This window comes from Schistocerca serialis, chromosome 3 (genome assembly GCF_023864345.2).
Source record: "Schistocerca serialis cubense isolate TAMUIC-IGC-003099 chromosome 3, iqSchSeri2.2, whole genome shotgun sequence".
NCBI classification, from domain to species: Eukaryota; Metazoa; Arthropoda; class Insecta; order Orthoptera; family Acrididae; genus Schistocerca; species Schistocerca serialis.
The window spans coordinates 357,444,223-357,732,580 of NC_064640.1; the positions used below are offsets into that span (position 1 = coordinate 357,444,223).

The 288,358-nt window shown below is 39.6% G+C and overlaps 4 protein-coding genes across 4 annotated transcripts in view; 2 read left to right on the top strand and 2 right to left on the bottom strand.

Annotated features, from left to right (window-relative positions):
• Positions 1-42,453: 42,453 nt before the first annotated feature.
• LOC126470852 (katanin p60 ATPase-containing subunit A-like 1) lies at positions 42,454-141,488 on the bottom strand. The gene is made up of 7 exons (XM_050098867.1): positions 141,220-141,488; positions 99,527-99,830; positions 87,148-87,369; positions 84,654-84,796; positions 74,169-74,278; positions 45,609-45,735; positions 42,454-42,694 (listed from the first exon to the last, which is right to left on the bottom strand). Exons 1-7 carry the CDS (start codon positions 141,486-141,488, stop codon positions 42,496-42,498), a joined length of 1,374 nt encoding a protein of 457 aa, XP_049954824.1. The 3' UTR covers positions 42,454-42,495.
• Positions 141,489-141,713: 225 nt separating this feature from the next.
• Positions 141,714-209,291, top strand: LOC126470853 (trithorax group protein osa-like). The gene is made up of 13 exons (XM_050098869.1): positions 141,714-141,785; positions 152,787-152,975; positions 158,535-158,751; positions 168,802-168,905; positions 168,996-169,116; positions 170,199-170,373; positions 188,181-188,373; positions 192,640-192,811; positions 192,917-193,129; positions 200,149-200,339; positions 200,581-200,715; positions 206,536-207,919; positions 208,181-209,291. The coding sequence occupies exons 1-13, from the start codon at positions 141,714-141,716 to the stop codon at positions 209,254-209,256; spliced, it is 4,242 nt and encodes a 1,413-aa protein (XP_049954826.1). The 3' UTR covers positions 209,257-209,291.
• Positions 209,292-268,046: 58,755 nt separating this feature from the next.
• On the bottom strand, positions 268,047-268,514 carry LOC126470854 (uncharacterized). The gene has a single exon (XM_050098870.1). The coding sequence runs from the start codon at positions 268,512-268,514 to the stop codon at positions 268,047-268,049; it is 468 nt and encodes a 155-aa protein (XP_049954827.1).
• Positions 268,515-288,184: 19,670 nt separating this feature from the next.
• The window catches only part of LOC126470855 (RNA-binding protein 25-like), a 3,890-nt gene continuing 3,716 nt past the window's right edge, over positions 288,185-288,358 (top strand). Inside the window, exon 1 of the mRNA XM_050098871.1 lies at positions 288,185-288,263. Within this exon, the coding sequence (XP_049954828.1) occupies positions 288,185-288,263 (79 nt within the window). The remainder of the gene's footprint in view (positions 288,264-288,358) is intronic.

Genomic DNA, 288,358 nt, shown 5'->3' on the forward strand with positions numbered 1-288,358 from the left:
TTTCAAGACACTGCCCATTCCGTTCAACAGCTCTTCCAAGTCCTTTGCTGTCTCTGACAGAACTACAATGTCATCGGTGAATCTCAACGTTTTTATTTCTTCACCATGGATTTTAATACCTACTCCGAATTTTGCTTTTGTTTCCTTTACTGCTTGCTCAATATACAGATTGAATAACATCGGCGACAGGCTACAACCCTGTCTCACTCCCTTCCCAACCGCTGCTTCCCTTTCATGCTCTTATAACTGCCATCTTAGGTAACAAAATATTGGCTCCATACGATTTGTTGAATCCATGGATAAAGTTTTTTTTATGTACCAAAAGAAGAGATTGAAAAAGAAAAAAAAAAAAAAAAATCTGCCCGATCAAGAAACAAGTTTGCCATGGGACATACAATATCTGGAGCAAGAGAAAATCATCAATTTAACCAAATTAATTGCAATCAGTCTGGAGCAAGCAGAGTTTCAGGTGACACCACAGCAGTTGAGTTCAAGCCGTTGAAGCCGATGAAGAAATTCCAGCAATCTCAATTTCAAGTTTACAACCAACAATATATTGCATGTATGTGTGACATGTTTTGGTGGATTGGAAGCTTGTGTGAAGTTTCACATGAACAACAAGATGTCCTCATCAGCTTTATGCACTCACGTGGTTCTGCTCGTTCCCTCCACTGGCCAGCTGCTAAAGACATCTGCTGGTTTCCTGAGCTACATATTTTCATGACTTTAGAAGCACCATCATCATCATCATCATGAAGACAATACAGTTATTCACAATCTGTCCTTGACAAAACTGTAGAACTGTTTAACCATAAATAGAACTGACTCTTTAGTATTTTTTATTATTTTAGTATTTTATATTAGTATTTTTTGTGAATCTGCTGTGTTGTGTATTATATTTGTTTTTATGGTATGTGTTAAATTAATTTTTGAAACTGATTTATAATCTGGAATAAAAAATTAATTATGGTGCTTAATGAGCAAAATATTTCACATTTCTATCTTCTCAAAGTGCTAAAATAATAAATTTTGAAACGTATTCTTACTCACCAATATGCAAGATCCAGGAATTAAGCAATATAACTTTGAAAGCCTAAAGCATGCTCTTTCCACCAAAGACAAGAAAAAGGGATTGAACAAGACAGAGTTGAGTTAATGCCCCCCAAAAATTACCCTAAAATTTGCACATAGAAAGTTTTGGCCAACTTTGCAGATGCATATCTTTTCATTTAGGCACCAAATGTTAGTTAAAACTAATACATTCATAGACATCACAGGTAAGAATAACTCTCTGAAGTTTTGGTATGATTGGTTCATATGACAAGCAGCAGTGGTTGGTCAATCCTTGGCCCGCAGAAAAGTGTGGCATATCTTTTAGCCACTTTAGAAGCTTGTATCCCTATTTAGGTATGGCTAAATCGCTAAATTTTGCCATCGTGTGATTCACATTAAAAGGTGTCTATGTATATTAAAGCAAATGACCAAATGTTTTCTATAACTTCTAAAAAAAAGCCTAGCAAACTTGGCACATTTGCACCTTTGTATGTGGTGTGAAGATGAGTAACCTCTCTTTAAAAGCCCATAAAAATTCAACCACTGAAGATACTGGACTGAAATTTGGTATGCAACCATCCAAGACCATATGCAATATTCGCACGAAATTTCATTAGATTTGGAGATGGTCGAGTGGGAATCCCTGGTTCCCTTGATGTGGAATGTTTATTTCTTTTAAGTTCTTCACAGGAGGACATCTCTCAGTTTACACTCATCTGTATTTGTTCCTTCCAAAACTCATAATATTTATGAATGCAGTGTCTCTTTAGCCTCTGCAGGATTTTTTTTCCGTCTGTAGGAATACACCTGCAGTAAACTGCTCATCATTTTCAACTGAGTTGATCGATTTCGATAAACTTTTCACAGAAAAAGAACCCAGTTGTAAGTTGATGAAAAAAAGTCATGCACTACTAGGCAATGACATGAAGCTCCTTTATCAGGGTATATACGTGGACAAGGGGAAAAATCCGGATTTTTCCCGGATTTCGCGGTTAAAAATTAAGCTTTTTTCCAGGTGAAAATACACTTTTCCATGTTAAGTGACAGTATACTTTCCCATGGAACTTATTAGTCCTTTAAATGGTTAACGTTTTGTACGTCATCGGCGTAGAACTTCCCGCCGCCACTTTTGTAAACGAAATCCATCAGAAAAGATATCTTGGATGATGTGCACAACGTGTACGCTACATATTTTCGTAATTACGAAAGTGTAAAGTGGAATTTTTCAGCAGCTCGTGGTCTTGCGGTAGCGTTCTCGCTTGCCGCGCACGGGGTCCCGGGTTCGATTCCCGGCTGGGTCAGGGATTTTCCTTACCTCGAGTTCACTGGGTATTGTTCATCATTCATCCCCAGTACGGTCGGAGGAAGGCAATGGCAAACCACCTCCACTACGACCTCTGGGCGTCCCGCATCGTTCCCTACGCTCCTCGGAATATGGAACCTCCTCCTCCTCATCATCATCATGAAATCCGAATTCCACCAAAGAAAGCACTGAAATCGAGATTGCGAAGTCCTATTGTAAGCCAGTCATAGCTCATGTCGCGTGATCTCGCCAGCCGATATTTACAGCATAGGACACTTGATGTAGTCAGCCAATACAAACATCACTGTTACGTGGCGCGAACACACAAATAGGAAAAGTTGATGGTCTAGATTAATATACATAGTGTAGCTACAAGAAAAGCGAAGCTTTTGCATATTATATTGATCTCGAAGATTAGTAATCTACAAGAGAATCTAAGATTTCACATGTAATATTGGTCTTTCTTTTGCGTGTGTTATACTATGTAAACAAGTCAAACGCTCTATGATGTAAAAAATTCATCGCACATTCTCACACGTAACGTAATTTATCTTTCGTAAAAGGAAATTTACTTTGAAAGTAACGCTTTTGAAACCACCAACTGCAGTATTTTCCCGAGACCTGTTAGAAATACAGTAGGTTCTTTTATGCAGTTGCCATGGTGTGCCAGAAAACAGGCGTTACTACGCTTGCGCAGCTACGATAGCGTAGGAAGCCCGTATGTTCGTACGTATAATGCATTAAGATATCTTACATTACATCATAAAAGAAACAGGGCATCAAAAGTTCGTAAACCATATTAAAATGTATAATTCGGCTTGAAGTACACATTTGTATGTCCATATTCACAAAGAAGTAGGACCCAACCTCATATTACCCTTTCTAGTGTGGTTTTCGGGATGTCTATTTTCTCAGAGTACCAGTACTGTACTATCTCATGTTTGGTTCTTTATTATGGCAAAATGCCATACTTGCCAGAAGACGAAAACGTGCACTTGAAATTCAGCACACTGGACTATACTGTGGAATGAAAAGTTTTGTTTCAAAGGAATTGACTGCATCAGCGGAAAACTTTAATAAAAGCCAAATTTCTCTAGCAAACCGACAAAAATAACTTCAGTGTTCTGCAAAGCAAGTATTGCTTGACTGTCAAAGATGAGGAAATGAAATAAAATCCGAAAATTGAAACTAGTAATATATTTCAGCCTTCTGTAACTATGTGAATGTATTTTAATTCACTTGATAGCTCCCGGCCACAGAAATCAGTTTTGTTTTCATTTGACAGGCACAGCAAAACGGGCCACGTGGAGACTAACCACCTCCCCACTACAACTCGGACTGCTCCGCGCGAATCCGGCAGCTTGGGAGCACCAGAAAAAGATTATCGGTTAGCATCTGTCTTCAAGTAGCCGGAGAACCGGGAAAGACAGCTCTTGTGAGACAGAACTGCGCATGCGCCCCCTGGCAACCTCTCAAACGAACCTATGTAACTAGTTGTGACGTTACGCTCATCGGAAGCAGTTTGTTGTTACGAAGTATTGCAGTCTTCGTTTTAAGGCCTTCGACACATTTTGCTGTTTGCAGATGCTTGTGTGTGCACCGTGTTTTGTAGTTGTAAAAGGCACATTTCCTTTGGTATTTTTCTCTCGTGTATGTTTTATTGCTGCAGTATTATTTTGCAGTAGCGGGATATAGTAATATTCTCTGTTAGAGTATCAATTATTACCAGTCAAAATTACAAAAATTTACCTGAATATAAAACCAAGAAAAATCACCGGTATTCCGAATAATTTCCGGATGACAAAAATTCTCGGGTTTTCCCGGATTTCCCGGTTGTCCCGGGGCATATACATTCTGTTTATGTTGTGAGAAAATAGTTATTTATTCATCTCATCATATAATTTATTAATATTCTAATTAGAGTACATGACACATGCCAAAATTCAGTCAAATAATCCACTTAATTAAACTACAGCTAATGAGAACCGGCAGTATTGTGAAATTAATATATCTTTTTCTGAGAACAAAAAAATGGTTCAAATGGCTCTGAGCACTATGGGACTTAACTTCTGAGGTCATCAGTCCCCTAGAACTACTTTAACCTATCTAACCTAAGGACATCACATACATCCATGCCCGAGGCAGGATGCGAACCTGCGACCGTAGCGGTCGCGCGGTTCCAGACTGTAGCACCTAGAACCGCTTGGCCACCCCGGCCGGCTGATCTGAGAACAAACAGTTATATACACGTAAATGGGTAACTAGTATCGCCTATGATCGAAATCCGACCATTCGTATCGATGCCATAAAACTGTAAGTGCACATAACATGGTGAATTACCGTATGTAGAAGTGACTGATCTATGATAAAAAAAAAAGGTCATACATCTTAAAGTCACACGCTCCACATAAAAGTGTCTGAAATTTTAGTTTCAGAACTGACGATAGCAAATTCTGCATTGTAGCTATGAATATTACTGAAATAATTCTTTGATTCCTCTTTAATTGTTCGAACATTTGAAGTGAGTCCTTGATACAGCGCATTCAAAAATAAATTTTGTGTTGACAGTGGCAAATTAACTTTCCTCTTACGACAACACAAAGCCGGCCGGAGTGGCCGAGCGGTTAAAGGCGCTACAGTCTGGAACCGCACGACCGCTACGGTCGCAGGTTCGAATCCTGCCTCGGGCATGGATGTGTGTGATGTCCTCAGGCTAGTTAGGTTTAAGTAGTTCTAAGTTCTAGGGGACTTATGACCACAGCAGTTGAGTCCCATAGTGCTCAGAGCCATTTGAACCATTTTTGACAACACAAAATGAATCAGGCAAAATAACCTCACACGCAAAATGGCAGAATGTTTTGCTCTGTCTGCACTATAAATTTAGCAAACAGCAATGCGCCATTTTCCGCTGTTATAAGTATGGTTCGAATTATGTTATTCTGATAGATTATAATATTTCAATAGCATCTACTGTCAATATTCTTACCAAATACCTGTTACTTTTATGTAATTAAAGCTCAAAAAGTCATTAAGTATCAAGATCTGGTCGCGTGATCGAAAACGTTCTGTTATTGACTGATGCTCTGATGAAGTCACAGGCAATAAAAAGATCCTTGTGTTATCGGAGCGTTAAATGAAGTTACGAAGTTTTTACGTATTTTTACTGAAAACAGTTTAGCTATGTAGTGACAGAAAACGCAATTACAACTTTTAAGTAACAACAGAAAGGAATTTTGTGGATGCTGATAATGGGAGCCTTGCGAAAGTTGATGCGTTTATGCTCCACCCATTTAGAACTGCGATATCTGCTACGATGTACATTGTTTTCCCTGCGCCCTGCAACGTCATTAAACTCGCTCAAAACTAAGGAATTGTATAACTTTGGCACATGGATACATATATTATAAATAGATTGTCGACTATCAGTCATGAACTACGACCCAAGCGCAAATTATTCCTGGTAAAACTGATTTCCTGCCCAGAAGGCACTCAGCAGAGATTCTGTACCTGTCAGCCGTTCTGTCGCGCAAGTGACAGCGCATTCGACTGCAGTATAAAGGCGGGTCTACACTGAGCGCGCCGTGCCGCGCCGCGCTGCGCAAAACTGCTGTGCGCGTCCAGTGTGGACGGCGAACCGCGCCGCGCAGTTTTCCGGCTGTTGTCGGTACATCAAAGGGAGTGGCGCGTTTGCGCGCGCTCAGTTTAGACGGGGTTTCGGCTGGCGGGCGCGGTAGTTTATTGCGTGCGTCAATTTGCGGTGACAGGTCGTGTGTTCTCACGTAGGTGTCCTCGTTATGGAGTGGGACCGGAAGCAAAGTGAGAACCTCATAGAGCTGTATAGACAAAGGCGGGAACTGTGGGACCCAAAAGACAATAATTACCACATGAAAACCAAAAAAAGTGATGCTTGGCAGTGGGTTGCGAGTGGCGTCGGCTGTGGAATCGATGAAGCAAAAAAAAAAAGAATGACATCATTGTTGTCTTCCTACAGAAGGGAGAAAATGAAAATGAAAAAGTCGAGGGGCACTGGAAAAGGTAATTATTCATAAACGATGTTTGTAACAACACAGTTTCCCATTTACATTTATTATAACATCGCACTATTGTTTCAGGGCTGACAGACACAATAGTAACTGGTTTGCTTTCCCATTATCTGAATTCCTGAAGGAACGAGACACTCCCACTGGTACCATAAACACAGAATATGTACGTACATGTTATGTAACAATTATCTATAATATACAGTCAGGTTCTATTAGCACTTTAACACAATAGATAATTAGGCCATAAAGTGTGGTCTTCACAACGGTGTAGTGATAACAAACACGTATATGCTTTCATGCTGCCTCATCTTGCCAAGGTATACGTCCATTTTTGATAAAATAGTCGGCTATCTCTTTGCGAATAGCTCGGGCATTTGACGAACTTTTTCTTGGCACTGCCTTTAAATTGCATAATGACATTGGTTGTGCTTCCCGTCTCCATGTTCCTTCCACTAAAGTACCATCTGTCCACTGTGCCGTCTGGAGCATACAAACTGGAAGATTTCTTGCTCTGTCTCAAATAATTATGCAAGTAAATAGTTGTCAGTGCAATAACACTGGCTTTTTCTGGGTCCAGAAGCATTGGTTTCCTCATGACCCTAAAAACGGATGTCAGGATTCCAAAACAATTTTCGATAACCCGACGGGCTCTTGAAAGTCGCTAGTTGAATGTTCTCTCTTTTGTACCTTTCGCATAGACGCCTGTGTATGGTTTCATCACATTCTCATGCAAAGCAAATGCTTCGTAGGCCAATATAACATATGGTGTCATCTGTTCACGTGCACTAGCGGTTCTAGGCGCTTCAGTCTGGAACCGCGTGACCGATACGGTCGCAGGTTCGAATCCTGCCTCGCGCATGGATGTGTGTGATGTCCTCAGGTTAGTTAGGTTTAAGTAGATCTAAGTTGTCCCATAGTGCTCAGAGCCATTTGAACCATTTGTTCACGTGCAGGAAGTGGTTCAGGTCGAGGTATATTAAGGAAGTTGTCTTGCAATTTCTTCCACAATTTAGTGCTTTTGAATATTCCGCCATCAGATATACGACCTTGTGAACCTACATGTGCACACAAGAAATTGAACTTTGCATCCACCGGAGCAAATAACACAATGCTAAAAAAGTTCTTGTAGTTATAGTACTCGCTGCTGCTATTTATTGGTGCCTGTAACATTACGTGTTTACCATCTCTAGCAGCCAGGCAATGGGGGAAATTCCATGCTTTATCAAATTCCTCCGAACATCATTTCCATTCTTCTGTAGTACTCGGCAACTGAAAAGAAAGGGTTTCAAAGAAGTTACAACATATCTTGTCTTAAAAACTGAAGAATTGAAACATGTCTTTGTTAAATAATCGTGTCAAGTGTGGTTGAAATGAGCGTCTACAATGGGCAGTTCTAGAATGAAAGCTTGCCGATAACAAGAATTTCTCTTGTGCGGGGGTCACAGTGATATAATATTTTCTGAAGGAAATCATGGCGCGATTGACTGTTGACAAATTTTTAGTATCACGTCACAACTGCAGTTTCGGCGTTAAGCCATAGTCCTGCATTTTACATAGAATTTTCATTCCATATATGAAATTCGTACTGCAATATTTTATGCTCAGAACAAGTGCATGCCGGTTACAATGATATAACTTAACATATTTCGAAATTCAACTTAACGATGGCTTACGGCCGAAACTGCAGTCGTGACATTCTCGTAAGAGTTTGTTAACAATCAGTGCCATCATGTGTGCCTTCAGAAAACATCCGATATCAATCCATCGACCACTGTTCACAAATTTAACCGTACTTGTCACTATAGTGGAATTTCCGAGTTCGCCAAGAAATATTGAATTAAAAGAATAGAAATTACTTCGTACTGTACCATAATGAAATAGAATTCTGGCTGTGGCATTTACTGTCAAACCTAATACATTATAGCCTAATGTTTCATTTCAGAGTTCTGGTGATGAAGAAAGCCAACAGGATTCTAGGTAAATGTCACCGAAGAAGTATTACATCTAAATGACACCACTCCGGAGAGTCCTGGAGAGTCACCTCGTATTAACAAAGAAGAAGGAATGGCGTACAGGGGAAAGGATTTCCAGTCCCCCCCCCCCCCCAAAAAAAAGAAACCGGCCAGTAAACGTAAGAAGAAAGAAGATCCAATGCTCATGAAGGCCTATGGCATCTTGGAAAGTGTGGGAAATGTACGTCCCGACGAGTGTTCCACATTCGGAGAACATATTGCAATGAAGCTCCGCAAATTTGACACCCACAGGCGATCAGGGCTAATGCACAGAATAAACAATTTGATTTTCGATGCCGAGACTGATTTGTATGCACATCATCTGACATCAGATAGTTCGTCTCCTTCTGCCGTCCATTCTCCCCAAAGCAGTCCTGTTCCCCACCCACCCCTCTCCCGAATGCAGTCCTATTCTGCAACTTCTCCTTCGAGTCACTCCCAGTCACCTGTGCTCATCAAACGGTTGTCCCTACTCAACCAAGCAGCAGCAATGAACAACATGACTCTATCTCGCTCCGTCTACCAGATTCAGCTCTGCTCCAAGAACCTCCATCATATACTTTTCTGTAGTGCTTCATAAATACATTTGATTAAGCACATTTTGTTAACAATAACGTGTTTCAGACATTTTTATTTGTATGCGGATATTTACGTACATAAGGCTGTAACGAATAACAAAACTACAGTCAATAAATAATTGTTTGTAAGGAACTTTCTTTGATGTAAGTCTTTCAGCCCTCAACCTCTTTTACCTTGTACACATTTGACTTCGGACAGGTATCAACTTTATGCAAATAACGTAACTACAAATCCTTTGAAAAGGATGGTTTCATTTAACGACAATGAACAATAATAACTTCTTATCTTCACAAAGGGTTTCAGTGCATTATTGAGAGCGGTGCAAACTTCGATGACATTCGTTGATATACTTTGTTTAGATATTTGGAACAGATACATCAGACTTGTAAAGGAATCTCCAGTTACCAGAAAGCGCAAAGTTATTGCCAGTCTCTCTTTGGTAGATATAGCACATCTACAATTTGTGTCTTTCTTCATTACGTCTGGTTCGATCACTTTCAACAGATATTCGAAGTCTTCGAAAGACATTCGATAAAAGTTTTCGAACTGTATACTGTCGTCTGCAAGTAGTTCACTGAAAAGACCATGTCCACCGTATAATGCACTACTCTTTAACACTGGGGTTACCCAATGACAACGATTCTTCCTCTTCTTCCTTAACTGATGGTACAGCACAATAAATGCGGCACTCACAATCTTGGCTCGCTCCATCTTCAGACGTGCGCGCGCTCCAACTGGAACCACAGTGCGCGCCTCGGAACGGCGCGGACGGCGCATTCTACTGTGCTACAGCAGTGCGCGGGCTGCAGCGGCGCGGCGCAGCACGGCGCGCTCAGTGTGGACCCGCCTTAAGAAGTTCGAATCCTTGCCAGCATGGTTGCTCAGCGTGTTAGATCAGAGGACTAGCTGCCTCTGTAATAAAAAACTGAATGAAAGGATCAGCGATGAAAGTGAATGGATGTCATGGGACGTCTGACACAGACAAATACAACGAACAAAATGAGGTAAAAAAAAAGAATCCTGGGAGGATCATATATTTTTAAAAGCTTTACACGAAATACGAAAATAGCATTATCAAGAACTGATTGTTGCAGTTGTTTCGAATGTGGGCTCTGTTATACACAGCTTCACATTAATCTTGGTCTGAGAAACCAGCAACAGAGAAAAAATGCATTTACTTTGTGAACAAACAATTTACTGTTTTTGGAAAGCATTGTTAGTAGTGATGGTATAACCATACATCTACAGTACAACGAAATGTAGGACGATGAGGTTATACGGAGAGATATAAAAGCGTGTACAACACTCAGGTGTGACAAACGTAAGGGCTGTGATGTTTGTGAGCGTAAACTAACATTAGCGTCTGAAGCAGACTTACCGTAATTCATCTTCATGTAAGATGATGAAATTGCAAAACTTTAAACAATAAGGATGCAAACTAGACAGTACGAAGATAAAAAACATAGTTTCAATACAGTAAAAAATGTGTGGTCACATTAACTAGAAATATCTTTTTTTAACGTGACGCATGTGAACAGTGATTGCAAATATAAGCGCATGTGAACAGCAAGGACTAGAGTATTATCCTGTTTCTGATCGGCATGGTTAAGTTTTGTAATTGAGATTTGGTTTTCGTATGAGAGGACTGTCGAGTCGTTAAACAAGTTAAAATGGTCTTTCACATTTCGCACCAGTGATCTATGGACATTGCCTTATAAAATTCGACGGTTTACCCCTCTAAGAAATGAGCTACTGAATAATTGAGGTGTAGTTAGGTAAAACGTCAGTTTTCAGTTGGAATTTAATTTCGTTGCATAACGACATCCTTCGTTGTAACAGTGGGAGAACATACCTCGGAGATGAGTTAATGTAAACTTCAAAATGCAACAATTTTTAATTAAGTTAGTAAACTTGAACGTCGACGTGTTGGAAATTTGCTGGTATAGGGCAACCACATATTACGCATCTTCTCATACCCCGGAACATTAAAAAACAATTTCCCACGAGTTTTTTTAGATGTATTTGTACAGTATGGTACAACACACATTTTGTAACCCATTTTCCAAAATAAGACATCACTGTTAATTGGCATTATGACAGTAGGAGCAGCGAGCTAACCAGTGGAATCACAGGGATAACATGACTCAAATGGAGCGTTGTAGCGAGCGTTCAAATTATTTGATTTTAATTTCTGTTTTTATAAAAGAATACTGAAATTGAAGAGGAAAAAAAGTATGATAGGAGCATAAATGATATAACTAACCATTGAGACAATTTCCAGAAAAAATCTGCAGTTATAACTCACAAAATTATTTGGAACTAAGATCAGTGTACATTTAAATGTATCTTTCAAAACAACAACAGAATTAGGAAAACACGTTTGTGCCATCAGCTGAACAATTTAATGTTTATTCTCAACTGGTTTTAATTGTTACAATCATCTTCAAGGATAAAAACACTGTACACCAATGGAGCAACCATACATCTGCGTCATATATGTATATAATGAGCCATACAAATGTAGAACATGTCTATTTTTCATAATAGTCTGTCTTAACACAACCCATATGAACACACTGTGCCATGGCAAAATCACAGCAGTACAGTGACAGAAACGGATGGCTGATCCATTGATGTAGATATGCTTCTCATTGATGATGGTTGTAACAACCGAAACCAGTAGAGAATAAACATGAAATGTACAACAGATGGCATAAATATGCTTTTTCCAAATTATTTAACGTCTGTAGACAGTCACCTACGAAATTTTGTGTTAACAATAGACTTATCGTTATCAGTATCCACATTATTCCTGTTTCTTTGTCTATGCGAAGACTGTCTCTCTCCAGCTCTTTGTCTTTCAGTCCGACTCTTTAATGTTCTTCTTCGAGACATAGTTATTCAAAACGAAGAAATTAAAAATTAGGAACTTACTTCGGATTTTGTGGTAACAGCAGCAAATGAACACCAAGTTAATTCCGTTCACTCACTGAAAGAGTTAAGAGAAAAAACGACTCCAGTACACAACGTTTTGTACTGTTCGCGTTGCCCGCAGAGCCTTCGTTTCTACATTTTATTTTCCATTGCTGATAGCATCAACCCCCCCCCCCCCACCTAGATGTTGTGGCAGATTAATTATGGCATGCACAGAGGCATTAAAACTATCATTCTTTCTGTGCTCCATGTGTGAATGGATGGGGAGAAAGGCTAATAACTATTACAATAGAATGTACTGTTTGCCGTGCCTTTTACAGTGGTTTGCAGAGTATAAATATAGACATAGATGTTGACGGCACCACATTTGTCATGTGATGCAAATTGTATGATTATCTCTGGATGAAACCGTAATTCCCGATTAAAAGTAATCAATCATCATTCTGTTGTTACAGAGTTGACATTCACATTTTCTCTAAATTAACATCTTCTTCTTTGCTACTAAGTTATTAAGGTGCTTGTGAATCTCTATGGCCTCTTTGTACATGTATACATGATAATACATTATCTTTGCTAAAATACTTGTATCACTGAATTTTATTTTGTGATTTTCATGTCAAAAAATATGTTCTGCTATGGCTGATTTGTCAATATGTTTCACATAGCAGTTCCTTTTGTGTTCAACTAAATGGTTGTTAACACTTCTATTTGTGGTTCCATTGCATACTTACCTATATTTATATGGAATTTTATACAACCCAGGTGTCTTAGTGTATGCCCTACATCTTCTGCTGATCTTAAGCATTCCTTTATCTTCTTGTTGGGCCTAAAGGTGCATTTCAAATCCGTTCTTGTCCAAAATTTTTCCAGTCTATCCAAAAGTTTGTTAAGATATAGAAGGAAAACTTTCCCATTAGATGGCCATTGTTCATCATTGTATATGGCTTTCTCTCCTCTTGGTTGGAATGCGTGGTACACCTCCTTTCTGGACAAACCATTCTTCTTGAAAACTGACTGTAAGTGATTCAGTTCATCTTGTAAATAAACTATTTTACAAATTTCATTAACTCTGTCCATCAAGGTTTTAATGACACCTTTATTGTCTTGGAAGATGATTGGAATTCTTATGGAGGTATCAATCATTGTATGTAGCTTTCCTGTATGCCTTATGGCCCAAAGTACCATCCACCCATTTGATCACACATACATCCAGGAAATTAAGTTGCCCATTCCTTTTTTTTCATTGTAAATTAAATTTTTTGGGTTGAACTTACTGAGATACACCGAGTGGACAGCTTACTCCTCTTCACTGTATGACCACACTAGAAATGTATTATCCATATAATGATGCCACTGAGCTGGTCTTTTACTGGCTGTCTGCAGTGTTCTTTGCTAGAAAATCTGTATAAACAAATAGACAATAGCTAAATTAAGATAGCTGCCCAGCATTAAACCATCAATATTCTCATAAAATTCATTTTCTGCAGTGGAAATAGGTTGTAGTGAGACAGTGTCTAAATAAAGCTACTGTACCAGTCAGAAAAATGTCTACATCTGAAATATCTTCATTCAAAAGAACCATCAAAAATAAAAACACAGTATCAAAGCTGGTAAGATGATCACCTGGGCCCATGTTCATGTCATCTAGTTTTTCCATAACATGTACTGAGTTTTTAATACAACTGTAAGTTCTGCGAGAGCACAATTGCACAAGTGGCACTAGATATAACAGCACATCATGCATGGATGCCCCATTGCACTCACAATAAGTCTCAAAAGAGCTTCCAGTGTGTGCACTTTTTGTAGGCCGTATGGTCTGGGCAGAGAAGCTTCTGTCCTGCAGAGTCATTTCTTATGGCCTAAAAGAAAGAAGACACTTTTACCAGTTGACTGGTAATTCTTAAAACATTTGTTCTAGGGATTTACAAAGCCTTTTATAAGTAGTTGACTCCAAAAGGTCATTAATCTTCTTATGATAATCTTCACTATTCATTACAGCTGTGGCATTCCCTTTGTCAAAGACAAGGACAGTCATTAAAACCTTAATGGACAGAGTTAATGAAATTTGTCTACATTGATATCCCCCATTGCCTTCTTTTTTGCTTGTAAATATTATTACCATAGATGGCTCAGATTCAATAATATTCTAGTGGTTTACTCCATAATTTCATGTCATTTCACTGTCTCATCTTGGCCTTTCCAGTCACAAACAAGATTGTCCTGCAGTACATCTTGGTGGTAACTCATCAAGTCAAGCTAAAGTTTTCTGAGTACAAAAAATGTATAATTAGAATCATTGTCTAATGTGAAATCAAGATCATCCTACAGATGCCTGTCTAGGAAACAAAGTATACCAACTACTGCCTCCCAATATACTCATTCCTTAATGAAATTTGTAATTAAAAATTATATACCTCTTTTTCAAATGATGTACTTAGTTTATGGAATTAATATTACAAATATGAATAACCTTCACAAAGATATGCAGTCAACCACTTTGGTCAAGAAAGGTATGCATTATTCAGGAATGCACTTTTTCAATAACTTGCCAGCAGCCATATAAAGTTCATCTACAAATGAAGTTCATTTTAAGAGGAGCCTAAAGCATTTATTGATGGCTAAGTCCTTCAGCTCCACTGATGAATTTCTTAGCAGAACGGATTGATGTGTATATGTTACAAAATAATATCAAATAATGTGAGTATTATGTACAATCAGACTTCTCTACAATTTCGGTGCAATAATGCAATCACTGTAAATAAGTATTGTAAAATGACTTATCTATCTATTGGTGCATTGCTAAAACAGCCTAAGAATTATCTTATTCGCCTCAGTGTATTAGACATTTACATGTATAGTAACAAGTTTGTTATTACAGGGTGACAATATTATTGAACTATATTAAAAAAAATGTAAATTAGTTACAAACTACAGCATGTCCATACTTTGTTCAACATGTAAACATCACTATATATATTCAGATTTAGTTTATGACTTATTCGATATGCCTGACATCATTGATGATAATGTGGCGCAAATGAATAGCAAAATTCTGCATGACCTGCTGAAGCGTCGGAACATCGATGCTGTTGATGACCTCCTGAATGGCTGTTTCAGCTCAACATTGGTTTTGGGGTTATTCCTGTACACCTTGTCTTTAATATAGCCCACAAAAGAAGTCACACATATTCCGATCTGGAGAATATAGCAGCCAATCGAGGCCCATGCCAGTGGCCTCTGCGTACCTCAGAGCCAGAATGCAGTCCCCAAAGTACTCCTCCAGGACATCAAACACTTTCCTGCTTTGGTGGGGTCAAGCTCTGTCTTGCATGAACCACATCAGGGTCACTTTGGATAATGGAAATCACATCATCTTCCAAAACCTCCACATACTGTTTGGTAGTCACTGTGCCATCAAAGAATATCACAACAATTATTCTGTGACTGGACATTGCACACCACACAGTCACCCATTGTGGGTGAAGAGACATCTTGATCATAAATCTTGTATTCTGAACCATGCAGGTTAGTACTTGTGCAGGAATAATGATATCCTCCTCAGTAGTTTATTGTCTTGGAGAAGTGCTAGAAATTCATAGCAGAGCCTTCATTCTTGATGCGTAGGAAGCCTGGATGCTACAGGTAAGCTGTAGATACAAATCTGCTGGAAATCTTAGATGTCATACATACAAGCCTCACTGCCACCCTATGTGAGCTGCAAAATTGCCGCCTCCCCCCTCCACCTCCATTTTTTAAAAAAGTTTGTGAAATGTTAAAAAACGTCCATTATTTGGTATGTGTGGTAACTTGACTTAAATAGTTAGTCACATGATTTAACAACTCCAGCTCTTAACATTTATTTTAATAAACAATGTGACTTTATTGTTACCATAAATGAACAGTTTTTACAGTTATGTCTCAATAATCTACTCTGTGGAAAACAAAATATATTACAACACAGTTTAAAATTTTCATGTTAATTTGCTTTGAAGAATAAGGTATAAATAATAATTTATTTCACATTGAACAAAATAAAGCATAATATTCGAAAGAACTATACCTCCGAATACTAAGAAAAGGAAAAAAAAAACAGACAAATCAGACTTTCCTGGCTTTTGCTTATGCAAACTCTTTCACTTGATCCACATAATTTAAGTCCTCTGCAAGCTTGTGCTCAGTAAATATTGTTGGAGGTTCACTTAAATGAGATTGGCTCATTGTTGAACTGAGATATGTTTTCATCAATTTCAGTTTTGAGAAACTTCTCTTTATTTATTTATTTATTTCATTCGTGTTCTGTAGACCCAGTAGTGATAAATCGCTTGGGTGTAGAACATGTCATTTAGATAAATTTGAGACATTTCTTTATAATAATAGGTTGTACAATGAATAATATATTACATAGAAAAAATATTTACAAGAATTGTTTTTTTGTAAAAAGTTACAAATTACATTGAACAGACTTACAATAGATCAAAATCAATTCACATATTCTCTTAGATAAATTCGTCCAGTGAGTAAATGGTTTTACTTAGCAGATATTGTTTAGGCTGATCTTTAAAAGTATGTGGATCAGTAACTGACATTTTTATTGCCTGAGGGAGAGCGTTAAATATTTTTATACAAGAGTAGTGTACTCCTTTTTGTACCATGCTTAGATTCTTTTGTTCAAGATGAAGATCATTTTTTACCCTAGTGTCATAGTTATTATACATGCTCTTCATTTCAAAAAGGGAATGGTTTTTACACAAGAAACACATGAGAGAGAAAATGTATTGAGATACTGTTGTGAGTATTCTCAGCTCTTGGAAGTGTTTCCTGCAGGAATGTCTGTACTTGACACCACACAGAATCCTAATGACTCTTTTCTGGGTTATGAGGATTTTGTTTGCCTTTGGCTGGTTTCCCGAGAATACAATTCCATAGGCCATCAGGGCATGAAAATAACCAAAATAGGCAGCTTTCAAAGTATTTAAGTCACTGAAGGATGCAATCGCATGAATAGCGTAAACTGCTGAGCTTCGTTTTTTATATAGGTAAGGAAAGTGTAAGGACCAGTTTAGATTGCTATTAACAAGAAGACCCACAAACTTTGTTGATTCCACTCTTGCTAAATTCCCATCATTTTATTTAACTTTAATCTCACCTTCGATATTTTGGCTTGTATGGAACTGAATCAAAAGAGTTTTCTCAAAATTTAGTGTTAGTCCATTAGAGGTAAACCAGTTAAAGGTCTCCTGAAAAATTGCATTTACAGTGATCTCAAGATTAGTATTTGTTGAATTGTCTACCAGAATCGTCGTGTCATCAGCAAAGAAAGTAAATTTCACCATAGCCCTTGTACACATTGGAAGGTCATTTATGAAAATAAGGAAAAGTAGAGGACCCAGAATAGCGCCCTATGGGACTTGACAGTTTATTGTACCCCAAGAAGACGACACTGGTTCCCCATGAGTGTTGTTTACCATGACTTTGTGTTTCTGGTCCTTTAAATAGGAGGCAAGCCACATCCCTGCTACTGCAGTTAACCCATAAAATTCTGCCTTTCTCAGAAAAATCTTATGGTTCACGCAATCAAACGCCTTAGAAAGGTCACGAAAAATTCCAGTTGGAGACATTTTATTATTGATTGATTCAAGAATTGCGTTGGTGAAAGTATATATTGCATCTTCTGTTGAGATGTTTTCTGGAAACCGAATTGACTTTTATTGAGAATATTGTATTTACTAAGATGTTCAATGAATCCTTCTGTGTACAAGTTTCTCGAGAATCTTGGAGAAACAAGTTAAGCGTGAAATAGAACGATAATTGGTTACTTCGTTTCTGTCACCCTTCTTGTACAATGGTTTCAACAACTGTCATCAGAAGTGTTTGGAGAATTCTTTGGGAAATGTTAATACCGGGACAAAAATTATGTCTTTCTATAAACTTCAAAGTATCTGTTGGACTTATTCTGGGTTTTACAAACGCTGAAAGGACTTTAAGTTCTTGCCTCAACTCCAGCACGTCAATGATGCTTGACTCATTAACTGTACCTCTAAATGTAGTTGCGTGTGTAGAACTAAACGTTTCAGTAATAGTAACGTTAGATCTTCTAGCTCTAATTCTGTGGTATGTTCTTTGGAATCTGTCAAGAAAGACACAAACTTTTCTTCTGTTTTGCAGTTCTCAAAATATGCTTTCATACTTTCAAGTATTTCTACAGCCTCAGAAATATTTATGTCAGTACTCTGCAGGAGGGTCTTACTGACTACACTGATGTGAAGCAGTACTTCATATCAGATTACTGGAGAAGTTAGAAAGGTGTAATTTTTTATTTGATTCACAAGTCCCATAGCTTTGTGAGCAGTCATACCATTGAATTCTTCTGATATGTGAACAAACGTGACATAAACTCCTCCAGCCTGAAACTTCAGGGGAGTTGTGTGCATCAATATAGCTTTCCCACCTAGTATTGCTCAGCAGTTTTAGTGTCAAGTTAGAAAGATACTTCTTCAAGGTAGTCCAACACTGAATGGAGGAGGAGAAGAAATCGTAGAAGCTATTCACTGTCAAAAACATGGAAACAGCATATTGAGAAGACATAGCAGAATCCTTTACCACAAGAATGAATGACTGACTGCTACATGGTGCATAAAATGCTCTTTTGTTCAAATATAAAATTCTTTTCTGGAGACCTGAATCTTTCCATTCATGGTCACCCCACTGTCACACCATTGACCTCTCATATTCTAAAATGAATTTTTTTTTTATCTTCCAAGGACTTGAGTATGAACCTGCATCAGAGTGGAGCTTGAAGAATTGGATATTGAAAGGAATCTCAGGAAATGCCCCAGAACTCAGGTGTCGTATACCCCTCCAAGTCATGTCTCCTGGATTAAGCATACCACAGTTGTCATAAGCTCAACATTTAAAATACCTGGTGTGCAATCCAGAGTGATACTGTAATACTTTGCAGACATCATCATTACTAAAATAATGACCCTTGTCTTACCTTTCTTTGTTCTATACAGGTTCTCTATCATCACAGCTCCAAACTTCTTCAAATAATTCAATGACTTTAAAGAACTTTCCATTGTCATGCTGAAAAAGTTTATCAGTACTTCTTCTCAAGGGCAGACATTGCTGGTCCAGGAAACTTATTATAATTATTAAATGCTGAAGAACATTTTTCCAATGTTTGCTTTCAATATTCAGTAGCCTTTTATGATGGGTGTCAACAGTTCATGAATTTTTCAGTCCTTTAGAAAACGCAATCACCTTTTTGTGTGAATTCAAATCCTCAGTAGACTGCCCATGAGTTTTGAGTTAAGAAGTAAGATGCCACCAGCTGCTTATACTGGTCCTTGCAAGTTTTACTGTAGATGACAAAAAAAGTTTGCAACAAAAGCGGAAGATAGCTGTTGGAGTTTACCAAGCAATTTCTGTCTGCTTTTCATAGATTTGTTAAAGAATAGCTGTAATGTACAGGGCTGAAGCGACAGTTGTCCACGTTTTTAGGACGTTCTTCAGCTTCTTTAACATGCTCTGGAGGAGCTTGTATGACCAAGATCATTCAAATGCAATCATTAATAATTTCCAGCCATCTTCTGGAATTGGAGTCCACTGTGTCTTCAAGTTTAGGCTTGCCTTCAATCCCACCTGTGGTGATGCCTGCTTAAGCTGATTTTCCCCTGGTATTTTAAAAGTCGAGTCATCTAATTTCATTTCTGCATGATGTGTCATTCTCGGAGCTTCTCTCATAAACCAGGTCTTCAGTCGAGTGGAGGCCTGTAGAACATCCTGTGGATGGCCCACTCTCAACATTGCTGCTGTCTTCACTGGTCACAAGGATGTTCTTGCCAGCTTTGTGGTGCTGTCCTGAAGAACTACGTCTTATTAAATTCAGTAGTTTTCCAGTCTCTTTGGTCTATGGCTCAGCATACATCTTTCCATCCTCGATGCTCCTGGATTGTTCTCCCTTTGGGCTGAAATATCTTTGTAGTGCATCCTTTTACTTCTCATTGTCTCTTCTGTTGCACGTGTCTTGACCCAGCTTGTAAAGAATGAGTACATAAAACTAACTGTTGATGTCAGTGCTACTGTAAGATTTATCTTCATTTGGCTTTCATCATCTCCACTTGCCCCTTTTTTAAACTAAAAAATTATAGAAAAGTGGGAAGGATGGCCCCTGGTGGAAACTAAGGAATGATTCCGGCATTGGTCTCATGGAGCTGAGGAATCCTTTTCTTTTCCTATCATTTATTGAGATTATTTTCCATTTCATCATACCCATAGACTTTTCTTTCTAACTTACTAATTAGGCCCTCGGAATTTTATGTAGATTGGGTTTCTGGCAGTTCTTAGAAATCATTTTTTCTGAATTAAAATTTCTTGAACTCACACATTAACAAAACTAATCAGAATATTATAGAACTTCATACCATGAGTTATTGATGATGTAACAAGTCAAAATTTATCCAAGGAGTGAGCTGAAGTACAGTGAACATAATAAATAACTTGTTGGCACAACAATTTAAATTTAAAATTCTATTCAAACAATTAGGCTGTTCAGTTTGAGTTCAACATATTTTTTGTTGGGGAAAAAATGCTTACACACAGGGCTCTCTGTGTTCACTAGTAATTTCTATAAATATAAAAAATTGCGTTTCTCAATCAAATACTTTAGGAGGAATAACCACTTAAAGTTGTCATCCCAACAACCTGTACTCTTGATTGACTACGTGATATAAAATTTGATTTCTGATAACCAAAATATACAATATTATTATGTTAAAATCAACTTAAATCCCTCTCTCCAGTTGCCTTTTTGTCCACCCTGTGAAACATGGTCTTTTCCTCCTCATTCCTATGATATTTTTCTGAACTTCTCATGCAACAGCAAAGCAAGCATTTCAGACAAGTGCAGCCTGCTGAGAGGATCTGACTTCATGGTTCAATAAGGCTCAATTTCATAAATTTTTATCACTTTCTTTGGAATTTGCTGTTTCATATGTAGGACGTAGTGGAGACTATGTGATTCATAATAGCATCTTCAGAGATAAGGAAAAGATTTCTCGCAATGCGAAGCAAACTGCATGATGTTCTTTACCTTTTTGCTTTATAATTCTGAAATTAAGAACATCATAGAAGGTAAACAGAAAAGTATTAACGCAGGGCACCACAGTCACTAATTAGAAAGAACTACCACTGGACATATGTCACCCTTACCATGAATTATGAGGTAAGTCTTTCATGTCTGATTATTCAATAAAGGGTAACAAACTAGTCTTCATCATCATATAATTTCACTTTTCTTCCCTTTATTTTCAGTCTTGCTATTGGGGTAACACATGCTTATTTGCAGCCCTGCCATTTTTTCAAGTAATAGATCATAAGAAAACAAAATTTTCCTTTCTGCAACATTGAAGGAAAAATGTCTTAACTTATGAGCAACATGCATGCACAATATTAATTGTACTGTACATAACATCAGTTTAAATTACATAATCCAAATTTATAACAAGTTTTTTTCTGTGGTTAGGGAAAGTAATGAATGTACATCAGATCAGTCTTGACTCTCTCTATTGTTGTGACTCGCCAATCTTTCAAAGTGCGTCCTCTACATGCGGCGCTGTCTGCCAGCCATGCAGCACCCGCCCCACCTAAGCGGCCAGCCAGCCAGCAGCCGCTAGACTCGGACTCAGTTGTGATTTGACTGTGAAAGTGTACACCCGTCTTACTCTGTTTACTTGATCTGTGACTTTCATGTATTGCATCTTCCTTGAAATATATTTCTTCAACTTGAAGTTATAACAATTGGCGACGAGGTATTGAATTTTCTTTTCCATCGTTGACCCACATGTTTCCATGGCTACTTTAGAGCAACTACTGCAAGATCTCATAGAACAGCAAACGCTTCTCACAAATGCGATTCGTGATTTCGTCACGGCATCAAATGCGGGGCGTCTCTTGTCGTTGTCTATACCTCCTTTTCCTCCTTACGACGAGACGGCGGAAGACTGGTCTGATTACGAAAACCGTCTTCGACAGCACTTCTTGGCATTTCATGTCGCGGACGAACAAACGTGTAAGTCTCTGTTCCTTTCATGGATTTCACCTCAAATGTATCGGTTGTTGTCGCAATTGGCTCCTTTGAAAGAGCCTGCGTCTTTGTCCTTTGCTGAAATGTGCTCACTTCTCTCCGTCTATTTTCAAAAGCAAAAGCATGTGGTAGCCTCTCGTGTTGCCTTTTATCATTGCAAAAACAACCAAATCAATCCCATCGCGCTTGGGCTGCTGAACTTCACGGCCTCAGTAGAAAGTGTCAATTTGTTACTGAAGTTTACAAAGAATCCTACGCCGATTCCTTGGTACGGGATGCTATTATGCCATCGGCGCCAGACAAAGAAGCTAGGCAACGTGCCCTTCAGTTGGCAAATCCGACTCTAGATGAAGTCCTATCCACCACTCAGTCTTTTGAAATTTCTCGCGCCGCTGGAGCGCAAATAGAGGCATGGGGCGACGTTGGGGAAATACTCTGTGCGATGTTGACGAAGCGTCCAGCGTGTCCCCCACCGGCCGGCGTGGCCGCAGAACGCTCCCAAGCGCAGCCTCGGCCTAACCGTAAACAAACCTCTAAAAAGGGAACCTCCCCATCGCCATCGCACCCCCCCCCCCCCCCCAGATTTAGTTATAAGTTGGCACAGTGGATAGGCCTTGAAAAACTGAACACAGATCAATCGAGAAAACAGGAAGAAGTTGTGTGGAACTATGAAAAAATAAGCAAAATATACAAACTGCGTAGTCCGTGCACAACATCAAGGACAAATGTTAGCTCAGGAGCGACGTGGTCCCGTGGTTAGCGTGAGAGTGAAAGCTTACATTCTTTATTTTCGCAAAGTTATGATCTGTCCATTCGTTCATTGACGTTTCTGTTCACTGTAATAAGTTTAGTGTCTGTTTTGCGACCGCACCGTAAAACCGTGCGATTAGTAGACGAAAGGACGTGCCTCTCCAATGGGAACCGAAAACATTTGATCGCAAGGTCATAGGTCAACCGATTCCTCCACAGGAAAACACGTCTGATATATTCTATACGACACAGGTGCCGGCATGTGCGTCACATGACAGAAATATGTTGTCGACCCACCTAACTTGTACACTTGGCGAATGGGTTTTAGCTTGCACGATTTAGGTTCTCTTGTGGATGTGATAATCACTCCCAAAAAAGTGATGAAAACATAAGAGTGTCACATAAACTGCTACAAATGAATGCAACAGTTTCACAGTCGCACGGTTTTCCCTGTGCTCTGTCAAAACATATGTTTTAACGGTTTTTAACGTTTCAAATTATTCCTTGTGTAGAGCGTCAAATCCTGAATATGTCCAAGCAAATCTGAACATGTCCTGGAATTTTGGAGAGCGAAGTTGATTATGTGTGAGTGCCTGAACTTTGATAATTGTCTGAAAATAAAAAATCAAACTTTTCACTTGAGGAAAGACTTGAAGCAAGATCTTCTTTCTCCGCAGCTGCACACACTAACCACGGGACCACGTCGCTCCTGAGCTGACATTTGTCCTTGATGCTGCCTATGTTGCGCACGGACTACTCAGTTTGTATATTTTGCTTATTTTTTTTATAGTTCCACACAACTTCTTCCTGTTTTCTCGATTGATCTGTGTTGAGTTTTTCAAGGCCTATCCACTGTGCCAACTTATAACTAAATCTGAGGGGGGTGCGGTGGGGAGGTTCCCTTGTAAGAAACATAAATTGGGTTCAATAGCTGCTGCAACATCATTAAAAATGAGCACCCTTGTACCCAGTAGAGCATTACATATGTTAACACAATATTGTAATATTGAAATCTTATACTTTCGTTCTTAACTACTGCAATTTTTTTTCTTTGTTCGTAACTTTTACAAATTCATTCTGTCTCATGCAATGAAGAATTAAAATTGGCTGCGTAGAAGGAACATCTACCTACCACACTGTGCGTCACAGACACAGGTATAGTTCCATGGACTGCACATTGAAAATGATTAAGAAACTGTATGATACCAAGTTTAGTTGTGCAAGGGCAAAAACAGAATGTATAGTTCACAATGTATTGGATCCATCGTGCAAAGAGCTTCTTACTGAAGACCTTAATGAAATGAATTTTATAAGCATTTCTATTGATACCAGCAATCATAAATCAACTAAATTACTTCCTCTCATTGTCAGATATTTCAAACCTGTAAGTGGGGTACATGTGAAGTTATCAGATTTCTGTTCTGTTGAAAATGAAACATCAGCCGTCTTATCAGCATGTACAACATGTTCTACAGGCCAATAACCGGAAGTCAAAATTTGTGTGTCTCTCAGCTGATAAAATGAATAGTATGTTTGGTGGAGTTAAGAGAAGGGCTAAACAAAATGTTTCCAGCAAATCAAAAGTCAGTCCTAAAAAGCCTCCTATAGGGATTGATTGCATGGCATATATAATTCACAACACCACAGTAACAGCAGTAGCCCACTGGTGTGGAAAACAATGTGTGTAAAATTTATAAGCATTTCCACATATACAGTGTTCTGGTGGAACGAATACAGAATTCTGTGATGTTGTGAATATTGAATATTAGCAAGTACTGAGTTACAGCAGAGCAAGGTGGTTAGCATTATTGCCTGCACTTTTAAGGATTGTGAAACTGTATCCTGCTTTAAAATCATTTTTCCTGTCAGAACCAGGGTGTTCTGCTACTTTGTATTCATTTTTCAGTAATAAGGAATCAGAATTATGGTTATGCTTTGTGCACAGTCAGCCAAATATCTTTTGAACAAGCATTCTAGAAACTTAAAGGCAGAATATTTGTGTTGCGTAAGCATTGCATTGTTATAAGCTACTAAAAACAAAGGTAAAAAATCTACATCTACATTTATATTCCGCAAGCCCAACGGTGTGTGTGCGGAGGGCACTTTACGTGCCACTGTCATTACCTCCCTTTCCTGTTCCAGTCGCGTATGGTTCGGGGGAAGAACGACTGCCAGAAAGCCTCCGTGCGCGTTCGAATCGCTCTAATTTTACATTCGTGATCTCCTCGGGAAGTATAAGTAGGGGGAAGCAATATATTCGATACCTTATCCAGAAACACACCGTCTCGAAACCTAGAGAGCAAGCTACACCGCGATGCAGAGCGCCTCTTTTATTTGTTAAACATCTGCGTAACGCTATCACGCTTACCAAATATGCCTGTGATGAAACGCGCCGCTCTTCTTTGGACCTTCTCTATCTGCTCTGTCAACCTGACCTGGTACGGATCCCACACTGATGAGCAATACTAAAGTATAGGTTAAACGAGTGTTTTGTAAGCCACCTCCTTTGTTGATGGACTACATTTTCTAAGGACTCTCCCAATAAATCTCAACCTGGCACTTGCCTTACCAACAATTAATTTTATATATTCATTCCACTTCAAATCGTTCCATACGCATACTCCCAGATATTTTACAGAAGTAACTGCTACCAGTGTTTGTTCTGCTATCATATAATCATACAATAAAGGATCCTTCTTTCTATGTATTCACAATATGTTACATTTGTCTATGTTAAGGGTCAGTTGCCAGTCCCTGCACCAAGTGCCTATCCGGTGCAGATCTTCCTGCAGTTCGCTGCAATGTTCTAATGCTGCAGTTTCTCTGTATACTACAGCATCATCCGTGAAAAGCCGCATGGAACTTCCGACACTATCTACTAGGTCATTTACATATATTGTGAAAAGCAATGGTCCCATAACACTCTCCTGTGGCACGCCAGAGGTTACTTTAACAGCTGTAGACGTCTCTCCAATGAGAACAAGATGCTGCGATCTGTTTGCTAAAAACTCTTCAAACCAACCACACAGATGGTCTGATATTCTGTAGGTCCTTACTTTGTCAGGCGACAGTGCGGAACTGTATCGAATGCCTTCCAGAAGTCAAGGAAAATGGCATCTACCTGGGAGCCTGTATCTAATATTTTCTGGGTCTCATGAACAAATAAAGCGAGTTGGGTCTCACACGATTGCTGTTTCTGGAATCCATGTTGATTCCTACAGAGTAGATTCTGGGTTTCCAGAAATGACATGATACGCGAGCTAAAAACATGTTCTAAAATTCTACAACAGATAAATGTCAGAGATATAGGCCTATAGTTTTGCGCATCTACTCGATGACCCTTCTTGAAAACTGGAACTACCTGTGCTCTTTTCCAATCATTTGGAACCTTCTTTTCCTCTAGAGACTTGCGGTACATGGCTGTTAGAAGGGGATATAATAATTTTTTGTCCAAGTTAAATCCATCTTACTGAAATTGTATGTGTGTGACCGAGCAGCTCAAGATAGATTTTATTCATCTGCAAATATCTTCTACTGTGTAGCATATGACTATCTAGTTTCATGGAGTCAGAAATTTCCGTATAACACTGACTTATGTTGGTCTACTTTGAAATCAGAACTAAAATGGTCAGATGAAGAGGCCAGTATTTCCACAGTACAAGACATGGGTAATACAATCCTTGATTGTTCACTCTTGTTTGATGAATTTTGTATGGCTAAAACAATTACAGTAGAAAAATTATGTGAATGGAATGCTAACACTGTAGCAGTACAGGATAGGTGGGTGGGAATTTTCGATCTATTTAAGGAGAAAAACATTCCAATAACAATCCTCCCTAAGGTTAAAGAATTTATCATTTGCCTTCCGGGCTCAAATGCACTCATATAACGTATTTTTTCAAAAATGATTAAGTGCTGGTCATGTAAAAAGACCAATGTTTTGGAATCTATGATCGTGAATTCTTTAATGCTACAATGTAATTTCACTTTCCCATGCACAGAAATGTATACCAGAGAGTTGACTCTCAGAAACATTTGTGAAAATATTCACTGCAGTGCAAAATATGTAAATAAGCAAACATGAATGACTGCATGAGATTTGCACTATACAGAAAAGATTTATAAAAATGTTAAATGGTTTTAAACGTGATAGTGTTCTTTCTTTTAACTACTTATTACTTGTTTTATATAAATAACAATGGCTCTTTGTTATCTCTGAAATGCAATTTCCTTACATGAATATCGATGGTAAAAGTCATTATTATCATATTCCAGTCACAAAAAGCAATTGTTGATCCATTTCAGTTCCAGTTAAATAGGATCAATAAGTTGTTTTAGTGGATGCCTAGGTCATCTTTGTGTCAGAGAGTGACACTGGAGTATTTTTGTAGGTGTCCCGTATATTTGAAAAAAATATATGGTAGGCTGAGCCAAAGTCGTCCACACATCTGTATGGACTATTATAGCACTTTTTCTTACACAAGAACCTTTACAAATGTGTTGCGTGTGGTGTTAAAAACTTTGATGCTGCTTCTGCTATGCCTCAAACCTTAGAAAGATAACTGTGTATAGTCTACAAGCCTACATACAACACATTGTGGGGAATATCTTAAATAACTGCTAACTGGCCCCTTTTGCTATACTACTTGCATATAGAGCAGTGGGAGAATCGATATATACCACTGACAAGTACCTTTAAGTGTTCAAATGGGGTGAACACATGTGACTTGTACTCTGCAATATGGATCGTTAAGGAGATACTACTTATGGTCGACATATCTGAACTGATGTTCTATTATGTCAAGTATTAGCTGGAGTTCTTGACATGTAGAGAGAGAGAGAGAGAGAGAGAGAGAGAGAGAGAGAGAGAGAGAGAGAGAGAGACAGGAGACAGGAGACAGAGAGACAAAGACAGGAGACAGAGAGACAAAGACAAGAGACAGGGAGACAGACAAGAGACAGGGAGACAAAGACAAGAGACAGGGAGACAAAGACAAGAGACAGGGAGACAAAGGCAAGAGACAGGGAGACAAAGACAAGAGACAGGGAGACAAAGGCAAGAGACAGGGAGACAAAGACAAGAGACAGGGAGACAAAGACAAGAGACAGGGAGAAAGGAGCGAGGGAGACAGGAGAGAGGGAGACAGGAGACTGGGAGACAGGAGACAGACAGAGGAGGGGGAGGTGTTTGGACCCTTTCGCTACTCCATGTGCTTATGGAGTAATGGGAGAACAAATACATGCCTCTGTTAAGTACCTTCATGCCTTCAATTGTTGTGAGTCTACGTGATTTATACTCTTCAATATGGGTCGCTATGGGGAGACTCAGTCTGTGGTGGACATACCTTAAAGTACTCTTTGATTATGTTTATTTATTTATCTATGTATTTAGCTTTGGTCCTGTGACATCTTGTACAGATATTGGACAGGTCAATAAATGATTCACGAAGTTAAAAATTACACACACACACACACACACACACACACACACACACACACACACAGGGTGGTCCATTGATCATGACTGGTTCAAATATCTCACGAAATAAGCGTCAAACGAAAAAAACTACAAATAACGAAACTTGTCTAGCTTGAAGGAGGAAACCAGATGGTGCTATGGTTGGCCTGCTAGATGGCACTGCCATAGGTCAATTGGATATCAACTGCGGTTTTTTTAAATAGGAACCCCTGTTTTTTATTACATATTCGTGTAGTACATAAAAAAATATGGATATTTTAGTTGGACCATTTTTTTCGCTTTGTGATAGATGGTGCTGTAATAGTCACAAACATACGCCTCACAATTTTAGACGAACAGTTGGTAACAGGTAGGTTTTTTAAATTAAAATACAGAACGCAGGTACGTTTGAACATTTTATTTCGGTTGTTCCGATGTGATACATGTACCTTTGTGAACTTATCATTTCTGAGAACACATGCTGTTACATTGGGATTACCTGTAAATACCACATTAGTGCAATAAATGCTAAAAATGATGTCCTTCAACCTCAATGCATTTGGTAATACATGTAACAACATTCCTCTCAACAGTGAGTAGTTCACCTTCTGTAATGTTCGCACGTGCATTGACAATGTGCTGATGCATGTTGTCAGGCATTGTCAGTGGATCACAATGGCAAATATCCTTCAACTTTCCCCACAGAGAGAAATCCGGGGACGTCATATCCGGTGAACGTGAGAGCGATGGTATGGTGCTTCGACGACCAATCCACCTGTCATGAAATATGCTATTCAATACCGCTTCAACCGCATGCGAGTTATGTGCCTCACATCCATCATGTTGGAAGTACATCGCCATTCTGTCATGCAGCGAAACATCTTGTAGTAACATTGGTAGAACATCATGTAGGAAATCAGCATTTAGATTTCCATCGATAAAATGGGGAGCAATTATCCTTCCTCCCATAATGCCGTACCATACATTAACCCACCAAGGTCATTGATGTTCCACTTGTCGCAGCCAACGTGGATTTTCTGTTGCCCAATAGTGCATATTATGCCGGTTTACGTTACCGCTGTTCGTGAATGATGCTTTGTCGCTAAACAGAACGCGTGCAAAAAATCTGTCATCGTCCCGTAATTTCTCTTTTGCCCTGTGGCAGAACTGTACACTTCCAAGTCGTCGCCATCGCCATGCAATTCCTGGTGCATAGAAATACGGTACAGGTGCAATCGATGTTGATGTAGCATTCTCAACACCGACGTTTTTGAGATTCCCGATTCTCGCGCAATTTGTTTGCTACTGATGTGCAGATTAGCTGCAACAGCAGCCTTCTTGGGCATCATCATTTGTTGCAGGTCATGGTTGACGTTTCACATGTGGTTGAACACTTCCTGCTTCCTTAAATAACGTAACTATCTGGCGAACGGTCCGGACACTTGGATGATGTTATCCAGGATACCGAGCAGCATACATATCACATACCCATTCGGCATTTTGATCACAATAGCCATACATCAACATGATATGGACCTTTTCCACAATTGGTAAATGGTCCATTTTAACATGGGTAATGTATCATGAAGCAAATACCGGTACTGTCTGCACTGGCGGAATGTTACGTGATACCATGTACTGATGCGTTTGTGACTATTACAGCGCCATCTGTCACAAAGCGAAAAGAGTGGTCCAACTAAAACATTCATATTTCTTTATGTACTTCATGAATATGTAATTAAAAATGCACTCACTCTGTCTTCTGCCCACGAGTGGCCTACCGGGACCATCCGACCGCCATGTGATCTTCATTGGAAGATGCGGATAGGTGGGGCATGGGGTTAGCACACCGCTCTCCCAGTCGTTAAGACGGTATTCTTGACCGAAGCCACTACTATTCTGCCGAGTAGCTCCTCAATTACAAGTCTAAGTACACCCCGAAAAATGGCAACAGCGCATGGAAGCTGGATGGTCACCCATCCAAGTGCCGGCCACGCACAACAGCGCTTAACTTCGGTGATCTCAAAGGAACCGGTGTATCCACTGCGGCAAGGCCGTTGCCACAATAAAACATGGGGGTTCCTATTTAAGAAAAACGCAGTTGATATTCATTTGACCTATGGCAGCCCCATCTAGTGGGCCAACCATCTGGTTTCCCCCTTCAAGCTAGACGAGTTTAATTTGTTGTAGTTTTTTCGCTTGATGCTTATTTCATGAGATATTTGGCCCAGTCACTATCAATGGACCACCCTGTACATATATATATAGATCAATACAATGCTGTGGACTACAAATATCTACATTCAAACAACATTAAATGTACAGCTAGTACACTTTAATAAACAAATAATTGTCATAAAATGTTTATTAATTTAACATTATAAAATTCTGTTTCATTCTGAGTGGTATTCATTTACAGAGTAGAAACTGTGGTCCATCAGAAATGACTTCAGCTTTTTTTTTGAACAAGCTGTCTTGCTTTACCAACTTGATGTTGTTAGGGAGGTGGTTTAGACGATTGTGTGCTTCTATGAAGGACACTTTTCTGGTAGGCTGTTGTTCTAGCATAGGAGACACGAATGTTATTGCCATTTCTTCTTGTGTAATTGTGCACAGAGCTCTTCAGCTGATAGGCATTGGAGGTTCTTAAATATTCTGTTACAAAGACTATTGTTTCAAATATATATAGGCATGCAAGGTTCAATATCTTTAGAGTAGGAAAAAGAGAGTGACATGATCCTTGGCTCTTCATGTTGCAGATGATTCTGATAGCTCGTTTCTGGGTTTTGAAAACAAATAGACTATAGGGTGCATATTATTCCATATCTGATTGCTGACTGGAAATGTGCATGATGTGCCTGTATTACTATTTCTCTATTACAGCTTGTGCTTAGTATCCGTAGCATTCAACAGATTGATGATAGCTTGATTGTAAGAGCTTTAATGTGTGTATTCCACTTGAGATCACTCTGCAGATATATTCCAAGGAACTTAACATCACCATTAATTCTACAATCTTGTTGTTTATTTTCAATGCGTGTTCATTTTGTTGTTTATAGTGGGACATATGAAAGTTCATGGCCACCATTTTCCCAGTGTTAATTATAAGTTTATTTTTCTCAAACCAATGTGTTAGCTCCAGCAATGATGCACCTGTAGTTAATTGAAGCTCTTTTCGGTCTGACCCTGTAATCGAAATAATGGTATCATCTGCAAATAAAGTTTTCTGTTTGGCATGGACAGTGTCATTCAGGTCATCAACATACAAGAGAAATAGGATAGGACCTAATGTTGATCTTTGTGGCATACCATATTTAATGGTAGTTTTTTCTGAAGTGTATGTTGTTGTTCTTGAAACGTTTTCAGTTATTGCGTCCTGTCTGAGAACAACTTTTAATTGCCAGCTAGTAAGATATGATCCAATCCATTGATTTGGAATACCTCTAATTCCCTTTCTTTCCAACTTACATAGCAGGATACCATGATCTAAAATGTCAAATGCTTTGGATAGGTCCAAGAATATTCCAGTAGCCATTTCCTTTTCATCTACAGGTTTTAGAATGGTGTGCAAATATTCATAGACTATTGTGGTTGCGGATCTAGATTGCCTGAAGCCATGTTGATGATTTGACAGCAATGAGTTTTTGTTAACAAACTCTAGCAACCTATTATAAAAGAGCTTCTCAAAGAACTTTGAGAAGCCTCTAAGCTGTGCTACAGGTCTGTAATTGTTAACATTGTCTGTGGCTCCATTTTTGTGCAAGGGTGCTAATTTTGCAATCTTTAGAAAATTTGGAAAGGTACCTTTGGAAAAGGAGTGGTTAACAACATGCTTCAGAGGTTCTACAATTTATCATTTTGTTTGGTTTATAATACAATCCGGAATCTCATCAAAACAACATAAAGTTTCCTTAATGAGCTCATTGCCAGTATGAGCTCACTCTGTGTGACCTGCTTGGGTAACAAAGACCCCATCAGTGGTTTATAGTTCTCAATGTAGTTCATATTAGTATTCTGAAAGTTGCTTTGGATAAGATCATTTGCAGTTTTGCCAAAGTACTCATTGAAGATATTAGCTACAGAGGTAGCATCTGATACTTGTTTGTTTTCCAGCTTTAAGTTAATATTTTTTGGCACTGGTTTTATGTGTGTTTCAAATCTGATGATGTTCCATGCGGCCCGTGTTTTGTTGTTTGATTTGCAGATATATTCATCATTCCCCCTTTTCTTTGCCTCTTTAATAACTTTGTGGTAGATCTTACTGTATTCTTTGATATAATTTTGCATTTCTAATGATAAAGTGTTTTGTTTTTTATACAAATGTAGAAATCTTTTCCTTGCACTGGAGATTTTTATGCCCTTAGTAATCCAACTTTTGTTTCTGGTTGGTTTTAATTTATGTTGCTTTAGTGGGAAGACTGTGTCAAAATAGTACTTATATGATCCATGAAAGTTATGAAACATTCTATTTATATCTGTTTCATTAAACACTTCAGCCCATGTTCCTCACCTTATTATGTTGCAAAAGTTTGTTATAATGCCATCAGTGAAATCCCTGCACTCAGTTATTTTAATGGGAGATATTTTCTCTGAACATAATTCCAGTGATAACAACACAGAATCATGATCACTGTATCCCATCTTAACTGCTTCACTACTGTAGTGAGAAAAGGCTTCTTGAATAAAAATTTGGTCTGGTGCAGTTTTACTACGCCTAGTGATTCGTGTTGGTGTATTTACTGTGGGGATTAACTTGAAACTCTTTGTCATGTACAGTAATTCATCTTTGTAGTTTGAGGGTTTCAAAAAGTCTATGTTGAAGTCCCCACAAATGATTTTCTTTTCTTTAGTTCTACAATATTTAACATCATATCAAATTTATACAGGATTTCTTTTATGTCAGCATCAGGGGATCTGTATATAGTTATAATAACTTGTTGAATGTCAGTAAGTTCAATAACCACCATTTCAAAGACTTTTTCTTTATTCAGTTCAGAATATGTTCGGATTGCTTTATACCTCAAATGCTGCTTTGCAAAGATAGTTCTCCCTCCATGTTTATAATAAGACCTGCAAAATGAACTGACTAGAGAAAAACCATGGATCTTTAGAGTTTCTATTTGTGGTTCTTCTAGCCAATGTTATGTTATGCAGATAACATCAACATTTAGGTCAGAACATAGTATTATTTCTAGTTCTTGCAATTTGTTAGTCAGAGACTGAACATTATGATACATTATATGAAATGGCAGAATGTCAGATTTAATTTGCTTACTGCAGCTACTGCTTTTAGTCATTTCTGATGAACCATTCACCTCCAATAAAGCCCTGACCCTGTTTATCTTGTGTTGTTCTTCTTTGCTCTGTTTTCTACTAAAAATCATTCAGGTGGGAAGGTGGTACCATCAAATGGGGATACTTTGACCAAAATTTTCAATATAAGTGTGATATCAGAACACACAAACAGTTCCTGAAACTGAATATTGTATATTGGGGGCTAGCCACCTAGCTACTGATTAATTTACCTAATAATTTTTTCATGTCACTGGTCAAAGTTACCCCATGGTTGGGGGTTTGCTGGGGAGCTTCTGAAAAGCTTGGAAGGTAGGAGACGAGACACTGGCAGAAGTAAAGCTGTGAGGACGGGCCGTGAGTCATGCTTGGGTAGCTCAGTTGGTACAGCAGTTGCCCACGAAAGGCAAAGGTCCCAAGTTTGAGTCTTGGTCCGGCACACCGTTTTAATCTGCCAGGAAGTTTCAACTCAACAGATCTGAGCTGGATTATGATGTTATAGTGCCTGTTCCAGTATTCCAGGTCAGCCAGCATGACAATGGACCATTTTTAATTTCCTTCAAATTTATATTTTGGACCACAGACCTCCTTCCATAGGAAACCCACCAAGCTGTTGTAAATAGCCCAAAAGGTCTGAGCTGGATTGTGATGTAATACAGCCAGTGCCAGTATTCCTGTTCTTGGATTATGATGTTGTAGAGCTCGTCCCAGTATGGGCTGGCCGCCATCTTGCATTTTTGAATTAGGATAATGTCCTACTTCAACAGGAAAGATGCTAGCACAGTTGGGCTATGTTTTGAATTGCCCATCAAAATTTGAATTTCCTGCCAAAATTTGCACTTTTGACCACTTTATGGAGGGGCAATTGACCTTTGTCAGGCAAGGGAGGGGTGGGGTTGGGAACATCTGATGACCCATCAAGTGCATCATCGATGACATCATCAGCAACATACTTTGTATAGTACCTCTACTTGTTAACCTACTCATTACTTCTATCAAGTCTTCCCATAGTGCAAGAAAAAATGGCGGGCCCCACACTTGCCTCTACTTGTTAACCTACTCATTACTTCTATCAAGTCTTCCCATAGTGCGAGAAAAAAATGGCGGGCCCCACACTTGCCACCACCTAAGCATGTTGATTAACTTTTTGGGCTATAATTTCTGTAAAGTATTTATGATTTGTAGAGTATTATTGTCTATTAGCACTCACAATGCACTCAAGTAACACCCTCTGTCTATCACCATCTGCCTATAAGTTTCTTAGCATTACATGTTGGCCCTATAGTTTCCAACATGTTATGATGCACTGATCTCCCAGGTGCATGACATGGTGCAGTCAAGTCCACACTTTTCCACTTGGTGCAGTCTCCTCACTCTAGCTTCTAGATGCTGAGATGGATGTGATTATTTCCATTTTCTTCCTTGACTGTGAGTAGGGGTTTGAGGCACCACAGGAACTGAATCTATAAGAACTGGATTATTTGTGTGTTGTTTTACAGGTTCTGAATATTCATCTTGCACCTCAGATGATTCCCCATGTTCTGTTTCATGAAGCTGATATTCTGTGTCATCTTTGACATCTTTATCATCCAACTCATCAGAATCATAAATATCTTCTCGTGCAGACTCTTCTTCTGGTAAACTGTTCAAGTAGTTCAGTAATTCTCTACACATGTGGAAACACCAATGAGCCACAATAATGAGGAGCCCTGAACTTCTGCAGAGCACAACAATATACTGACAGAGAGCAGCAAGAAACACACGTTTGCACTTCCACTACATCAAGTAAAATGGAAAGAAAGATAGGGATGATCAGAAGAATGAAATAAAATAAGTTAAGCAGATGTAAAAATCCATTTTTGCACATGTAGAGATGATAAATGTAAAAAATACTCTGCAGACAACATAACTGGGTGCCATTTTATGATAAAAATGTTTATAGTTATCCACTTTTTGTAATAGGTTCTTGTCTTTTACAGAAGCTATAAACCACCAAATTACATTAAATAAAGGCATACACTATTTATTGAATGTTAAACAATGCTCACCAGTCAGAATGACTGGTACAGACCTTCTAATGATAAACAGAAAGTGATATTCTAGCTCTCTCTCTCTCTCTCTCTCTACACACACACACACACACACACACACACACACACACACACTCCCCCCCCCCCCCCCCCACACACACATACACACACAGTGTAATGCTTTCAGGGTGTGGACATCATTATTAGCCAGATGTCCAATTCTGCCCTAGAATGAAGTGTGTGGGAAGTGTGGTTTGTGTTCCACCAGTATCACAGCAAGTGCAGATCAGGAGAACTCAATCAGTAATAATATTCTTTATGCTGCAAGACTTCTGTACAGAGGTTGATGACAGCATCCCAGTGGTCACCCAGGCAATGGTCACTATTTCAGTATAGCTCCATGCTACATGTCCAGCTCAAAGGAGTGTTTGTGTACTAAAGGCAATGATGCTTGCCTCAGCAGAAGACCACAGCTAGCGCCCCAGCTATACTATGTATGGTAGGCACCTATGGCAGCCAGCAGGCTTATGAGGCAATGACTGTGAACAGCAAGTCAGATGCACAGATGCCCAGCACTTGGCCCAGGGTTCTTGATGGTGGCTAGGGTAGCAGATGAAGACACCCTAAAGGACGTCTTCCCTTGGTAGTCCCAGTTCCAGACCCAAAACTATCAGTTCTAGCAGTGGTTCCTACAATGTGCTAGGTGAAGTTGAAGCTGATTTGCCCCACAGAGACAGCTGACCTAGAGGTGGTGTCAGCTGTTGTTGGACATCCCAGAGCCAATCATAGTATGAATAAAAGTGCTGGTAGGTGCTGAGTAATGAGTATGTATAGTAACTCTGCACAGCTACGGTGTGATAGGGCCCTGTCTCTAGTCATGTAGGTGACCATGAAAGTGTAGAATTGTGTCATGACATGTGGAATTTCAGCCCACCACTGTGGCAGACTGTGGTCTTGCAGCATGCTGTGCCAGCAGAATTCTAGCACCCAGTAACAAGATTTCATATTCAGCTCACCTGCTTGACTCTCAATGGGTTGTGAAGTCTGGACTGTGTTACACAAAACATCTTCCTCTTCAGGAATATTCAGTCCTCTGAATCCCTGGCTTGTTCTAAGCCTGTTAATCATTTAAAATAACCTAACACTGTAGCATCTCTGTCCTCTGACACCATTATTTACAATTTCTACATTGAGCGCCTTCTTTCTTTGTTCACTTGATCACATGGTTTATGGAGGCTGGTAGACCCACAATTGTTCAGCACTCTGGGGCTGACACACTTGATCAGTATGTAATAGACTGGAATTTTGGGTCGACAGTTGGTTCTCTAGCATTCATAGACAGAGGTTCGGACTGGGATTAAGATGGTGCCCCAGGATTAAATTACAATTACCATGACTCTGTGCTGGTACCTGCTGCAATATTACTGAATCTATTGGAACATCTGTTCCACACTTATGTCCCCCTTTCTGTGCAGCTATATGATCAATGAGTGATGTCAGTATGGAGTGATGTAGAGGATTATCAAGAAAACACAACAGTAAATTTGTTATGTTCAGAGTCATAGCTCTTGTTAAGGTTGCTGGGAGCTGAAAAGTCAGTCCCAAGATGTCACATTTTGTACCATTCAACAGTGGCCCACTGTTCCATAGCTCTAAGCACTCTGTTCCCCTTGAACATCCCTGCTCATAGCAAGTGCTGATAACTCTAATTAGGTCACACACAGATTGTGCCCAGTAGGGTCCTGTGTTTTGGAAATATGCTTGTTCTGTGAGGATGCCTGTGGGCATCTTCTTGCTCCTGTCCCCTTGAGAAACAGCTGTATCTTGCACATATCTGTGACAGTTTGAACCATTGTCACAAAATCACTGCACACCACCCCATTCCAGTAATACAATTTCTCTAATGCTGTACCATGTACCAACTGTGTGGGTTACTTCCTCTCCCAATGTTCCATCTAAATCTACAACCTGAAAACATTAGTAGCTATACCTCACTTACAGTATATTTATAGAGAAAAATAAGCAAACACCATCTCCCACCATTGCAAAACAATAGAAATCCCCAAATTACTATACTAACAAAACACTAGAATCAATTCAGACAACCCAAAAGATATTTCCTGCACAGCTGTTAAAATATCACAAGAATGAAATTCATCCACTAATTGCAACCACCAAATTAACATCTCAGTCAAAATACATACAAATTAAAACAAAACTCATTCATCATGTGCACATAATACATTCAGACACTCTCATTATCATGGTACATGAAGCAATAAAATATAAGCACTGCTGTTCTTGCCACAGATGAGTGAACTGTGCCTGACCAACCACTGTGTCATGTATCAACTAATGGCATCATGTGGATGTGGTATGGAGGAGCGGGAGTCAACACACCTAACCCCCAGCCATTGTTGAATAAATATGGTGTCATTATGATGTGGTCGAGTATCTCCTCAGTTACTGGCATCATGAACCTGCGTGTAACCTGTTCCAGTCCTCCCACCAATGAAAAATTTCTGGCAGCATGGGGAATCAAAACCAAGTCCTCTGTATGGTAATCAATCATGCTGACTTCTCAGCTATGGAGCTGGATGTGATACATGATATGAGCTATAAAATGCATCTTATAAAACTATAAGAAAATTTAGTACACTGTCATTTCCTCTATACATTTGCTTAACTGTCTGTCTTAATGTGAAAGTGACTTGTATGCAGATTGCACAGAAGTAATCCACTCCACTTGTGTTACATTCTCCTTCCTACATCTTCCCCTTTTTTGGAAATGACACCAGTAATGGCAGTAAAGAGTCGAGTACACCCTAAGGCAGATGGATATGCCCAATATGGATGTCTCGTGTACTTGGAGGAGGTTGTAGCTTCATGTTCACTAATGAAGTATGGACCTCGGTAATAAGTGAAGAATTTGGTACCTTTCCCTCTGGGGTGTAATAGCTTGTTAACATACCAGCTGTCCTACATGGTATTCAGGTAACTTAGCATTTCATTACCCCATCCACTGAAGATGTTCTGGGGCCTTTGTATTTGCTCTTTGCACTTCTGTAAGGTTGAGCCAGATAGTAGGGGATTCTATCTTTATTTTATTTCAAAAGGTTTATTTCATTCTCTTGTTATGGTCAAGCATTAGCCAGTAGATCCAGCTGCCTGTAATTTTCTCGTCCCATGGTCTGGCAGCAGCAAGTCACCACCGAGGTGGGCAATCTCAATCACGCACCTCCCTCATGTGCTGATGAGGTAATACCACTTAGGCAAAGCTGACCAAGTCATGCTTCGGAACTTTCCATGGTGCTGCTGTGGTTTTCTCGGCTCCTGGCCAATCAGGGTGGAGGAAATCGCATGGCTGTGCTGGAGGTACCCTGCTGCCCATCAGCTGAAAACGCTCTCTGCCACGCGCCCTGTGGCTGTGAACATCATCTTCTCTTCCCGGTGCTGCGGCACCGAGGACTTTGTTTCTGTAGCTGCCATGGCATTCAGACTTGTCCGAATGGCAGCCACCACTTTTCTTTAACTTCACCTAAGTTTGCTGCAAATTATGTTTTGCCCACCACTACATCTTGGCTCACCCTTGCCTTCCCAGGCCTGACTCATGTTGTCCATTTGAATTCGCATCTGTTGGTTTTTTGCCAATAAATGGCCTCATTTCAAGAAAAGGTGTCAGAACAATTTCTTTCAACAAATTCGCCCACCGCCTTAGCCCCTCCTAGCAGATCCGTTCCTGCACACTTCATTCCATACCTTCTGTAAAGCTCTTGTGGAATTCCATACCTATTCTCCATTCCTCCCTACTTTAGCCTTCACTACCTCAAATAGTGAAGGCATTTTCTGGCCATATACTACCTCACAGTGTGACAGACTTGTACTCTCAGAAACCTTAGAAGAGCCTAAGATCTCCATATCAATCATTGCAAATGATTTACTAGCCTCTGTTAATCTTTGCAGTGGAATATGCTGATGGCTTAATTCAACCCACTGTGCACATGATACATGTACAGTCTTACATCTTCTTCAAGTGTCCACTGCCAATATTGTTTTGCTATATGCTGCTCCATGGTTCTTCAACCCCCATGGCTGGCTAACAAATGATCATGTACCTGTCTCAACATTTCCTTCCACAGTGTGGCTGGAATCACAAGATGGGGGTCCTTGTTTTCTTTTCTTACATAACACTCCACCATGCTGAATGAACTGTAGCTGCATAACTTGCAGTCTTCATCGGATCTTGTGCTTTCTATCACTCTGCAGCTGTGTGACCCACTCACCATAATACACAAACCTTGAGACTGAGGCCGTCTGCGTTCCCTTGTGTTCTGTCTGGTCCATGGATTACCTCAAAATTGAACTCGCTAAGCTTCAGTATCCAGTGCATCAATCTGCTTGATGGATCCTTCAAACTTAATATCCGTGTCAACACCACATACCTGTTATTACTTTTAGTATACTACAATGTGAGTAACATCAAAAGTATGTTATGCCACATATGAGGCTTAAGCATTTCCTTTTTTGTTTTAGAGTAAATTCTTTACAATGTATTCAATCAATGTGAGGAATAGGCAACTACATGCTCTGCTCTGTCCACTTCCTAACTCAATAAACAGCTAAGCAAATTATTGCTTGCATCATATGACAATACAAATTCATAGTTTGAAAAAATCAACACTGTACAAGATCTTAACAATTCTTTTAATTTACTGACTGCATCCCTGCACTCTGATGTACAATGACACATCATTCCTTTTCTCAGTTGGTGAGTAAGTGGCCATGCTACCTCTGCAAATTTCACATTGAACTTTCTATAACAATTCAATAAAACCAAAAACTACTATAGCTCTTCCTCAGAACACAGTGCAGAAAATCTTGCATGGCCCTTACCAACTAGCATCAGTCCAGACCTCTTCGTGATTAATCACATGTTTCAATACTCAGTCTTAGATGTGCTGTGCGCAACTGTCAGACACCTTCATTAACAGTAGCACTTGTTCTTCCATATCCTGAGCAAGGTCAGCAACGTCATCCAAATGTACCGTACACTTCCTTGCTTTCAAACCTTGCTAAAATCCATGTGGCAAATGCTGAAATGTGGCTGCCACATTCTTTAATCCAAATGGCATATACCAGTATTGGTAGTTACCCATAGGAACAATAAATGCATTTTTGGCTGGTCTTCCAGTATTGCTTCTAGCTGGTGATAACCACTCTTTAAGTCCATGGTGGAGTCTATCCAAAATTATCCATAGTTTCTGCTACATTTGAGATCAGATAAGCACCTGTAATCATGCGACTACTGAGTTATCTGTAACTAAAACAAAACTGATATGATTTTGAGCTATCCATACACACTCTTTTTTGGGGATGATCACCACAGGTGCTCCACCGGATTGATACTTTCCTCAATAATGCCCGCAACTGCTGATTAATGAATTCTTCAGTAGTTGGGCTAGGCCAGTTTCAGGATAGTCTGCATTTTTGCTAGATTTCCCCCTCATCTACATCATCGTTAATGATGCCATGCAACTCTGACAGATTTTGTCCCCTCCCCCATCCTTCTGACATAGGTAAACTGCTATAAGTGCAAAATGGTGCGAAAATCAAAAGGTGGTGGGAAACTCAAAAGAGCCAAATTTTGCTACACAGTTTTCCCCCACCCCTTTGACATCACTGTGGAAGTAGGACAGTTCTTCTAAGTGCAAAATAATGGGAAAAAAGTATTGTGACTAGTCCATTTGGTTCTGACTGAGACAATACAAAATGGTTTCACAATAATTTATCGATGTCTTTCAGGAGATGACTTTGTGTTTTAGATTGCTTTTATGCCTGATGTGCTTTGTTGAGTTCTTGCATTCACTTCCAAAGTGCTTCTTTTTTCACTCAATTTTCTTTGATGATCTCCCCAAGGTACTTAAATTTGTGTACTTTGTTATCTTTGTATTTTATACAAATTTGTGGTGCATCACCAATTGTACTGGTCATTACTTAAGATTTCTACAACATATTTTTAAGCTAATATGTTCTATAATTTCTTGTACTTTATCAATTTTGGTCCTAGTAATGTGTATGTCATTTACATTTGTACTCCACTAGGCACCACGCAGTGTGTGACACCATCATTAGCCAACCTAATGTGTTTTCTTTGGATTTGGTTCATTTTGATTTATGTACAGATTTGGGTGTTAGCACAGTGCATTTGTATACAAACTGCATGGCTGGCTCAATAACTTAACATATATGCATGAAGTTCAACAAGACTGGAACAGGAAAGGGAGGTAATGACAGTGGCACGTAAAATGCCCTCCGCCACACACCTTTGGCTGGCTTGCAGATTATAAATGTAGATGTAGATGTAGATGTAGACATGTAAACTACATGTTTTTGGGGTACTCATCCATTTCACATAAATATTTCTGGTACTTATGATGCTAATATATCATTTATCCCATATCTCTTATATTGTATACCATAGGTTGGTTAGGAACAACAATTTAAAAAAGTTTAGAATATGCAACAATGAAAAATGATTAAGTTAAAAAATAATGTATGAAAAGGGATAAGGAAAAAATATATTATCCATTCTAAAGCTCCTTGGGCTCATTCTGATACCAGAAAACTGCCCATACAAAGTACATAGGACTAACGCTGACAGCCAAACGCTACAATAAGAATTCTTTCTTCTTAATGAGAATGAGGCAAAACAATTTTCATATCTTTGTTCGATTCTATAGAACACACCACAGTAAATCTTAACAAATAGTCCAGACACAATTAGTAAATATTTTGTTTCAAAAAATGAGCAAATCAGTAATAATGGTTAGTGAGTATGGGAAAGATTAGTTTAAGAATACCATACATGGATAATCTTTATTTCAGTCTGAACATGCTAGAAAATTATATCACATGTCATTTTACACTTCATAAAAAATAATCATCACTTCAAGGTCTCTAGCAAGATCCAAATTCTTCCATCCAAACTTCATATTTTGCAATGTCTCCTGCTGATACACTTTTTTTACATCTTGTTAATGCTTCATCAAAATCCTGCATAGTTACTGGTAGATCAACATCTTCTTTCTTGATTTTCTTAATTTCTTCTGGACTCCTGCCACATATTTTATGCCTCATTGCCATAAGGGCAGCATCCATGAGAAGAGCACACAAAACATGAATAATTACACAAAGCTCTAATTTACTGTTTCAGGATCAAGTGGGGTGGTTTTTTTAGTAACATTTCATGCATTTTATACTGAGCTCTGGAATCTATAACACATTAGAATCCATAACTCACTACCACAACATAGGTGACCTTCTGCCATTTGTGTTTGAATCCTCAGCATCAATTTGCATCTGAGTCAATACTCAAATGTCTGGTACAACTAAACTGAGCAAGCATTATTTTCTCTGATCTTGCCCGCTTCAAGTTTCTATACCATTCTGACAACAGCAATGATTGTCACTGCAAAGCACAACAGGTAATTAGTACTGGTTCATAAGCATCATGTGTCAGAAATATAAATTGCTACAGTCTGATGTGACACCAGTTACTGTTTGTTATCACTTATTGTGTTCACTAGAGGCTGTGAGATAGACAGTGATATATTGCAACTGTCCAACTGTACCATTTATTGCTATTTCATTGCATGATATACACTGCAATTTTTCACCATTTTAAATCCAATGTTTACTTAACACACAGCTTGTTGAAAAGCTATGATCTCTATCCATTGGCCTGCAATGTCATCTAAGTTGTAACCCATTGAGAATACTTATTATGTGATGAGGAAAAATTCCTTTCACTGTAGATAGAAACTGAAATTGCCAGAGAAATAGTGGAATGTGTTTTTATTTATTTATTCTGATACACATTCCATTTATCCATTATTGTGTGATCACACATGCTTGTGGAATGACTTGAAACTGTTAACTCATTTTGTATGTTTATGTCAATACAGAGTTTAAAATGTAAATTTCAGATATTACCTAAACACAGCCTTTGATTTATAAAATACAGTAACCATCTTTATAACTTACAGGACACAATGTGATTTATAAGATCTAATTAAAGAAGAAAGAGACAATAAAACAGCAAAACACAGGTAGATATGGAAAATGCTCTTACCTGTGTCTGTTAAAGAATTTGTCTAGAGAACAGAAACTTTTTCAAGATGAAACTGCTCCAGCTTACTTTCAAACATTCAGTTACTGCCTTGTAGGGATTTAATATGACTTGGAGGTGAGTTCAAGATTTTTGTGCTAGTGCATTTTACACATTTTTGCACTAGAGAAAATTCTTCAAGTTTTATTGTATGCCACATTTCCTCCTTGTGTTATGGCGATGGCAGTACTCATTCATTTATTTCATATTGAGAAGTATTGTGACGCATGAATGGCACGATCAAAAAGAGATTTTGAGAGGTAGTAATTAATATCTCTGTTTGCTTCAAAAGATTAGGACATGAAATTTTTAGAGGCAGTCCACACACCACTCTGACAATCTTTCTCTGGATGATAAAGACTTTTTTCAGTATCAGTGAACTGCCGCACAAGATGAGCGACTGGAAGTAACCAAAATAAGCAGATTTTGAGACGTTGATGTCTCAGAGTTGGGAGATTATCCTTTTCAAGATTTGAAGGATGTGATGTTCACAGTTAAACCTGTTATTCATTAGTATGCCTAATTATTTCAAACAATATGCCCACTGTATCTGATGGCTCTCAAGTGCAGTGTTAATTTCTTATGGGCTTTCCTGATTAGAATGGAGGTAAATATAATTGGTTTTGATGAGGTTTATTGTCAGGGAATTTACTGTGAACCAGTTCAGAACATCTGCAAGTAATAATATGGCATTAAACTCTACATCTGTGGATGTTTTATAGTGTATCACAATGCTTGTGGATAAGAAACAGCAGGTGACTGAGGACAGAGTCTTGTAGGGCTCCATAATTTACCATTCCCCATTTGGACTCCAGCCCTCTTACCTACATGTTAATCCCATCTGAGATTATTTTCTCTTGTCTGTCATGTAGGTAGGATTTTAGCCTGTGGCTCAATTGTCCTCTGATTCCATACTGGCATCCATAATTCATGCTTCATACTGCGCAGAATTTTTCCTCTTTGAAAGTTAAACAAGGCTGCTTGTTGTCTGTCGGACTTATTAACTCTAATTTGTTATATGATTTATGAGAAAATGATGGTTTCATGAAGTAGCTTAAATCATAACAGTGAGCAGTGATTTATTCATATAATGGTCTATTATGTTACAGAGATAAGTGTGACCTGTTGTTATTTATGAAATGAAATTACTGTGTCAACCATTAGCAGTTGGGTCACTGTTACATAAGCTGCCATGCAGCATGACTGACAGTAGTACAGAATATTCAAAGTCTTTCAGTTAATACTATTACTAATATGTTTAACTACTTTATTTAGTATTTTATTAGTGACAGTCTACATTTATAAGCAAGAATATACTGATCATTCATGTAATTTTCTGTGAGTCAACCACTGGCATAAAAACTTGATCATAACAGGGATATTACTAATTGCCTTGTGTAATGCTGAGGTAAACACAGATGGATGCCACTCATAACATGGTATTGTGATCACTGGCCTATTTATTTATGTCTCATGATGTGTGTGTTGTTCAGGTGATCTCCAAGATGCCAGTATGTTCTGGTGCATCATTTAACATAATGAAACAAGAAGCCTGATTTATTAGAGAAGATAACACATTTCTCTTACACTATTTTCTAAGGTGAATCCTGTAATGCTGAATGACATAATATGTATTGGTGTCAATGGATAAATTAGTGCACACACATGGGTGCAGAAAGACATGAGCAATCATGAATCATGAATTGTGTGCTCTCAAGCACTATTATCTCCTCCAGCACTGTTTCATTTTTCAAGCCATGTCACATCTGTGATATTCACTGGAAAATCATATTTGTCAAGTTGCTTTGGTTATCAGCTTCCCTCATTTAAATGGAAGAAAGATGGTCATAATGTTCTGCCTTATTAGTGTACTTTGATTTTCAACAAATTGTATTTTACTTACCTACATACATTACTTATGTCTGATCCTGTGTAGCCCTTAAGGCTGTCAGCAACTTTGTTAGTATCTAGAGGAGGATCAACATTTACTCCTTCTAGGCATAGTTTCACCAAGGCAGATCTTGTTTCATCTGAAACAACATGAAACATCCTGATATCAGTAATGACAATCTGTGTAAAAAAGGGTCCATTACACAAAGTCTGTGAAAGAGAAATTGGAAAGGAAGAAACTGCCACATACAAATAATATAGGATTTATTCTGTGTAATGAAGGCGAATTAATTCTCATCAGTAACACAGACTGTGTGGATACACCAAACTCTTTACGACATCCACTGTCTCTAAGTCAGTTTACGGAATGTGCTCAAATGATGCAGTGGGTTTAAGATACATAACATAGTCTTCACTTGTCCAGTAGAACAAACTCTGCATATACTCTGTGTAGAGTAATTTGTTTTCAAAATTATTTTATACGCATAACATCCTCAAGATCACTACACAAATCTTGGAAGAGAGCCAACAGGTGGATAATTTACTCCTTCCTGTGCATTGCTAGGTTTGTATAAATGTTAGGAAATGTCATTTTTCACTGTTGTATTATATTTATGAAAGATACTGCTGTTTCTGTTTCAACTGCTATTGATTAATGTCAACAAACTTCCTTTCACTGTCATTTCCTCTTGCATTTTTCACTATGAACGTACTATTTTTTGCTCCATTAAAATTTTTCTTTATTGTGGTAATGGAGGATGTCCGTGAAGAACTGTGAGACGTACTCCAACTGCCAGTATTGGTGTGGGGTACACGTGGTATTATTGTACTGAAATACGTGAGTTAGGGGCTTGTGGTTGGTGAAAATTACAAAGGGATGAGCTTCTACTGATAGGCGGCAGAATTTTACTGCCTTGAACAATGCAAGCAACTCACAATCCTTAGCACTCCATGTGTGTTGCCACTCTGAAAGCTTCCATGAGAAGAAACTGAGCATCTGCCAGCTGCTGCCAATGCGCTGTTGAAGCACTGCACCTATAGCTGTCTGGTTAGCATTCATGACCACAGCCAGTTGAGCATCGTGCACCAGGTGAGAGAGCAGTGTCACTTCTGCAAGGCTTCGTTTGGAGTTAATAGATCCTCTCTCCATTGCATACTACCAGTTAACAAGGGTCTCTCCCTTCAAGGTAGGAAAAAATGGTTCAAATGGCTCTGAGCACTATGGGACTTAACATCTGTGGTCATCAGTCCCCTAGAACTTGGAACTACTTAAACCTAACTAACCTAAGGACATCACATACATCCATGCCCGAGGTAGGATTCGAACCTGCGACCGTAGCGGTCACGCAGTTCCAGACTGAAGTGCCTAGAACCGTACTGCCACACTGGCCGGCTTCAAGGTAGGACCACGTAGCACCACAGTCAGAGGTTCCAGCAATGTGGTGGCATTAGGCAGATGGCACCGATAAAAATTTATCATGTCAAGATAGTGGCTTAAGCCTTTGTGTGTCTGTGGGTGCACCCTGTTCAACATCCCCTGCACCTTACCCAGTAGTGGCTCTGAGTAAATGCCCTTGAAACTCAATTTGTGTGACCCCAAACATAATTTTTGAGGGATTAATGACTATGCCGGCCTCGCTCAGCCACTGAAAGATGGTCGTTATGTGGCAGTGATGGCATTCAGATGACTTTGAATAGATGAGGATATCAGTGAGGTACATAAAATACCACAAATATGCCTCGTAAAATGCCATCCAGTAAATGCTGCTATGTCTGGGCAATATTCTGTAGACCGAATGACAAGTATAAGCTTTCAAAAAGAATGAAGGGCATTATAATTACTGTTTTCTGAATGTCTTCAGGTACCACAGGGATCTGCATGAACACCTTCGTGCAGTTAATTTTGCTAAGTATAACAGAGCCCACCAAGGCGTGGCTACAATTCTATAGGCGTGGTTTGAGGTATCGGTCTGGCACCGTTTGTGCATTTAAGGTAGGTAGTCTCCTCATGGGCATGGCACGGCCGACTTCCTTCCCCGTCCTTCCCTAATCCGATGAGACCGATGACCTCGCTGTCTGGTCTCCTTCCCCAAAACCAACCAACCAACCAATCTCCTCATGGGCACCAAAAATTATCTATCTTTGGCACAAATTGCAAGGCAGAGGACCATTGGCTACATGGTGGACGAACAATGCACTGTCACAACACGGCCTCGAACTCAGCCTTTACTACAGCAAGTCACTCGGGTGCAAGTTGATGTGGACAGCATGAGGTTGGTGGTCCACATGTAGTCATAATGTGGTGGACTGCTGAATGTTCGACATGCCTCAGTGCACAAGGCAGACAAGTGCGCTCTGGAAATTTGTCCAGTATATCTGCATATGGTCTGGGGAACTTCACTAGTTTAACACTGAACGAGGCAGCCAGCTGTTACTGTAACTCTATTTTCAAATATGTTGTCAAATCAGAAGGGCACTTGTAATGTCAGCTAATATGTTGTTGTGACCAAGGAAATTCGCACCCCGGATTGGTTTGTTGACATCAGCCACAACAAACTTACAAGGAAAGGTGCGACACAGTCCAGGATCCAAATTTCTGTGACAAGTGCTGTACATTTTTATTGTTGAGTTGTTTGCCACCATAAGAGATTGTCTAGGCCTTCCAGCAAGCTCTTAGCATAAATCAAGGGGAAAGAGACAGATTGGAACCCATGCAGATGAGGTACTTCACGCTGCTAGGCCATTCCATTTTGAGGAGATGCCTGGATATTGCACTGCAGCTGGGTGAACCTAGGCCCATTTGCAGCTGGCATTTGGGTGCAAGCAGAGAGGCCGACACTTTGTCGCTTTATAGCTAAAGCAGGAATGATACCAGCAGTGCCCACTCAGCTGATGCTCTAATGTTGTCGGCTTACCACCAGAATGGCTGGTAACACGCTGATGGTGGTGGGAGCCAGATCGGTGGTATCGAAATCTGTGCCACTATGGGGACTGCTGCTCTCTGTTTGTGAGTGTGCCAACTGGTCGACCTGTGTACTGCCACCTTTGCAGCCAGGTCTCGAACTAGGTAGGGCAGGTTGGCATCTGTACTGGTAACTACGGGAGACACATATCACAACAAAGCCAAATTTGCAGGCACGGCAACAGCATTGTAGGCTGCCACGGCGGTGGTATTGGGTGTTGTTGCCGGTGCGTCACACACCCTATCAGCCAAGTTCATGACAGTGTCCAGCTGCATTTCTGTTTGTGCAGCAATGGCTGCTTGCACTTGTGCTGGAAGGCTGCGCATCCAGACAGCACGCAATAGCAAGTCTAGGACCATGTCGGACTGTGCGAGGCTCTGAAAATGGCGCAGGAACTGCGATGGCCTCCTGTCATTGCACATTGAAATAAGCAGTTCTCATAATATGCAAAGATCAGCACATTCCTCAAACTGGGGAACTATCAAGAATGGGGTTCCACAAGGGTCAGTCTTGGGTCTGTTGTTGTTCTTAATATATATTAATAACTTGCCATTCTATATTCATGAAGAGGCAAAGTTAGTTCTCTTTGCTGATGATACAAGTATAGTAATCACACCTGACAAACAAGAATTAACTGATGAAATTGTCAATAATGTCTTTCAGAAAATTACTAAGTGGTTCCTTGTAAACGGACTCTCACTGAATTTTGATAAGACACAGTAGATACACTTCCGTACAGTAAATGGTATGACGCCATTAATAAATATAGACCTTAATCAGAAGCATATAGCTAAGGTAGAATATTGAAAATTTTTAGGTGTGTCCATTGATGTGAAATTAAATTGGAAGAAACACATTGATGATCTGCTGAAACTTTTGAGTTCAGCTACTTATACAATAAGGGTCATTACAAATTTTGGTGATAAACATCTTAGTAAATTAGCTTACTACGTCTATTTTCACTCATTGCTTGCATATGGCATCATATTTTGAGGTAATTCATCACTGAGGAATAAAATATTTATTGCACAAAAGCGTGTAGTCAGAATAATAGCTGGAGTCCACCCAAGATCATCCTGCAGACATTTATTTAAGGATCTAGAGATATTCACAGTAGCTTCTCAGTATATATACTCTCTTATGAAATTTGTTATTAACAACCAAACCCAATTGAAAAGTAATAGTAGTGTGCATAACTACAATACTAGGAGAAAGGATGATCTTCACTATTCAATATTAAATCTAATTTTGGCACAGAAAGGGGTGAATTATACTGCCACTAAAGTCTTTGGTCACTTACCAAATAGTATCAAAAGTCTGACAGATAACCAACAAGTATTTAAGAAGAAATTAAAAGAATTTCTGAATGACAACTCCTTCTACTCCATAGAGGAATTTTTAGATATAAATTAAGAAAAAAAGAAAAAAAAACCAAACAAAAAAATTATTAAAAAAATTAAAAAAAAAACAAAAATAAAAAAGTTATTATATTAACTTAATTATGTTGTTAAATTAACTTAATTATGTCATGTATTGGAAAATTTGACTCGTTCCACATCATTACAAAATATCGTATTCATGATCCATGGAACTAGTATTAATCTAATCTAATCTAATCTCTCCTGTTGTCGCAGCAACTGATTCACCTGTTGTTCCCGCAGTGATGCAATTCACCTTATTAACTCCTCTGTTAGTCACTTATATGAAGACTATGTCGGCGTGGTGGTGATATCCCACACTTTGGCTGCATAGTCTTGATCTAGCTGGCTCATGACATGTCCAAATTTGGCGAGGTCACAGGTGATGTTGCTCATGAAAACTGCCTCCACTTGGCTGAACCACATGATTGGGCCACGGGGCCAAATGGAGGGCAGCCTAACCAAAACACACATCCTGTGCTTTATGCCACTCCCGTAAACTTGTTCTCCAGTCTCTGGTTGCGCACTAGCAGCTCAAGTATTGTCTGTTGTACACTGTCTATTGTCTTTTGCAGTTCTTCCAAAGCTGTCACCTTGCTTTAGCGCCTAGTTCACGAAGTTTTGTTCGTGAACTCACTCTTCATACGCGAGGACGAAAGCGTTAGATCACTTGTGGTTCTGCATCACTCACACTGATGAAAGTTCATCACCGCGTATTTAGCGTAGCGATCGTGTTGGGGTCACCAGTGAAACGGGAACGTGTGGGTATCGCCGCTTACATGTCAGTTGTAGAGTGATCCGACTTTACTGACACCCACGCACTTTGTTCGACGGTGTGGTAACAGGAAATTGATAAGTACACTTTCCGAAAATTATTTTGTCAAATGAGTAAATGAACAAGTGACAAAAATGAAATTGATTCGCAATGTCCATTAACCGTCGATCGCGATAATTGTCTTTGCATAACAGTTCCGCTCGAACACCGACCCCAGACGGTGTACCCTCCTCGGTGACGAGCGTGTCGTCTGGTTGTGTGAGGGCAGGAGAACAGTGGAAGCATGTCCGGAACAAAACGAATCTTTTTCTCGTGATCGTGGGGGTGCTGTGTGTTTCGCAGACATGATGAAGCAAAGGGAGAATGAAAAACAAAGATCCTTATGAGTCTGTGGGGAGCTCGCGTTAAGCTCGACCCTCCTGATCCGCGGACTGAAATTACAGAATCTCGAAATTCGCGTCTGTACTATACGACAGCTCAGTTCGCACTGCCGTTGCTTCTTCTGCTGACTCGCATGTGTGCGTGCCACGTGGGACCGTCGTGACAGCTCTGGTCCTTTCACGCATTTTTGCGGCACCGCTTCCACAGACGCACCTGGAGCGATATTAGTTTGTTTTATTCACAGTGCATAGTTTAATTTTTGTTCCCACGTATTTCTTCGAAAAAGTGAATTGTACCTTTGTATTTTACTTTCTAGACTAGTGTTTACTATCTTAAGGTTTTTTGTATAAATCTTAGTGCATTATCTTTGTGGGAGCCAACATTCTAGTGCAGTTTTGCCCCGTCATAAGCACTACAGTTATGTGATTCAATTTGGATCTCGTGAACACTGGAGACAGTTCTCGCATAGTCAATGTCCGGTAGTCTCAGCAGAGCGATGTGTGTGTAGTGGGAGGGGGGGGGTGGGGGTTGAAATTCACATTAGGGGGACTTCCGGTAACATGACCTCGATTCTCTGCCATGACATTTGGAGCACTGCAAAATTATCAGTACATCATCTCGCTTTCTTATCGAGTGATTTAATGTCTTCCGTATTTGATTTCGTTTCGCAGTAAACAGAACTGGGTTTCATCGCATTGTGTTCCTGATATATGACTTCCCGTGTGTATTGCACTCTTTGAACTGCACTGTGAATAAGCTGATTGTATTCTGCTCGATTTTTGCTTGCATCTGTATTGATTGTTGGAGTAAATAATTCCATATTTGTTTTCGTTTCATATAAAACAGAAATTGGTTTTGCTGCATAGTGTTCTGTTGACATTTGTTCCTGCCTACGAATACGAATCTGAACTGCCCAGTTTAAGTGCATTTTAAGTATATTTCTCATATCCTACTTTATTTTAGTTCACATCCATTCTTCATCTTTCTCCCATTTCACCCAGTGACTTACTAATATTTTTCCCACAGTTGACCATACATTTACTATTTAAATTTACGAAAATCATCATATGTTGTCTTACAAACTTTCCTCAAAGCTATATATATTTTTGATTACAGTTCTTTATAAATCTATCCTCACTATTTATTGAATTGTTGAGGAATGAAGATAACACTGTTTTAGAAGTTTTTGTTGGTGTGATATACCCGAAAAATGCAGGCATGTTCAACGCCACTAGAGTTTCTCACATTCATATCGTGTATCACTTTTCTTCTTCCTTGCTTTACACACTGCACAACTTCTGGGGGGTGTTTTCTTGATGGGATTGGGGAGAATAAACCAAACAAAACCTGAAAGTGTTTGCTTAAAACTCGTAAAATATCGAAAGAAATCGTGTGTGGTACTCACCACCAAACAGACCGATTTCTCAACTTTCCAATGGTATATTACATTCATGCCATCTAGTAACAGCGAAGAAGAAACACTAAGGAGGCGCTATAGCTGCTCGGTCCGTCTCACAGCTAGCAATGTAATGACGGACTTGAAACCTGTGGCTGGCTGTGACACAGCTGTATAAGCTGTATAATCCAATGGGTTTATGGGGACCTCCATTTAGCAGCTTTTGACAGTAATGTTATTCAACTTTATTACATCTTTTCACGCAATGTGTATGTATTTCTGCATTGAACTGTGTTGCTTCTTGCCACTGACCAGGAAAGTACTTGGGCTCGAACAAACACAAATACACCAAAATAGTGTGAGAAATAATGTAAAGGTCTCTTATTGCACTATTGATACTCCCGCATCTGCAAAACTCTGCAGTCGTCCGTTAGAGGCACTGCGTATGCCATGCCGCATTGCACTCTGACCTGCCGGTACGCCAGTCGGGACCAGTAGGGACGGTGCAGCGTGCCTCTGAAGTTGCGTTTTGTGACATTATTTGTGTATTGAAGCGTCAGATGGGTCGGCGATTGATAATCAATCCTGCTAATGTATTGCGATTGGTTGAGAAGAAGTTACGAAGAACCCTTCTTCGCGAAGATGGTATTGGTGTAGAAGACGAATCATTCGCATGTTTTCTGGTGTCTATTATAGCGCAGAAATATGAGCATAAGTTAGAAACAGATACTGTTTTTACACTAACACATAATGATGATGATAGGGATGATAATGACGAACAACTCATTGCAAACGGTAGTGCTACGGCAAGTGCGGGAAGAGGCGATGGAAGCAGTGACAGTGAATACCAACCGTCTCCTAAGAAGAAGGTTAAAGTTGCAAGTATCATCACGGCGTTTGATGACAACACACTCGAGAACATGTACGATGATTATTACGTAAGAGGTTTCGACACATACGACAAGCTTCTGAAAAGATATCCTAAACTGAAGTCTAAAAGCAATATTAAAAACATACTGGATTACGTGGCAAAGAAAAGAGAAGGAAATACAGTTTTCAAAGGAAATCGTACACTGCTGTTCAAGACCATCAAGGAGCGTGTAATGGCGAAATTCGATGAAGCGCGAGAATGCGGTTCCACCGTTCATTATTGGCATTTACAACATTGGGCATTGGACGTAGCCAGAAATCTCGGGTGTACAAACTTTACAGCTTCACTAGGATTTATTACTAATTTGAAAAGAGGAGTATAGGATAACATCACGCCGTATCACTATGCTCCAAGCACAAAAAGATAAGGATGACGAAGAAGAGCTGATTGAAAGAGCTCAAACGTTTGTTGTTGACGTCAATGAGCATGTCACGAGAGAAAACATCGATATTAGTTCTGTATGGAACTGTGATCAGTCAGTTCAACTATGAACTTTCTTGTGACAGAACACTATCCACGAAAGGGGAGAGAAACACTGTCGCGGTGTTGCAATCAGTTAACTGTGCAACACATACACTGCTGGCCACCGTAAATGCAACACCAAGAAAGACAAGAGGTAGCACAACAAAATTTATTTTGTAGATAACATGTTGACCAAGTATCAAATGATTACGTTTACAGACGTCTGTGACATGTGGTTCCTGCCAGAATCAGTAGCCAGAGTAGCCGCCATTGTTGGAGATCACCGCTGCCACACGTCTCGGCATTGAGTCAAAGAGACGTTGGATGTGTTCCTGGGGTACAGCAGCCCAAGCAGCTTCCACGCGTTGCCAAAGATCATCTGGTGTGGCAGCTAGGGATGTAATCTGGGTCACTCGTTGAGCAACCATGGACCACATGTTTTCTATCGGCGAAAGATCCGGAGAGCGAGCCGGCCAGGGAAGCACTTCAATCTGGTTATTGACGAAGAACCTTTGGACAATGCGTGCCACGTGTGGTCGCGCATTATCCTGTTGAAATACGGCTGTGGCCGAGCCCTGAAGGTAAGGAAGGACAACTGGCTCCAGCACCTCGGATATGTAGCGCCGACTATTTAAAGTACCGGCAATGCGTACTAGAGGCGTGCGAGAGTAATATCCAATACCGCCCCATACCATAATACCCGGTGCAAGACCAGTGTGGCGGTGCATAATGCAGCTGTCCAGCATCCTCTCCACGGTGTCTCCACACTGGAATTCGACCATCGTGGTGCTGCAGACAGAAGCGTGCCTCGTCAGTAAAGACAACGTCATTCCATTCTGCCGTCCACATCCGTCTGTCATCACACCATTGGCGACGGAGACGTCTGTGGTTCTGCGTCAATGGTAGACGAAGCAATGGACGTCTTGGGGACAGACCACTCTGCTGTAAACGGCGTCGAATGGTACACGCAGACACTGGATGATGCGTTACAGACGCAATGTGCTGTACTATGGTTCGGGATGTCACTGAGCGATCCGTCACTGCCATGCGCACAGTTTGCCTATCAGCACGTGCAGTGGTGCACCGAGGTGAATGCGATCGACCACGTCGGTCCGTCGTACCCTCCTGCACCCAACGGTCACATATCTGCATTACAGTTGTTTGGTTTCGTCCAACATGACTAGCGATTTCTCTGTATGATAATCCACAATCTCGGTAAGCCACTATCCTTCATCTGTCGAACTCGGATACTTGATCAAACGATGTTCGCTGTTGTCTACGAGGCATAACTGATCGTCTTGTGAAACAACCACAAGGTAAACACACGTGCCGAACGTACACTCGTCGAAATCGCCAAGCCTTAAATGGCGCTATGAGGTGGCGCCACAGGCGCGCATGATGTGCGTCTGCGCTGAAATTCTAATCAGTTGCATATCTCATCACTGCAATTCCACGGTGTAAATTTCACTTGATTCGGATGCTTCCTTCAGGGTGTTGCATTTACGGTGGCCAGCAGTGTAGTTACACGAGCGATGTTGCTATATCAATGGACGATTCCACGAATCCAGTGGAAAGTTTGGACCCCGCGTGTCAAGGGAAATAGAAACGCGGTGCCCTCCAAATGTCGTCGTCGATGCAAGTGTGAATGGGAAGATGACGAAACAACATCTGAAGACGTTTTTTCTGTCAGTTTTGAATCCACATTTGTCGAGAAAGTCATTAGTACTTTGTGACTCCTGGTCTGGACATAAGGATGAACGAGTACTACTGGAAGCACCTGGTGGAAAACATGTAGATTTAAAAATCATTCCGCCTAAAACTACAAAATATGCACAACCTCTGGATGTGTATTTCTTCAGGCAATATAAAATATATGCCGAGAGAATAAAACACTTCATTAAACTACGCTCCAGTAATATGCAGCCGAAATTGCACGACAGGTTCTTTATCATGAATATGCATTCTGTCATTTACAATCAGTTATCTGCGGGAGTGTACAGACCAATGTTTCGTTACGCGTGGCAGAACGCTGGCTACGATATTGGTGAATCATCCAACAACTTCAAAAGTGTCATTGACGTGGCGTTCAACACTGATATAGAATATGCAAATACGCCATGCGATCAACTTGCATTTCTTCACTGTGCGTTTTGCAGTCATTCGTATTGCTCGGAGCATTTTAATGACATTCCGCATTTACATTTATAGTTAAGATTGCTGCATTGCGTATGGCGTCTACAATTACATCTACAGTGATATCTAGAGCATGACTGCAGAGTTTTGCAGAAAAACGACACCCACCAGCACATTCAGAGGAACATAATGGTCCTGTAACCAAACGTTCATACAGATCTGTTTGTTCGAGCCCAAGTACTTTACTGGTTAGTATGTTTTGTAATATTAGTGACAGAGTTCTTAGTTATTGTGCCATATATTATAACTAGAAAAATTATTCTACGTCGAAGTACATATTTGTACATCGGATTGTGTGCTATAGTTTGAAAACACTTTCACTGAACTGAATACTACTGCATCTAGCAAACTCTAGTTATAGAGGATTCACTAGTAGATCCAATTATGAAAGCTTGTGTGTGTGTGTGTGTGTGTGTGTGTGTTTGTGTGTGTGTGTGTGTGTATGTGTGTGTGTGTGTGTGTGTGTGTGTGTGTTTGTGTCTGTGTTATTTCCTATCAAATTTTCACTGGTGTGGAAGGATGATTGTAGTGCATTGTATTGTCAGTAGTCCCTGTTACAGGTGTCCGTTACTACGTCCACAAAGGATACTTAATGGCAAGAAGCAATACTATACAAAGCAGAAATACATACTTACTTCATGACCAGATGTAATAAAGCTGACTACCAATTATGTCAAAAGCTGGTAACATGGAGTATTCCATTAAATGTGAGAAGTATAAAAATGGATGCAATCTAAAGTAAAGCAGAATACTAGCAACAAACTTGTAATACCTTTAAACTGAGCAGTGCACACACAGATTAGTAAGCAGGAACAAATTTACATGAGTACATACTACACTATCCAATGAAACAGTTTCTATTTTAGTCCTACATGAAACAAAAATAAACATGAAATCAAATACTCCACATAATATTATGGATGCATGCAAAAATAAAGAAGAATATGAGCACATATTCACAATGCAATTCAAAGAGTGAAATATACACAAGAAGTATAATCAGGAACACAGTGTGATGAAATCATCCTCTCTGTATTGTCATGTCAGATGATTTTTTTTAGATTTTGCCATATGCTAAGGTACAATCATTAACACGTGTAATGTATCACGAAGCAAATACCGTCCGCACTGGCGGAATGTTACGTGATACCACGTTCTTATACGTTTGTGACTATTACAGCGCCATCTAACACACAGCGAAAAAAGTGGTCCAACTAAAATATTCATATTTATTTATGTACTACACGAATACGTAATAAAAATGGGGGTTCCTATTTAAAAAAAAAAAACGCCGTTGATATCCGTTTGACCTATGGCAGCGCCATCTAGCGGGCCAACCATAGCGCCATCTGGTTTCCGCCTTCAAGCTAGACAAGTTTCGTTCTTTGTAGTTTTTTCGTTTGACGCTTATTTCGTGAGATATTTGGCCCGATCACGATCAATGGACCACCCTGTATATTAAAGGTTCTTTTTTTACCTTAGTATTACTTAGCATCTGGAGCTTCTATTTTTCAGCGCTGAATTGAATGTCTGGCTTTTCTGGGAGCCTGCAATTGAATGTCCAAAGTTTCTACAAGTGCGACATGCCTCTTGGGAAATTTCTTGATATTAAGTTTCTCTGTACCTCTCCAGAGTTCTTATTACACCGTCTACCATCTCATAGCAAAAGTTAAGGTCTAATGTAACAGCCTAAAGTTGGCGTGAAAGCGAAACAGTAATCTCAAATACAGGGGTTGTTACCGTCAAAGGTAAGCCATCGTCGAATAGAAACCAGAAGACTTGCACTTTCCGATTGCGGAGAAGGTCCGTCAATTACTTAAAAAAAAAAAAAAAAAAAAGAAAAAAAAAAAAAAAAAAGAAAGCTGTACACTATAGTGAAAGAGCTCTTTGAATTGGAGTGCATCAGACTTTGAAGCCAGCGTGTATCATTAAGATTTTGAAACCATTTTTGCCTTCGGATGATTTCAAGGACAGTTCGCTTGATAAGTTCCAACCCTTTTGCTGACTCACTCACTTACAAAACTGGTAATACTACTTACATCTTTCATCATACTGCGAACACTAGGCAAGCTGCAGGCCTCCACGGTAGCTAGGTTTAGTTTATGTTATGCAGAATGCATAAAAGTCGCTAGAAGCAGGAGTTACTTTAATCGAAATTGTACACCACTTAACTTTCAAGACATGTTGGCATCTCCGTCATAACCTTCACATCTCAAATTGTGAACTTGAACGATTTGATCGCTTAATGCAGCACCAGTCAAGTCAATTGCAGACAGGAAGCTTATGAAATCTCCATGCACTGTGCTGTTAGTACATCGAAATACCTGATACATACACTAAATTGTCCTGCACCACTGGTATCCTATTTCGTCGCCAAGGGTAGCATAATATTTCGCTTCATCGACTTTGGTTCAAATGGCTCTGAGCACTATGGGACTCAACTGCTGAGGTCATTAGTCCCCTAGAACTTAGAACTGGTTAAACCTAAGTTACCTAAGGACACCACAAACATCCATGCCTGAGGCAGGATTCGAACCTGCGACCGTAGCGGTCTTGCGGTTCCAGACTGCAGCGCCTTTAACCGCACGGCCACTTCGGCCAGCTTCGTCGACTTTGTTGAGTACCTTTCTTATTATGACAGAATGGTAACAATCAATCATCTAATTATGAGCTTTTTTGCTCAGATATGTAGCATTTTGCAGCGCTGTCTCTAATTTTTTTTTGGAGAGATGAATCAACTGAGTCAACGCGAAATTTTAAAACGGCTTGAAATTTTCCTTGGCCGATTTCATCACTTCATCTCGGCGGCCTCTTAACGGTATATTTTGTCGATAACATAGTATAATAGTATTTACTATAGGGATCAGCCACACTCTCTTTGATTTAATCATTTTCAGTTTCTCTCCGTTTCGATTAAAATATTGGCAGCCTTTTCAGGGTTTTCATATGAACTTTCGAAATGTGTACCAGACAAAGAAACGACGCACCAAGTAGGAGTTATGTAAATTGCTCACAAATTGGTATTCATCAATGTATCGAAGGAAAATGCAAAACTGTAAACTTTGACTGCTGGTGGATGAATGTGTGACACTGCAGCACGGTTTTACTGCGCAGCTGGCAAGGAGAATAATCAGGGGACACGTCAATACTAGGACATAAAATCTTTGCGAGTTTCATTCTGTGGATTCAATTAGACAGCAACTGTACCTCGTAAATGGGCGCGCGAACAGTATACGTAGATATCAGCATTTGAGAAAGGACGTGTAGTTGTTCTGAAAGAAGCTGGTTGGAGTAATCGATGAATTGCTCGACGTTCGGATAGGAGCGATGCTACTATTCGATGATGTTGGCAGGAATGGATTAACCATGGCAGAACACGATGTCAAGAAGGAACAGACGACAGAACATGAGGACCGAGCAATCATCAGAACCACGGATTCATCATTATCATAGAAGCAACGTGCAACTGGTGCTTCATTGACCACAAGGACCATCAATAGGCGGCTCACAGAAAGGGGGCTGAGCTCACGGAGCTCCTTGCACCGACTACCATTAACCTCTGTACACCAACAAGCCTGTCTGCAGTGGTGTCAGCCACTTTCTGCCTGGAGTAGAATTGTCTTCAGTGATGAGTCGCGCTTCAAACTAAGCCTTGATGATCAGCAAAGACGTATCTGGAAACGCCGCGGACAGAGTGGGATATCAACCTGACTCTCACCCGCCATACAGCCCGACAGTTAGGGGTGATGGTCTTGTGTGCCATTTCATTTCATAGCAGGACCCCTTTGGCAGTCATCGCGGCACCCTTACAGCAAAGCTGTAGGCCGACGATATTCTAGGCCTCGTTATGTTATCCTTCACGGGAAGCCATGCTGGGCTTACATTTCACCAAGACAATTACCTTCCGCATATAGCGAGAGTTTCAGCTGCTTATTTTCGTGCTTGCTAAACCCTACCTTGACCAGCAAGGTCGCCGTATCTCTCCCCACTTGAGAATGTTTGGAGCATTACGGGCAGGGCCCTCCAAGCACCTCGGGATTTTGACGATCTATCGCGCCAGTTAGACAGAATTTGGCATGATATCGCTGAGGAGGACATATATCAACTCTTATCAATCAGTGCTAAGCTGTGTAACTGCTTGCTTAAAGGGCCAAAGGTGGACCAATGCGTTGTTGACTTGCTAAATCTGTGAAGCGCTTTCTCTTGAATAAATCGTCCAAATGTTCTGAAACTGTAATGGTTTGTTTGTCTGTAGATGCACAGAACATCTACCGATTTCTGTCATATTCAGGATTCTTTTTCATTTTATATTAGAGTGTATTTGCAAAGTGGACGAGTGGCTAAAGATCCTAGCGCTACAGAATGCTTTCCCCTACCACCTGGACCAGAAAATAGTACGCAAGACAAACATTATGCACCATTCTGTTTTTGGCTACAGACAGTATTTCTTTAGCCAATCCAATTGAAACTTTCTTTCTTGTCTACTCTGGATATTCATAATTCGAGGTGGTTCTGAAGACTGTGTCAGATGTTAATACTTTTCCTCATCGCTAAGTGCTTTTCCTGTTACATAAGAAATATCGAAACGATTTTCAGGTCAGGTAATGTATGTACTAGCCACTCCCTATAGCACTGGGTCGGGCTCTGTTAACAGCAGCCAACAAACTGATGCTTGTACACGAAGTAGAGAATCGTGCACGATGATTCACATGGTTCAAATGGCTCTGAGCATTATGGGACTTAACTTCTGAGGTCATCAGTGTCCTAGAACTTAGAACTACTTAAACCTAACTAACCTAAGGACATCACACACATCCATGCCCGAGGCAGGATTCGAACCTGTGACCGTAGCGGTCGCGCGGTTCCAGAATGAGGCGCCTAGAAACACTCGGCCACCAGCGGCCCGCACGCACGATGAAATCAACAACTTACCAACTAAACTAACTCTGCGGAGCTACTCTACAGGGTTATTTAAAAATAGTCAAAATTCCTTTTAATGGGTTAGAATAATACTCAGCAGCTTCGAAATCCCGAAAAAAATCAGCTGCACAAAAGTTACACATCTGATAACCTACTTGACCGAAGTGTATGAAATAGCTGGTGCTTTGCGCGATTTCGAAGTAGGTCCGATAGTAAAAGTTGTTCTTATGGATGAGTACTTTAACCTGTAAAAGATTATTTACCGATTTTAGGTAAATAATAGAATATAAAACTATGAAATTCAGAGCAGTTGCAGGCGTGCGAAGGAAGCTAGTTTAAAAAGAATTACAAACCGAAGAAACCCGATGATTTATGTTGTATTACATTATTTACATTAAGTTTCACTTCACGCTGTCCCTTGTAGGGCCAGCAGGGAGGAACGAGTGCTCAGACTCGTGTCCACAGGCAGCCACACCACACCTATCGAAAGATCAACGAAATCAACCGAACAAAAAGTCACAAACCCGACTAATCGCGTTTATATGAATTTCATTGAAAACATACAAAATAATCAGAAGGATGCACCTGATGAACGTTTGTGTTGACAATAAGAAGTAGCTGGCATTGTTTTCGGGTAATATTGGTCTATTTTCGCGCGATTCGGCCTCTTCTTTTGCTGTTAAAAAAAAAAAAGTAAGAAAACCACTCATTGTTTACTGCACACTACTCTCTCATATACCACGCGGGACCCCGTCGCGGGCGGCTCTGCGGCGGTAGCAGTTGGGCGTCGCTGTTGGTGCATCGCCAATGAGTAGCGTGCGAATTACAGACTCATTATGTAAACAGCTTCTTAAGTAATTTAAAAGTTGATAACATATTATACCTACTTAAAATCGATTACGTTAGGATAAGTAATGAAAATTGTACTAAGAAAGAAGGACAATACGAAGTATTGTATCTGGGTAGACCCTGATGCTTTATTTTGTGGGGGGGGGGGGGAGGGGGGAACCTTGAGCCACTTAACCCACCCCCTGCATCCGCAACCGTTGCTACACTTTAAAAAAGTTTATTTATTTTACCACGTATGCTGGTTATTACTCCAAATGCATTTCCATGTTTTATACTGTGTGGAATTCTCTTCTAGCAGCAAGCACACGATTCGGACCAGGCGAACTGCAGTGGCCTTCGTTTCCTGGAGCTCAACCTCGTGGACAGAGCCACATATCAGGTCGAGCGTGATCGTATGGTTACTATAGCAACTAAGATGTCACCTTCTTGAGGTTTTCTGTGGAGGCGGCATGCAGTGATGTAGATGGGAATTTTATTCCCGGCTGCTTCCAGCTCAAGGCTGTAATGCAGAGTTTGTTGTGTGTGTGGAGCACGCATAATGCATTTGGCGGTATATGTACTAAATCTGAACCCCGCTGATGATGCAGTATGTATTTTATTATTTTGTATGGCAATGAGAAAGATTCCCACAGGAAGGATATTATAAATGCTTAACGAGGCTAAGGATATTTTCCCGGCTACTTATGAAGCGTTCTCCTTCATTCTGTCCATCTCTTCTACTACGGCATCTACGGAAACACGCTTTCCTTGTCTGAAGCGTATAAAAACGTACACGAAGAATGCAGTTTCAGAAGAAAGACTTTCTTCTTTATCGAATATTTCAATTCAGAAGGAACTTCTACTGCAGTTAATATAAACACAGCATTCTATGAAGACATCACCGACAAGTTTGCACCCTTTAAGTTCAAAATGGTTCAAATGGCTCTGAGCACTATGCGACTTAACTTCTGAGGTCATCAGTCGCCTAGAACTTAGAACTAATTAAACCTAACTAACCTAAGGACATCACACACATCCATGCCTGAGGCAGGATTCGAACCTGCGACCGTAGCGGCAGCTCGGCTCCAGACTGTAGCGCCTAGAACCGCACGGTCACTCCGGCCTGCCACCCTTAAAGGATCCAAGAATTGATTTGGAGTACAACAAAGAAATAAATTCAATTATTTAGATAAGCTTGTATGAATCTAGGTATAGTTTTCTTTCCTGATAGCTCTTCACCTAACTTCCCAATCACGAGCCGCCACTGTTGTACAATAGGCCTAGGCTTTAGACTTGTACATGCCGAGCAAAGTTGTGAGGGATGGAAAAGTCCAGCCAAAGTTCGACAACCACGTTAGAAAGCTATTACGAAAGCAAAGAGAGTTTGACTGCAAATTTAAAACCAGCAAAAGCCTCACACACAAACAAAAACTAGACGAACCCAAAATCAGCACAGGAGGGCCATGAATGAAGAGTTCAATGAATCTGAAAGTAAAATTCTGTTGACCGATTTGACAGAAAATCCTAAGAAGTTTTGTTCAGATACACTGTGAGCGTAATGAGAATGAAACGGAGGATGACACAGAAAAGGCGGAAATGACTTTTTCTAAAATTGTTTCACAGAGGGAAAGAGCACTGTAGTTCCTTCTTTAAATCGTGGCACAAAATGACAGATGTCGAAATAAGTGACCATGCGATAGAAAGTCTACTGGAATTACTAAACAGAAGAAAGACCAATGGATCTAAAGGAATACCAGTTCGATTCTACATAGAGTATGCAAACGAACTTGCCCTCTTCTAGCAGTCTACCGTAGGTCTTTGGAGAAACAAAGCGTTCCTAATGATTGAAATAAAAAAAAAAAAAACACAAGTCACTCCCGTTTTCAAGAAAGGTCGTCGATCAAATACACAGAACTATAGGCCTATATCTCTGACGCCGGTCTGTTGTAGAATTTATGCTCGCATATTATGACATCACTGGAGACCGACAATCTCCTGTCTGTAGGAATGAAACAGCTATAATGTGAAACCCAGCTCGCTCTGTTCGTCCACGAGACCCAGAAAGTAGTAGATGGAGGCGCACAAGTGATGCCGTGTTCCTTGACTTCCTGAAGGCGTTTGACAGAATTCCGTAATGCCGCTTAGTGAACAAAATATGATCATACGGAATATCACAGCAATTGCGTGACTGTAGTGACAAGTTTCTAGGAAACAGAACACATCATGTCATTCTCACTGACGAGAAATCTACAGACATAAAAGTAACTTTGGACGCAACGCAAGGAAGTGTTTTAGGACCATTACTTCTCACAGTATATATAAACGACCTAGAAGATAACGTCGGGAGTTCTGTTAGGTTGATCGTGGATGATGTTGTTATAGACAGAGAAGTCATAAAGCTAGAAAACTGTAGCAAAATTGCAGGAGGAACTGCAGAGGATCGGCGCTAGGCCTCGTACATAAACAAATGTAACATATTGCGAATACATAGAAAGACCCATTATTGTATGATTACACAAATGCAGAACAATCACTGGAAAGCGATATGCGTAGGAAGCAATCTGAAGTAGAACTGCTGCATACAGCTACTCTTGGGTACGGCAGATGCCAGACAGACCCATTAGAGGAATTCTTAGGAAATGTAGTCCATCGATAAAGAAGATGACTTACAAAACACTCGTTTGACCAACACTTGAATTAATCTAAACATCTATATCTGTACTTTTCAAACCACTGCAAAGAACACGCATTGTCATTAGTCTAAGATGTGTGACAAACAGGACTAATAGAGGAAACAGAAAAGATTCAAAGAAAAGCAGATAATTTAGTTACACGTTCATTTAGTAAGCTTGAAAGTGTCAGAGATGCTCAGCCAACAGTCACAGGGACTGCGAGAGAGTAATTTTGGATCACAGTGTAGTTTACTGTTAAAATTCCAAAAGTGCATGTTCCCTGAAGAGTCAACCAATATAGTGCTTCCTCCTACGTTTAGCTCATGAAAAGACCATGAAGATAAAATCAGAAAGATTTGAGCCAACATGGAGGCTAACCAGCAAATGTTCTTCCTACGAACCATTTGTAACTGCAAGAGAAAAAGAAGGAAGTGTCACTGGTACACGAAGTACCCTCCACCAAACATGATGAGGGTGCTTGCAGAATATAGTGTAGATGTCGACAATAACCCCTCAGGTTACTTGGTGCCCTTATGACAGCTGGGTCATTTCATGGCACTCATATACTGTTCCAGTAGCAGGGGTTGATGTATGGTCTGCTGCTCAGACAGACAGCTCCACATGCTAACTCCTTACGGACTACGCGCATCTGTGTTGGCACTCCTGATGCATCGAGCTGGGTCACCTGTCAAACCACCACATGTCTAGCCACACCTGTCTTTCGTGTCTCACTATCCTATCCAAACTGTGAATAACGTAAAAGGCAAATGACTTCGATCATCTCCATCTGCTTCCCAGTCTCTCTTAGTTGGTGCTCATATTTCATGTGAATGTCGTAACAATGAGAAAATTGGGATTAAGGAAGCAGGCAGGTGTGTTCTGAGTCTTTCTTCTCTCACTAAATTTATAAATTTGGCGGGACAGGGTCTGAGTAATAACGGTAGAAAATTTTCTTTACCAGGGGATAAAACTCTCATAACACTGACTCATGTAAGATGTTGCCGTGTCAGAGCTTGTATAATACAATTCTTCTGTTTTGACTACAAATAATGTTTCAATCACTTCTTACGCATTTCGACCACTGGGCCGTCCTCAAAGGACAAAGCTATTTAAAAACAATGTTTGATCTCGGGAGCAACAGTTGAAACACTATGTAGTTTAAGTTTTGCACAGAATGGCATTACACCATACGAGAGGCAACATGTATTAAATTTAAGTCTGATAATGTTTCTTGTAATACCTCTATTGCACATGTTTTAGCGCTTAATTTTTTAATTGCCTGCCCAGAGAGAATCTTGGAAATATATTGCATAAAAACACCATGAGATACAGCAGCCATGTTGCTCTTCAACAACATATACTGAGGTGACAAAAGTCATGAGATACTACCTAATATTATACCAGACTTCCTTTGGCCTGGTGTAGTGCAGCAACTTGACATGGGATAGCCTCAACAAGTCATTGGAAGTCCCCTGCAGAAATACTGAGCCATGCTGCCACTACAGCTGTCCATATTTGCGAAAGTGTTGCCAATGCAGGATTTTGTGCACGAACTGATCTCTTGACTGTATCCTATAAAAATTCAATGGGATTCATGTCATCTGGGTGGTCAAATCATTCACCTGAATTGTCCAGAATGCTCTTCAAACCAATCGCAAAAAAATTTGGCCCAGTAACATGGTGCATTGTCACCCACAAAAATTCCATCATTGTTTGGGAATATAAAGTCCATGAATGGCTGCAAATGGTCTCGAACTAGCTACACTTAGGCATTATCAGTCAATGATTGGTTTAGTTGGACCAGAGAACCCAGTCTGTTCCATGCAAGCACAGACCACACCATTATGGAACCATCACCAACTGGCACAGCACTTGACAACTTGGATCCATGGCTTCATGGGGTCTGCACCACATTCAAACGCTACTGTCAGCTCTTGCCGGCTGATATCGGGAATCATCGGACCAGGCCATGGTCTTCCAGACTTCTAGGATCTAATTGGCTGCCATAGCCCACTAATGCCATATTTCACCATACTGTCCCAACGAATATGTTCTTTATACATCATACATTGATTACTGTTGTTATTTCACATAGTGTTGCTCATATGTTAGCACTGACAACCCTACGCAAACGTCACTGCCCTCAGTCATTAAGTGGATGCCATCGGCCACTGCATTGTCCATGGTGAGAGGGGTTGCCTGAAATTTGGTATTGTCAGCACACTGGTGACACTGTGGATCTCGGAACGTTGGATTATATAACGATTTACAAAATGGAATGTCCAACGCTTCTAGCTCCAACCACCATTCCACGTTAAAAGCCTGTTAATTTCTGTTGTGTGATCATAATCACATCAGAAACATTTTCACATCAATTAGCGTAGTACAAATGACAGCTTAGCCAGTGCACTGCCCTTCTACATCTACATCTACATTTATACTCCGCAAGCCACCCAACGGTGTGTGGCAGAGGGCACTTTACGTGCCACTGTCATTACCTCCCTTTCCTGTTCCAGTCGCGTATGGTTCGGGGGAAGAATGACTGTCTGAAAGCCTCCGTGCACGCTCTAATCTCTCTAATTTTACATTCGTGATCTCCTCGGGAGGTATAAGTAGGGGGAAGCAATATATTCGATACCTCATCCAGAAACGCACCCTCTCGAAACCTGGACAGCAAGCTACACCGCGATGCAGAGCGCCTCTCTTGCAGAGTCTGCCACTTGAGTTTATTAAACATCTCCGTAACCCTATCAAGGTTACCAAATAACCCTGTGACGAAATGCGCCACTCTTCTTTGGATCTTCTCTATCTCCTCCGTCAGACCGATCTGGTACGGATCCCACACTGATGAGCAATACTCAAGTATAGGTCGAACGAGTGTTTTGTAAGCCACCTCCTTTGTTGATGGACTACATTTTCTAAGCACTCTCCCAATGAATCTCAACCTGGTACCCGCCTTACCAACAATTAATTTTATATGATCATTCCACTTCAAATCGTTCCGCACGCATACTCCCAGATATTTTACAGAAGTAACTGTTACCAGTGTTTGTTCCGCTATCATATAATCATACAATAAAGGATCCTTCTTTCTATGTATTCGCAATACATTACATTTGTCTATGTTAAGGGTCAGTTGCCACTCCCTGCACCAAGTGCCTATCCGCTGCAGATCTTCCTGCATTTCGCTACAATTTTCTAATGCTGCAACTTCTCTGTATACTACAGCATCATCCGCGAAAAGCCGCATGGAACTTCCGACACTATCTACTAGGTCATTTATATATATTGTGAAAAGCAATGGTCCCATAACACTCCCCTGTGGCACGCCAGAGGTTACCTTAACGTCTGTAGACGTCTCTCCATTGATAACAACATGCTGTGTTCTGTTTGCTAAAAACTCTTCAATCCAGCCACACAGCTGGTCTGTTATTCCGTAGGCTCTTACTTTGTTTATCAGGCGACAGTGCGGAACTGTATCGAACGCCTTCCGGAAGTCAAGAAAAATAGCATCTACCTGGGAGCCTGTATCTAATATTTTCTGGGTCTCATGAACAAATAAAGCGAGTTGGATCTCACACGATCGCTGTTTCCGGAATCCATGTTGATTCCTACATAGTAGATTCTGGGTTTCCAAAAACGACATGATACTCGAGCAAAAAACATGTTCTAAAATTCTACAACAGATCGTACTTTGTGTATGCAATACTACTACCCTCTGGACATGTGTACTGCTATCCACTGACTTTTGTCACCTCAGTGTAATAGTCCTATCTTGACAACAATCATTTATGAATAACACATTGTTATGACATAAAATTTCATGAATGGTCACATGATATTGTTGTATGCACTGGACAACACTTAGTTTCAGCAGCGCACAAGCTGGTCAGCTTATGTTCTGGTGTTGTAATTATAGTGTATTTCTTAGTTTCACTGTGCACCAATTTGTCCACTATGACTATCATGTGGAAAACATATTGGGAGGTAGTAGTGAGTATCCAAACTTTCTGGGAAAGGTTACAAAGTGGGTTATAGGTGGCACACTGTATGTAATTTGGCCAAAAAAAATTTTTTAGACAGAAAAACAAACAATGGGACAGGATCCCATCTGTTGTCATTATGAACACAACTGCTAGGAATTATATATACTTCTAATAGAAACTGCTTTCTAAGGGACAAAGCGTTCATGTCTTTCTTACAACACATTATGAACTACCGGTATGTTTTATTTAGCACATCTGTTCACTTAGCATACCACCAGTTTCATTGTGCTGTATTGTATTGTATTTTTACTGGTCCAGATTTAACAAGCAGTAGGCCCTAAAGGTTGTACAGACAACTGAATAGGTCTATATAAGATACAGTAAAGTAATACACCAGACTTGAAGTAATTGTGGGGGAAGGGCTGCAAAACAAGTTGAGTAAAGCCAGACAGTATGTTGAAAAATTTGATGCAGTTGTGGACATTCCCACGGAGATGCAAAGCTGCAAACAAGAATGTGTACTATATATATTAGGCATAAGAAATTCTCTCATCCTGTGTTAAGAACAAACGTTTTTCGTGTTCCACTAATGAGCGAGTACAGGGTTCGAAGTGCAGGCAGCCCAAAAAAGTCGAAAAAAAATTCAGTGTCAGAGGAAACTGCTCAGAAAAATCTATTGACCAAAAAACTGCCAATGGAAACTCATTACCACCATGTACAGTACTATTAGAAGTAAAAATTGTATTAGTGCAACAAATGATGAAATTAAATGCAGTGCAGAAAACCAGACAGTGAATAAGAAAGAAGAAACATATGTACTATCAATGAGTCATGGTAGGGGACTAGCCACAGTCTTATCTGATATTAAGTCAGAATATAAAGTGAATAGAATTTGAAAGCCTGGAGCTCGATTACAAGAAGTGCTCAAAAACCGTGAAACTGCAGTAAAAAGTGATGTAAACTGTGTCATAATCAGAGAAGGAAATGATGTATATAAAAATAAAAGCAGCCTTATTGAAGGAGCACTGATAACACCATACATAATTCTTATAACACACTACCATCACCTGAAAATAATATTGCTCATATAAGTAGAGCATCCCCATAAAATGATCCCATAACTCATTATTGAATGAAAATGTGCAGAAAAAACTAGTTTCTTCATTTTTAAATTACGTATGGCAGTAGGAATTGAAACATAGCCGAACTAATGCACTAAAATAATTCCAGGCCACAGTCCTCCAATTAAAGTTGTGATCCAAAACAGTGAACACTTTCTATTTCTTGTACTTCATTGTTTCAGTAGACTATTTCTGTAGCTTGTAGAGTTATATGAGATGTACTGAACTGAATGTACACAACATAGCACAAATATCATTACATTGCATTGCATTTGTGTTAAAACAACTGATGACGTTTTCTAATCTTTCAACAGCTGCCTTTTCACTTAGGAAATTGATATTACCTCTTATTTCTACACTTATATCATCTACAGAAAATAATAAAATTTGTACTTTTTGAAACTGCAAATGAAGGATTGTTTATGTACTGGTAGATCAGAAACAACAGAGGACCCAAACTTGAACCTTACAGTACACCATGTCTGATTGGTTCTAATTCTGAATGCCTATTGTTAAGTGACTGACAGGCAACAGATACACATTGCTTTCTGTCATTCACATAAGATAAAAACCAGGAATACACATTGCTTTCTGTCATTCACATAAGATAAAAACCAGGAACCTGCTGTGTCTACTACTTCATAATATTTAAGCATTTCCTTGGGAATACTATGGTTCCCTTAGCTAAGTCACAAAATTTCCCAATGGTAGTAGCTTCTATTTTACTGATTCTAGTATATTGTATACCAAGGAAAAGACTGAACATTATTTTCAGTTAATCCTATGCTGAAATGAGTGCACATCTGCTGAACTCCTTGGCATACATTTCGAGACTAAATTTACTTCAAATAGTCACACGGACGGTATATCTATAATTCTGTCACTTGTTATTTATTTGTTGGGGAAACAATGCACATATGTTTTTAAACAACTATCACTAAGTTCCTATTATGATATCTTCCACTTTCATTTAAAATAAGGTATTGATTTTAGGGTGATTCTCCCTGAGGAAGAAAAAGAAGAAGAGAGAAAAATTAAGAGGGAGAGAAAGGGGGAGGGGGGGAGCATCTGTTTGAACAAGACCAACAGGTGCACATCTGGAATTTCCATGACTAAAATACCTTATAGGCCTTATTCCACACAGTTAAATATATTAACAGTTTATTTCTCTCCATATGCAGTTACCTCTTGCATATAGAAGTAAATTATAGAAGGAATAGCCTAAGGCAACCTGTACACCAAGATAATTCTTGTCAAACATTAAAAATAGAAATACATACAACTCAACTAAATAAAATAGAGTGTACTTACAAATGTCTAGGCATCCTTTGCATGCAGATGCTTGAAGATGGACAAATAAATAAACAAACAAAAGTGTTTACAACTTATATGATCTTCTAAATTTTTTTTTTTTTGAAAATACTGGCAATAATAAGACAGATTGGTAATTTGGAATAGTGTCTTGACCCCTTTTTTTGTGAAGTTGCAGAAAACAGAACGCTTGTCTCTCTAGGAAAAGATTAGTTGCATAAGTAAGCCAATATATTACTAATTGTAAGCTCAGCTGAACAACATTTCATTATTTTACTTTTGATTTCTTCATAACCACTTGACCATTTATTTGTAAGAGAATTAATAAAATTTGGAAACTTATTTTGGAAATGTAGAAGGATGCTGAATTTTATGTAACTTGTTTTGGAAAGTACTCTATGGAAATATTCAAACCTAATCTATCTGTTATTGGCCAAATAAATTTATGCAGAATTCCTCATTTTTTAAAGAAATTTCTCCATTTTCTGGATTCTTTTCTCCTGTCTCATTTTTTTGGTGGGTTCCAAACAGTTCTTATCTTGTTCTTTAAGGAGCTTATTTTTTATTGATAATACATACCATTTGGCACTCAGATGACTTTACTTGGATTTTTACAGCACAGTTTGAAATGGGCTTTAATCCTATCATCATCCATGTCCCTTGATGACTAGTAGAGTTTTCTCGTAGTTCTGCATGATATTCTGATTACATATGTAACCCAAGGTTCAGATGCATTTAATCTGCTTCCATATTTTAATTTCTTAGGAATGCAGTTTCTATTAGTAGCCTATTACAATGTTACAGAATACATTATGTTTTTCATTAACACCAGGAATGTTGTACATATCTTTCCAGTTTGTATCTGACAATTTCTTGTCCATTTATCACCCTTGTATTTTCCAATTATTTTTATTTATGTGGTGCACTCTGATATTAAACATCAGCAATTGACTATAATATTCTGAGAGGCCATTAACTATGGGAATTTCAATAGCACTTTGTAATCTCAATGCATCTATAAAAATGTGGTCAGTAGCAGTAGTGCTCATTCCCATAATTCTTGTTGCAAATTGCATAAAGGAGCTGGATCACATAAAATGGCAAGGAACTTAAGTAAAGCTCTGGAACAGGTGTTCTCTGAAAAATTATATTTCCACATAATATTACCTTATTTTGCTTGGAAGTCAAGAAGTTTAATAATGCATCAATATTTCATAAATAATTCAAAATTAACAGATGGAGTCCTGTATGCTATTATTATTATTAACTTTCCAAGAAAATCTACTTTTGCAGCATAAGTTTTAAAACACTGATCACTGTAAAGTATATGGGTATCAGTGTTTTTATAGTTTCATGCCTTCTTAATGTAACTGGCATCTCCTCCTTTCTCCATGCTTGACCTGCAGTTATTTCTGCCCATATTCAGCATTCCTGTATCAATGGTCAAAGGATGTTCGGAAAATCATATTACATCTACATGATCTGTGTCAACCTGTTCAAGAGCCTTCATGAGGAATCCTTTCTAATCACTCACAGTCCTGAAACCCTTAGTTAGTTCTGATTTACTGATGACATATTTATGATTTAGAGACCCAATGAAGACATCCCACTGTCATTCATTCAAAATCTTAACACCGGTCTACCACCTGTTTTATATTGTCCTCCTTGGCCCCTAGAGCCACCTTCACTTCACTGATGGCCACTTTCAGACTATTTAAATTAAACCCATCACTCACCAGGAGTACATCCACTCTGCAGCTGCTACCCGTCTTATATAAAAAACGTCTCACCTCCCTCCCCCATACAGACTGGCAACCAGTGGATACCAAATTTTCAGTGACAAGCAATTCTTTTCCTAGGGTACTGAGGATCGTACTGAAGCATCAGCAGAGTATATCAACCCTTCCAACCCTGACTTAAACAGAACTCCTCTACCCCTATTCAGTTGTCCACCAAAATTATGCAGTATCTTTGTGTGTCCTTATGGCCATCTTGTTTTCAATCCCTTGACCTCTGGGTGACATTCCTGTATAAGACCCAGATGCAAGACCTGTCCTATACATCTGCCAACCATTCCTAGACCAATTCTATCACTGGCATCACTCATCACAACTAGAGCCACACATGGAAGCAGTCACAGCATATAACTATGTTGAAAGTACTATGCAGCATTCTATGTAGATATGAGCACTAAACTATCCACTCACATGAACAGATATTGTCAAACCGTGACTGAAAGTTAGCATGCTATGCAAGTGGTTGTCCTCAGCATTTATTTTACAAGCCATGCTACTTGGATTCTTGCCAACAGCCTTAAGTTTTTCTGAATGTTGTGGGTGGGAAATCTCCCTTCTACATATCGTTCATTCCAGTTAAGATTTCAATATTTGCTAACTCTTGTGTCACACTTGTCCTCCTTCTCTTCTCCCTTCATGTCATCAACTAATGTCACCAATTGTTCCCATAACATGCTCTTACTTTTCCTGTTTCCTCTATCTACTACTCCATCCTTACTCATAACTTTGAACCTTTCGATATCTCCTATATGTATCTACGAGTTTGTATTGTTACCCCAGTACTCTCCCATTTTCCTCTCTGTTTTCATCCTGGCACACCTATCCCTAACTTGACCTTGCAAAACAGTTACATGTTCCATCCTAGCACTATCCTTCATAACCCCCCCCCCCCACCCCACCTACTGTACCATTCATCCATCTCCTCACTCTACATATATCTCTGTTCGCCCACCACTTATCCCATTTGACATCATTGCTGACCTCATTTAGATAAACAGCATTGCAATACAAGAGCCTGTGCTGAGTTGAGCATGTGCATTGGTAGTCCTAATAAAGGACATTCTCCAAAAATAAAGCATTTTTGTCTTTTATAAGCAATTACCTACTGTTCAGAATTGCTTCTATTTGGCAGGCAGTGTTCTATCCTACATACATACTATCTCTATTCCTGGATTTTCAGTTACTGATATTGCATGTACATGCACAGTTGTACATTATATGTAGATCTGAGTGTATATGTGTATTGATTTTAGGAATATAATAAGGAGAAAGTTAATATCTTTCCATCAAGTGATGCTAGAGTATGTGTAACAATTCTGTGTGTCATAGCTCAATGATTTGGGTTTAAGTACACCCCTGTGAATCAAATACACAGCTGTATGAATACCATTATTATGATGAATTATGAATGCAGATTTACCGTTTGGAAGAGGAATATATATCCTTTTCTCAAATCTTCGGCGAAATGCCTCATCAATGTTCCATGGATGGTTGGTTGCTGCTAGTACCATTATCACCTTGTTATCTGAACTGAAAAATTTTTGAGAGCACTTTTGTTATTTCTGTATGATGGAGGAATTACACACACACACACACACACACACACACCTAAGAAATGCTCATAGACTTGATGCACGTGCAGACACATGAAAAGACAAATGGACAGGTATGATATTTACTCCACTATGGCTATAATGCCCTTTAAGACCTGATTTAAAGATTGTTATGTATCCATATTTGATCTTCAGCTGTACCCTGATCAGAAGATTTATATTTGTTATCATTGGAAGAATTATATGCAAGGTAAAAGTGAAGTTTTTGTGTGCTTGGAGGCTTTATTTAATATATGTGCAATGTAACTTGGCATTTTACATGGGGGATGCAGGAAGCAGGGGAGTAGGTATAATCCTCTCCATTACTCCTAGCACAGTGTAAAAGGTTACAGTGCACATTTTGTAGTGACAATTCTTCTTGTTAGTTTGATCACATGGTCAAAGAGAATTACATGTAGCAAAATATGCTACATTTGCATCACTGTGTAAAAAAGCTTCTTGTGCTCCAATACTGATTTAGAGATGGCTGTAGATCACACTTGAAATCAATAATTGTATAAACACAATCAGTGATTATTGTCTGGTATAATAAAAGACAGAAAAATAACTTAATTTTTCAGTCATTGCCCTACAATTATCTTTTATTTCACAAAAGATGCGCACTGTTTACTTATTGGTTTTAACCTATATTTATTAATACATAATATATTTCCATAGAAACATTGAAATTAAAAAATGAAATCAGTTAATTAACTCAGTTCCTGCAAAATCATTTTTCTATTGTGACAACAGAAAAATTGTAACAGACTAGTACTTGAACCTGGATTTAAATTAGACTCATAAATAATAATACAGTAGTAATTTGATTAATGAATCTGTTTCGTAGTTTTCAATGTTTCCATGGATGTTAACGTCCTTGGGTTGGTGGTACAGGGTACAATGTCCATTACCCCTGTGATGCTGCTACCACGTATGCCTTGGAAGAATCTCTTGTTGTAATGTTCAGAAGAAATACAAGGGGAATAGCAATCATACTGAGGCTTTGGGTCACTCTTGGAGACATAACTGGATAGGCTTGCATAACCACAGTAACCAGATGTGTCTCAAAATTCTGATAAATATTGTCTATTCAACTCTTCTATGGTATAAATGGAATTGTCCAAAAAATATACGTGTACACACACACTCTGCCAACTACTGTGACATGCATGACAGAGGGTACTTCTCACAGTATCACACACTACAGTTTCTTCCCAGTTAATTTGCATATGCAGTGTGGGAAGAATGACTTTGTGTACATTCCAATTAAACTAATTTTGTATTTGCAGTTGGTATATGAGTGAATCTTTTAGGCATCTGCAATACATTCCTAGATTCCATATATATTAATAGTTCTTGAAACTTTGTGAATAGGCTTTCACAGGATACTTGGTCTCCATTTTAAAGCATCTGCCAATTCAAGTTTTTCAGCATTTTCGATGGTCTCCTTCGAGTCAAACAAACATGTGACCACTTGTATAAGTTCAGTATCCCCAATAAGTCCTGTTTAGTATGGTTTCCACACACTTCAACAATATTGTGCTGTGGAACACACAAGTGTTTTGGAAGCAGTCACCTTTGTAAACTGATAGCATTTTACCTAGGCCTATACATTTTCTGGCCAGTTACATTATCACAACACATTATTACACCCACATAATAGGATGAATGGACTGACTCCAACTGTGACTGCTGCTTATGCCATTGCTGTTTCTGTTGTGTGAATATTTCTTGTTATTTATTTTGTTTGCTTCAGTTGTAAAATTAATACCGTATTTTCAGTACAGGTACTTTGTTGTTAGTGATTTTATCCTTTTTGAAGTGCTAGAAACCTGTTGCTTATTGTAATAATTAAGGAAGAATCATTCGCAATTCTTTTCACAGTTTTAAATGTTTTTTTAGTCATAATATATTGTTCAGTTCTCGTAAAGGTTTTCTTTGCAGGGAATTGGTTTTTGCATAATTTAGCGCCAATTTTTTTGTCTCTGCATATTTCGCCATCATTTTATAGCTTCTGTCAACGGAGTTCGTCGATTTTACTTCTTAAATCTTTAACTTGATCAATGAGCATACTGATAAAAAATGTAAGTACCATCTTTGTTATTAAAATTTAGTCCTAGCTCATCTTCCATGCACAACCATATCTTCCATTTCGAATTCACATTTGCACAAGAGAAATGAAGCAGTTTTATATTTGATGCACACAATTCCTTTAAAGGAACGATTTCCACAGTAGCAAAGACCTGAAACTCTTCGACTTAACGTCGCATTTTGTTCGCTTCTGTACTCTCGAATTTCTCTGATTCTACATGCCTCTTTTCCATAATTTTTGATATTACAGTGCAAGCTAGACACGTCCTGTCACTAAATATGTTGATTTTTTTTTTTTTTTTTTTTGCATGTTCAACACGTATTTGCTCATAGTTTACTTTTGTTTGGCGAGCAATTCGACTGATTGTTGGTGCTTAACGCCAAGATGGGGAAACGTTCTGCAGCTCAGAATTTTCATTTATTACATGCAAAATCTTATGTCTTATAAAGCCCACATTTTTTTCTAAATTTGTAATGCATTCTTTCAATTTGACTGTCATAATCCCCATAAATAGGCTACCTGTTTTTATGGCAGAATTGAAACTTTTAGTCCGTAGCTCGTGGTCGTGCGGTTGCGTTCTTGCTTCCCGCACCCAGGTTCCTGGGTTTGATTCCTGGCGGATCAGGGATTTTCTCTGCCTCGTGATGACTGGGTGTTGTGTGGTGTCCTTTGGTTAGTTAGGTTTAAGTAGTACTAAGTTCTAGGGGACTGATGACCATAGATGTTGAGTCCCACAGGGCTCAGAGCCATGTTTTTTTTTTTTTTCCTTGCTTGGTAGAATAGAATAGAAACTTTATTGTCTCATAACATCTAATTGTAAGTGTACAGAATAATTACAGGTATTTTGTCATTTTAAGTACCACAAAATGGATTAAAATAATCATGTTGAAAATAAAGTAAAATTAAGAATAATTATTTACTTAAAGTACTTTTTTAGCATGAGAGAATAAAATGTAACATCAGGCACAGTTATTTGTAAGTTCTTTAAACCATACAGAGCTTTTGTATGTTTACAAACTTTGCCATTAATTTTACTGCAATAACCAGTAGTCTCCAACTATCTCTCCATAGAGAAATGCACTAAAGACATCCAGTTGATAGATGGAAAAGTTATTCTCATTAAAATTAACCAGAAAAAATTTCAATGAAACCAGTTTTGCTACTGCACTGTATACCTCTAAATAAGACAAGCTTTGTAAATTGTCTAAGACTATTTACAACACATCCACCAGGAAAGCTTGAAGAGTCACAAGACAAGCTTTGTTGGAAACCTTTGCTACAAGACAAGCTTTGTGAGAAACAACATTACCCTTTTCACCCCTTTTTTTGCCTAAAATCCCATTTTCTGTCAATAACATCACATTCATTTGGCTTACATACATAATACCATGTGATGTTTTCTTCTAGGGCTTGCAGCTCTCTTGGTTGAGCATTTTCCAATTTTTAGCTTCACTGCTAGACATTGCTTCAGCATAGGTGCTGGGGTCTTTGTCAATCACTGCTGTCAACAGCTCTGACACATAATCCTCCAATTGATTTGGGTGTTGAATTTTCCTCCTGGATCTAAGATTGTATGTGTTCTTGTCCTCTGCATCCTCTAAAAAAATTTATGTTTTCACTGTCTTCACTGATTTCTTGTTCTCCTCTAGGCTGACTTTTATTTTCTTCCACAACATCAGTCCTCATTTCTTCTTTCCATTCCTCTAAATCTGAAGCTTCATCTATGTTCTTTTTATCACAATGAATAGTATCTGACTATTTTACATGAACATCAGCTTTCTTCTTCCTTTTGGATACTGCTGGAGGCAAAAAATAATGTCTTGCTGCATCTCAGTTCTCTTTGTGGGAGGTATAAATATTCTGTAGCCCTTCACATCATTATCATAACCCACAAATAAATCTATCTTGTTTTTGGGGCCTAGTTTCAGTCACTTTTCCTTGGGTATGGGGACCGACATATGCGTTTCAAATATTTTCAAATCTGCTAAGGGCAATTCTCTAACATAAAAAGCTTCAAAAGGAGTTTTACTTTCTATAGGGCTTGGACCAGTTTGATTTAATAAATAAGCCACCATGTTAACTGCTTCAGCCCAGAAATGTTTGGGAATTCCTGAAATCATTGAATGAACAGCTTTAACCAAGGTGTGCAGTTCCCTTTCAGCTTTTCCATTTTTCTGTGGAGTGTACACAACACATCTTTGATGGGCTATGCCATTTTCACTCAAAAATGTACCTAAGTCAGTACTCATAAACTCCAGTCCATTATGACCTCTTAGAACTTTAATTTTCCGACCATTTTCTCTCTCAGTGTTTGCATTAAATACCTAATCAAACATTTTACTTTATTCTCCTGTTTCATAAAAAATACTTTGTGTTAACCACAGTTGTCATCCTTCAAATGCAAAAAATATCTTGCTCCTCCAAGAAGCCGGCCACAGTGGCCAAGCAGTTCTAGGTGCATCAGTCCGGAACCACGTGACTGCTACAGTCGCAGATTTGAATCCTGCCTCGGGCATGGATGTATGTGATGTCGTTAGGTTAGTTATATTTAAGTAGTTCTAAGTTCTAGGGGACTGATGACCTCAGATGTTAAGTTGCATAGTGCTCAGAGCCATTTGAACCAGCTCCTCCAAGCTAATGCATCTCCATGGGTCCACAGACATCTGCACGAATCAGTTCGAGTGAGGCATTAGCTCCAGAGGAACTGACAGGGAAAGCAAGTGATGTTGTTTACATACTAAACATTCTTTACAAATGTTTTCAATGAATCTCACTCCTTTATATGATAGAAACTCTTTCATGTGCGTAATGCTCTGATGTTACAATTATTTGTGCCAGACACTCAAGTTTTCAATATATATAGACAAATTGACATGTTATTACTGTCAACCACAGTGTGTGTTTCATCCACATGCATAAAAGGAACCATTGACAGTTGTGACTGTGTTCCGTTTAGTGAAAACAATGTATGATACATTTTGTTGACATGTTTGAATAATGCACAAACTTTGCCTTTACTCTTCAAGATTTCACATTGTTCCTTGTTTGAAAGTAAACACATATCTTTGTGTAACACAGTTCTTACAGAAAACAGATTGAATTTCAGTTCAGGAACAAAAGGCACTCCACTAAGTACTGTTTTGATAAATTTAACTCTGATCCATGCATACAGTTCCACAGTACCATGCTCAGTCACATCAAGAAGTTTACTGTCACCCACAGTAACTTTCATTGAGCTTTGCACACTGTCCAGTTTTGTAAACAGTTCTCAGCACATATGCTCGCTAGCACCTCATCCAATAATTTTCTACGTCAACTCCTTGATTCATACACATAAAGGCATTTACATTCTGAGCCTTTTTGCTTTCCTTTGATTTCAACAGCCTGCAATCTGACTTCAAATGACATCTTTTCTTACAATAATTGCAACTTCTTAGTTCTATATTTGCTTTACTTTTGCTGTCCTTTGCGTAGTAGCTCGTCTTACCACAAGCATAACAGGTAATTTTTTATTGCCTGCTTAGACTGACTAAAGCTACCTCCGGCTGATTGCACTGATTATTTCTCTCTTCCTCAATGAGCAATCTTGAAATTAAGTCATTAAACATTTCCTTCTCAATGACATTACCACTTTTGTTATGATCATTTTATCTGAAAGTGGTTCTCCCACTTGCTTCAATATTGTGTTGATTTTTTTGTATTTTCGACACAACGGTAACCACTGCGTCATCATCAAACTGGAGCAAGAAACACTTTTGCTGAAGTAGGTAAATACTGTGGACTCTTTTTCATACACAGTCTCAGTTTTGTCCACATGCCAGCTGATGACTGAGTGGTGCTACCTCCATCCAGGTCACAATAAACTCCTGTGTTTTTGTGTCCTTTTCCTGCCATGTTTTTACTTCTGCTTCTCTCTCCTGTGGTGACTGAGTAACAATGCTATTGGCAGTATCTAAAAGGTCTTTTCCTCTTAATATCACATCCATTTGGAATCTCTACACCACCTAATTGTCCCCTGCAGACAATATTAAATGAAACTGATGTGTAGATTGTTCCATTGTGCCACACCAACACTATGCCGGTGACATTAAAAGTTTTGCTGTTACGCATGACACCAGGAAACAACTCTCTGCCACTACACTGAAAACAGACTTATGCACCTAGAACCATAACCTGTGATCAGGAACAGTAAATGAACCATGAAAATAAGCCCATTTGTACGGAGTTTATTGCAATGTGTAACAGCTTACAACTAATGGCAGACAACAATACAAACACAGAATAAACAGAAAATGCGAAAGCATTTAAAAATGGTAGATAACACAAATCAAAGATAAACAGTGTTGCTTCTTTAAGATATCATTAACATTGTACCATTAACAATTCTTCTGTGGGTCTGACAAATCTGTGACCATTCATACTGTCCTTACACCAAGGACAGCACAAATGGTCACAGATTTATTAGACCCATGGAAGAGCATTATAGAACTACTGCATAGCTTGAGTGTTTTGTAAGCAACCTCCTTTGTAAACAGATTATGTATTCTTAGTGTACTACCAATGAGACAAAGTCTGCCACTTACTTTATCTACAACTATGCTTAGGCAATTTCTCCATGTAATATAACTACAAATTGTTACAACCTTGTATTTGTACAAGTTGACTGATTCGAGTTGTGACTGATTGTTATTGAAGTTGATGGATACGACTTTTTTCATTTTGGGAAATGCACAATTTTATATTTCTGAAAATTTAAAGCAAGATGTGAATCCTTACACCACTTTTAAATCTTATTAAGATTTATCTCAGTAACTGTGCAATTTTTTCAGGCAGTTCTTCATTACACATAAACGCATCTGTGAAAAGTTTGAGGTTAAAAGAAATGGCTCTGAGCACTATGGGACTTAACATCTAAGGTCATCAGTCCTCTAGAGTTAGAACTACTTAAACCTAGCCACCCACGGTGGCTGAGCGGTTCTAGGCGCTTCAGTCCGGATCCGTGTGACTGCTACAGTCGCAGGTTCGAATCTCCTGCCTTGGGCATGGATGTGTGTGACGTCCTTAGGTTAATTAGGTTTAAGTAGTTCTAAGTTCTAGGGGACTGATGACCTCAGATGTTAAGTCCCATAGTGCTCAGAGCCATTTGAACCATTTGAACTTAAACCTAACTAACCTAAGGACATCACACACATCCATGCCCAAGGTAGGATTCGAACCTGTAACTGAAGCAGCCGCGCGCTTCTAGACTGAAGTGCCTTGAACCGCTCGGCCACAATGGTTAGTGTTTGAGGTTATTATGAGTGTGGTCTGATAGGTCATTAATATGCAACGTGAACAGCAAGCATCCCAAGAAACCTACCTATGGGTTGCCTGAAGATACTTTTACATTTGTTGATGGCCCTCTAGCCAAGATAACATGCTTCATCCTCTCCACCATGAAATCCTCAGTAAGTCATAAATTTCAATTGATATCCCACAGAATCATACTTTTGATAAGAAGTTTAGGTGAGGTACTGAGTGAAATGCTTTTCAAAATTCAAGAAATAATGCATCTGCTTGACTGCTTTGCTCCATAACTTTCCAGATATCATGTGAGAAAAGTGTGAGTTGGGTTTGCATGAACAATGCTTTTTAATCCATGCTGGTTACCTTGCAAGAGGTGATTTTGTTTGAAGTCCTAGTTATGTCTGAACTCAGAATATGTTCTAAGTTTCTATAATGATGCATGTCAATGATATTGGACATTAGTTTTGTAGATAACTTTTGCTATCCTCCTTGTAGATGGGTGAGAGCTGTGCTTTCTGCCAACTACTGGACACAGTTTTTTTTTGTTTGAGAGATCTATGGTATATAATATTTTTACGAGGGGCACTAACTCAGCCACAAATTCTGTATAGAATCTAATAGGAATTCTATCAGGTCATGGAACTTCATTCAGTCTTAGCGGTTTAAATTTTTTCTTAATAGTAGTGACCCTAATATCAATATCACCAATCTTGGCAGTGGTGCAAGCATTAAATTGGGATAGTACTCCTGGAGTTCAGCATTTCTGCTTTTTAGGAGTGCTATTAACCCTGGTGCTTTGTTGCAAGTGCTTCAGCAATTGATACTGATAACTAGGACTTCTATACTTTTTTGGGTGGATAGGGGGAAGGTGGCAAGGGGAGTGCATTAATTTTGACCTTACACTGATGCTTTTACAGGTGTCATTACTCAGACAGCATGAAGAGTCAGGTAATATAAAAAAAATCTTTTGTGCACCCCACAAACCATCAACTGTCTTGGTAACAGCTTCTGATGTGTAGTGCACACCTGACACATCTAGACAGACCCTAGATTTCTCTACTCTATGGTGCAATTCTAAGAATCTGTAGCCTAACTTGTCGCAGAACCTCCAAAGTCAAAGTGATTCAAGCCGCCTTCTCAACTGAGAACCAGGGGAAATGCTGCAGAATGTATGTCTGTGAAAATGGCTATTCTTTTCAGCCTTTCCTTCCAGTCGTGGAAGGATTCAAGTATGATTTTGAAGCTTGCCTGACAAGCACTGTTTGTTCAAATATGCTCCACAATACACAATTGTCTGTTCCTTCAATGGGTGCTGGAACGGCCTCCTCAGAATGTTGAATGGGCATACGTGTGGAGTGCGTGTGGTGATCCTTCCCATCCTTTGCTGAAATTTTTCTAAGGGTACAAGTATTCCTGTATGTTATAAGTGTCAGTGCTTAATAGACCCCATACTCTTTTAAATTTTCTCCCCTTGACATGATACACAGCAGATTCCTAAATAAGTGAAGTGAGTCTTACTGGCTCAGTTTCAGTTTCAGTGAAAGACAGAACCTTGAATTCATTGGTTGGGGGTGGGGTGGGTGGCTGTAAAACCTTGAGTTCTCTCTGGTCCCTGTCTCCTCTGTACAGGGCCCTGAGACCTATCACACCATCCACAATGGCGAGTAGTGATAGATCCTGTACTTGCTGTAGAGGAAACAATGGGAGGATTGTATTCGAGGTATCATTGGTATCTTTGGTACATGTTTCTCTGTAGCCCTCCAAGTACACCTGTTTGGTGCAGCTCCAGTCATCTACCAGTTGTCAGATCTGTTTCCAGCTGTCTACAAACAGTAAGTAACTCATCGCAGGCCTGAGAACAACATTCGCAGTTGAGCGTATTGTGACTCATGGAATGTTTCACAAAAGAGTAAACTTATAACTTTAAATGAAGCTTGCTGATTTGTGTTTAATTTTTGGATTTGTTATGCTACAAGTATTACAAGTGCCCATTAAGAACTGAATCAATTAACACCCAAGGAAGACATTTCTATTATGACAAAAGAAAAACCTGGGATAAAATCTGCTGATTTCCTGAAAGAATTTGTTTTCTGGGGTTACACTCAATAGCAAACTCAGCTAACTAACTAAAAAATAGTGGACACGTGCAGTACACAGTCTGTTATTTTTCAGAGTGTTTTCAAACTTGTTCTTATTTTGAGTTTTAAACACCAGTGGAGTAGTTTGGCATTTTCTGTGACAGAATGAAGCACTTTTTGTTTCAAGGAAAAAATCTGGTCAGATATTCTTTAATTTATAGAGTAGCAGTTGTAGTGACCAAGAGTGCATAACAGCTGGGACACCCAAAAATCCAATACACTACCTGGGAAAATATAGGCTATATTTAATATCCCTTGTATTTACTAAAAATACATCAACACTCAACAGATTCTTGAGAGTATCAAGAAATCGGCACCCTGAATCATGTCATCTGAGAGTTTATCAGTTAAAAAAAGTCTCAGATGAGGACAGGAATCTATTTAGTGCCAAAACAGTATGCTGAGGAATGACACAATAATAAACAGTTACATTCTCTCTCTCTCTCTCTCTCTCTCTCTCTCTCTCTCTCTCTCTCTCTCTGTGTGTGTGTGTGTGTGTGTGTGTGTGTGTGTGCATGTTTCAGAACTGCTTATTGTATTTTATGTGCAAAATTTTCACACTGTCAGCTCATCTGGAATTCACAACAATGGCTTAGGGACTACATATGTTTCACAATCTCTGCATTATTAATCTTCCAATGTGCCTGTACCCTAACCTTTTTCTTTTCTCAGACTCTACTCAAACACTGATTGCAGTGTCAACCAACTTATATCTTCATTCACACAGGTAACACTTGTCCATATAACTTAATTAATGGATGTTTCTTTACCATTTGAAGTAGATATGGTGTTCATACCTGTTAGAATTAAGACCATCCATTTGAATCAACAGTTCTGCCTTAAATCTTCGGGAAGCTTCATGTTCTGAATCTGTACGACGTTGTGAACACAGTGAATCTGTTTCATTTATAAAAATAGTGCTTGGGGTATAAAAGTGAACCTGAAATATAATGCATATTATTAAGGAAATATCTTATTCATTGCAGCAAATTAAAATGTTCAAGTTGAAAAACTGGTATGAGTGAGACCCAGAAAACAAAATCACTTTGAAAAATTAATACAAGTATTCAATCACTATTCCAATCATATTGCCTTTTTTCTACATGTCATTATATTTTGAAATGTATATTGTGTATTTGTAATGTAGCAGTATGAGCTGTTAGCCTAGAATATACAGTATATTATAAGAAATGAGTTGATTGGCATATATTTTAGATAAACTTGTTCTACCAATATTGAAACATGTAGGCAACAAATTAGCTTTATGTGATCATATGAACTGAATTATTTGTTATAAAGTACAGGCCACAGCATATGCAGTGGATCTCCTGAAACACTGCTTTACAGAGACACTTTAATGGAGCATTATGATGTGGAGATGCTTGTGTCAAAGTTACTCTCAACTATTTTTAAATAATTAAAATTTTTGATATTTATATCCAGTCTGACAGGACAGTAGCACTGAGCATTTTCCTAACGATGGGTATCAGAGTCTAGGTGTACAATGAATATCCTCTTTAGTTTCTTAATATTCAATCTGGAGTTGCCAAACTTGATTATCTATATTTCTAGTTTCACACTATGCTCCACTTTTTTCTGAGTTGTTGGCTACCCTCTCCACCACTTTCGTCTTCTAGTTTTTAAATCTTATCCATTGGTTTCATTATTTATTTATTTCTTATCCTGTGACAATATGACTTTTTTGACTTGGGAACCTGGTTGGGTCTCCTGCATATCTCTTAAATTGCCCCTTTTCTTTCAGCCCTTTCTTCTATTTTAGTCAATAAAGGAACATCTGATTCCAAAGTCTACTATCTTTATCATCTGCTGTTCTTGTGTTTTTCTACTGGAACCTCATAAGTGTCAATTTTCCATTTCAGTTTAGAATTATTAATATTAGTTTATATCTATACCTGAGTATAGATCTTTGCTTGCCTTCCACATAAGTCACATAATTTTAACCTTTCAGGAATATTTCTCTGCAATAAATGTTATACTACAGAGTAATAATTTAGTTTTGCCAGCACTGTGATCTAGATTGTTCCAGCTTGAATGCAAATGGAGTAGAGAGTATTAAAATGTACTATTAGAATCTGCACAGTTTCAGTTTTTTAACTCAACTGTCCTGTTCTTGAGATTAATAGCAAATTATACCAAACCAACTCCAAAAAGACATACTGTGCTGCATGGTTTGTTTGTAGAAATATGCTCTATAATCTCCTCAGGCTCTGTAACACTAACAGTGCTGTCTTCCCTACTAGATGTGTTGAAGACAGGATTCTTCATTATAATATCAAATGTAAATATATGTAGTGTTAATGACAGTCTACTTTTATGACAGTGATAGAACTGATTTGTTCTTTATATAATTAGGACAACTGCAAATGAGTATTTACCCATATACAAAAGAGGGCACTACTTTTTAAAAAATCTGCTTACTTCTAAAAAATAAATTATTATCCATGAACTGGAAAAAAGGAAAGTTACTTTATTTAGACCATTATGGTCTATGGTATGCATATTCCTATTGCTCTCTGAAAAACCCTCAAGTTTTGTACAGATTCTGCATTATCTCACTAACATAAGCATAACTGATAAATACACAAACTGCAAGCTTTACTTTTCATACACGTCAGATGCTTACTTTCGAAATTTAGTGTACCAAAGCAACCCAGGCCACTTTTGTTCCTATATTTTTTTTTTCTTATGCTGCATACACTGCCATTGTCTTCAAATGTCTGAAATACAGCTTTTCAACTGGTTCTATAACTTCATTGTTAATTTGTACAATTTTTTTCCTGTGTACTGATTACAAATCATTTGCAGGCAAACAACACAATGTCATCAGCAAAATGAAGATTGTTCTGTTACATTCCATTAACAAATATTTTTCACCATATGTACCTGAAAACATCACCTAGGGCTGCTGTGAATAGCATCGGTGATACAAAACTCTGTACATGCTTCTTTTCTCAATTTTAAAATTCCCGTTATCCTGGTTAAATCTAATGATAGTTATTGCAGTGGTTTATGAATTCATCAGCATAATAACATAGGTTGAATCAATGTATTGTCTGTCAAGGACTGTCAGAAGAGAATTTACTGACATTAAATTTAAAGCTTTCTCAAAATCTCTGAATCGTAGGCAAAGTGCAACTACTTTCATGACTTATAAATGGTTGATTGTGCTATACTGACTTCTAAAACCAGATTGCTACTTTGACTGATTAAAAGTGATTTTTATGCAGTTAGTGAAAACTTAAGTGAATTTCCATTATTGTATAAGCGTACCATTTCAAATAATAGTCGCACAAGCTTTTCTGAGTCTCCACGGTATTTTGAGGTAAGTGTTGCTGAAGAAATATTGAAGAATGTTGAACCACACTCAGTTGCAACTGCCTTAGCCAACATAGTCTTTCCTGTTCCTGGAGGTCCCACCATAAGAATTCCTTTCCATGGTCTTCTTATTCCACAGAAGAAATCAGGCATCAGCATTGGGAGTACCATGGCTTCCTGAAACATAGAGTGCTTTTTCAGCCTATGTAAATGTCAATATGCCATTCACTGGTCAGTAATTGATGATTATATAGAACATTCATTAAGGAAGTTCTCCATTTATCAGAAAGAAATGAGTTTGTAAATTAATAATAAAGTAGATTTAATGGCAATGTATGTTCCGGAAATAGAAATAATTTCACTTGACTGATGCATGTTCTTTGAGGATCTTGGAAAGAATATTTGTAACATTCTCATAGTGGATTTTTTGGCTTCAAAATTAAATTAGTTACGCCAACTTTCTCACTGTATGTCCTACTCAGTTAAGTAACTAAAAATATGACTCAATTAAAATAAAGTAAGTAAAACAGATTTCTTAATAGCACAGGTTTACAGAGCCAGTTTTTCTACAACAGAATATTTGCATCTGTATGAGGTCAGATATATATGCTGATGGGAAACTGATTGCTACCACATTGGAGTAATAGCACTTTTGTTGTTTCACTGAATTGAGTGTTTCAGTATGGTACATGACTGAAATGTAGTCAGACCATGCACTGGCTGTACACAGAACAGCTGCACACAGAAAGGCAAGATGTTTGACTGACAAGTGACACAAGTCAGATGCGAGGGACAGCTTCATCCCTGAAGCTATACAGGTACTGGAGCTTTCATTGGCCACAATTTCCTGTATATACAGTGGCTATGTTGATCCAGGTAATACTGCAACTACAGTTATCAAAATTTAGCTGGTAGGGATTTCCATCACTGGGCTGAGAATTTAACCTTAGATAGACAAACCACAGCCCTCCAGATCACTTGCTATTTTTGTACACAATATTTGGGAAACAATACCATCAAGACCTATCACATCACCATAAGGTACAAAAACCGCCATCACACAATAAACAATTTGCAAACCACACCTCGCAGACCAGAGCAATTAGCATAAGGGCAAAAACACTGCAAATGGATGCTCAACAAAAGGAAAAGGTCACTAAGGCAGATGAGTTCCAGTACAGAATTGCATATTTCTAAATGTGTGTGTAATCCTATAACGATCAAGATGCAGTCTAATAAGTGGTAGTCTCTTCATGTGATTAAATTCATATGAGACTGAACGTGACCTCTGGTGCATGTACTCCTATCATTCATAGGCTAAGGATTCAGGTAGTGGCTGGCAGATCATGTGTTTATATTTGTGATTTATAGGGTCCTACTGGAGATATGTATTTTCAGCATGATAATAATACACCCATCAAAAAAAGTTTTGCATCACCTCGGTTCCAAGAGTTCCAGAACCTGTACAGAAAATTGGAATAGAGATCAACATAAACATAATTTCTGCCCTTTTTATTGCTCATGTTGTTGTTGTTGTTGTGGTCTTCAGTCCTGAGACTGGTTTGATGCAGCTCTCCATGCTACTCTATCCTGTGCAAGCTTTTTCATCTCCCAGTACCTACTGCAACCTACATCCTTCTGAATCTGCTTAGTGTATTCATCTCTTGGTCTCCCTCTACGATTTTTACCCTCCACGCTGCCCTCCAATACTAAATTGGTGATCCCTTGATGCCTCAGAACATGTCCTACCAACCGATCCCTTCTTCTGGTCAAGTTGTGCCACAAACTTCTCTTCTCCCCAATCCTATTCAATACTTCCTCATTAGTTATGTGATCTACCCATCTAATCTTCAGCATTCTTCTGTAGCACCACATTTTGAAAGCTTCTATTCTCTTCTTGTCCAAACTATTTATCATCCATGTTTCACTTCCATACATGGCTACACTCCATACGAATACTCTCAGAAATGACTTCCTGACACTTAAATCAATACTGGATGTTAACAAATTTCTCTTCTTCAGAAACGCTTTCCTTGCCATTGCCAGCCTACATTTTATATCCTCTCTACTTCGACCATCATCAGTTATTTTGCTCCCCAAATAGCAAAACTCCTTTACTACTTTAAGTGCCTCATTTCCTAATCTAATTCCCTCAGCATCACCCGACTTAATTAGACTACATTCCATTATCCTTGTTTTGCTTTTGTTGATGTTCATCTTATATCCTCCTTTCAAGACACTGTCCATTCCATTCAACTGCTCTTCCAAGTCCTTTGCTGTCTCTGACAGAATTACAATGTCATCGGCGAACCTCAAAGTTTTTATTTCTTCTCCATGAATTTTAATACCTACTCCGAATTTTTCTTTTGTTTCCTTTACTGCTTGCTCAATATACAGATTGAACAACATCGGGGAGAGGCTACAACCCTGTCTTACTCCCTTCCCAACCACTGCTTCCCTTTCATGTCCCTCGACTCTTATAACTGCCATCTGGTTTCTGTACAAATTGCAAATAGCCTTTCGCTCCCTGTATTTTACCCCTGCCACCTTTACAATTTGAAAGAGCGTATTCCAGTCAACATTGTCAAAAGCTTTCTCTAAGTCTACAAATGCTAGAAACGTAGGTTTGCCTTTCCTTAATCTTTCTTCTAAGATAAGTCGTAAGGTCAGTATTGCCTCACGTGTTCCAGTGTTTCTACGGAATCCAAACTGATCTTCCCCGAGGTTGGCTTCTACTAGTTTTTCCATTCGTCTGTAAAGAATTCGTGTTAGTATTTTGCAGCTGTGACTTATTAAGCTGATAGTTCGGTAATTTTCACATCTGTCAACACCTGCTTTCTTTGGGATTGGAATTATTATATTCTTCTTGAAGTCTGAGGGTATTTCGCCTGTTTCATACATCTTGCTCACCAGATCGTAGAGTTTTGTCAGGACTGGCTCTCCCACGGCCGTCAGTAGTTCCAATGGAATATTGTCTACTCCGGGGGCCTTGTTTCGACTCAGGTCTTTCAGTGCTCTGTCAAACTCTTCACGCAGTATCATATCTCCCATTTCATCTTCATCTACATCCTCTTCCATTTCCATAATATTGTCCTCAAGTACATCGCCCTTGTATAGACCCTCTATATACTCCTTCCACCTTTCTGCTTTCCCTTCTTTGCTTAGAACTGTGTTTCCATCTGAGCTCTTGATATTCATACAAGTCGTTCTCTTATCTCCAAAGGTCTCTTTAATTTTCCTGTAGGCAGTATCTATCTTACCCCTAGTGAGATAGGCCTCTACATCCTTACATTTGTCATCTAGCCATCCCTGCTTAGCCATTTTGCACTTCCTGTCGATCTCATTTTTGAGACGTTTGTATTCCTTTTTGCCTGTTTCACTTACTGCATTATTATATTTTCTTCTTTCATCAATTAAATTCAATATTTCTTCTGTTACCCAAGGATTTCTACTAGATCTCGTCTTTTTACCTACTTGATCCTCTACTGCCTTCACTACTTCATCCCTCAAAGCTACCCATTCTTCTTCTACTGTATTTATTTCCCCCATTCCTGTCAATTGCTCCCTTATGCTCTCCCTGAATCTCTGTACAACCTCTGGTTCTTTTAGTTTATCCAGGTCCCATCTCCTTAAATTCCCACCTTTTTGCAGTTTCTTCAGTTTTAATCTACAGGTCATAACCAATAGATTGTGGTGAGAGTCCACATCTGCCCCAGGAAATGTCTTACAATTTAAAACCTGGTTCCTAAATCTCTGTCTTACCATTATATAATCTATCTGATACCTTTTAGTATCTCCAGGGTTCTTCCATGTATACAACCTTCTTTCATGATTCTTAAACCAAGTGTTAGTTATGATTATGTTGTGCTCTGTGCAAAATTCGACCATGCGGCTTCCTCTTTCATTTCTGTCCCCAAATCCATATTCACCTACTATGTTTCCTTCTCTCCCTTTTCCTACACTCGAATTCCAGTGACCCATGACTATTAAATTTTCGTCTCCCTTCACAATCTGAATAATTTCTTTTATTTCATCATACATTTCTTCAATTTCTTCGTCATCTGCAGAGCTAGTTGGCATATAAACTTGTACTACTGTAGTAGGCGTGGGCTTCGTATCTATCTTGGCCACAATAATGCGTTCACTATGCTGTTTGTAGTAGCTTACCCGCATTCCTATTTTCCTATTCATTATTAAACCTACTCCTGCATTACCCCTATTTGATTTTGTGTTTATAACCCTGTAGTCACCTGACCAGAAGTCTTGTTCCCCCTGCCACCAAACTTCACTAATTCCCACTATATCTAACTTCAACCTATCCATTTCCATTTTTAAATTTTCTAACCTACCTGCCCGATTAAGTGATCTGACATTCCACGCTCCGATCCGTAGAACGCCAGTTTTCTTTCTCCTGATAACGACATCCTCTTGAGTAGTCCCCGCCCGGAGATCCGAATGGGGGACTATTTTACCTCCGGAATATTTTACTCAAGAGGACGCCATCATCATGTAATCATACAGTAAAGCTGCATGCCCTCGGGAAAAATTACGGCTGTAGTTTCCCCTTGCTTTCAGCCGTTCGCAGTACCAGCACAGCAAGGCCGTTTTGGTTATTGTTACAAGGCCAGATCAGTCAATCATCCAGACTGTTGCCCTTGCAACTACTGAAAAGGCTGCTGCCCCTCTTCAGGAACCACACGTTTGTCTGGCCGCTCAACAGATACCCCTCCGTTGTGGTTGCACCTACGGTACGGCTATCTGTATCGCTGAGGCATATAGAGGCTCATAAAGACCACATATTGCATGTTGTACCATCACACAGCGAGACCTTCAGAGGTGGTGGTCCACATTTCTGTACACATCGGTAGCTCTAATACCAAGTAGCATGTCCTGTTGCATTGATGCATGCCTGTATTTGTCATGGCATACTAGCCACAAGTTCATCAAGGCTCTGTTGGTCCAGATTGTCCCACTCCTCAATGGCGATTTGGTGTAGATCACTCAGAGTGGTTGATGGGTCTCGTTGTCCATAAACAGCCCTTTTCAATCTATCCCAGGCATGTTCAGTAGGGTTCATGTCTGGATAGCATGCTAGTCTCTCTAGTTGAGCAAAGTCATTATCATGAAGGAAGTCATTCACAAGATGTGCACGATTGGGGTGCGAATTGTTGTCCATGGAGACAAATGCCTCGCCAATATGCTGCCGATATGGTTACACTATCAGTTGGAGGATGGCATACACGTATCGTACAGCTATTACAGCACCTTCCATGACCTCCAATGGTGTATGTCAGCCCCACATAATGCCATGCTAAAACATCAGGGAATCTCTGCCTTGCTGTACTTGATGGACAGAGTGCATTCAACCTGACTGGGTTGCCTCCATACAGGTCTCCGACGATTGTCTGGTTGAAGGCATATGCGACACTCATTGGTGAAGAGAACATGATGCCAATCCTGAGCAGTCCATTCAGCATGTTTTTGGGCCCATCTGTACCACATTTCATGGTGTCATGGTTGCAAAGATGGACCTCGCCATGGACATTGGGAGTGAAGATGCGCATCATGCAGCCTATTGCGTGCAGTTTGAGCCGTAACACGACGTCCTGTAGCTGCATGAAAAGCATTATTGCACATGGTGGCGTTGCTGTCAGGGTTCCTCTGAGCCATAATCTATAGGTAGCAGTCATCCGCTGCAGTAGTAGCCCTTGGGTGGCCTGAGCGATGCATGTCATGAACAGTTCCTTTTCTCCCTGTAACTCCTCCATGTCCAAACAACATTGCTTTGGTTCACTCTGAGACTCCTGGACACTTTCCTTGTTGAGAACCCTTCCTGGCTAAAAGTAACAATGTGGACATGATCAAACTGTGGCATTGACCATCTAGGCTTGGTTGAACTTGTAATGGTCGCCTAGTCGTTGATATAGCTAATTGCTGTAATCGCACTATTTCACTCCCATTTACGGAGCTTGTTAGCACTTGATGTTAGGTTGGCACCATTAAAATGCGTTGTAGTAATCGCTGCTGCTTGCTGGATCGCTGCTGTGTCTCGATGCTGATGCTGGCTCTAAATCTGGTTGTCTAGGGTTAAAAACATGAGGTCCCATGTTTTTTATGTGCTTTTGATGATAAAGAACGAGCGAAACCAACAAATATGTAACCTTCAAATATTTATTATGGTGGCCATCTTAATTCCACTGTCTACCAAAGACCATGACACAACACAAAGTAGTACTTCCATTACATGATCTTTGCATTGTTTATCCACCTCAAACAATAACACACAAACACACTTTACCAGAGTGACATTCCGACTGCCTCCTCGACCCTTCTTGCTGCTTGTATTTATAACATTGTCAAAGAACTACTAAAAAGAGATATAGTTTATAAGTCACATGTACATCTGTTATCATAATTTGTGCAGATAAGTTATTAATTTGCATCGAGTGACATAATTTAACATGTTATGAAAATGACAGACAGATTTGTTTACTTGACAGAATAATTCTCTGTTACAAAAAGGCCATTTTTTTAGAAGTTTGTCAATTGACTTCTCTAATTTGCATAAATAAGTAAGTAACATGAATTATTAAGAATTACATTGGTTTTCGTCTAAAATAGGATTGATTACGTGAATACTGAGTGAAAACACTCCTAGCGAACAAATAGGTTTCACTGGGTGATTTTTATTTAAGGAGATCCAAAATACCTAAGTTGGCTACTATTTTTCGTACTTCATATTAATTATTTAAGATAAACTTAGTGTTTTTACATGATGACATTTGCTGTATCAGTGATCAAGTGATATTAACTTTCGTGTGGGTCAGTTATTCAGTATGATTTAATGGGTTGACTGTTTATGGAGACATGTTGTGCAATCATTGTTAACATACACAATAACTTTTCTATAATCATAAATACTCGTTAAACTGGTTGAATTTGGCGGGTATCACATACTTCGGTAAAGTAAACCCTTTAATATGTTCTATTACAAACTACAGACAACATGAGCCGTGTACCTCCTTCCTGGTGGAATGACTGGAACTGATCGGCAGTCGGACCCCCTCCATCTAATAGTCACTGCTCGTGCGTGGTCGTTTAAATCTTCAGGCAGGTTTAGTGACATCTCTGAACAGCCAAAGAGACTGTGTCTGTGATACAATATCCACAGTCAATGACTATCTTCAGGAGTTCTGGGAACTGGGTTGACACAAAACTTTTTATGATGTGTGTAAATACCCACATCATCACATCACTCTTGAATGTTGTCAGTGTGGTGCTCTATGGATATTAGAGTATGGTCTAATTTCAGTCCTATTGAGCAAGCCTGGGATTCTACACATCATTAGACTAGTTTCCACTAGATGTGAATCATCAATCAGTAAGAGTCCATGTGGCAACTAGTCTCTTGCAAACCCCATGCCATTACAAGTGTCCACCATCATCATGGTACTGTATGTTACTAAGGAAATGTGTATCATTCCATTACTCTTCAGTGTCTATTTCAATGATGTATACATCTTCATAAACAATAAATAATGCACAGTATGTGAATGTCTAAGTACCTCCACACTTGTTCTCCTATATCTTAGTTCTTCATCGTGATCATAGATGTTAACCTCGAAACTTTATTATTAGGATTTTTGCTGTATTGTGCTTATATGCAAAGTTAACCATCTGAAATGTTAGCCTGTCATCTGAAACACCAGGAACTTTATGCCATACTTTCTAAAATGAAAGCAGCTTCTTGTACCTTTACTTATTTTCTTCAAGTGCTACTAAACACACTTAAGAGCCAAAGAAACCAATTCACCTGTCTAATATCATGTAGGCCCCCCAAAAGCATGCAGAAGTGCCACAACACAATGTGGCATGGACTTGACTAATGTCTGAAGTAGTGCTGGAAGGAATTGACACCATGAATTCTGCAGGGCTGTCCATAAATCTGTAAGAGTACAAGGGGGTGGAGATCTCTTCTGAACAGCATGTTGCAAGGCATACCAGATATGCTCAATAATGTTCATGTCTGGGGAGTTTTGTGGCCAGCAGAAGTGTTTGAACTCAGATATGTTCCTGGAGCTACTCTGTATCAATTCTGGATGTGTTGGGTGTTGTTGGAATGCACAATGGACATGAATGGATGCAGGTGATCAGACAGGATGCCTACGTACATGTCACCTGTCAGAGTTGTATCTACACATATCAGGGGTCCCATATCACTCCAACTGTACATGCCCCATACCATTACAGAGCCACCACCAGCTTGAGCAGTCCCCTGCTGACACGCAAGGTCCACGGATTTTTGAGGTTGTCTCCATACCCATAGGCGTCCATCTGCTTGATATAATTTGAAATGAGACTCCTCTGACCAGGCAACATATTTCCAATCATCAACAGTCCAATGTCGGTACTGACTGTCCTAAAGCTTTGTGTTGTGATGTTTCATTGAATGGTTCACACCGACACTTGTTGATGGCCCAGCATTGAAATCTGCAGCAATGTGCAGAAGGATTGCACTTCTATCACACTGAACAATTCTCTTCAGTCATTGTTGGTCCTGTTCTTGAAGGATCTTTTTATGGCCGCAGCAATGTTGGAGATTTGATGTTCTACCGGATTCCTGATATTCACAGTACACTCGTGAAATGGTCATACAGTAAAATCCTCACTTTATCACTACCTTGGAGATGCTGTGTCCCATTGCTCATCTGCTGACTACAAAACCACATTCAAAGTCACTTAAATCTTGATAACCTGCCATTGTTGCAGCAGTAACCTATCTAACAACTGCGCCAGACACTTGTTGTCTTATATAAGTGTTTCCAACTAGAGCACTGTATTCTGCCTATTTGCATATCTCTGTACCTGAGCATGCACACTTTTACCATATTCTTTGGTGCTTCAGTGTATATTCTGTTAATTTAATAACTGAGGTTGCACACCAGGGTTGATATTTTGAACAGCAAAAGATTTTAAAATTTCTGATTTTTTTTACACATTTGTAAATGTATTACTGCATATTTTTCTTTTAACCACTATGCCAGACACAAACATTGTGTTTATAACTCGATGTCTACTGACACATGTTATGCAAGGATGTTGTTCGTTGGGCAGGTGAACTGACAATCTCCCATGATATTCTTACCATTATTTTACTTTATCTTACAAATCTTATATTATGCAATTGAAATCAGTTAAAAATGTTACAGCTACTGGTTAGAAATAGATGTCAATGGGAATACAATAAATGAAACTCTATGTAAAAGTCTAAGCATTCAGATGGATAATAAACTGAGTTGAACCAGCATAAAGGGTAAGTTCTCCAAAAAGCTCCTATCTGTCTGCTTGGCATTTGAAAATCCCTACCACTGTGTAATCTGCAGATTGTGTTTACATACTTTCATTCAGTACTGCACTATGGTGCAGTGACATAATTTCCTGGGACAGTGCAGGAAAGGTTAAAAAAGTATTTTTTCTAAGGGCACATGCAGTTAAAATATTTTGTAAAGTTTCTAACCAAGCATTTTGCAGAATCCTCTTCATAGACTCTGGGATTTTTATACTGGTGCACCAATAAATTTACTTCCTAACATTATTTGTGGTTAATAATAAGTGCAAATTTAGACTACGCATACCTGGCTAGGGTTCAAAATGTATGTGTCAGCCATGAATGTTAGCAGTAATATTGACACAGTTCATAGTAGTTATGTTACTTTCTGAAATGACCATAGGTCTCACAGAGGTCTAGGTAAGCTTTTACATAATATCCACCACAATCAATTTATGCTACATGGTGCATGTGTCATGAAGAAATTACCATGAAAGACAGTTTTCCCTAACATGTATGAATCTGGCAGTGTAAGACGATAGATAATGTTTAAATAAACAGCAATCCTGTTACAAATATGTTAATGTAGGATATGATGTCCTTTGATTTTTCTGATACACCGAGCTGCTCACTTGGTAGGTATAGGAACTTTACCTACATATTGCTGTAAACACTGATAAATGTTTAGTCACTGCCAAAGAGTTTCAGAGGACTGTCATCTGCAACAATAATTTCACACTAAATGTTTAATTTTTTTCTCTGTTGCTATTGCCATATTGTTGAAAAACACTAAAATTTAATTTATGCTGACTAGTCTAAGCTATATGACATATCATGTTTTTACATGTCACCTAGAAAGCAAGAGCAGCTTTCTATATTCATTATCGAATGAGTTATCAAGAATGAAGTATGGATCACATCAACATTATATTCAGTTGATAAAAAGTTAGTTTCAGTATAAATTTTGTAGTCTGATCAGCCTGAAGTAATTACATGCAGAACTGTGAGTAGTATAAAATGTCTATTTTCCCTAGCTTACTATTATTCCGTGAAGAAATGAGATCTATCTGTTTGTTGAGAACGGAGAAGGTCACTCTTCCAGGTGAAGCACCATACATTAGTATTTGTGATTATGGGGCAACTATTCACAAGTCTGAGCTGCAAGAGATGGCTGTCATGTATGTGTGAGGTGTGCTTGCTTGTGTGAATGAATGTGTGTGTGTTTTCTTATTAAAAAAGGCTTTGGCCAAAATCTAAATGTGTAATAATATTTTCATTGTGCCTGTCTCCAGCTCAACATGTCATCTTTATGGTGAGTAGCAATCTATCCTTTTCTTATACAGCTGATATTTCAACCTGGTGTTTCCATTGTTTTATACATGAGTGATTTCAGTTCAATAACCTATTCTTCATTATGAATTATGGGAATATTCTGCATCTAAGAAAAAATAAGGATTTTTTAAACCAGTATGCTTAGAATACTATCAGAAATTCCTATGCGTCTTATGTGTGATTAACATATATATATTCCCGAAGAAAAAAATTAATGTTTAAATTGATATGATTCCTAAAGTAGCAAGATTATGAAACTGTGAGACTCCAACGTGTTCAGAACCCATACCATCTGTAACTTCCAACTAAAGGACAGATCTTTTACACAGATGCAAAATGTTCTACATAAATGGATAATGTCCATATAGAACACCCAACATTCCTACATTATCCTTTGTCTGAACTTCAACAATATTATGTAATCTGCCTAGCTCCTTCTGCTTTCACACCACTGACTCTGTCACACTGTTCTTCTTTTTTCTTCCTATTACTATTCCAGTCCTCCCTAACATTGGTTCTATAGACTGATATTTTTCTGAATACCTCTAAATTTTATGTGTGTAACTCACTTTTTACATTAGTATTTATTTAATTTGATATTTATTTAAATATTATGTTTTTATTTTGTTCCAGTATCCAAAGCAATATATCAGCAACCTCAAAATTATGTTTATCTTCCTGATAACCTTTTTGTTTGAGGAAACGATGTCTTACCACTCAGCAAGTGGAAATCTCCATTTTTTTGTGTACCTTACTGTCACTCAGTACTATTTTTAAAGGCAAATTGTGGCTGTCTCTACATAATTGCACATCATCATGAGAAACATTCATTGTCTTGCTAGTTAGTGATGATTACATGAAGTAGTAGTGGAAGGCTAACTATGTTATGTACTTAATTATGGAGACAGGAAATGGCGTATCCCATTTCAATGAAATACTACTGATAAAATTCAGCATATACAGGAGATTAAAATTGAGTATGGCTCTGGCAAGGCTGCATTGGCAAAGCATATACATGAAATTTAGAGATGAATACTGTAACTCCCAATAGCATGTCTGGTCCAAGTTAAAGTCTTTCAGAAGATTTATAACATAGAATGTTAAATTTTGGATGTTCTTTCTGTGGAAAGTTGTTAAGGAAACTTTTGAACACTGGTGTGTTATGGAATTTGGTTTTACTTTGTTGTTTTTGTACCTGTAAGGAAAAATCCACATGAGCAAGATAAGAAGCAGTAGGACACACATAGGTCTCATCATGCTTCCTCTACATATAGAACACAGGAGGAAGAGAATGGTGGTCGTGTTATGCAGTACCTGACAGCCACTAACCAGTGGCATGAAGAGTGCAGATGTCAATCAATATCCAGGGCACCTGAGGTGAGGGTATTTGCTCTCATGTCTGATGCAATGATTTAGTATTAAACTGTTCTTTTTATTAAGCAGGAGATATAAAACATAATTTCTGATACCACACATCCAAAGTGTATTTTAAATACAAAAAGTTATTCAAGCAGTAGAGAAACATTTCTCATGTACACCTTCTTCTGGTTTTTTAATACTTTCATCATATTTTGCTGAAATTTTTGATTATTCTTGAGTTGTGTTAGTAATAACATGTAACTCAACAAAATATTACTGTCTAAAATAAGTGTGTAACTGAATATTGTTCATCACCTGAAGTATTGCTTTTGCTTCGCTCAGCCCAGCAACACGGTTCCACTGCACATTAGGATTTCTATGAATGATATCCTTTTCAAGTGTCTCTACAAGATGCTGTTCATACTGGGCAGCCTGGAACACTTTTGGTGGGGTTTCATGAGAATCACTATCTTGTGAAGGTATTGCAGATGGTAATGAAGGCGGTCCCTCATTGCTCCGTCTTACAGGTTCTTGTGTTTTCACGCTCACTGCTGCTCCAGGATGTGACCGCTTTGTCAGGCATGGAGTGCGGTCCATTGAATGAGACTTCCTGGATCGGCTACAATGAAAGAAGTCAAAAGTCTTAATGAAAAATTTACTTGGTGAAATTGTAATGACTTATTGTTAAATGTGTAATGAATTTAGATATTCACTAATATAATACTATGACAACTAGCTCGAAACTGAAGTTATGGTATGCATTTTTGTTTATAAGAATTAATTATGAAGCACATTTATGATTCAAACTTTCAGAAAATATTGATGGTACTTCTTTCCTATCTTTCCACATTTTCAGTCATTGCAAAATTTGTGGTATTCCAAATTCAGACACATCTTAACCACATTTTCATTAATGAATAGCTTTCTAAACCATCTTAGAAGAGGTGATATACTGTGTGAGGGTCAATTTAAACATAGGACAATGTAACAAACTCTTAGTCAATGAAGAACCATCAAACACAGTGAAAACATGAAAGCATGTGACAGTATGGCTTCATGAACTGCCAGTAATGGAGGAGATGCATTGCAGTTTAAGAATCACTAAGTAAGAAATGGTGCTGTCCCTTAACTAAAAGTGGCTCATGTCAAAAGTGTGGCTGTGGTGGTATGCTCCTTCAGAACTACTTTTAGTAAAAAAAAAAAAAAAATCCAAACTTAGCGACATTAAAACTATATTATAAACTGTACCATACAGATATGAGTTACTGAATATTAATGACAGGATATAACCCTCTATGGTTGTGCTTAACAAGTTTGTAAGCTTCCAATACATTGTAAAATAGTGCTGTGACAATTTGTTGAATCACTTGAGCAATTGCATCTTGGGAATGTGGAAACATTTGTTTCAGCTCTTCATACTTATTATGAATGATCTTACAAAGGGTAAGCTGTGAACTTTTAAGAAATTCTACAAAAAGTGGATAATTTTGAGAAATATCTGGATAAAAAATTACTATGATAGATATTATTCCAAAACATTGTGACTATTTTCTTTAAGAATTACAAATTTGTTAACTTAGGCATTCACAAGAAAAGTTGTTTTTATATAAAATCAGCCCTACAGAATTTTATGCAAAGAAGAGTAGTGTATTTGCTTGTGTGGCACACAGAGCAGATGGAGAGGGTGGCAACAGTTACTTGAGTGGCTCCTTTAATTATACTGCAGCTGTTTTGTGCTAACAAATAGGTGAGCTACAAGAAACATTTCTCAAAATGGTAAGGTTTTGGCTTTTATCTCCATATTTGCTCTGCAGCATTATTTAAAATTGTTTCTGCGATACTAATTTTCTGTATACCTTTTATGTAGCTCTCAGAGATGAGTTGTCCATCAAGACAATGTTAGACAATAAGGAACTGTTTTCTGGACTTCCACAAAAGATAATGGTTATACAGGTCACAAGTATCTCATTATTGTGTATTTCCATGTGTCAGAAAAATGTATATACACTGCCTGACAAAAATAGTGAAGCACCCAGTTGGGGAGGAGGGAACAAAACGAAACTTCATGGGTTGAGAGGGTATGTGATATTATTTCAGTGATTACAAGATTGGGGCAAATTTACAAAGAAGTTGACAGTAAAGTGGACCCACCTATCAGTATGACATTGCACTCTCTTTTGCCTGGCTTTATTTACTGATACAATTGTCAAGGGTGTCATAAAGCCATTGTACCCTCTCCAATGGCAAGTCATTCCTTGGTATCCTGGATACTGGCACTTTGACAGAGTTGATGTCTCAGCTGGTCCTCAGCATTTTCTATCAACAACAAATCTTGATGTTGCTAGAACAGGAATACCTCAACATCACACAGAGACTTCACAGAGGCACTTTCCATGCATGGATGAGAATTGTTCCGTTGAAAAGTAGCACCACAATACTGTAGTACGAGTGGTAGTATGCGAGAATGCAGGATGTCTGTTATGTACCATTTTGCCATCACAGTTCTGTAACCAGTACCAGCTACGATGTAAAGTCATACCCGATGGCTCTACACACCATGATGCCAAGACTAATACCACTATGCCTCTTCAAAACATTGGAAGAATGGGACATCTTCCCACGTCACTACCATGCTTGTCGACGATGATCATCTAGCCTAGTGCATAATCATGATTCATTGCAGAATACAATGTGACATCTTTCATCAGCAGTCTAGGTTCCATGTTCATGGCACGTCTCCGAACACTGCTGTTTGTGTTGTGGCGTTAATGGGAGCCTACATATGGGAAAGTAGTTCCCTAGTCTGGCTGCTGCTAATCTCTACTGAATGATGCAGGATGATACAGAACATTGCAGGGAATCCATTACTTGTTCTTGTATGGCAGGCACAGATGTGGAGGGGTTACAGTGTGCTTCATGCACTAATGAACTACAGTGGCTGTTCTACCTGTCACAGAGAATTGCGACTATAATCTTTTACACAAACACTGGTGTTTTATATGTTTGACAGCCGACCATGTCTTCTGGGTGCTTCACTGTTTTGTCAGACAGTATATATAACTACTAAGAAGCCAACATTTAATTCATCTGTAAAATCATTTCTGTAAAAAATAAATAACACTGCATAATATATTATAAAAAACTTGACCAATATGTCTTTTTATCAAATATCAAAATATCTTATATCATACCCTTGTATATTACAAATAGAGCACATACAATATTTTGATTTTATTGATCAATAATTCTGTCCACAAAGAGTTCAGCTCATGGGGAAAGATATCAGCTATCCTCATAAAAGAGCCCTATTGTCACTTTGGAATTCTGTAGATGACATAGAACTAGTAGCAGGCACTCATGTGACCATCCACCATTGACAAATCATTTCAGGCAAGTGATTTCAGTTGTACGAATCACTGCAGTAAGCTAGGTTGAGAAGGAGATGTGACAGAATGGAAAAGGAGATATTGTATTTGGATGTGCATATAACCACACTGTGACTGATGTTGCCCAGTTTGTTAGTGTATCAATGTGGAATGTCGAATGTGTTTACAGGGAATAGTGTACTATTCACAGCCAAGTAACAGCATTTTAACTATGGTCATGATAAGGTCTTAACTAACAGGGATGTCAATGATGATCAGTTTCAAACTTGCCAGGAAATGGCATCAGTGAATGCAGTTTCATCTCAATAAGTTGTGAAGGGAGTGCAATGGACATTTAGCGTAGGGTGGTACCTCACAAAAGGCCATTACTCACAAATGCACATAAATCTACTTAATGAGCCAAACAACACAGAGGAATGGAGGCACATAGTGTGGCCTGATGAGTCATAGTTTTTCCTCTTTTCAAATGATACAAGGTGCTGAGTGCATTGGTGGCTCAATGAGGCATTTAAACTATAATGCACTGAGGGTGTAAGTCAGGATGGAGGTGGTCCTGTGATCTTCAAGGGATGATTTTTTTGTACCATGGCTTGAGCCCATTCATTCAGGCTACGGATGTATATTTCAGCATTCTTGCCAAACAGTTATCTTCCCTTCTTCTATATATTCATGGTGATATGTCATGGACACTACCATCTTTCATGATGGCAGCAGCTATGTTCACAGGTCTGCAAGCATATGTTCCTGGTTTGATGAACATTCAGGGACCCTATCAAACCTCAGCTTATAACAGACCAGAAAAGTTCAAACAAAAACTACCATATCACACAAGTATACCACACTGATTGAAAGAAACCGGAAAATTAATAGGTACATCTTTCTACCAAATTCTGTGACAAGGATCATTTTTCCACACAAGTGACAATATGTCATTTGCCACCCCCCCCCCTCCCATTTTTCCACACAAGAAACATTTCATGCCCCCTTTCCCTTCTACTTCCCTTGCACGTACATTACCTGCCAAGCTGCAATTCCTTGGGCTCTTCATGAGACCTGTCAAAATAAACCTAAATCTACTGAACATGGAAATGGATTGGTTTTGCTACTAATTATGATACACTCTGTGTCGAATTTTACACAAGAGGCACCTCTAGTGTGCCTCAGCCTGGTGCTTCAAGTGGCCCTTGGACCGTAAACAGGGCCCTCCTGTGGCAACGTAGAGATTATGACTCAGAAACATCCAGACGTGACAGAAATCTATGTAATGGGGAGAGTAAATGATTTTGAATAAACTTACAAAGTTTGTGGAAGTAACCTGGTATGATAAGATATCAGTAGTATGAAAAAGGCAACACCAAGTACTAGTACTGAACTAAGTGTTATTAGTGTTCTATGCCCCACAGAAAATTGGATATAGGTAGATGAGTTAGTTTCAATTTCTACATGAGGCTACATACTGTCAGATTATTTGTGTAAAAGCAGTTATGAGACTACAAAAGAGTAGAAATGGAAAGCTATTATAAAATTCTTTATACACAGAGATATATGCAAATACAGTTGTTGCTTACATCCATAGCTATGCAAGAAATCAACACTTCTATGTGGGAAATTCAACACTGATTTATATTGGAACTAGCAGTAATGGAGTAAGGTGGAACTATTGACTTGTTCTTATACCATTCCTGATAGTAATATACACATAGGGGACAATTTCACAAAATAGTTAATTTTGTATTCAGGTTGTATTTTATCAGAATTAATTGTTCAAAATATTGTTGCAGAAGAAGCTGAGTAGTGCAGCCGCTGTAGTGTAGTGGTTATGATACTAGACTGTTGCATGGAGGGTCGTGAGTTCAAAACTCACCTAAACTGAAACATTGCTATTCTAGAAGTATCCACAAACGGCAAGAATCATTGTACCGGAATGTTCTGTAACAGTATATATACTGTATGTGTTCTGGCTGGAGGCAGTTCACTCCGCGCTCTTGTATGTGCAAGTGCTGAATAAACCTTCGATAAGTAAAGTTAGTGTTCGTCATTCATCTCCTAACACCTTCCTCTGCGTGACATTACTCTGGTGGAGGCGCTGGGTATTGGAACTTGTGATACCACACATTGTCGACGACACAGTGGCTCCCATCAGGCCATTTACGTGGCGAGAAACCCGAGTTTGAGGCATATTCTATAGATCCCAATCTATTAGAGACAGAAGAAGAAGATGACGTCACGATAACAGCAACTGTGTGCCATCACATGAGACATCCTTCCGGGTTCTCTGGTGACGATGGTCAAGATCCAAACAAGTGGCTGAAGGTATACGAGTTTATAGTAAAATTTAACAAATGGGATGACACCGTGTGTTTGGCTAACATATTTTTCTACTTGGAGGGCACTGCCAAGCAATGGTATGAGAACAACGAGGAGAAGTTCACAAGCTGGGAAGTATTCCAGGCGGAACTGCGCGAGTATTTTGGCGACACACAACGACAGAAGTGCAAGGCTGAAGATAAATTAAAGTGCAGGGCACAGCGTCCAGGAGAAACTACAGCATCCTACATTCAAGACGTCTTGGAGCTGTGTAAAATAGTGGATCCTCAAATGAAGGAGGAAGATAAGGTTGCACATCTCATGAAGGGTGTCGCTGAGGACATGTATCAAGCCCTACTCCTGAAGGAGGTTTCGACAGCAGACGACTTGATAAAATGGTGCTAGTATATCGAGACAATGCATCAAAAAAGAATTACACGCAAGAAGTTTGAACGGCTTCCAAGCGTCGTATCGATGTCTGTGATGGAGGAAGAAACTGATTTAACAAGTGTTCGTTGTCGGATAGTGAGAGAGGAAGTTCATAAGGCACTTGGATTGCACGTCGAGCAAAAAACCGAGACGGTTCAAGAGGTCATAAGGGAGGAAGTGGAACGGACATTGAACCCAATCTCTCGTCCTTCATTTCTCTTTAAAACAATAAAAAAGTCGAGACCCAGGCGAAGTTACGTTTCTACAATGCCGCATGAGGAACCTGTTTAGGTACCAAGGAAGACTGATGTCTGGAGGACCCAGGGTAACCGACCAGTATGTTTCCACTGCGGACGACCGGGACATGTGATGCGTTATTGTCGAGAAAGGATATTTGATGGAGCCCACACCAAAAGACAGCAGAACGATCTTAGCCGTCGCCAACTCCGGGACGACGAAGATGAACAAGAAGAGGTGGGCGCCAGACGACGTAGGTCACCATCGCCGCAAGCTAGCCGCTGGAGAGGACGCTCCCCAACACGCCGATCAAGGTCCACATCGCCGTTTAGAAGCTACAGCCGATCACCTAGCCGCCGCCACCTGGAAAACTAAAGAGTGCGACCTTCCTTGGAGGTGAGACTGTCGAAGAGAAAAATCCTCCGCCGTCGATCACTACGAAAATGATAGGAAACTACGTCGATGTCCTCATGGATGGCCAACCAGCCCAAGCTCTTGTGGACTCTGGAGCATCATAATCAGTCATTTCGGAGAAGTACCATCGCCAGTTGCAGAAAACCGTATTCGTCGACAGCAAAACATCTCTGCTGAAGGAGGCTAATGGGAAATATGTAAAACCTACAGGAAGATGTGTCATTCATGTGGGTATAAGTGGCCATACACAGCTGTTAGAATTCATCGTCTTCCAAGAGTGTAATCATGACGTCATTCTCAGATGGGACTTTTTGATAGCTTCTCAAGCAATTATAGATTGTGGTAGCTCAAAGATTATGGTAGATGAGATGAGGTACTCCGGACAGGAAGATGCGCATCCTAGTGTGTGGAGACTATGTGTGCTGGATGAAGTGATCATTCCTACAGTCAGCACTAGAAAGGTAGCTGTCATGTGTCATGCCATGCATCAACCAATGGATCTTGAGTGGAATGTAAGAGAAGCAAACCACTGGAGAATAACTTGGTCATCCCAGCCTCTGGCATCTCGTTTAAGAACGGATTCGGTGAATTGTGGATAGTTAAGTGTCGCCGAGAACCGCAGATCCTTCCAAGATGCATGTGCGTAGTAAATGCTGAGCTGTTAATTGCAGAACAGCTGAGCGTCATAGAAACTTCCCAGGCCGGGTCTGTGGGCGAAATTAGCGCTACTTTCGCGCTACCACTACGAGACAAAATCTTCTAGCTCGACTATCACCAGATCTCACTAAGGAACAACAGAAGAAGCTAACTACCATTCTTCATGAGTTCTCTGAATGCTTCAATCCACAGGTGAAGAGCAAATTAGGCAAATCGTCAGTGAAGCACTGGATTAGCACTGGAGACCATCAACCAATAAGCCAGAGAGCATAACGTGTGTCAGCAACGGAACGTCGAATAATTTGCGACGAAGTAGAGAAAATGATGAAGAATGACATCATTCAGCCTTCGCAGAGCCTATGGTCGTGACCAGTGGTTCCTGTCAGGAAGACAGATAGCAGTTGGCGCTTTTGTGTTCATTACAGGAAGCTTAATAAAATAACTACAAAGGACCTTTACCCTCTTCCATGAATTGATGATACACCAGATTGTCTGAAAGGGGCTAAGTTTTTCTCAACCATGGACATGTACTCGGGATACTAGCAAATCGAAGTAGATGAGGCTGATCGTGAGAAAACTGCATTCATCACCCCTGAGGGCCTGTATGAATTTAAGGTAATACCGTTTGGTCTGTGTAATGCACCAGCAACTTTGGAACGAATGATGGATAATCTTCTAAGGCACCTGACGTGGACGATGTGTCTTTGTCAATTAGGTGACATTATAGTGTTCTCAGAGACATTTGATGAATTCATAAAAAGACTGAGGGCCGTTCTTAAGTGCCTCCAACAAGCCAGACCGTACCAACAAGCCGAACTGAAACTTAATGCAAGAGAGTGTCCCTTGGAGCAAAAGAAATCTAAATGGTTGGACACCTTGTGTCAAACGAAGGTGTACGGCCAGACCCAGAAAAGGTGAGAGCTATGACGGAATTTCCTATCCCTAAAAGTATTAGAAATGTGAGAAGCTTCCTCAGATTGTGTTCTTATTACCGTCGTTTTATCAAAGACTTTTGTATCAAAGTAAGGCCACACCAAGACTTGTTAAAAGCCGATGCTAAATTTATCTGGGGTAGTGCTCAACAAGATTCTTTCGATTTGCTGCAAAAAGCTCTGACGACTGACCCTGTACTTGATCTGTATGATGAGAGAGTACCTACAAAACTACACACAGATGCCAGTGGGTATGGGATCCGTGCTGTTGTAGTGCAGATTTCGGATGGAAAAGAGAAGGTTATAGCCTATGCGTCTAGGACACTTAAAAAAGCCGAGAGAAACTACTCAACTACAGAAAGAGAATATCTTGCTGTGATTTGGGCCATGTGCAAATTTCGACAGTATCTCTACGGAAGGCCATTCACAATTGTTACAGACCATCATTCACTTTGTTGGTTGACAGATCTTAAGGATCCAACAGGACGACTCGCCAGGTGGGCACTACGACTTCAAGAATATGACATTACCATAATGTGCAAAAGTGGGATAAAACACCAATATGCCGACTGTCTCTCAAGAAGCCCTGTGCCAGACCATCAAGACTTTGATGAAGATAATGACTGTCTCGCTGCACTCTAGGATCTCTCTGCTGAGCAGAAGAAGGACGCCAAGATATCTCAAATTATGCTTCCTTAAATCGGTCAGAGGATGTGAAAGGACAATTTAAGGTAGTTAAAGGATTACTTTGCAAGAAAAACTTTGATCCGTTTTTGAAAGAGGTGGGTACCAGTGATTCCTAAACACATGCGCTTAGATGTTCTACGAAATTCCATGACACACTTGAGGCCGGACATTTAGGATTTATTAAGACATACGATAGGATCCGCAAGAGACTTTTCTGGCCGGGTTTATTTAGGAGTGTCCGTCACTATGTGTCGCACTGTAGCGAGTGCCAGAGGAGAAAGGCAGTTCCTCAGAAACCACCTGGCCGACTCACGCCAATTGCACCAGCCGAAACGCCTTTCCATCGTATTGGGCTTGACCTCCTCGGACGGACGCCAGGAGTGGCCGAGCGGTTCTAGGCGCTACAGTCTGGAGCCGCGCGACCGCTGCGGTCGCAGGTTCGAATCCTGCCTCGGGCATGGATGTGTGTGTTGTCCTTAGGTTAGTTAGGTTTAAGTAGTTCTAAGTTCTAGGGGACTGATGACCTCAGCAGTTAAGTCCCATAGTGCTCAGAGCCATTTGAACCTCCTCGGACGATTTCCAACGTCTGCTTGTGACAGTAGATGGATTGTTGTTTGCACTGATTGTCTGACGCACTATGCCATTACAAAAGCCGTGAAAACAGCCGAAGCATTCAAGGTAGCCAAATTCATCGTAGAAGACATTGTATTGAAACACCGTGCCCCAAGGTCGTTAATTACGTATCGAGGGAAAGTTTTTCAATCGAATCTTGTGACAGAGATAAACTGTCGGTGCATTACTCATCACATGACGACTGCCTACCATCCGCAAACTAACGGGCTTACTGAACGCCTTAATAAGACCTTGGCCAACATGCTATCAATGTTCGTCAATGTTGAGCAGAGCAACTGGGATTAGGTGCTACTTTTCGTGACGTTTACCTACAACACCGCCAAACAAGACACCACAGGATTTACGCCATTTTTCCTGGTGCATGGGCGTGAGGCGACTACGACGATCGACACTGTGTTTCCGTTACATCCTGATGACGTGGAAGACGTCTACATCGGCCAGATAATAAACAGAGCTGAGGAAGCTCGGCAGTTAGCTAGACTCCGTACGTTGCAGGCTCAAGAAAACGATCGCCGTATGTATGACACAAGCCACCGCCCTGTTGTCTACCAGTCTGGTGACCTCGTCTGGATCTTCACTCCTGTTCGGAAGGTTGGTCACTCTGAGAAACTCCTCAGATAAAATGCGATGTTTTGTGCACATAATGATGGCAAAATAAAATTTTACTCGTTTACTTGCGGGACAGCTGTATACTGACAGTTGGATAGGGAGAGACAGATATACGTTCAGCAAAATGGCGGCTAAAGATGTCGAGCGTCAAGATTTCGTAACACATATAGTCCAGTAGAACTGTCAGAAAAAAGCCTGTTCCTTGCAAAAGGTGGGGTAGAAGATTTTATTTTTTTAACTCGTTCAAATTGTTAGAAAGGTTACAAAACTAAGTTTTGCCAACAAAATTTCTCGTGGGAAAACTTTCTGCAGTTAAAAAACTTCGAAAATTTCATACTTTTTCAGTTTTTTCAAAATACCTCAGTTTCATTTGCTCCTATCGCTTTAACGTCTATTTTCTTTTTTAAAGAGCACAAAATTCTCTACAAATTTGGTTCTTACAATTTTTTTCTACTCCCAGTATCTAAGGCGCTACAGCGCGTCAAAAATTACCAATTTTTCAAATTTTGAGCAAAGTGGCAAATTACCTAATTTTTGAACACTGTTATTTCAGTTTCTATATGTGTAGTATAAACATATTACTCATCATGTTATTCATTGGAATTTACCATCTCACTCTGCTGCAGGGCCAGGACAAACAGCATCATATTCAGTAACTACGAACACATTCACGTCGGATTGCGTGAAGTTTATTTATGTTACAATATGTAATACGATTGCATGCAGGTGCCGTACATTTTCTACAGTTGATTGACGTTAATGATCAGTTATAAGAAAAAGTATGTAGGAATTGTTCTTTAGCGGGCAAAAGCGTATTTATTCTTTGGCGGGCGGAAGGCAATTATCTCTGGTGATTGTTCACAGCGCGCTGACAGCTATTAGCACACAACAATAAGGGTCTTACAGTTTAGAGTCGCTTCCATTCAGTATATGTTGTGGTGCTGAAAATGAGTATGTCTGTCATGAATTTGTGTTTCATTTGCGAAAAAACTGTGGTGAGTGGTGGACGCAATGTGAAAAAGAAGCCGGCCGGTGTGGCCGTGCGGTTCTAGGCGCTTCAGTCTGGAACCGCGCGACCGCTACGGTCGCAGGTTCGAATCATGCCTCGGGCATGGATGTGTGTGATGTCCTTAGGTTAGTTAGGTTTAAGTAGTTCTAAGTTCTAGGGGACTGATGTTAAGTCTCATAGAGCTCAGAGCCATTTGAACGATTTGTGAAAAAGAAAGGACTGAGCACACTTATCGATTGTAGTGCTAAACGCAGAGAGTCTGCCCACACCCGTTTTTGAAAACGCTCAGTGAAGTGATGTTGCGTGAAGCATGCTACAAGAAGTACATTAATGAGAGAATGATAGCAGCTAGCCTTCTACATCCTCAGGAACCAACAGGCGTGCTACGTCAGTCGCAGGAAAAAGGTCAGTTCAATTTCTAAGAGAAATGCTTCTTATTTGCAAAAGGCAATTCTGATGACTTTTTAACCAAGCAGTTAAGATTGCCATATGCCATACGAAATTTTGTTTACAAAGTAATGAAATTGGAAGTGCAATCGACAGTATTAGAACAGGCTAAACGACGTGGTGATGAATTTGGTCAACAAGTGATAGAGCGGATTGAAAATGTAAATGATTTGGTTGCTGCAGATGGGCGATACCACAGATTTTGCTACAGAAAGTTCTCTCACCGTGTTTCAGCTACTGGACGGAATCGAGGTAACCGACCTGCAACACAAGTAGATGAAGGCATGGAGGCTATATTTGCCTACCTGGAAACCAGTACGGAAGAATGTCAGTTTTCTATGGACGATCTGTTAGAGCAAATACCCACATCATCTCGTCCTGATATTCGAACTGTCAAGGCTCGCCTTTTCCAGAAATATGGTGACGATTTGGTGATGGCTGAAACAGCTTCAAAGCCAGGCACAAGAAGATGCTGACGTTATGATTGTAACATCTGGCATTTCAAGAACCAAAGATTTTGGAAGTGTTGTCATTGTAGGAGATGATGTTGATCTGCTTTTGCTCATGACCGGTTTGGGGCAAGGCATTGAAAACTTATTTTTCTTAAAGCCCGGAAGAGGAAATGCAGAAGACAAGTGGTTTTCCACTGCATCTTACAAATTTGACAGTGAATATATTCTGTTCACTCACGCCTTTAGCGGATGTGGTGCAACATCCGCTTTTTTTGGTCAAGGACAAATTAAGTGCTGCAATATTGTTGCGAAAAATGAACACCTAACCTCAGCACTTTGCACGTTCAATAAACCACATGCTACCAGTGAAGAAATAATAACAGCAGGAGAACAGGTTACTATCGCATTGTATAGTGGAGGTGTCAGCAGTTCCGACACACTAGACCATTTGCGGTACCAGCTATTCGCCAAGTCTGCCACAAAAAGCAAACTGAACCTTGCACGGTTGCCATCTACACAAGATGCTGCACAACATCATTCGTTGCGGACTTACCAACAAGTCCAAAGTTGGATGGGAAACTGGAAACCTCCTGAGAAATGGGGCTGGAATCACAGTGACCACGGTCCAATATTCGTTATAATGAGCCAAGATCCAGCACCTGAAGCACTTCTTCACATTGTTTCATGCTCATGCAAGCTGAACTGTGGCGAAGCGCGCTCCTGCAGAAAAGCGGGTTTGAAATGTTCTTCAATTTGCAAGAAGTGTATTGGGGTCCACTGCGAAAACGTGCCAAAATTTTTATATGAAGACAGTGAAGAAGATGTTGAGGATGTTGAGGAAACCGCTGACGAAATCAACGAACTTGCTGAGGCTGACTCGCTGTTTAAAGAAGAGGTCAATCTGGGATCAACTCTATGTACAGACCCTGAATCCGTAACTCAAAGTATTTCTGGTGACACTGAGGAACCTGGCCCATCAAAACGTTGGAAGTGATGCTCATACCTGTGTCAAGTGCGCTAAAGTGCGATATTACAAGTATTACAAACCCAGAATTGTCAACATTTTTTAGTAACTGACAATGTATTTTAATTGTAATAAAGCTACTTATTTTTAATGTCAACTGTGTGGCCTTTATACACAAGAATAATTACCTACCTAATTAGGTTGCCTATTGCACTAATAATAGTTCAGTTTCCTGAAACAATTTATTTTGTGTGTGTGTGTGTGTGTGTGTGTCTTTAATGATGCACATTTATATTTATAGTTTTACAAATACCAGGGCTGAGGTGGCCCATAGTGAACTTCAGGTAGTGACGTAAGAATCACAATAGTTGGTTGCCCAGCAATCCTCATGTTGCATACAGAGATATTGAATACCTGAAAGTGAGGTGGTAAATTCCAACATATAGCACGATGTATCGTGTATTTATACTACACAAACAGAAACTGAAAAAATAGTGTTCAAAAATAAGGTATGTTGGCACTATGCTCAAAATTTGAAAAATTGGCATTTTTTGACGCGCTGTAGCGCCTTAGATACTGGGAGTAGAAAAAAATGGTAAGAATCAAATTTGTAGAGAATTTTGTGCTCTTTAAAAAAGAAAATAGACGTTAAAGCGATAGGAGCAAATGAAACTGAGATATTTTGAAAAAACTGAAAAAAGTCTGAAATTTTCGAAGTTTTTTGACTGCAGAAAGCTTTCCCAAGAGTAATTTTGTTGGCAACACTTGGTTTTGTAACCTTTCCAACAATATGAAGGAGTTAAAAAAATAAAATCTTCTACCCCACCTTTTGCAAGGTATATCTGCAATTTGACTGGATTAATTGTGCTGCCTCTAGATTTTTCTTCTTTGAGCTCACTTGTCTCACCTTAGGAGTTCGGATGTTAAATCATCACGGTTTAGTACACCAAACAACAAATAGACTGCGCTGTTAGTTTGGTTGTACACCAAAGAACCAATAGATGGTGCTGTCAGTTTTTTTCTTTCTTTTTAACTGCGCGTAAAAATGCATGTAAGTTCTCGATGGCACACGACAAAATTAGGACTATAGTAGGTATCTTTTCAATTAAATATTGATTTCCCGTGGGCCCTGCACGGAGCCGAGTGTCCCGAAGTTTGGCAAGCAAGACTACTAGTGTGATGCCCAAGTTCGTTGCACGGCCCGTATATCTCGCTGGCTTTGATTTTCAGAAGTTCAGGTCAGTGACAGAGTTACGCGATACAGTCTCATCTTTACAAATACAAATCAACAGCGAATTTACTACGTATATATGGATTTACTGGTTTCCGTTTGTGAATTTAAAACTGAACGATATTGCTTTGCTTCTTTCGATAGGTTTGACTTACGTTCTTTGCTAGGAAAGACGAATTTATTAAATTTGCTATGTGATTTGGGTACTCATTACATTTTGCCGGCCGCGGTGGTCTGGCGGTTCTGGCGCTGCAGTCCGGAACCGCGGGACTACTACGGTCGCAGGTTCGAATCCTGCCTCGGGCATGGGTGTGTGTGATGTCCTTAGGTTAGTTAGGTTTAAGTAGTTCTAAGTTCTAGGGGACTTATGACCTAAGGTGTTGAGTCCCACAGTGCTCAGAGCCATTTGAACCATTACATTTTGATTTCGTTTTGTTTACGAAAACGGTCGAGTCTTTCTGAAAACGGTCTCAAGAATCCAGTGAAGATTACGAAATGGGACTTGCTGCAGGATCTAGATTTTTCTTCTTTGAGCTCACTGGTCTCACCTTAGGGCCCCTCCCATCGGAGGTTCGAGTCCTCCCTCGGGCATGTGTGTGTGTGTGTGTGTGTGTGTGTGTGTGTGTGTGTGTGTGTATTTGAACATCGAAACCTTATGCGACAAAAAATTCCGCACGTACGAAGTCTCGGGCACAGGTGTAAATGAATACCCAAGAAATGCTGGGTTTCTCAGCTAGCATTACATAAAGGTTGTCACAGTTTTCCACTGAAACTATAATCTCCACTTTTACACCATATACATATGAGGTAAAATATTTCATTCACCTTTCATTGCCAGTCTTCAAATTACACGTTATATGGATGTTTTCAACTGTGGTTCAGTTTCGATACATTAGATAATCTTTAGAAGTAGTATGGTCACGTTTGAATTCAGTCGTTTACTCCTGATCCCTTGAAAATGAAGAAACTCAGTCCTTATAAGCCTTCATCAATCTTAGACGAATTGCCACTGCCGATTTCTAAAATAGTAGGAAAGATTAACCCTATAACATTTACGGTGAACCAGTATTCCATTTCAACAACTGCAACAAAACATGTACGACTGCTATAAAAAGCTGCACAAAGAACAATTCTGCATATCAAGTTCATATTCAACTTACACGTATTAACATAAGAAATACAAAATGTCATTGATATGTAAGTCGTATTTGTGGTAGGCCGAGAAAATTTCACCTGTGACCACAGAGTAGAATGTCAGTTCACACAGCTGTACTTTAGCTCTGTTTAATGTAGTGTAGCCTAGATCTTAGAGCAGTGCAATAGAATTACAAGAAAATACCAGTCCAGGAAACATTTTGGCTGCAAATCTGGATCCCGTCTGCGAAGGGAGGCTACCCACTAGTCGGCTGGCATTCTATTGAACCCAGATGGCGCTTCACTTTTCTGTGTAGAGGTGTTTGAAGTATGACCTGTTTGAAGTCAAAGTACACCAACAAAGGACTTGTAATGAATTGTTACATAAACATATAATAGAGTTATGTTCTATGCAAATCAGAAAATTACAATACTTTCATTTAAACAGTGGTCCTGTTACTTTATTTATTAAATACTAGGGACGTTCAGTAAGTAAAGCAACTTATTTTTTTCTGAAAGCAGGTTGGTTTTATTCGGGATTCCAATACACCATATTATTTCTCCACTCTCTTGGCTATATAACCCTATTTTTTTAACATAATCTCCTTTCAATGCGGTAATCTTACGCCACCCTACTGGGAGGGCCTGTAAGCTCCCATGGTAGCACTCCACTGGTGTAAGTTAGGACCAACGTCTTGCTGTGTCATAACCTCCACATCACCCACGTATTGCTTCCTGTGGAGTGCATCCATCATTAGCCATAGATGGAAGCTCTTTATGGTCTTCTATTAGGTGACGCGAAACCCTGTGGGCACAAACCTCTGAGTACCCCAGATGGTGGACAACTGTGTCAGTACTACCAACAGAGACGTTCAGTTGAGTAGCGAAGTGTTTGTGATCCGTCGATAACCTCGAATGAGAATGTCTGCGTGTTCCAGTATTGTAGGAGTCACAGATGTGTGCGGTTAGCCGGTACGGATGAGATGAAACAGCTTTGCACGACCTCGTTGCGATGATGACAGATGCCTAGCTTAACAAGTCACCGTGCCTTAGTCACAGCCAGGTCTCCGTAGGCATACTGCAAGCACCTATGAGCATCTGCGATGCTCTGGTTTTCCGCCAAAAGAAACTCAGTGACAGCTTTCTGCTTAGAACGCGACTCACCAGGAAAGTACTTGGGCCCGAACAAACACAAATACACCAAAATCGTGTGAGAAATAATGTAAAGGTCTGTTGTTGCACTAGTGATACTCCCGCATCTGCAAAACTCTGCAGTCGTCCGTTAGAGGCCTCTGCGTATGCCATGCCGCATTGCACACTGACCTGCCGGTACGCCAGTAGGGACCAGTAGGGACGGTGCGGTGTACCTCTGAAGTTGCGTTTTGTGACATTATTTGTGTATTGAAGCGTCAGATGGCTCGGCGATTGGTAATCAATCCTGCTAATGTATTGCGATTGGTTGAGATGAAGTTACGAAGAACCCTTTTTCGTGAAGATGGTACTGGTGTAGAAGACGAATCAAATGGTTCAAATGGCTCTGAGCACTATGCGACTTAACTTCTGAGGTCATCAGTCCCCTAGAACTTAGAACTACTTAAACCCAACTAATCTAAGGGCATCACACACATCCATGCCCGAGGCAGGATTCGAACCTGCGACCGTAGCGGTCGCGCGGTTATAGACCGTAGCGCCTATAACCGCTCGGCTACCCCGGCCGGCAGAAGACGATCATTCGCATGTTTTCTGGTATCTGTTATAGTGCAGAAATACGAGCATAAGTTAAAAACAGATACTGTTGTAACACTAACACAAAATGATGATGATAGGAATGATAATGACGAACAACTCATTGCAAACGGTAGTGCTACGGCAAGTGCGGGAAGAGGCGATGGAAGCAGTGACAGTGAATACCAACTGTCTCCCAAGCAGAAGGTTAAAGTTGCAAGTATCATCACGGCGTTTGATGACAACACACTGGAGAACATATACGATGATTATTACGTAAGAGGTTTCGACACATACGACAAGCTTCTGAAAAGGTACCCTAAACTGAAGTCTAAAAGCAATATTAAAAACATACTGGATTACGTGGCAAAGAAAAGAGAAGGAAATACAGTTTTCAAAGGAAATCGTACACTGCTGTTCAAGACCATCAAGGAGCGTGTAATGGCGAAATTCGATGAAGCGCGAGAATGCGTTTCCGCCGTTCACTATTGGCATTTACAACATTGGGCATTGGACGTAGCCCGAAATCTCGGGTGTAGAAACTTTACAGTTTCACTAGGATTTATTACTAATTTGAAAAAGGAGTTTAGGATAACATCACGCCGTATCACTGTGCTCCAAGCACGAAAAGATAAGGATGACGAAGAAGAGCTGATTGAAAGAGCTCAAACGTTTGTTGCTGACGTCAATGAGCATATCACGAGAGAAAATATCGATATTAGTTCTGTATGGAACTGTGATCAGAGTCAGCTCAGCTATGAACTTTCTTGTGACAGAACACTATCCATGAAAGGGGAGAGAAACACTGTCGCGATGTTGCAATCAGTTAACTGTGCAACACATAGTTACACGATCGATATTGCTATATCAATGGACGGACGATTGGCAGACAAACTCTATATTTCCTTCCACGAATCCAGTGGAAAGTTTGGACCCCGCGTGTCAAGGGAAATAGAAACGCGGTGCCCTCCAAATGTCGTCGTCGGTGCAAGTGTGACTGGGAATATGACGAAACAACATCTGAAGACGTTTTTTCTGTCAGCTTTGAATCCACATTTGTCGAGAAAGTCATTAGTACTTTGTGACTCCTGGTCTGGACATAAGGATGAACGAGTACTACTGGAAGCACCTGGTGGAAAACATGTAGATTTAAAAATCATTCCGCCTAAAACTACAAAATGTGCACAACCTCTGGATGTGTATTTCTTCAGGCAATATAAAACATATGCCAAGACAATAACAGACTACATTAAACTACGTTCCAGTAATATGCAGCCGAAATTGCACAGCAGATTCTTTATCATGAATATGCATTCTGTCATTTACAATAACTTATCTGCGGGAGTATACAGACCAAAGCTTCGTTACACGTGGCAGAACGCTGGCTACGATATTGGTGAACCATCCAACAACTTCAAAAGTGTCACTGACGTGGCCTTCAACACTGATATTATAGAATGTGCAAATACGCCATGCGATCAACTTGCATTTCTTCACTGTGCGTTTTGCTGTCATTCGTATTGCTCGGAGCATTTTATTGACATTCCGCATTTACATTTATAGTTTAGATTGCTGCACTGCGTATGGCATCTACAATTACATCTACAGTGATATCTAGAGCATGACTGCAGAGTTTTGCAGAAAAACGACACCCACCAGCACATTCAGTGGTACATAATGGTCCTGTAACCAAACGTTCATACAGATCTGTTTGTTCGAGCCCAAGTACTTTCCTGGTCAGTTACCGATATAGTTTAGAAGGTTGCGTACAGGGGCACCATCTATCGGAACGTCATGAACTATATGGGCTGAAGCGGGAATATTCCACAATGTCCCACAACAAATTCCACATTTTTTCATCTGAAATTGGCCGAAAAAAGTGTCGTATTGCTTATCTAACACCCCTCTTATGTTACAACTTATTAAAATAAACAAAGAAAGAGAACAAGATTCCACTTAGAATGAGCTTTTCTGTCTCACTACCTCAGAGTAGCTAGAGCGAAATAAGGAAGACGAATGAAACAAATATTGCCATAATTAAAAATTTGTACTCACCCCCCGCCCATTGCCGCGCCTCTATCACTGTATCCCTCCTTCTCTCCACCTCCACAGCCTCCATCTCCTTCATCAGGGCAATTTCCAGCGCCTCCCCCTCCCGGATGATGAACTTCGCCGTAACATCTACCCTTCCTTCCAACTATAACCTGGCCTTGCCCCCCACACCTCCCCAGGGCCCCCTTTTTCCTCTTCCCTCCTTCTCCCAGAGCGGATTTTCCTCCTTCCGCCCCCCCCCCCCCCTGAGACCCTGCACCCCATACTTGCCTCTTTCCTTCCCACATCCCTCCCTACCTGGCCCTCTTCGGCGCACCCCCGTCGATCTCCCCCCCTCTCTTCCCCTCCCACCCTCCCGGTCTCCCTCATCTCCTTGCGCCTGGCAGATCCACCGTTTTGATCATCGTCAGAGTACCACGTCAGTGTTGTGTTTAGTGCTGTTTCTCCTGTGCGTCGAGAGGTGTGATTTTAATTGTGTGCTGGCATTGTACTTCGTGTCACTGTCAGTGTTTGTTTGTGCTACGCCATCCGGCGATACTTTTATGCTCTGGTCATACTATGCCTTGTGTTCTTTTAACTGTCCCAGTGTGTAGTTTTTTGTGTGCACTACTTTTTTACAGTTTTTATCTCCATTTTACAGTCGCCCCTTTTTTGTCTATTGTCTTCCATGATGTTTACCCTTTTTTAAATCTATGTTCATCATGTTTTCTCCTTTTTATATTTTTAAATGTCTTCTATTGTTTGTTCTATGTCTTTCGGCTGAAGAGCAGTGCATATGCTGCTGCCAGCCCACCCCGATGGGGAATTGAAATACAACAAAGGGGGAAAAAAATTTGTACTCATTTCTCTGTCACCTGTAGTACCTTTAATGCATCCTTATACTGAGCTGAAAATGTACATTTTCTGTCAAAATAAGTTCAGATTTGATTTCTCTCCGCTGTTGTATTTTCATACGTGCTTTGTAGGAAAAAATGACAGCCTTCCAGTTTTCCGAGAAATTGATTTGTATGTGACAGCCCTGCGGTAACTTATATGATAAGTAATTTTCTATATTTGAAGCTATCCACAGCAAAGTACTAGAATAGCAGGTCAGAAATTAGATGTAAGCATTTGCAGCATGTTAGTGCAAGAAAAAATGCACAATGGAGTGACAGCACTAGGTGACTTTCGTAACATTACCTAGAAACAGTATCAGCGTTTGTTTGTGTGGCCATCTTCCGCAGCAAACATATAAATACTTGTTTTGCAAACCAAACTGCCTTTTCCTGCTGCTCTGACGTGAAGTGAGCTACAGAAACAGCACGTTTGACATTGCTAACACTAGTGGAATCCAATTGGTAATTCGGTTCTAGGAGAGTAACTGCTCTCCCAAGTACTAGTACTATGAAAACCAAGGAAAAGACACTGTGAACACAGTTTTGTCGAGAAACAAAACTGCAGTTCGCCGCACGGGATTAGCCGAGTGGTCTGAGGCACTGCAGTCATGGACTGTGCGGCTGGTCCCGGCGGAGGTTCGAGTCCTCCCTCGGGCATGGGTGTGTGTGTTTATCCTTAGGATAATTTAGGTTACGTAATGTGTAAGCTTAGGGACTGATGCCCTTAACAGTAAAGTCCTATAAGACTTCACACACATCCAAACATTTTTGAGAACTGCAGTTCTAGGGACTAAGACACACTTCCTGAAAATAAAACAACAGTATCGAAAAGAAGGCACAGTGGAGCAGCCTCAGAGAGAACAAGAAGCAAGGCTTAGAGTTTAACGACCCATTGACGTTAAAGCCGTTAGAGACAGCGCAGTAAATCATTTAGAAAAGAATGAGGGTGAGAAATGTGACCTACTTGAGAATCCTGTCTCGGCATTTACCTAAAGGGAAACCAGCTAAAACTTAGACTAGGATGGCTGGAAAGGGGCTTGAGTTAAGGTTACTCACTGCACCACATTACCCATTCAACATGCATTGAAAGGCAAAGATCAGTAGCTTCCTGTGACTCGTGATGGTTTTCCATGACTAAGAAATGTATAGAGGTAGCGATGTAACTAAGAAATGCCACGAAGAGTGGTAGTGTAATGATTTCCGAGGAGTACTTTTGATCCTTGCAGTTCTACAGTCAGAGGGTGAAATTCATTGTGTTGCAGTAACTCACAAGCTTGACTATGTTTGAAGCGGTGATAAGATGGTTCAAATGGTTCAAATGGCTCTGAGCACTATGGGACTCAACTGCTGAGGTCATTAGTCCCCTAGAACTTAGAACTAGTTAAACCTAACTAACCTAAGGACATCACAAACATCCATGCCCGAGGCAGGATTCGAACCTGCGACCGTAGCGGTCTTGCGGTTCCAGACTGCAGTGCCTTTAACCACACGGCCACTTCGGCCGGCTCGGTGATAAGACACAGAGGTAAGTATGTACACTGATAAGCCAAAACATTAAGACCATTTGTTTACTTGCGTGTTGGTCCACCTGTAGATCGCAATACACCGCCGATTCTGCGTGTCATGGTTCGACAAGACTTGGTAGGTGTCTTGATGCATGTATCGACAGACGTCTATCCACAGGTGACGCAGTTCCTGCAAATAACGGGATGGTGGTTTTTGGGCGAGGAGCTGATGCTCGACTGCATCCCAGATATTTTCCATCAGGTTCAGAGCAAGCTAATTTGCCGGTCAAGTTGCGTTGCGACAAGGACAGTTACAGAGCTCGAAGGTATCGTCGCCGTCAGTGAAGACATCAAACAAGAAGGAATACAGGTTTTCCATAACAATGTTCACGCATACCATACCTGTCACCGTGTGTTCGACTACTATCACAGATCCCGTGGAAGCCCAGGTGAATGTCCCCCATAGGATAATACTGCCTGCGACCATGGCCCATTGCTTGCTTCGTGCATACTAGCTGCCACAAGATAGTATGAGTCATCCGACCGGTCGACACGTTTCCAACGATCCACGGTCTAATTTCGATGATAACTTGCCCACAGTAATCATAACTGACGATGTTGTTGGATCAACATGGGAAGACGTAGGAGTCGTCTGCTGCAGAACCCTATGTTCAGCAATGTGCGCTCAACAGTGTGTTCTGAAGAACTTGAGCCTGCATCATCACTGTACTCTGTACTCAGATCTGCCACATGTTGTTGTTGTTGTGGTCTTCAGTCCTGAGACTGGTTTGATGCAGCTCTCCATGCTACTCTATCCTGTGCAAGCTTCTTCATCTCCCAGTACCTACTGCAACCTACATCCTTCTGAATCTGCTTAGTGTATTCATCTCTTGGTCTCCCTCTACGATTTTTACCCTCCACGCTGCCCTCCAATGCTAAATTTGTGATCCCTTGATGCCTCAAAACATGTCCTACCAACCGATCCCTTCTTCTAGTCAAGTTGTGCCACAAACTTCTCTTCTCCCCAATCCTATTCAATACCTCCTCATTAGTTACGTGATCTACCCACCTTATCTTCAGCATTCTTCTGTAGCACCACATTTCGAAAGTTTCTATTCTCTTCTTGTCCATACTAGTTATCGTCCATGTTTCACTTCCATACATGGCTACACTCCATACAAACACTTTCAGAAACGACTTCCTGACACTTAAATCTATACTCGATGTTAACAAATTTCTCTTCTTCAGAAACGATTTCCTTGCCATTGCCAGTCTACATTTTATATCCTCTCTACTTCGACCATCATCAGTTATTTTACTCCCTAAATAGCAGAACTCCTTTACTACTTTAAGTGTCTCATTTCCTAATCTAATTCCCTCAGCATCACCCGATTTAATTTGACTAAATTCCATTACCATCGTTTTGCTTTTGTTGATGTTCGTCTTATATCCTCCTTTCAAGACACTGTCCATTCCGTTCAACTGCTCTTCCAAGTCCTTTGCTGTCTCTGACAGAATTACAATGTCATCGGCGAACCTCAAAGTTTTTACTTCTTCTCCATGAATGTTAATACCTACTCCGAATTATTCTTTTGTTTCCTTTACTGCTTGCTCAATATACAGATTGAATAACATCAGGGAGAGGCTACAACCCTGTCTCACTCCTTTCCCAACCACTGCTTCCCTTTCATGCCCCTCGACTCTTAAAACTGCCATCTGGTTTCTGTACAAATTGTAAATAGCCTTTCGCTCCCTGTATTTTACCCCTGCCACCTTTAGAATTTGAAAGAGAGTATTCCAGTCAACATTGTCAAAAGCTTTCTCTAAGTCTACAAATGCTAGAAACGTAGGTTTGCCTTTTCTTAATCTTTCTTCTAAGATAAGTCGTAAGGTTAGTATTGCCTCACGTGTTCCAACATATCGTCTGCCACATATCGTCGGATATCGTGACATACAGAGCGAGCACGCCTCCGGCCATCATGTTCTATGATGTGGCGTAGACTACCGACACCTCATCATCTACTCGTGGCTTCACCATTCTTCAACCACTTTTCATACGCATATGCTAATAACATACCATAGAACCTGGCGACTAGCTCCGTTGTTTCCAAGATGCTCGTTTCCAGGCGACTTTCCATAACAATTTGCCCTTTGTCAAAATCACTTACGTCACTGCATTTCTCCTTGCGGCTCATATCGTCGCTAGAATGGTTCCTCATTCGTATTCGCTATAATTATACAGCGTTATTCTAAAGTACATCCGGGTTTTCAGAAGACATACAGAAAGTAGACACATATGAGTGGAGAGAGCATTTTCCCAAGTTTTAAATTCACTTTACAGATGCTAAATATGGGCACAGTTTGTGGCAAGGCAAATGTCAATACGTGCGTGCAGTGCACTTAGGTTGCTGCTGCCGTTGCTACTTGGGAAGGTGCAACGGTAGCAGTCCTCTTTGGATATCTGTTCAGTGGGTTGCGTATCTGCAGGCGTAAACAAATTCGATGCAACAATCCGGAGTGAATGGTTTACGAGTATCTACACTGATGGAGAAAAACCGCAACACGAAGGAGTTGTGCTACTTAAAAGCAAGTTGGCAGGCCTGCAGCCAATCTGTCTGCGTGCTAGACACGCTGGACCTATACCTGGAGTTGTGGTCTCGGGTGCGATTTCGTATGACAACAGGAGCACTCTCACGGTTATATTACGCACCCAGACTGCAAAACTGTACGTCAATCTACGTTCATTATGTTTTGATGTTGCGATTTTTTCCATCATTTTATGTTCTGATTTGCCTACCCCCTGATACTGCACTCTGCACTCTGCAACTACTTCACGGCATGTTTTACTGATCGAAATTTGGAGGGATATTCTGATGCGTCATTTTATTGTGATGTCTTGTAGAGGTACGGAGCTGCTTGTGAATAACTCTATATACTTTCATTACTGCGTCACATGAATGCGTCATTCTACATCTGTATCTACACTTCGCAAAACACTGTGAAGCGCATTGCAGAGGGCACGTCCCATTGTACTAGCTATTACCGCTTTTTCCATTTCCATTCATGCGTGGAGCGTAAGAAGAACGATTGCTTAAATGCCTGTGTACATGATGTAAAAAGTCTAACACTGTCTTCGCAATATGTACGGGAGATATACGTAGGGGGTTGTAACATACTCCTCGATTCATCACTTTAAGTTGGTTCTAGAAACTTTCCAGACGGGTTTTCACAGGATAGTTTGCGTCCATCGCAAACGTGTGCCAGTTCAGTCTCCTTTGTGGATTGAATGCATTTCCCCAGAATCCTACCAGTGAACAGCGCAGTATTACGCCTGCTATACCTAGCCTGTGTGATCGGTTCATTTCATACCCCTATATACTGTTACATCCAGCTATTTGCATGAGATGACCAATTCAAACTGTGACTCTTTTATATTATAGTCATAGAAAACTAACTTTTTTCGTTTTTTGAAGTGCACAGTGTTTAATTTCGCACACTTTGAAATCTTATCAGTATTTGACTGAATGTTTGTGCGGATTCTTTCAGGTAGTACTTTATTATATAACTGTCATCTGCGAGGTTACTGTTAATATTGTCCGCAGTGTTATTAATAAACAATATAAATAACAAGGGTCCCAACCCACTTTCCCAGAGCACAGCCGAAGTTACTTCTACATCTGTTGATGACTCTGCTTCCAAGATAACTGCTCCGTGCTCCCTCCAAAACATCCTCAATCCAGTCACTAATTTTGCTTGATACGCAATACCCTCGAACTTTTGCTAATAAGCGTACATCTACGTCTACATCTACGTGATTACTCTGTTATAAAGTGCCTGGCAGAGGGTACAATGAAACACTTTCAAGCTGTCTCTCTACCGTTCCACTCTCGAACGGCTCGCGGGAAAAACGAGCACTTAAATTTTTCTGTGCAGGCCCTGATTTCTCTTATTTTATCGTGACGATCATTTCTCCATATGCAGGTGGGTGCCAACAGAATGTTTTCGTAATCGGAGAAGAAAACTGGTGATTCAAATTTCATGAGAAGATCCCGTCGCAACGAAAAACGCCTTTGTTTTAATGACTGCCTCTCCAATTCGCGTAACATGTCTGTGGCAATATCTCCCCTATTTCGCGATAGTACAAAACGAGCCGCCCTTCTTTGAACTTTTTCGATGACATCCGTCAGTCTCACCTGATGCGGATCCCACACCGCACAGCAATACACCAAAATAGGGCGCACAAGCGTGGTGTAAGCCGTCTCTTTAGTAGACCTGTTGCGCCTTCTAAGTGTTCTGTCAGTGAATCGCAGTCTTTGGTTTGCTCTACCCACAACATGATCTATGTGATCGTTCCAGTTAAGGCTATTTGCAATTGTAATCCCTAAGCATTTAGTTGAATTTACAGTCTTAAGATTTGTGTCTTATCGCGTAATCGAAATTTAGCGGATTTCTTTTAGTACTCACGTGAATAAATTCACACTTCTCTTTATTCAGGGTCAGTTGCAACTTTTCGCACCGTGCAGATATATCATCTATATTTTGCAATTCGTTTTGGTCATCTGATGGCTTTGCAATACGGTAAATGACAGCATCATCCGCAAACAATCAAAGAGGGCTACTCAGATTGTCTCCTATGTCGTTAATATAGATCAGGAACAATAGAGAGCCTATAACACTATCTTGGGAAACGCCCGATATACTTCTGTGTTACTCTATGGCTTTCCATCTATTACTACGAACTGTGACCTTTCTGACAAGAAATCACGAATCCAGTCGCACGACTGAGGTGATGTTCCATAGGCACGCAGTTTGGTTAGACGACGCTTGTGAGGAACGGCGTCGAAAGCCTTCTGGAAATCTAACTATGTGGAATCAATTTGACGTCCCCTGTCGATGTGGACTGTGGTGTGTCCAAAGCGATTCCGGCATCAATATGGGGAGTCTGGGGAGGACTGAGTATCTTAAAGTGGCGTCGATATTTTCATCAGGACGGTTTCGCCGCCACCTCAACGGCCATCGCGGTCGACCCGATGCAATGCGTGGTTATGGATGGTCACTCTGTCAGTGTCGGTCATGCGCGGCTCAGAAAGGCACGCTACATCATTTCCGTTGCGACGAAGCAAGTGCTCCAATTCGTACTTCTTGTCAGAAACGCTAGTGGATATCCAGTTTAGGGTATGGAATGCCCTCAGTCTAATCTGAGCCATCACTGAAGACAGTTATGACAGCGTCAGCCACAATGACGACCTAGGAAAACTTGTCAGTGAGGGCCCGTAGTTTCGTGATGGTTTGCGTCGTAACTCGTGGATACTAAATTCTTTAAACAAATCTTTGATTTATTTCAGGGTTCCTGCGAATTCTGAGGGTATTTGCAGCTGGTAATGGGCCCCGGAGTTGTGTCGTTTTGATAACGGTGGGGTGGGGAAGCAATTTCGGCGTTAAATCCGCTGCGGACTCGTTCTGGCCGCTGCTGCTGACTGGTGACAGTTCATTAAAGCGGGAAACTGTTCGGGGGTTGAGGTGTACATGGTTAGGCGTGTTGCAGTGGTGAGTGTGTCTTGCACGGAGCTGCAGTACCGGTATGTCGTCAACTTTCCAATATTTTAACGTAATTTGGCACTGGCTATAATGTGCTCGATGTGCTTCACCACATGGCACTCACGTTTGCTGAGTTATTCCTCAGTGTGACACATTTTCGAGACAGGTGATTCCCAGCGTACGTTACGCACGCTGGTTTCACGTGACACTGCTGTGCGTCATGATAAAATACCTCAGAGCGTTAGTACTGCGTGGGACCTTCAAATTCCTCGTAGTTCGTAACTGTCACCTTAAGGTGCAATAAGTTGGTAGGTCGACAAGTTCTTGTGTTTGTTCAATTAGGTCGCCAGGAACCGGAGCTGCCTAATCCTACCTTCATTTGGACGTTCAGTGGTGGACACTTGGTCATGACTTTCACGCTGTCTACGGTGAAGTTCTCGGGAAGCGCTGCCACTATGGCTCTGTTTTCAGATCTGTCAGGCCGGATGTCACGGACGACCACCTGAATCTTGTATTTCTGTCCAGTAGGATATATGTAGAATTAGAAACTTTGTTTCCCAAAACCTTGGAGAAGGAATATATTGTCTTTCAAGGTGTCTGCCGGAAACCTAAACGTTTTACGTTTGAACGCTGTCTTCAGCTGACCAGTGAGACCAGTGGGTAGCTCACTGAGTTCCTCGTAGTTGCTGGTCGTGCATCGACAGGTGGGGGTAGCCTCCCAATGGCCGTCTTTTATCATATCTCTTCGTTAATTCACTCCTCAGCAAGCAGTGATAACTAGTTGCTGGTCGGAACGTTGTCAGTCATCTGAGGAGTGTCCTATGCGCCCATGTTGTTGTCAGAGTCTTTTGAGTCAGACTCTTCTATTCCCTGGGTGCCAGCATATCGATTTCACTCCACCCTCTGTTACTGAATAATTTCGCGCGCTTTGTGCTTAATGTGCTCACTAGTCCTGTAACGAACGCGGTAAACAAAGTTTCGGTAGTGTTCAGCGAGTGATTCAGCATGGGCGCTAAGCAGTTACGAGACCAATAATTTATCACCAGTTACCCTTAGAGCTACTTCAAGGTAGGTTTCATGTGTTTAATACACGCATAGTTCATTCTTTCTCACATGTTATTCGAGAGAGGAATGATCGTATTCGGAGAAAACGGCATGGAGTGCATGGAACAAACACCGCATCTAAAAAAGAAAATAGCGACAGCTCAAGGAATAAAAGTTATTTTGTCATCCTGCCACTGGATTGTCTGCAAAGAAAGAGGGCGGTAATGACGTAGTTAAAAAAAAACATGCATCTATCATTGCTTTGTAGTCCATATTTAAAAAAAGAAAATCATGACTGACAGTAGAAAAAAGTTTTTTGTAAAAAAATATTACATTTCTTTCCAAACACTGGAGTCTGTGTCTATCATTAACCCCCGTCACTGTTCCATGTGTTGACCTGTGATCTTGCAATGTAAATCACTTAAATATGTTAGCCGGTCGGTGTGAAAAAATGGTTCAAATGGCTCTGAGCACTATGGGACTTAACATCTATGGTCATCAGTCCCCTAGAACTTAGAACTACTTAAACTTAACTAACCTAAGGACATCACACAACACCCAGCCATCACGAGGCAGAGAAAATCCCTGACCCCGCCGGGAATCGAACCCGGGAACCCGGGCGTGGGAAGCGAGAACGCTACCGCACGACCACGAGATGCGGGCGGTCGGTGTGACCGAGCAGTTCTAGGCGCTACAGTTTGGAACCGCACGACCGCTACGGAAACACAGTGGAGTTTGAGCCTGACGGAATAACTACATTTAATGGTAGTTCACTTGAAAACGTTGTAAACTTACAGTTGTACATCAAAAAATACGTGGAGTGCATTAACAATATTTACTTGCACATCTGTATGAGCAGACATTAATAAAGAGTGGAAGCCATCTTAAATTAATTCGAAATAAATTCACTGTTTGCAAATATCTTGGCATTGGCTGTGTTAGGTATAGACTTACTATCTGTTAGTGAGATATAAGAACTTGTGCCGGACAAGGACTCGAACCTGCTTATCGCGAAAAGTCGCCTTAACCACTATGGCCATCCACCCACGCCTCCCGAACGGACCCATACTTCCATATGTCCGCTATCTATATCCCTATGACATTGTCCAGTATATTCATCACTTAATGCCTACAGCTTTACTCAGTATTCCCGCACCGGTGAGGACGAGACTGTGAGGAATCGAGACCCTTGCGATCACAGTGGCATGTAATATTTACTTTCGTGTCTGGATGAATAGACGTTAATGACGACTTACAGCCGTCCGAAATTAATTAGAAAGCCTACCATCAGCTGTGCCTCATAGACCGACTCAAACTTTCACTGTATAGGTATGCAGACAGTGTGACATATGGAAGTTTATGTCGGTCCGGGAAGTGTGCATTGATAGCTGAAGCTGTTAAGGCGACCGCTCGTCATCATTGGGAAATTCGAGTACGAGTGCCGGTCCAGCATAAATTCTCTTACAGGAAAAACATTACATACGTATTACAATTCGGGATCTGATTACTGGTTGGAAAAAGAATGAGAAGATTCTGATGCAGATTAAATTGTAATTTAAAATTAGCTAGAAATTATCAAAATTACGCCAAAAAGATGAAGGAAGAAATGTATCTTGCATGTAAATATGTATGCAACAATTAATAAAGATTTTGTACAAGAATATTTGTTTTCATATTCAATACACTATCAAGAATGGGTTGGTTTCTTTGACACCGAGTTGAGATTCGGATTCCCCCACCAAAGTTGTGTACCTACAAAATATTTGCAAGAACACTCCTTCTTCTTCACCATTATCATTTTCTTCCAAATAACTGCTCAGGAAAACTTTAGTCAACACAATGCTAGCTGTCAAAGCTACCCCTTGCACACAATAAAAGTGCACATTACATCCACACGAACTTCCTGTCGCATTATACATTCCATCATGTCACTGAATGCTGACCAGTTATCTGACATATTCTGTCTATGGCAAAATACAAAGCTTCATATACCCTTCCCAGGTCACATTAAATTTTATTTAATCATATACAACGTTGGGCGACATGCATGCGATCGTTTAGTTGGCGTCACGGATTTTCTAAACAAACTCCAATGGTAGACATTACAAGAGTGGCGTTGTGTTTCACAGAAAGGTTTACTGTAGAAAATCCGACAGAGTATGTTCGGAGAAAGATGTATTATTTCCTGCCACATACATCTCGTAGGATGTTCACAAAGAGGAAATCAGAGGATTCAAATTCAAATTGCTCTGAGCACTATGGGACTTAACTTCTGAGGTCATCAGTCCCCTAGAACTTAGAACTACTTAAACCTAACTAACCTAAGGACATCACACACGTCCATGCCCGATGCAGGATTCGAACCTGCGACCGTAGTGTTGGCGCGGTTCCAGACTGTAGCGCCTAGAACCGCTCGGCCACTTCGGCCGGCGGAATCAGAGGAATTAGAGATAATACTAAGGCTTACCTACAATCATTCTTTTCATGCACCATTCACAAATGGAACGGGGATGGGGTTAAATGATAGAGGTAGCAGAAGTTCCGTTTCTGGAACGAAATGTAAGTAATGGATTTGTTTCTAGAATAACTGTATTCTAAAGTCAGTCACGATTTTATTTTTTAAACACCGCCCGTGTTTCGACCTGTCAGTGGTGATTGTGATGCATTCCATGCTGTCTTCTTCAAATATAACCATTCCACTCTTGAACAGTACACGAGAACAAATTAACAATGCATGATGGAATTGCTCTGCATCTCATGATTGCTTACTGTTATGGTCCTCTGTAATATATAATTGCTTAACATGTGTTGCACATTATGTGTGTTCAGTAATGATAAATTGTAATCGAATTACACATGACAGTGACCAAAGTTGGAGTCACTATGGTTGAACGCAGTGCTTGGCAACGATGTCTTCAGCAGAACCACTTTTTCAGCATCACTCGCTCATCGTTTCATTGTAATAATTATTAATTATTAGGAGAGCAGGTTACCAGGTTTGGCTGTAGGAGTTGGCTGTGTATTTAGCTTCTGTGATCCAGGGACCGAGGGACATGATTGGGGCGGATATAATGCACAACTGGTTCAGGGAGTGGGGTGGGGGGTGGAGGCGCTTCATGTGTTAATTCAGGCTACAACCAGCAGCAGCTACCCCCGCGATGTGTTTCCGCCAGTGCGCTCTTAGCTGCATAATATACATCTGCTGTAGGTCCTTCACACAATCAGTGATAGTTAAATACCACTGCTTGCATGTCCAAGGAGGGAGTGGTAACTGTTAAATCTAGAACCAGGGGACTATCAGTGTAATACTGCTACATATATGTTGAAGGGACTCGGAGAAACATTACGAATGTTTTAAATAAATAGATTATTCAATATGAAAAGTATGTTTCTCCGATTTTTTAAAAATTTCCTGCCTTTTTTACAGGACTGGCGTGTTTTGAACGTATCACTGCTACACACATATCTGGAGGGACCTAGAAACAATAAACAGTCCGTTTCATATTGAAGCTATCCCACTCGTATTTGTTTAATCTTCCGCTGTTTTTACATTCGGTGACGTCCATTTTGATGTCAAAATGTCAGACTTTTCTTGGGCAGCTGTGTTTGAATCCTACAGCCATATTGGGTAAGAAATTGTCGTGATAAGGACGATAAATTATAGGAGCAAGAAATGCAGTAGTTCTAATAAGGTAATAAATTATAGCAACAGCCATAGTAGTCTGTGCAATAAATTAAATCCTAAGTATACACCAACATATGCAGTCCAACTCATAGGATAACACACCATATTCGTAAGTTAGATCCTCAATAAACGCAGGATAACAGCACAAGCAACCTACAGGGAAAAGGGGAAGAAGGTGGAGGGGGGCAGGGGGAATAAGAGGGAGGCAGATAGTAATGATACGAGGGGCGTTTGAAAAGTCCTTGCAAAATCCGAGAGATGGCACCACCAGTGTATATCGAGGTCATGTTTAGCTAGTAGCATCTTTGGAAAGAACGCACACCAAGTTTCAGCCATATTGGTCTATTTCTGTGTGTTTGGCATTCGTGTGAATCAAGGAATTCGAGCGATTGTCAATAAATGGACGAAAAAGAATTTCGTGTGGTGATTAAACATTACAAAACGACACAGGAGACTAAGGAGAAGCTTGATAAACATTACGGTGTCTCTGCACCTTCAATTAGAACAGTTTATAAGTGGTTTCAAAATTTTCGGAGTGGCCATATGGGCACAAGTGACGTTGAACGCTCTGAACGCCTCATGGAGGTTACGACTCCAGAAATCATTGATAAAATCCATGATATAGTGATGGATGACAAAAGAGTTAAGGTGCCTGAGATTGCTAGTGCTGTGGGCATCTCGAATGAACGGGTACATAATATTTTTCATAAGCATTTGGACATGAGAAAGCTATCCGCAAGATGAGTTCTGCGACTGCTCACACTTGACCAAAAACGGAATCGTGTGAAGTGTTGCAAGGATGGTTTGCAGCTGTTCAGGAAGAATCCGCGGGACTTTAAGTATGGTTTCGACAGTGTGGATGAAACCTCGTACTCCAGAGACCAAACAACAATCTAAACATCGGGTTTACCAAGGGAGAATCTGCACCAAAAAAGGCGAAGACAATTCCTTCGGCCAGAAAGATTATGGCTACTGTCTTTTGGGATTCACAAGGGATAATCCTCATCGACTATCTGGAAAAGGGTAAAACTATTACAGGTGCATATTATTCGTCATAATTGGACCGTTTGAAAACCGAGCTGAAAGAAAAACGCAGGCGATTGGACCGCAAAAAAGTCCTTTTCCATCATGACAATGCATCAGCACACACCTCAGCAGTTGTGGTCGCAAAATTAATGGAAATAGGATTCTAACTCGTTTCACATCCCCCCTACTCTCCAGACTTGGCTCCATTGGACTACTATTTGTTCCCCAATTTGAAGAAATAGCTGGCGGGACAAAGATTTTATTCAAATGAGGAGGTGATTGCAGCAACTAATAGCTATTTTGCAGACTTGGACAATTTATATTATTCGGAAGGGATCAACAAATTAGAACAGCGTTGGACGAAGTGTATAAGTCTAAAAGGAGACTATGTCGAAAAATAGAAAAGGTTTACCCCAAACACGTAAGTAGTTTTTATTTTTGCATGGACTTTTCAAACGCCCCTTGTAGGTCATAATCATTGCCCAGGACCCTCTCAGTCAAGTTTGATTGTGATGTCATAGTGTTGGCCGTACTGCATCCGCCATATTGAGTCACAAATTATCCCAATTGGGTAATAAATATCAGCGATAAGGTAATAAACTGTAGTGATAAGGATAATTAATTGGATAATATATTACATTCTAAATAAACACCAACATTTGTCCTTCAACCCATAAGATCCACTCCAGGGTAATAAATTAGGTCCGAAATAAACAATGGATAACAGCCCAAGTGGCATAGAGGGGTGGTGGCGGGGATTTGGAGTAGGGAAGGAGTGAACTAAGGACAATAGTTCATAAATCTTTGCCTCAATTACGGTGGCTAAGAGGGTATGTGGCCAGAGTCACCAGCTTCAAAAGTGGAGGGGTTTGCTGCCAGTGAACCTGGTTGCCCTTTCGTTAGTACCTGCAAGGAGGTTTCCAGAGCAGAGCCAGTCCCTCAGAACTAACGACACAAGCGGGTAACGAGGTAGTGCCACGGGCTGTGGTATGCTGGTTTCCTACACTCAAACCCCAAACACCAGCGACTTTCTCGCCACAAACGACTACTCATTGTTGGTGCGCATTCTGTGCTTGCCTGTAAATCAGCAGCCAGCTAAGTAGGGAGCGGAACAGTGACGTCAGTGACCGACTGCCTGTGCCTAGTGTGGAGCTATGAAATCTTGAGCATGTTTCAGACTTTGCATGCGCAGAACAGATTATGTCGTCGTCTGCTATCATTAGAAGTTAAGGGAGGTAGACCAGGGTGACGCTCGATTTGGAACCGATGTACACGTTCCTTTTTTTTCCAACTAAAAACAAACAAATTACCAAACTGACTTTAGACATTTATTGTACACCCTTAAGATTGTTTTCTGTCTTTTTAAGTAAAAGATTTGCGCCCAGAAGACACTACACGACATCGACGAAAAATCTTCACAGAGTGCGAAGGCAGCTGGTGGGAGCTCTGAACGCCACAATTTTCGACCTAGAATAAAATTTCAAAAACTGCTTTGAAACTGATGATATTGTCTATCGTAATACGTACGGATATTTTAAATGGTTTTTAACAAAATGGCTTCACTCTGAAGTACAAGTCAATGTTTTGGGAAAAGAATCGTTATAAAAATGCTGGCGCCCGATAGCGTCCCAGTTGGGTTTAATCTGATTCAGATAAGCCGAATTTTATGACCAAGACATCAACGTGAGCTCACAATCATGCTCCTCAAACCATTGCAGCACGATTCTGGCCTTCTGACACGGACTATTATCCTGCTGGAAGATGCCATCGCTGTTGAGGAAGACATCTAGCATAAGGAGTTACAGGTGGTTCCCAATAATGTTCATGGAGTCCAGATGTGTCATGGTGCCTTCGATTACTTCCGCAGGTCCCATGGAAGCCCAGGCGAATCTCCCCCATGCCATAATACTACTCAGACTGGCCTGCGTCCGTGGTGCGCTGCATGTTTCGAGCAGCAGAGCGCCTGGATGACAGCGTATCTGGACACGACCATCGACTTGGTTTATCAATAAATGGGATTCATCCGACCAGGCGACACAGTTCCACTGACCCGCTGCCCAGTCACGGTGATCCCGTGCCCACTGTAATTATAACCGACGATGTTGTTGGGTTAACGTGGGAGCACGTAGGGGTCCTCTGCTGCGGAACGTCACTGTGCGCCGAATGGTGTGCTCCAAAACACTTGTGCCTGCACCAGCACTGTACTCTGTAGTTAGATATGCCACAGATCGCCACCTATCCTGCTTTAGAGAGCGGGCAAGCCTCCGTTCCCTATGTTCCGTGATGAGGTATGGACGTTTATTCATTTACGTTATTATTTACGCATTGTCTAGGCTTTTACTTTGTACACATATTGTAAAACGTATTGTCATCTGCTCCTGGTTTCATCATTCTTCAACCACTTTCCATAGACGGTCACGACAGTAGCAAGCGAAAAGCCGACTAGCTTCGCCGTTTACTAGATGCTCGCTTACAGCCACTGGGCCAAAACAATCTGGTTTTTGTCAAAGTCGCTTAAGTCAGCGGATTTCCGCATTTACGCTACTTATCGTCGCTAGAATGATTCCCCATTCGTTACTGCTCTGCTCATATACACTATGTGATCAAAAGTATCCGGACACCACCAAAAACATACGTTTTTCATATTAGGTGCATTGTGCTGCCACCTACTGGCAGGTACTCCATATCAGAGACCTCAGTAGCCATTAGACATCGCGAGAGCGGAGAATGGGGCGCTCCGCGGACCTCGCGGACTTCGAGCGTGGTCAGGTGATTGGATGTCAGTTGTGCCATACGTCTGTACGCGAGATTTCCACACTCCTAAACATCCCTAGGTCTACTTTTTCAGATGTGATAGTGAAGAGGAAACGTGAAGCGACACGTACAGCACAAAGCCGTGAAAATGATGGTCCCTCGCAAAGTCACTGTCACCTTGCAGGTGCCAAACTGCACAGCAGACAGCTCTGACAACGCACGAATTTTGGTGCTGCCGTGTAAACGAAAATGGTCACTCGTGACGGACGAGACAGAGTACAGGATAAAACGTCCGAGTTGTTGCAGTAGACTCACTTGCCACGAGTTCTCAACTGAGACAAGAAGTTGTTCGTGTAAAATGGGCTCAAGGTGAAACAAGAAGGTTGCCTCACAGGGGCAGTGGACGAAAGCAGGTCGGTAAGATCGGAGCCAGTTGGCACCCTTGGCCCTGCAAATTGCGCAAATGGAACTACACTCATCAGGAAACCGCCAGAGACCAAAATTACACAACTGACAATGTAGAAAAACGCAACAGGCAAATAAAACAACCACGAAAGCATGACAGTCGTGCTCCAAAAATGTTACACAGCGTGGCAAACAAGCCCTACGGCAGCAACAACGACATCAAGCTCGTGAGGCCTCACAACACACACGCTTTGTACCACAGATGATGGGTATCTGGCGGCGGAATGCGTGTCCGGCACTCCTTGTGAAGCCAAGCCAAGTCCGCTGAAGCGGGCAGTGGCGCTGCGGTGGTCGTGAGCAGTGCACTCTGCACTCGTGCCGACGAACGCTTATCCGGGCCGCCGGGCTCTAGATGAACCGGCGCGGCGTTTCAATCTATCGCGCGATAGAACACAGCAATGAGCATGTTTCAAACCGGTCGACACTAAAATGGGCTAGGGGGAGATTAGCAGTCGGATGTGCACAGTCGTGAGATTACGATGGAATCTCAAATACCACATTCATCTTCAGTCATGCAATGTAGTATAAGGGGCAGTTGTATGAAAATGAGGCAGATGGATAAAAGTAAGTAAAGTGTTCATTATTTCAGATGTAATCGCCATAACTGTTGACACTTTGCCGTCCGCCCGTCTCTTATAAATTTATTCGCTTGGTGCCGGCAGCGCTAATTCGGATTGGCTTGTCGCCGGCCGCTTGTCACCTTTGGGTTAGTGACAAGCTTCAAACACATTGATTTTTGCGAGCTTTAATTTTTCCGGAAATCCTCCATTTTGCTGTATCGTTCCACAAACTCGAATTTTCTTTTCAAGTAACTTCTCTGCAAGTTCTACACTGTTATAATAATTATCTATGCAGAGGTGATGCCACTTTCCATAAGAAGGTGTCAATAGTTCCATCATTGTTTTTGCTAAAGGTTGTCCAGCGCCGGAACATATCTCGAATGAGGAAATGTATCCCTTACTCGAATCACACAGCTCCGAAAGCCATATTTGGTAATTTTCGACGGATTGTAAACTTTAAAATTTAACTGTCCACGCCATGGTTTCATTCCTTCATCAACTGAGATGTTTTGACTTAGATTAAACGTTTCTTTAAACTTTATGGAAAAATAATCAGTTACGAATTGCACTTTGAAAAGCCGGTCGGCATTATTCGGTTTATTGTTGATGTCGGAAAAATGTAAAAATGATAATATTTGTCTGAATCGTTTTGCGAAATATCGGTGTGTCTATCAACGAAGTTCGGGCCCCATAACGTCGACAAATTTGGCATTTTTTAAAATCCAGTTCCCTTCTATTGAAATTTTGACTGTAATACTTATTGGTTTCGTTGCTAATATATTCAAACAGATCGTTCCCAATACATAATTCTACGATATCCACCACGCTCTGTGTATCTTTGGGAAACATGTGTGGACCCGGAGATCCTTCAAATTTGTTATTGGTCCTCAGTAAATTCTTCCGAATCAGATGGCAACCGTAGCGTTCGCCGAGTTCTTCTTGGACGTATTTCACTATCTATCCTCTGACGGTTTTGCATCAGTCCCCTATAACTTAGAACTACTTAAACATAACTAACCTATGAACATCACACACATCCAAGCCCGAGGATGGATTCGAACCTGCGACCGTAGCGGTCGCGTGGTTCCAGACTGAAGCGCCTAGAACCGCTCGGCCACTTCGGCCGGCGGTTCCAAAAATCTGGAAATCGCATGGGGAGGGATCGGGACTGTATGGGGTACGTGTAAGGGATTCCCAGCGAAACGACTGCAATGTAGCCAACACAACCTGTCAACAAAATGCCCGCCCTCACGTTTCGACTACGCTGCAGAAGTTTCACTCGGATGCCCTTACACATACTCCATGGAGTCCCATTCTCTCCCCATGCGATATCCATAATTTTGGTGCCCTGAAGTAAGATACTAGTGGCAGTCGATTTGCTTCGGACGAAGAGGTACAAGCCTGGGTAAAATCACGGTTCCGTAAGCAACCGCAAACTTTTTCCGTGAAGCCACTGACCGTCTTGTCTCACAGTGGGATAAATGTATTAACAATTATGGCGATTACTTTTGAAATAATGAAGACTTTTCTTCCTTTTTTCCCATCTGTCTAGTTTTCATTTGTCTGCGCCTTATACAAATGAAGGAATGTGGTCAAACCCAAAGTTCTGTCAAGAATCCAGGAAAACTGACAAATAGTAATATCTGAGTCGTTCAATGTATGTTGAAATCCGCCCGGAGACTTGTAAGATTCGTGGCAAACGCAGGCCACAGATTTGTCATTTGGAAGCGGAGCCAGCACTCCCACCACCCAGCCTGGTGTAAGTCCTTTCAGCCTGACTCAATTTCGGCGGCTCATGTGTCAATGTTGACACTTACTGATTCACGCAGCATGTCACGCGCCTTGGACCCAATTGCAGACCTCTCAATTCAAGAATAGTTACCGGAAATGAAGCTCCTACCTAACTTTCTAGTAACAATCAGCAACACTAACTATTAGAGATAGACGGTGACAGCACATAAAATAAGGCTCGTGAAACTAAAGAACTGCCGTGCATCAAAACTATCTAAACCGTAGCCTACGGAGTAGGCTGCGACTGGATTCGTGATTTCCTGTCAGAAAGGTCACATTCGTAGTAATAGACGGAAAGTCATCGAGTAAAACAGAAGTATATCCGGCGTTCCCCAAGGAAGTGTTATAGGCCCTCTATTGTTCCTGGTCTATATTAACGACATAGGGGACAATCTGAGTAGCCGTCTTAGACTGTTTCCAGATGATGCTGTCATTTACCGTCTTGTAAAGTCATCAGATGATCAAAAATACAAGCAAAATAATTTACATAAGATATCTGTATGGTGCGAAAAGTGGCAATTGACCCTGAATAAAGAAAAGTGTGAAGTTATTCACATGAGTGCTAAAAGAAATCCGCTAAATTTCGATTACCCGGTAAGTCACACAAATCTTAAGGCTGTAAATTCAGACAAATACTTAGGGATTACAATTATAAATAACCTAAATTGGAACGATCACATAGATAATATTGTGGGTAGAGCAAACCAAAGATTGCGATTCATAGGCAGAACACTTTGAAGGTGCAACAGGTGTACTAAAGAGACTGCTTACAACACGCTTGTCCACCCTATTCTGCAGTATTGCTGTGCTGCGTGGGATCCGCATCAGGTGGGACTGACGGATGAAATCGAAAAAGTTCAAAGAAGGGCAGCTCGTTTTGTATAACCGCGAAATAAGGGAGATAGTGTCACAGACATGATACGTGAATTGAAGTGGTAATCATGAAAACAAAGGCGTTTTTCGTTGCGACGGGATTTTCTCATGAAATGTGAATCACCAGTTTTCTCCTCCGATTGCGAAAACATTCTGTTGCCACCCACCTACATAGGGAGAAATGATCATCACGATAAAATAAGAAAAATCAGGGCTCACACAGAAAAATTTAAGTGCTCGTTTTTCCCACGTGCCGTTCGCGAGTGGAACGGTAGAGAGACAGCTTGAAGGTGGTTCATTGAACCCTCTGCCAGGTACTTTATTGTGAATAGCAGAGTAATCACGTAGATGTAGATGTAAATGACGTCACTGAAGGAGTATGGATTTTTCAGCTAGTACCAGTCCAACGATGGTTTTTAGTCAAGTTAGTTCTAGCTACTGGAGTATCTTGTTCGCTGAGAGAAATATCGTAGTTGAGACACTATGGTATGTCAATGCGTTCTGGTTTTTTTTTTCAGCTGATGATAACCCCTCGGATCCTGAATTATGAAGATTTTGAAGTAATACGGAACAGCTGTCTGCTTCTCACACTGTGTAAACCAAGTGGAAGTGGCTGATGCCCTCTTCACTGGACTGGTGGGTCGGAGGATCGAGTTAAAAGTCTCAGCTCAGATTTAGATTTTCCGTGGTTTCGTCCTAGCAAGTGGGATAGATGCTTCACTACGGCCGGAACAGCATCCCCCTCATGATACTGCCACAATTTTTGTGGTATCGATAGCTACGATGCGACGGCTTAGGTACAAGTTCTTAGGTTGGCACTACGAGAGCGGACGAACAACTCCGACCACAGCGCCCTCTAGCCGACGATGTGGAGCTCGACGAGCGCCGCTCCACGTTCAGCCCATTTGATTACGAGCAGACGACCTAGCAAGATTGTTTCTATTGCATAGTGGACGAGCCACTACAGATTTTGCCTTTGAAACTTCTAGTCGATGTTAGCTTTGATTGATGTACGGCATCGCATGAACGCCAAAGTTAAGTAACAATTTAAGTATTCATATTCTTCCTATAGTAAAGGTGCTTTAAATTTACACGCAGTACCGAAGTACTTCACCCTTTCCTGCTCCTACTCGCGTCCTTTACTCTCGGCCTTTTTTGCAGAAGCGGTTCACAGGAGCAGATCCACGCGCTGGAGCAGATACAAAATTTTTAATGAACTCGAAGACGGGGGATCACAAGCGCTCACCCTCTTCTCTTTTATTCCAGCATACTATCATTCATAGAGCGAAGGCTGTGACTGGAGATTTCATGAAAAATGTTCCAGGGAAAGCAAATGGCCAACTCATAGCTGTAGTATCAACATTCACTATTTGAGCAGAAGTATACGGTTACCCTTATATAATACGGAACTGACCACTAGATGTCACGTGAGGCGGATCCGCCAGTAGAAACGGAGGTGTGGAGTGTGTTGTCAGTAGAGGAGTAGTAACGGCAGAATGGGTCGGTCAGGAGAGCTTAGTGACTTCGAACATGGACTGTATAGTCACTGCATGTCACCTAAGTAATGAATCCATCACGGATATTTCGGCCGTTCTAAAGCTTCACAAGTCGACTGGTGATGCGATTGTGAAGTGTAAATGCAAAGGAACAACAACAGCTAAACCAAGACCATGCAGACTCAATGTATCGACCAACAGGGACCGTCGAGCACTGGGGTAGGCTGATTGTAAAAAGTCGTATGAAATCAGCGGTAAAAATTACTCATGAATCTCAGTCCATCTAGCATAATGACTGCATAAGGAGTCGAAAAGAATGGCGTACTCTTATGGAATAATTCCTGTTAAGTCACAAATTTCTGTAGTCAGCGCAAAGAGACACTTGTAGTGATGTAAAGTGCGACGCCACTGAAGAGTGAGTTGTTGGAAACGAGTGATTTTGAGTGATGAATCACGCTACACCCATCGAGAATCCGATAGAGAGGTTTTAGTTTGTTGAGTGCCTACAGAACGTTGCTTGCCATGATATATAGTGCCTACGGTGAAATACGGTTACAGATGGCCGTATGGGTGCATTTTTCGTGGCTAGGATGTGGTTTCCTTACTGCACTTAAGAAAGCGCTGTACTGCGTACAGCAGGGGAACACTTCGGAGACAATCCTGGTTTATACCAGCGGGACAATGTTCCCTGTCGTAAAGCAGCATCTGTGAGATAATGTTTTGTGGCCAATAATATGCCTAAAATGGAGTGGCCTGCTTAGAGTGCCGGCATGAACGCAAAGAAAAACCTTTAGCGTGAGTCAGAACGTCAACTTTACTCCAGACCCCAGCATCCAACATCACTACCATCTCTGGTTTCGACTCTCGAGGAAGAATGCCATTCCTCCACAGTCATTGAGACACGTCATTGAACGTGTCCCCAGCAGAACTGAAGTCGTTATAAAGGCGAAGGAAGCACGCACCGCTTATTAACGTCCACTAATAGGTGTCTGGATACTTTTGATCATATAGTGTATGTAAATATTGTACGGTACCCGTTGACAAACCGCCACAGCCACAAAGTGAGGGTAGGCGGTTTGCGAGCGACTGACCTGTGGCGGGTGACTTGTTCCTGTGCAGGCGGGCGCGTGGGCGGTGAGCGGGCTGCGGGTGCTGCTTGGCGGCTGTCCGGCGCTGTGGCTGCGGGGGCGGCGCGTGCGACTGCCAGCGCGTCGTCGTCATCTTGGTGAAGGCGAACGGCTCCAGCAGCGTCATCGCGTCCATCTTCCGCGTCACCTGGTGCAGCACAGAGTGCGACGACCTCGGGCTGCAACACAGCACGCAGTCGGCTAAATGCGTTCTGCCGATCTCTGCCTATCATGAGTTAGCATTGCCAGGGGGAACATTTGCTGTATGCTCGGACAACGAATGCACAATAAAAATCTCTACCAGTTCCATTATTTATATGACTGAACATCTCCTGGAACAGAAGTAATATCGTATGGGAAAGACGTGGAATCTATTGTTTCTTGACGAGACCACAAGTTGCGGTAATAAGTTACACGTATAAAAGACAGAGCTATTTATCTCGAGATAATATAGACAAATGGTGATGCCAATTCGCACGGGTACAAAATGGAACTGTTGCTTTGAAATAAAAATACCCCACTTGGCGACAGTAAGTGATACGTACGCAAGACAATGTCTGTTGTTTGTATGGGGTGATCCAAACGTCAGTTAAAATTAGAAAATTCAATACTTCGCGGGGAAATGTAGACAGAGAGGTAAAAATATACACACATGCTTGGAATTAGATGGGGTTTTCTTGAAACCAAAAAAGTTCAGCAAATCACCAGCGCATGGCGTTTCACATAATAAACACATCAAAAAAATTTTGCTTCACCTCGGTTCAGAGAGTTCCGGAACCTGTTCAGAAAATTGGTATACAGATAAACATAAACATCATTTCCGCCATTTTTATTGCTCATGAAACCCACACATTGCATATTGCACCACCATACAGCGAGGCCTTCAGAAGTGGTGGTCCAGATTACTGTACACGTCGGTACCCCTAATACCCAGTAGCACGTCCTCTTGCACTGATGCATGCCTGTATTCGTCGTGGCATACTATCCACAAGTTAATCAAGGCACTGTTCGTCCAGATTGTCCCACTCTTCAACGGCGATTCAGAGTAGATGCCTCAGAGTGCTTGTTGGGTCACGTCGTCCATAAACAGCCCTTTTCAATCTATCCCAGGTATGTTCGATAGGGTTCATGTCTGGAGAACATGCTGGTCACTCTAGTCGAGAGATGTTGTTATCCTGAAGGAAGTCATTCACAAGATGTGCACGACGGGGGCGCTAATCGTCGTCCATGAAGACGAATACCTCACCCATATACTACTGATATAGTTGTACTATAGGTCGGAGGATGGCATTGACGTATCGCACTTCCGTTACGGTGCCTTCCATGACCACCAGCGGCGTACGTCGGTCCCACATAATGCCATCCCAAAACAGAAGGGAACCTCCACCTTGCTACACTCGCTGGACAGTGTGTCTAAGGCGTTTGGCGTGACCGAGTTGCCTCCAAACACGTCTCCGATGATTGTCTGGTTGAAGGCACATGCGACACTCATCGTTGAAGAGAACGCGATGCCGATCCTGAGCGGCTCTTTCGGAATGTTGTTGGGCAAATCTATACCGTACTGCATGGTGTCGTGGTTGCACAGATGGATCTCGCCTTGGACGTCGGGAGTGAAGTTACGCATGATGTAGCCTATTGCGCTCAGTTTGAGTCGTAACACGACGTCCTGTGGCTGCATTATTCAACATTCTGACGTTGCTGTCAGGATTCCTCCGAGCCATAATCCGTAGGTACCGATCATCCACTGCAGTAGTAGCCCTTGGGGGGCCTGAGCGAGGCATGTCATCGATAGTTCCTGTCTCTTTGTATCTCCTCCATGTTCAAACAACATCACTTTGGTTCACTCCGAGACGCTTGGACAGTTCCCTTGCTGAGAGCCCTTCCTGGCACAAAGTAACAATGCAGAAGCGATCGAACCGCGGTATTGACCGTCTAGGTACGGTTGAACTACAGACAACACGTGCTGTGTACCTCCTTCCTGGAGTAATGAGTGGAACTGATCGGCTGTCGGACCCCCTCCGTCTAATAGGCGCTGCTCATGCATGGTTGTTTACATCTTCGGGTGGGTTTAGTGACAGTCAAAGGGACTGTGTGTGTGATACAATAACCACAGTCAACGTCTATCTTCAGGAGTTCCTGGAATCGGGGTGATGCAAACCTTTTTTTGACGTGTATACAAAAGTAATAATTAGCATAAAAATTGATTTTTGGGAAAGACGGTGTTTTTTGTAACACATGCTCAACATATCGGCTGTCATTCATCAACAATACCTGTAGTGGAGCGACAATGTTGTGAACAGCACTGAACAGTAGGTATGGTGAGAAACTGCCGTCGGATGTTTTCTTTTAGCATTCCTAATGAAATCGGATGATCGTGGTAGGCTTGCGACTGCAGATGACCCCACAATCAATAATGACACGGATTAAGGGCTGGGGACTTGGGAGGTCAAGGATGACGGACGTGACAACGCAGCATTCGATCCTCACCAAGCGATGTACACAAGACGTCTTTCACAAGCATAGCAATATGGAGAGGAGCGCCATACTGAATAAAGGTCGTACCTTCCAGCACGTGTTTATAAACCTTCTCTCATTACAGCTCATTTTATACACGATTCTCATGCGGCGTCACCGACATTTTACTGTCCAGCATTGTCTGTTAGCCAGTTTTTGCACTCGTTTTTGGTTTCAGTGAAACACCATGTCATTTCAGGCATGTATATCAATTTTTACCTCCCTATCTACATTATTCCCTGAATTAGCGGGTTTTAAAATGTTAACAAACTTTTAGGTCACCCTGTATATTAAACGGAGTTACACAAATGCACCGTATAGCACTGACCTAGTTTGTTAGACCTCACTACATTACGTGAAAAGCTGCAGGATTGATAACAAGCGTCAAGTGCATTTGGGATCATGGCAAGCGAGTGCGCGTTCTTTAAATATCTGTGGCTGCATCGTTGTTACAACTGTAATGATATCAGTACGCTACATGGGACTCCAGGTAGCAGTAACTGAACATTTCAGTAGTAACTAACTTCTAGTACTAATTTGTTCGGATACTATAACGACGATGGAGAGAGGATATGAGAGCAGGTGAAAAATTAATTATTTAATATTCTACCTATGTGTCGAAGCTGGAACTGCTATAATTCCGACTAAGAAGTAAGCATATATTTGAACTAACCGTGATTATCCTTAAATTAGAAGCCTATTCTCGCTCACTGTCTGTCATCACTCGCTCATACTTTTAAATATTTGCTGGCATTCAGGTTAGATTTGATGGGAGGCTAAAATTAACTACGCTACCACCAACAAAATTTGATAAATGGAGCACAAAATAACGTAAACGTAGATTCAATTCTGTTCAAAATAACTGCAACTTTCCTTCGCTCCGCTCTTTGAGATTCCGTGGCGTAGCGCGTAGTGTCAGGGGACTTGAAAGAGTTACACGCGTCGTCCCAGGCTAAGATCATTACGCAGCACGAGTGGCGCACTCTGAGAAGAGAGCACATGTTCATGGTCTGCTGCAGTGGCAGTGCTGCGGTGTGCATCACACTGTGGGAGCGGCAGTTGGAAACGAACTCCAGGGCGTAAGTGAGCGCCAGAATTTCACGTTGAAAACGTGTACAATTTAGATATACAATTCTTATAGGTGAAACATCTAAATGATTCACAGGGTCACCGTGAAATTCTGGCGGTATTTAAACTAAATGCGATGTCACGTCCAGCCATAGTGAAACAGAGCTGGTAATCTGACAACGGCGCACAGACATGAGTCATGCTGAACGGGAAGGAAGACCATCGATATGGGCCACAGACGGAAATTTTCAGTCAATCGAGAAAGTGATTCACAGCAGTTACAAATTTTCCGACGATGAGGACGTTCACACAGTGGTTCTCGAATGACTGCCTCAGCAATGGATGGATCGTCGAGGCGCTGAACGATTGGTTGAACATCCGTTCGTTGTTTTACAAAGAGCTGGTGACTATGTCGAAAACAAGTGTCACGTATGTCTGCCATTTTAAAGAGTAGTACAGCATTCAATAAAAGTTTCTTTGCCTGCCATAATAACGTATAACTTACATTCTGAAGTCCTCTCGTATCATCTGGACCGAGCAAGATGGCGCAGTGATTAGCACAATGGACTCGCATTCTAGAGGACGACAGTTCAAATCCCCGTCCGCTCACCCAGATTTAGGTTTTTACTGATATCCCTAAACTTCTCCGGCAAAATGCCTAGCTAGTTCCTTTGAAATGGCCACGGCCGATTTCCTTCATCATCCTTTCGTATTCCGAGCTTGTGCTCTGTCTCATACCGCCACCACTAGTTTTCGGTGCTACTAAGCGGAATTGCCGCAGCTGTTGTAAGGAGGCCGCGACCGCCACTCGGCACGGAGCGAACCAAAACACCATTGCATGAGATGCGGCAGTAACACCCTCTGGTTTCCACATTGCGTGTCAGAGGCCAGTACTCGCAGTACTGTCGGCGAAGCAGAATGGCAGGGCGACCACGGAAGTCGCAGGCCAGTTGCCCACATTCTGGCCGCAACACTGTCTTGGGGTACGTGTTTAGAAGCAATGCCCCGGCACTATTGGACACCAAACCTGTATAGATACCCATTATTTCCAGTAGAGATAATCGGAGTCTCGCAGCACCTACTACGGCTGTAGGTTGATATCAGGCAACAGGGTGACATGGTCGACGAGCCGACTACTGGCTCTAAGTCTACTCCCGTGAAGTTGGCACCTTCCACTGGTAGACCACCTCGGGTTCACTTCGGCAGTAGCTGGATTTCTGCCTCGGAGGTCAGCGTTCGTGACCGGAGTTGTACAGCCGACATCAGCCTGTACTTGCGCTGTACGCCTCCGCTAGGAATGCCGAACACTACCGATGTGAGCTGTCATCCGCTACAAGAACCATGGCGGACTACCCTGTCTACAGGCGCGCCCTGTGGTCAATGAAGGAAAATTACGAGAATAAAAACATAGACACAAAATTTTGTATAGTTGTATGAGGAAGTGTCATGAACGACATACTATAAATCCCCACCAGTTGGGTGTGAGCGTGGTGGTTGGGGGGGGGGGGGAGGGGGTTAAATGTAACTTTTTTTAGGTTTTGTTTGAATGACTCAAAAACCATAGCTTCTTGCAAGACTGTTTCCCAGTAAAAAATTAAAATAAAAAACGTACTATTCGTATTTCCTCTACGACCAATAGTTTCGGCGTTGCTGAGGGATGGAAAACCCGCAGTTTATTAAAAGTAGTGTTCTGATGGTATCAAATTAATGCCTGTTGTTAGATGAAGTAGATTAAGATGAAATGTTAAATGTCTGTACCACGTATAAGTATCTTAGAGCCTACTGAGGCATAAATTATACTCGAGTGTGTAACAGGGTGGAGAGGGTGAAGATAGAAGTGCGAGGGAAGATAGTTCGCCAGACTGTGGTCATGCCATTCCCTCCTGAAGACAGAACAGGTGATTTCCACTCGCTACATCACAAGAAGCAACTACTGGGTGTTTCACAAACTTATTTAGACCCTCTGCAGCCCGCCATACTAATCACTGGCAAAGCGTAAGCGTTTCTGCGTTAGTATTAGTGGCACAGTAACTCATAACTGTATCCCATGTAGTGCAACACACTTTTGTGGAAAATAAACACACCATCTTGTGGAGGGCAATTGTAGTATAACGTTGTGAAACACCCTATAGTTGCTTCTTGGGAGGTGGCGAGTTACACAGAGTGGTGGGAAGTCACCACTCGCTCTTCGTTTTGCAGACATATGAAGGAGAGAAGTGCATGACTACAATTCGGCAGCCTACTTCCCTTGCACTTCTGTCCTCTACCTATGCCTCCCCACTCTCTTACACCCATAGAACACAATTTATCCCTTATTGCATCGCTACTGCACTTAAACGTTGGACACAAATTTAATATTTTTGTTCTTACCCCACCTTATTTAACAGTAAACAGTAATTTTTTACCATGAAAACAGTATTTTTAATAATCTTCAGCTTTTCCATCCCCTGCAACGCCGAAAATGTTAGCTCTAAAGAAAAAACATATAATACCGTTTTTGTACGAAATTTAATGTAGTTTCAATTTGTACTGGGAATAATTTTCGCTAGAAGCTGCGGTTTATGAATTATTCGAGAAAAACTTAATAAAGTGACCTTTAAATGCCCCCCCACCCCCACCCTTACACGCCATTAATGTGGAGTTTTAGTACGTTGTCGTGAAACTCCTACCACCGTAAAACATTGCGTCTACTTCACCTTGTTTGGTCTTCATTGTCTGGGCTACTGCCCTGACCTGCAGAGACGGTGTACGAGCTGCCGCAGGTTACCAGAGTCAGTCCTGCTCTGCTGTTGACGTTAAGCCGGCTGCTGATCGGCCACAGTATCAGTAACCGCCGGCAACTGTCGTCACACGACAAGCGGGTGTAACTGTTACGGAGCAACGCTAGGAGTGTTGTAACTTTTCTAATAAAATGAGTGAGTGTTAATGCTGTTTTCTTGGTCGACCACCGGTCAACAGCCTGGCTCAACCCACCACCTCGTCTCAACCCTGCTACTGTAGATGTCATCAACCTCGGGCCTCTACATTTGCGTGTCTGAAGCAACTCCGATACGGCTATCGGCAGCTCGACCCAGCATCTCATACCGGCTGCAGCAGTTAGCAGGAATAATTACAGTGGACTAACTGTTTTGTTTAGTTCTTCTACTTTAGCGTGCAGAGGATTTCTAAGCGGGAGTGTTATCGGAACTTTAGAGTGGTGTTTATGAGGTCGGAAGAACGGCTGATTTGTCAAAATTTCGTGGCAATTTCAGGGAGCACTCTTTATGACCAATAAGGTGCTTGTAGTGCAAACTATTAGGGCACAGTGTGTGTACCATGTACTGAGTCACTACTGTATCAATAGAGCATTTTAGGTGCCGACGTTATGACGATGGTGCTAGGCAGTGTAGGGAATTGAAGTCTCATGATTATGCGTAAGATGTAAGATAGTATTGTAGATTTGCGAGAGTCCACCTCCGTAGTTGAGTGGTCAACGCGGCTGACTGCCGGCTGGAGGACCCGTGTTCGACTCCTGGCACTGCCAGGATTTTTTCCTTGCAGGGAGGTTACGGGGTGCACTCAGCCTCACGTGGGTCAATTGAGGATCTACGCGACCGATTAGCAGCTATTCCAAGATCAGGAAATCCGACAACGACCGGGAGAGCGGAGGGATTAGCACATGCCCCTCCATCTCGCATCCAGTGACACCATTGGCAGAGGATGACACGGCGATGGCTCGGGCACGATTGGGCCAGAAGGCGGAACTTTATCTTACCTTAATCGATGATTGTGAGAGGATATTGTCCTGATGTTGTTGCTGTTTTGGCTGATTTGGGGAAGGGGACCAAACAGCGAGGTCATCGTCCCATCGGGTTAGGAAAGGATGGAAAGGAAGTTGGCCGTACCCTTCCAAAGGAGCTATCCCGGCATTTGCTTGAAGCGATTTATAGAAATCACGGAAAACCTAAATCAGGATGGTCGGAAACAGATTTGAACCGTTGTCCTCCCGAATGCGAGTCCAGTGTGTTAAGCACTGCACCATGTCACTCGGTGTGTTGCTGTTTTATTATACTTAATTGTGTATTGGGGTCAGTGACAGAGTCCAGGACGCATGGTATTTCCGGGCGGGAGGTGATTCGTACGTTAATAAATCAGGTAAAGCAGTTAACAATGGACTTGGCAGAGACGTATAGGCAAATGGTTGATGTGAAAGAAGATGGGCTATCGTCCAGTTTATCTACTACATCGGTGGATTCAGCCGCCGCTAATTTGATTTCTCCCTTTTCTGGCAAACCAACTGACGATGTGTTGTCCTTCTTGGGCCGACCGGAGTGGCCGAGCGGTTCTAGTCGCTACAGTCTGGAACCGCGCAACTGCTACGGTCGCAGGTTCGAATCCTGCCTCGCGCATGGATGTGTGTGATGTCCTTAGGTTAGTTAGGTTTAAGTAGTTCTAAGTTCTAGGGGACTGATGACCTGAGATGTTAAGTCCCATAGTGCTCAGAGCCATTTGAACCATCTTTTGTTCTTCTTGGGTGGTTTGGAGGCAGTAGCAAAGATTGGCGTTTACACAGATGATTAGCTATTACAAATGGCTTAGTTGCGGCTGGCAGAGGACGCAAAAGCGTTTGATAGGTATAACTGGGAGTTGAAGAAGTACTGTCTTCTGAGCGGTTTGAACAGTGGATCAATAAACGCTGTAGAAAACAGAATAGCGCGAGGTTTTTACGGAAACAGTTGAGTGGAACGTCGGGGAAGCACAATGATTCAGTCGAAAGTTTCAGCGATGGGATAATAAAAGTCAATTGGCATACTTACGAATTAATGGGAAGAGATGAAGCAAATAAGATTATCTTCCAGGACGAGGAGCATAAAGGTCCAGACGCTTTCCTCAGAGGTCTGCCGTCCGATGTGTATAAAAGCGTTCTGTGATGTAGCCCGAAAGACATTAACGCTGCCGTTAGGTTAGCTACGGATCAGGAGATAGATATAGCGACAGGGGTATGCAATACGCGAGTCATTTTGTCTGCTGACGTGCGATCCTACAGGTGTGGGCGCTCAGGGCACGTCCAGAGGCAGTGCCGTCAGTCACAACGTGAGAACTGTCGTGTGGTTGGGCACCACGGGAAGAACTGTACAAGCAAGGGGCGGAATGGACGGGGGCGAAATGTTCAAGCGTTAAAAGCAAACGGGAACCCCATTCAATATCAATGCTGCAGAACGTATGTGGAGGCGGAAAGTGGCGTTGTGGGAGTGGTAAGCGACTAGGGGCGTACATTTTATTGGGGACAGGGGCGCATGTGTCAGTGGCAAATCTTCACCTCGTTGGTAGGAAACAATTAAACGCCCTTCACTATAGTTTGCAGGGGGTAGGAGACGGTGACGAAGTAACTGGTTTCAGCAATATTATGTTTTAGGTGGGGGCAGAATGAGTTCATGAGTGCGTCGAATAGCTGTATAATGTAACTAAAGGTTGCTACGCAATTCTGAGTCTAGATTTTTTGCTCCACTGAACTTCTGTGACATATGGTGGACGTCAAGGTGACCATGTTCCAATTGGGATAAACTGCCACCAGCGAAATGCTATCGCAAGGTTCATCTACAAACCATTTTAACGACGGACAAAATCACTAAGGCTTAATACGTATGATATCTTCATCTATATCTAGATACATACCCCACAAGCCACCGTATGGTGCATGTCGAAAGGTAAAACATACAACATACCACTGATAGTCACCTCCTTTCCCGTTCCAGTAGCAAGCAGATCGAGGGAGAAACGACTGTCTGTAAGCCTCCTTACTAGTCCTACTTTCTGGTCCTTAGGCGAAATGTACGTTGGCGACTATGAAATCGTTCAGCAGTCAGCCTCAGAAGCTGATTCTTTAAATTTCCTCAGTATGGCATACGTCGCGAAATGAACGTCATCTTCCCTCAAAGGATTCCCATTTGAGTTCACGAAGCATCTCTGTGCTACTTGCTTGCTGATCGAACCTACTGGTAACGAATCTAGCAGCAAGGCTCTGAATTGCTTCAGTGTCTTCCATTAATACGACCTGGTGTGGATCCCAAACACTCTAGCAGTACTTAAAAATGGGTTGAACTAGTGCTCCACACACAGTCTCCTCTACAGGTGGAAAATTCTGCGATGAAACGAAGTCGACCTCTCGTCCTCCCTACTCCCAATCTGACGTTCTCGTTCCATTTCATGTCGCTTTGCAACGTTACACCTCGATATTTAATTCATATGGAGTGGCGAGCAGCACTACTAATTCTGTATTCGGAAGTCACAGGATTATTTTTCCTGCTCATCCACATTAACTTACATTTTTCTTCATTTAAAGCTAGTTGCCATTCATCACACCAACTAAAAATTCTGTGTAAATCATCCTGTTTCCTCCTATAGTCACTCAACGAGACACCATTCCGTACATCACAGCTTCATCAGCAAACAGCCTTAAATGGCTACTCACCCTGCCCGTCAGATCATTTATAGAATAAGAGCGGTCCTATCACACTTCCCTTAGGCACCCCTGACGATACTCTTGTTTCTGATGAACATTCACAGCCGAAGACAACTCACTGGGTTCTATTTCTTAAGAAGTCTTCTAGCCAGTCACACAACTGGAAACCTATTCCGTGTGATTGTACCTTCATTAGCAGTCTGCAGTGGGGCACCGGCTCAAACGCTTACCGGAAATCGAGGAATATGGAATCTGCCTGTTGCCCTTCATCTATGCTCAGCACGTGAAAAAAGGGCAATCCGTGCAACGAACTGAGGATATGTTAAAGAATTCTGCAGCAAATCGATGTTGAGGATAGTGGTCTGTAATTATGTGGGTCCGTACTTTTGCTTTTCTTGTATATAGGAGTCAACTGCGCTTTTTTCCAGTCGCTCGGAACTTTGCGCCGTGCGAGAGATTCGCGGAAAATGCAAGCACTCTCCCCGAAACCGAATTGGGATTCTATCTGGACCTGGCAACTTACTCGTTTGCAACTCTTTCAGTTATTCCCTACGCCAAGGATGTCTATTTCTATGCGCTCCATGCGGGAGTCTGTGCGACAGTCGAACGACGGTATATTTGTACCATCGTCCAGCGTGAATGATTTCTTAAACGCGAAATAAAAAACTTCACCTTTCCGTTTACTGTCTTTTATTGCCAACCCAGACTGGTCGACGAGTGACAGCATAGAAGCCTTCCATCCGCTTAGTGATTTTACATATGATCAGCAGTTTCCGGGGTTCTTGGCAAGATCTTTCGCTATGGTACGACGGTGGAAATTTTTGTATGCTTCGCGTATCCATCTTCTAACGGACGCACGAAGTTCTACTAATTTTTACCTGTCGATCGCTGGGCGTTCTTTTTTGAATCGAGAGTGCAACACTCTCTGCTTTCTCAACATTTTTCAAATTTTATTATTATCTGCGGTAGAACTTTTCGATTATTAATGCACTTACTTAGCACATACGTCTCCAGAGCGCGATTTACATTTACTTTGAATGCGAACATTAGATTAGGCTTTGCAATGACTTATTGATACCGAATAAAAAGAACATACATCAAAAGAGAAACAAATATCACTTTGTACTTCGAAATAGTGTTTCTGTTTTTCCTGTGTGTTTTTTGCACCTATCAGTTCTAGACACCATCTTCGTTTACAAAGTGGGAGAATTTATATGTCATGTGTTACGACAGACAAAGTAGCTTGTAACCACATAACTGAAATTGTCGAGTTTTAATCACAGTCAGTTTGATGTAACATTGTAAGATAGATATGTCAAAGCAGTTTTTAGTATTCCCATAGGGAAGTGGGGTAGATGCAGTATGAACTACACTTGAACTTGACAGTCAACAAATTGTAACTAAGGTTATTGGTGTTAGAATACTGTAACTATTTTGATGTACTTGTAAATTTTGAGTTTTAATGTGTATTGGTTGAACCCACTAATAAGTATGTTATGTGACACAGAAACCAGACAGCCTGTGCAAACTGTATGAGATGGATGAGAACCACGAGCGACGCATGTGGCTTGACAAACTGCTGCAGTTCATGGAGGAGTGTGGAACACCTATCTCAGCATGTCCCACCATCTCCAAGAATCCTCTCGATCTCTATCGGTTGTATGCTTACGTCAAGGAAAGAGGGGGCTTCATGGAGGTATGCAAGGTGCAGTGTTTAGTTCCATGGTAGTTCCATAGACATACTAACTAGATGTACTGTAAATAGATTTTCCTACTAACATATTTTTTAAGAATATTTTGTGATTGGAATTTAATGTGTTTCAATAAATAATAGAGCCATTGTGCAAGTGTTAAGTTTTTTTCTGTGCGTTTGATAAGGAAAGAGAAATAACTGTTGCTTAAAAGAGGGTCAGTCAAAAAGAAATGCTTCTTGTGTGTGTGTGTGTGTGTGTGTGTGTGTTTGTTTGTTTTTGTGTGTGTGTGTGTGTGTCAAAGATTTCAAATGCAACTACATAGATTGGAAAGCACACATTGACAATTAATCTACGACTTTTGAATATAATCTGTCCATTTCCATGGGTTTGGTCCATCTTTTTAACAAGGGCACGTAATCTGGATTGGTAAAATGCACAGTCCTGCTTCTGAAACCGTTGACACACTGATGTTTTCATGGCCTCCTCATCTTCAAAGTGAATCCCATGAAGAGCTGCTGTTAGTGGCCCGAACAGGTGGAAGCTTAATGATGCCAGGCCAGGGCTATATGAGGGATGAGGCAAAACTTCCTACCCAGTTTTCACAATCTCTTTAGTGATGTAATGACTGATGTGTGGTCTTGCATTGTCGTTCAGAACAACAGCATCCACCATAGCTTATGTTGTGCAAACTCACTGTAGATGTGCTTTAAGCTATTTGAGGGGTCTGACATGGTTGACAGAATTAATTGTGCATCTCTGCTCCAAAAAATCAACAATAATCTTGCCCCCTGCATTCCAGAATACTGTAGCTATAATGTTAGCTGCCAGGCACGAAGTTTTGAACTTTTTCTTCTTCAGTGAGTTCCTTTGATGCCATTCCATTGACTACCTCTTTGAGTATGCTTCAGAAAAATAACCCATGTGTGGTCTCCAATCACAAATTTTCCCAAAACTCCTCTCCCTCCAAACAGAAGGGCTGCAAGAGTTGGCAGGAAATTGTTTTTCTTGGCCTTTTATTCTGCTTGGTTAACCATTCGTCAGGTGCAGTTCTGAGACTCCTGTGTTCAGGCACAATGAGCGTAACAGGCAGAGATTTTGAAATCAGCTATTATTTCATATTTTCAACTTTAGTAACCTAAATGTGGTAGGTGGCTTTCATGGGAAAGTGTAGTAACACAACATATGAAAATGGATGCTGAAAAAACATTTTATTAAACACAGAAGAAACAGAATATAAATGACCGAACTTTTGAATCCACCACTGAACAGTAACAGTTTTCAGCACATAAATTTTATCAAACAATAAATTTATGAAAAAAACTACCATTTTAAGTCACTGTTTTGATGCTGGTGCCTTTCAACTTCTCTCACAATTACCAGAGGAAATACATCGGTGCACAGATAAGCAAAGTTGGCAGACTATATTTGTGACAGTTTTTACATTCATAGTTTGTCATCCTTCTGCGACCCATTTCTGTAGTGCAGGTGATGCGTCTACGTATATTGGGATGTGGGAGAGGAGGTGATTTCTGTGTCTTTTTTGTGAATAAATCTTTTGAGTGAGCTTCGCAAGCTGGAGGGGATTCTAATCTTTTTCATACTTCCTTTGTGTAGCTCTCCAAGCACAAGCTGATGTGCCAGAGATTTTAGGTACACTCTTCTCTGCAATTTCTCCAATTGACTTTCAAGGTACATAACCTGGGAGTTGAGACCACCTACATTCAACATTGTGAATAAAAAACGATCACTGGCCAGCGCTTTGTGTTTCTGCTCATTTAATAAGTAACACACATTTGATATGCACTATCAATGCCACCGTCTGTTGAATTCTAGAAAGTGACTATCTCTGTTTTTTTTTTCCATTTCTCCAGATTCAGGACCAGTGACATCATCATTGTGAAGCAAATGTACAAGAATCTAATTTTTTGTTATGGCGCAGTGTGTAGGAAACGAAAACCTTCCCATCATTAAAGCCAAACATACTGCTGTATTGTGTGTTCCCTTTTATGTTAAGAAAATCTGGTGGCAGTTGTCTTTCATTTTTTCAGACAGTTCCAACATACGACAGCTTTTTTGTCTTCAAATAGTCAAAAGATGAGAATCTGAATACCAGTTATCAGCAGTGATATTTTGGCTAGATCCAAATATGGGCTTAACCATTCTCTTGACAACTCCAGTAGGTTTGTTGCTGACACGGAAACCACTTCCAGACTGTAGTCCAATTTAGATCTCCATGTTCACTGTGTATATCATTTTAGCATCAAGAAGACCAAAATGTTTTATTCCATATTTGTTAGGTTTTGAGGGTATATACTGCCAAAAAACGACATAAACCATGTAAACCAGGAAGCATTTCATCTGTTGTGATGCTATCCTCAGGACAATAGCTCTTCTGACAATTTTTCATGAACTCTTCGAAAACTTCATGAATAGGAGCTAGCTTCTCAAGTTCCTTCTGTTGGGCTCTGGTAATTCAGGTGTCAAAATGAAGCCAACATATCAGACTGTTAAACTGTTTGATATTCATCACAAGACTTAATTTTTCAGTCTGTCACCTTCAGTCTCCCAAAGTTCCTCCAGACTTTGACCATTCCCTCCGTATGCACCTGCTGGGTACAACGAACCAATAAATGCTATTAGGTCAATTACATCTGTGTATCTTATGTCTCTCTCACTAGTGAAATGATCCTTGATAGTGTCAGTGTATTGATTTGCATATGTGATAATGGTGGCAAGGATATCATCGGCTAATAAATTATTCCAACACTCAACTGCACTTGTAGCATTCTAAGCATTTCCTATGACTCCAGGGAGGTGAGTGGTGATGATGTAAGATCCCGTTACGATGTCTTTCCTCAGGTGCCTTTTTGGCCCACATGGTCTTCTTATCTCTTCCCAAATAAAAGTTCCTTGTTTTGTTGTCTCTTCTTTCTTCATCTTGAGCAGTATCCTCACCATCTCGCTGCTTTAAAGAATCACCTTAACATTCTTCCATCTCATCTTGTGAATCAATGTCACTTTCATCACCAAGATCCTCAGACAGTATGGAGTCTTCCTCATCATTGTACATCAGCAAATCCTGTATTTCTTCGAGATGACAGGGGTTAGACAATTTGTAATAATTCTGAGCTGTATCTTTGAAGAATCTAGAGTCTAAAAGAGAGAACTTGAGGATAATTATGTACTCAGTCGGAATGTGCCTGAAAGGCCAAGCTTACTGAACTGTATATTTTTACAAGATATTCACAAAATTCACATTACTCATCCATAAAGTGAGCAAAATAACAACTCTTAAAAAGAACCAAAAATACACACCTCCAAAAGCAAAGATGTATTAAAGTGCAATGAGCATGAGAGGCCACTAACGTCACATCTGCTCTCTACAAAGGTCACGCAAAAATTTGTGGAGGGTGTTGTAAACACTGCCTGAAGATAGGAAGGTACTAATGGCAGGCAAATCCCACGCTGACTTATTTGGGAGAGAGGGAACAAAAACATTTCAGTTGTGCCTGTCGGGCCAATTACGCCCGACAGAGTGTTAATATTCTTGATACTCGAGTCGCACAAAGCTTTGAGTATCACATTTGCAGAAAAAATCATCATCACAATGCCATTACTGTGGGAGGTAATGTAACACAAATCATCCACAGTCACCTGGTGATCACCATGAATAATGTCATCGACTCACTTCATGTTGGGTGGAGTCACCTGCTGCTCTGCTTTTCATGAGCCAATGATCTGTCTTCAGCGTTGTTACGCCGACAAACAGTGCTGGTATCCACTGTTCCATCACTTTACACATTTTTCTGTCTTTCATGAATGCCAATGGGCATTTTTACTTCTACATTTCAGGCTTCTATCACAGAACGCTGTTTAATACGAACATAGACTTTGACCACGTTGCAAGCAACTGCAGTACTGGCATCTGTTGATGCAGGAAGTTACCACTGCAGTAGATTAGAGAAGAAGCTTTGTAGAATAGTGCCAAATTCAAATTTTTAAATTAATAAGCATTACTGAAGAAAAAAAAAGAGGCACTGCTTGTTGACTGATCCTCAAAAGATTTTTCCGTATACCATGAGAGGTGGCTTGCAGGGTGTAAATCTAAGTTTGGATGTGTTAGGTTATGCGTGTGCTTGATCAGTTACACCCTTCTTCAGTACGAGTGTGGGAATGAGATAAGATATCACAAGGAGCCATGTAGCTTTACTATGTAATGAATTGTTCTCTTTCCTCTTAATCTGAAACATCCATTTCCTGTAGTTTTATTGTAACCAGTTTTATGATAATTTGCAGTCTAATGTCTGCAATAAAGAAATCCTGTTTTGTTTGTAGTGGTTAGCAATAAGATAAAAAATGAGTTTTGACGTATCTGACTTGTTCTGCACCAAAATATTCCCCATCTTGTTCATCGCAGATATTGAAATTTATGAACTCGTAACAAAACAAAACAAAACAAAACAATGCTTTACATTTTCTCTGTGTTTTTGTAGTTCATTAAACAGAGTAAGTAATTTGAAGACTGGTTACATTTCGTTAATCTTCAGCTTCACATACTGTGCTGGATAACCATTAGTAAAGAATTAATACAGTTCAGAATGAAGATAAAGAGGAGTGGCTGTTTGTCGTTTTAAGCCCTTCTTCAGTTGCTTCTTAATTGCTGAGCAGTATTTGCTCCTTTTTTTTTTTTGTCTCGGATATTGAGATAGTAGGATTTTGTGGTCATTTGTGTGTGTGTGTGTGTGTGGGGGGGGGGGGTTGTCTGTGTGCAAGCTGTTTTCCATAAACAGTAGCAGTTAGTTTTTTACTGTGTGAAATTCGACCAGTGCACAACATATTTCTATTTCATGTGTGTTCCAATAATAAGTGAAAGTTAATGTTGACCACCTCCTGAATTTTATGAATTACTTTGGAAATTACTTCCATTACTTTGGAAATACAGATTACAAAGGAATAAGGCTCTCACCTAAACCACTGAAGGTGGTGAATTACCTTCAGTTTCAGATTATTGTGTATGTAGTAAATGTTAAAGCTGAACTTTGAAATTTATTAAAAATGAATGCACATTAAACAGTAATGTAGTTAAGATTAGCTATAAAATTTGATGTCATAAATAGATAGTTGCTAGTGTTTTCTATTATTTGTTAATATCTTTGAGTTCAGATCTGTCAGTAGCATAAAAAATATTTAAATAACAGTTACCTTAAAGGGAAATTTTTAATTGTTAACCTGTAGCATAAGAAAGCTCATTACTTACAATGATTCTTCACTAGCAACCTACCCCTGGTTTGCATGGGTAACACTAAGTATCTATGGTCAGACAACTTGTCTGGCACACGGGTAATGAATTATCTACACAAACCTTCCTCATCAATCGACCTATCTATTAGTGAAAGCTGTATCAGTATCTGTACACTATTTCCTGAGATTATCCTTCACATTCAGACAGAAAAACATGACAGGTGAATTTAATTCATAGTATGTATATTTTATAACAGCTATTTGTGTTTCAGCAAACACAGTTTTCTCATTTGTGTTTGATTACAAACTTAAATTCACAGGTCACAAAAAACAAAACCTGGAAAGACATTGCAGGGCTTTTAGGCATCGGAGCATCTTCAAGTGCTGCATATACACTTCGGAAGCATTACACGAAAAACCTTTTGGCCTTCGAATGTCACTTTGACCGTGGAGGTATAGACCCACAACCAATTATAAATCAAGTGGAATCTACTTCGAAGAAGAAGATGACCAAGACATCATCAGTTCCATCTCCAGGTAGTCCATAACACTGTACTGTTGAAATCCTTACAGAAAATTTTAATTTTATGTACTTAATTGATTTGATTTGTGCCTCTACAAAGCTGCTCTGAAGTGATTACTGACATGGGCTCTACATTGCTTTTGGCCCTTAAATTATGTAGAATATTGTGATCACATGCCATCTGATGCAAAAGAGTGGACAGAGGAATTGCAAGTTCTACTCTTCTCTCTTTCAGAAAAGCTTGCAGAATCTTATAACTTATGTACTCATATCCTGTTCATAACATATATTGTGTTAAAGTGAGTTGTTGAAAAAGATCCAAAATGGCATATTTGGAAGTGAATCTGTAATAGATTATACTATCACAGTGAAGTGGGCAATGGACAGTTTTCCATTGTAAGATAACGGCAACAAGTGACAGTAGCATCATTCACGCTTTTGGTGCTGGTGGTGTGAAGTAAAAAAGATTTTTATTAGTTGTTGATAATAGTATTGGTATGTGTTGATGCATGAAATAAGTATTATACAAGGGAATAAATTTTAACTCTTGTGCATTGCTAAAAAGCACAGTTAAAAATACACATTTATATGTTGTTGAGGCTGTGTACTGTCAGTACTTACTGATGGTACACATTGTACAATATACGCATCAAATCATATAACAAAATTGAAGATACTAGTCAGTGAGAAGCCATTAGCGTGTTTAATATTACTGGAGTTAAATTCCGTGAGGTAATGTATGATCCAGTCACATCAATGCAACCACCTGTGAGAAGCATGAACAACCACCTTTTGCAGTGTGGGTGGGCAGAGAGAGAGTCAGTGAGGTTCTGAAAGGAACGAACAGGGATGAAGAGCCATGCCAACTCCAGTGCCATGGCCAGCTGCACTGGGTTCCTAGGCTGTGGACGCATTACGCAGACAGGCCGATTGAGATAGTCCCACGGATTCTTGATTGGATTTAACTGGTGAATTTGGTGGCCAGGGTAGTGTGGTAAATGCATCCTGGCACTCTTCAAAGCATGCAGCTACACTCAGAGTTGTATGACATGTTGCATTGTCATGCTGGTAGATGACTGTGCTGAGGAAAAAAAACAAACTGTGTATTGGGGTGGACATGGTTCCCAAGGGTATTTGCATAGTTGTGGTGATCCATTGTACCATCCAGAATGACAAGATCATCAAGGGAATGCCACAAAAATGTACCCCAGACAATAACGCTCCCTCCTCTGGCCTGGGCCCTTCACTTTTAGACGTTTCACGCCATCCGTGCCAACTACCATCTGCATGATGAAGCGTAAAACATGATTCATCAGAAAAGGCCACCTGACACCATTCAGTAGACTTCCAGTAGTAGCATTGGTGTGCAAAATACAGCCTACTGTGAAGCCGCATGCACAGCAATGTATACTAAAAGGTTGTTGAGACACTGTTGGTAATCCCTTGGTTCATCAGAGCAGTCAGTTGCTCAGCAGTTGCAGATCTATTCAATCCTACACTTTCTACAACCATTGTTCACCTCTGTCATCTATGGCCTGTGTTGAACCACAGTTCCTTGGTGCCAGTTTTGAATAGCGCCATTTTGCTATGCATGGTATACTTTAACCACGGTGACGTGTGAACAATTTACAAACTTAGCCATTTCAGAATGCTTCCGCCATTGGCCTGAAAACCAATAAACATGCTCTTTTGGGAGTCAGATAAATTGCTCCATTTTCAAATTAGGACAATGACTGCACTGTTTCCCATGTGCCCCCTGACACACCTTATATACCCTCTGCTGCCATCTGCTGTCTGTGAGTGGTTACTGTATGTTGACATCGAACATAGGTGGTGGTCACATCACTGTAACTGGACTTGTGCATATTCAGTGTAAGGATTTTTAAATTGATCCTTCACGGAATAATTTAATTTCCTCTCAGTGAACATCAAATGTAGCACACATGTTCATCTAAATTGCTCAAAAAGAAAAAAAAAAGTTTCACATCACCCACATATCTGTGATCGTGTTCACTCGTAGATTCGAGGGGAACAGGGAGTAAAAGAATTAACATTATGAAAATAAAAATGGTAAATATTGTGAAATAAAATAACAACAAAATAAAGGCAATCTGTTTATAAACATACATTTTAGCTTTGTAAATGCACATTTTAGCGAGTGTGAATTAAAATCTGTTTCTGGATAACATTCAGTATGCAGTTGCTCCACTACGTGTATTATAACATACTTTGATCCTCCTTGACAAGCTGTCTGTAAGGTGGTAGCCACATTACAGCTCAGATTAGCCTCTCTCTGATGAGGTAGGAGATTCCTTCCTCAGTACTGCGCAATGTTCAAATTACCCTCAGTAGCAGTGAGAGGTGCCTGACATTTATACATGGTACCAGTCCACAGCGTGACTGAGCCACCTCCGCGCTGAACCTATCGGTTGGCATGCCCGAGATGTGTGTTGGTACCTGGTAGTCTCTACAATCTTCTGTGATGACAATTGTCAGGTGTCAGACAAATTCTGCATCTACTGGCAAAGAGATCCGAATGCTTTTGGTAGAAGTTTCATTCTAGATGATCCCTTACCAAACCTGTCAATGTACAGAGTTGATTTAAGGTCTACTGTTGTCAATAACATATGTCTAGAGATGAAACTGACTATACAGAGACAGTCATGTGGCATCTGATTTGACACAGTTCTCTCAGTTGCCTTTGGAAAGTCATTAAGCAGCTCTCTTGCTTTCTCCTTGGATATACAGAGTGAGTCACTAACTATTGCCACCTGGAATAACTCTGGAAGAATGAGAGTAGCTGAAAAGTTTGTGGGACAAATGTTGCATGGGACAACGGGGGCCATGATATGGCATTAGTTTTTTGTTTCTAGGTGGGGTGCTTCAGAGATATGAAGGTCAACTTTGTTTCTTTAAATGGGACGCTATAGATTGGTACTTATTTTCTGATAGTGGCTATCGAGACGAATCCAATGATGTGTAACACTATGGCCTTTGAAGTTCAACAAAGGTCAAAAAGGTGGCATGAACATCGGTTTACAGAATGTGTTTGAAGTGATGACCATTTGTATCAGTGCAGTGCTGCAATCTTATCATCATGGATTTGGTGGTATTCCTTATCACTTTGGCACTGATTGAAACACAAGCTCTGACAATTCTCTCTTGTATATCGTGCAAATAATAAATATTCACCGAATATGCGTATCCATCTAATGTACCATTGACATGTAAACACCATTCGACGGTTTCACAATAAAACACTAACAGAAACTGTAAGACTAGTAATGTCAAATCAAGCGAATGTTAATGATGTATTCCTTCGAAGAACAAATCGATATGCTTCTCATTTACAGAGAATGCCAACGAAATTCAGTGAGAGCTAGATACTTATACACCGAAAGATATCCTCCATGTACCCACCCTACATGTCATACACTTAAATGTGTGTATAATAAATTGAGAACAACTGGGTCTTTAACGCATGGGAAACATATCCGGCAAAGCAAAGTTACTAACAAGGAAATGGAAATTGGTACTCTTGCCACTGTGGCTCGAGATCCTTGTGTTAGTTCACATCAAATCACAAGGGAATCTGGCATGAGCCAGAGTAGTGTTGTTCGTGTTCTGCATAAATATCATCCTTACCATATCAGTCTCCACCAACAATTAACTGGTACGGATTGTATGGGTGACATTGAATTCTGCCAATGGGCTCAATTTCAGATTCAGAGTGATGACACATTTTTGAATTTGATTTTATTTAATGACAAGGCCTCATTCACGAACCGTGGAAATGTTAATTTGTATAACATGCATTATTGGGCAACTGAAAACCCATGTTGGCTGCAGCAAGTTGCACACCAAAAACTGTGGTCGCTGAATGTGTGGTGTGGGATTCTAGAGGCCAGAATTACAGGCACCTATTTCATCAAAGGAAATCTTAATGGTAGGAAGTACACCACATTCATGCAAGGAACATTAAGTCTGTTGTTGGAAGAAATACCTTCAGGAACAAAGAACAGAATGTGGTATCGACACTATGGGTGTCCGACACATTTTTCGCTGATGGCTAGAAATGAGTTGCAGAGAGAATTCCCAAATCATTGGATTGGACACGGAGGAAATGTGTCGTGGTAGCCTCGTTCGCCAAACTTGACGCCTCTGGATTTTTTCTTGTGGGGATTCGTAAAAGACATAGTTTATAAAGACATTCCAACTACACTGAAGATATGCGAGAGAGAATTGTCAGAGCACGTGCTTCGATAAGTGCCAAAGTGTTAAGGAATACCACTAAATCCATGATAAGAATATTGCAGCACTGCATTGATACCAATGGTCATCACTTACAACATCTTCTGTAAATGGACGTTCATGCCACCTTTGTGACCTTCGTTGACCTTCAAAGACCTTACTATTACACATCATTGGATTCATCTTGATAGCCACTGTCAGAAAATAAGTACCAAACTACGGCATTCCATTTGAAAAAACAAAGTTGACCTTCATATCTCTGAAGTGACCCCACATAGCAACAAAAAACCAACGTCATATTATGGTCCCTGTTTTTCCCATGCAACTTTTGTCCCACAAACTTTTCGGCTTCTATCATACTTTTGGAGTTATTTTAGGTGGCAATAGTTAGTGACTCACCCTGTATATTAGCCATAATGTATATGTTAGACACATTAGCTAGAACTGTTAACTGTCAATGACAACTACAAGGCATATCTCTCTCTCTCTCCTGTCTCGTGACAGATGTACAAATGACATTACTGTGATGTATGTTAGCAGGTGGGCATCTTCCCACTTAGACATCCTGCCTTGCCCTAAGATGATAAAGTGCACACAGTTTACTTTTGAAGTGACTCTTTGAGACATATCGACAAGCTAAATAGTGTACACAGACTAAATTATCATTCCATGTGCTCTACTAAATGACACAGAGAATGTAGTTTCATGTTTAACACATCTACACAGTCATTGTCGTATGAGAGCTGAGAAAGAGTTTGTGTGTGTGTGTGTGTGGTGGTGGTGGGGGGGATTATAATAAACAGAAATTTTGTCCCACAAACATAATTTCGTTATTCTTGTGTTTAAAGTGAAATGGATATTTTATTTTTTGCCCCAATCTCAAAATACACACATCAAAAAAAGTTTTGCATCACCTCGGTTCTGGAACCTGTATAGAAAATTGGAATAGATATCAACATAAACATCATTTCCACCTTTTTTTATTGCTCATGAAAACCACACATTGCGTGTTGTACCAACATACAGTGCGACCTTCAGAGGTGGTGGTCCAGATTGCTGTATACACCGGTACCTCTAATATGCAGTAGCACATCCTCTTGCAATGATGCATACCTGTATTCATCATGGCATATTGTCCACAAGTTCAGCAAGGCACTGTTGGTCCAGATTGTCCCAGTCCTCAATGGCGATTCAGCGTAGATCCCTCAGAGCGGTTGGTGGGTCACGTTGTCCAGAAACAGCCCTTTTCAATCTGTCCCAGGTATGTTCGCTAGGGTTCATGTCTGGAGAAAATTCTGGCAACTGTTGTCGAGTGATGTTGTTATTCTGAAGGAAGTCATTCACAAGATGACAAGGGGGCGTGAATTGTCGTCCATGAAGACGAATGCCTCGCCAATATGCTGCCGATATGGTTGCAATATTGGTGGGAGGATGGCATTCACGTATTGTACAGTCGTTACGGCCCCTTCCATGACCACCAGCGATGTACGTTGGCCCCACATAATGCCATCCCAAAACGTCACGGAACCTCCACATTGCAGCACTCGCTGGACAGTGTGTATAAGGCGTTCAGCCTGACCGGTTGCCTCCAAACATGTCGCCGATGATTGTCTGATACATGACGTCTTGTGGCTGCACGAAAAGCTTTGTGCATCATGGTGGACTTACTGTCATGGTTCCTCTGAGCCATATTCCATAGGCAGCGGTCATCCACTGCAGTAGTAGCCCTTGTGCGGCCTGTGCGTGGCGTGTCATCAACAGTTCCTGTCTCTCTGTATCTCCTCCATGTTCGAACAACATCGCTTTGGTTCACTCTTTGACTCCTGGACACTTCTCTTGTTGAGAGCCCTTCCTGGCATAAAGTAACAATGCAGATGTGATCAAATCACGGTATTGGCTGTCTAGGCATGGTTGAACTACAGAAAACTTGAGCTGTGTACCTCCGTCCTGGTTGGATGACTGGAATTGATCAGCTGCCGGACACCCTCCATCTAATAGGTGGTGTCCATGCATGGTTGTTTACATCTTTGGGCGTGTTTAGTGGCATCTCTGAACAGTCAAAGGGACTGTGTCTATGATACAATATCCCCATTCACCATCTGTCTTCAGGAGTTCTGGGAACCGGGGTGATGCAAAACTTTTTTTGATGTGTGTACCAGTAAACGATTGATGATACATTTTGGAAGTTAGTATCAGTTGATGCATTTGACTTATGTAGGCATTGGTTGTCTCATTCTTTCTCTACAAATAACATATTCTGCAAACTCTTGTGAAATGACAAGATAAACCATATGCTTCCCTTCATTATTCTGTTATTTTAGTTACTTCTGATGTGATAGTAAATCTATAAAGATTTTAAAGAAAATTGAGATATTGATTGTGCAGTAATTTAGCAGAGTTGAGAGTAGGTCAGTATTCATAACGTTCAATGATAGCATACGGAAAGTTGGTTTTAATCATTGGCAGAGTGGTTCATTGACAGGTTTATCACTCACAGTGATGTAACACAGTGTAAGAACAGTGGTCATAAAAAGCTCTTAACATACAGGGTCCAGAGGTGAGTGTTGTGCCTTTTCAATGATGATAGGTTTCAAATTTAACATGGCTTGGTGCCGTGGGTGAGTGGTGGTCCATCTCAATCAGTTTCAAAGAAAACTGTATGAAGGGAAGTGTGTGCAAAGAACGTTTGGAATTGTGTAACTCATGAGAGGCCTTTGCTCAGAGCGGTACATAAAGCTGCACTTCTTCAGTGGACCAAACACACACAAAAAATGGAAATGATCGTTTGGTGTCAGTGGCCAGGAGTTCCCAGTTGGGAAGTTCTGCCGCCAAGTGCAGGTCTTATTGAGTGTGACGCAACATTGGGTGACCTTCGTGTTGAGAATGGGGATGAAATGATGATGACAGCACAACACCCAGTCGCTGAGGGGAGAAAATCTTCTGCCCCAGTCGGGAATCGAACCCGGGCCCCTGTGTGTGGCAATCCAATGCACTGACCATTCAGCTAATGGGGCAGACAACACACACAAACTGGACATCAGCGGGATGGAGGTGAGTAGTGTGGTCTGTCGAGTTGCGATTTGACCTCTTTTACACAGTGCAAGGCATTGGGAGCAGTGACACCCTGATGAGGCAGTGTGTGGAGGCAAGAGGTAGTTCTGTGATGTTTTGGTGGTATTTTTTCGTACCATTACTTGGAATCCCCCATTCGGGTTACTGTGAACATGAGCTGGGATGTTGATTTCAACACTGTGAGTGACTAAATGTCACCCTTTCCTCATAGCCATGATGAGAATGCTGTGGACACTCCCCTCTTTCAACACAATAACAGTTGTGTTCACTGGGTTTCACGCATATGTGCTTGGTTTGATGAAGACTTGGGGCCTTACTGCATTTCAGTTGGTGTACTAAATCATCTGATGGTAATCCCATAGAAACTGTGTGGGAAGGTTTGGAATAATGGGTGAAATGACAGTCAGCCTCCCCACATTTTGGTAGCTATACAGGATTTAACCATAACTGAGTGGCTTCAGTTAGGTATGTCACACCTGAAGAAACTTACAGGTTCTCTTCCTTGCAAAACTGGAGTGATTGTGAAAGCTAGAAATGTTGTGCAGTATTAGCATTGTACTGTTTTGGGGGGTGACTAATTTTTTCCCCAGTATGCTAATGTAACATAAAGATGTGCCACATTCTCTTCATGACATCATTTTCATCATCTGCCAGTGCCATTATCAATTATGTAATTAAATCATTTTTAAGTATGCAGCACTTGACAAGAAAAAAGTGAGAGATCATCAATATAAGTGTTAAAAGGAATCCATGAAACTTCGGTTACACTATAAGTCAGTTAGCTCTAAAGGCCATAATTGAACTAAATACCTAAGAATTACAATAACGAACAACTTAAATTGGAAGAAAATACATAGGAAATGTTGTGGGGAAGACAAACCAAAGGCTGTGTTTTATTGGCAGAAAACTTAGAAGATGCAGCAGATCTAGTAAAGAGACTGCCTGCACTGCATTTGTCCATCCTCTTCTGAAGTACTGCTGCACGGCGTCGGATCGTTACATGGTTCGATTAATGGAGCACATTGAGAAAGTTCAAAGAAGGGCAGCAAATTTTGTAGTATCGAGAAATATGGGAGAGAGTCATGGACATGATACAGGATTGGGGTGGACATCATTAAAACAAAGGTGTTTTTCACAGTCACAGTAACTTCTCATGAAATTTCAATCACCAACTTTCTCCTCTGAATGTGAAAATGTTTTGTTGACACTGACCTACATAGGGAGAAATGATCATCATAATAAAGTAAGGGAAATCAGAGCTTGCACGGAAAGGTATAGTTGTTGGTTTTTTCCATGCATTGTTTTAGAATGGAATAACAGTTAATAATAGAGATATTATTCCTCTACTTGCAATGATTCATCAGCATGAAATTGAAGGCCTTGGTGGTGTTCTTCTAGTTTTGGAAAAAGATTAAAGTTAGATGGGACCAAGTCAGAACAGTGTGGAGGACGATCGACCGACAGTGATTTCCCTAAGCATCGGATTACAGCAGATTTCACTGTGCTCGTGTGTGATTTGGCATTGTCATGCTAAAGAAGAGGTTGGACGAACTCTTCAAATTCAAAAATCGATTACAGCATTCAGTTTCTCACACACCGACATAGTTACATTACATACTGCCATGCTGTACACTACAATCCGGAGCCCTCTAGTGGCACACAGTTACATTACATACTGCCATGCTGTACACTACAATTCGGAGCCCTCTAGTGGCAGAGGGTTGCAAATATGTAGACACAAAGAATAAAAGTGTAGAATGGTAACAACATTAATTTTATTTAAAAAATCATTGCAGGCGTACTTTTCAGTAAGCCCTTGTACAGCATTGCTCCAAATATGTTATAAAGTTCCCTCCAGAATTATAATTCCAAACAGAATGGAAAAGAACAGCTTTTGTATAGTGGAGCAATTCCTGCCACATAACAAACTGATTTTTATTCAATAGCTCAGCACGTGCAGACAGTCCCAGTATTTGATGAACATCTTAATATGCAGGTCCTGGTCTGAATGTCTTGTAGAATTTTGTGTCCACTGTGACTGCTAAATATGCAGCAGTACCCGCGATGTAGCCCCTTTCCCCTCTCCTTGTATATATACTAATGCTGATCATCGTGAATCTTTGTTAGCACTGAGTGATAAGATTCATACATTGGACCCACTTTATGTTGGGGCTGCTGATATTCAAGTCTACAATCCAAACTTCTTGATTTAGCGCTGTTTGAGTTACCATTGTCTTCTTTCCCTAAGCTCCTTAAACAAGGCCACAGCTGAATCCTTTCCCCATCTGCTCCTCAACACCTCCCCTTTTTTCAGCAAGTTCATGTTGATGGTTAATTTAATTGTCCTCTTTGACTTGTTGACAGGTCTCTATGTGCATGTGCATGAATCAGTGATGATTCCAAGACAAAACATTGTTAGTTATTTTGCTGTGCTAATGATTTGGTGTGAAATTTCTGAAAAATGTATTTCCCTGTATAACACCTTCGACATTTTCACATACTGACTGAATGTATGTTCCTATAATTTACACACAGTTTTTTTTCTGTTCCTTGCTGAGAAAAGGTAATACTTTACTGTAATATGAAATCTTTTTGAGAGACTATTAAGCAGATTGTTATAAAAAGCAATTTGACACTTCTGTAGTTTGTGAATACTTGGAGCAATTACTGATTCAGATTTCGACTATTGTACTTCACTTGTTGAAGCATTTGTGTGTGATAAAGGATTCTTTCAATTACAGGCTCATCAAATTCACAGGATTCATTTCCAGCAGCTGGTTCAAGTGGAGAAAATATTTTGATATTACAGTTAAGAGACTATTTCCCATATCTTCTGAGGAGTCCAGTTTGCACTGCTTTTGTACAATTTCCAGAGGCAAAAATCTGAAATTCTGATAAATTTGTAATGCACAATCTTCATTTTTTATAAACTCAGTATCAAAATACTATGTCACATGTAGATATCTGCTTCAGATTGCTGGATAAATATTTCTCCCCTGCTGAGGTAGACCAGCAAGTTGTGGCAGGAATTGTTGCTTTTATATTTGTTATTTTAGGTGTGTGACCACTCTTTGGTGCCATTGAAGGGGGAGAAAGATAGGGTTATCATAATCTGAAAGTAAAGTGCTCCTCATGGGTAGGCATTTATTGATACTTTATTTTGTATTACATCTGTGCCTCATTTTGAGCTTAATTTTTAAAATATAGTATAATGTAAGAGATTGCTTTGCATTTTTGTGTTTATAATTTGATTTGTTAGTAGCTATGGAGGCCATGAGAAAACATACTTTTAAGTTTGATCTTCCTTCTCTGCTTTTATCTGTAAAACTCATAACTTGATTTTGACTGCAACCTGTTGGGGGAATTTGTGACAGCAGTTGCTTATTGTGCTAGGTGTGGGGGTGCCGATGCAAGGTGTGGGGGATAACATTAGCGTTTCCAACCCTTTTGACAACGTGGCGACTGGGCAGAGGCCCAATCCTTACTGCCCTTCTGGAGGCCCCTCTCGTCCCCAAGGTAACCCTCCCTAGATGTTCTTGGTCGCACGCTTCAGTGTGAGTTTTCCTTTTGCTTTCTGTTTATTACTTTTTGTTCCATTTCACATGTCAGCATGAACTGACACTTTAGTCTTCTAAGAAAACTAATTTCCTTGTTAATTTGCCTATATATGTTAGCTTGAGTGGCAAAAATTCATAAAGGGAATTGTGTTGTTTCCTAAAACATGGGAGGGAATGGGTGGCTAACTGTAGAATGGTTTCTGTGTGATTCTGTCCAGTGTTGTTGCTTGCTTGCTGGTTTACCTCTTTTTGTACTGTTTCTTCCCATAGATTTATTTCTTTGCACTTTTTTGAAAATTTTTTAATATGTTGAGCTGTTGTTGTTGTATTGAGTAATGATGTTTTAAATCCATGCATTTTGTATTTGTTTTTCTTCACTAATTTGTCTTTAAGTCTGTATACCCAGTCTGTGTGAAGTAAAGTAATTGTTGCATTGTTTGTTATTGATATTCAGTAAGTTGCTCATCTCAGTAATTCTTTTAATTTGCAATATATAGAATATCCAAATTACACTGATTACAATTTACTACAAATATAGTACAGTTTTGGAATGGTACTCTGGTTAATATGAATTTTTGCAGGAATTCAGCAAGGCTATCAAGGCCAGTCTGGGTACTCTCAGTATCCGGATCAGTATCCCCATAGTCGTGGACAACCAACGAATATGGGGCAGGAATTCAATCAGCAGTACTCTCCCAGCAGCTCATATCCACCTGCTCGGCCTATGTATCCTCCCTACGCTTCTGAGACTGAAAGGTTGGCTTCGAGTTCCTCAGTATATAAACCCATGTGCATGTATTTTATCATGGAGTGATCTGATATTGACTTCTTGTAATGTGTTGTCAGGATATGTATTGTTCCGTATTGTTCACTGACACGCATTTGTGACTAATTTTTGCTTCAGAATAATAGAAAAGAGAAGTACCACAGATCTCTGAAAGGTAAACATCCCTTAGTTGGAAACAACGAAGTATATGAGAGGACAGTGTAGTGAGGCAGCAGTCGTGAAACAATAGTGAGGGAGGGGGGGGGGGATAGAATGGTAATAAAATTGCCCCATATTTGGAGGAGAGAAAGTCAGATATTTTTGTTTGTGTTTATTTATTACTCTGGAGAACAGCCAGAGTGGTTCTTCCTGGAAAATGTTTATGTTTGGAGAAAGAAACTGCAGGTAATGTGTAATATTAATGAATGAATCTTGTGCAAGCTCCTGTGCAGTGGTGTAGTCATTCTCACCGGAGGATTACAAGTGTACTATTTGTGCTCTGTTCCTCTGCCATTTTCGCAGGGGAATGAAAAATGTGAACTCCACCACAACACATTTAAGCTGTGGTAAGTGGCTTACATAGAATTACCAACAAATGGAATATTGTCTGCACTGCTTGGTCTATGCTGAGGAAAAGTTGATGTTAAAATATTTCACATAATCAAAATTTGAATTGTTGCTGTAAGATGCTGCTTATATTTTACCATCTACTGTTTCTTCCCATAGATTTATTTCTTTGCACTTTTTTGAAATTTTTTTAGTATGTTGAGCTGTTGTTGTTGTATTGAGTAATGATGTTTTAACTCCATGCATTTTGTATTTGTTTTTCTTCACTAATTTGTATTTAAGTCTGTATACCCAGTCTGTGTGAAGTAAAGTAATTGTTGCATTGTTTTTTCTCCACTACAAATTTTTGCTTACAACATTCAAACTGTAATGTAACAACTGTAATATGAAGAGCAATCAAAGGAGCTGTCTCTGTTTACTGCTCTACAGTATTGTTTGATGTTCTTTTATTTCTGTATGGTGGAAGGGGGGGGGGGGGGGGGAGAGGGAGAGAACTAGAGTGCAGATGGCATAAATGAATTTTGCATGAGAGTTCAGACTAACTGACATGAACCATGTAACAAAGGTTAAAAAAAGTATTTTATTTATGGTGCCGCAACATGAATTTTCTATTGACTCCCACTAGAAATAAAAATGTGACAAGCATTACATTGCAGACGTGGATTGAAAATACCACCACCACCACCACCACCAGGACCAGGACCATTCCTCTCCACAAGATAAGTTATGACTACATATTCTGGGATACAACAGTTGTGGCAGTCGCCAGGAGAATGTCAGTTCCCCCAACCCTTGTACTTTCTTCTTCTGTAATTGCCAATGCCAATTAGAATTCAGTCCAGGGCAGTAAATGCATACAGTTAACACAGTGTCAATTATGACATGGCTGTCATTCAGGCAGCACCATAAAAAACAACAGTTACTCAGGTGATACCTATCACTGACATGTATTATTTAGTAATACTATGCTTGATTCATTCAGTTGCTGTTAGTATGGCTTTCAAACTGTGTTGTGACTTTGAGTCACTTATGTAGTCACTGGATTAAATAATTGGCAAGGAGAATGTAGATTCCTCCTGAGTACTTCCTTGCTCATGTTTGTTAGCTAATGCTACTAAATTCCAGTACGCACAGAGGAAAATGAAAGGATCACATACGAGGTATTTAAGAATTTCATGCAATTTTAAAGAGAGTCCCAGAGGAGAAGAAATCGTGACAAGACAGCAGATTGCCACAGCAAAAGCATGTGCCTTTTCACCTTAGATACTATATAGAATATGTGCAGAAGTATACTGAATGGAAACGTATGATTGATATGGAACTTTGTCTCAGAATAAGGATATTATCAGTTACTGCCAGAAGTGAAGCTTTGAGGGCCGATCGTGATTCATGTTCAAGTAGTTCAGTTGCTAGAACACTTGGCCACAAAAGGTGACGGTTCAAGTCCTGGTTTAGTGTATGGCTCTAAACTGCCAAGAAGTTTCAAGTATATTAAGGAAAGAAGACTTGTGTTCATAATTTGCACAATTTCTAGAAAAAAACGTTTTTGATCTCGCTTTTTTAGAATTGTGTGATTGTTGTCCATATCCTATAAGCCACAAGTGGCATATGTCTTAATGTCTTAAATGCATGAAATGATTTCACAGGGGGCCTTCATTTGATAGACAGAATTGTAAAATTTTTGGGATTAAAATACACTCCTGGAAATGGAAAAAAGAACACATTGACACCGGTGTGTCAGACCCACCATACTTGCTCCGGACACTGCGAGAGGGCTGTACAAGCAATGATCACACGCACGGCACAGCGGACACACCAGGAACCGCGGTGTTGGCCGTCGAATGGCGCTAGCTGCGCAGCATTTGTGCACCGCCGCCGTCAGTGTCAGCCAGTTTGCCATGGCATACGGAGCTCCATCGCAGTCTTTAACACTGGTAGCATGCCGCGACAGCGTGGACGTGAACCGTATGTGCAATTGACGGACTTTGAGCGAGGGCGTATAGTGGGCATGCAAGAGGCCGGGTGGACGTACCGCCGAATTGCTCAACACGTGGGGCGTGAGGTCTCCACAGTACATCGATGTTGTCACCAGTGGTCGGCGGAAGGTGCACGTGCCCGTCGACCTGGGACCGGACCGCAGCGACGCACGGATGCACGCCAAGACCGTAGGATCCTACGCAGTGCCGTAGGGGACCGCACCGCCACTTCCCAGCAAATTAGGGACACTGTTGCTCCTGGGGTATCGGCGAGGACCATTCGCAACCGGCTCATGAAGCTGGGCTACGGTCCCGCACACCGTTAGGCCGTCTTCCGCTCACGCCCCAACATCGTGCAGCCCACCTCCAGTGGTGTCGCGACAGGCGTGAATGGAGGGACGAATGGAGACGTGTCGTCTTCAGCGATGAGAGTCGCTTCTGCCGTGGTGCCAATGATGGTCGTATGAGTGTTTGGCGCCGTGCAGGTGAGCGCCACAATCAGGACTGCATACGACCGAGGCACACAGGGCCAACACCCGGCATCATGGTGTGGGGAGCGATCTCCTACACTGGCCGTACACCACTGGTGATCGTCGAGGGGACACTGAATAGTGCACGGTACATCCAAACCGTCATCGAACCCATCGTTCTACCATTCCTAGACCGGCAAGGGAACTTGCTGTTCCAACAGGACAATGCACGTCCGCATGTATCCCGTGCCACCCAACGTGCTCTAGAAGGTGTAAGTCAACTACCCTGGCCAGCAAGATCTCCGGATCTGTCCCCCATTGAGCATGTTTGGGACTGGATGAAGCGTCGTATCACGCGGTCTGCACGTCCAGCACGAACGCTGGTCCAACTGAGGCGCCAGGTGGAAATGGCATGGCAAGCCGTTCCACAGGACTACATCCAGCATCTCTACGGTTGTCTCCATGGGAGAATAGCAGCCTGCATTGCTGCGAAAGGTGGATATACACTGTACTAGTGCCGACATTGTGCATGCTCTGTTGCCTGTGTCTATGTGCCTGTGGTTCTGTCAGTGTGATCATGTGATGTATCTGACCCCAGGAATGTGTCAATAAAGTTTCCCCTTCCTGGGACAATGAATTCACGGTGTTCTTATTTCAATTTCCAGGAGTGTACATAAAGTGTGTTGATAAGGCTTACAATCCAAAGAAGAATCCAATGTTGGATCAAAAATTTTGTGTGTGTTGAAGACCTGACATAACGACAGTCACATTTGGTAAGATTTGAAAGACAGTAGTAGTTTACAAGTGTTTGCCATGAAAGGAAACAGACATTTTTGCAGTCTTTGTTATTTCAGTTGCACTTAGACAATAAATGTATATTGTTATTTGTATTTATTATTGAAGTGTGGTTGAAATAGATGAGACTTTGAACAAATTGTCAATAAGTGCTTTGCAAGATAAAACTAACTGAAGAAATGTGCAAAATTAATACTCCTTTCCAACAAATTCAATCTTTATCATGAGGAGGTGAGTGCAAGAAGAGGTTACATCCAGAAATTACACATGCGGAATGAATTTAAAATGTGCAGAGTTTGCTCCAGGAAGTGATTGATCTTGTAACTGTGGGAGATGTGTTCAAGTGAAAGGCTTACACCACACTGAAAATTTGCACAGTCAGAAGAAAGTTCTGTAGACAGTGTTACCACTGATCTGAATGATTTCTCTGATACTGAATTTTAAGATATGTTCTAAAGTTAATCAAAACATGGTAATTGCTGTTATATTATTTATTCCCTTTCTTGCTACAAAGCTGTAAAACCTTATCTCTTGCATCTTTGCTGTCCAGAAATTTTCAGAGAACTACATTTTATCTGTTGACATGTAATGTATACAGAAATTAGAGGACTTCTATCCTTTGTTGGTATGTCATCTCATTGCAAATGGATAATTGTGTACTGTAATCCCACATAGTTAATGTTAAACTCTTGCCTTTGTTTTTGCCTCTGAGCAGTAATCTTGATAGGTGTATCTCAGAACAGGGAGCCACTGTAAAGTACAGGGTAATTACCATTTGAATTCCATTTTAGAAATGATGTAAATTTAAAAAAAAAAAAAAAAAAATGAACCATTGCTCAGAATGACATCTTATATCAATAAAACATTATTGAAGAAGGGGGAAACGTTATTTTTTTTGGGGGGGGGGGGGGGGGGGTTGAAAATTTTACCACTAGGCAGCACCTTAAGCGTCATAATGTAAGTGATTTTGGCTACTAACAAAAGATGAATCGCAATATGACAGCCATGATGTTAGTTGCATATGAAACCAACCATACTATGTAATGATGGCAGAAGTTTGGCATTCAATAGTTGTGGTACTTTAAGTTAGCAAAGCCCATCCACTGTGACATGGTTGTACTACGTCGGATGGGAAAAATTGGTTTTTAACTGTCCAGAGACCAGAAACTGCATAAAAAGCAACAACGACATCTGGTTTTAGTCCTCACAAGGCCAAGAAATGGCATAAAAAGCATGTCTTAAGACTGGCGCAAGATGTGTTCAATTTGCTGTCCACCGTTTCCTGCCACAAGTTGAAATCTAAAAATGGCATGTTGCACAACAGATTGGAGTGTCTCATGGTTCACGTTCAGAATGTGGTGCTCAATGTGTGCATTCATATCAGCTGTGTTTGTTATCAGAGCACTAAACACTATCTTTCAGGTTACCCCACAGACAGAAGTCACATAGATAAAGATCAAATTATCTGAACATCCAGGCTGTAGGGAAATGACAGCTGATAATTCTAGCATTTCCAAAGTGCCTCTGCAGCATCTTCATCACTGACTGTGCAATATGCAGAGGAGCACCACCTTGCATTCAGTGTTTAACTGTGATGGCACAGGTAACAGGCCCTGCAGGACCCATCTCCTCAGAAAATATGGTCTTTATATTATCAACCTGCACCATGCAGTTACTGTTGCAGATTGAAGCAGTAACGGATGTGTGAGCAGATTTCCCGTCGACCATATTCTGCAATTCTGTGTATTTTCATGTCCTTGTAGTTGGAAATGGGTTTTGTCTGTGTGCAGAATGTTCTATGGCCATTCATTGTCCACTTTCGTGCAAGTAAGAACACTAGAGAAAACGTTTTTGTTATTGGTAAGTCAGCATGAAGCAACTCCTGAAGATTGGTAAAATTGTGGATAGCAATGCAGGATGTTTTGTAAAAATTTATTCACCATGCTCTCATTCTTGTCCAAAGTTTGGGCAATTCCCCATGGACTGCATGTTTACACACCACCTTGTGACCTCTCCTGCAATGCTGTGGTCACTTCTACTGATGTTTGATCAGTTGTTTTTCTCCCTGTGCCACACTTTACTACAGAAGAACCTGTCTTTTTGAATTTTATAATAATTTTCTCCAGAACCTTGGCAAAAATTGGACCAATGCCTACTTTTGTACCCTTCAGCACCTGGAACTTTCTGCAAAGCAGCTGACACACCAAGCGAGATGGCACAATGGCTAGCACACTGGACTCTCATTTGGGAGGACAATGGTTAAATCCCGCATCTGGCCATCCAGATTTAGGTTTTCTGTGATTTCTCCAAATCGCTACAGGCAAATGCCGGGATGTTTCCTTTGAAAGGACATGGCCGACTTCCTTCCCCATCCTTCCCTAATCCAATGAGACCGAAGACCTCGCTGTCTGGTCTCCTCCCCCAAACAACCCAACTCAGCCCAACTGGCAAACATCACTGTTCTTGTAGAAGAGCTTTACCAGTATCATGCAATACTGCTTTGAGACATGCATGCCGAGCATCTCAGGTTCAAAATTAGGAACAGCTGTTACCCTGTGTCTTTTATTTTGCTTATTCTGCCACTTTCAGTCCCATCTAGTCATAATTTTTTATTCATAACATTTTCCCCTTGTTCAATAATAATCTGTACAAATTTGGTTAGGTTTTTACTGAGTTTTGAAACTGGTACTTCAATCATTATCACCCTGCATATACTCTTTGAGGCTTCTGAATTAATACATACATTTATAGCAAACTAGGAAAACAGTCAGTGCCATTTTGATGATGATTTGTGAAAATGATGAAATTGTCTGTATGTATGGGAAAATCCAAACCTAATGACAACTCTACAATCAGTTGCATGAAACCAAGTTGCATTGTGAAGGGTACTTTCATTTATATGCTTCAGTTGTTAAAGATGGCAATGTGAATCCCGGTGAATTGAGCAAAATGGTCACACTACTGGCCACATTTATAGGTAGTCCACAGCACATGCATGGGTATGCACAAGATGCAATAACGCATGTTTGTGCATAGGCCCACACAGATCTTTTTAAATCACATGCACATGAAATCCTACACAAGATAAAATAAAAGAACTTTTGTTAACTAGTCAATTGTCATTGGATCATCATTATATTTCTCCAAGGCTGTAAACAAAAATTGAAATCTTCAGTGGATTTCATTTCCAAGCATCACGGTTTTGAAGAGAAATGCTGTTGGTTGTTTTCCATTTAATGGCAAAATATAATTGTCACATGTAAACATTTTGCCTTAGTTGACAGAAAAGATCTCTCAATGTCAGGTTGATAGTGTCATCTCTGCAGAAACAGCAGGTATCACCAGTGATCAGGACTTCTTTGAAGTTGTCACCAAAATGTTATTTATGGTCCATGTGGCTTATTCAACAACCATTCTCCATGCAAATCTAATGGGAAATGAATGAGATGATACCTAGGAGCATTACTTGCTGAGACTGACTACCAGTGGCAGTGAAGGATATCCACTGTAACACGACACTCCACTGAAGATGGCTGCAAATCCATCACTTAAAAAGTATGAAACAATGATGCTGAACTCTGTAATTGTTGGGCGTTTCTGTACTCGCCATTACTCTCAAAAACATACAAAGCACTCATCAGTGTCGAGTATTGCAATTCAGGGAAACTGATAAAGTACATTTGCAAATATCTCAATGGAGGAAATGATATGGCAATTTTTGGAGCAGTAAATGCAACAGCACCTATAAATGGAATCGACCACTATCAACTGGAATGGTACATTAGTAGGAATGAAATAGTATGGTGCATTTTATCATTTCCAATCCATGAACAATGTCAAATAGTTACTCATTTGACAGTGCACCTTGAAAATTGACAGTGTGTGTACTTCACAATGGAAAATGCATGTGCAAGAGCATTGTCATGTTTGCCAACAATGTTAACTGTGTTTTTTTCAATGTGTGAGGATGTTACATGCATAAGACAGTAATCTGAAGTGCCGACATGTTATTCACAGAATGCATCAGAAAACAAGTTTAAACAATACAAACAGTGCAAAGCAGTTTCAAGACATCCCAATTTAGGTTTGATTGACATCTTAGGCCATCAGTACACCATTCACCAGACAATGCAGCATGCTGTTACTTGCAATTACTGTCAATTAGTCTACATGGCCCGACAACCTTCCAAAAACTGGGAATAGTAATTGGTCATGTATGTGTGTGGTTCAAGTGTGCAATGCTTGCCAGGAACTAAATTTTGGAAAATCCACCAGTTATCCCATGTAAAACAGCCATTGATGACATTAACTCATGTCTCAAATCATCAGTTTTATTACAACATTTACAGACATTGATTTCTGAAGACCAATTAACATGTGCAATTACGACATGAAGCATCTGCTGGACATTTGCAAAACAGTTGTTGGATACTAGAATGTTTAAATAGCAATTGATGAATTTGCACAACTTTATGCATTGTCAACAAACTTCTATAAAATCACAGCAGCTACAGATGAACTGATTCACTAAGTTCTACCAAATATCACACAGAATCACAAAAATCACTAGTTGCTCATGCAAGTGCTACATTAACAGACAATACCAATGATGTCAGTGCCATCAATTCCTGCATCTAAAATGAAACACCAGGTAGAGTGACAACATATGAATCCATTGATACTGTAATGAATCAAGAAAAAGCTCTTAATTATTCAACTCGATTTGCCAGGCATTCCACGACACATTTCAACATTGAAAAGTGGCATGCCTATCATTCTTCTGTGGAACATAAATCCACCACTACTTTGCAACAGCACCAGGGTTGCAGTGAAAAAGATGTTGAACAATATCATCAAAGCTTCAGTTTGAAGTGGAAAATTTACAGGAGAAGATGCACTGTTGCCACACATCCCAATGATTCTCTAATGGACATGCCATTCAAACTGAAATGTTTGTGTTGTGACTTGCATTTTCTGTGACCATCAACAAAATACAGGGAAAATTGCTATGAGTGTATGGACTAAATTTGGGAAATTCGTGCTTCTTATGCATACAGCTGTATGTGACATGCCCACACTTTTGGAAACCTTGTGATTTATTTGTTCATACATCAGACGCAAAAGGCAGAGATCCAGCACACAGTTCTAAGGATCAGTGCATAGTCTGTTGCAGAGTGAAAATTCATTCTGAAAGTAACTGGCTTGTTTTATATAATATTCCATTTGTTTTGTGGTGAAAAATTGTCATGGATTTGGTACTCACTTTTTTTGCCTGTATTCATTTGATTGACCTGAGGGCTTTAAATAAGAAAATTCATTATTAGTTGCTTTGCTTTAGGGTATTTTGAGTCTGTAACTTACCAAGTTCAGGTAGCAGACATAATTTCAGTGGGACAGTTATTCTGTGTATAGTTATTTAGTTTTGTTCTGCACTTAAGTACTTGTTTATGTGATATGTTTATGTGTATGCTACAGTTGCTGATCACCCCTGTGTTCACTATGTTGTTTGTGACACCTTTTAGTTACAGATTATCATGCCTGCAACCTTCGACCTTGCTCAAAGAACTTCTTGCAATTTCTGCCATCTCTCTCATGTGTCTGTTAACAAACATTTTAAATCATTTTGTGGATGTTATATTTATGATGTAATAATTAATGGCTCTGGACCTTAAAATTCTTTTTATTGGAACTTAAAGCCTTACAGTGGAACATTTGCTGTGGGCACTTTAACATTCAAATTCTGAGCTGTTCACTTGGACACTTGCTTGCAACTTAAGGAGATAGTTAAGGACAATACATTGTGACAAATAGATCATTATTAACACTTTCAAGATTGGTCTCTCAGGTCTATCTCAGACTATCCACACTATCATTTTTAGAGGATTTCTGAAAACTTGCTTCTTTGGAACAATAAAATAAATACGTTGAATTATTCCATAAAAATCTAGACATTTGTTTATTGAAATATATGTAAAGATTTATTGTATTCTATCTTATCAAATGAAAACATGGATTATCTGTATTAAAATACCATGTTTATGTCATCTGAAAAAAGAAACGCATCATACACATTACATGTATTTTGTCTGTGTGTGATACATTTTGAAACAGTTTAGCATCTAGAGAGCTCCACAACTCAGACAACATACCACAAGAAAGTGTCTCTCCATGGGGATTTACACCTCTGTTGTCTGATTACTTTGTTACACTCTATAAAATCAAGGTTTGGATTCACCTTCTTTTGGGATAAAAGTGACTGCTAGTTCCAGAAGAAAATTTGCTAATTTGTATTTTTTCCTTTCAACATTGATTCCTGGTTTCCTAATACCAGATAAAAAGTACTAGCAGCACTGATCATAAAAAGGTGAAAGAATAATTTTTCCAAACATTTCAGCTGTTTTCTTTTGAATGGCTAATGTGCTGTTATCTGGTCTGATCTGTCAACACCTTTCTTGTAAATATTATAGTGTAGCAAACTGTTGAATCTGCTGGAAGTAGCACAACTACTCAAGTGAACGCTGTGTGACACGTTAGCAGCTTCAATGTGTCTCCTTTATTAGTCCCGTTTTACATACAACAGGCGTTTCCTTCTGCTTGGAATTATTTCAGCTCTTTTTCGGTTTTTGTTTGATAGTGCTTTGCGGAAACTTGCTGTTTACCGTACAAGTAACAACTGGTGTTACATCTTTATTTGTACAGAAACATTGAAGCTGCTGGCACAATATAAAAGGAAGAACATACAGAGTGAATATGAATGTGTAAAGTTTCACCTGCAAGTAATATTTCAACATAGTAGCATACTGATTATGTGCTTGCTTTCTGACTGACTCATAGCAGCAGGCCCAGTTATTATCTGTATATATTAGTTACTGAATATGTAAATGAGCCATTTATTGGTAAATGAATGTAAGTGTATGGTATGTACTTATGTGGGGGATGGCTGGATGTAATTTATACGTTACTGCTGGCATACCAATTTTCACTTTGTTTATGCAGCTTTATTTTTATCACATGGATGGCTGATACATTTCTGTACAGATGCAATTTGGAGTTTATATTCATTTTTGTAACTTGACTTGTACACTCTTACAGCTGATGATATCTGTATCTTATCACATGATAATTAAAACACAAAACAGTGTCAAGGTTTTTCTCCTTTTTATGTCAGTCTCTTGGCTTCCTTAATAATGGCCATCTAGAGGCTGACATCAGCCTTTTGTGAAAGGCCCTCAGGGGCTCAGGACTCGTTTCCTGGGTACAGGCTTGGTGACTCTAAGGTTCCTGAGCTGGGGACTGGTAAGTGTCACCAGTCGCCTGTCACCATAAGCTCTGGGCATGCTGCAGCAACCACTGTGCAGCATGATGGTGGAATGTTGTGTGTCATGGGCTTTACCACCCGGATCACATGGATGGTACAAACTGCTGTTAGAAACCCCTCAGTCTCAAGGTGTGCTGTGCGCTGATGAGGTGGAACAGTCATTTGCGGGCAACTTCTGAAGAACCTGGTGTGCCTCTGTTGTATAAGGCTTACTTTGTTATGTGGGGCTCTGTCTAGGTGAACTTTTATTCCCCTAGCTGTTCATGGGACCAAAATGGATCCTTCGAAATTTTCCCTTCCTCCTCTCAGTGGAAAAGGTAGACTGCTGGAAGGTACCCAATCTAACAAACGGGCTCATGTAGCCAGTCCTTCTGATTCATTCTAAAAGTATTGTCTTGAGTAATAGAACACGTGCTGATTATCAGAAAGTGGTTTTAATAGTGAGAAGAAAAGAGTGTAGTTTTGAGAAGGTTTCCCCATCCTATATCCCAAAGGGTTTTGAGGGAACCTGTGGCTCTTTAAAAACAGTAAAGTGCTTGTGCAATGCGACATTGTTAGTGTAAACTTCTAGTTCCCAACCATCAGCTAATCTCCAAGAAGGTAGCTGCTTCGGGGAGTGTGCAATAGACACTGAACTGTGCAACACGTTGAACTACAGCAAAGGTGTTGTGACTTGCAGGGATCTCGTTCACATTCCCAAGGAGGTATTGTGATGTGAGTGGGCTCCAGAAGGTGTAGTCGATGTGAAAGACATTGTGAAGAGGGTAGATGGGATCTTGTAAATTCAGATGCCTTTATCTTGATATTCAATAGTATGGAAGTCACTGAGTACATTAAGGCAGATTTCTTTCATCTAAACATGCGGCCTTATGTCACCAACCCAATGCCTTCTTTCAAATGCCAGCACTTTGGACATACTAATTGTGGGAGTCGTGGAGAAGCCACTTTGGGAAAATGTGGTAAGGCTGCCCATGAAGAGTCGCTTTTACATCTCCTTTGAAGTGTATGAACTGCTCTGGGGCTCACTGTGTCTGGAGTCAGGATTGTAGTGTATACCTTGAAGAACAAAAGGTGCGAAAGCATAAGACTCTGTAATGCATTCCATATAATGAGGCCAAAAAAATAATAAAGCTATGCCGCCCACCAATGTTCACTACTTGTACCTCCTTTGTTTCAGTTCCTAAACAGCTGATGTTGCTATGCAAACAGAGGTTGCTACTATCAGCACTAGTACCTGCGTTGGTCAATGTACTTGTGCTGCTGCAGTCATTTTGAAGCCTGTCCCTCCCTCCAAAACTTCAGAAAAAGCGTGGTTGCTGACAATGCAGAAGTCCTGCCCCTCCAAAGACTCAGTCTGGTCCACTGTCCAGTACTGACACTACCACTTCTGCAGTTGCCTCCTCGGACCAAAAAATCAAAGTTGAAGGCAAAGAATTGTCCACTGGTGGGGATGGGAAGTACACAGTCTGACAGTATTGATGTCATCCTTTCAGACACCTGTTTTGACTCTTCTTTGGAGGCTATGGACCTTGATGTGAGACAGGGACAACCATCTCAACCAAAGACTGAGCTCCACCCATTGTGGGCTCCCCTCCCAGGCCAAAAGTTAGGGTGAAAGTGTTACCTCATGATAGACGGCTCCCATCTAAAAGTGGAACATTAATGGGTTCATATAATGTTATAAAATGTGACACCTGCAGTCGTCCTTTTGATGTTATTTATTATACAGTTACCAGTTTTGGTGACTCAATATACGATCTTCAGGCCTTAACTGATTCCAAGGGGGTTAACTCCAATCGTATACACAATCCCATCAGTGGCAGACATCTCTGAACTGGTTTCCATAGACTATAACATTGATGTGTCTCCAACCCAAAAATGCCAACATAGCTTCTGAGGTGTTCCATTTTATTACATAAGTGGATGACCGAATTCCCTCCAACCTTCAGTCAGAAGGATGGACATACGAAAACTTAATGTGTTCAGGACACACATGGAGGAACCGAAATTCCTTACAAAGGCACACTCCCTGTGCTTGTGTTTAAGGAAACACAATTCAAGGCCACTGGTGCCCCTGTGCTACTGGGCTGTACCCTCACCTGACATGGGAAAGAGCCAAGATTGGGGTTACTGTCTTTGTCAGTAACGCACATCAATCCTATCAATCCTCTGCTCTCTCCTTGGTTACCAGTCTAGAAGCAGTAGCTGTTGCTCTTCACATGGGTGATAAGATCACTGTCTTGCTCCCTGTATCTACCTCTACAGGATGTGATAGACTCTGAGGCTTATATGTCTTATTGCACAACTCCCCTGCCTGTTTCTGCTACTGATTAATTTCAATGCCCATAATGTATTATAGGGCTTGAACTATACTTGTCCCAGGGGTCGAAACTTGGAGAACCTCATGATATCTCAGGAGCTGTGCATCCTCAACACAGGCAGTCTTACTCTTCTATCAGCTGCTACTGGCTTGTCCTCAGACAATGACCTCTTTTTCTGCTCTCCAGCCATTGCAGTCTCAACACAGTGGGAAGCAACTGATGACCTTTGTTCCGGTGACCACTTCTCAGCGTGGATTCACCCACTGGAAATGGATTGCTTGAACAGAAATCACCGAAATGGATGGGCAGCAGGGCTAACTGTACACTGTTCAGTCAGCTGGTTGTGTTTGAACACCATGACAGTGTCCAGAAATGAGTGGATCACACATCAGACGAGTGATCCTGCTGACTTTCCGTTCCAAAGTCTTCAGGTCATCTTAGGAGGCAGCCTGTGTGCTGGTAGACTGATGAGTGTTGTTCAGCAGTCTGGGTGTGGCATGCTGTTCTTCGATGGTTTAAATGCCTCACAACAGCAAGCAACCTCACAGCCTTTCAAGTTGCAGGAGCCAAGGCTCAACACGTAATTAAGGAGAGCAAGGAAAGGTCATGGCAAGTGTTCCCGGGCTCCATCAACGGTTCCACATATTCTACAGAGGTATGGACAGCCATCGGGAGGATTTTCTGGGGCACAGTTGTTTACCAATAGCAGCAGTGCTGAAATGAGGGTGTTTTCCAAACAATGCCTGGTGTCATCACTCAGACAATGGCAGAGCATTTTACAGCAACTACTACCAATTCCAGCTGGGATCCAGTGATCTACCGTTACTGTGTGACTGCAGAGAGGGACAATATGGACTTCAGATTCCACAATTTTGAGGCTTTCAACTGGCCTCTTGCCATGTGGGACCTGGAATTAGCACTGCCTGAAACTCAAGATACTGCACCCGGTCACAACCAAATCTAGTGCTGCATACTTCGACATTTGCCAGCAGCATCAAAGGAAATCCTTCTCGAATGTTTCAATCTTATATGGCAGACAGGAAACTTTCCCAACTCCTAGAGAGAAGCAATTCTGCTACCTCTCCTCAAACTAGTAAAAGACCACACATGTACCAGTAGTTATCAGAGTGTCGCCTTAATGAGCTGTGTAGGAAAGACCCTGGAGCAAATGGTTAACTGTCGTCAGGTCTGATTGTTAGAGACCAGGTAATTCCTTAATCACGCTTGGTGTGAATTCCAGATTTCAGTCCACTGTTGACAACCTTGCCGTACTGGAGACGGCTATTCAGCAGGCTTACTTACAGTACATCACTGACTTGATATCTTCTTTGATATAAGTAAGATGTATGATACTACTTGGAGAAAGTATTGTCATGCAGCTCCATCAATGAGGCGTTTGTAGCCATCTCCAGATCTCCATGCAGTCTTTACTGTCTTAAGTGCTTTTTTTAGATCCCAAGTTGGTGACATGCTGTTGGATCATTTTGTGCAGGATAATGGTGTTCCTAAGGACAGTGTTTCAAGTGTTACTCTCTTTGCTGTACTTTAAACAGAATCATGTCTATGGTAAGGAGTCCTGTATGTGCTCCTTATTTGTGGATGATTTTGCTATTTATTTGTTACTCCTCCAGTGTTGCAGTCGTGCCCTGTCAGATGTAACTAGCTGGCCCTTGTGGCCAAATGGTTCTAGGTGCTTCAGTCTGGAACCACGCGACCGCTACGGTTGCAGGTTCAAATCGTGCGTTGGGCATGGATGTGTGAGATGTCCTTAGGTTAGTTAGGTTTAAGTAGTTCTAAGTTGTAGGAGTGGTCTGCACAGAGAGGTTTTCAGGTTTCTGCAGAAAAGTGTGTATGTGTTTTCATTTTAGTCATTATCATAGTATTTTTAATTTACCTGACTTGCATATGGCAGACACCATTTTACATTTGAAAGACTCAGTCAGGTTTCTGGGCCTCATTTTTGACTCCAAACTGTTATGGTTACCACACCTCAGAGAGCTGAAACCCAGAACCCAGAAAGCACTCAATATCATAAAGTGCATTAGCTACAGGTGTTGGGGAGCAGACAGGGCACATCTGTTTAGTTTTATAGGGCTTTTGTGTGTTCACGCTTTGACTGTGGATGCACATTGTACAGCTCAGTGAGGCCTTCTTATCTGAATATCATTGATGCTATCCATCTTGAGGGGATTAGACTGGCCACAGGTGCTTGCAGGACCAGCCTCATACTCCAAATTCACTTGCATACAATACTGTTGCTCGTCCACCTTTGGAACACCTTTTCTCTAATCGTCTATGAGCAACAGTGCCATTTGCAATCTGCGTGCAGTGTGTGCTGGAGTCACTTAATATGGGAAACGTAAGTCCTCAAATCCAGGATTTTAACTACCTGCCACTGTCATCATTGCATAGTCCCAGGGTAATTTTAGAATTAGTACAGTACAGGAGAGATTGCACTCCTGCATATGTTTAAATACTATATTTTCTGCCATTTTAACTGAGCGCCACAGCTCTACAGCTGTCTTTCTGGATGGGTTGAAACAGGGGCCCCATTGTTTGCTCTGTTGTTTTCCCTGATAGTGTCCTCAAGGTTTAACTGCCTTGAGACTCTACTGTCTTTGATGCGGAACTGTACACGATCTTGTGGGCACTGGAGCAGATGAGGTGTGCTTAGTTTGCTAAGTTCCTTGTTTGTTCAGATTCTCTGAATGCTCTGGACTCTCTACAATGCTCGTATCCAGCAGATAAAGTAGGCCAAAATATCCAGGACATCCTCCATCAATTACAATGGCTGGGTGGGGAAGGAGGTGTCCTGCTGGGTACCAGGACACATGGGTATTGAGGGGACCAAAAGGGCGGATGTAGCAGTCAAGGAGGCATGGAGCGATCTTCAGTTATTTCAGTGTGCTATCCCCCTGCATGCCATCACCTCGCTGTTTAAGTAGAGTTGTGTGTGTGGTGTCACCGCCAGACACCACACTTGCTAGGTGGTAGCCTTTAAATCGGCCGCGGTCCGTTAGTATACGTCGGACCCGCGTGTCGCCACTATCAGTGATTGCAGACCGAGCGCTGCCACACGGCAGGTCTAGAGAGACTCCCTAGCACTCGCCCAGTTGTACAGCCGACTTTGCTAGTGATGGTTCACTGAAAAATTACACTCTCATTTGCCAAGACGATAGTTAGCATAGCCTTCAGCTACATCATTTGCTACAACCTAGCAAAGCGCCATTACCAGTTACTATTGATGCTGTAAGACATGTACTGTCAAGAGTGATGTTCACCATTTATGGATTAAAGTTAAGTATTCCAGCAGCTACGTTCATTTTTTGTTAGTCTCATTTCCTTGACCTGTTCCAGACCTCATGCCAGCCTGCGTGAGCTAAAACGTGTGCCTTTCGGCTTCCTCTCATAGTGGGTTGGCTGTCTTGCCAATCCACAACAGTGGAAGATGATTGGGTGGGTGGAAGTGATTGGTAATAAGCTTTGGCCACAAAGACGGGATGAAGTCCTGCTTACTTGTCTTCACATAGGCCAATCCTCTGATGCATGGCTTCTTGCTCTGCCAAGAGGATCCTCCAGTGTGTGCTACCTGTAGCATACAGATGACTGTGCACCACATTTTACTAGATTATGTTTTATTTTTAGACCAGAGGGCGGCAGCAGCAGATGTCCCCTTTGTTTCAAGTGACATTGAAAGGAATGTGTTTGAGAGTTTTAAGATGTTGTGATATCTCCAATGTGTTTCCAAAAATTTTAGGATGATGTTCCTAATCTGTTAACAGGATGACTGGGTCACTCATGTTTTTGTAAGTGGTCGACCAGTCACTTTTCCCTGTGCCTTTCCTTTAGCTCTTCTGTGGTTTTACTTCTATTTTAATCCCAGGAATGGTGCCTTTCACCCTTCTCCATTGTATTAATTCCTGTGAGACATGGTGATTGTGTGGTTCCATGTGAGTGGCATGGGAGTGAGTGAATGAGTGTCATTTTATAGGTTTCCTTCACACTGTTAGACAACAATTTTGGACATTTTAATCATATTTGTTTCTTTCAAAATATGTAAGGGCACTGATAGCCTCAACACTGAGCACCCGTAAGCTCCAAAAAGAAAAAAAAAAGAGAAAAAAAACACACACACCTACCTTTGTGTGAAAGTAAAAACAAGAGAATATTAAATTTTCATTTGGGTCTATTGCATATTGTCTTTGGCTTAGCAAGAACATTTGTTCTATCAGAGAATAGGCTGGCAGTAGTCTAAAATTGAGCAAATGTGAGAATCTATATTGAGGTAACAGTTGGTGGCATTGTAATTAGGAAAATAATGTGTTGCAATTAGTCTTTTATTATTTTCAGGAGTTATGGACAAGGTAGAGGGACGCAGCAGTCGGCTGGTGGTCAAGATCCCTTTGGACACAACCGGTACGGGGGGCCCAGACAGCCACCTGGCTATCCTTCAAGTACTGGCTATCCTGCTCCACCTATGGGACCACCAGCACAGCAACCCACAGGGTATCCACCACAGCAAGACTATTACCGTCAAGATCCGGTAATTATAGTCATTTGTATAAAAGTAAATCATACTTCTTCATTAAAATGTGAAAGAAATAACAATGCTGATATTCATTTACATTTTCTGGATCAATGCGATGTATTTTTGAATACCTACAACTGTAAAGAAGATGACAGAAGATAAATATGGAAATGGAGTGGGATGTTTCTTTTCAAGTAAATCATCCCTCCATTTACTGTAAGCTTTTTACGGCAACCATGTGTAACCAATATTTGGGTGGATGAATGTACCTGTGGTACACTAATCACTGTGTCATGTTAGTCAGTGATTATAATTGTAGGAAGCAATGCAATATTAAATATTTTGTTACATCACATAAGGTTTTACAGCTCCAAATGCTATGCCACAGAAATTGTAAATGCATGAGTGTGTCATACCATTTCTTAAGTATATGTGTAATTATGTTCTATGTTGAGTGAGATATCTAAATTATATGGTTTCCCTTTTCATCCATACATAATTGTACCATTTGTGTTACTGTGCCTTGTAACTTTCTCATTGAGGACATAGACAATTAAGGGATTGTATATTCTTTCTTGAGTAGTTCTATTTAAGCCTTGTAAATGTTGTTACAGCCTGTATTGCAGTTACTGAAAATTTTTAACTTCCAAACAGTCTTACCGCAAGTTCAACAGCCCCCAATTTTTCAGATCTCTAAAAGGTTTACTGCAATGTTTGTCTAGATGTACGTGGTGCCCAAAACTTTTAATTTTGAGACTTCCGAGATTTCCATCCACATTTTCTTAATAAGTGTTTCATGATTGGTTAATTTAGACACGAGTATAACCCATTATAAAATATATGTAGCTACAGTTTTATAACAGCCTCGGCTGGTTTCATAGGACAGCATTGTAACACTAACAGTTTCAGTTTTTATTAGCTGCCTTTCTTTTAAATTCTTTAATTCTGTGATATGATTTGCTCCCTCGTTTGTCACATTCTTTAGACTGATATCCTGTGTGTCAAACTACTGACTTTGTATTTGAGTGCCTCATTGCCAAATCAGTATTGTATATTAAAATTGCATCTAATTGTGCTTCATTAAGTTTTCACTGACTAAGCACAGATCATGAAGTGAATTCACATTTCAACCAAGAGGAAGGTGGATCTTCATGACTGTAATCACTTGGTGCACGTGTGAAACTGTGTGTCTTCTGTAATTTGTTTTTCTTGTCATTATAAATATTGTATGTTTTGGGCCTGATTGTACCAATACCACATCATGCAATACTGTTCACACCTGTTTGTATGGTATGCTACAGATACTGCACAGTGCATAACAATATAGTACAGCTGGTATGTACATAGACACATTATTATATATTTATGTTATAGAAGTACTGTGCATGGCCTTTTATCAATAGAGTTCATGTAGTGTTACATTACTCAGTGCATATTCAATCATTTCTTATCAAAACATCAGTGATACATGGCATACACTTTTCTCGAAGTTTTAGCTTCCCTTTGAAGTTCACTCATTTGAGATTTTCCAGCCCCTTTCAGATGTAATGGTAATACTGGCAGGTTTCTTTAACATTTTACGGAACAAAGTTGAATGGTACAAAGAGAGCAAATCAAAAGAAGGTTGTAGAGGAGCAGTGATGATGTCTACCAAAATGCTGACTTTGCCTGTGGCATTCCAAAACTCTGAGCACACCCATTACTTATTCAAGACTCTTACAAATAAATGTCAATGATACATTGAAGCTACTTAAGCTAAATTAGTGCTCAGCCTGAGAGGTCTACATTTTTAAAAACTCAGAGGGGAGATAAAAAAAAATCTACATTTCTTGAAGTTGCTTCTAATGCAGTGTCGGATGGACTGTTGGCAGAAGGTTTTAAAATTGGAGAGAAAATAAGACAGTAGTTGGGAATGTATTATCATTCCCCCCCCCCCCCCCTCTCTGCCCTCCATGTGCAGATGGAACTAAATACAACATGTCAACAGAAAATTTCTGTTGTCCATTGAAAGGTAATTTTCTAATTATGTTGAATAGAATAATTTCTCTGTAGTAAGCTCTTTGAAAGTCACACATTTACATTATCATTACAGGTAAACTTACTGTAAGAATGAAGAAGAATAGTGTGTGTACTTGTCATTGAACAGATAACTTTCCACACAGTGTGTCTCAACATAGTTGAAATTTTATTATAAAAAATGTGTATTTGCAGTTGATAATTTACTGTTTAATGTACTCGTCATTGGTACATAATAATAATTAAGGGTAGTTAGTATATACAGTAAAAATCATGAAAACACGTCAACCTTCTACAGATCATAGGTTTTTTAAAAAATCGAATTTCACAACTTGTTTTAGTTTTGCTCCTTCTACACAGTTATTTCTGGGTAATCAAAAGTTGCCGTAGTTCTGTTGATATTCTGATGGAACTCTACTGTGGCATAAGTTCATTAGTTTTGTTCTTTTTATAGATGAGAGAAGCAAAAATGTTTACATTTACAGTTATTAGGACTTCATGGTAAAGAATGTTCTTCTTAGGATGTAATCTGACTTGCATGTTACCTCATGAGTAAACTACACAGAATATGTCACTTGATATGATAGAAGTATACGATACAAAAACAATCACTTTGGACACAAATTTCTATTTGCACTTGATGTAGGAAACACTATGTGAAATCTTTTACATACATACCTGATGTTACCATCAGTCTGCATTTTTAAAACTGTCAATAAACAGTGTAATAATAATATGTAATGGGATAGGTCAGTATTCACTACATAGAGGAGGCTTTGAAGTGCAGAGACATACACTGAAAGAGGCCTACTATATACGAGGGTACTTGAAATAGTAAGTTACACTGGTTGTCCCATGTTAAGACTATTGTGCAACAAGAATGGCACATTGTCAAAAGAGAGTACATGTTCTAGATGTCCTGCAGACACTGTTCTACTGGGGTATGGATAACAACTGCATCACAGTGTGGAAGTGAAATGGCACGGAAACTGTAAACATACTCCAAAGCTGCAAAGTCTTAGTACTTGAGTCTGTAAAAATCTTATGGATAAAAGTCTAATTTTCTCACAAATGCAATTTGAAATTCTGGTAGTATATGGACAAAATGCAGTGTTGCATCCAGCCATAACAAAATTGTGCTTACAATGTGACCAAGGCCGCATGGGTGTGAATGGTGCTGATAGGGCAGGATGACCAGTGGCATCTACTACAGATGACAATGTCCAAGCAATTGACAAACTGATTTGAAACGGTCACAGATTTTCCGATGATGAGGATGTTCACACAATAATGCTCAAATGGCTTCATAACAGAGGAGCAGATATCTGTTGTCGAGGGACTGACTGACTGACAGACAGAACATTCTGATCATTATTTACAGAGAATTGATGATGTTGAAAAATATCGTGTATCTGTGTCACTTTGAAGTGTAGTGGAACATTCAAGAAAACATACTTAGACTGCAATTATATTATGAAACATACTTTTTGAGTCTCTTTGTAATATCAGCTATCAAACTATTCCCTTTGTCAGATGTAGGCAACAAATTCTCCTCCTCCCCATCCCCCACAGACACACACACACACTGCCACTGCCCCCTCTGGGCATTCATTGATAGTATGTAGCAGTCTTCTTTCAATGTGCTTGTCTTCCACTCACCACCACCATTGTGTAGTGAGTAGCTATCTATCATAACTCTTTATTTGTTATCATCTCATCCTAGGTTTTCCGTTATTTGAATAAACAGTGTAATGTACTCTGCCTTAAGGAGGACAATATGCCTGCAACACTTCCACCCTCGAGATTAATAATACAGTATTCTCAGTTGAAACCAACAATATTATTATCTCGTTAGGCTTCATTATGTGCAAAAACCTCAGTTGAAATGTAAAAATTAACAGTCTTAATATTCTAAAACAAAGTTCTTGAGATTTGATCACTTGAATTCATGTGATTCCTACTTTGAAATTGTTGCAGATAACAACACTTCATATAAATTTTATGATTTCTTGAACACCAATTTGAATTTCTTCCCAATATGAATTTCTTCCCAATATGAATTTATAACACATTCTGGGACACACAAAGCATACTTGTTACTTTTCTGCCAACAAGTTTTAAGCTAAAAGCCCACCCCTACCTAATTCTGAATAGAGTTTGAAAATTTCAAGTCGTCATAAACAAATGTGTATTTTAATTTTTTTTATTTTATACATACACTGTCTGTACATTATGTATAATTGGGGATTATTTATATCTTTTTAGCTTCCTCATAGTTATTATTCAGGTAGATATGAGATCACATTCTCACTGATACAAAAATGTTATGATTCTGATGTACTGTTTCTAATAAGGGGAAAGTGTGAAAACGTACAGCACAATTGCAGGTCATTACCAGGAATAATTAGTGCAGTTAACAGCAAGGAGCTTGTGAACAGTAATGTATAAACACTTTTTTTTTTAAATGTTATTCATGAAGAAACAGAAGTTATAGTTTTGTTACAGTTTGTGTTGTTATTTGATATTTGTTTGTGAAAAATAGTTACAATTGAAAGTAAATACTGCCAACAGGTATATTCTGGTCAACAAGCAGCTACTGCAACTGGCCCAGGTGGTCAGATGTATCCTGGAAGCCCTCATAGTAAATCAATGCCACCTCCAGCTCCACAGACCCCTAGAAGGCATCCAGATTTTGCAAAAGACCCACAGCAGTCTCCCTATCCACCATATAGTCAACAAAGGCCTTCTATATACGGTAAGTGGTAAGCACTGTAATTTGGAGGGTTCTTAAAAGTTTAAAGATTGGGGACAGGAAAAACAAGCTAAGTCACATAGTTCTTGGTGCTGTTAGGGGTCTCTCCCCAGCTTATGAGGACAATATGAACTTTCTCCCTCTGTTTAGCTATTTTATGTGATATTCCTCATGTTTTAAAGTGACAGTAAAGTTTCATAATTTGATATTGTGGACATATCATCATCATCTTTGTTTTTCCCTTTACTTTGTGGTGTAACAGCCAGGAATTATTTGTTTCTGGGATTTTTTTGTGCCATGTATATTAGACTTAATTTTTGATAACCACAGTTTGTCAGTTGTATTGATTCAACCCAAACATCTTCTATTTGTTGTATGTAATGAAAATAATTCATTAGTTACAAATGAGAAACTATAGAGAGGCAATACTTGATTTCAAAAATTTAACACTTTAACATAAAGCCAGAGTTAGTTTTTATTATTCTGACAAAAACTTAAAATCCCAAGTGTATTCCAGCAACTTAAGAACAGACCTCTGAAAAAGTAAAGCCTTGCTTACATCCGTTTCAGCATGGGTAGTTAAGTGTTCGGCCACTAGGGGGCATCCAGGCCCGTATTTGTAGCCTAGATATTGTGTTCTGGTTCAGTTGTTTGCCAATGGATATCACCTTTACTGTTTGTAGCTTTGGGTACTTCAAAATGGATGGCTGTACAGTGATCCTAAGTTTGACATTGAATTTAGCACCCCAGAAAGTGAAGTAGTATGTGATGTTATTTCGTTGGAGACTGAAAGTGATAAAAGTTGAACAGATGACTGACAAGTACTCACCAGTGGTACGAGATAAATACTTATACTGTACTGTGACTAGCTCCACCAATATTTCCATTCAAAGGGACACACTGTGAAACACATGATTTGATTCCATATCTACACACAAACTACAAAATGACTTTATGATTCAGGATACTTCAGTGAAAGTCCAGTGCACAAGTATATTCTGGATTTTATTAACAGTGATCTTCAAAAATTTGTAAGTCACACTTACTTCAAAAGCTATTTTCATTAATAATAAAATACATTTTTGGAACAGTTTGTGAAGAAAAGTCAATATATCAAGGGATTAATTTTCTAATTTTGGAAATATGAAATACTATACGTTACAGTTACACCAGTTTATTGCCGCATTATATGGAACTGCATAGAAAGTAAATAGAATTGAGTAACACGGGTAATTACAGTACTCAGTGATAATTTTTTCTGGTTCTGTATAGAAGGGCAAAATGGATGGGCGCGAGATACCTTGCAGAAAGCTGAGCATCCATCATCTCTGACTTATGCTTAGAACCATACAGATATATGTTTTGTGTTCGTGTGTCCCTGTGCCACCATTAACTATTAGTTGAAGGGCTCGTGTATTGTTAAGCATGGAATTTAAGAGGAAACCTTTCCAAAATGTCTTGACATCCAGCTTCTCAGAGCTCTAAAAAACATTCCAAGTAAATAACTATTGACCATTTCTTGCTTGCTTGATGAATTCCGACGTAGCATTGGTCCATTGCTGCTTTTGCTTCATGTTAATGATGTGCCATTTTATTTGCATTGGGAAGCAGAATTAATTCTATTTGCAGATAATACAAGCATTTTTGTGAAGTTGAGCAATGAACCATCAACAAAGAAAGCAATGAACCATCAACAAAGAAAATGGTAAATGATGTTTCTGTGAAAGTTACTGAATGGTTTTGCACAAATGGGCTTACTGTAAACTTTCAAAAAATGCATTTAACCCACTCTTGTACTGTTGAGAATATCCTCCCTTCTATTAACTGAGTACACCAACAGTAAATAATAAACTGGGATGGAAATTGCAAAGTGTTTGGTGTGAATGTGATGAAAACATAAACTGGAAAAACCATACTGTAGACCTGCTAAGATGTTTAAGATTTGCTACTTTTGTCATAATAGTAATTGCCAACTTTGTGAATGTAGAAGTCAGCAAGCTAAAATATTTTGCTTGTTCATTGATGTCATATGGGATAATACTCTGGGCTAACTTCTCGCCTAGGCAAAAAGTGGTTGTGGCCCATTATAAATTAAACAGAGTTATGTATGGAGTGTGCACATGTAAATCTTGCAGATATCTCTTTAAGCAGCTGGAAATATTAACCACAGCCTCACAGCACATTTATTCACTTACGAAACTTATAATCAGTAATCAGTCCAAATTTTACAGTTACGTTGATCTTCACAAATACAACACTAGAAGTAAAAATTACCCTTTAATGAATCTAACTTCGGCATAGAAAGAGATTAAATATGCAACTGTACAGCTCTTTAAAAGTCTACGTACGGGAATAAAATGTTTAACAAATAGCAGAAGTGTTTCCAAAAGTAGATTAAAGAGCTTTCCGCTTAATAACTCCCTATACACCATAGAGCAATTCTTGAGTAGAGATAATTAGTCATTAAAAGAAGCAGAAGAAGATCAAGAAGAACTGTAAATGGCAAACATGCAGCCATTATTTTCAATTTTTTATTTAGTTGTAGATAAAAATTATGTGTTTGTTGTCACATTCCACATCATAATAATTATCATGAATTTTATGTGTGGAGCAATTAACAAACTTTATGGAACAAGCAACAAACCAACTGATAGCTTTAGTGTGCATGAGGGGGATCAGGTAACATATACAAAAATAAGTGTTTCTCACTTAATAGTTTTTGAAAAAAGATTTCATAGAACACTGTGTCTCGGCACAGGCACCAACATCTGGAGAGCAGTAAAGCCTTAACAAAAGCCACCTCAACACAGAATGCAAAGAGCACCTCTGTAGCAATGAAAGGGTTAAGTAACCTTCCACAATAGTTCACCGAGACTAGTTATGAAAACAAATGTGTCTTCAGGTTGAGTTTAATGTAGGTTCATTTGGGAAACAAATACATTACAACATTTATATATCTTCCAGAGTATGGTACATTAGTTTGCCTTTGATATAAGGATTGTGTACCAGTTGTCTTCAAAACTAATGCCTAGAAATTACATTTTACTGTTGCACTCATGTAGATAGAGTTCTCTCTTAGGAGAGAAATGATGCTTAACAAGTTTGACTTCATAATGAATATAATTTCTGGCATCATTTGTATTTCTACCTATGACATGTTCTTCATGAACTATTTTTCAGTACAACTACCAGTTTGTCTCAATATTTTTCAAACCATTACCTACAAATCAGGATATGGATTCCAGCAACAACAAAATAATGAAATAGACCCTAAGAAATGAGATTTGATCAAGGTATAATTGATGTTTGGTACATTTCACCACTACCTCATCTGTAGGAGCAAGAAATACCATCTCCTACAGCAGAAAAGACTGTATTTATCATATTGTTTAAAACACACACATAATCAGTGCTATTATTTCAGCATCACATAAAATTAATTTTACTTTACTTCCCTGTGCAGGAAGTTTAGTTAGCAATACTGAATTCAATGTATCGAAGTAGTGTAGAATCGAGTGTCATCAATATTTGTATTTCATTGCCATAACTTTAATTGAATTTACTCCATTAACTTCAAATGATTTGATTCCACACAATTTCATCATTTATTTTGTGATGTTTCTTAAAGATAAACAGTTACTCATTTTGAACATAATTTGTAAAATTTTGTGATTTTGCACTTTGCAGAAAATAGGTACCTTTAATAATGAGTCATTACTTGGGACTGGAATAATTCACATTTTCCGATAAATCCAAAATAAATGTGAATTCTGCCTCAAAATGCGAAATTACTTAATAGATGCCATTTCATAGCGAACTGTATCCAGATGAGCTATTTGTTAGCGAAAGTTTGAAATGGCTGTATTTTCTGCATAGAATATCGAAAATGTAAGCAGTCACTGGCATTATACACCATATGACGAAACCCAATTTGGATAGATAATGTGCACAAGGACCTATGTGCAAAACAAAGTGTACAAATGCAAGGATGTATCAATACACTCAATGATCTGGTGTGATGCCAATTGTGGATGATTGAGTGGTCTGTTTAACACACACTGCAATGTACCGCTAGAGTTCCGGCCTGTATCATTAACAATACTCTGCAACTTCAACAAGCAATTGTGTGGTAGCTACCCCGAATGTTTTGTGTTGTGTGTTACTCATTGTTTTCTTTTCTTATTTTGAAATAAGTGAAGTGACTAATCCTGCTCCATCACAGATTTCAATTATGACTCTTACAACACCAGAAGAGATCGGCAATCCCTGTGACAGTGTGTCAGTTCTGCTGTAGGCTGCTGCCCAATGAAATGGATGCGGGGTTTGTTTCCCCACACTGCTCCTTCCCCTGTGGTGGTCAAAATTCTAGTCTGTTTACACTTGCTGCCGTCTGTGACTATAGCCTATAATGCCCTCTGTGCTATAGTGATTGGAAAACAGTCTTTAATGTTTTTTGATGGTGCAGAAATAATTCTTCTAATGTTAAAACCAAGCTAACGTATGATTGATTTACCTTATGCTAAGTGTCTTGTCAGTTCTATCTGTAATGTTGTCAAGCATGGGTTGTAGGGCTATGAATGCCCACGGAAGGTCGAAATTAATAGTCTGCAGATTTTTTAATCTTCAGATTGGGCAAGAAAAGACAAATAATGTCCAGAAACACCTTAATCTGAGAGGAATTCAGTTAACTGGTGAGAAAATGCTGGTGCTTTGCAACAGAACAATCTTTTTTGAAAGTATAAATACAGCCAAATGAAGAAAACAAAAGCCATTTCGGTAGAAAAAGTTGTTGAAGTGTTTTCAAAAACAAACATGCCAGTCAAAAGCCCCCAATCAGCACTCTTTTTAACAGTTGATTTCAAAGAACTAATAATTTGTCTATTTGCACTCATGTAGTGTGTCAACCTTTTAAATTTGTGTGTCTAGTCATTTACAAACTAAGAAACTGGACACGAATTTTGCCAAAAATAGGTGCTACATTTTCCAGTCCCTAGTCATTACACATGCTTGTCCAACACCCTTTGCTGTGTCTAATGTCCTATTCCGCTTCCTGCTACTTGCTGTTTTCTGTGTATGTTCCTCTGTACCAACAACTCTGATTGATACCTTAACCAAGGAGGCAAATTGGTGTCTGTGCATGTGACTAGGTGACTGACTGGGTAAATGTTCATACATGCCTGAAGGAAAAGACACTGTGGTGACTACAGCTGTTATGAAATACATTAAATGTATTTGCAGCTGCAAATATGGACAGCCATTGCTGTTTAACGGAGTGACAACAGTGAAAATTTGTGCCAGACCAGGACTCGAACCTGGATTTCCCGATTACCACAAGTGGTCGCCTTATCATTGTATGCATGTCCAAAGGAACAGTGCATTGTAATTCTGAATAACACAGGTACTGAAATATAATATTTATCTACTGACACCGGGCAAAGTGACTTTTGCCTAAAATGTCTCCCCTGTACGAGAATATACATATGAATGTACGAGTGCAGGTTGTAGACACGTGGTTGGAAACATGTGGAAGTTTGGGTCTGGCCATGAGTCGTGCTTATATAGCTTAATGGTAAGGCAACTGCTCACGATAAGCTGGAAATCTGGTTTGAGTCCTGGTTTGACACAAATTTTCTCTGTTGTCATTCCGTTATACTGCTGATGGTTGTCCATATTCACAACTGTGAATACATTTAATGTATCCGGTTAAATTATAGCTGCCCAATAACTGATTGGTTGAGTTAGTTCACAGATTGTAGGAAGTCGGTGACATTACCACCATTAAAAGTTCTGTATTTATTAAAGCACTGTAATGTTCAAACCCATCTTAAGCTTGAGCACAGATTTTTCATGTGCTGTTTTGTCTGTGGTGCCTCCTTATATCCCAAAATCTACAGCCTGAGTAATTTCGGGGGAAAAGCCCCTTTTCAAACTTACTAGAGCATATCGTAATCATGATCTAGAAGAAAAGGCGATATCCACTTTTGGCATGCAAACTTGGCATTAGTTTGGAAGGAGATGCACTTCAGTGGCTGTTAGGTTTTTAGTGCCCTTTCTTCACAAATTAGGTTTGGCAGATGGCAAGACGAGCTCTTGTTTAAAGAAATTTAAGTCAGTTCCTGTTGTGTGTGTCATTTTAGACCATAGAGTGTTTATGATCCTGTCTATTTATTGTTGTAAATGTATTTATTTTTATATTATATATGTACTGTAATATTAACATTTTCTGTAATATTTATTTAACTGCAAAATTTGTTTTTTAGTGTTAGAACCTGAGCTTTAGATATTAAAAATGAATAGTAGTACTACTTTTATAATACCACAACACATCAGTAAAACTGACATGTTCAGTACCCTGTGATATATCTACAACACAGCTCTCCGGAACACAAAATATATAAATAAATCGTACAGCTCATGGTTCATTGTGGTTTTGCAAGTGTTTTCAGATGTATTGTATCAATGAAATGTACTTACAATTTTCCATTTCAGTACTTATAAATGAGAATTAGTGTTTTATGGAATGTTACAAAAATGTTTTCTTGTGTTTGGGATGACTGAATGAATTGGCAACTGAAAAAATGTTGATCTGTGTAGGTTCATCAAACTTGATTTGTTGGACAGTAATATGTTAACTGGAAGTGTAAGAATGTATAAAAAAAATTAGTGCCTTGGAGACTTTTATTTACTTAGTTTTTAACTTTGCGTTGGTTTTCAAAAGATTTAAACCTGTAATCAGTTTCAGATTAATAAAGTTAACAGTGAACATTTAAGAGAGCTAAGTTATGCAATTCTGTTTTTATAATTTCCTCAGATCCAGACACTTTGTTGTTCCATTCGAAATACATTGCAGCAGGATTAATAACGAGCCTCTTAGGTTAAACTCTCATATTCTTGGTTGTATGTAGTTATTGGAGGGATTCACATTAGAGTGAGATGTTCTAGTATTTGATGAGACATAAATGCATCTCATGAGATTGATTTAAATGTGGTGTGATTAAAATAGAGAATTTGTTGTATTGTAGGCTGGAGTAGTGGTAACACTCAGTATCGGGCACAGTACCCTCCACAAGGACCTGTTCCACAAGGGCCTCCACAGTGGAACCAAAATGCTCAACGAGCTGGTGGTCCTGAGCCTGGTCAGCCAGCTAACAGCCAGTGGGACCAGCACCGCTACCAAGCTAGTGGACAGTCACCGTATCAGCCTCCACAACAGGTATTGTGTTACAGTTTGAATTACGATGTTCTCTGTCACTTTTGCCCATATAGGGTTGGTTGTTTATGGTTGAAGACATCCGTAACCATAATTTTTGTGTGAACTGTGTATTTCTTACTCTTTTTGAGATTGAAGCTGTTAGTGAAACTGTCAGAGATGTTACTATAAATAATTTTAGTAACACAAGTATTTTATTCAGAGTCTTATTTACTTCTTTCTTTCTTTTTTCCTTAAGGCACAGCAGCAGTGGGTTCCAAGTATGCAGACTCCTGGTATTAATCAAAACTCACTCCTAAGGCCACTGATGGTTAGCCCACGTGCTCCATTCCGACCGGAAGGAAAGCCGTATTCGATGCAGCAACTACCGGGTTCAAAGGTTCGCTGCTTCTAATTTTTTCTCACTCATTCTGAATTTTCTACACACATCATGAGTCTACTTATGGTGTTGCTTTTTGTACCATGTCGAGATACTGAAAGACATTTAGAGAAGCCTTTGTTTCGTGTGCTAACAACTTGAGGACAACCTGTGTTATAAAAAAAAATTAAGAGGCTTGTACATTACAGTATGTCAAAGTCTTTGCTTCGTATTGAAAAATAAACACATTCAGTGTTTTGTAGACACTGTTCCAAACCATTGTGTTAAACTCGGGTCATGTCGTGAAATGATTTTGCAGCACATTGTGAAGTCGATGTACTTTTATTTCATTAAATGAAGTGCCCATAATAAAGAGTATGTGCATTTGGTCTTACATCACATATGGCTCGTTTTGTCTGTTCTATTAATAAATAGTCATAAATTGATTCCGAAGCACGCATTTGAAGTCAGCATTTAACAAATATTAACACTGTCGAGGGCGTGTCTCTCTATGGTAGGCATATCTGGCAAACACATAAAGCTTTCATGTTTGTACTGTGTTATGACCAATAAATAAACCTGTTACAGATATTTAGTAGGGTGCCCTCAGCCTCGTGAACACTAATGGGGAGCTTCAGAAACTTGACACTAGCAGCTGACAAGGTCATGTGCTGCCTGTGAGTCTTCGTAATACTACTGCACAGTGCTGATTGAGTGGATTTTCAGAAGATGGTGTCCCACAGCTCTAATGTATTTGAAAAATGTCATATTACCACCTTGAAGTGCTGGTAAAATTCTGTATTTACCCAGCTAGTTTGTCATCCCACATCATCAGGTTCATAAAAGTACTCACAACCTAAGATTAGGTGAAATATAAAATAATCATCATCAGATGATAAAACGGTGGAATATTCACTGTTATTACACCATAATATAAATTACATCCTCAGTCTATAAAAACTGTGCTATGTAGTGTACTCATTCATGTTATAACCGTAACCAACATTAAAACTTTGAACAGATTAGTACTGCACATCTGGTATGCGGTATGAATCTGTTCACAGCATTAATGAGGATTACAGTTATAACATGAACAAATACACTACTTAGCATAGTTTTTATAAGCTTACAATGTAGCTTATATTACCTTGTGATAGCAGTCAATAATTTGTGGTTTTATCGTCTAACGATAATGATTTTTAATTTCACTTAACATGATGCCATAAATATTTTGATGAACCTGCTGATGACCAGACAACTGAAACTGGTTGATAAGGAATTTTACCAGCAGCTCAAGGAGGTAATATGCAATTTTTCAGATGAAGTAGCGGTCAGACAGCAGGTCAATGTTATATAGTGTGATAGTGCCATAGAGTTTTAGTTCTTATGATGTGTAAGTGTGAGAATAATTCTGCATAGTGCTTCAGCTGCAGTCCAAGATTTCTTAAGTTCAACCATGAGTAAGCTGCATGGTTAATAAGTGAGCCATTTAGTAGGTTGTAAATGAGGCATTTAAAATTTGAGAAAGGAACAAATAGTGCAGTGTCAGGATGCTCAAATGTAGTTGCTTCATTTTTGCCCAATTAAAGCAGCTTGTACAGTTGGTATTCTGTATTGGCTTTTGACTGAAGCACAGAGTGACTGAATGGGATTGCCATCAGATGTACATGGCTTTAGGTAAGAGAGCAACTCGGCTGCTGCTAGGACCATGAGGTAAACTGCAGATACAGAGATTTCAAAGATCATATAAGGTTTGTGAATCTGTATCACTATTGAGATTTCATTTAAAACAATAGGCCCTGATCTCCCACTCCACACACACATACTTTCTGGTTCCATCAGGAAACAGGTTAAGATGAGTAAAATTAAAGAAAAGTAATAACAAATCATATTTTCTTAAAGCGTTTATTAATGATTCTGTCAACAGTTGCGGTATTTATGTTAGGCGGCTAGTTTCAAACCTTACAGGGTCATTTTAAAGTCTGGCCTACTGAGGCTGCACTGACAGTGCCTGATATTAATAACAAACATCAAAGAGGCAACATAAGCTGTATAAATGTTTCCAGAAAAAGTGCTACAATCCACACATGCCTTTTACTAAGTCAAAATCAGACTCATGCATTGCCTCTTTGATGTTTATTATTATTGTTCAGGCACTGTCAGTGCAGCCTCAGTAGGCCAGGCATGAAAAAGAACCTATAACATTTGAAACTAATTGCCTAATATAAATACAGCAACTGCTGACAGAATCATTAATAAATGCTTTAAGAAACTTAATAAAGTTACTGTTTCCTTGGCAACAAAATGTTGAAACTGGAAAAAAAAGGTCATCTTGATTAAGGCACTACTTAGTTTGCTGTGTTAGAAATCAGTATGCATGTTGACAGTAGGTTTTGAGTATTTTTTTATGGGACTATATACACTGCTGAAAAAAGCAACAGCCTCAAGGACAGTCGTTTTACTGACCATTGAGGTGACAGGTTGTTCATCATTCAGATCAAACGAAACTCCCATCGCAGTAAATAGTGCCCAGTCGCATCAATACACAGTGTATTCCCCTCTGGTGGTGATGCAGGTGTGTTTTCTCACATGCAAACTATCATAAAGGTGTCAAATGGCATCCTGTGATAGATTGTCCCAAGCATCTTGTGCCTTTTATAGTAATTTGGTCGTGGTTCTTGCAGGCCCCCAGAGAACAAGTAAGTTCCCACTTCATCATGTCCCGTACATGTTCAGTAGCCGAGAGATCAGTTGATCTTGCTGGCCATGGCAGTTTCTGTACACCACAAAGAGCTTGTGTTGCAGCAGCTGTATGAGGATGTGCATTATCCCATTGAAAAAGCACATCCCTTTCTATGAAGAAATGGCAGTAGTGTGGGGATAATAGCCTGTGTAAGGCAACGGGCACTGTTTGCTTTGGTTACTTTAACCTGCAGAAACACGAAATATGACCATGACTGCTCCCCCCCCCCCCTCCCCCAATGAGACCTGGGATGTGACCAGCGTGTTCAGGGCAAATACACTCTGGAGTAGGCAGCTCACCAGGTCTACACCATACAGGTGTGTACATCCATCACTAGTGATGCTTGACAGTGTTGTGGTATCAGTAATAGTCTGGACAGAGCCACATGTGATCTTATCCCTGCTGCAAGCAGATGATTCCCAGTGCTCCATGATGACACAACAGGTGCAACATATGCACAGATTTTGGCCCTGGATGATAATCGATCAGACACCAATGCTCGCACAGTGCACCTATCTCATCGTGCATCTGTACTGTGAGGATGTCCAGAGCCTGGTATACAGGTATGGGAATGTTCCACAAACCTTTGTTGAAAGCAGCAACACGCCACTGATATATTGTGTCCAACATGTGCAGCAATCCGTTAATACGTCCGTCGCTTACCCCAGGACCCCAATGTGACACCATTCAAATGGCTGAATCTGTTCAACAGGAGTGCTGACTCATCAGTAGGGCGTGGTTGTACCCTAAAATGATTATGGCAAACTTGGTATAGTTACTGCCTGCAGAGTCAAAACAGAGGGTGCACAGACAGGCCTTCAGACTGCCATCTGATCACTAATGACTGTGACAAATAAAGCAATAACACAACCACCCCTCTGTATATGCACATACTATACAGTGGTGCCACCAAACCCAGTCCTTCGAGGATATTTTTTGATATTCATTGAGTTTGTTCATGTTCAGTTTTTATTCAGGTATACACAGTTAATTCTTTTCCATTCTCTCTCTTAAATATGAGCACATTAATTTACAAAAATGTGGCTCTGATCCTATTATAGCCATCCTTAATGTGGAACAGAAGTGACAGTGGTTTGGTTCAGTTAATAGTAGTGCAAAGTCCAATTTATTTATTATTTCTCATTGTAGAAAAGAATGAATTAAAAGAATAAAGGACATAAATTATCATCTTCAGCTAAGAATTGTCGTTTTAAAAAATCTTGCACGCTTGTGCTCCACTTTGAATGCTTATGTTCTGCAGCTTCTCAATCTTTGTTAAAAGCCATCTACAATGTTCATATTAAAGATGAAAATAGATTTGCACCAATCATGTATGCTACCTACAAAAAATAACAGAATTTTCCTATTGGATAATATATTGCATTACACAACTTACTTCTTCCTACTTCATATCACTTTACCCCAACCTTATTATGTACCACACTAAACTAATAAATTTTGTGGTCTGATAGGTGGAGAATGATAATGAGAAATAGTGAACTCGGCTTGTGGAAGAATAACTCTTTCGAGTCGCGAATATTAAAAAAATCATTGGTGGAGTTATTGAATCCCTACTGGCATTGTGGTGTTGAAGCTTCACTACAGACTCTGAATGAAAAGAGTTCATCTATAGATTGCTGAATGAGAATACCATCAACAGGTACCAAAAGTAGTTACGTGGAATGATCGTGCTGGTAACATTAAAGAAAATGGAAATTCAGTGAACTACATGACTTTATGAAACAATTGCAGTCACCAACTGTTTCGGTACACATTATACAAGTAGAATTGGAGAGGCTTTATTGTTTATCAGGCAGAACCATTGGAGACTGTCAGAATTTTCAGATACCTGCCTAGACTGTACATCCCCACAAAATATGATACATGCCATAAAAATAAGAACCTGGCTAACCACTAGTAAGATCAGTAGTGAGAAGTTCATAACTTACCCTCCACTATGCAAATAGTCTGTGAAATAACTTAATGCTGTAGTTATATAGATTTCAAAAGTTGTGTGTCTCTTCATTTTCTGTTATCCTTGTAGCAGCTCCACATGACCACACCACTTACCGAGACAGTTATAAGGAACAAGCCCCCCTCCCCTGCCCCTTCCCCAGCATTACAGTCAGAATATTTCTTCTCCTTTGTCTGTTTCCCTTTCTTGTGCAGACTTTGAATCATGAATGCTTTTTATGCACTTTTTAAAAGTTATATTGCGTATATTCATTTTGATCACTTCATCCGAAGTCAGCTCTCATATTTTTTTGGTGGAGTATACAGGATGTTGTACTGTTATGACTCATTATGGCATATCGTTCTAACCCATTACACTGTATTAAAGTACCGTAGGTTGCCACTTGTACATAATGGCTGACGTTACATATACTTGCCATATCCTTTTTAATGTTCAAACTGGACTGCTATATGCAAGTTACTTGTACTTTGTGCAGAGATGCCACAGTGCCACCATACCAGCAGAACAGCTTGCCTCTAGCTGTTATTTAGTAATGACTGGGTAAAACAAAGGAACAAATTGCCAATCATTCCCAAAACATGAATCACTTCATTCCACAGAGAAGCATGACTAATAAATTTTGCAAGGTAACTTGGAGGCTATTATAATACAGTATTTGTTACAGTGTTTAATTTTTTTTGCCTCATCCCTTTTCAACTTGCTTAATGATTGTGCAGTAAGTTATGTAGACTTTAGATGACACCAAGATAGGGGTTTTATTAGTTTCTGTAGAGGCATTTTCTCTCCTCCTGAGTATTTCATACAGGTAGATGATCTTGCATTACTCTTAATGTACCAATTTCTTTAATTCTCAATGCATGGGCCACTTACTCAAAGGCTTGCAATTTTTTAAGTATTAAGTCTGTTCTTCAACAAAGCATGATAATCCTGGTGAGTATAAATTTTGCACATGTTTAAACTTTTTGAATTTGATTTTCTCCCATAGCCAATTTCATAGTATAAAGTAAAACTTATTAAAAAAAAATCCAAATTGAAGTAGAAAAAATTACATGTGTTAAGTTTTGTCAGTTTTGCTGACCATGTTTCGTACCAATATTTATTTCCTACTGGTGTCTTATTTCAGGCGCAGCCACCTGGGATGAATAATGCGCAGGTCTACCAACAACAGAGTGCCCCAAAGCGAGAGATCGTTTTCCCTCCAGAAAGTGTGGAAGCAATATTGCCTGTTTTGTATAAACGCAAGCGAATGACACGAGGGGATGTAGCACCTGTAGAAGCATGGAGGCTTATGATGAGTCTGCGCTCTGGCCTACTGGCAGAGAGTGCTTGGGCTCTGGATATTCTCAACATCCTTTTGTTTGATGATAGCACAGTTGCATATTTTGGACTAGCCCACATGCCAGGACTACTTGATGTGCTGTTGGAGCATTTCAGACGCAGTTTAGCTGACATGTTTGACTCGCCTCTTCCAGATTCTGGGAAGAAGTGGTTCCAGGCACCAAAGGTGGAAACACCGGAAGTGGACCTAGGGCAAGTTAGAGTGCCAGTTGATCCTGCAGATCACATCACATTAATGAAATCGACACCAAATTATACTCTTGTGACTAGAAACGGTGAGGTAGTTCGAATTGTGAACAAAGATAATGAGATTTTTGTTGTGGATAATCGGAAGAGCTGGGACATTGAAGGTGACTTGGCAGAAAACTATGATGTGGTTCAAGACCCGTGGCAGTTGACCTCTTCAGACATCAGTTCGACGAAGTACATTGTGTCATGTTTCCAAGGAGAGTTCGGTAATGTTCCATTTGCGAGACTGCTCGATGACAGTAAAACTGTAGGTGCCGAAGAGGAAGAAGATTGTCGGACAAAAGTAAGTGAAGAAGAATCGTATCCCATTGAAAACTTGAGTGTAACTCCTCCTATAGTGCTAAAAGTGGAATGTAGTGATGACAACGGTGTTATTGATAGTTCGAGCAGTGCATCTAATGTGATACTTAATGAGGAACATTTGAGTAAAGACAGCTCCTTCGTTGATGTGCAGGATAGTGATGAAGTGAAATGGACCAAAACTATTTTGAGTGATGTGTTTTCGCGGATAAAAACGGAAAATACGGAAGAAAATTCATTGCTGCCTGAACACTGTGTAGACCCCTTAGAGCCTCCTAAAGAAACTGTAGAAGTGAAAAAGGAAGCAAACTGTGTCGAAAGTGAGAGCAGTAGTAATTATGAAAGGGAGTTGCCGCATTCTCCAAATGTACCAAAGGATATTGAAACAAAGAGTGATAATGCTGTATCAGAAACTAGTGACACAAATAATTTTAGCAGCAGTAACATAAAAACAGAACATACAAACAATGACAATAGTTCTAATAGCAATGAGAGTAGTATATTCAACATAAGCAAAGGTGATAACTGTAACAGCACAACACCGAATGAATCCAGTTGCGATTATAAGATCAAAGAAGGTGTTGAAAGTGAAATTATTGCCAGTGAAGAAAACAGTGAAGGTAATGAAAGTGCTGGAAATGCTGTTGGAGGAACTAGCCTTAACAATTGCGAATGTTTAGAAAGCAATGAAAGTAGTAATGGCAACAACAGTTGTGACGAAACTGTAAAAGAACACGAAGAAATGGAAACAGAAATGGAACAAGATGTGTTCCTCGAAGGTTCTGAACATGAAGGAAAAGACATAAACACGGAAGATGACTATGGTGACGAAGCTGAAGAAAAGTCAAAAGTAACAGATGTGAGACCAGAGATAAAGGGAGAAAACAGGGGCGGCATACAAATAAGGGATCCTGCGGGAACGTTGAAAAGAAGACGTATGTCAGATTATGAAGACGAATGTTACACGAGAGATGAAGCGAGCCTTTACCTTGTTACTGATACACAGGATGCAAAGGCAAGGCGTTGTGTTTGTCTTTCAACTATTTTGAGGAATCTGACATTTGTCCCGGGCAATGAAGCAGAGTTTGCCAAAAATGTTACATTCCTTGATTTGTTGGGGAAGCTTTTACTCTTACACCACGAACATCCTCCTCGTGCACAGAAACAGCGCAATTATGACCGTGAAGAAGATGCTGACTTTGCAGATTCTTGTAGCAGTTTACAAGGTGAGGCGGAATGGTGGTGGGACTTCTTGCACCATGTGCGCGAAAATGTGTTGGTGACAGCGGCTAATATTGCCGGTCATATGGACCTCGGTCAACATCCTGATGAAGTGTCGCGGCCCGTAATTGATGGACTTCTTCACTGGGCAGTTTGTCCAGCTGCTCATGGTCAGGACCCATTTCCCGGATCTTCAGGCTCGTTGTCACCCCAGCGCCTCGCACTGGAAGCTCTGTGCAAATTGTGCGTAACGGACTCTAATGTAGATCTGGTTGTAGCTACGCCACCCTACTCCCGTTTGGAACGTCTGTGTGCTGTGCTGACACGACTTCTGTGCTGGTCAGAAGAGCAAGTGCTACGAGAGTTTGCAGTGAATATGCTGCACTACCTGGCCGCTGCGGACAGTGGTGTGGCACGTACTGTTGCACTGCAGAGCCCGTGTGTGTCCTTGCTAGTAGCATTCATCGAGCAGGCGGAAGCTACTGCATTAGGGGTAGCCTATCAGCACGGTATCGGTGCACTTATAGACAATCCAGATGCTATGGGAACCAGTCTGGATATGCTGAGGCGTGCGGCTGGTACATTACTTCATCTGGCACGACATCCTGAAAACCGGCCGCTCTTCCTGCAGCAAGAACAGCGTCTGTTATCCCTCGTCATGAGCCAGATCCTCGATCAGCAAGTGGCAGCTGTAATCTCCAGTGTTCTTTTCCAGTGCTCATGGCCCTCTTCGTAGCATGCACAGCAGTTGTAGACAACTAAGTGGTGAAACTGGCATGGATGTTTCCTTCTCTTGTGATTTTTGCTGGAACATATTGTGAGAGATGACTTTTAAGTCTGAATGTAATGAGGACTGAGTTTCCGGTTCGTCAGTCCTTTATTCCTTTCTTTTATGCCTTAAATAGTCAGACTGTCTTTGATTAGATTTAATAGATATAAATAAATAAATAAATAAATAAATATATATATACTTATACATATAACTATACATGAAATATAGATACAGTAAATACCAAACAGTTACGTAGTCTTGCAGCGAAACGGTTGCTACAGCAGTAACACGAGTGGGGCAGTAACTCAGAATTACCAGATGAGACTGATGGTGCCACTTCCAGCATTCACCAATATCTGTTACGAGTCGGAAATTTATTTTGTATTTATCATCAGATGTGGTTGGATGTGAATGAATGTGGAAGTTCTGTTATCTAGAGCTATGTGTCGACTGTCTTATTAGTGTAGGGCCATTGCTACAAATGCTGTTGAGGGACAGTGGAATAATATTAAATACCAGAATACACATTAAGTAATCATGCATATAGTTAAGTAAACTGAATTAGATTCTTTAGAATACAACACAAAATTGAGTCTAAGAAACATGACTTGGAGTGCAGGAAGTTAAGGTGCCACCACTGCCGTGTTACTTGTGGAACAGGTGAAAGTAAGTGTGTCTAATTATTTACTTTGATGTGTGGAAGTGACGTGGGGTGTAACATAATTGAGAAAAGATTGTTATAAACATTTTCTTTCTAAACACGCCCTTGAAATCTGTTCATTGATACCCATTGGATAAAAAATGTATAGCCCATTTTATCCTACTGATGGCTGATTTTCATCCCTCATACTAAGACCTCTTGTGGTCATGCTAAGTACCTTTCCCTTTCCTTACTTTCATATTGGTATTACTGTGCAAATGCTTTATATATGTCGAACAAGTCAGAAATAAATGTACATAAGGAGTACTAAGGCAATTGTTATCATTCCTCCTTGGTGTGCCTGTTAGGTGGATGGCTGGTAAATGTAGTAGACTGAGGGACCTATCACATTATTTATAATTTATTTCTTTTACACTGTTATCTACATGTTAAAGTGTGCTTCAAAATTTCTTTTGCTTACTTGTAAGCTCCCTTTTCTACAAATAATTGAGATACATAGTATCCATTTGTGGTGGTCTCATTGTATTATCTATTCATTCTGTTTGTTTCTCACTGGCTACAAAATTAGATTGTCTTGAGTGTACTTACTCTCCACAATTTCTTCTCTCTGATTAGTTGTACTTGGTTTCTAATACTTCAGTTTGCTCAGTATTAAAAGCAGAAGCAGAATGTGCTGTATTGATTCAAAAAATAAAAACTGAAGTATTAAAATGACCCTTAGTAAGTATTTTCTACGTTTTAGAGAGTATTGTTTCCTTCTGTGCATCTTGTCTTAACTGTTTCCTTTGTCTGATGCTTCTCCCATGTCCCCTTTATGCATGTGTTGCATCTGTTGAATATTTCAGAATGAGTGGTGGTTTGACACACTTTTAAGATGAAAATTGTTAGCACAAAATTTGTACATTATTTATTTAATGTTTTCATTAGTTAATGTATCTGTGGTCTCGTGTTCATTTTATTAGTTGTATGTATGTGTATATATTGGACGTTTTTCTGGAAGGCTTCCTCTATACAATTGCAGAACTTCATAGAGACATCTTCCGTGTGATGTGTTGAGAGTAAACAGTGGAAAAGTTATATGCTTGTCATTTTAAGTTGCTGTGATTTTTTTTTTTTTTTGTCATCCTACTACCCTTATAATCTCCTCCACATGATTAAGTATTTTGTCATTTGTATACTTTTTTAAAAAATGAAGAAAAGGAAGAAACATGTTTGATATGAGATACTCAAGTTCTTGACAAGGTTGTTGTCAAAAATATTTGCTACAAATTTTATATTTATGGCTTCTGATATACTCATAATTGTTGTCTTGGTAGTAATTCCCTGGCACCTTGTATTAAAAGGCTATGCTATTATTTTGTTAAAATGGTTTCTGCATCGCTGCTCCTGTATCAAATTGTTGGCTGACAACTGTTGCATCTCATGTGAGAGCAAGACATTTATAGTTTTATTTTAATTGAATTTACATAAACACAACAGTGTTCTGTGCATGGCATTCTTCTCGATTTGTTGCAGATAAATAAAAGTTCTGTTTTGCTATGTTTATGCTTTGGCTGTGGAAAGTTTGCTGTTGCAAAAATTTAGTGTGTTACAGAGGGTTAAGTTCTATGTTTTTTGCATGTACACCATCTGATCAAAAGTATCTGGATACCTGTTAGTGAACATTAATATGGGATGTGTCCACCCTTCACCTTTATGTCTTGAACTCCACTGGGAACACCTACAGTGAGGTGTCAGACTGTCTGTGGAGAGGACTGGCAGCATGTTCTACCTCAAGAGTAAAAACCAGAGGATGTAGTGGTGTTGGATGCTGAGGTCTTGTGTGAATTTGACATTCTAACTCACCCTAAAGGTTCACTGGTGGGTCCAGGTCAGGACTCTTGGGTAAGCCAGTCCATTTCAGATGAGTTATTATCCTCAGACCATTGCCTCACGGGTGCTTTATCACTGTAGACTGTCATGCTGGTGCAAGTGATAATTGTCTCTGAACTGTTCCTCTGTTGTGGGTAATACACAATGCTGTAAATTATCCTTCCACACCTAGCATTTCCTTAACTACAATAAGGGACCACACTCTAAACGCATAAGTCTCCCTTACCTTAGCACCACCTCCTGTGTAATTCACTGTTGGCACTACACATGACCATAGGTAATGTTCTCCAGCCATTAGCCAAACCTAAACTCTTCCCTCAGTTTGCCACAGGGTATAGTGTGATTCATCACTCCAAATCACTCATTTACAGTCATCCACTGTCCTGTGGCATGGCTCTCTGCACCACCTCCAGTGTCACTTTGTACTGACTACAAAAACATGGGGCTTCTAGGGAGCTGCTCATCATTGTACCACATTCTTTTTAACTCCTTATGCACAGTCATTGTGCTAGCTGGGCTACTGGTGGCACTTTGGAACTATCACTAATAGTCAACATGGACAGTTATAGAAGGTTTGAAATGCCCTCAATGGATTTGTTACTCATATGACATCCAGTGACTAGTCCATGTTCCAAGTCAATGAGTTTCCATTCTGTTGTTACTGCTTCTTTACTGACAGTATTCTTCATCTCCTCTTATATTAGCGGGTCTGTCTCTAGAGATATCTAGTTGCCAGTTCCACATTATACAGGGATGTTCAGATATTTTGATCAGATAGTGTATGTAGTAGTAGTCATGGTGCATTGAGAAGTGAAGCTTGTCTACAAAAACCTGGAATACCTTCTACAATGTGCTAAAAGAACACAGTTGGGCAAAGTTATTGTTGGAGGAGAGCAGATATTTGTTTCTCCACATACGTCCTTCAGTGTTCTGCATTTAGAGTTTTCAGCTCCTTTACACTATAAACAATATCCAGTTCAACAATATAGTGATGGATATGGCCTATTTCTACAAAACATTCTCCTTTCACAAATAAAAGATTGCAATAAACGAAAGACAACTTTGAGACCACTTCATATAAAGCAGTTGTAATATTGTGCCATGAAGGAAATAATCAAACTGCTGTAACTGAAATGCGCACTCCTGTGAGTGTGCCCTCCCCCCCCCCCCCCCCCTCCCCTCGTATTTTAAAGCATGCACTGTGACCTGTGCTTGATCTCTTACAGCATCAAATGTGGCTTTTTATGAAGTTTCTTGCATCTGGTGTTGACGACAACAACAATGCTATATGGAGTGGATACAAAAAATATTGTATTATTGGTAGGAATAGATATATTTCTTACCATTGTAATAGTCTAAAATAGCTCCAGAAAGACAATCTTCTGTTAACACTGGAGACAAGAAGCCACATAAAAGGGCATGTGAAGATGCTGTAAGAGCCAAAGCAGTTGAAGGTAATATCATAGTGTATAATTTAAAATGAAGTACATGAAGGCTGAATTTAAATCTAAATACAACAAAACAGTTTTATTGTTGTAACAATTGACTGAAGGCAATTGATTATGTATAGGATAATGCTTCCTGCCACCCTCCACCCCATTCTGCATAATTTCTATTTTCTTTGAGCCTGTTATTGCCAGCTGGTAAATTCGTGATATTTGATGCATTTTTCCAGTTGGCCAATGTTATTGCACAGTTTTATAAGATTTCAACCAGTATTTTGTCAGTGAAGATAATTGTCTTCTCTCCTAGCAGAGTTACGTTAATTTCATGCTGGCACAATTTCTATCAAAGTCAACACACTATCCCCTTCTATGCATTATTTTTTGTTTTCTGATTAATCTTACATATCATTATAAGGAACTCAACTAATTGTTATTTTGGTCCAGTCCTTGAATAACATGGTCAGTGATATTTTAATTAGATGCCACACCACTTTGACAGTTTTTTGATTGATGATAAAAGTTACGACTTGCCGACTGCATAATCCCGATAGAACTCGAGCTACACTGTCACATTTAAAGGTAGCCTTTGCATTTGAAATTATTTTTTAAATATACGGCTTTAGTGGTTTTTAAATCAAAATTTCCTGCAATTTATTGAGTAATTGAGCTTGTAAAAATGGAGAGAGAGTGTGAAGAAGGGGCGGGGCAGGGGGGGGGGGGACAGAGGGGCAATTAGGAAGCATTACTGTCTGTTGCGGTAAGTAACTGAATGTATGTGCTACGCTCTTTTTTGTACATGAAAAGCTATGTAAAAAGTTTTCTTTGCAATTCTTTTACTTGATATTCGCAATGCTAGTAATTTTCTTTAATACTACTAGACAGTGGATGTTTAGAAGAGTACGCTACTGGCTGCCAATGGCTGGGCTTTAACTATTTTCACCCTGTTGGGTGGAGGGAAGAAAGATACATGGGCTGGTGTAGTGGCAATAACTTCTTTTTTTCTGAAACAATAATTCAGTTCTGTTTGGCAATACAGATTCTTCATAGAACAGTGATCTTATCTATTACTGCTTAGGACAGATGTATTTCTGACCAGTGTGGTAATGTAAAATAGCTCCAGAAACACAGTCTGTATTTTTGTTGATACCAGGCATAATTCAGACGCAGTGTGTTCAGAAAGTAGCTTTGCAGTTACATATATATTCAGGAAATGATGATCAGAGATATCTATACAAGTCTTTGCGATCACACTCTTAATTCTATTGGAAAACCCTTTCTACAGACAAGTGGGGGGGCTGGTTTATTGAGGTGATGCATTTCTCAAAACACTCTTCCAGAAGATGCACAGAATTGTTAACTGTGTATACAGTGCCATCTTGTTGAAACAATGAGTACTTGATTTTGTCTTCATTTAGCTGGCCAATGGAATTGTGGATCATTAAACAATAACATTTACTGTTCATGGTTTCTTTAAAAAAAATAAAGGTCCAAAAATGAGCTGCCTGGGTATTGCTACCCACACTCCAAATTTTTTGATCGAGCAATTGTGTTTCAAGCACAGCACGAGGATTCTCCATTGATCATAATGATGTGATTTTGTATGTTAATGTGACGAGAGGTGAAATGAGGCCTCTTCAGCACAGAAGGTGACAGCAAGAATTTGGTGTTATTCCTCTCAATAAAAGATGAAAACTATCTTCAGTAGCAGATTTGCTTTTCATGATATGCATCCTTCAGTTTTTGTATTGCTGCCATTTTATACATGAACAATTTCACTGTTTGCCTAATTGCTTTATATGAGGTTGCAAGCCTCTCTCTGGAAATTTCTCAATAAGTCAACAAACTGTATTATGGTGAAGTGCAGCTCTTTCCAGAAACTGTTCTGCGAATGCCTCCTGCACTAAATCTGTGTATTTATTGCCTTGTCGAAATGTGTTCAGTGGAAAAAATAAGTTCCTCAGTTGAAAGCACTGTAATTTTCAAACTTACAGAACATCGAAGCACTTAACATTGCATTCAATAGCTTTTGTAAACTGACCCAAACTGTTAAACGTTCCACATCAGTAGAACAAATTAATAAATAGTCATGTATCTATTGAAAAAACATCTGCCAACTTGCGTTCTTCCAACTTGTGTTCTGCCAACTTGCATTCTGCCAACTTTGTTTCAAACTTATAGTTTAATCTCGGCCCATAGTCCAATATGTAGCGAATTTCTAAATAAACTATGTTTCGGTTATTCTCCTGTAGCAAGACAAATCTGGGCTTAGAAGACATTATTTGACAACTGCAGGAGGTATGAAGAAAGCTAAGGCCCCTCTTTGTTAAAGATTTTATTAGATAATGAAACTCATGTGATTGCCAGTTGTGAAACACCTATTACAGCTGACAAATAAATTCAATTAAAGTGTTCATTATGATGCACAATCTACGATCGTTTGCACAAGCAACCTGAAATGACTTAAAAAAGCTGCTAAAATATCTCAACTGCTAGTATGCACGAGTAGTCACTATTGCATGATTTTCATGAACATGGTTGATATTACCACCACCAATAAACCTACAAGCTATCTACAATTTCTCTGTGGGTGTATGATAGCTACTACTTGTATTTTCCTGTTGAAATCTACTGTTTTGGCTGAGTACCTGTTATAAATGCAGAGGTACAGTATCCTCATATCAGATGAACAGATGTTAAAAATCAGGTGGTTGGTGCATACTGGGAATACTGAATGGAAACAGTAGAACAAGTAATGTCTTTGCTTTTTATTCAGTAGTAAATCGCCACCCCAATTTTTCCATTACTCAGAATGGACATATTTCCCAGGCAACACAAGTTTTTAGTAAATTATGTAATATCAGTGGTCACTGGAAATTTACATATGTGAACTGAAAAAAGTTTGATATCAAAGTGTGTGAAATAATTTGTGGGCACTTAAAAGCTACAGCACAAGTATGTATGTATCTGAATAACTTTACATGTGGTGACTTTGTGTGCTACAAAAGAAAGTAAAAATGAATACCTTATGTGTGCAGAAGTGTGTTTGCTCAACATTGTGATGAGGAGATAACTCAAAGAATGTATTGTTGTTGTTGTTGTTGTTGTCGTCATCGGTGGTAGTGGTGGTGGTGGTGGTGGTGGTACCATTGTCCGTTTATGTTGGAGAACTGTGGCAGATTAAGGTTCGTTGTTTTGAATAAACTGAAGTAATATTAATGTAAATGTGAAACTGCCAAGGTAAGATACAATCAGTTTATTGTTAGACTGACCTTATCTCATGGCATTATTTTAGAATTGCTCATGTAAAGTGAAAAGGAATTTTCCATCCACACTAAAAACTCTGGTGTGTCAGTGATTTAAGGGTCAGACAATATAACCAAAGGTCTGGGATTTAATTGTCAGTTGGTCCTAGGAATTTTTTCCTATCACTTCTCGCTTCTTTCACCTCTGGCAATAATATCAAAAATTGCCAAGCTGCACCACTGTTTGGAGTGCACACCAAACTGTACATCACCCCCTCCCCTCTGTCTGTAAATCTACAAGTCACTTCAAAAGTTGGAGGAAAGCAAGGACATGATATCTGCAATAGGACTGCGCCTAGTAAAGCACTGTAGCTTTCAAACCAGCTTTTGGTTGATGACGAGTCTACCTTTTTAGCACAAACTCCAGCTTAGAAAATGGTTTTTAGAAATCTGTGATCAGTTGCAATGTGTACTACTACTACTACTACTACTCTATTACTAATACTTGAAAGGAAAATCATTTGTATAATCTGAATGTTGTAACTGGAGTGGGGAGGGGGTCCATATCGGAATCCAGCCACCATTGTGCTTACTGACCACAGTGTCAGCAGGGCATTAAATCATAACAGAAAGGAAGGACAAGAGAGAGTGCCATTGTGTTCATTGATTCTTTTTTTCTTTTGACTGCACATTGGAATTTATTGTGGCTGCATTTAAGTCCAGAATGTTGCAAGTCCAGAATGATGCAACCCATGCAAGGTAATACTGTTTATCTGCTCAACACTATGATGATATTATCAATATCTTGAAGCAACATGCTGTCAGGATTAAGAAAAAATTATATTTCACTACTGTATAAACTGCTTCACAAATGTAGAGTGCATAGCCACATATTAAGATCATTTATACATAGTCTAGTCACATTAATGTGACCACGACCCACGTTCAAAATCATTGTGCGGTAACCATTCACAAACAATATGTGGTAGCACTAGCAGTGGAGGGTATATAAAGCATTTTGGAGGGACGCGAAAAACAGTGCAGTCGTTGTCGTAATGCAGGAACAGAGCGATTTATCTGCCATCCGAAAGAGGATCATCATGGTGTTCAGGGCAAGGGTGGAAGAAATGGCTATGTTTATAAACTGTTCAAGTGTAACCATTGTTAAAGTATACTGTGCATGGCAAAATGGCACTATTCGAATCTGGCACTGAGGCATGCACCACAGGCCCTAGATGACAGGGGTGAATGGTGGCTGCAGAGATGTGTAGAGGGGTTTAGATGTGCAACTGTTGAGCAACTGGCCACTCACATGAACCAAGGGGCCACCAACAGTCTGCGCAATGACTACTGAGCAAGCGTTGCTGTGTACGGATTTCCACAGTAGGCGCCTGCTTCGTGCACTCGTGCCGACTGCTGTTAATTGGCAACAAAGGCTGAAATTTGCATGGCAATACTGCAACCGGATATCCACTGAGTGGTCACAGGTGGCCTGTTCAGGTGAATTACATTTCATGCTCCATCGGATAGATGGCTGTTGGTAGGGACAGTGTGAAATGCCTGAAAGCAAAGGGTCCAGGCCAGAGGACAGAGCGTTGTGGTCTGGGGAATGTTTTTGTGGCATTCCTTGGTGATCTTGTCATTCCGGAAGGCAAAGTGGATCAACGCAAGTGTGCATCTATCCATGGAGACTATGTCCACCCCTGCTCATTGTTTGCTTCCTCAGCACGATGTCCTCTACCAGCAGGATAATGCTACATGTCAGACAGCTCACAGTGTATGTGTGTGGTTCAGAGAACACCAGGATGGGTTTACTGTAATCCCCTGCCCACCAAACTCATGATAGCTAAACCCAATCTAGAATCTGTGGGACCATGTCAATCGGGCTGTATGTGTCATGGAGCCTCAGCCTAGAAACCTAGTGCAGCTGGCCATGGCACTGGAGTCAGCATGGCTCAACATCCCTGTCATTACCTTCCAGGACCTCTTTGACTGTCTTCCTGAACATCTCACAGTGGTCTGTGCTGCAAAAATTGTTAACAGCCCGTAAACAGACTGTCTCCCCATAGTTAGCAAACACCTAACAAGCAAATTGTTTAGAGCTAAGATTTCAGAGGGAGTTCACATAATCTGTTGTGTAAGCTGAGAAGTCCATGAACAATACAACACATTGAGCAAGCGGTAACTATATATTATTGTGTTGTGTGCAAGATTACTGAATCTTGTAAAAGACAGACAAAATGAGAAATTATAATGAATGAGTGTGGACATGTGAGTGGCAGATTTGTTATAAAAGTCATATAATTGAAAAGTGGACAGATAGTGCTAAAATTGCCAGTGAAAGCCAAAGCCCCAAGCTGCTATAATTAAAATGAGATTTCTGATGTTTAGCTGAGTAACAGTGAGATAGTAAATGGGATGTGCTACAGTAGGAGTTCTGTTTACAGCAAATATGCTAAGTACTTAGGTATAATAACTGATAAAACACTGCCATTCAAGGAGAGTCCTAAAGATACAGCTATCTCTTAAATAATCATTGAACGGCGTCTCACAAAAAATTACACATTACAGAAGTGCTGTTGCTCAGCCAGTACTTACCATAATCCACAGATTTGAAGGAGTGGTCCATATGAATTGAGTAGATGTGCAACTGATTGACAACATACTGATGACTACACAGTCTGATTGTGCAGGGGAAGGTACATTGAAATTCCTGCTCAGTCATTCAGTTTCCTTCAACAAGTCCAATAACCTTATTCAACTTGGTACCGCTCCTCCTGTTAAGATGTTGCAAAAATGTTAAAACTGATGTTGTGTGTGCTCCCTTTCCGAACATATCATCAGTTTTATCTCCATGTCTCACGATGCAAAGTTAGAACCTGTTTTCACCATGCATATGAGATGTTTTGAAGAAATTTCTGGAACTTACAGTTAATACAGTTATGAGCACAACCACTGTGTAAGGTCTTCATAAGTGAATGCATCTGCTGTGGCTAATCAATTGACAGATGCTTTACCTGTCCCACTTGTAATATATCTATGCTTTAAACTGACAAGAAACTACAAGGAGGAAGATAAGAGGATGTTAATATTTGGTAATGATGGGTTTGGCATATAGAAGACGGTGAAATCTATAAAATTTCATTTGTATTATGTTGCTACACTATTATTATTATTTATTTTAAAATTCAGGTTATATGTAATTTGTCCATATATGGGTAAATTGAAAAATGATGTCTTCATAAAGATTTTTGTTTGAGAACATATTCCTAATTGAAATTCATCAAAATTTGGTGTATGATCCTTCATTTTTGATGGGTAAGAATTGTGTGACTGAATTTAAATATGGATGTACATTCCTTGAAGGTAACTCATGTGAAGGTTGCGTCAAAAGTTGAAAACAATATAGTATTGGAAAATTATTAAAGAATTGAAAGGATATGGCCTCAGTTAAAACTTCTAGTTTAAGGGACCATGGTCAAAGAATTTATCAGGTGGATATATACGTTTTATTTAGACATTGTGTTACAACAATTATGTGCAGTACAACATTGAACTTTATAATAAAATTGATGGGTTTGCCATTGGCACCCAGCTTCGTCCATTTGTTGCCAACTTCTTTTTGGAGATATTTTACCATGTACATCATACAGAACAGATCAACTAAGTGGTACTGCTATATGAATGATAACTTCATAGGGTGCACCCAAAGCAAGAGGAGTTGGATGTCTTCTGGTACATCTCATTAGTATCAACCCAAAAATGCAATTTACAGTAGAGAAAGTGAGCAATGGGAACTTAATTGTCTAGATGCATTAAGAATCAAATAGGTAGATGGTAACTTAGTGCCATAAATTGTACAGGAAAGTAAAAACACAGATTGATACTTCCATGAGCAATGTAACCCTCATCCAAGACAAAAATTGATGGATGGAGCTGGTAAAATATGTGAGCAGGTTTATTTACAAGAATAACTGTCCAGTTACTTTTTTTGAAAAAAAAAAAAAAAAGGTTATTCCAGTAAGGACGTGGAACAAGCACTACACCAAAAAAGTATAAAAATTAATTCCAGTATGTATCAGGAACAATGGCTGCCCACTGGAAAAGTTTTCCTGTCTGTTATTAATGAAGTTTTCAATCGAATAAGTAAATATTTGGCCAAGAACTGGCTTCAAATGATTTGCAAGTCCAACAGGAAAAATAAAAGAATGCTTAATAGTAGTCCAAGATGTCTGTCACTAATGAATGCTGGTGTGTATAAAATTCTGTGTAGTTGTGGCCAAGTACACAAAGAAGTACTACTACTCAGCTGAACTATCGTTTTGGACAAAGTGTTAAATCAATTGGAGTGGGAATGCCTTTTAGATTGCAGGCCATGAAGTAAAATTTAATGATAGCAACATTTTAGCTAAGATAACACATTATGATGTATATTTTAATAGAGAGGTGATTTAAATTCATGAACACCATGATAACATTACGAGAAAAGAGGAGGGAGCTACACAAAATATGGATGCAAACGTTGTGACGAGAGTAATCAACATTATTTTTAAACAAGAATGATGCCACCAGCCAAGGATAATACCATAGTCAGTTCTTCAGACATCCATGGATCTTGGAATATTAAATTTCCTAATGATTTCCAAAATGGGATATCCCATGTGTCTAGCTCCAATTACCATTCTGTGTTCAGAGGCTGTTAATTCCCATCCTGCGACCATAATCATACCGTAACTGTTTCACATAAATCATCTGGGTACAAATGACAACCCAACCAATGCACATAACTAATGAGGAGGTATTGAATAGAATTGGAGAGAAGAGAAATTTGTGCCACAACTTGATTAGCAGAAGGGATCGGTTGGTAGGGCATATTCTGAGGCATCAAGGGATCTCCAATTTAGCATTGGAGGGCAGTGTGGAGTGTCAAAATCGTAGAGGGAGACCAAGAGATGAATACACTGAACAGATTCAGAAGGATGTAGGTTGCAGTAGGTATTGGGAGATGAAGAAGCCTGCACAGGATAGAGTTGCATGAAGAGCTGCATCAAACCAGTCTCTGGACTGAAGACCACAACAACAACCACCACCACCAATGCACTCCCTTTTATACTGCGTGCGCATGATAGTATTGCCATCTGTATATGTGCATACCGCTAATCCATGACTCTTTTTGTCACTGCAGCATAAAAAGCTGTGCAGTGTTTGCAACAGAGTTGGTATATGACATTACTGATTTCACAGGTGACCTGACCTCTGTTATGTTGCTTAAGCCTGTGACAGGACTGGAGTAGGAGGTGCTGGGTGGGTGAATGGGCAGGTCTTGCACATTGGTTGGGGTTGAGAGTGGCAGAAGGACAGATGAGATTTTGGGTGGGGGATGGAACACCACTTTAGTGGGGATGGGAAGAATCTTGGGTAGGATGCACTTCATTTAAAGGCAGGATGAGAGGTAGTCAGAGCATTAGCGAAGGATATGGTTCAGCTGTTTCAGTGCAGGGTGATATTGCATGAAGAGGAAGGGCCCTCCTTTATAGCTGTTTCTTGGGGTGGTGGGAGATTTGGGGGTGTGTGTAAGGATGTCATGGGAAATCTGTGTGTGGACTAGGTTTGGAGTGTATTGACTGTGAAAACCTTCATCATGCCTTCAGTATACTGGGCTTTGGGATTCTTTCACTGAAGATACATTGCCCCTAGATGGCTAGGCTGTGTGGAAGGGATTTTTTTGGTGTGGAAAGGATAACAGCTGTCTTTTGTTTGTGCATATTGGCAACTCAGTGCTACATTTTACAAGAAATTTCGTACAACAGATGCATACTTTAACTTATTTAAATACTAAAGGAGTAAGGTAGACCACTCACTGAAAAGCAGAAGCATGGAGTCATCAACAGGCACACACAGAAGGGAAACAGGCCTTGCTAGCTTATGGTATAAATTCTTTTTATGCATGAGCTAGGCATGTTTCCTCCTGTAAACATACCAGCCTCAGTCTCCATTAGCCCACTGTCCCCATACCCTCTACCTGACAGCTCTCCCTTCCCAATCCATGTCTCAGCATAACCATCACCATGTGCCGCAATCCATGGATTCTGGTACACATGTATCACATGCCTAGCCCATGCACATGCCACCACTTTCCTCCATCCCAAATTCCTAGTCAACAATCCTGTTACCTCCCTTGATACTGCTAGATTCCCACCCAAAACCCTCTTCCTGCCTCTCCCTTATCCACCACACACAGCACAACCCTCACTAACTCTAGCCCACCTTCTGAAACGCAATCCTGCAACTGTGTTTCTAGTAACTGGCACAGATGTGTGTGCATGCGTCTATGTACTGTATGTTGGCAAAGGATTTATACCGAATGCTAGGAAGTTTACTTTCTCTTTTGTATGTTTCTGTCAATGACTCAACAATTCTGCTATTTTGTGGGTGGTCTCCCTTACTCCTAAAGTATGTAAGTTGTGCCAGAACTTTCCATATTTGAGGACTATTTTGATGAAATTCAACAAGTGCCATTTACAAAATTTTACAGGAGAGGTATTTTTTTGTTTTACTTAACGTCACTGATCCAAAAAATTTCAAAACTCTACCATAGCTATACATTCTAGGCATTTAAAATCAGTGAGCTCTTATGTACATTGTATTTTGTAGACAATATCAGAATAAGAAGTTAACAATAGATTTGTAAATTGAACAGAAGTTTCCACAGTAACGAAATCTGTTTCTCACATCCTAAACTTATAGTCATACGTTCAAATGACTTCTAAAGAAAGAGTACATATTTTAATATAATAGCTAGATTTACTTTGTTTCCAAATTAAAAAAAGAATGCTGCAACACGGTCGTCTTTAATGTAAAGATTCTTCATTATACAGAATTTTTTCTTCAGTATCATTAGCATTCCCTTATACAACTTTTGAAAAGAACTCTTTACTCTCCTATTGGTAATTATCAAAATAAGACATCAATTTCTTCACATCAAAAGCTTTATTACTGCTCCCATGTGATCACTGATGGAAGTTGAGGTGCTTCAAATATTATTGAAACGCTTCTCTCCCCACGTTTCCGCACCTCAACATCTATTTCTGAAGTAAGTAAGTATTCTGAAAAGGCATTGTGTCCTGGTTTTAGGTCTTATTACATAATGCACTACTCTTGTCTTAGGCACCATAAAAGACAATTTGGCTTTCATTACATGTTTGGAGATTGATTTCATGTTGTGACTATAGCAGTCTTATCCCAAACTCTAACCTCCGTGCACTTTCCCCAATATATCATGATATTCTGGGACAAAGTGATTGTTTCATGTTTTATTAGGCCTTTTTCAATAATACCAAAAACCCCACCATGAGACAAATAGCTATGCCCACTTATTGGGAAGTAAACTGAATTCCTCCAAATGTCTTTGAGCTTTTAGTGTAACTCATAAGCATTGCCATGATTGTATAATTTCTGTTTAGAATTGGAAAACATCCCAAGACTTAAGATTTTGTGCACCTCCTTTAATTAGCTATTTTGTTTAAGGGAGTTAAGCGATCTCTCCTGCAGATGCAATTTCATTTGCCCCCCCCCCCCCCCCCAATCCCATCCTGAGTCACTCTCAACCCATGTGCAGTTAACTACATTGTGTGCTTTCTTTTGTGAATACTTTAAGATTGTGCAGTTATAAAGCCAAGCTAGTCTGGAGTAAAATACTTCTCCAACAGACAGTTCAGGTACGGGTTGATTCTGCTGGCAGTTGAAACAGGCTGTCAGTGTTGTTTTGATTTTCATTTAAAATATCAGAAAATATTTTTGCCCCTATTTTGTGCAACATATAATCTGTTCTTATGTTATTTTTTAATTCCAAATCTTGAGCTGATGTACAACAAGAACTGCGCAAAGTTTGAGAAACTATCACTATGAGGATTTCCGAAGCCTAAGTTGAAACATTTGCAGAATACCTTTTCATACTTTGAAAGAGAGCAGCCCAACAAACCTTGTATAATGTGAGAACTACGGTACCCATCATGCATTTTTTTAAAGATTTAACTCTGTTGGAAGATACAACTGCCTAATTTTATTTCTAGAGTAATGAGATGATCTGCATTTATGCTTTAAATATATCATTCTTAATTAACTCTGTGCATTCTTTGTCTCTTTCCTGCAGCTTGTGAGCTTGTCCATCTCGATTATCCTGAGTTTGTACACTGTCCAGTTTATATATTTTGCTAATAGGCCTGAGTGTCTCCTACAGACGTTTTGCTTAGGCTATAAATAAAATCACTCTTACCTGTCAGTTTATTGACTGTTGAGGCACATACATGAATGCTTTGGCCTTCTTCTTCTCTTATATAATATGAGACTGAGGCAGATCTTTGTTTATTTGTATTGTCTTCCTTCCCCGTGTGTTGTTTAGATGAGTCCATTCATGTACTGTAGAAACAAATTATCCAGTTAAACTTTTGTCTTATATGTGTACAGGCACTCTCTAAAATGAATATGATCATTGAAACGTGAACATCTTTCTTTGCATGTTGTTTCCTTTGTTGTTTCAATGTGGTTACAGTCTATATTCAGATCTTCATTTGAAGGTGCAGTCATGCTCTTCTTACTCTTTGGCATTGTCGACTCCTAGTGTGTGTTCCACTTTTCATCTCCTGAATTGTTTCAGAATATTCTGAATCTTCTAACACCTTACTAATGATGATCCAACAAATGTGTTGTACAACAGCTGCTAATATTATAGTAAAAGACTGGCTGAATATGAAAGAGAAATATGCGGAACAATATGCATTTTGTCCAACAACTGCTTAGCAAACATTTGCTTTATGTTGTGGAATTGCCTGACAACAAAAGCATGGAAGTGTAAAGGCTATTAAATATAACTTTTGAATTTTATGTTCTAAGTTTCAACTGTATAGTAAAATATAATGATTCATTGGGTTTTTTTTTGGAATATTGAAAAATGGAGATGTCGAGATTCTTGGAAATTGCTGTATTCAGGCACTTTTTATTATGGATAACACTCAGTTTTGTCATATTTTCTATTATACATTGTGTGAGGCTCATATTAAAGTACTGGAATGTTGAAAACAATGTTAAAATCGTTCTCATTGGTACTTTAACTTGTTTGAGAGGGCTTCACATTGTCACAAAGTTGGATGACTTTTGCACTTTACAAGAATTCATTGTCATATTGGCATTACTGTGGTGCAATTTCTTCTTGTGTACACATTCACATTTGTGCACTACAGAGCCCAAAGGTTAGTTCCACCTGATATGGATGGTGTGTGTGTCATGTGTGTATATTCACTTGTAGTCAGACTTCCATTATTATATCTAGATACTCCCTGATTAGTGATATTTCAACCAAAATGCAAATCCTAGGGGCTGTTGAGTGTTTAATGATTCACAGATTGAGGTTTTTAGATTTTGAATGCTATTCTGCCCAAATCAGCAGCAGTTTGTTCCAGCTGCACCACCTTTCTTGGATTCAGATCTCAGTGTGAAGTGATTTGGTGGTATTAAAACAGGTAGTTGGAAACAATCTAACTGTATTTCAGCAAGGTCCTCTCCCATACTTTATCCTGTTTTGTTATAACGTAAGAAGGTTTAATCTGCTGCAGAGTAACAATTATTCCAGTAGAATTGAATCTACTAACAGTCTGTATCTCCCATTCAGGCATAGCAGGTTTCAAGTCGTCATCTAGATATCCTGACTTAAGTTTTCTGTTTTTACTGTAATTCATTCAAGTGAAGTTTCAGGATCATTGCATCAATAAAGCCATTGTGTATATCCTTCCTCTGTCTGGCAATTTTAATATTTCTCTGCAACTGGTCAGTGAGGTGATTAAGTAATGTGTAAATTGGATTTTATAATAAAATTTCTCCCTCTGGTTTTCTTCTTTTTGGTATAACTTGGAGTGGGAGCAAAGGGTGGTAGGTGGGTGGGGGGGGGGGGGGGGAGAGGGTGGGGGAAGGAAATTGGAGGCTGCCCAAATGAAATATAGTAATCAGTTGATCAGAAGCAGCACACACAGTTTTTTACTGAATGATTCCAATACAAGTCTAACACAGAGAAGCACACATGTAAATATTTGGCAGCTCAATTGTTCTTCACGTTACTTCATTTGAGAATATTAGTATATTTTTTAGTGGAAAGCTGAACTATTTTTAGACATCTCAAAATCAAAATTGATACTAAGTAATTTTTAAAGCAGAATTATCATACTGATTACTCATGAACATTCTAGTTATATTGAAATAATAATAAATGTTTAGTGAGTTTTCTCCCATGCTAATTTTGTTCTAGTCTTACATAGACCAGTCAGGTGGCTGTTTACTGAAAATTATTTTTCTGCACTAGACATAACCTACTCACCTGTGGCAGGGCAAGAAAACTTATTTTCTTTGTGCATCTGACAATTCTTTGAAGTTGGTCCTCTTTTTGAATGACTGTATAAAAAAGCACACCATTATTATTATTATTTAGGAAGACACTAAAACTAAAGAAAAATACTTATTACTTGGAATAAAATGTATTTTGTAATGCTTTTAATTCCTGCATTTTATCTATTTAAAAAAGTTCACACTGTCTTTACCTAAACAAACTGCATGACTGTTGATTACTTTTAAAGGTGACAAGCATTGGTAAAAGGGACCTGCTTTTCAACTTTTTCATCTACATTTGAGCTTATGGTATCAAATAAAATTGACTTGTTATGTGAAGTAGGAGGGGAGAGCCTCAGCCTGCTGTCGGTCACAGTAGGTTACAGCAGACTTACAAAAAAGGAACTAAGTGTAGATTTGTGTAAGCCAGATGGGGAGACAAACTAGGAACAGGATGACAGGTCACAGATATTGTGAAGCCAAGTGCTAGGCTTAGCCAGGTGACAGAGGATATACAGTATTTATACAAAGATTTTAGCATAGAGGGTCATATTACTGTAGTATGTATACTGAGGAACAGCTTGGCTAAGGATAGAAATTAGAGCATTAGGGGTGACCTGGATGAAATTAGGAGCAGCAATTACACACACAAATGTGAGTCTTCTGGAGCTTCTACAGTGACATGACCAGACTTGAATTAACTCTGTTGTGCGTGTTGTGAACAGTTGAGAGGGCTGCTGCTGACTAAAATGGTATCTCATATGAATGCAGTGCCTGTTGCTACAATTGGGAGATGAGGATGTAAAAGACATGGCCTACATATGAGTAGCGGAAGTGAAGTGGCTGAGTTTTTTGTAGAAAATGTATGGGGAGGCCACCATCGGACAATGCAAGGGAGAGTATACGGAAAAACTGTTCAAGGTAAAATTTGCAGCAATATTTGAAACAGCAACCAGCATAGAATTCAATCAAATGAATGTATCACCAACTTCTCCTTTTGAAATTAAGAAAATTATACATTCACTCAAAAATAAAAACTTATTTGGATTTCATGGTATTTCCAATAGGGTACTAAGGATTTGTTCCCATATCATACATCCAGTCTTACCTGAAATATGCAATGCATGACTATTGCAAGACATTTTTGCAGAGAAACTGCAATATCCACTGCTGCCATTTTCCAAAATTTCTGAGAAGGTGGTGTATTCGAGACTAGTATCCCACCTGAGCAACAATAATATCTTCAGCAAATCACAGTTTGGATTATATAAGAGTTGCTCTTCTGAGAATCCCATTACGTGTTCACTTACCAAATTTTACAAGCATTAAATAATAAAACAGTACCAGTTGGTATTTTCCATGATTTATCTAATGCATTTGATTGCAGAATCAATATTCTTCTACATAAAAATGGATAGCAACATATCTAACCAAAAGCATGCAAAAGTTGTACTTGGTAACCCAACTGATGTAGTTGAGGGACCTTATTCTGACTGTGGAGAAATCACATACGATGGTCGCCAAGGCTCAATCTTAGGCCTGATATTGTTACTCGTGTATCTAAATGATGTTTCATGTAATATACATCAAGCAGAATCAGTTCTTTTGGCAGATGACAGTGGTATTGTTATTAATCCAAGCATACATTCAGCAAGATAAGAAGTAGTAAACAATGTTGTTGAAAGGGTCATTGACTGGTTTTCTGTGAATGGTCTCGCCCTCAATTTTTGAAGACACAACATATTCAGTTCTGCACATCTAGGGACATTATACAATGATAAGTATAACACATGCTGAGGAAACATAAGTAGGGTGGAAATTCAAAATTCTTAGATGTCCATATTGATGAGAATTTAAAGAAGAAAAAGCACATTTCAGAACTCCTAAAACAAGTTACTTCAGGCACATTTAGTTAGTTAGTTAGTCTTATGTTTCATGGATCAATTGCACAGTAAATTGTGATGACATGGAATGAATAATATTGCATGCACAGCACAACTTAATTTTTAAATATGGCTATATGCTGAACAGTTGTAAACTTCTTTTTTAATTCTTTATAAACATCTACAAATGTGAGCTACTAATTCCTCCCATCACCTTTTACACATTACGGTAATAGAAATTATTCTACAGAACAAGAGAAGTTGCCAAGGATAAACTTTTTTAGTTTGTTTTCAAATTTTACTTTTCTGTCTGTCAGACATTTTGTATCACTAGGTAAGTTACCAAAAATTTTTGTTGCAGCATTGTGCACACCTTAATTTGCTGAAAACAACCTTAATGTGTAGTGATGAATGCCAATTTTCATTCTGGTATTGTAATTATGTACATATTGTTCCTGTTGAACTACAGTGGATTATTTACAACAAATTTCATGAGATAGTAAATGTGAGGTGAACAGTTCCCAACCCTTTCGATAGATGTCTACAAGATGATCATGGGTGTGTGACACATATTACTCTTACAGCTTGTTTTAGAACAATAAAGACTTTTTACTTAAAGATGACTTTCCCCAGAACATTATTCCATATGATATTACTGCATGAAGATATGCAGAATGTCAACTTACAGATTCGTCTATCTGTAAGATCTGCAGAGATTCTAAATACAAACTAAGTTGTTTTGGTGTTCCAAAATGTGCGTTTTCTTGTTTAAATTCTCATCAATATGAACATCTAAGAATTTTGAAGTTTCTAACTTTTTTATTATTACCTCACCACACGTTACACTTGTCAGTGGTGCAGTACCCCTAGACCTGCAGAACTGAATATGTTATGTCTTTTTAAAATTGGGGCTGAGACCATTTGCAGAAAACCAGTCAATGATACTTTTATGAACATTGTTTACTATTTTTTCTGTTTCTGTGTGTATGCTTGGACTGCATCTGCAAAAGAACTAATTCTGCTTCTTGTCTATCAGACGGAAGATCATTTACCTATATGAGGAACACTAGTGGGCTTAAGGCTGAGCCTTGGGGAACCCCGTGCATGATTTCTCCTCGGTTAGAGTAATGTACCTGGACTACATGGGTTGACTTACTAAGTAAAACTTACTGCATGTGTTTTGTCAGATATGACATTATCCATTTGTTGCTTATACCATCATCCCCATAAAACATCAGTTTATCTAAGAGAATATTGTTATTAACATAGACAAATGCCTTAGATAGGTTGCAGAAAATACCAACTGACACTGTTTTATTATTTAATGCCTGTAAAATTTGGTGAGTGACCATGTAAATGGCATTTTCAGTGAAGCAGATCTTCTAAAATCCAAATTCATGTTTGTTGTGGATATTATTGTCGATTAGGTAAGATACTATTCTGGAATACACCACCTTCTCCAAAATTTTGGAAAATGGCAGCAGTGGACCAAGTCATTAACTACTGACATCTGTTCTATCACCTTTCTTACAGAGAGGTTTGTCAGTGGAATATTTCAGTTTCTTTGGAAAAGTGCCTTTCAATAGTCATGCATTACATATTTCAGATAAGATGGGGCTTATGATATGGGAACAAATCTATAGCACTCTATTGTAACGATCATCAAATCCAAATGAATTTTTAATTTTGAGTGAATGTATAATTTTGTTAATTTCAGAAGGAGAAGTTGGTGATACATCCATTTGATAGAATTCTATGTGGGTTGATTTTTCAAATACTGGTGTGAATTTTCCCTTGAACTGTTTGTCCCTGTACTTTCTACTGTATTTAATAAGTTAGTATTAAACATATTTTCTACCTGTGACTCATCATTTATAGTCTTTCCATTTACTTCAGTAGTGATGATGTACAATTCTGTGACTGGTTGTCCTGTCTCGTTTCACTACATTCCATATAGCCTTAACTCTGTTGTCAGAATTACCAATTTCCAACATAATGTGCATGTTCTTTGAATTTTTAATAACTTTTCTTAATAATTTTGAGTAGTTTTTGTATTGTGCAAATATTGAATGAAATCTCTTTGTTCTTGCCAATGGGTACATTTCCCTTTTCCTTTCACAAGATACTTTAATTCATCTTGTCATCCACAGTTTTTTACATGGCTGTTTAATGTTCTTTCTGGATATGTGGAAAGCTATTTTGAAATAATTATATGACTTTATTGTCGAATGGATTAAATTTTATGTCAGCATTTGGTTCATTATAAATTACATCCCAAGTCATCTCTTGTAAATCATTCTTAAAAACATTTGGTCTGGAGTCATGAATTATTCCAACTGATTGTCACTGAATATCGATGCTGTAAGGCACTATCTTATTCATCCTAACTAACTGAGCGTCATTATCTAAAAGAGCATTTGTTAAGACGTACACAGTTATTTTCTTGCTTTAAAGAAAATATTATCGATTAAGGTCCAACTGTCTTCTGTTTCTTGTGCTGGAATGTTAGTTACTGAGATAAAATTTTAGGCTCCAAGTAAGGTTTCCAGATCATTTTTCCTTTCAGAATCCTTTAGAAAATCTACACTGAAGTCGCTGGAGACTATTAACTGTTTGCTGCTGTCTTATAGCATAGTAAGGAATCCAGATTCCTCATAAACAGTTAGAAATTTCCCAATATGGATTTATATACAGTTGCAGTTAAAAGCAAACTATTTTTCAGTATTAATTCACAAGCACACACTTCTTTGTGCTGATCACCACAAAATCTTATCTCATTGTTTCTGAATTTGTGTTATGTTTTATAATACGTAACAACTCAATCTTTTCCTAAATTAATTCTGCATGATGAAGCTGATAGTGTAATGTTTTATATGTAACTTACTTACATAACCCTGTGGTCATTGTAAATTTTTGGGAGAGACGAATCAGTAAGTCGACATATTTTTTTATATTTTCATTCAATAATGTCATATGGAATAACCTTCTGGGGTAACTCATCATTAAGAAAGGAAGTCTGCATTGCTAAAAAATGTGCTTTAGGAATAGTGTGTGGTGCTCACTCATGATCATCTTGTGGACATCTGTTTAAGGAGTGGCACATACTGGCTCTCACTTCACCGTGTATTTATTCTCTCATGCAGTTCATTATAAATAGTCCATTGCAGTTTAAAGGGAATGATATTGTACATAATTATAATACCAGAAGGAAAAATTTCCTTCATTACTACACTTTAAGGTTGTCTTCAGCACAAAAAGGTGTGTACAATGCTGCAACTAAAATATTTGATCACTTACCCAGTGATTTAAAATATCTGACTGACAGCAAAAGAAAATTTGAAAACAAAATAAGGAAGTTTCTCCTTGACAACACCTGTTCTGCAAAAAAATTTCTTTTAATGTAATGTGTAAAAGGTGGAGGGTAGGTATTACTAACTCACATCTGTAGATGTTTAAAAATGTAATAAAAAGTTTAAAAAGAGTTCAGCATGTAGTCATATTTACAAATTAATTTGTGATGGGAATGTGAAATACCACATTCCATATCACTACAAGTTTATCATGCAAATTATCCTTGGAACATGAAACTAATGAACTATACTTGTACTTAATTGTAATAAACCTTTCCATCAATGTGTGACAATTCGGTTGTGTAAAAAACAAAAATATCAGATTACAATATTATGGAAAGGATAGTTGCTACTCACTATATAGTGGGGATGCTGCTTCACTCTATGGTGAGTAGCAACTATCCTTTCATAATATCGTTACGTTCCATCCTGGATTTTCCATTGCTAAAACATCAAGTTAGTTTTATACATTGTTCTTTATTCTGGAACTGGAATTCCTAGCCTTGTGGAATTAAAGATACAGTATTAGATTTCCAACATACTTTTGTGCAAATATGTTAAACTTATGTCAAACAATAAATAGTAGTTCCACAAAAATTTATTGGTGTTCCCCCTCGTCATCCTCAGGTGGAAAAATTGTGTGGCACCTCTGATTGGAGGTACAAGTCCATTACTAGTTCTATGTTTTAATGTCTGAAATGTCAGTGCTTCATACAAGAATTTTTCTTCTTTGTGTATAAGTCTTCTTATAGTGCATATCTGGTATTCACTACTTCCAGATTCCCCCACAAATTTTCCAGGTAACAGTTATCCTTAAATTAACCTTCAACATCTTTGGTTCTTCAGGTGTCTGTAATATTTATAACAAATTACCTACTACAAACAAGCCCTTCATGTTGCATAATTTTATTTTGTCCTTACAGATTGTGGCTTCTACTCATCTGCAGGTATTTTTATTACTAGATTACAACTCTCTCTCTCTCTCTCTCTCTCTCTCTCTCTCTCTCTCTCTCTCTCTCTCTCCCTCTCCCTCTCCCTCTCTCCCCCTCTCCCACCCTCTCCCCCACTCTCTCTCTCTCTCTCTCTCTCTCTCTCTCCCTCCCCCCCACCTCTCCCCCCTCTCCCTCTCCTCTCCCCCCTCCCCCCCTCTCTCTCTCCCCCCCTCTCCCCCACTCTCTCTCCCCCCCTCCCTCTCTCTCTCTCTCTCTCTCTCTCAGCACTTCATGCAACAAATTGTCAACAAAATTTCTCTCATAGTCGATGATCAAATGAAACATACGTGTTGAAGATGATACAGAAATGTGAACTGCCCATGTAGTATCCTCTATTCAGTACTGAGAGAGGTATTTACATATTGCAGAAACATCTCATGTGGTGATATTTGGACCTTCTTCAGTGTTATGTAGAATGTGTCCATCATGATTAGACAGTATGAGTGAATATTGGTCTACCTCAAACCATCATTTGTGGGTGCTACTTATCTTGTCTCAGTTACATCATGATAAACAGCAGAAAAGGTTAGATGACTCTGCTGTATTCTGGTTGGAAATGCAACCAAATTGCCTCATGTCCATTACCAGTTACAACTGAAAAAATTTGCTACTAATGGGTCAAGGAAATTTTTCAGTTTTCTGTAATAGTACCGTACCTCTTGAGTAAAGTAAGCTGTATCCTTAGAGACACTGTGTTGTTACAGTCAGTCCCATGGATTGTACCATTCCTGTAGATTTCGTAGCTCTGCTGTACTTCATTTTGATATAGACATGGTATGCAAAACTTACAGACAAAAATAACTATCACATGATATGTCACTGCCACATAGTATAGCTTGATGAAATTTGGACCCTGCACACACCTTGTATCAGAGTTGTGTTACAGCTGTGGCTGTGAAAAATAAAAGTAATGGATTATGTTCACAAATTCACTGTATTTATTCAAAATTTTCTCATCCTTTATCAATACATGCTGACATTGTTTTAAAAGTGTTTTCAAATGGTCATTGTAGTCCTTTTGTGGAACTGCATGTAGTACAGCAGTACAATTATCTGGAGCTTCCATAAATGTGTTGTAGTATTGTCCTCTCAACTTCAATTTGGGGAATATCAAGAAGTTGGCTGGGGTAAAATCCAGCAAATATGGTGGGTGATCCAGGACTGTGATCCATTTGCTGGCCAAAAAATCATAGGCAGTCTTTGCTTTGTGGGTTGGGGTGTTGTCATGGAAGAGTGAGCAGGAACCTGGCTCTCTCTATTCGGGTCAAATACAGCGTGTTCAAAAGAAAGTGTTGAATATAAACTAGGGTCTGGAAATCCATACTTTCCAAGGTAAACACATGTTTAAAGGAAGGGCTTGTGTGATGCGTGGTTACGGATGTTAGCACAGTCATTGCATTGGCGCTCTGTCAAATGTGTCTGCATGGTATTATGATATCTTACTCACAGTGCTCTACCTACAATTAGGTGGTCAAAAGTCAGTTGTGTGGTTTGAGTTATATTGTAGCCTACATTAGTTTTCATTGTGTTTTTGAGCCGTGTTGTACAGTACTGTCAACTCTGGGAACGTATCATGGTCTTTTTACCTTCTTCCAGATGTGGATTCAGTCATATGTTTACTGTTATTACTCTGTCTGTATGTACAAATGGTTTAGTAGATTTACATTTCCTCTCTTCCATTACTTGTTAGCAATGGAAGCCTACTACTGGGCAAGTGAAATGGTGCATATGCTATTCTGCTATGGTCTAGCAAATGGACATAGTCTGTGAGCCCACACTGAAAAATATTCACAGTGCAGAGTGCCCTCTGATAAGCTGTTTGGTAGACTTTTCAGAATCTGAGGGACACACATACCCCTGCACCTTGGAAGACTGGCAGCGGAAGGCCCGCACAGTCTGCACATCTGACATGGAGGAGTGTGTGTTACCTTTGGTGGAAGAAACATCTGGGAGCTATGTGCGATGATCAGCAGCAGCAGAAAGTGTGTGTCATTCTCTTATCTGGCAGGTGGTTCATGATAAATTGCTGTACGTGTATCATCTAAAGTGTGTTCAGCCCTAAGGCCACAGGATCATCATGGCAGATGGCGGTTCTGTCAATGGCTGTTGCAGAAGTGTGGTGCAGACCGCTGTTAACATCCAAGATTTTATTTACTGACGAGGCATGGTTGTCAGGAGATGGTGTTGTGAATTTCCACAACCAGCATGTATGGGTAGATATAAGTCCCCAAGCATTTAAGGAAAGAGGGCATCAACACTGATTCTCTATCAACATATGACCATATGTACTTGGCAAAAGATTAATAGGACCATACATGCTACCACAAAGGTTAACTGGGTGCATTGTCTGGACTTTCTCATTGATGTATTGCCTATGTTGCTAGAGGCTGCATGATTTTAGTGACGAATACAGATGTGGGTCATGCATGATTGTGCACCAGGACTGCTGGATTGATCAGGGGGCCCCATACCTTGGTATGCTCATTCCTCAGACCTCAGTCCCCTAGACTTTTGGTTATGGGGACACCTGAAGGAATTGATCTACACTACACCAATCAATGATGTGCAGACACTACAGGGTTGTCTCTTCTATACGTGCATGCATGTACAACAGCAACCAGATATACTTGAAAGGGTGCATCATTCCTTACTTGGAGGGCAGAGGGGTGCATTGTCATGAATGGATGCCACATTGAACACCACCTGTAAACATGTGTTTATTGCAAAAAGTATACATTTCAGGACCCATGTTTACTGGAGTTATTTTTCTTGTTTTGAAGCTGACTGGAGTGACCGAGCGGTTCTAGGCGCTACAGTCTGGAACCGTGTGACTGCTACGGTTGCAGGTTCGAATCCTGCCTCAGGCATGGATGTGTGTGATGTCCTTAGGTTAGTTAGGTTTAAGTAGCTCTAAGTTCTAGGGAACTGATGACCTCAGACATTAAGTGCCATAGTGCTCAGAGCCATTTGTACCATTTTTTCTTGTTTTGATGCATACTACCACTTCTCGCAGTATTTAACACTGTTTTTGAACACCCTGTATAATAAAATTTTTCGCCCACAAATACTAAAATTAATATAAAACTTGATGCTGCATCACAGCTCCACCTCCACCTCTATGCACTGTTACTTTAGCAGCCAGAAAGTCTGCCACAGCAACACTAGCAATTTGTCCTTTGACACGGCTGTTGCTGAAACTTCAAGAATCATACCTTACCAAGAGATAACATTGCGGTGTGGAATTTCACACAAGCAGTCCTAATGAAACAGGGACTTGCTGTGTAGAAAGAACTGCTGCAGTATAGTATGGAAGGTAACTGAATGGTTATATTATTCTGAAATATCAGGTAGGCCACAATTGCTTATAAATCTTTTTATTACTTACCGGACTGGACAGATCTAGGCTGTTGTCATGGGACCTTGTAACACATTAACAGAAGTTCATGATCTTTACAAACTTGCAAGTCACATAGTGACATTGTGTCTCTTAGAATAAAAGATAGCAAGGAACGTCAGCACATCAAACATAAACCAGCACAAATATAAAACATACATCATGTTGTGCTGATGTATTTTAGCAGACATTCATTTAACATTACAATGTTGACCAGGCTAGTAATGTTAATGTTTTACAAGATGCAATGATAACAGCACAGATCTGTCAAAACTGGTAATCAATAAAAAGATTTAAAAGTGATCTTGGCATACCTGATATTTCAGACTAATATAATGATTCAGACTGTCACCTGCAGTTGGTACAACGTCAAACATATTTAACTGAAAGAAATATGCAGTAAAATAAACAGAAATAACACTTTTACTCAAAGACAATAATTACACTGAAGTCACTGCTATTCGTGATGCTCCCCTGGATGTTACAAGAAAAGATGAAACATGATTCTTAATAGGATGTGTGATCACCATAGACAGCGGTGCACGCTCTGCAGTGTGTTCCCATGCTGACCACAAGGTTGTTAAAGGGTTCTCACTGTAGGACATTCCATTCATCCACCAGCACAGTTGACAAATGCTGGATGGTCGTTGGTGCATGTGGACGTGCTGCAATGTGTGTCTCCGATGCATCCTATATGCACTTGATGGGAATGGGCAGGTCATTTGATTCACCGAATATCCTCTCATTCAGAGAGCAGCTCCACATGCAGAGTTTGATGTGGTTGTTAACTGTCATCCATAAAAATGAAGTTGGGGCAGAACAGTTGCATGTGGGGAAAGAGTCCAAAAACTAAATTGTGCTTATTGCATCTGTGATTGGGAGTCCTCATTTGAGGAGTCTGGCCACCTGGTGCAAGTCTTTTTTTTTTTTTTTTTTTTTTTTTAAATCGGATGCCACTTTGGTGACCCATGCATCAATGACAATGATGAAATACTGATGATGACAACATACACATCCTGTCCTGAGCAAACAAGACCTTGAGCTGCTGACGTAAGCGTACAAAGCCACAATAATGTTGACGGGTGAATGTACTTTGTCCAACGTTTTGGAGTTCTGCATTGTTATGCCTTCATACACCATAACACATGGACTGCGAAAATGATCATGTTTGACTATGTTTTTGGGTGCATTACATCTTCCCACCTCTCTCCACATTAGGATACATTCAGCATTGTCGAACATGATCATTTAGGTGGTCGATTTGGTGATTTATTTCAAAAATCATAATTTTTACTGCAAAGAAGAGATCCAAGTGAAGTTTCAACCACTAAAACATGCTCCTACTGACTAACTTGTAACAAAGTTTACAAAATGTAAAACTCATTGGAATAGTTATTTGAAAGCATAAAGTGGTTACAGTAGAGGAGATGATGGAAATTATAATGTGAAATGTGCTTTCTGAGTTTTATTGAGATATTCTCAGATATATTTTAAAACACCACTGTTAAAAATGTCCAGAATAAGGATGGAACAGGACACTCTTCAGCATCAACATGTAGCAAAATTTTGTGAAATTTGGTTGTCTCAATTATTTATTCCTGCAATTGTGAAAAATTTTGATGCAATAAACAATAAAAATTGACAGATAGATAATTTTTAGACACATTTCTTGGACATAATTAATTCTTGTAATTTTCCAGATCCCATTCCCAGTCTTCTCCGTAATATGGCTGAAGCCACGTGTATCAGGAGTGTTTTGAGGAAGTGATTGTTTTGCAGTGATTCTTCATTTGGACTGACAAAATTCATTGCACAAATGAATTAGATTAGAATTGTGTGTTGAATCCACAAATTTTGTAGGCCTTTGTTTGTTTGAGCAATTAGTAATAATGACAGGAGTATCACAGTACATTTATTCCGTAGTAAATCTGCTATTAACAATCTTTTCAAATCTGAATATAATACTGAAACAAATAAGGTATTGTAAAGAAGCTGATTCTTCTCATTTCCCTTTTCCTGTTTTTCTATGGCGTCATCATTGCTATAAAGGCTGAAACAAAGTTAGTGACAGTTGTTCCCTGGATGGAGTCTGGGTACCCCATCTCTCTGTATCTAGTGCAAATCTCATGTTCAAGTGTGGGAACATTTTCTAAATGTTTACGTAGCATGTATCTGATGTGGGATGTGGGTACCAGCCCAGTATTTACCTAGGTGGATACTGGGAACTGCCAAAAAACTGTATCCAGGTTGGCTGGCTTGCCACAAGGTGGATTCAATCTTCGGCAGACTCATCTTCCCGAACCCTGCAAATGATATGCTAATGCCCTCAGCTACCCGAGTTGGTCAAGTGCTCTAAAGGAACATGGTCTTGACTGTTATCTAACTTTTGTGACAGTAAGTAGTGACTTGTACAGCTATTAAAGTCTTCTCAAAAATGTATGGTAAATAACAAAGATATTTTCAAAAGCAAGTGAAAATTGTTTCTACCTGACAGCTGCTACTGTATGCTGAGTGAGTTCTTGAGTAGAAGTAGGTAAAATAGTAGTTATATCTTTGTAAATATACAGCTTTATGCCACAAACATACGTACGGCAAAAATGTATTACCATGTATTACCATCCAGCTCATAATTCTTGCGATTATCAACCACAAAGCCAACCACCCCTTCCACTCTTTCACACAGCTTTGTTTTATAATCTCTGCATATGCAGCATTAATGTTGCAGTCTGCCTGTTTGACACTTTCATTCTCTGGGTATTAACAATTAATGCTTCCCATATAATGTTGCTTAGAGGTTTTGCTGTGTCAAGTAATGTCCATATTGATACTGGTACTTTATATAGCATATATTTTATTACAAAAAGGATTATGTCTTACCAGTTTAACAATTTTCTTGTGCAGCAGTCTATTGGAATTATGAAGTTCAGCTTCTTTTACATGAGCACTGATGTGTGTTCAGGTTATGGCAGGCTGTAGTCAGGCAGCAATAATTATTAATATTTTGTATGTAACATAACTATCATTTTAAATGGTGGTTATACCACACAGTCTTTGATACTCTTTTATGACGTCCATATAATCAAGAAAATTCATTTTTGGCTTGAGCATTTTGAAGACAATTTTACAAATTCACAAACTATGTCACAATTGTACACTGCACATTGGAAGAAGTCGGCTATGCTATATTCTCCTTAAATTCATGCACCAACAGACAGCTGTTGACAGCGAAGACAGATTAGTTTTGCTAAGAGCTTTGAAAGTTGTCTAAACATGTTCATGACTGCCTTTCTGATGCTTCGATTCTTACTGAGGTACAAAATCCATAAACAGTAAATATATGGAAAAAACCTTAGTTTAGATTAATGACAGATGAATGATGTAACTGACTCTTCTTTACAGCTTAGCTTAAGGTGATTGAATGGAAGGAGGAAGGTGTACATTTACAGAAATAAATACAAAATCAACAATGAGTGGAGATTTATCATATTGTGGCTTCTGCACACTTTCATGTTAAATGGCAAGGAGAAAGATTATGAATTCATAAATTTCAGTTATGGTACACTCTTCTTACCTGGTTTCTGATGCTGCTTAATTTGTGTCCCTTTACTCACTTAAAGTTTTCATGTGTCAGAAATAACAAGTTAACTATCCTGCAAAGGGAATGTTGTGACATACAATAAATTTATATGTTGAAAACCATAATGGAATATTTTCCTATACCAGTACTTGTAAACTTTATTCCTGTTATGCTGATGGTGAATGTAGAAGGGATTGGTGAACCCATTATGGAAAAACAGTCAGTATCAGATTAGTCAAACCTGATCCATTGTGCAGAACTGAGATTTTCTTTGGTAATCAGAGTGATCCTCATGTTGCGGGTACTTAAGCTATTAAAATTCTTTTTTGGGGTTACTTTGAGGTCACTTAAACATACTCTCAGCTTGGTTGTCAGGGTCATCAGTCTGAAGATGGGTGTGATACAGTTTCACCACCCTACTCTATTCTGTCTGAGCCTCTTTACCTCTGCATAACTACTGTAACCTATGTCCATTTAATTTATTTAACTGCTGAAGTGAAAGGAAACAGGAGGAACCTGTATTGTGGTCTGCAATCAAAATGTCAACTTAGTTGGTGTTAATCCACCTCACTTTAGTGAGCTATACTAGAATAAACCACATCACTTGTGTGAACTTCGCATCCATAAAACACTTCCTGTATCCTGCACTGTGGTTCTTGTGTTTTTGAATAGAGTAATTAAAATACAACAAGGGTATCTTCATTATACTCATTTGTATAAACTAGGAAAAATTTGCAGCACCATCACTAAGGGTGCTGATATTTATCATTTCTCGAACTGTGAGTGCCGAACAGGGAACATTAGGGTTTAATTTCTTGTGCAGGATAAAGTCTTCATGCAAACTTAACTATGTCCTTTTCATAGGAAGCATCCCAGTATTCATCTTAAGTGATTTAGGAACACTTAAATCTATAAGACCAGAAGGGAGTTTCAGACCCACTGATTTGAAATGCAAGTCCAGTGTCTGTGGGATTGAATCAATGTGATGATGAGGAAAGTAGGGGTGGGATGTAAATGCTTATCACATTAATATTATTCCTTAACTTAAACATGCTGTGTGGATGGTTGTTGTCATCATCAGTCTGAAGGTTGGTTTGATGCAGTTTCACCACCCATCTCTATTCTGTGCAAGCCTCTTTCTGTCTGTGAAACTTCTGCAAATTATGTTCGTTTGAACCTTCATACTTCACTCACACCTTGGTCTCTTTCTGCAATTTATTCCCCTCTCCTCCTTCCTCCCAGCTCCAAAATTCCTTCTTTTAGTCTAGTTGTGCCACAAATTTCTTTTTCTTGCAATTCAGTTCAATACCTCCTAATTAGTTATTTGAAGGAAGGAAGGAAGGAAGGAAGGAAGGAAGGAAGGAAGAAAGAAAGAAAGAGTATGGTTTAATGTCCTATTTACAGCTCGATTATTAGACACTGTACAAAGCTTAGACTGAGGAAGGATAGGGAAGGAAATAAGCTGTGCCCTTTCAAAATAACCATCCTGGCATTTGCTTCAAACAATCAAGGGAAATCAAGGAAAACTTCAATGTGTACAGTCTGATGGGGTTCGATCTGTCATCCTCCCAAATGCAAGTTCATTGTGCCAACTGATGCATCACTATGCATCAGCATACCCATATAATTTGAGCATTCTTCTGTAGCACCACATTTCAGAAGCTTCTCTTCTCTTCTCTTGTCTGAATGTTTATTCTCCACATTTCACTTCCATACATGGTTATACTTCATACAAATACCTTCAGAAAAAAGGTTCAGATATTTCAGTTTATATTCAGCGTTAACAAATTCATCTTTTTTAGAAATGCTTTTCTTACTATTGCCAATGTCTGCATTAAATTCAGCCATCATCAGTTACTATGCTAACAAATTAGCAAAACTCATCTGGTGCTGTTAGTGTCTCATTTCTTAATCTAATTCCCTGAATATCATGTGATTTAATAAGAGTACATTCCATTACTCATGTTTGACTTTTGTGGTTGTTCATTTTATAATCTCTTTTCAAGACTATTTTGTTTAACTAATCTTTAAAGTACTTTCCTGTCTTTGTCAGAATTACAGTTTCATTGTTAAATCTCAAAGTTTTATTTCTTCTCCCTGAACTTTAATTCTTTTTCACAAAAAATCCATTGTAGATGGTAAGTATGTAGCCATATTTACATGCCAGTGTGTGATATGGGTATAAAGTGACTGACTCCACATCATTATTATTAATCACACAAATGATCCATTGAACATCAAACTAACTTCACATCTCACTCAATATACAGTTTGAATAACATAAGGGATAAATTACAAAGCTGTCTTACTTCCATCTGAACTACTGCGTCCATTCCTCACTTTGTAATCGGTTTACTTGCTTCAGCAAAACTGCTGTGTATAGTAGACCTAAACTCTGTTTTACAGGGGTACTTAACATGGCTCGTAGTAAGAAAGGGCAATTAATCATTACTTTGTTGCCCATATTATAAAGAAAGTAAAACAATATTTAAAATTATCAGTGTGTTGCAAAAGTGAATAGGTATGTTGATGAAACATGCATTACCACATAACTTCTGTAACATCTGCTACACTTTAGTCTATTAGGAAGATGCAGTACTCTGTCTGGGTGTTGTGGACAGTTTACTTGCTGCCTGGAAACAAAATTATCTAATAATAATAATAATAATAATAATAATAATAATATAGTACTTTCTGTGCTTTACTACATTATGTGATCTGCAAGGTGGAATAGCACACATCATCCATGAACCAAGGACCTTGCCGTCGGTGGGGAGGCTTGCATGCCTCAGCGATACAGATAGCCGTACCGTAGGTGCAACCACATCAGAGGGGTATCTGTTGAGAGGCCAGACAAATGTGTGATTCCTGAAGAGGGGCAGCAGCCTTTTCAGTAGTTGCAGGGGCAACAGTCTGGATGATTGACTGGTCTGGCCTTGTAACACTAACCAAAACAGCCTTGCTGTGCTGGTACTGCGAACGGCTGAATGCAAGGGGAAACTACAGCCGTAATTTTTCCCGAGGGCATGCAGCTTTACTGTTTGGTTAAATGATGATGGCGTCCTCTTGGGTAAAATATTCCGGAGGTAAAATAGTCCCCCATTCGGTTCTCCGGGTGGGGACTACGCAGGAGGACGTCATTATCAGGAGAAAGAAAACTGGCGTTCTACAGATCGGAGTGTGGAATGTCATATCCCTTAATCGGGCAGATAGGTTAGAAAATTTAAAAAGGGAAATGGATAGGTTAAAGTTAGATATAGTGGGAATTAGTGAAGTTTGGTGGCAGGAGGAACAAGACTTTTGGCCAGGTGAATACAGGACTATAAATACGAAATCAAATAGGGGTAAAGCAGGAGTAGGTTTAATAATGAATAAAAAAAAAAATAGGGGTGCGGGTAAGCTACTACAAACAGCATAGTGTATGCATTATTGTGGCCAAGATAGACATGAAGCCCACGCCTGCCACAGTAGTACAAGTTTATATGCCAACTAGCTCTGCAGATGACGAAGAAATTGAAGAAATGTATGATGAAATAAAAGAAATTATTCAGATAGTGAAGGGAGACGAAAACTTAATAGTCATGGGTGACTGGAATTCGGTATTAGGAAAAGGGAGAGAAGGAAACGTAGTAGTTGAATATGGATTGGGGGGAAGAAATGAAAGAGGAACCTGCCTGGTAGAATTTTGCACAGAGCACAACTTAATCATAGCTAACACTCGGTTCAAGAATCATAAAAGAAGGTTGTATACACGGAAGAACCCTGGAGACACTAAAAGGTATCAGATAGATTATATAATGGTAAGACAGAGATTTAGGAACCAGGTTTTAAATTGTAAGACATTTCCAGGGGCAGATGTGGACTCTGACCACAATCTATTGGTTATGAACTGTAGATTAAAACTGAAGAAACTGCAAAAAGGTGGGAATTTAAGGAGATGAGACCTGGATAAACTGAAAGAACCAGAGGTTGTACAGAGTTTCAAGGAGAGCATAAGGGAACAATTGACAGGAATGGGGGAAAGAAATACAGTAGAAGAAGAATGGGTAGCTTTGAGGGATCAAGTAGTGAAGGCAGCAGACGATGAAGTAGGTAAAAAGACGAGGGTTGGCAGAAATCCTTGGGTAACAGAAGAGATAATGAATTTAATTGATGAAAGGAGAAAATACAAAAATGCAGCAAATGAAGCAGGCAAAAAAGAATACAAACGTCTGAAAAATGAGATCGACAGGAAGTGCAAAACGGCTAAGCAGGGATGGCTAGAGGACAAATGCAAGGATGTAGAGGCTTATCTCATGAGGGGTAAGATAGATACTGCCTACAGGAAAATTAAAGAGACCTTTGGAGAAAAGAGAACCACTTGTATGAATATCAAGAGCTCAGATGGAAACCCAGTTCTAAGCAAAGAAGGGAAAGCAGAAAGGTGGAAGGAGTATATAGAGAGTCTATACAAGGGCGATGTACTTGAGGACAATATTATGGAGAGGGAAGAGGATGTAGATGAAGATGAAATGGGAGATATGATACTGCGTGAAGAGTTTGACAGAGCACTGAAAGACCTAAGTTGAAACAAGGCCCCGGGAGTAGACAACATTCCATTAGAACTACTGACAGCCTTGGGAGAGCCAGTCCTGACAAAACTCTACCATCTGGTGAGCAAGATATATGAGACATGTGAAATACCCTCTGACTTAAAGAAGAATATAATATTTCCAATGCCAAAGAAAGCAGGTGTTGACAGATGTGAAAATTACCGAACTATCAGTTTAATAAGTCACGGCTGCAAAATACTAACGCGAATTCTTTACAGATGAATGAAAAAACTAGTAGAAGCTGACCTCGGGGAAGATCAGTTTGGATTCCGTAGAAATATTGGAACACGTGAGGCAATACTGACCCTTCGACTTATCTTAGAAGCTAGATTAAGAAAAGGCAAACCTACGTTTCTAACATTTGCAGACTTAGAGAAAGCTTTTGACAATGTTGACTGGAATATTCTCTTTCAAATTCTGAAGGTAGCAGGAGTAAAATACAAGGAGCGAAAGGCTATTTACAATTTGTACAGAAACCAGATGGCAGTTATAAGAGTTGAGGGACAGGAAAGGGAAGCAGTGGTTGGGAAGGGAGTGAGACAGGGTTGTAGTCTCTCCCCAATGTTATTCAATCTGTATATTGAGCAAGCAGTAAAGGAAACAAAAGAGAAATTCAGAGTAGGTATTAAAATCCATGGAGAAGAAATAAAAACTTTGAGGTTTGCCGATGACATTGTAATTCTGTCAGAGACAGCAAAGGACTTGGAAGAGCAGTTGAACGGAATGGATAGTGTCTTGAAAGGAGGATATAAGATGAACATCAATAAAAGCAAAACAAGGATCATAGAATGCAGTCAAATTAAGTTGGGTGATGCTGAGGGAATTAGATTAGGAAATGAGACACTTAAAGTAGTAAAGGAGTTTTGCTATTTGGGGAGCAAAATAACTGATGATGGTCGGAGTAGACAGGACATAAAATGTAGACTGGCAATGGCAAGGAAAGCATTTCTGAAGTAGAGAAATTTGTTAACATCGAGTATAGATTTAAGTGTCAGGAAGTCGTTTATGAAAGTATTTGTATGGAGTGTAGCCATGTATGGAAGTGAAACATGGATGATAAATAGTTTGGACAAGAAGAGAATAGAAGCTTTTGAAATGTGGTGCTGCAGAAGAACGCTGAAGATTAGATGGGTAGATCACATAACTAATGAGGAGGTATTGAATAGGATTGGGGAGAAGAGAAATTTGTGGCACAACTTGACTAGAAGAAGGGATCAGTTGGTAGGACGTGGTCTGAGGCATCAAGGGATCACCAATTTAGTATTGGAGGGCAGCGTGGAGGGTAAAAATCGTAGAGGGAGGCCAAGAGATGAATATACTAAGCAGATTCAGAAGGATGTAGGTTGCAGTAGTTACTGGGAGATGAAGAAGCTTGCACAGGTTCGAGTAGCATGGAGAGCTGCATCAAACCAGTCTCAGGACTGAAGACCACAACAACAACAACATATCAAGAAAGACAGTTGGGCCATGCACCCTGTAGATAGATGAATTCTATGAATAGTAATGAGGCAAAAGTGTGTTCTTTTAGTAGAAGAAAGATAAACAAGGATCCTTCTGAAACTGTCTTCTATGTATAACTGCATGTGTATTAAGATGGTTGTATAAATGTCGTTAAGATAACTATAATAAACCTACTGTGTAGACACATCCATTAAGAATCTTCCTAATGAAAGCCTTCATCACAGTTGTACTAAGACAGTCTTCAAACGCTGCACACAGTGCTGAAAAATGAAATATTCATTCCAAAACACCATGTTTTGCTTAGTTTGAAATGTAACCTCCTCCTCCTCCTCCTCCTCCTCCTCCTTTTAAAAATACACGCTGTATTGATGTGAAAATGGTGAAAACTGGATTTTGTTCTAATTATTTAGTTAAAGTGAAATATTTTTAAAATATACAGTTTTGTGCATGTCATAGTAGTTTATCAACATTTGTATTTCAAAAGCGGCTATAATAATGTTTCCAAGATGAACACAACAACTCAGTTACGTTCCTTAGAGGATTCCTTTGAATGAAATTAACTAATATCTGGAAGACATTTCTGTGTGTTAACTGATCCACTGCCATGAGGGAACTGGTGGAATGAAGATCTTAATTATATTTTACCTGACACTTTATTATGTGTTGAAGTAATATAATTGTACCGATTATCATTATACACAGCTTCCCCTAATGTGAGATGTCAGTGGTAAATGCACAGAGTTTAAAATGTAAATTGAAATGCTTGCTTCTAACACACTTCTCTAACTCTGTACAGGAGTGCTCCAGAATAGTTTTAGAGTGTTAGTGTGACAGATTATATATATCTACATCTACATGGTTACTCTGCAATTCACACTTAAGTGCCTGGCAGAGAGTTCATTGAACCATTTTCTCTACCATTCCACTCTCGGAACGTGCATGGGAAAAAGGAACACCTAAATCTTCCCGTTCGAGGTCTGATTTCTCTTATTTTATTATGATGATCATTTCTCCCTATGTAGGTGGGTGTCAACAAAATATTTTTGGACTCAGAAGAGAAAGATGGTGATTGAAATTTTGTAAATAGATCTCGCCGCAAAGTAAACCACCTTCATTTCAGTGACTGCCACCCCAATTTGCGTATCATATCAGTGACACTCTCACCCCTATTGTGCAATAACACAAAATGAACTGACCTTCCTTGCACTCTTTCAATGTCCTCCATCAATCCTACCTGGTAAGGATCCCATACCGCACAGCAATATTCCACCAGAGGACGGACAAGTGTAATGTATGCTGTCTCTTCAGTGGGTCTGTCGCATCTTCTAAGTGTTCTGCCAACAAAGCACAGTCTTGGTTTCGCCTTCCCCACAGTATTATTTATGTGATCTTTCCAATTGAAGTTGCTTGTAATTGTAATTCCTAGGTATTTAGTGGCATTGACAGCCCTTAGATTTGTGCGATTTATCGTATACCCAAAATTTATTGGATTTCTTTTAGTACCCATGTGGATGACCTCACACTTTTCTTTGTTTAGTGCCAATTGCCACTTTTTGCACCATACAGAAATTCTTTCTAGATCATTTTGTAATTGGAATTGATCGTCTGATGATTTTACTAGACAGTAAATTACAGCGTGATCTGCAAACAGTCTAATGGTGGTGCTCAGATTATCACCTAGATCATTTATGTAAATCAGGACCAGCAGAGGGCCTATGACACTACCTTGCAAAACACCAGATATCACTTCTATTCTACTTGATGATTTACCGTCTATCACTATGAACTGCAACCTCTCTGAGAGGAAATCACAAATCCAGTCACACAACTGAGACGATAATCCATATGCATGCAGTTTGCTTAATAGTCGCTTGTGAGGAACGGTATCAAAAGCCCTCTGGAAATGTAGGAATATGGAATCGCTCTGGGATCCCTTGTCGACAGGACTCATTACTTTTTGGGAGTAAAGAGCTAGCTGTGTTGCATGAGAATGATATTTTCTGAATCCGTGTTGGTTGTGTATCAATAAGTCATTTTCTTCAAGGTGATTCATAATGGTCGACTAAAGTATATGCTCCAAAATCCTACTGCAAATTGAGGTCAGTGATATGGGTCTCTAATTCAATGGATTACTCCTATTCCTTTCTTGAATATTTGTGTGACCTGTGCTACTTTCCGGTCTTTAGGAACAGACCTTTCGTCAAGTGAGCAGTTTTATATGATTACTAAGAAAGGCGCTATTGTGTCTGCATACTCTGAAAGGAACCTGATTAGTATACCATCTGGACCAGAAGATGAGCCTTGGACAACACATAAGATATCTACTTTTCTGTCACTCATGCTAACAGCTGTTCTGGTTTTGAATTCTGGAATATTTATTACCCCATCTTTTGTGAAGGAATTATGGAAAACTGTATTTAGTAGCTCCACATCAGTGGGACCATCATCGGTAACATTTCCATCGCTATCGTGCAGTGATGGTATTGACTGTTTTTTGCCACTGGTGTACTTTATATATGACCAGAATCTCTTTGGGTTTTCTACCATAATTTGAGACAATGTTTCATTGTGAAAACTATTAAAAGCATCTCACATTGACGTCCACACTAAATTTCAAGATTCTGTAAATCTTAGCCAGTCTTGGGGATTTTGCATTCTTCTGGATTTGGCATGCTTTTTTTTTGCTTCCGCAACAGTGTTTTGAGGTGTTTTGTGTACCATGGTGAATCAGTCCCATCTCTTATTAACTTATGTGATATCAATCTATCTATTGCTGTCGATAGTGTATCTTTGAATTTGAGCCATATCTGGTCTACACTTACATAATTAGCTTGGAAGCAATAGAGACACTTTCTTAGGAAGGTATGAAGTGAATTTTTAACTGCTGTTTTAAATAGATATATTTTTCATTTATTGTTAGTGGTTTCAGTTGATATGGTTTTGAGCCTTGCTACAATGACCTTGTGTTCACTAATCCCTGTATCCATCATGACGCTCTCAATTAGACGAGGATTATTTGTGGCTAAGAGATCAAGTGTGTTTTTGCAACCATTTACAATTTGTGTGGGCTCATGATGTAATTGTTCAAAGTAATTCTCAGAGGAAGCATTTAGTACAATTTCGGAAGATGTTTTCCGTCTTTCTCCAGCTTTGAACATGTATTTTCACCAACAAATTGAGGGTGGATTGAAGTCTCCACCAATTATAACTGTATGAGTGGGCTACTTATTTGTAATGAGATTCAAGTTTTCTTCGAACCGTTCAGCTATTATATCATCTGAGCCAGAGGTTTGGTAGAAGGGGCCAATTATTATTTTGGTGTGGCTGTTGAGTATAACCTCTATCTATAGTAATTCACAGGAACTATCTGTTTCAACTTCACTACAAGATAAACTACTACCAACAAACACAAACACACCACCACCTACTTTATTTAATCTATCCTTTCTGAACATGGTTTGTGTCTCTGTAAAAATTTCGGTAGAATTTATCTCCAGCTTTAGCCAGCTTTCTGTTTCTATAATGATATCAGTTTCAGTGCTTTCTATCAGTGCTTGAAGCTCTAGTACTTTTCCAACACAGCTACAACAATTTACAACTACAATACTGACTGTTGCTTGGTCGATTCTCGTCGTTTCTTTGCCCTGTATCCTTTGAGACTGGAGCCCTTCTTGATCTTTCCCAAAACTGCCTAACGTAAAAAACTGATCAATCCACACAACATAGCCCCTGCTACCCATTTAGCTGCCTCCTGACCTATTTAGTGGAACGTGAAACCCCCCTACCCTATGGCTCAAGCCAAGGAATCTGCAGCCTACACGGTCGCAGAAGTCTGAGCCTCTGATTCAGACCCTTCACTCAGCTGTGTACCAAAGGTCCACAATTGGTCCTGTCGACGAAGCTGCAGATGGTGAGTTCTGCCTTCATCTCACTAGCAAGACTGGCAGTCTTCACCAACTCAGATAGCTGCCAGAAACCAGAGAATCTCTTCCGATCCATAGGACAACCGTCATTAGTGCTGACATGAGCCACCACCTGCAGTTGGCTGCACCCTGTACCCTTCAGTGCATCTGGAAGGATGCTTTCCACATCTTGGATCTCCCCCGGTATGCACATGGAGTGCACGTTGGCTTTCTTCCCGTCCTTAGCTGCCATATACTTAAGGGGCTCCATCACCCGCCTAACATTGGAGCTCCCAATGTCAAGCAGTCCCACCCTCTGCACTTGCCCAGACCTCTCAGGATGACCGGCCATTGCCGCAACAGGTGAGGATGCCCTTGCCGGCTCAGAAGTACTTTCGGCAGTGGGCAGTACCTCAAACCTGTTACGGAGGCATAAGGGTACAGCCTTGGAGCCAGTACCAACTTTCACCTTCTACCCAGGGATTCGCGATCCTGCCACGGTTCGCCAAGCACTGTCAGGCAAATGTTGACCAACAGGGATGTCCGAATCCGAGGGCGCAGTGGCATCAGAGATGTCAGGCGATGCTACAGGTTCCAGAGGCGCCAAAGCACATGCCTTGGGTGTCCCAATGTCACCACCGCCCAGGGCAACAACCTGGAGCCTGTCGACCACGGCCAACATAGCTTCCAGCTGTTTACCAGTGGTGGCAAATTCCCCCTGAATCTGTACACAACAGGTGCAGTCCCTGTCAATCCCTAACAAATTTTTTTCCTCTCTTTTATCTCACAGGCCATTCAAAAGGAACAGATGACTGACGACTATGTGAATTTACGCTATACGGGTACTAAAACGTGATGCTTCAACTCTCAAATACTATAATACACCTGAAATTTGTAAATTAAACTATGCAAGTACCCAAAAACATGCAAAGAAATTAAGAATTAAACTATAAAACAAATAAGTGTGCTAAGAGTGCGACTTGCTACTGGCTGCTGCTTATCCAATGGCGGCAGGGAGTATTTTATCACAAACTTCTTGTTTTCATACATTATTTTTAATTTTTAAAAAATTTCCATCAGACTTACGTGTTTACAAAGCTCACAAGGATGCATAGGGTCTGATGGGGAAAACTGAAGTTCAATGCAAATATTCCAGAGTTTTAAACTGTGAAAATATTTCATGTTTCTCATTCCTTCAACATATTTGAATTGCTTTCCATGCAGCTTCTCTTTTAGCAGTCAAAATATGTGAAGAATAAGTAGAGTCAAGGTCAAGCAAATAGAGTACGTATGAATTACACTCAATTTTCACTTTCTTTACAGCATTTCCATATGTAATATTGGCTGCTGTTGCTCCGCTGCATTTGTGCCATTTCATGATAACCCTAGCTCCACTCCAAGTGAAGTTTAGCTTTTAGGCTTGATGATAACTGAATGTAAAATGTTTTGGTTTTTGGTTAGGAGGTATTGCATTATTTCTTTCTTGTTCTCTTGGTTTCAGATTGACTAGTATACACATAAATGCAATTGCCTGTGGCAATTATTTTGTCAAGGACTTGATGCTTGTGGTTTAGAATTGGGATTCTTCCCCACAGGCTTAATCAATTTCGCAGCCAGTCAGGACTAATTTGGTTCTCATCTCATGGGCTCTTAATAGCATCTGACAAAGAAAAATAGCATTGGTAGCTCTTTCCTCCACATTTATGATATATGAATCACCAAATTCATGCATTAGGCCTAAAATGCTCATTATTTTGGACTCTTTCAGCACAAAATTAAATGTGATGTTGCATAAAAATTTAGCCCAATACTTTAATTTGTGAAATTGTTTGTTTGGAAAATTGTGGCATTGTTAGTGATTCAACAGGTTTACTTAACTGAAACATGCTTGATGGTGACTGATTAACAATGTACATTGTTGGTCCTCAAAGATGCTATTATGCTTGATGTGATCGCACAAGATTTTTAGAAAAAGTTTGCACTGCTGGAAATTAAAATTGCAACACCAACAAGAATAACACACAATGAAATTTTACTTATTGGGTGTATACAGTACAGTAGGAAGAATATATGATTAAATCTGTAGCTCACTTTGGGATACAGAGACTGCAAAATTTATTACACAGAGCTGTCACTCCTGGCTGCAACTGCAGCTCTAATTCAGCTGGCCATTGAGTCAAACAGAGCTTGGAGTAAGTGCTGCTTCATTTTTATGCCAGAGTTCGTTGATAAGAGATCTGGGAGCATGCTGTTTAATGCAACGGTCAAACATCCTCTGTTTAGAGATAGATCAGGCAGGACAGGCTACACACATTCTTGCAGTATCGTATTGAAAGATGTCATCATACCAGCTGTCCAGATGACCAGCTATTCAGACTAGAAATAGGTGGTAGTGTTGTGTACACAGTGGCATCTCATCATACCAGGTGCTGGGCCTGTATAATAATGACAAATGCAATCAAGTACTGTTCATTCTCCTTGGAGTCACACCCACATAGATACATCTGTCGCGATGCTGTATGCAGAACTGGAACTTGTTTGAAAAGATAATGTGCTGCCACTCCTGTGTCCATTGTTGTAGGTTGGCATATTACTAGTGGTGTGCTTCTCTCTGCTGCTATGTGAAGGGAAGCTGCAACAATTGTCAATGTGTTGACCGTCTGTGGTGCTGTAGATGCATGTCATTCTGCAAAGAAGTTTGTTTGTTGACTTCAGGTATTTGATGTTGCTGTATGATCCTACATGGCTGACTGAATAATATGTCTGTTTTTCTTGGTTGCTAGTCACATGGTACCATTGAGATCCTGCATGGAATTGAGAATGACCCCCATGAACCCACCAATTCTATATTCATATCAGTCGTGGGATTCCAATCAACATGAGCAGCACTACTACAGAAGAATAAACTGAAGCCCTACAGACTGTGATTCTGCCACTACTGAATTCTGATGTATGCTGTCAGACAACTCTCCTCCTTGTACGAGGCATAACACAATTGTCTCACAGGCAAACAAAATTAAAATGCAATTTCTGAAAAAGAAATGAAATCTTTCCTTATATATGTAGATTGCATTACTCCTACCTACTGAGTGAGTGAGGAGTAACAGTGGTTAAAACATTGGACTTAGTCATGAGGACGGTGATTCAAATCCTTATCCATCTACCTAGAATGAAGTTTTCTGTGATTTCCCTAAACCACTTGAGCCACATGCCGTGATGGTCCCTTTGAAAGGGTACGGGTGATTTCCTTCCCCATCCTAATGAAAACAATCTGAGCTTGCGCTTTGTCTCTAATGATCTTGTTGTTGAAGGGACATTAAACCCTAATCCTCCTTCCTTCCTTCCTTTCTTTTCATACCTGCTGTATGTAGCTGCACTGAAATGTTAATCATTTGCATACCGAAGCATGTAGCATATCTGAAGTTAATATGACATTTGTTGGATGTTATCTTCATGGTAGTCTAGTTATTAAGTTTAAATATGGAACTGAGAAGAATTTGAAGTAGGAAGATTAAGTGTTTGCAGCAATCCAGAGGATATGACTGGGAAACATAATGACAGAAATACTCATGTAATTCTGAGTAATGGAAATTGTCAAATTAGGAAACAGTTAAAGGCATGCTAGACATTGACAGAGAAAGAACTAAAAGTATTAAAATTGAAGGTGGATATGAAATCTATTGAATTCACATAACATAAGCAACAATAGGACAAAGAGAAACAGTAACAATGCAGGCTAAATTGTTTCTGAACTGGGCACCCCACACAGATGTATGGGAATTTTCAATATAAATATGAGATAATAATTGTTGCAAACAGAAAATTACTTAAGATTTTTAACCAATTTGAGAATGCTATACTTACTTCAGTAATAGCTGATGTCAAAATTAATTTTGCATGACATGAATTTCATGTAAGTTACAAAAGAAAGGCAGTACTGCCTAGATAGTCACAATATTTCATTAACAATCCAATAGTGGAAATAAATGGAACAACTCTGACTGCCATTAAAATATTGATAGCCCAAAAAGAAGCAAAATCAGTGGGAGAATCAATAACATTGTAACTTTCACCATCAGTAGAGAAGGGAGAACTGAATGGGGATGGGGTTGGGCGAGTTAATGGTTTCAGTCAAAACATTTTTCACCAATAAGCTTAGAAGAGAGAGATATACTATTAAATACTCTAAACATAACTTACACTTATCTGCGAGCAGAGGAAGCAGTGGAAGTTGGATGATTTTGGGCCAGTATAGATTGTTTCGGCACATTGGCAAACTTAGCTAGGAACAGTAGACTGTGCTGTAGAAATATAGCACTGCATATGTAGTATTGAATTCAGTGTTGTTCTTGCCTTGCAAGAATGAGTTGGGGCATGTTTCCTACACACTTCTTCTATGGCGCAGTGGTTAGCACACTGGACTCGCATTCGGGAGGACGGCGGTTCAATCCCTTCTCTGGCCATCCTGATTTAGGTTTTCCGTGATTTCCCTAAATCGCTTCAGGCAAATGCCGGGATGGTTCCTTTGAAAGGGCACGGCCGATTTCCTTCCCCATCCTTCCCTCACCCGAACTTGTGCTCCGTCTCTAATGACCTCGTTGTCAACGGGACGTTAAACACTAATATCCTCCTCCTCCTACACCTCTTCTATTCTAGATTGTTTCTCTCCTACATTAGATTAAATTAGATTTACTTTCATTCCAAGTGATTCGTAGTGAGGAGGTCCTCCAGGATGTAGAACATGTCAGAAAAACAATAACACATGACAGATATTTACAACTAAAACAAATAAGCTAATGTGCCTTCCACAGGTCCCAAGTGGAATGATCATTTTCTTTAATTAACACTATATGAAAGGATCATTTTACAACACTCATTAACTAAGATGGCATTAATGCACTGAATTTAAAATTAAAAAAAAGGTTTTTTTATTTATAAGGCAATAAACATATAATAGAACTACTACAATACTTATTTACAATTAACACATTACTGCACTGAAATGGTGGAGAAGTTAGTCAGTTGGTTCTACTGAAAAATTCATCAATGGAGTAGAAGGAGTTGGCCACCAATAAATCCTTAATGCTTCTATTAAACTGTATTTCATTGGTTGTTAAGCTTTTTATGGCTGCTGGCAAGTTATTGAAAATGTGTGTTTCTGAATAATGCACACCTATTTGTACAAGACTAAGTACTTCAAATCCTTTTGAAGATTATTCTTATTTCTAGTATTGATTCCATGAATTGAGCTGTTGGTTTGAAAAAACGATATATTTTTAATGACAAATTTCATTAATGAATGAATATATTGGGAAGCAGTAGTTAGTATCCCTAGTTCCCTATAGAGGCCTGTGCAGGATGTTCTTGAGTTCACACCACATATAACTCATATTGCACATTTTTGTGCCCACAAAACTTTTGCTTGGTTTGATGAATTACCCCCAAAAATAATCCCATATGACATTATGGACTGAAAGTAAGCATAGTATGCCAGCTCTTTCATTTTTATATCCCCTATGTCTGACAGAATTCGCACTGCTAATAGAGATTTGTTAAGACACTTGAGCAGTTCTGTGGTGTGCTCCTCCCAGTTGAATTTATTATCAAGGTGTAATCCCAAGAATTTAACACTGTCCACTTTTTCTATCTGCTTGTCATCGTATGTCAGGCACATACTTGTGGGACACCCCTTACAAGTTCTGAACTGCATGTAGTGTGTTTTTTCAAAGTTTAGTGACAAAGAATTGGCTAGGAACCAGTGATTAATGCCACAAATATTTTTCTAGCCGATCTTTCTAAGACTACACTTGATTTGCTATTTATTGGAAACAAAACAAACTTGGCATCTGGTAGATGATGATCACTTGCTTAAAGTCCCAGCATCCTGTGGAAGTGCCTAGTTATACTGCGTGTTTAGTAGTTATGACTAAATATGCAGTAAAAGAAAACAAAATGACTTGTTACAAATTACTGAATTATAAAAGATCATAACAATCTACATAAATGAACTTAAGCGAGGGGAATTTGTATCATAGTGACAGAACACAAGGTCCGAAAGTGACAAATGTAGAATAATGTAATACTGAACAATGATCATCTAGTGACTAGATTCTAATTAGTCTGTTTACAAATATACATATGTTTTATTTCACCTTTGGGCATATTCACATGCAATCAGTGTCAACAAAGTTAACATAATAATAATAATAATAATAATAATAATAATAATAATATAAACTTGGAGAAATATCATCAGTTATAAGAAAATGATCCAAGATAGATACAATACATATTTAAGTAAATACCAGTAACCACAGGGAGTGTTCTTACAGAGTAATTACAAGATAAATGATCTACATAGTTAAGTGAATGACAAATATCCTAAGTAATCAAACAGACTTATGAAACAGTAATAAAACAGTTACACAGTGTACCATATGTAAAGTTTGTAGTTCATTCTTATAAGAAATGTAGGTCATTTGATACACACTCAAGGAAATCTTGAGCAGAGTAAATTATGTTACCTTTCGTCCATCACAAAAGAATAGTTTTAAATATATTTACTGGCACTGGGAAGGCATTTTCAGATAATTTGTTGAAGTAAAGAGAACCACAATATTTGTAACTGTTATGAGTCTTTGCAAGCCTTACATATGGCACATTAATTGTACGTTCACTTCTTGTGTTATGGTCACGAACTGTCCTCAGGAATAATTAAAAATTATTCACATTGGCTGATGATTTCAATCATGGAAGAAGAAGTGTTTTGAAAACACCTAAAAATGTGAGTGAACATAAAAGTGTTTTGGTCATAGCCATACACTCTTCTCTTGATGGTAAAAAAAAGTTCACGATAATTAGGAGTAATTGTTCTGGGTACTGATGGATGCTCATATCATAAAACTGTAACCAATTACTATTTTATCTGTACTTAAAGTAATGAAGGTTTTTGCAAAAGCCATAAATCTGAATTCTGCTGAAGGAAAAAAAAAACCATTTTTTAATGTAAAAGAATATTAAGTAGCTATTAATTATAGAAGGTTATTTACCAAACTAGGAAAACTATCAGTTAAAGCATTTGTGTGCATAATGTATGTAATGTGTTTTTATATAAGAATGTTTCTGCATATAAACTCTTGAAGTGAGGATTGAAAATTAATAATAAAGAAATGGAGTAAGTGGAAGCAGTATAAAAATATGTGTGCAAGTTGTAAGCAAACTTAATCATACTACCTTGATAGGAAAGGAAGCAAATTGATTGCATTACTAAGAAATAATTTGTTCAAGCATTTTCGAGCACGAAAATTTTTATTTATTTATGTTTTGGGTCATTCCATGTCAAAGTGACAATATTAAAACATGTCTCCATTCGACCCTCTCCAAATCTAATGAAATTTGGTTTGAAGGTTCTATATGGCCTTTGATGGTTATTTACCAAATTTCAGTCCAGTATCTTCAGTGGTTTAATTTTTATGGACCTTTAAAGGGAGGCTACTCATCTTCACACCACGTATGAAGGTGCAAATGTGCCAAGTCTGCTTGACATCTTTTTAAAAGTTCTACAAAACATTTGGTTATTTGCTCTAATATACATGGAGAACTTCTTATGCTGAATCACACCATGGCAAAAATTATGGAATTAGCCACATCTAAATATTGATAAAAGCTTCTAAAGTGTCTAAAAAATTCGTCGCACTATTCTGAGAGCCAAGGTTTGACTGACCACTGCTACCTTTCATTTGAACCAATCAAACCAAAACTTCAGAGGGTCATTTCTACTTATGATGTCTATATGTGGATCAAATTTAATTAGCACTGGATGCCTAGTTGAAAAGATATGCATCACGACAGGTGACCAAAATTTTCTACATGCAAATTTTAGGGTACTTTTGGGGGACAATATCTCAACTGTGTCGTGTTCAATCCTTTTTTTTTGCCACAGCTGGAAAGAGCATGCTTTAAGCTTTCGAATCTGTATTGTTTAATTTCTGGATCTTGCATATTGATGAATCAGAATACCTATCAAAAGTAGGGAAAATGGATTATCGATCAATGCAAAAAATTAATACAATTTGAAGTTGTAAGTCAAAAAATGTGTAATTATAGTGTCTTTTAATGGTATAAGATTTGCCTTTGGTTTAGGGAGTGTAACTATGCTAATAAGAAGTGTTTTTACATTATTTTACAGTAGAGAAAATGCTCTTAAGATTATAAAATCTAGATGATCACAATGGAATGATACACTGCTTTAGAATGTTTTAACCCTTCAATGCATGGTGATGCATATATGCTTTGTCACTCAGTTTCACTTGGCATTATAAAGCAGCAATAGTTTTTTAAGGCTCTATCCTCACAGTGGTGGTACATTGCTGAATCATCACTTTCAATTGCAGTTTTCAGTATTGCCACTTTTCATAATGTCAGTCTTCTGTGTAGTGTAATCTCTGGTGTTGACATTTTACAATCTTAGTGTTGAGTACTGAGTGTTTGAATAATCAGTAATCATTGTTGTAGCTAAAGATAAGCACTCAACCAATATGTTTTGATACACTAATTTGTATGTTTTATATAGCTGTACAAACAAGTCAGAATCTGCTGTGCTTCAAACCAGGATGTTCATCGGCTTTCAAAATTGTTTGTTGTAGGTTAATAAACTATTGTATAAAAATGAACCAAGAGACCCTTGCACCTTGCTGCTTTGGTGGATCAGATGGAGTTGATTGTCATAAGTCATCACCATTCTGTTATGACAAAAGTCAACTACAATCAGTTACGGAAATGTCACCAATAGACAACGAGCTTCTATGACATAGACCGGGGCTTGATTTCACTGAAGGTGCCCAAATTAGTTCATACCATAATGCCTCGTTGATGACAAAATTTCAGTTCCTACAGAAGACTTGCTGCAACCCATTTGGTAAAGAAAAACATCTAATGAAGAAGGCTTTAACACCAACAACCATTGCAATGTCTGACAGGTTGAAGTTACTGACTAATGAAGTTTTTAAACCTGGTCAGAAAATTTGTACCAAATGTAGACATGAAGTGGCCCAAAAACAATCATCCCACCAGGATAAGCAAGAACCACCATCCACTGAAGACATGGATGTTGTTGATGCTTGCTTTACTGCTAATACTTCATTAGCATCAATTGGAGAGTCACCATTGAAGCTTAAACGGATCAGCAAAAAGGATTCAATGGGATACATAAAGTGCAAAGTTCTGAAAGCCCAAGGCAGCATTACTAAGGTAATTGCCCCAGCTGCTGGTGTGAGCCAAGTAGATGTTGCTCAGATGCAAATGGAAGAGTGCCAAAAATGTACAGACATGGACATCTTAATTCAAGAACTGAAGATTAAGCTTCAGACCAGGCAATTGCAGTAAAGTTCAAATTTTGACCTGGCCCCAAACAGATGGACTATTGAAAAAAGGCTAAAGAATTTACTGTTCAACTAAAATGGTGAAGAAGGCTAGGAAACTAAAGATGGAAAATGGGCTTTTCCCCTTTTCAGTTTTGCCAAAATCCCAGTGTTGAAGTAAAACAATATGTTCTCACCTTTCTAAAAATGAGTTGTATGTTTATGTCCATGGAAAAAGAATTGTGTTGTAGTAGGAATAAATAGGCAAAAGAGTCACAAGTAGAACCGCCTGCTCCTTCGTAAGCTGAAAGAAATGTACATTGCTTATTGTAAGCAATATGGAAATCAATTGAGATCCTCTAAATTTTTTGAGCTCAGGCCGATATGGTGTACTGCAGATGGTGATCTGAATCACACTCAGTATGTGTATCTGCAATTCATCAAAATTTCAAATTAATGTTGGCTTCAGCAACATCCATCCAAGATGACTACAAGAATTTTATGAAAAATAAAAAACTGTATGCAGTTTGGAATCAAAAGAGTGTATGCTGCAACGTTCTGAGGAATGTTTAGGAAACTAGAGGCTTTTCTTGAAGATGCTTTTAAAGATGATGACTCTGAAGAAACAATGGAATGCAAGCAATGGTCCATACTGACAGACACACATTAGATACATATCAGAGAACTGTTGAAGATTTCACGGAGACACCGATTTTGAAAATTACCTGTTTAAGACACCATCACTTTGTGTCAAAACGCCGAAGTTAATAATTTAAGCAGTTAAAAAGAACTCTTGCAGAAAATGAATTAATTATATTGATGGAGTTTGCTGAGAATTATTTATTTATTGTTCAAGATGCTGTACAAAGATTCCATTGGGACAATAGTCAGGCCACATTACATCCATTTGCTGTCTAATTTGGTGGCAAAGAATATCAGAGTATTAGCATTTGTGGATCAGAAACAGTCTCTGTGATGATACTATTGCTGTTCATGCCTTTCAGATAAAGTTAATAGCATATTTAAAGACAAAGTTTGAAAATATTAAGAACATTTATTATTTTAGTGATGGTTCAGCTGCTCAGCATAAGAATTTCAAAAATTTCATCAGTTTATGTTTGCACGAAAAGAATTTTGGTATCACAGCCAAACAGAATTTTTTTGGGACAAGCCACAGTAAATCGCCTTGTGATGGCACTGAAGGAACAGTAAAAAGACTAGCAGCCCGTGCTAGTCTGCAGAGCCCCTTGTTGTTGTTGTCTTCAGTCGTGAGACTGGTTTGATGCAGCTCTCCATGCTACTCGATCCTGTGCAAGCTTCTTCATCTCCCAGTGCTTACTGCAACCTACATCTTTCTGAATCTGCTTAGTGTATTCATCTCTTGGTCTCCCTCTACGATTTTTACCCTCCACACTGCCCTCCAATGCTAAATTTGTGATCCCTTGGTGCCTCAGAACATGTCCTACCAACCGGTCCCTTCTTCTTGTCAAGTTGTGCCACAAACTCCTCTTCTCCCCAGTTCTATTCAACACCTCCTTATTAGTTATGTGATCTACCCATCTAATCTTCAGCATTCTTCTGTAGCACCACATTTCAAAAGCTTCTATTCTCTTCTTATCCAAACTATTTATCGTCCATGTTTCACTTCCATACATTGTTACACTCCATACAAATACTTTCAGAAACGACTTCTCTGACATTTAAATCTATACTCGATGTTATCAAATTTCTCTTCTTCAGAAATGCTTTCCTTGCCATTGCCAGTCTACATTTTATATCCTCTCCACTTTGACCATCATCAGTTATTTTGCTCCCCAAATAGCAAAACTCCTTTACTACTTTAAGTGTCTCATTACCTAATCTAATTCCCTCAGCATCACCCAACTTAATTCGACTACATTCCATTATCCTCGTTTTGCTTTTGTTTATGTTCATATTATATCTTCCTTTCAAGACACTGCCCATTCCGTTCAACAGCTCTTCCAAGTCCTTTGCTGTCTCTGACAGAACTACAATGTCATCGGTGAATCTCAACGTTTTTATTTCTTCACCATGGATTTTAATACCTACTCCGAATTTTTCTTTTGTTTCCTTTACTGCTTGCTCAATACACAAATTGAATAACATCGGCGACAGGCTACAACCCTGTCTCACTCCCTTCCCAACCGCTGCTTCCCTTTCATGCTCTTATAACTGCCATCTTAGGTAACAAAATATTGGCTCCATACGATTTGTTGAATCCATGGATAAAGTTTTTTTTATGTACCAAAAGAAGAGATTGAAAAAGAAAAAAAAAAAAAAAATCTGCCCGATCAAGAAACAAGTTTGCCATGGGACATACAATATCTGGAGCAAGAGAAAATCATCAATTTAACCAAATTAATTGCAATCAGTTTGGAGCAAGCAGAGTTTCAGGTGACACCACAGCAGTTGAGTTCAAGCCGTTGAAGCAGATGAAGAAATTCCAGCAATCTCAATTTCAAGTTTACAACCAACAATATATTGCATGTATGTATGACATGTTTTGGTGGATTGGAAGCTTGTGTGAAGTTTCACATGAACAACAAGATGTCCTCATCAGCTTTATGCACTCACGTGGTTCTGCTCGTTCCCTCCACTGGCCAGCTGCTAAAGACATCTGCTGGTTTCCTGAGCTACATATTTTCATGACTTTAGAAGCACCATCATCATCATCATCATGAAGACAATACAGTTATTCACAATCTGTCCTTGACAAAACTGTAGAACTGTTTAACCATAAATAGAACTGACTCTTTAGTATTTTTTATTATTTTAGTATTTTATATTAGTATTTTTTGTGAATCTGCTGTGTTGTGTATTATATTTGTTTTTATGGTATGTGTTAAATTAATTTTTGAAACTGATTTATAATCTGGAATAAAAAATTAATTATGGTGCTTAATGAGCAAAATATTTCACATTTCTATCTTCTCAAAGTGCTAAAATAATAAATTTTGAAACGTATTCTTACTCACCAATATGCAAGATCCAGGAATTAAGCAATATAACTTTGAAAGCCTAAAGCATGCTCTTTCCACCAAAGACAAGAAAAAGGGATTGAACAAGACAGAGTTGAGTTAATGCCCCCCAAAAATTACCCTAAAATTTGCACATAGAAAGTTTTGGCCAACTTTGCAGATGCATATCTTTTCATTTAGGCACCAAATGTTAGTTAAAACTAATACATACATAGACATCACAGGTAAGAATGACTCTCTGAAGTTTTGGTATGATTGGTTCATATGACAAGCAGCAGTGGTTGGTCAATCCTTGGCCTGCAGAAAAGTGTGGCATATCTTTTAGCCACTTTAGAAGCTTGTATCCCTATTTAGGTATGGCTAAATCGCTAAATTTTGCCATCGTGTGATTCACATTAAAAGGTGTCTATGTATATTAAAGCAAATGACCAAATGTTTTCTATAACTTCTAAAAAAAAGCCTAGCAAACTTGGCACATTTGCACCTTTGTATGTGGTGTGAAGATGAGTAACCTCTCTTTAAAAGCCCATAAAAATTCAACCACTGAAGATACTGGACTGAAATTTGGTATGCAACCATCCAAGACCATATGCAATATTCGCACGAAATTTCATTAGATTTGGAGATGGTCGAGTGGGAATCCCTGGTTCCCTTGATGTGGAATGTTTATTTCTTTTAAGTTCTTCACAGGAGGACATCTCTCAGTTTACACTCATCTGTATTTGTTCCTTCCAAAACTCATAATATTTATGAATGCAGTGTCTCTTTAGCCTCTGCAGGATTGTTTTTCCGTCTGTAGGAATACACCTGCAGTAAACTGCTCATCATTTTCAACTGAGTTGATCGATTTCGATAAACTTTTCACAGCCAAAGGACTCAGTTGTAAGTTGATGAAAAAAAGTCATGCACTACTAGGCAATGACATGAAGCTCCTTTATCAGGGTATATACGTGGACAAGGGGAAAAATCCGGATTTTTCCCGGATTTCGCGGTTAAAAATTAAGCTTTTTTCCAGGTGAAAATACACTTTTCCATGTTAAGTGACAGTATACTTTCCCATGGAACTTATTAGTCCTTTAAATGGTTAACGTTTTGTACGTCATCGGCGTAGAACTTCCCGCCGCCACTTTTGTAAACGAAATCCATCAGAAAAGATATCTTGGATGATGTGCACAACGTGTACGCTACATATTTTCGTAATTACGAACGTGTAAAGTGGAATTTTTCAGCAGCTCGTGGTCTTGCGGTAGCGTTCTCGCTTGCCGCGCACGGGGTCCCGGGTTCGATTCCCGGCTGGGTCAGGGATTTTCCTTACCTCGAGTTCACTGGGTATTGTTCATCATTCATCCCCAGTACGGTCGGAGGAAGGCAATGGCAAACCACCTCCACTACGACCTCTGGGCGTCCCGCATCGTTCCCTACGCTCCTCGGAATATGGAACCTCCTCCTCCTCATCATCATCATGAAATCCGAATTCCACCAAAGAAAGCACTGAAATCGAGATTGCGAAGTCCTATTGTAAGCCAGTCATAGCTCATGTCGCGTGATCTCGCCAGCCGATATTTACAGCATAGGACACTTGATGTAGTCAGCCAATACAAACATCACTGTTACGTGGCGCGAACACACAAATAGGAAAAGTTGATGGTCTAGATTAATATACATAGTGTAGCTACAAGAAAAGCGAAGCTTTTGCATATTATATTGATCTCGAAGATTAGTAATCTACAAGAGAATCTAAGATTTCACATGTAATATTGGTCTTTCTTTTGCGTGTGTTATACTATGTAAACAAGTCAAACGCCCTATGATGTAAAAAAGTCATCGCACATTCTCACACGTAACGCAATTTATCTTTCGTAAAAGGAAATTTACTTTGAAAGTAACGCTTTTGAAACCACCAACTGCAGTATTTTCCCGAGACCTGTTAGAAATACAGTAGGTTCTTTTATGCAGTTGCCATGGTGTGCCAGAAAACAGGCGTTACTACGCTTGCGCAGCTACGATAGCGTAGGAAGCCCGTATGTTCGTACGTATAATGCATTAAGATATCTTACATTACATCATAAAAGAAACAGGGCATCAAAAGTTCGTAAACCATATTAAAATGTATAATTCGGCTTGAAGTACACATTTGTATGTCCATATTCACAAAGAAGTAGGACCCAACCTCATATTACCCTTTCTAGTGTGGTTTTCGGGATGTCTATTTTCTCAGAGTACCAGTACTGTACTATCTCATGTTTGGTTCTTTATTATGGCAAAATGCCATACTTGCCAGAAGACGAAAACGTGCACTTGAAATTCAGCCCACTGGACTATACTGTGGAATGAAAAGTTTTGTTTCAAAGGAATTGACTGCATCAGCGGAAAACTTTAATAAAAGCCAAATTTCTCTAGCAAACCGACAAAAATAACTTCAGTGTTCTGCAAAGCAAGTATTGCTTGACTGTCAAAGATGAGGAAATGAAATAAAATCCGAAAATTGAAACTAGTAATATATTTCAGCCTTCTGTAACTATGTGAATGTATTTTAATTCACTTGATAGCTCCCGGCCACAGAAATCAGTTTTGTTTTCATTTGACAGGCACAGCAAAACGGGCCACGTGGAGACTAACCACCTCCCCACTACAACTCGGACTGCTCCGCGCGAATCCGGCAGCTTGGGAGCACCAGAAAAAGACTATCGGTTAGCATCTGTCTTCAAGTAGCCGGAGAACCGGGAAAGACAGCTCTTGTGAGACAGAACTGCGCATGCGCCCCCTGGCAACCTCTCAAACGAACCTATGTAACTAGTTGTGACGTTACGCTCATCGGAAGCAGTTTGTTGTTACGAAGTATTGCAGTCTTCGTTTTAAGGCCTTCGACACATTTTGCTGTTTGCAGATGCTTGTGTGTGCACGGTGTTTTGTAGTTGTAAAAGGCACATTTCCTTTGGTATTTTTCTCTCGTGTATGTTTTATTGCTGCAGTATTATTTTGCAGTAGCGGGATATAGTAATATTCTCTGTTAGAGTATCAATTATTACCAGTCAAAATTACAAAAATTTACCTGAATATAAAACCATGAAAAATCACCGGTATTCCGAATAATTTCCGGATGACAAAAATTCTCGGGTTTTCCCGGATTTCCCGGTTGTTCCGGGGCATATACATTCTGTTTATGTTGTGAGAAAATAGTTATTTATTCATATCATCATATAATTTATTAATATTCTAATTAGAGTACATGAGACATGCCAAAATTCAGTCAAATAATCCACTTAATTAAACTACAGCTAATGAGAACCGGCAGTATTGTGAAATTAATATATCTTTTTCTGAGAACAAAAAAATGGTTCAAATAGCTCTGAGCACTATGGGACTTAACTTCTGAGGTCATCAGTCCCCTAGAACTACTTTAACCTATCTAACCTAAGGACATCACATACATCCATGCCCGAAGCAGGATGCGAACCTGCGACCGTAGCGGTCGCGCGGTTCCAGACTGTAGCACCTAGAACCGCTTGGCCACCCCGGCCGGCTGATCTGAGAACAAACAGTTATATACACGTAAATGGGTAACTAGTATCGCCTATGATCGAAATCCGACCATTCGTATCGATGCCATAAAACTGTAAGTGCACATAACATGGTGAATTACCGTATGAAGAAGTGACTGATCTATGATAAAAAAAAAAGGTCATACATCTTAAAGTCACACGCTCCACATAAAAGTGTCTGAAATTTTAGTTTCAGAACTGACGATAGCAAATTCTGCATTGTAGCTATGAATATTACTGAAATAATTCTTTGATTCCTCTTTAATTGTTCGAACATTTGAAGTGAGTCCTTGATACAGCGCATTGAAAAATAAATTTTGTGTTGACAGTGGCAAATTAACTTTCCTCTTACGACAACACAAAGCCGGCCGGAGTGGCCGAGCGGTTAAAGGCGCTACAGTCTGGAACCGCACGACCGCTACGGTCGCAGGTTCGAATCCTGCCTCAGGCATGGATGTGTGTGATGTCCTCAGGCTAGTTAGGTTTAAGTAGTTCTAAGTTCTAGGGGACTTATGACCACAGCAGTTGAGTCCCATAGTGCTCAGAGCCATTTGAACCATTTTTGACAACACAAAATGAATCAGGCAAAATAACCTCACACGCAAAATGGCAGAATGTTTTGCTCTGTCTGCACTATAAATTTAGCAAACAGCAATGCGCCATTTTCCGCTGTTATAAGTATGGTTCGAATTATGTTATTCTGATAGATTATAATATTTCAATAGCATCTACTGTCAATATTCTTACCAAATACCTGTTACTTTTATGTAATTAAAGCTCAAAAAGTCATTAAGTATCAAGATCTGGTCGCGTGATCGAAAACGTTCTGTTATTGACTGATGCTCTGATGAAGTCACAGGCAATAAAAAGATCCTTGTGTTATCGGAGCGTTAAATGAAGTTACGAGGTTTTTACGTATTTTTACTGAAAACAGTTTAGCTATGTAGTGACAGAAAACGCAATTACAACTTTTAAGTAACAACAGAAAGGAATTTTGTGGACGCTGATAATGGGAGCCTTGCGAAAGTTGATGCGTTTATGCTCCACCCATTTAGAACTGCGATATCTGCTACGATGTACATTGTTTTCCCTGCGCCCTGCAACGTCATTAAACTCGCTCAAAACTAAGGAATTGTATAACTTTGGCACATGGATACATATATTATAAATAGATTGTCGAATATCAGTCATGAACTACGACCCAAGCGCAAATTATTCCTGGTAAAACTGATTTCCTGCCCAGAAGGCACTCAGCAGAGATTCTGTACCTGTCAGCCGTTCTGTCGCGCAAGTGACAGCGCATTCGACTGCAGTATAAAGGCGGGTCTACACTGAGCGCGCCGTGCCGCGCCGCGCTGCGCAAAACTGCTGTGCGCGTCCAGTGTGGACGGCGAACCGCGCCGCGCAGTTTTCCGGCTGTTGTCGGTACATCAAAGGGAGTGGCGCGTTTGCGCGCGCTCAGTTTAGACGGGGTTTCGGCTGGCGGGCGCGGTAGTTTATTGCGTGCGTCAATTTGCGGTGACAGGTCGTGTGTTCTCGCGTAGGTGTCCTCGTTATGGAGTGGGACCGGAAGCAAAGTGAGAACCTCATAGAGCTGTATAGACAAAGGCGGGAACTGTGGGACCCAAAAGACAATAATTACCACATGAAAACCAAAAAAAGTGATGCTTGGCAGTGGGTTGCGAGTGGCGTCGGCTGTGGAATCGATGAAGCAAAAAAAAAAAAGAATGACATCATTGTTGTCTTCCTACAGAAGGGAGAAAATGAAAATGAAAAAGTCGAGGGGCACTGGAAAAGGTAATTATTCATAAACGATGTTTGTAACAACACAGTTTCCCATTTACATTTATTATAACATCGCACTATTGTTTCAGGGCTGACAGACACAATAGTAACTGGTTTGCTTTCCCATTATCTGAATTCCTGAAGGAACGAGACACTCCCACTGGTACCATAAACACAGAATATGTACGTACATGTTATGTAACAATTATCTATAATATACAGTCAGGTTCTATTAGCACTTTAACACAATAGATAATTAGGCCATAAAGTGTGGTCTTCACAGCGGTGTAGTGATAACAAACACGTATATGCTTTCATGCTGCCTCATCTTGCCAAGGTATACGTCCATTTTTGATAAAATAGTCGGCTATCTCTTTGCGAATAGCTCGGGCATTTGACGAACTTTTTCTTGGCACTGCCTTTAAATTGCATAATGACATTGGTTGTGCTTCCCGTCTCCATGTTCCTTCCACTAAAGTACCATCTGTCCACTGTGCCGTCTGGAGCATACAAACTGGAAGATTTCTTGCTCTGTCTCAAATAATTATGCAAGTAAATAGTTGTCAGTGCAATAACACTGGATTTTTCTGGGTCCAGAAGCATTGGTTTCCTCATGACCCTAAAAACGGATGTCAGGATTCCAAAACAATTTTCGATAACCCGACGGGCTCTTGAAAGTCGATAGTTGAATGTTCTCTCTTTTGTACCTTTCGCATAGACGCCTGCGTATGGTTTCATCACATTCTCATGCAAAGCAAATGCTTCGTAGGCCAATATAACATATGGTGTCATCTGTTCACGTGCACTAGCGGTTCTAGGCGCTTCAGTCTGGAACCGCGTGACCGTTACGGTCGCAGGTTCGAATCCTGCCTCGCGCATGGATGTGTGTGATGTCCTCAGGTTAGTTAGGTTTAAGTAGATCTAAGTTGTCCCATAGTGCTCAGAGCCATTTGAACCATTTGTTCACGTGCAGGAAGTGGTTCAGGTCGAGGTATATTAAGGAAGTTGTCTTGCAATTTCTTCCACAATTTAGTGCTTTTGAATATTCCGCCATCAGATATACGACCTTGTGAACCTACATGTGCACACAAGAAATTGAACTTTGCATCCACCGGAGCAAATAACACAATGCTAAAAAAGTTCTTGTAGTTATAGTACTCGCTGCTGTTATTTATTGGTGCCTGTAACATTACGTGTTTACCATCTGTAGCAGCCAGGCAATGGGGGAAATTCCATGCTTTATCAAATTCCTCTGAACATCATTTCCATTCTTCTGTAGTACTCGGCAACTGAAAAGAAAGGGTTTCAAAGAAGTTACAACATATCTTGTCTTAAAAACTGAAGAATTGAAACATGTCTTTGTTAAATAATCGTGTCAAGTGTGGTTGAAATGAGCGTCTACAATGGGCAGTTCTAGAATGAAAGCTTGCCGATAACAAGAATTTCTCTTGTGCGGGGGTCACAGTGATATAATATTTTCTGAAGGAAATCATGGCGCGATTGACTGTTGACAAATTTTTAGTATCACGTCACAACTGCAGTTTCGGCGTTAAGCCATAGTCCTGCATTTTACATAGAATTTTCATTCCATATATGAAATTCGTACTGCAATATTTTATGCTCAGAACAAGTGCATGCCGGTTACAATGATATAACTTAACATATTTCGAAATTCAACTTAACGATGGCTTACGGCCGAAACTGCAGTCATGACATTCTCATAAGAGTTTGTTAACAATCAGTGCCATCATGTGTGCCTTCAGAAAACATCCAATATCAATCCATCGACCACTGTTCACAAATTTAACCGTACTTGTCACTATAGTGGAATTTCCGAGTTCGCCAAGAAATATTGAATTAAAAGAATAGAAATTACTTCGTACTGTACCATAATGAAATAGAGTTCTGGCTGTGGCATTTACTGTCAAACCTAATACATTATAGCCTAATGTTTCATTTCAGAGTTCTGGTGATGAAGAAAGCCAACAGGATTCTAGGTAAATGTCACCGAAGAAGTATTACATCTAAATGACACCACTCCGGAGAGTCCTGGAGAGTCACCTCGTATTAACAAAGAAGAAGGAATGGCGTACAGGGGAAAGGATTTCCAGTCCCCCCCCCCCCAAAAAAAAAAGAAACCGGCCAGTAAACGTAAGAAGAAAGAAGATCCGATGCTCATGAAGGCCTATGGCATCTTGGAAAGTGTGGGAAATGTACGTCCCGACGAGTGTTCCACATTCGGAGAACATATTGCAATGAAGCTCCGCAAATTTGACACCCACAGGCGATCAGGGCTAATGCACAGAATAAACAATTTGATTTTCGATGCCGAGACTGATTTGTATGCACATCATCTGACATCAGATAGTTCGTCTCCTTCTGCCGTCCATTCTCCCCAAAGCAGTCCTGTTCCCCACCCACCCCTCTCCCGAATGCAGTCCTATTCTGCAACTTCTCCTTCGAGTCACTCCCAGTCACCTGTGCTCATCAAATGGTTGTCCCTACTCAACCAAGCAGCAGCAATGAACAACATGACTCTATCTCGCTCCGTCTACCAGATTCAGCTCTGCTCCAAGAACCTCCATCATATACTTTTCTGTAGTGCTTCATAAATACATTTGATTAAGCACATTTTGTTAACAATAACGTGTTTCAGACATTTTTATTTGTATGCGGATATTTACGTACATAAGGCTGTAACGAATAACAAAACTACAGTCAATAAATAATTGTTTGTAAGGAACTTTCTTTGATGTAAGTCTTTCAGCCCTCAACCTCTTTTACCTTGTACACATTTGACTTCAGACAGGTATCAACTTTATGCAAATAACGTAACTACAAATCCTTTGAAAAGGATGGTTTCATTTAACGACAATGAACAATAATAACTTCTTATCTTCACAAAGGGTTTCAGTGCATTATTGAGAGCGGTGCAAACTTCGATGACATTCGTTGATATACTTTGTTTAGATATTTGGAACAGATACATCAGACTTGTAAAGGAATCTCCAGTTACCAGAAAGCGCAAAGTTATTGCCAGTCTCTCTTTGGTAGATATAGCACATCTACAATTTGTGTCTTTCTTCATTACGTCTGGTTCGATCACTTTCAACAGATATTCGAAGTCTTCGAAAGACATTCGATAAAAGTTTTCGAACTGTATACTGTCGTCTGCAAGTAGTTCACTGAAAAGACCATGTCCACCGTATAATGCACTACTCTTTAACACTGGGGTTACCCAATGACGACGATTCTTCCTCTTCTTCCTTAACTGATGGTACAGCACAATAAATGCGGCACTCACAATCTTGGCTCGCTCCATCTTCAGACGTGCGCGCGCTCCAACTGGAACCACAGTGCACGCCTCGGAACGGCGCGGACGGCGCATTCTACTGTGCTACAGCAGTGCGCGGGCTGCAGCGGCGCGGCGCAGCACGGCGCGCTCAGTGTGGACCCGCCTTAAGAAGTTCGAATCCTTGCCAGCATGGTTGCTCAGCGTGTTAGATCAGAGGACTAGCTGCCCTCTGTAATAAAAAACTGAATGAAAGGATCAGCGATGAAAGTGAATGGATGTCATGGGACGTCTGACACAGACAAATACAACGAACAAAATGAGGTAAAAAAAAAGAATACTGGGAGGATCATATATTTTTAAAAGCTTTACACGAAATACGAAAATAGCATTATCAAGAACTGATTGTTGCAGTTGTTTCGAATGTGGGCTCTGTTATACACAGCTTCACATTAATCTTGGTCTGAGAAACCAGCAACAGAGAAAAAATGCATTTACTTTGTGAACAAACAATTTACTGTTTTTGGAAAGCATTGTTAGTAGTGATGGTATAACCATACATCTACAGTACAACGAAATGTAGGACGATGAGGTTATACGGAGAGATATAAAAGCGTGTACAACACTCAGGTGTGACAAACGTAAGGGCTGTGATGTTTGTGAGCGTAAACTAACATTAGCGTCTGAAGCAGACTTACCGTAATTCATCTTCATGTAAGATGATGAAATTGCAAAACTTTAAACAATAAGGATGCAAACTAGACAGTACGAAGATAAAAAACATAGTTTCAATACAGTAAAACATGTGTGGTCACATTAACTAGAAATATCTTTTTTTAACGTAACGCATGTGAACAGTGATTGCAAATATAAGCGCATGTGAACAGCAACGACTAGAGTACTATCCTGTTTCTGATCGGCATGGTTAAGTTTTGTAATTGAGATTTGGTTTTCGTATGAGAGGACTGTCGAGTCGTTAAACAAGTTAAAATGGTCTTTCACGTTTCGCACCAGTGATCTATGGACATTGCCTTATAAAATTCGACGGTTTACCCCTCTAAGAAATGAGCTACCGACTAATTGAGGTGTAGTTAGGTAAAACGTCAGTTTTCAGTTGGAATTTAATTTCGTTGCATAACGACATCCTTCGTTGTAACAGTGGGAGAACATACCTCGGAGATGAGTTAATGTAAACTTCAAAATGCAACAATTTTTAATTAAGTTAGTAAACTTGAACGTCGACGTGTTGGAAATTTGCTGGTATAGGGCAACCACATATTACGCATCTTCTCATACTCCGGAACATTAAAAAACAATTTCCCACGAGTTTTTTTAGATGTATTTGTACAGTATGGTACAACACACATTTTGTAACCCATTTTCCAAAATAAGACATCACTGTTAATTGGCATTATGACAGTAGGAGCAGCGAGCTAACCAGTGGAATCACAGGGATAACATGACTCAAATGGAGCGTTGTAGCGAGCGTTCAAATTATTTGATTTTAATTTCTGTTTTTATAAAAGAATACTGAAATTGAAGAGGAAAAAAGTATGATAGGAGCATAAATGATATAACTAACCATTGAGACAATTTCCAGAAAAAATCTGCAGTTATAACTCACAAAATTATTTGGAACTAAGATCAGTGTACATTTAAATGTATCTTTCAAAACAACAACAGAATTAGGAAAACACGTTTGTGCCATCAGCTGAACAATTTAATGTTTATTCTCAACTGGTTTTAATTGTTACAATCATCTTCAAGGATAAAAACACTGTACACCAATGGAGCAACCATACATCTGCGTCATATATGTATATAATGAGCCATACAAATGTAGAACATGTCTATTTTTCATAATAGTCTGTCTTAACACAACCCATATGAACACACTGTGCCATGGCAAAATCACAGCAGTACAGTGACAGAAACGGATGGCTGATCCATTGATGTAGATATGCTTCTCATTGATGATGGTTGTAACAACCGAAACCAGTAGAGAATAAACATGAAATGTACAACGGATGGCATAAATATGCTTTTTCCAAATTATTTAACGTCTGTAGACAGTCACCTACGAAATTTTGTGTTAACAATAGACTTATCGTTATCAGTATCCACATTATTCCTGTTTCTTTGTCTATGCGAAGACTGTCTCTCTCCAGCTCTTTGTCTTTCAGTCCGACTCTTTAATGTTCTTCTTTGAGACATAGTTATTCAAAACGAAGAAATTAAAAATTAGGAACTTACTTCGGATTTTGTGGTAACAGCAGCAAATGAACACCAAGTTAATTCCGTTCACTCACTGAAAGAGTTAAGAGAAAAAACGAATCCAGTACACAACGTTTTGTACTGTTCGCGTTGCCCGCAGAGCCTTCGTTTCTACATTTTATTTTCCATTGCTGATAGCATCAACCCCCCCCCCCACCTAGATGTTGTGGCAGATTAATTATGGCATGCACAGAGGCATTAAAACTATCATTCTTTCTGTGCTCCATGTGTGAATGGATGGGGAGAAAGGCTAATAACTATTACAATAGAATGTACTGTCTGCCGTGCCTTTTACAGTGGTTTGCAGAGTATAAATATAGACATAGATGTTGACGGCACCACATTTGTCATGTGATACAAATTGTATGATTATCTCTGGATGAAACCGTAATTCCCGATTAAAAGTAATCAATCATCATTCTGTTGTTACAGAGTTGACATTCACATTTTCTCTAAATTAACATCTTCTTCTTTGCTACTAAGTTATTAAGGTGCTTGTGAATCTCTATGGCCTCTTTGTACATGTATACATGATAATACATTATCTTTGCTAAAATACTTGTATCACTGAATTTTATTTTGTGATTTTCATCTCAAAAAATATGTTCTGCTATGGCTGATTTGTCAATATGTTTCACATAGCAGTTCCTTTTGTGTTCAACTAAATGGTTGTTAACACTTCTATTTGTGGTTCCATTGCATACTTACCTATATTTATATGGAATTTTATACAACCCAGGTGTCTTAGTGTATGCCCTACATCTTCTGCTGATCTTAAGCATTCCTTTATCTTCTTGTTGGGCCTAAAGGTACATTTCAAATCCGTTCTTGTCCAAAATTTTTCCAGTCCATCCAAAAGTCTGTTAAGATATAGAAGGAAAACTTTCCCATTAGATGGCCATTGTTCGTCATTGTATATGGCTTTCTCTCCTCTTGGTTGGAATGCGTGGTACACCTCCTTTCTGGACAAACCATTCTTCTTGAAAACTGACTGTAAGTGATTCAGTTCATCTTGTAAATAAACTATTTTACAAATTTCATTAACTCTGTCCATCAAGGTTTTAATGACACCTTTATTGTCTTGGAAGATGATTGGAATTCTTATGGAGGTATCAATCATTGTATGTAGCTTTCCTGTATGCCTTATGGCCCAAAGTACCATCCACCCATTTGATCACACATACATCCAGGAAATTAAGTTGCCCATTCCTTTTTTTTCATTGTAAATTAAATTTTTTGGGTTGAACTTACTGAGATACACCGAGTGGACAGCTTACTCCTCTTCACTGTATGACCACACTAGAAATGTATTATCCATATAATGATGCCACTGAGCTGGTCTTTTACTGGCTGTCTGCAGTGTTCTTTGCTAGAAAATCTGTATAAACAAATAGACAATAGCTAAATTAAGATAGCTGCCCAGCATTAAACCATCAATATTCTCATAAAATTCATTTTCTGCAGTGGAAATAGGTTGTAGTGAGACAGTGTCTAAATAAAGCTACTGTACCAGTCAGAAAAATGTCTACATCTGAAATATCTTCATTCAAAAGAACCATCAAAAATAAAAACACAGTATCAAAGCTGGTAAGATGATCACCTGGGCCCATGTTCATGTCATCTAGTTTTTCCATAACATGTACTGAGTTTTTAATACAACTGTAAGTTCTGCGAGAGCACAATTGCACAAGTGGCACTAGATATAACAGCACATCATGCATGGATGCCCCATTGCACTCACAATAAGTCTCAAAAGAGCTTCCAGTGTGTGCACTTTTCGTAGGCCGTATGGTCTGGGCAGAGAAGCTTCTGTCCTGCAGAGTCATTTCTTATGGCCTAAAAGAAAGAAGACACTTTTACCAGTTGACTGGTAATTCTTAAAACATTTGTTCTAGGGATTTACAAAGCCTTTTATAAGTAGTTGACTCCAAAAGGTCATTAATCTTCTTATGATAATCTTCACTATTCATTACAGCTGTGGCATTCCCTTTGTCAAAGACAAGGACAGTCATTAAAACCTTAATGGACAGAGTTAATGAAATTTGTCTACATTGATATCCCCCATTGCCTTCTTTTTTGCTTGTAAATATTATTACCATAGATAGCTCAGATTCAATAATATTCTAGTGGTTTACTCCATAATTTCATGTCATTTCACTGTCTCATCTTGGCCTTTCCAGTCACAAACAAGATTGTCCTGCAGTACATCTTTGTGGTAACTCATCAAGTCAAGCTAAAGTATTCTGAGTACAAAAAATGTATAATTAGAATCATTGTCTAATGTGAAATCAAGATCATCCTACAGATGCCTGTCTAGGAAACAAAGTATACCAACTACTGCCTCCCAATATACTCATTCCTTAATGAAATTTGTAATTAAAAATTATATACCTCTTTTTCAAATGATGTACTTAGTTTATGGAATTAATATTACAAATATGAATAACCTTCACAAAGATATGCAGTCAACCACTTTGGTCAAGAAAGGTATGCATTATTCAGGAATGAACTTTTTCAATAACCTGCCAGCAGCCATATAAAGTTCATCTACAAATGAAGTTCATTTTAAGAGGAGCCTAAAGCATTTATTGATGGCTAAGTCCTTCAGCTCCACTGATGAATTTCTTAGCAGAACGGATTGATGTGTATATGTTACAAAATAATATCAAATAATGTGAGTATTATGTACAATCAGACTTCTCTACAATTTCGGTGCAATAATGCAATCACTGTAAATAAGTATTGTAAAATGACTTATCTATCTATTGGTGCATTGCTAAAACAGCCTAAGAATTATCTTATTCGCCTCAGTGTATTAGACATTTACATGTATAGTAACAAGTTTGTTATTACAGGGTGACAATATTATTGAACTATATTAAAAAAAATGTAAATTAGTTACAAACTACAGCATGTCCATACTTTGTTCAACATGTAAACATCACTATATATATTCAGATTTAGTTTATGACTTATTTGATATGCCTGACATCATTGATGATAATGTGGCGCAAATGAATAGCAAAATTCTGCATGACCTGCTGAAGCGTCGGAACATCGATGCTGTTGATGACCTCCTGAATGGCTGTTTCAGCTCAACATTGGTTTTGGGGTTATTCCTGTACACCTTGTCTTTAATATAGCCCACAAAAGAAGTCACACATATTCCGATCTGGAGAATATAGCAGCCAATCGAGGCCCATGCCAGTGGCCTCTGCGTACCTCAGAGCCAGAATGCAGTCCCCAAAGTACTCCTCCAGGACATCAAACACTTTCCTGCTTTGGTGGGGTCAAGCTCTGTCTTGCATGAACCACATCAGGGTCACTTTGGATAATGGAAATCACATCATCTTCCAAAACCTCCACATACTGTTTGGTAGTCACTGTGCCATCAAAGAATATCACAACAATTATTCTGTGACTGGACATTGCACACCACACAGTCACCCATTGTGGGTGAAGAGACATCTTGATCATAAATTGCTGATTCTCAGTCCCCAAAATGTGCCAATTTTGCTTATTGATGAACCCATACAAATGAAATGAGATTCATCGCTAAATCAAACCATACAGTGCGTGCTAATTCTCATCATGCCCCATAGCCAACAACGCAGTTTGAACTTCCTAATGCGAACCATTCAGAAGTTATGATGATTTTATTTCATATAGTTCAATAACTGTCACCCCATACCATTTAAATGAACATATATTTAAGGCTTTTTAACTTATTTGACATCCAATTTTTGTTTTCTGTCGTGTTCTACACCCTGGAGTAAAATTGCATCTAAAAAATACAAAACACAGCTGAGCCTATACTGTGCATGATGTCGTATAGAACCGTATTGAATAGTGTTTTATTTGCCGAAGAAGTTACAATGCTGTATAATGCATACATATGATTTTGGGCCACTCAGTTACACAATTTAACAAGTACAGAGCACAAGTGGTTGGTTTGTTTGATGGCTAGGTAGCCTCCACTGTGGATAAATCATAGGGGTAGGTGTCTGCAGTGCCAGGGGAATTGGATCTACTATTTTGGACTGCATTCATATCAACAGGTCAGCCATCTTCGTTTCTAACATCACTGAAGATGTCATGATTGCAATCTTGTATTCTGAACCATGCAGGTTAGTACTTGTGCAGGAATAATGATATCCTCCTCAGTAGTTTATTGTCTTGGAGAAGTGCTAGAAATTCATAGCAGAGCCTTCATTCTTGATGTGTAGGAAGCCTGGATGCTACAGGTAAGCTGTAGATACAAATCTGCTGGAAATCTTAGATGTCATACATACAAGCCTCACTGCCACCCTATGTGAGCTGCAAAATTGCCGCCTCCCCCCTCCACCTCCATTTTTTTAAAAAAGTTTGTGTAATGTTAAAAAACGTCCATTATTTGGTATGTGTGGTAACTTGACTTAAATAGTTAGTCACATGATTTAACAACTCCAGCTCTTAACATTTATTTTAATAAACAATGTGACTTTATTGTTACCATAAATGAACAGTTTTTACAGTTATGTCTCAATAATCTACTCTGTGGAAAACAAAATATATTACAACACAGTTTAAAATTTTCATGTTAATTTGCTTTGAAGAATAAGGTATAAATAATAATTTATTTCACATTGAACAAAATAAAGCATAATATTCGAAAGAACTATACCTCTGAATACTAAGAAAAGGAAAAAAAAAAAAACAGACAAATCAGACTTTCCTGGCTTTTGCTTATGCAAACTCTTTCACTTGATCCACATAATTTAAGTCCTCTGCAAGCTTGTGCTCAGTAAATATTGTTGGAGTTTCACTTAAATGAGATTGGCTCATTGTTGAACTGAGATATGTTTTCATCAATTTCAGTTTTGAGAAACTTCTCTTTATTTATTTATTTATTTCATTCGTGTTCTGTAGACCCAGTAGTGATAAATCGCTTGGGTGTAGAACATGTCATTTAGATAAATTTGAGACATTTCTTTATAATAATAGGTTGTACAACGAATAATATATTACATAGAAAAAATATTTACAAGAATTGTTTTTTTGTAAAAAGTTACAAATTACATTGAACAGACTGACAATAGATCAAAATCAATTCACATATTCTCTTAGATAAATTCGTCCAGTGAGTAAATGGTTTTACTTAGCAGATATTGTTTAGGTTGATCTTTAAAAGTATGTGGATCAGTAACTGACATTTTTATTGCCTGAGGGAGAGCGTTAAATATTTTTATACAAGAGTAGTGTACTCCTTTTTGTACCATGCTTAGATTCTTTTGTTCAAGGTGAAGATCATTTTTTACCCTAGTGTCATAGTTATTATACATGCTCTTCATTTCAAAAAGGGAATGGTTTTTACACAAGAAACACATGAGAGAGAAAATGTATTGAGATACTGTTGTTAGTATTCTCAGCTCTTGGAAGTGTTTCCTGCAGGAATGTCTGTACTTGACACCACACAGAATCCTAATGACTCTTTTCTGGGTTATGAGGATTTTGTTTGCCTTTGGCTGGTTTCCCGAGAATACAATTCCATAGGCCATCAGGGCATGAAAATAACCAAAATAGGCAGCTTTCAAAGTATTTAAGTCACTGAAGGATGCAATCGCATGAATAGCGTAAACTGCTGAGCTTCGTTTTTTATATAGGTAAGGAAAGTGTAAGGACCAGTTTAGATTGCTATTAACAAGAAGACCCACGAACTTTGTTGATTCCACTCTTGCTAAATTCCCATCATTTTATTTAACTTTAATCTCACCTTCGATATTTTGGCTTGTATGGAACTGAATCAAAAGAGTTTTCTCAAAATTTAGTGTTAGTCCATTAGAGGTAAACCAGTTAAAGGTCTCCTGAAAAATTGCATTTACAGTGATCTCAAGATTAGTATTTGTTGAATTGTCTACCAGAATCGTCGTGTCATCAGCAAAGAAAGTAAATTTCACCATAGCCCTTGTACACATTGGAAGGTCATTTATGAAAATAAGGAAAAGTAGAGGACCCAGAATAGCGCCCTATGGGACTTGACAGTTTATTGTACCCCAAGAAGACGACACTGGTTCCCCATGAGTGTTGTTTACCATGACTTTGTGTTTCTGGTCCTTTAAATAGGAGGCAAGCCACATCCCTGCTTCTGCAGTTAACCCATAAAATTCTGCCTTTCTCAGAAAAATCTTATGGTTCACGCAATCAAACGCCTTAGAAAGGTCACGAAAAATTCCAGTTGGAGACATTTTATTATTGATTGATTCAAGAATTGCGTTGGTGAAAGTATATATTGCATCTTCTGTTGAGATGTTTTCTGGAAACCGAATTGACTTTTATTGAGAATATTGTATTTACTAAGATGTTCAATGAATCCTTCTGTGTACAAGTTTCTCGAGAATCTTGGAGAAACAAGTTAAGCGTGAAATAGAACGATAATTGGTTACTTTGTTTCTGTCACCCTTCTTGTACAATGGTTTCAACAACTGTCATCAGAAGTGTTTGGAGAATTCTTTGAGAAATGTTAATACCGGGACAAAAATTATGTCTTTCTATAAACTTCGAAGTATCTGTTGGACTTATTCTGGGTTTTGCAAACGCTGAAAGGACTTTAAGTTCTTGCCTCAACTCCAGCACGTCAATGATGCTTGACTCATTAACTGTACCTCTAAATGTAGTTGCGTGTGTAGAACTAAACGTTTCAGTAATAGTAACGTTAGATCTTCTAGCTCTAATTCTGTGGTATGTTCTTTGGAATCTGTCAAGAAAGACACAAACTGTTCTTCTGTTTTGCAGTTCTCAAAATATACTTTCATACTTTCAAGTATTTCTACAGCCTCAGAAATATTTATGTCAGTACTCTGCAGGAGGGTCTTACTGACTACACTGATGTGAAGCAGTACATCATATCAGATTACTGGAGAAGTTAGAAAGGTGTAATTTTTTATTTGATTCACAAGTCCCATAGCTTTGTGAGCAGTCATACCATTGAATTCTTCTGATATGTGAACAAACGTGATATAAACTCCTCCAGCCTGAAACTTCAGGGGAGTTGTGTGCATCAATATAGCTTTCCCACCTAGTATTGCTCAGCAGTTTTAGTGTCAAGTTAGAAAGATACTTCTTCAAGGTAGTCCAACACTGAATGGAGGAGGAGAAGAAATCGTAGAAGCTATTCACTGTCAAAAACATGGAAACAGCATATTGAGAAGACATAGCAGAATCCTTTACCACAAGAATGAATGACTGACTGCTACATGGTGCATAAAATGCTCTTTTGTTCAAATATAAAATGCTTTTCTGGAGACCAGAATACTTTCCATTCATGGTCACCCCACTGTCACACCATTGACCTCTCATATTCTAAAATGAATTTTTTTTTATCTTCCAAGGACTTGAGTATGAACCTGCATCAGAGTGGAGCTTGAAGAATTGGATATTGAAAGGAATCTCAGGAAATGCCCCAGAACTCAGGTGTCGTATACCCCTCCAAGTCATGTCTCCTGGATTAAGCATACCACAGTTGTCATAAGCTCAACATTTAAAATATTTGGTGTGCAATCCAGAGTGATACTGTAATACTTTGCAGACATCATCATTACTAAAATAATGACCCTTGTCTTACCTTTCTTTGTTCTATACAGGTTCTCTATCATCACAGCTCCAAACTTTTTCAAATAATTCAATGACTTTAAAGAACTTTCCATTGTCATGCTGAAAAAGTTTATCAGTACTTCTTCTCAAGGGCAGACATTGCTGGTCCAGGAAACTTATTATAATTATTAAATGCTGAAGAACATTTTTCCAATGTTTGCTTTCAATATTCAGTAGCCTTTTATGATGGGTGTCAACAGTTCATGAATTTTTCAGTCCTTTAGAAAACGCAATCACCTTTTTGTGTGAATTCAAATCCTCAGTAGACTGCCCATGAGTTTTGAGTTAAGAAGTAAGATGCCACCAGCTGCTTATACTGGTCCTTGCAAGTTTTACTGTAGATGACAAAAAAAGTTTGCAACAAAAGCGGAAGATAGCTGTTGGAGTTTACCAAGCAATTTCTGTCTGCTTTTCATAGATTTGTTAAAGAATAGCTGTAATGTACAGGGCTGAAGCGACAGTTGTCCACGTTTTTAGGACGTTCTTCAGCTTCTTTAACATGCTCTGGAGGAGCTTGTATGACCAAGATCATTCAAATGCAATCATTAATAATTTCCAGCCATCTTCTGGAATCGGAGTCCACTGTGTCTTCAAGTTTAGGCTTGCCTTCAATCCCACCTGTGGTGATGCCTGCTAAAGCTGATTTTCCCCTGGTATTTTAAAAGTCGAGTCATCTAATTTCATTTCTGCATGCTGTGTCATTCTCGGAGCTTCTCTCATAAACCAGGTCTTCAGTCGAGTGGAGGCCTGTAGAACATCCTGTGGATGGCCCACTCTCAACATTGCTGCTGTCTTCACTGGTCACAAGGATGTTCTTGCCAGCTTTGTGGTGCTGTCCTGAAGAACTACGTCTTATTAAATTCAGTAGTTTTCCAGTCTCTTTGGTCTATGGCTCAGCATACATCTTTCCATCCTCGATGCTCCTGGATTGTTCTCCCTTTGGGCTGAAATATCTTTGTAGTGCATCCTTTTACTTCTCATTGTCTCTTCTGTTGCACGTGTCTTGACCCAGCTTGTAAAGAATGAGTACATAAAACTAACTGTTGATGTCAGTGCTACTGTAAGATTTTTATCTTCATTTGGCTTTCATCATCTCCACTTGCCCCTTTTTTAAACTAAAAAATTATAGAAAAGTGGGAAGGATGGCCCCTGGTGGAAACTAAGGAATGATTCCGGCATTGGTCTCATGGAGCTGAGGAATCCTTTTCTTTTCCTATAATTTATTGATATTATTTTCCATTTCATCATACCCATAGACTTTTCTTTCTAACTTACTAATTAGGCCCTCGGAATTTTATGTAGATTGGGTTTCTGGCAGTTCTTAGAAATCATTTTTTCTGAATTAAAATTTCTTGAACTCACACATTAACAAAACTAATCAGAATATTATAGAACTTCATACCATGAGTTATTGATGATGTAACAAGTCAAAATTTATCCAAGGAGTGAGCTGAAGTACAGTGAACATAATAAATAACTTGTTGGTACAACAATTTAAATTTAAAATTCTATTCAAACAACTAGGCTGTTCAGTTTGAGTTCAACATATTTTTTGTTGGGGAAAAAATGCTTACACACAGGGCTCTCTGTGTTCACTAGTAATTTCTATAAATATAAAAAATTGCGTTTCTCAATCAAATACTTTAGGAGGAATAACCACTTAAAGTTGTCATCCCAACAACCTGTACTCTTGATTGACTACGTGATATAAAATTTGATTTCTGATAACCAAAATATACAATATTATTATGTTAAAATCAACTTAAATCCCTCTCTCCAGTTGCCTTTTTGTCCACCCTGTGAAACATGGTCTTTTCCTCCTCATTCCTATGATATTTTTCTGAACTTCTCATGCAACAGCAAAGCAAGCATTTCAGACAAGTGCAGCCTGCTGAGAGGATCTGACTTCATGGTTCAATAAGGCTCAATTTCATAAATTTTTATCACTTTCTTTGGAATTTGCTGTTTCATATGTAGGACGTAGTGGAGACTATGTGATTCATAATAGCATCTTCAGAGATAAGGAAAAGATTTCTCGCAATGCGAAGCAAACTGCATGATGTTCTTTACCTTTTTGCTTTATAATTCTGAAATTAAGAACATCATAGAAGGTAAACAGAAAAGTATTAACGCAGGGCACCACAGTCACTAATTAGAAAGAACTACCACTGGACATATGTCACCCTTACCATGAATTATGAGGTAAGTCTTTCATGTCTGATTATTCAATAAAGGGTAACAAACTAGTCTTCATCATCATATAATTTCACTTTTCTTCCCTTTATTTTCAGTCTTGCTATTGGGGTAACACATGCTTATTTACAGCCCTGCCATTTTTTCAAGTAATAGATCATAAGAAAACAAAATTTTCCTTTCTGCAACATTGAAGGAAAAATGTCTTAACTTATGAGCAACATGCATGCACAATATTAATTGTACTGTACATAACATCAGTTTAAATTACATAATCCAAATTTATAACAAGTTTTTTTCTGTGGTTAGGGAAAGTAATGAATGTACATCAGATCAGTCTTGACTCTCTCTATTGTTGTGACTCGCCAATCTTTCAAAGTGCGTCCTCTACATGCGGCGCTGTCTGCCAGCCATGCAGCACCCGCCCCACCTAAGCGGCCAGCCAGCCAGCAGCCGCTAGACTCGGACTCAGTTGTGATTTGACTGTGAAAGTGTACACCCGTCTTACTCTGTTTACTTGATCTGTGACTTTCCTCCCCATCGCACCCCCCCCCCCCCCCCCAGATTTAGTTATAAGTTGGCACAGTGGATAGGCCTTGAAAAACTGAACACAGATCAATCGAGAAAACAGGAAGAAGTTGTGTGGAACTATGAAAAAATAAGCAAAATATACAAACTGCGTAGTCCGTGCACAACATCAAGGACAAATGTTAGCTCAGGAGCGACGTGGTCCCGTGGTTAGCGTGAGAGTGAAAAGCTTACATTCTTTATTTTCGCAAAGTTATGATCTGTCCGTTCGTTCATTGACGTTTCTGTTCACTGTAATAAGTTTAGTGTCTGTTTTGCGACCGCACCGTAAAACCGTGCGATTAGTAGACGAAAGGACGTGCCTCTCCAATGGGAACCGAAAACATTTGATCGCAAGGTCATAGGTCAACCGATTCCTCCACAGGAAAACACGTCTGATATATTCTATACGACACAGGTGCCGGCATGTGCGTCACATGACAGAAATATGTTGTCGACCCACCTAACTTGTACACTTGGCGAATGGGTTTTAGCTTGCACGATTTAGGTTCTCTTGTGGATGTGATAATCACTCCCAAAAAAGTGATGAAAACATAAGAGTGTCACATAAACTGCTACAAATGAATGCAACAGTTTCACAGTCGCACAGTTTTCCCTGTGCTCTGTCAAAACATATGTTTTAACGGTTTTTAACGTTTCAAATTATTCCTTGTGTAGAGCGTCAAATCCTGAATATGTCCAAGCAAATCTGAACATGTCCTGGAATTTTGGAGAGCGAAGTTGATTATGTGTGAGTGCCTGAACTTTGATAATTGTCTGAAAATAAAAAATTAAACTTTTCACTCAAGGAAAGACTTGAAGCAAGATCTTCTTTCTCCGCAGCTGCACACACTAACCACGGGACCACGTCGCTCCTGAGCTGACATTTGTCCTTGATGCTGCCTATGTTGCGCACGGACTACTCAGTTTGTATATTTTGCTTATTTTTTTTATAGTTCCACACAACTTCTTCCTGTTTTCTCGATTGATCTGTGTTGAGTTTTTCAAGGCCTATCCACTGTGCCAACTTATAACTAAATCTGAGGGGGGTGCGGTGGGGAGGTTCCCTTGTAAGAAACATAAATTGGCTTCAATAGCTGCTGCAACATCATTAAAAATGAGCACCCTTGTACCCAGTAGAGCATTACATATGTTAACACAATACTGTAATATTGAAATCTTATACTTTCGTTCTTAACTACTGCAATTTTTTTTCTTTGTTAGTAACTTTTACAAATTCATTCTGTCTCATGCAATGAAGAATTAAAATTGGCTGCGTAGAAGGAACATCTACCTACCACACTGTGCGTCACAGACACAGCTATAGTTCCATGGACTGCACATTGAAAATGATTAAGAAACTGTATGATACCAAGTTTAGTTGTGCAAGGGCAAAAACAGAATGTATAGTTCACAATGTATTGGATCCATCGTGCAAAGAGCTTCTTACTGAAGACCTTAATGAAATGAATTTTATAAGCATTTCTATTGATACCAGCAATCATAAATCAACTAAATTACTTCCTCTCATTGTCAGATATTTCAAACCTGTAAGTGGGGTACATGTGAAGTTATCAGATTTCTGTTCTGTTGAAAATGAAACATCAGCCGTCTTATCAGCATGTACAACATGTTCTACAGGCCAATAACTGGAAGTCAAAATTTGTGTGTCTCTCAGCTGATAAAATGAATAGTATGTTTGGTGGAGTTAAGAGAGGGGCTAAACAAAATGTTTCCAGCAAATCAAAAGTCAGTCCTAAAAAGCCTCCTATAGGGATTGATTGCATGGCATATATAATTCACAACACCACAGTAACAGCAGTAGCCCACTGGTGTGGAAAACAATGTGTGTAAAATTTATAAGCATTTCCACATATACAGTGTTCTGGTGGAACGAATACAGAATTCTGTGATGTTGTGAATATTGAATATTAGCAAGTACTGAGTTACAGCAGAGCAAGGTGGTTAGCATTATTGCCTGCACTTTTAAGGATTGTGAAACTGTATCCTGCTTTAAAATCATTTTTCCTGTCAGAACCAGGGTGTTCTGCTACTTTGTATTCATTTTTCAGTAATAAGGAATCAGAATTATGTTTATGCTTTGTGCACAGTCAGCCAAATATCTTTTGAACAAGCATTCTAGAAACTTAAAGGCAGAATATTTGTGTTGCGTAAGCATTGCATTGTTATAAGCTACTAAAAACAAAGGTAAAAAATCTACATCTACATTTATATTCCGCAAGCCCAACGGTGTGTGTGCGGAGGGCACTTTACGTGCCACTGTCATTACCTCCCTTTCCTGTTCCAGTCGCGTATGGTTCGGGGGAAGAACGACTGCCAGAAAGCCTCCGTGCGCGTTCGAATCGCTCTAATTTTACATTCGTGATCTCCTCGGGAAGTATAAGTAGGGGGAAGCAATATATTCGATACCTTATCCAGAAACACACCGTCTCGAAACCTAGAGAGCAAGCTACACCGCAATGCAGAGCGCCTCTTTTATTTGTTAAACATCTGCGTAACCCTATCACACTTACCAAATATGCCTGTGATGAAACGCGCCGCTCTTCTTTGGACCTTCTCTATCTGCTCTTTCAACCTGACCTGGTACGGATCCCACACTGATGAGCAATACTAAAGTATAGGTTAAACGAGTGTTTTGTAAGCTACCTTGTTTGTTGATGGACTACATTTTCTAAGGACTCTCCCAATAAATCTCAACCTGGCACTTGCCTTACCAACAATTAATTTTATATATTCATTCCAGTTCAAATCGTTCCATACGCATACTCCCAGATATTTTACAGAAGTAACTGCTACCAGTGTTTGTTCTGCTATCATATAATCATACAATAAAGGATCCTTCTTTCTATGTATTCGCAATATGTTACATTTGTCTATGTTAAGGGTCAGTTGCCAGTCCCTGCACCAAGTGCCTATCCGGTGCAGATCTTCCTGCAGTTCGCTGCAGTGTTCTAATGCTGCAGTTTCTCTGTATACTACAGCATCATCCGCGAAAAGCCGCATGGAACTTCCGACACAATCTACTAGGTCATTTACATATATTGTGAAAAGCAATGGTCCCATAACACTCTCCTGTGGCACGCCAGAGGTTACTTTAACAGCTGTAGACGTCTCTCCAATGAGAACAAGATGCTGCGATCTGTTTGCTAAAAACTCTTCAAACCAACCACACAGATGGTCTGATATTCTGTAGGTCCTTACTTTGTCAGGCGACAGTGCGGAACTGTATCGAATGCCTTCCGGAAGTCAAGGAAAATGGCATCTACCTGGGAGCCTGTATCTAATATTTTCTGGGTCTCATGAACAAATAAAGCGAGTTGGGTCTCACACGATTGCTGTTTCTGGAATCCATGTTGATTCCTACAGAGTAGATTCTGGGTTTCCAGAAATGACATGATACGCGAGCTAAAAACATGTTCTAAAATTCTACAACAGATAAATGTCAGAGATATAGGCCTATAGTTTTGCGCATCTACTCGATGACCCTTCTTGAAAACTGGAACTACCTGTGCTCTTTTCCAATCATTTGGAACCTTCTTTTCCTCTAGAGACTTGCGGTACATGGCTGTTAGAAGGGGATATAATAATTTTTTGTCCAAGTTAAATCCATCTTACTGAAATTGTATGTGTGTGACCGAGCAGCTCAAGATAGATTTTATTCATCTGCAAATATCTTCTACTGTGTAGCATATGACTATCTAGTTTCATGGAGTCAGAAATTTCCGTATAACACTGACTTATGTTGGTCTACTTTGAAATCAGAACTAAAATGGTCAGATGAAGAGGCCAGTATTTCCACAGTACAAGACATGGGTAATACAATCCTTGATTGTTCACTCTTGTTTGATGAATTTTGTATGGCTAAAACAATTACAGTAGAAAAATTATGTGAATGGAATGCTAACACTGTAGCAGTACAGGATAGGTGGGTGGGAATTTTCGATCTATTTAAGGAGAAAAACATTCCAATAACAATCCTCCCTAAGGTTAAAGAATTTATCATTTGCCTTCCGGGCTCAAATGCACTTATATAACGTATTTTTTCAAAAATGATTAAGTGCTGGTCATGTAAAAAGACCAATGTTTTGGAATCTATGATCGTGAATTCTTTAATGCTACAATGTAATTTCACTTTCCCATGCACAGAAATGTATACCAGAGAGTTGACTCTCAGAAACATTTGTGAAAATATTCACTGCAGTGCAAAATATGTAAATAAGCAAACATGAATGACTGCATGAGATTTGCACTATACAGAAAAGATTTATAAAAATGTTAAATGGTTTTAAACGTGATAGTGTTCTTTCTTTTAACTACTTATTACTTGTTTTACATAAATAACAATGGCTCTTTGTTATCTCTGAAATGCAATTTCCTTACATGAATATCGATGGTAAAAGTCATTATTATCATATTCCAGTCACAAAAAGCAATTGTTGATCCATTTCAGTTCCAGTTAAATAGGATCAATAAGTTGTTTTAGTGGATGCCTAGGTCATCTTTGTGTCAGAGAGTGATACTGGAGTATTTTTGTAGGTGTCCCGTATATTTGAAAAAAATATATGGTAGGCTGAGCCAAAGTCGTCCACACATCTGTATGGACCATTATAGCACTTTTTCTTACACAAGAACCTTTACAAATGTGTTGCGTGTGGTGTTA

Excerpts from the sequence above, each read along its gene's own strand:
- LOC126470852 (XM_050098867.1), bottom strand. The coding sequence starts at position 141,488 with ATGATAGGCAGAGATCGGCAGAACGCATTTAGCCGACTGCGTGCTGTG. Across the intron at positions 84,797-87,147 it reads TGCGACTATTATTTGAAATG|GTTCACTTTTATACCCCAAG; the intron begins GTACGCTTATAC and ends ATTATATTTCAG. Across the intron at positions 45,736-74,168 it reads ATATATTCCTCTTCCAAACG|ATGAAACAAGATCTGCCTTG; the intron begins GTAAATCTGCAT and ends ATGTTGTTTCAG.
- LOC126470853 (XM_050098869.1), top strand. The coding sequence starts at position 141,714 with ATGGTGATGCCAATTCGCACGGGTACAAAATGGAACTGTTGCTTTGAA. Across the intron at positions 169,117-170,198 it reads TTTTATATTTGTTATTTTAG|GAATTCAGCAAGGCTATCAA; the intron begins GTGTGTGACCAC and ends GAATTTTTGCAG. Across the intron at positions 188,374-192,639 it reads ACTATTACCGTCAAGATCCG|CTTCCTCATAGTTATTATTC; the intron begins GTAATTATAGTC and ends ATATCTTTTTAG.
- LOC126470854 (XM_050098870.1), bottom strand. The coding sequence starts at position 268,514 with ATGACACCATATGTTATATTGGCCTACGAAGCATTTGCTTTGCATGAG.